This window comes from Telmatherina bonti (genome assembly GCF_933228915.1).
Source record: "Telmatherina bonti genome assembly, chromosome: 22".
Classification (NCBI taxonomy): domain Eukaryota; kingdom Metazoa; phylum Chordata; class Actinopteri; order Atheriniformes; family Telmatherinidae; genus Telmatherina; species Telmatherina bonti.
In genome coordinates, this window is record NC_136631.1 from 15,432,170 (window position 1) to 15,720,527 (window position 288,358).

Sequence of the window (288,358 nt, forward strand, 5' to 3'; positions counted from 1 at the left end):
AAACAATATCTCTGCTATTGTCTTTCATTTTTTCCAGGTGGATAATTGCATTCTACACATTTTTCTTTATTCCATCGAGCCTTTGTAACATCTGTCCAGTGACAACAGATGAAAATAAGCCCTTTGGCTACATCTGCCATATTTCAGACTTTAAACAACTATTCCCTTTGGGAGGTTCCACTGAAATTAAAGTTTAGAAGCGTTCTATTGTTTTTGTATGTAGTAATTATTATGTAATGTATGTAGTTGTGAAGAACTTTCCTGTATGTGCAGCCTACATAAATATAAATTACCCTGACAATTTTTATCCTGGCAGTTGATTTGACTTTCTATCGATTATTTAGGTGCACTATGTGACCTTCTCTTTGTCAACAATGTAATTAGCAATCTTTTCTCTATGGTGTGACATCTCAGCTTCAATCTGTGAACCATTCACCGCTGACACATCTACCAGCACACTGATAATAGTTCCTGCCCTCTGAAGATGCTCTCTGTATCACTGTAATAGAACTCAGTTGTTCAAGCCAATAAGAAGCGACATTATCTGACTCAGATTGAGGAGTAAATTGGAAAATGGATTACAAATAATGTCTCCTTTGATATGTTTAAAAAAACTCAAATACCCTATTCTACGTTTTATGAACAGCCAGGGAAAGTGAAGGTTGTCGACATATAAATCTGCAAGCTTTTGGCTTAGCAGAGCAATGAAACAGCTTGTGTCTCAGTTTGTAACAGCATCTATTAAAGTGGCTTGAAATCAGACAGAGGTCATCGCTGCTTTGAGGCACTTTCTCTCTTTCACTTGTCCCAAAAGCGACAGTCCCCTAGTTTAATCTGAAATTGAAGGCTTTCAACTGCAACAGATTATCGGAACTAACCCAAGCATGCAGCCGGGGACTGTCTCCTAATGAGCCCAGGCAGCAGAGCGTCAAGTGACAACAAGTAGCTACTCCACAGCAGAGGGTGACTGGTTGCCAGGTAAGAGTTACAATAACACCATAACAATTCATTTCAGCAGAATCACACAGATTTCACGAGAAGAAAGTCAAAGAAATGACACCAAGAGACACATTTAATAAACAGTGATTTCTATTTTATGCTTTGAATTATGAATTCAACATATTTCCAAATGAAAACACAGACATTTTAAGACTACAAGAAAACATGTTTAAAATTGTGCCTTTGTCAGAGAGATTATTATATCAATTATATACAGCGCAATATAAGACAACAATCACTTTCTTTCTCTTACTGTCGGTGGGATGGTTCTTATCTAAAATGTCACTATTTAGTAACTGTATGAGCACAAAAAGAATGAAAGTCAAAATTGAAGCTTAGTTTGTTCACTGACTTCTTTTGGCCATTAGTAGTAATTATTGTGCTAAAGACGTTATACTGGATAAACATTTAATCATCTGGCTCTATATATAACTGTGGAGTTTATATACATCGACGTTTCTTACTCCCACACTGTCAAATCATCTCTACTCTAGACAAGCAACAAGAGTAATTTTAGAAGGAAATCAGAAAAAGTGCATTTGCACGTTGTGTGCGCGAACCAACCGCGGGAGTTTTCTCCTTGTAGAGCTCCAGATGCAGGCCTGTTTAGAGAGGTCAGGAAGCGATGAAAATCTGTGTTGCCAAGTCCGTACTCATGCTGTAAAGAGTCAGTCCACCACATTCACTCTTGAGAATAACAGTCCTCAGCATCTTGATAGTCTCTAGGGACTCCTCTGCTCCTCTGCTGGACTTGGGGGATTGCTGGCCTTCTCCTCGGCTGTCTGTCTCTCCTGTTTTCCCTCCATCTGTCTGTCATGAGAAACTGTCCCCAGCACTTTGGCGCTATGCTCCTGTGCTTTGGCCCTGAGTGCAGCAATGCTGTTCTCTCTCAGTTCCTCTTTAGAAATCATGGGCTTGCCCTCTGACCTCTTCTCCTCTGCCTCAGCGTCCTCTGGCCTCTGAGCGCTCGGCTGCTGGGGGGCATCGCACTTCCCTGTGGGTGGGGTAGCGGCTCCTTCCATGGACTTTTTGTGCATCCCTGCAAAAAGTTGCGGGTATTCAGATTTAGAATAGCGTCTGTTGATTGGTAAGCCATCTTGGACTGAAAATAGCAAACAAAAATAGTTCCAGTTTAGAATCTAAAGTTTAGATGAACAGTGGCAATGAAGTACCAGGATGTTGGATGAAAATATTTTGTTCATTTCTGTTTTACAAGGGTCATGCAGCAAAAAAAGCCTCCAGTGCTGCTACATATTGCTGATGGATGATTTTAACATGAAACAGAAGATTTAAAAGAATAAGGCAATGATGCAAATGTGGTGAGAAACTGTAAGACCACAGCCTTACCGAGCAGCCAGGGGGCGCAGGACTCCATTATGCCATCCTTCGCTGACTTGAGGATGGACTCTGGCAGAGGGATTGAATGCCTCACCATGGCTCCATACAGCCCATACTCTGCCATCACTGTGCTGCGACCCCAGCACTTCTCCCGCTTCCTCCATTTGGCCCTGCGGTTCTGAAACCATACCTGTGACAAGAGAAAAAGTCAGTCATTAGTTATCCTCTCACCAGGAAGTCATCATGTACTCCACTTTGATGAAAACAATGGAGTTTTACACAGCTGGAAAATGTAAATTCATTTAAACAGATTCTACATTTTAAGTTTGAGAGGTTTTGTCCTCAGCTGGAACACTAAAGAGGTTTAGACTTTTTATGACTGCTAAATAGTCAGCTAATCTTTTATAGATCAGGTATATGCATTAAGAATAATTTTTAAGCAGTATATGGGAAAAACTATTTGGATGGTGTTAATTTTGCTTGATGGTCAACAACTAATAAATGCGTTGATGCAGCTATTATTTATTTTCCTGCATGAAGACAGTTGTGATCAGATGGATTATTTAAAAGCCCAACATCACAAAAATTAATGCTATTAATGCTTCAGAGTGGAGTTATTATATATGTTTTGTTGAGCATTCTTAAAGCTTTGAAGATTGCTCAGTTGCCTGCTTGGTTTTGTGCAAGAACAGCCTGTTTGATTCAGCGACTTTTAAAACTGCCCTGTTTTTTATTCAGTTCATTGATTTTTTTTTTTCTCCTCCAGGTTTAACAGATCTTTGCCTCCTGCCATCTTCATCTTCAGCTTCCTGTGGTAACATTGCAGATGGTTTGACTTCACTTAGCCACAACTAACAGCTGCATAAGACCCTTTAGACTGTTGAAAAAAAAGGCCCAAATTGATTGGCATCCACAAGACTGTTGAACACTACTTAGTGTGAAGAAGAGGTGAGGCAGACATTAAATACTAAAAAGCAAACTATTATTTCTTTTTAGAGTGATTCTGAGGATAACTCCTATTTCACACAAGATACTCTGATTTATTTCTTTATTTTTCTAAGAAATTGCTTCTATACGCCTCAAAAGAAGGCAGAAGCATGAAAGCGGGAAGGAGGAGCGACCCAGGGGCACGCCGTGGCTGATTGAAAAATAAGTTAATTTCAGGCCCAATCGATGGTGGGCAGGCAGGCAAATATCACGGGAAATTAAACTACCGGGACCCGGGGGAGAAACGCTATTGACCCGCACTAATAAATTCAATGTAGTTATTTCATTTGAACGCCAGCAGCAGCCGCAGAGCCGCAGCCTCGCGAGCTCGTCTGATTTAACTAATTACACTCAATGAGAAAATTGGGTGTTAATTTTATTTAGGGAGAGAAGCGGAGTCCCGAGCTTATTTATTTATTTCCTTTTATTATTTATTCGCGGCCATACTGTTGCAGCCCGTAATGAGAAGGAGATTAAAAAGGCACCCCGACAGATGGATGGGTCCAGGTCACACTGCAATCTTCTTCCGCCTTCATAGCTTGATTAGGTCGTTAGTGGCTCCTTCTACGAGAACAAATTGTTTCACATCCAACTGCGCCTGATGAGAGATTATCTGTCCTGGCGAGGATGCTGGTGCGGGAGGAGAGCAGTCTTTGTTCGGGCGGGGAGGAGAAGGGAGGGAGGGAGGGAGGGAGGGAGGGGGGGCATTGCTGATCGATATACGGGGAATCGCTTAGAGCACAGGAAGCTGGTGGTCTCCACTCATGTACTGGAGCAGGTGACTGGCACTGATGGGAAGGTGAAAGATGGGAAAGCGACATCCTAACCCGCGCTCGTGCATGTTCGTGCATGCATAATCATGAGGGGAAATATTCAAATATGCACTAAATTTAAGTTTGTAGACTATGAAACATTTCAAGATCACTACTGAGACTTGAGGCCTGGAAGTTTATGCTAAATGATCTGAGCGATGTGTCAGGCTAAAAGTTAAAATGATATCCTTTCACTGGGACCAATCAACTGCATCAAGGCCTTTGGATTAATTGGTTTTTATTTTATTTATTTATTTATTTATGTTTGCTTTGATTTTCTCTTCTTCATATGTGAGGAGCATCACAAAAAAATAGCTTTAAAATAGGCTATATCAATAAAGAGTCATATTCTTTTTTTTTTTTTTTTTTAAGTTGCATCTCTACTGAAATGATTGGCTAAAGTACCACAGTAAAACATTACGAAATTAATACAGAAAAATAACAAACAAGCAAACATATTTTCAACAATTAATTCTAAAGGCTTCAATTAAATGCATTCAATAACGCTAATGATGTTTTTGCCTACATGTAGTTCTTACCTGTATTCTGTCTTCAGGTAATTCTGTTTTCATGGCCAACATCTCTCGGGCATAAACATCTGGGTAGTGTGCTTCGTTAAAGGCCTTCTCCAGCTCCTCCAGCTGGTATGACGTGAATATGGTCCTGTATAAACAGGTATCACTGTCAATAAATGGACGATTTTTTTCTGCTTTTTTTTTTTTTTTCTTTTTTAAGTGTCCTGTAATTTAATAGAGAAAAAATCCTGAACTACTCTCCATGATAAAGAAAAGCTTTGCGGGATTGCAAAATAGTAGGCTACACATCTAAGATTTGAAGCAATATTTCTACCAGCACGTCTGAATAAATTTCTTTGTTTTATTTTAAATAAAAACAAATCGCAATGCAAAGAAAGAAAAAAAAAAAGTGACACAAACCAGAACAAAACCTTCACTTCAAACCTACTGACGTTTTTTAATTAGCTTGGTGAACTGAAAAAACCGTGGAAGTATGAAGGGAAATTTCATTATGACGCTAACTGGGTTGTTTAGAAATAGATCTAATAACACAAATAAAACAAAATTATTCCCATTCTGTTTTGATCATGATAAATAAAAACCTCATTTGGAATAAACGGAATTAGTATCATAATTACTTGCATTCTATTTATCTTTTCTGAATTCATATTTGCCTAAAAACCAGAAATAAACACTAACCGGTGACGTCTTTTCTTGCGTTTCTTGCTCTGACTTACTGATGATTTAGAGAGTTTTCGCTCATTTGAAGATAAATCTTCTGAGTCTGCATGAAAACAGAGAAAGGTATTATGTTAATGACAGCTGGAAGAGCAAAAGGCAGTCTAATGCTGAATTTATGAGACTCACAAAGTCATTCGATTTTCACAAATACATATTAAAATAATAAAAATAAAAATAAATAAATAAAATAACAATAATAATAATAATAATAATAGATACATTCTTAAATATTAACCTAACTGTACCCTTATTTCCAGCACACACACATACACACATTTCTTTTGCAGTTGTTCCTAGAATTTATATATATATATATATATATAAATCGTACAAACAGGTCACCTGAGCTGGCTGACTGGCTGGTGTCCAGCGGTACCACGGACCTGCTGTGGGGCTGCAGGTGAACATCCTGTCCGTCCGACAGCACCGTCTCCAAAAAGGCTGGTTGGCTGTAAAAGGACGGAATTCCACCAGGGCCGAGTAATCCCATCCCGACACCCATGGCGGCGGGGCCCAGCACGGACCTCGCGGCTATCAGGTGCGCCCCAGGCGGCAGCGAGCTTAGAGGGCTCCTTGGGGTGGTGGAAGGTTCTTTATTGAGCCCCAGAATCTCCTGGATGCCGAAGCCGGTGCACCTTGGCGGTGGATGGCTGGCGCTGCTCTTCGACTGGTGGCTGATAGTTCCTCCATTTGCACCCAGAGAGGTTTTCTCCGATAGATTTAAACTCTCCGTCAGAACAGCGCCTTGTTTCCCCGTCATGGTGAATTCGATGCTCCCTGAAAGGCCTATTACTTTTATAGCGCTATACAGGAAGGTCCCGGGTGCATGGTCCTCTGTGAAACACACAGTCCTTTAGAAAGTGGTCCTTTTATCCAACAGGTCCATCCCAACAAGAGGCAGCATCCAGCAGCCAATCAGCTGCAAGGATTCAGGATTCCAGTGGATCATGGATGCATTATACGCCCTCTCCAATACATATCTGCATATTCCTGTGGACTGCGTGAATGAACGAGGACGAGATATGAGAAATAAGTGAAAGAAATGAACGAAATGATTATTTTAAGGCTGCCATCTGAGGCAAAAAAGGCAAGACGCCTTAAAACGAAATGAAAAAGAATTAATATCCACAAACATTGGATATGAAACAGTAAAAAAAAAAAAAAACAAACATTAAAACCATATTAATAGATTAAAAAAATTAGGGATAAACTCAGATGTTTGATAGTGGCAGGTGAAAACAAACCTATTTCACACCTCTAACAGACTATCCTTGAATTGCTGCAAGTTCTTAGAAAATGGACTCCATTTCTCCAAATAAATCTGCAAATATTGCCTTCTCTGAATTGTTTACACACACACACACACACACACACACACACACACACACATATACCCGCATGGAGGCGGCTATGATCTCTCTGCCCAACCATCGGCTCACACGAATGGATAATTGATCTCCAGATGCTCAGAGAAAGTCATCACACGCAAATCAAAGGCCCTCCCAAACACGACAGCTGGACGAGCATGGACCCTGTCTGCGCTGCGCAGTCCTGAACGGTACTAATCCCACAGCAGCAGCCCAGACCACACAGACAAGATTATGATTATTATTATGATTATTATTTTATTTATTTATTTTTTTAAAATAATAATAATATAGTGCAATTTTGAGTTGTAATAATCAAGTTAATTATTCTACAAATAATCCATAAAATATGCTTACAATTATTTACTTTCCATGTTTTATTTTATTTTATTTATTCTGGTAGAACTCAGTCATTTTTTCACTGCTCCAGTTTACTGAGTGTTTATTCTATTTCCTCTGATTGGTTTGGAGATCATGACAAAGTAAAGAGTGGGCATGTGTGCGGTGTATTTTGCACAAACTGCGTCAGTCATTGCGGGAACAATGCATTATAGTGAAGGAAATTCTCGAGTCAACCAGCAAACAAACGTATCCACATCATCCCTGAGAACATGAGGAGCTGTACATCCACACAAGTGTTAGACAGACCTTCACTGACCCGCCTTGCAAAGTCATATTTTACACCAATGTGAAATGAGCTGCAGATTAATAAGTAGAAAAATATTGTTGCTGCAATTAGTGGTTGGCCAGTTGAAAGTAATTAGGGCCTATTTAGTGGAAATTCTATTAATGAAGAAATCCATGTTATTAGGATATGCTAATGACACATCAGCCTGCTGGGATCCAGTCATTTATTAACATGGAAGGGTGTGAATGTGAATGACCCATCAATTACAGGGAAGTTCTCTCTCTCCATCATCACTCCTGTTGCAATCTATACAGCTATTTTGTTTGTTTTGTTTGTTGATAGTCAACACTTTTACCCTCTTTTTTTTATCCCCCTTTTTTTAATTCGATAATCCATATGGAAACACACACTGATTTACATGCATAAGAGGTTCCCCTAATAAGGCTCTATAGACTAAGGGAAGATTTAGTTCAGTCATTCGTGGAGATTGGGTTACACATCAAAGACCTGCAAGATCTGAGGGGAAAATTAAAAAAAACAAACAGCTGTTGGATCATTTTGTTTATTTGCCACCACTTCCACATGTAATCTGTCTTCTTTCCTCCTGCTCTCTTTTCTCTTCTGGTTTTAAGGCTAAATGTAAAAAAGATTTGGAAAGTGTCCTTAAACCACTAGAGAGCCTTAAAAAAGCGAATTAAACAGGAGTTCTCTGAAATGAAGAGCTGAAAGCTAAAGCCGCCCACTTCAATGAATATCAAGTATTATATTATGCTGATGTATGTGGCAAAGTTTGAGAATCATAAACTTTGTATTTAAAGGAAGGTCACACTGTTGAGATACGCTGGATTAAACTCATGTCAACCCCTGACAAAAGACTCTGCACATCACTTCTCAGTAAGTCCGCTGGAAATGGATTTAACACAAAAGGTCAACGAACATGGAAAGCTTCATTTCTATTTCAGGAAAGATCCAGGTGAAAACTGTTGTGCAATACAGTGTGAGTGCTGAATAAAGCTTCTTGCTGTTGAATCAGGGTGGAGGCAACTTGATGACAGCACACATGTAGTGCCGAGTCAGGGGAAAAACTAAAGCTCAGCCTGAGTCTCTGCTTCCCCAAAGCACTTGCAGGGCGTGATGTGATGCGTTGCCCTCCCTCCCCTTCTCCCCAAGTTCGAGAGAGAGAGAGAGAGAGAGAGAGAGAGAGAGAGAGAGAGAGAGAGTTTGCAAGACCCGCAGCTTTCTCATGGCTCCTCCACAATGGCATGTTAGGTAGCTGCCCGTCGGCATTGCTTAATTAGGCGAGGAGTTGATTAATTTGCACTAATTGACAGCTAATTTAAGGGCTCGAGGCACATCGGATTGACGTTTGTCGGGGCACAGAGGCTATGTGGGGTCAGGCCAACGCATAGCGGAGGGACGGATGGATGGACTGATTTTGCTTTCTCTCCATATGGATGACCAGCGCTGCAGGGGCTGACCTGCTTCTTGAAGAAGGGACATTCGGCTGGTGGGAGGCTGCTGGTGACAGGCTGCCACCAGTGAGTGCATCATATTGAGGATGTCAGAGTGCAGATTGATCAATGTTTACCGGTCAGTATCAACAAGTGTCCACATGCAACCAGTTTCCGGTGACAGCAGCATCTTCACTTACATTGAGGAAACCGATGTAAATAAGGAGTTTCTACCTGCAGACATAAGACCAGGGTTACTCTTGATTAAATTTGTGACATAAAAAAACGGTTAAACAAATTGTGAAACATCACAGATAACTGAAACGTAGTTTCCTTGCATGCATAAATAATACCTACGTTGCAGGTTTGGTCGTTTACAATGAACGCAGAAATCTGACAATAAACTAAATTTCTTATTGTGTAATAATTATCTGTAGTACCAGAAACACAAAGATTTGTGCCAGAAATCACTGGTGGTAAAGTACTGTAATGTTATCTTGATAAGCTGTTGGTATAAAGACTAAATAAATGAATTTAGACGCTTAAGACCAAAGCGGTGTTTTTGTTTAGATGAGTTTTGCTACATCTGGATCATGTAGGCCTTCCTACAGGTTTACAGCTACTGCAAATAAACACGCGAACACGTTAAAAAAAAAAGATCAATAAGTAAATGGTGCATTCAGGGGACCCCAAATGTACCCACCTGTATGAGGATGCCAATTTTTATTTTATTTTATTTTTTTTCCACAGGGTGAGCCAGGGTCCGTGTGGGAGGCAGGGGGGGTGAAGCCACCGAGGCAATGGCGGCCTCTGTCCGTGTGAATCGGAAAGACGATTAGGGGCTTATTAGCGGCCAGGGGAGAAGTGTAACTTGTTGGGAGTTAGCGGCCAGAGCCTCAGCGACATCTCCAGCCGAGAACAGTCCGAGGCATTGTCTAACCTAATTATGGCGGATGGACTTCTTTTTGTTTCCCACTCGGCATGCCTGTCTGATTCTCTTTTTGCCTGGCCACTAACTCCAACAAGGCTGGAGTGTGCTAATTAGAAAAGAAATGGTCCTCGTAATTATGTCACCTCTTATTAACGGCGATGACAATGAGCAATATTATTTTTACGCAATGTTTTGTGTAGGGGACCCTGCTTCCAATGCTCATTAATGGGAAAACATGCCCTGCTAGTCGGGAAAGCACTCTCACATGTCCACAGCCGAGAGGTGCTGCTCTGTGAGGAATGGCGCAGGCATGAAGTTATTGCCCTAATTAAAAACTGAACAGTCTCTTTAAAAGTCCTGCATCAGCAAAGTTTGCTGCTTTGGTTGCTAGTTTAATCACCTTAAACAAACTTAGATAGACTACTGTTTCTTTTAGTTTTTAAAACTTTATTATACAATTTCAAGAACTGCAAAAACCCGAAATGTTTAAAATAGACTTAATAATAAATAGGGAACATTTAATCAGGATAATCAGAAAGCCACAGAGACGTTCTGTGGAAACTAAGTACACATAACAGCAAAGGCATCTAGAAGACAACAGTTTTACTGAGAAATCTTATGAAGACTTCAGTGTGAGAAAGAGCATTTTGCTCTAAAATTATGGTTTGAATGCAGTTTTTGAACTTCGTAGTGAAGTTCTGAACATGTTAATAAACACGTCAGCATCACCTTGAAATCCAAAAAAATCGTGATGCTAGAAAAATATACTTTAGTCACTTCTTAGGCCTTTCCAAGATGTTCAGGAACTTCCCTCTGGTCATTTCTCTGGCTGAAAAACAAGAGCACAGGAAATCCTACATTCAACAAACGGAGCAACAACAGAGAATGAATTTATAGTGAATCACTAATACATTTCCCCACAGCTGCAACACCTTTAGGCAGCTAGTCAGACATGCAAAGCAAGTAATTAATATCTGTATTACCATAGTTGAAGGAAATGTATTCAAACATTTGTTCTTTCAGCAGATGGAAGAAAAAACATTCAGCAATAATGAATCTAACCAAGATGGAAAACACAAGAGTGAAGAAAGCAGCAAAATGTCTCTAGATGTCTTTATGGATGTTGAAAAAGGAGACATGACAAGTACAAGTTAGGACAAAAATAAACCAGAAAATCAAAACTTGTGGGTTGCCAGTCTATCGATTTAACCTGAAGGGTCATGATTGGCTCAATGAAATAATGCACAAAAGAGAAAAACAAACAAAAAAAGAATTGTAACAAACAGACAAAAAATAGAAAAACCAAGGAAACAATACACATAGACAACATTAGAAAGGACTCATCATGCCCAAAGTTGCAATCCAGTGATCATGAACAGGTACTTTTGACTCAATTTAAAAATGATTTGGCCTTAAATATCATTAAAAACACTTTACATAACAGACTTAATGGGAGAAAGAAGAAAGACTGAATAAGATGAAGAAGGGCGATTTAAGATTTAATGCCAAAAGGTTTGAGAATAGGGCAGCTGCTGGGGTTCAGGGTGTACAACTATAAAACGGAGTGTCATCAGTGTGAAAAGACAGTAATCTTTATCATGATCCGAAATTATCTGAAGGGGGTATTATTCAGTAAGGGTAAGGTCTGAGCACTACAAGTTCATTGAGGGCAGTAAAATTGTCTGAAAAGATTCTAGAGGGATATTACCACGATTACCTATGAACCGAACGCCAAGTCCAACGCAGGACCAATTATTGCGGGGGGGGGGGATGTTGTGTTTTACAGTGTTAAAGATGGGACTTTAAGGGTGCACTCACATTAGGATAGTCTGCTACACTCTACTGAGCAGCCTCCTCCATCACCATCTGAACACACCTTAACAAATCATCTGTGCAAAGAAATGCTCTAAAACCAGCCTGGAGACTAAAAAAATGCTACAACTCTTTTCATTCTCAACCATTATTCATGAACAGATTACAGATTATTTTCTCCAGAAGGTCAGTCTGGAGATAAACTGATAGTTACTAACACTAAAGTGTTTTGATAGTAGTAGATAAACAACTTATTTATTCGTTATTTTCCATTGGCTTGTATGGTATATTTCATTTTTCAAATATTACCTCACCTTACTTACATTTGCCAGAAGATTTTACTGGCATTTGTAATTCATAGAAACCATATTAATACAACTGTCCACATGGGACAGCACACCAGTAAGGTATATAATTTTTGTTGATGTGGAAATGAAATAAAATAGGTTTTGAACAGGTGTGTTCATTCTGTGTCAGATTTGCCCCTTGAAGTCTTTTTATGTACCGATTTTAAATGCAATCACTGCAGAGGTTCCCTGTGAAAAACAAAAACCCATGTGTCCATGGAAACTGCTAGGAGTTTAAAAGCAGCATCATGATAAATCCCGGAGGGGTCCTATCCATGTATTATTTTATTTAACATAGCAGTATCCTCTCAGCTCTTGCCTATGTTTTTATGGGCTATAAAGACGGGATCACCTCAAAAACTTCATCTGACATTTATCTGCTATGTCACACAAATACAAAACTAAAAAGCAACAAAGAGGGCTTATTGCAAATGTGCTATACACAGAAAGCTATCCATCTCCGTACCGCCTGTAAGAAAAAGAAAAGGTGATTAGGATCCGGATTGGCTGCTATGTTCCTGTGCTGGTGCAGAGAGCCCATAGCAGCTAATGAAAAAGATGAGGCATTTGGTAATTTAGATGAGTTGGCCAAGGTGGAATGATAATGGTGTATTTGGGCGTGGGGGCCATGTCACCTTGAGGTGTCCATCACTAGGTTAAAGATGATGCTAATTGGAATGGGATGAATTCATTTTGCACTATGCTGTCTCTTCAAATAACCCTAAACAAAGTCATCAACACACTGCTGAGCGTGCTTTAGATCCAAATGAAGCCATTAAAATTAGGTGAAGAAAGCAATTACATCAGGATGACCCGAAAACTGTTGGGGCGATGGTGTCACGTGCCTTTTAGAGCAATGACACAAGTAACAGTAAAAGGTAGCAGTTCATATTTTTGATTTTGAAGGTGTCATGACTTTCTCTCTCATTATCGCTTTCTCCATCTCATGATGAGATCAAACTGTGAAAATAGATCAAGGATGGCTGCGCTGGCCTTTTTGAGATTTTTCACCCGAGTGTCTCATTAACTACGGTTCAGGCCTTCGACTCAGACAGAAACTCAAATAACTGAAAACATCATAAACTTCATCAAATGTAAATAAACCTCTCAATTCTGAATACTGGTTTTATTTTTATTAAAATGTCAGATGGGATCATCAGGAAGAAAATTAGCTTTGTTTAACTGATAAATAAGTAAAATCTAAGTGGGTAAATTTAAAAGTTTTTTAAGGATGCAAAGGAAATTCAATCAACTAAGCAAAAAGTATTGGTGTTATTGGTTTTACTGGTATTTCATTAGACCACAGTTTAACAGGAATTTATTAACCAACTGGTCATCAACATCCAGGTGAAGCAACTAAAATGAATGTTAAATGCCATCCAGTATGGAGCAAGAATGTCACCATATTTCATAACAATCCATTCAACAGCTACCAGGATCACCAGAAGACCCCATGTGTTACAGTTCAACCAACAGAGACCACCCAACCCAATTAATGACTGTTAATTCAGAGGGCGTACTTCAAGTTAGAAAGCACTGGTTATTATCCATAAGTGGCCATTTTGAAATAAATATTTTTTAAAAGAATCTGCACAGCTCTGGTCTAATTTCTTTTGAACCAATTAGCATTTGGAGTTTAGAGCAGAAAGAGAAGGACTTATAACGCAAAACAGGCCACATTTTCATTTAGGAAAGAAACAAGAGCACATTTATTTAACATTGTAATGGTGTCCTGAAAAATAAATTGAATCTGTGTTTAATTGTAGAAGTTTAGGCTTGGCAAGCAGCCAATGATATTCCCATAAGAGATTTTAAAGAAGCAACTAATTATGTCCATCTTTAATACAGTCTATGGTGTTTGAAAATTACTGTTGGCCAAAATAACTTGATAAACATGTAATTACAGGTGCACAAAGCCTGCAAGACCAAGTGTTTGCTGGCTAAAGTATATTTGGTAAATGATATGATACAAAACACTTTTCAAAAGGAAAAACATAACAACAAAGTTTAAACTTAATATAAGTATTTTATAGTAAAGTTACAGTAAAGACTTGGTTGAGCATCTTTTGGTGAAAAAACTCAGAATTAGTTGATTTCCACAGGCTCCAGATTTATCCAACTATATTTACTCTACAGAAATGTTGGTTTATCTAATGTCTTTTAAGCATGTGATAATTAACAGAGGCATTATTTAAATACAAAGCTGCAATATTCTTACTAAAACCCCATCAATTTAAACATATATTAATCATTAAATGCTGTTACTATTAGATAATTTATGGGCAGGGTTTCCACTACATGTAATTCATTGTGGCGCACCGCCACGCGTTCAGAATGATGATTTTTTTTTTCAAGGTTTAAAACAATTTTAAAGGATATATATGCACATATATGTATATGTATATACATTGTGCAAAATGTGAATCTTTTAATGTGAACAAAATTTTTGTCTGAAAGGTGTACATTTGTGTCATTTCTTCCAGAACATGACCCTCACCCATGCCACAACTGGACTTGACTCAGGCCAAAGCGGGACTCTTCCTATGGTTAAAGCAGGACTCTCACATATAACATAGTACACAACTCATGAACAACAAGGTTTTTGTTCTTTTTTATTTTAAGTGGGCCGAATCAGTTATATTAAAAGTTAACTAATGAAAATTGCTGCTGTAATTTGATTCTTTTAATAAGCCATGTAACTTGCTATGATCCAAGATTTTCAACAGGCGTGATACTGGTGTGTGGCCACAGCGTACACATCTGATGTTGCTCACAGTGGTCCTCAGTGTGCTTAGGGAGCTTGTGTGTCTGCTCAGACACATGAAAAATTAGAGGGAACATTGGTGACAACTAGTTTATCATAACCAATCTTTACATCTGATCGGGGCTTGTTGCAATGCTCTATCAAAGATTTATTTAAACATAAAAGATGAAGAAATGAGACATTTTTCATTTTCAACAGTAAACCTTTTAAGCAATAAAGTTAATTATGAATAATTGAAAAAAAGACTGAAATGGTTTTGTTCTCAGAAATACACAACAGCACGCAGATCTAAACAAATAGACAAAAAAACTCTCAAAGTAGACGCATTTGTAATGGCATACTCATCAACACACAAACACTTACACACAAGCTTTGTCATACACTTGGAGAAATCAATACTGATTAGGGGGACTTAAAGATTTGTTTAGTTGATTAGAAAGGTCAATTACTAATTTTGCACTAAGTTAATCAGCATCTTGTTACGACTGCCATCCATACTAAATGACACCTTATGGATTCGCTTGGTGTGCCTTGCCCTGTTGATTTGTTGCCATCTAGTTATCATTTTAGCTCTTACTGGTAAGATTTCATCCCAATTTGGCTATTTTAGTAAAAAAAAAAAAAAAAAAAAAAATACCACGTACAACATGCAGGCTTCATTTAATCTAGAATAAGCATTCCAAAATTTCATGGCTATGGATTTCAGGCCGTGCTTGGTACAGACCGACAATGGAGATTAACCTCTAACTGCAAACACCTAAATGTGGCAGGAAGCTCTTCAAAAACGTTGCCTACTTTTCTAATCTGAACAGCAAGCAGCAGAAGCTGTTGCAGCCTAAAATATGTCTGTAATTTTCTGCTCCACACTTCTAAATCATTTTCATTTGGCAAATCCCAGGTAGATCAAATGCAAATGAAGAAGACATGGAGTTGTGTAACATCTTGCTATCCCCCTCCTTTATGGAAAGTGATCTTGGTGTCACTCACAGCCCCGACTGCTGCTACCATTGTGTATAAAATGAGAGGAATCATGAGCATCATCACTTTGTCCAACAAAACCTCTGCCCTCCCTCTCTCCCAACTGGCAGACTCCACTGCCAGGCAGACTCCTGGTGAGCTGCTGGACCCCCGTTAGCTGCAGAGATGGATGACCACCTGTGTTAACTGGAGTCTCGGACCTGAGCCCCGACTGCCCGAATTCACTTTCATTAAGAGTTAAAAGGACTTATCTGATCCTCACTGCCCATCACTGAGTGCTGCTCAGCTATTACGCGATGTAAGCTTTATTTAATGGATTTAACATCCACTTTCACTGCCCTTCTCTCCAGGGACAAGTGAGACACAGAGGAGATGACACACACAAACACTCAAGCATGGCAACACTTGAAGGTACACATATTCATCTGATGCACCCGCCCAAACACCCCCGCCTTGCAACACATACACCTGACGCTCATGTTTGTGTTCAAAATTCAATTACCCACTTATTGATACTTCACAGGGATATTTAAGATGCAGACACGAGCTGTGATTTCCCAGGGGAGCCACTGGTTCCTCTTTATGTCCCAACCGAGAGGGTCCACCCCCCACCCCCCTCCCCTCCTCCTCCTCCAATGCATTTTCGCCTGGCTGACACACACGCACACACATTCACACACCAAAACAAACACATCTACACCTCCCAACCCCTGCCCCAGCCGATGCCTGTTCAAGAGGTGTCCTTATTAATAGGCAATCAGTCAAAAATCATTCATTAAAAAGCCTAAAAGGTTTTACACCCGCACTATGATTAGCTGGGAAAGAAAATCCAATGAATTCCTAATGCCTTTATGGAAATGAGATGTCATTTCCGATCTGCTCAGGGAGGCGGCAGGCGGGATTGAGGAGTGTTTGTGCGAGTGTGTGTGTTATGCTCTGCCTCTCTTCTTTCAAGCAGCTCCAACACTGATCCTGCTTAAGATATCTGCACGCTCTATCAGACACAGATGCAACATGCTGCACAATGGAAAGAGATGCTCCTGTCATGCTGTTGCAAAATGTGTGGAGAACTCACTGAAGATTTCTCGACGAGACTGATAGTAAACATTCCCAAAGCATGAAGTGGAACCACTAATCTTCCAAGTAGCCAAAGCAGGAGATTATCGGAATTTAAGGTGTTTAACTTTTCAAGATTCTTGTTTTACCTTGCGTGATCTTAAAAGAGATTCACATTAACTCTGCTACTCAGTGCTCCTCCGAGCCCAAGGAGACACAGGGGAGATTTGAAAATACAAGCACAGTGAAATAGTAGGGGTGAAAAAGAGGAGGAAGAGCAGTAGCAGGGATAGCAGGAAGGCACACCCCGTTCCTCATTCAGCGGCTGTCAGCTCAGGCACTTCATAACCGCCCGCCCCGCGGTCAGCCCGCCTTGATGGATTGATGGAGGCACATTAGCACGAGTGGGGCCCAGTGAATGCAATCATATTCAGCAGCGGCATACTTCTAATAGGCTGGAGATTGATCCTGAGGGTGAGGAGGAGGTGGCGGTGAATGCGGGCCCATTGGGAGCTGTCAGGGCAGGGTGCCCTTCAGTCTCACCTTCAAACAGGCAGATGCAACAGGGGTCACACTGGGTCCATGCTGCTGGGTGGTATTATAGGAGTGTAAATAAGACACAACAGGTGGTTTCAGAACTCACTGACATTTTTAGCTGCATAATAAAGATTTTTATCATAAGAATGTGGTCTACATTGTGCATTTTGACACATATTTCACCTATTTTTGTTTTTTCTACCATCACAAGAAGATCTTGGAGCCAAGGTGGGAATGCATACTGTAGTTAACGACTTTTAAAAGATATATAATGTGTCGGCAAAAAATTTATCATGATAACAAGGAATTAATCATCAAATATCAAACAATGTGAATGCAATTTAGGGATCATGATTAAATTCAATATCAGTTCTAAAATGCATTGACATGAAGGATTGTTGTTCTCTAATACTAATGCCGACATGGACAAGTTTAATCTAAATGTTATGTAAAACCAAATCAGATGTATGGCTGATGAGTGAACATTTTCTTTGTTCTGCAGGGAAACATAATATAAAATGCTTTAATAATCATTTGTGTGTCAAACTCTCGCCAGCTTGCCATGATACTGTTGTTTGGGCACAACTTTTCTGGTGACCCTGATTGTCATGAGTGTGCATGTGCAGTGAAGCAGCGAAAGGTACAGCAGCAGATTTGAAAGGGAAAAAATAAAGCTTAAAAAATTATTAGTCAGTTACAAAATTAGTCATTGACCATTTTGATAGTTTACAACTAATCAGGGCAACTCTGATTTAGTTCTTTCTTCCCTTCAAGAATACAGAATCTACAGTGAATCTTTACTAAATATGTGAGTGAATCTTTTGCTTTCCATTAGGCTACAAACACTGAAAACTAGTTTTAGCAATAAAAGGCATATTGTAGCCTCATAATTAAAGTGTGGTTTGCAAAAACACATGAAATCTTTTTTTCAGCATGTGAATCAATCTTACTGTTTTGCCCAAACTCCTAAAATGATCAGGACCTTGCCTGCTACTTTATGTAAGTTTGAGATATTTTAAGCTACAAAAGCTGCAGATGGATTTGCAAGAAAAGCTACTTATTTTTGACACAAGCTTAAGATGCAATCTGCAGCAGTCTACAGTGTAAACCTCTCCAAATTAAAAGCACATTCAAGGGACACAACTGTTAAATGGTAGTCTGTAGCCTTGAGCCCACAAGTGTAAAAATGCCACAACCCACTAACTCCTGCAGTCATGTTACCAGCCGTCTCAGTAGCCGGGGCCCTTCAGTACAATCCCAGGGGATCACTCAGCTTTCAATTACCTCCAATATCAGCACTTATCAGTCCTCAGCTTTCTCCAGAGACTTAAGGCTTGATGCCCATGCTCAGCAGCCCAGGACTGGGGCATTCATCATGGTGCGGAGTAACAGCTGGTGCCTCAGGACGAGGCACGCGTCTACTCCCTCTGGGACCCACTGGAGGCCAGCATCACATTGTCACATTTTGGGGGAATGCTTTTAGGAGGAGGAGTGTATGCTGTCTGCTGCAAGCGTCCTACCTTAACATCTATGTTAACAAATAGCTACTTTACAAACACAAGAATGTAAAAGAAATGCAGGAACTTGCACAAGTCCAGCAGTTGGGTGGGATGAGTTTTCACTGCTTGATTGTGCTCTGCCCATTAACCAGCTTCCTCTTTAATGGTCCACATGTTGAAGGGGGAGGGGCAGTAAATCCTGTCCTCTACCCTCGCTCTGCCGTATCTCTGCAGAGTATGTTTACGGGCACTGAAGAGTGCACAAACATGATGAAAAAGTAGCTGAGATTTACAGGGCCTCCCCTGACAGCCAGGAAAAGGAGAAAATTAAACCAGAGAGCATTAAACAGGCACCGATTACAGGGCTGCTCTGACACCAATAATAACCATCATTGTGTCCCGTCATCCTGTGGTACATGACATGATTGCAAAACCTGCAATCCAACACCTATGACAGCAAACATCTTCATGGCAGAAAGATTACAGGCTTTTTCCCATTAAAGTAAATCAAAGAGATTACCTATTTTCTTTTTTATATATTAGTATCAAATTGGGACTGATGCAAATACACAATTTGCTACAAAATCTATTGATTTGTTTCAAATTCTATCTGTTGCAGCAAACTTTTGACATTTAAATCACTCTGAAGAGCAATCTCATGATCTTTCAGATGAATAATCACTTAAGAGTTATGGAAACTCCAAACTTTCACTGAAATTCCTTCATAACATTCAACATGTTAAATATAATTATACATAAGATAACAGACACTGATCATGAGGTCAAACCACCGCCAGTTGGATTTTTAATCTATATATACACACACACACACATTTATCTCCTTCTAGTAACAGGGGGATGAAACACCATTCTTCACTTCACTTGGGCTTTCACTAGACAAATTTATACCCATTTTCCTCATAGGATAATATAAGCACTTAGCTACATCTCTCTAATCCACACTCCACAAGGATTACGACAATGGAGGCGGTGGTGGATGGATTAAACAAATAAATTCTGCATCCATCAAATGTTTGAGCATTTGTTGTATGAGCTCATGTTGGCATGCCCGTGCTTCTCACCTTTCCCATGTAACAAGATTGACCTAAATCCATTATTTTAAGACCTCAAGATCAACTTAACTCTGCTGTTTAACAGGAGTTTAACAGGAATTCATCATCCCAAAGTTACAGCTTCAACAATACGTGTGTGATTTTGAAAGAAAAATACAGCCAACGAGAACCCAACCTGTTTGGAATGTGGAAGCAGTCATGCATACTGGGAAATCCACCACACTATAGAAATGGAACAAAACTCCTGTGAAGGCTATTAGCACCATCTAGTGGTGACGAGTTACGAACCAGGGACTTCTGGCTGTTTCACAGTAGTTTTCAGTCCACTGAAAGTTTTAAATCAAATGATTGGAAAGACTGATAAATAAAAACTTGAAAAGGCTTCATTTTCTTAAGATGAACCCAAACCTCCATCTTACAGTATTGGTCTTATTCTTGTACTTACATTCCTCTAAACCCAGCTGGTAAGCGAGATTTTGAAGTCCTTTCACCTTCTCCATCAGATTGGCTGTGGTCAAACTTCCCAACTCTACAGATTTTTACAAAAAAAAAAACAACCGAACATAGATAGCTTGAATACATTTACTTGTTGGAAAAGAACCCACCTGAAATGATTATACTCTTAACACTTTCCAATCCTACAATTTTACATGAAGTTGCAGATATACATAAATACTTTCAAAGTGTCATGATCTTTGCTGTTTGTAGCAACCTTTCAACATTTCAATGTCCTCGCTCTCCAGCTCAGCCATCCACTTGGGGGGAGAGTTGGTGATGGGCTGCAATGTACATAAAACAAAGATATGAGAAGGCAACTCATGTTTTATATTGCTGTGCTAAAGCCTATTTTACAATCCAGTTTGTAAATCAAAGCCAGTGACTGCAAATCTAACTCACATTTTTAAAAGATGCTGCAAATTCTGCAACTCCAGGCACTGTGAAAGAAATGACAGGCTCATTAAGACTTAACATAATGCAGTGCTGTAGTAAGCAATTACACAGAAGCAGAGAGGAGATAACTTACACTGTTCTGGCCACAAGTCTGGTGATGCTCTGTCCAGCTTCTCAAAACTTAGCAAAGAAGTCTCAAAATCATCCCCTGACAAGACAAAGAATCTGTTTTTTTTTTTTTTTATTCTTCAAGGTTCCCTTAAGAAAATGTGGATATAATACATGCATACATTGTCATTGTTTCAACATAATGATTCATTAGTGGACGTTTTATTTTTTCAGTCAATCATGGCAGATTAAACACAACAAATGTGGCTTCAACTTTATTGGTTTAAAAGTGCACTCACATCAGGTTTGAATCAGGAAATTTACTTTCACTGAAATTTAATTTATAACCAACAACCACATCTTTAAAAAAACATAGACTGTGCTCACAAAGGTAATCACTTCATTTATGAGACAAAGTGAATCCAGAAAGCAGTTCATCATAAGAAATAGAAAGCAGTCAAATGCAGAAATCACCCAGTATTTCATACCATGTAATGCTATTGTTATCCTTAGTTATACTTCTGAGCTTCATCCATGCCTTTAATTACTAAAAGCTCAGCTTATTATGTGTGAAATTAATTCAACTAGCTAAACTAGTTGAATTAATCAGTAGTCTCATATGAACACAACTGAACCTTAGCATTTTATTTAGGTACAGAGCTTCACATAGTGTGACTGGCATCGTTTACGCAGTCAAAGTGTCTGTTACACATCTGTACAAAATAATCTGTACATTATAATCCTCAAATATAATCCAGTGCTATAACAACAGCACACACTGAAACCTCATCCAAAAATTAATAATTAAATTACTGTTTGTAATAGTGGTAAAAATTTCAAAGTCAGTTTTTGGCAACCTTAAATTAAACTTTAAAGCAGGGTTCCTCAATTAGGTCGTACGAGAGCCACAGTCCAGCAGATTTTCAATATACTCCTGCCTCAACACACCAGAATCATATTTAACTTGCAGACTATTCTTACTTTTCTTACTTACTATTCTTACTACTTCTGCAAATTCACTCATTAAATTCTAATTTTATTTATTTATTAAAGTACTTTTTGTACCACAAAGCAACACAAAGTTCTTTACATAGATCAAAACAGTTCATGCATATTAACATAAAACAATTTAAAAATATTCTAAAATCTCTTTCACACCGACACACACATAACCTAAGTACCCCCACCCCCTAAATTTCCCCATTCCTCCTTCACCATTCTACTCAAGCAACAACTCTAACCCCCATTGTCATTCATTTGAGTCAAGTGTGTTGAGCTGGGACACATGAAAAACCTGCTGGATTGAGGCTCTTGTAGAACTTGAAGAACTCTGCTTCATTGGAAAACTGTTCAATGAAGATACATTAGTTAGAATACAAAAACTACCACATATACACTATAATGTTTTCTTTTACAGTTTGTGCTCCCTTTCTTTTGTTTTCCTCTTAATATTTATATTAAATTTATCAATAAAAGATAAATAAATTAAAATTCAAGGTCTCAAAATAGACAAAAGAAGTTAAGCTTCATGCCATAAAATATGGGATCCAATAGTTATGGAGGATATTTAGATTGATATGACATATTTAAAAATCATGCAAATGGTTGCTTTCAGTGACTGTTGCTAAATATTTGTTTTGGAAGAACTGCAGCTTAATGTTTCAAGTGACTGATAATCAATCCTGATTTTTTTTTTTTTTTTTTTACCATCCCTGCAGATCAGTCTAGGGAATTTTAACCTGTTCTTCTGTACAAAGCCATCTTAGTTGAGAATGTGATTGGTTTCCTCAGAAACGTGTTAGAAAAAAATCTCCACTGAAACAATTCTGCTAAATTATGTTCAGGACACTGACTTGTCCAATTCAAAACATTAAACATAACTTTATTCTACTCTCGTAGAACAGTTTGGTAGAACACACATGGGAAATCAGCTAAAGAACAGATTCTCTGACTATTTCCTTGAGGACTGACTTGCATATGTAAAAATTCCCAGTTGCATTATTGTTGGTAAGCTGAACTAAATTAAAAAAAAAAAAAAAAAAAAAAAAAGAAAGGAAGAAAAAAAAAACCCAAATCATGTTAATACCACCATTTTCCACATATGGAATAAAGTCATCATTCTATAATATTCTTCTTCTAGATCTGAACGTTAAGCTGATCATTTAAATAAAAAACATTCATGCTTATAAATCATTATTAGAAACAACTTTCAACATTTTTAGCGACCCAGATCAGTTTTTTTGGGGGGGATAGTGACTTTTTCCTTGCAACTGATGTTGTTCAGTGTTCTGATGAACTCCTGAACCCTAAACATTAAGCAATGAGTGGAAAGTCATTCGTTGCTCAAAAATAGCTTTAATGGTCCAAGAGGATAACTATATTTAAATTTCTTCCATCTGCTTAATTTCTTTAACATTTCTTGTAACTTTTCCCCTTTGCTCTATTTTAGGCTGTCTGATATTTCTCTCTTGTTCATACAAAAACACACTTTCACAAACATTTTTTATGAAAAACATACTTTGGCACATCTCTATTCTTTAGATAAAACTGGACCAAAATATTACTCTGCATTTTAAATTCCTATTGTGAAGGTTAACATACTCACAGATATAGTACATAATTTACTATAAATAAAACATAAGTGTAAGGTTTTGTCTCATACGTTTAATAACTCTATTCGTAAACGAGTACACGCACACACTTTGTTCAAATATTCAAATATTCCACCGGAAAGTGTTAAAAAAAATATATAAATTCACGTTCACTACATACCATAAAACAACAAATACATTTAGTTATTATTATGTAATAGGTTTATTGAGAAGTTTTAGTCCGCGTACAGCAGGAAAGCTTGTTATTTATGAGGTGTGTGGGTGCAGTTGTTGGGCAGGTTCAAGCCAGCTTTTCACTCTGCTTCCCTGAACACAAGACACAAACACTGTGGCTAGGGGAGCCTTTAGTCAACGAAAAACATCATCAAACAGTAATAATACAAAGCTCACATTCGTATTTTGTCATTTCTATGTGTTTTAACGGAACGACATTAGATATATTGACGATTTAGTTTTCTGGAAATTGTTAAATTTCCCATTTATTCACAGGGTTTCGGGAAAGGAATTAGAATTTACCTCCATTTGGAGACGCCATCTTCAGAATCATCACGTGATGACGGGTAACCAATGGCAAAGGTTGACGAATGGACATTCACTTTACAAAAACGCCAACAGAGGGCGCACTTTTCCACTCTCAAAAAAACTTCAAAATAACCAATTTCGGCTCTATTCTTTTTTTTTTTTTTTTTTTTTTTTTTGCAAGACTGCTATTTACCATATAAATATGGTAAAATGAACTTTTATTGTTATACTCTTGATATTTAAAATTATTTTAATTTAATCTTTATATATATATATAAAAATAACTGCTGGACTTGTACATATATATATATATATATATATATCAGAGTATATATATATATATTTACATTTATATATACATAAATGTATATATATATATACATTTATATTTATATATATATATATACATTTATATATACATAAATGTATATATATAAATACATTTATATTTATTTATTTATATATATATATATATATATATATATATATATATATATATATATATATATATATATATATATATATATATATATATATATAAAAGCTTAGAGAAGATCACATTAAGTTCACCTGTACAGGTTTGAATGCATTTTAGGCTTGTTGTGAAATTTCACAACAAGCCTATATAAATATATATATATATATATATATATATATATATATATATATATATATATATATATATATATATATATATATATATATGTATACACTATTCACAAAAAGTTAGGGATATTCAGCTTTTGGGTGAAATTTCACAACAAGCCTAAAATGCATTCAAACCTGTACAGGTGAACTTAATGTGATCTTCTCTAAGCTTTTAAATGCACATGTGCAACTGTTAAATGTTTCAATAAATTTTGCACAAGTTGCTGTTCTCTAACAAGGAGCTTGACGGCAAAAATCACGGCAGGTGTGTGATCCTTGAATTGACCAATAAATGTCCTGGTTCAGTTAGAGCTGGTGTTTAAACAGTTGTCCTCATCATGCTGTTCACATTTTGACATCATGAGACCAAGACGACACCTAACAATGGAACAACAGTCCCTTGCCATTGCGATGCTTCAAACAGGACGTTCTCAGACAGAAGTGGCCACTGAGCCTGGAGTGTCACAGAGTGTCATCAGCAGGTTGCAACAGAGATATGGAGAGACTGGAAGAGTCACAGAAAGGCCTAGAAGTGGACGTCCTTTGGCCACATCCCGTGCTGATGACCGCTACATTGTGAACACTGCCCTGAGAAACCGGATGATGAATGCCACTCAACTCCAGGCACGTTTAAGAGAGGTAAGAGGCACCCAAGTGTCACGTCAGACCATTCAAAACCGTTTACATCAGCGTGGTCTGCGTGCTAGACGACCTGCACAGGTACCTGACCACACCACCAGGCACAGGCATCATCGTCTTGCATGGGCCAGGGAGCATTTACGCTGGACGAGGAACCAGTGGGCCTCAGTGCTGTTCTCTGATGAAAGTCGATTCACACTGAGCAGAAATGATGGCCGGCAACGATGTTGGAGACGTCAGGGAGAGCGCTATGCATCAGCCACTGTTGTCACCAGGCGAGCTTTTGGTGGTGGCGGTGTTACAGTGTGGGCAGGGGTGTCCACTTGGTACAGAACTGCCCCACACTTTGTGAATGGTACAGTGACAAGCCCATACTACCTGAATAACATCATTAATCCAGTGATTGTGCCCCTACATGAACAGCACAGGCCTAATTTCATCTTCATGGACGACAATGCTCCTGCTCATCGAGGCCGCATCATCAGGGAACGGCTGTTGGAGACTGGTGTACCTCAAATGGAATGGCCTGCACTCTCTCCAGACCTGAATCCCATTGAAAACCTGTAGGATCAGCTGAGCCGTCGTGTAGAGGCTCGAAACCCTGCACCCCAGAACCTCAATGACCTGAGGGCTGCCCTTCAAGAAGAGTGGGATGCCATGCCTCAGCAGGCAATAAGTTGCCTTGTGAACAGCATGAGACGTCGTTGTCAAGCTGTAATTGATGCTCAAGGGCACATGACGAGATATTGAGACGTTCAAATTTTTTGTTGTGGTGTAACTACCATTGTTGTTACCTTTTGTGTTGAATGAATTTTTTTGAGATGAGGAAATCAGTAGTGCATCCTTCTACTTAAATGTCTTACTTTTATGATATTATATCACTGTAGCATGAACATATTGCATTTTCCATAAATTTCACCTGAAAGCCAAATATCCCTAACTTTTTGTGAGTAGTGTATGCGTGTGTGTGTGTGTGCGTGCATGCATATATATATCTATAAATATATCTATATATATATATCTCTATATATATAGATATAGATATATATATGCACACACACACACAATATATATCTATAGATTTCTATCTATCTGATAGTGCACGTGTGTGAAGGAAGGGAATGTGTGCGCACATGTGTGTGTGTGTGTGTGTGTCTAAGTGTCTGTGTGTGTATGTGAATTGTGGGAGGAGTGAAAGGGCCTTGGTGCCCGGGGAGCGAGGCCGGTGCACTGGAGTGCGGCCTGGCTACCATTCAGTGGCGGTCTGGGTGTCCTGGCTCCCTTTTGGCATGGGCTGTACCTTCTGCCTACGGGGGTGGGGGGGGTTGCTCTTGGGGTCCTGGGGCCCGCACTCTGTCTGCCCTGGGTGGCTGGTACCCGGCAGAGCCGGGCCTGCTGGGGCCTGTTCCCCCTGACCGTGGGGGGCTCTGCTGGCCCCCCCCTCTGCCACCTCCTGTGTTGATGCATGGCTGGCTCTGGAGCGGGGTGGTTGGGATCTGTGCTTGAGGACGGCTGCCAGCTGCTCGAGCCTCGGGGTTCTCCGGGCCTTCCTCTCGCCTGCGTGTGGGTGAGGTCACATTGGCATGATCACTCTTCTCCGAACACGTTCCACTCTGTATGTTCTGCATGTGACACAGTCACTGAGTCGCCTGCAGGTTCATTTACTAACAATGGCTGGTTTTCTTCTTATGTGCCTAATTTAGCTTTTGAGCTCTGGGTTTTCCTGATAGTTGATGGCTTCGTCCTCCCGCAGGGGGAACATGACTCCAGTGTGTATAGGTGTATGGATGTGTGTATATATAAGTGGGTGTGTATGTGTGCTTATATACACGCAAATGTATGTAGGTTGTTCTCTTTTTCAATCTTTTTTTTCTCTCTCTCTTTCTCTCTACAAGTTGTTTTCTGTTTTCTCTTCTTTTCGATTCTCTTTCTGTCCCTCTTCTGTCTTCTCCGGTCTGGTCCAGCAGTACAAACTTTGTAATACAAACAATTATGCAAAATAAATAGAAAAATAAAATTAAAATCCAGAATATCAAGGGGAGCATTAGATCTATGATGCTTCCCTTGGCAAAGTAAATTTGCAGAGCAGAATAGAGCATCCAGAAAATCCATTTTGCCTGCTTAAATGCTGGACAAGACAAAATAATAATAATAATAATAATAATAATAATAATAATTCTATCTATCTATCTATCTTTTGTGTAACAAAGCTAATGGGCAACCTAAATTTGTCATTTATTAAGATAAAGCAACTGTGTGTATTTTTGGGATTTTACTTTTAATTTTAACCTATTCCTCCCAATTTCTGTTTTAGAGGGCATAACTTGTGTAATAAACTGTTACATTATATGAGCAAGTGAGCACAGGATACAAGAATAGCACTATTTATTCGACACACTGGAATGTAAACATAAAAAGTCAGTAGTAGTCATATAGGACAGTACTTATTTCTAAATACAGTATAAAAAATACCATCAAACATCAGGAGAATTGCCAGCGAAAATAGACTCTTTCATGGCTTGTAACTACATAATTAATTTTACAAGTAGGAAAAAGCAGCATTTTAACTTTGAGGCACTTGTTTCTTGTTACAGATGGATATTATGTTGGGACTTAAGGCAGCTCAGTAATATGTCATATACATCTTTATAAGTGTAGACTCTACAACACTCTGACATTTTTACTGCAGTGATTCAGTTTTATCAAGCCTCTTTCATTCATGATAGTCCACAAAACATGAAATGCTGTGACACAAATGCTTGGCTTTTTAAGATTCCACCAGTACCTTAAGATATAACTAAAGAAATATTCACATATAGTGATATGAACATGCAAGGCCGACTAGAATTCCCAGGAGTCCATCCACTTCAGGCCAGCCATTGTGCTGCCAGGTTCATGAGCTAGAGGCCCCATCATGCCATAGGACAGCGGATGAAACAGGTAGAAACTGTCAGACAGAGAGAAGATTACAAAGATTTAAACATAAATTAAAAAAACACATTTTATGCATGTGATAGTGAAATAAAATTGAGATCTAAAACATCTTCAAGAGATGGGCTGGAGTCTCTCAATTACTCTCGCTATAGCTGTTGTGAAGGCCTATTCATCTGAAATTCAACACCATAAATAATCCCAAGTTGCAAAGCATTGTGTAATGTCAATAAAATCTATTTTTTAAATCAGTTGTTACATGAAATATAATTTAAAAACAGAAATATAGACTGTAGTTTTTATTTTATTAAGAAATTACAAGAGTACTGGTTTTCTCATGAAATCTAAAGAAAGCAAAAGTAATCTTTAAATAAAATTACTCAACTCTTCAACAACAGACTCCTCCACAAAATCAACTACAGAAAGGAGAGCATTAAGGAGAAGCATGTATAAAACAGATAATCTTGATTAACTTTTTTAAAAGGAACAAGAAACACTGAGGATAAGAATTTTTTTTTTTTTTTTAATGATTTGAAAACAATTTGTCATAAAAACTAAGCTCACCTGTAAAGAACAATGAAGAGAAGTACCACCTCCCCACTTCTCTGAAACCAATCAGAGTATGGTGGGGGGAGTAGCAGGTCAGCACTTCTAAACAGGATGTCCAGAGTAACTCCTGTGCCACAAAAGAGAGTTTTAAAGAGACCACTGAATCCAATTTGGGCTAGCATTAGACAACGCAAAAATGAATGCGCTCCTACTAACAACCATGTCCCCCTTAATGCAAAACATTTACCCTTTATTCTGCCTTGCAATTAGTTACTTGTAAAAATCAGTATGTTTTTATAAGTACTTCTTCTGATTACTTGCCGTGTACTGATGGGAGAATAAATAGATCCCACAAGAGTTCATTGGTAGGATGAACTGTAGCATCTGACTTTCAGTGGACCTGAATGTCAGATGCAACAAGTGTTTGTGTGATTTACCACCCAGGTCATCCTGCAGCCATCCTTATAAATATTAAGCTTGAAACTGTCAGAATCTTTATAGATATGTAGGATGATTTATTTATTTTTTTGGTGGATTACATTCACAGCTGTGACAAGCATCTCTTACTGGGATAACATCAATTTCAATTTTGTTTTCCAAAAACAATTTTTTTTATTTCTGGACTTACGATGATAAAAAAAAAAAATAAATGTCAGGCTTGAAACTATCAAAAACTTAATAAATAAGGAAGATAACTATGGAATTCACTGCTACTGCACTTCAGACAGGCAGGGTTTCTTTCTGCTTTTAAATCTGCTCTTAAGAGTCACTTTTTTTCACTGGCTGTTAACACTGCTTGGGTTGCTGACTCCTTTTTAATGTTTCTTTTTTTTCTTTTCATATATTGTGTGTTAAAGTGACTAATATTTTTATTGTTTTTATTTTATTTTACTTTTATTATATTCTGTATGTTGTTAGATTTGGGATTGTGTACAGCGCTTTGGTCAACTGTGTTGTTTTAAAGCGCTCTATAAATAAAGTTGGAATTGGAATTAAAATTTGGTGAGTATGGTTCAACGCTGTGATGAAGCACCTATAGCCCAAAATAAGCCTCTCACACCGAGACAATGTGAAAATCAAAATTTTATTATATGGGACAACCCTAGTTTTTTGGTATAGAGTTCTATAATATTGGAGTACTTTTATGAGTACTGCGTACACATAGTATTGGGCCAATACCCCGTACTGGTATAGGTGTCATGGATCCCTAGTTCATACCATCAATAGTTTTTTTTTTTTTTTTTTTTAAATAAACGCTATTAAAAGCCTTGATTGCCACTTTAATTGCAAATAAAAAAGCCTAATCTTTTAATTTAGCTTAAAACCAAAAATCCACTTCTACACATAGTGTAGGCTTAAAGCTGGGGTAGGTAATCTTGCTCAGAGACATTTTTTTTTTTATTCAGGGTGAAGTGGTTCCTCTTCCTGATAGTAGTCTATACATTTTGTAATCATGAACAATAAGAAATATAGTTAGACCCCTCAGTTTACTGCAAATCTGTAAAAACTCTGACCAATCAAACCGTTTGGGCCGAACTGAAGTTTATTTTTTATATTTCCTGAGCTTCAGACTTATCCAGATTCTCCTCTCACCCTCCCGCAGCGCAAACCTGATTCCACACCCTGCATATGAATAGCGTGTTGGGCTCAAAATAGAAAGCAGTGAAGAAGAAACTTGGAAGGCAAACATGGCTGAGAAACTGCAGGAAGGATTTCCCGACCCGGCTCGGTTTATTTGCCTCCTCCCGCTAAACAGCCGAGAAAGAGAAAATATTTTGTGGAAAAAGCTGCAAACTGGAAAAGCACTCAGAGAGCCTTTGAAAAAGTTCTTGGATCCAAACGGTGATCCAGATCACCATCAAAATTAAACCAGTTCTTCCCTTTCACATTTCCAACAACTCCTGAAAATTTTATTAAAATCCATCCATAACTTTTGAGTTATCTTAAACACAAACAGATAAACGTCGGTAACCACCTTGGCGGATATAAGAAAAAAAGCCTTGGATCACGCAAGGAGCAAAACCAGAGGGGGAGGAGCCAAGACGGGGTGCAACTTTCACATATTGCTAGCTCCCCAACATTACCTACCCCAGCTTTAATTCGTGACATTCATCCAACTCAGTATTAGAAATTGGCTTTTGCCTCAAAACAAACAGTTTGTGTAAAAAGGGAGAATGAATGGTGAAAAGTGGCACAGAAATCTTTATTAGATTAGTTATTTTCTAGCGGGTGGATGGGAATCATTCTAACATTTATCCAAAACCAATGTCGATATCTCTCATAATTCCAATCAGGCTTTAATGCACAGGTTTCAAACTCCAGTCCTAGAGGGCCGGTATCCTGCAAGTTTTTGTTGCCTCCATCCTCCAACACACCTGGCCAACATTCATAAATAGGTTGATGAGAAGCTGCTGGATCCATTTGATTTGAATCAGCTGTGTTGGTAGAGAGAAACAACAAAAACTTGCCGAATACCGGCCCTCGAGGACTGGAGTCGGACACCCCTGCTTTAATGTGCTCATTGTGACCTAAATGGATGTAAAATGTTGTCATTCTTATCTTAATCAGTAACTGCTTTCTATCTTATGGAGAAATTTCTCCCTCTGCTTTCACTATTAAATTTTATTTGCAGGGCAAGATCCCTGTGGGACTAGGTACCTGTTAGCATGGTGCTGAAGAGCATTGCAGGGAAGTAGTGGTGATAGTAGAGGACACGTCCCATTGTATAGAAAGGGACATAGTGCAGCAGCCAACCAAGAAGAAGTGGGCCTCCTCCTTGGATGAGGACTTGTGAATGTTCTGAAAAACAGAGCAGGTTACCGGTACTTGCATTTATTCAATGTTAATACTGCGTTTTATCTTACACAGCCACTGTCAAAAATCATACCTATTCTTTTTTGTCCCAGTGAGATACCTCTTTGTATAATTATAGATACCATTGCCACCATGATTACATACAATCCTAAACTGGCCAGATTTATCCACCAGACCACCTGTAAAAGAGGGTTTATTCAAGAGTTATGTGTTGGTCAGATAAGAGCTCTAACAGGAAAATTAAGAAAGTTTAAAAGACTTACAGGGTTGCCGAGCAGATAAACACGATATTCTGTCTCATTTACTCCTGAAAACCTTAATCCCTTCACAAAACATTTAATTCAGACGTTAACAATGATCCAATTAAGTTCAATTTTTGAAAAATTAAACTACAGATTATTAAATGCACCTGGTAGTTGATGGGCCAGTGCCAAGGTTTGGAGTTCATTTCATTGTCTTTGGGTTTCAATCCACTATTTCCCTAAAATGACAAATATTCCATGTTTTACTCAGTGCATTTGAACAACAAAGATCCTTTAAAGGGATTTTGTCATTCTTACTTACCCTCATCATAACAATATGCGATTCTATAAAGATTTCCAGGAAACTGGGTTTCAGAACAGACAAACTAATGTTTGGCACTGTCAAAACACACAGAAGTAACAGAAAAAATAGAGTTACGACTTTAAAAAAGACAAAGCTGTACAGGTAATAGTGTAGTGTGCTCATCATACATTTGGGATTGATATGATCCTCAATGTTCCACTGAGAACTTGGGGTCTCCTTCAAATAAGGACTACAGGTTACCTCTACTTGCTCCCAACCCCTGAACACAAATAAAACTTGCATGAATAGTGCAAAGGTGCATGTTGACTATCCATACACAGAGAACCAAATTGAGTCTTGAGCAAAGAATACAGTTTTTACCATTTTGGTAGGGTCTTGCCAGAGGAGTAAAGCACACAGCCGGTAGCTCTGTGCAGAAAGCGAACTTTGCTGCGCAGCACCTTCACCAGGTCACCCTTTTGACCTCCTGACACCTCCACCCGCCACAGGTCATTAGTATCCCCTGTTCCGTTCTAATAACAAGCCATGTATATTTAAAAGATGTGAAGAAACTAGAATGCCAAAATCAAGTAAGTATAATAAGATGGCAAACAGCTTCGCAACTCTGCATTCTTCAATATTGGGTCTAGTAAAGTGAAAAAGTTAGGAATACGTCATAGGTTTACTCACAATTCCATAGCCTGTAACCTGGAAGTGTTTCTTGGTTAGAGGGGCTTCATGGCGGTGACTGTGAAGGTTACGGGTTGTCCTGAAAGGAAAAAAAAAAATCCATTCAGAAAATTTGGACTCAGACTTCAATCAGCAAAGTTGACCCTTAATGCTTACTCTTTGTGCTCCAAACGAATAACATCACCATGACGAACCAGATCAGGGTTCCCAGACTGAGCTAATTAAAGACAAAAATAAGATACAAATATGACATGATTGTAAAAAAAACAAAACAAACAAAAAATAAAAACAAACCCAGCATATCAATTCCAAAGAGTCTATACCAGTGATCCTCAATCCTGGTCCTCGAAGGCCAGTTTCCTGCAGGTTTTTCAAGTGTCCCTGCTGCACCACACCTGATTCAAATCAATGTGTATTTAGCAGACATGTGCAGAGCTTGTCTGAGTCTGATTCAGGTGTGTTCCAGCAGGGAAACTTGGAAAACCTGCAGGACACCAGAACTCAAGGACCAGAATTGAGGATCCCTGGTCTACAAAGTCCTTCGATATCATTCCAATAGAGGAAGACAAACACACTATTATGTTCTGCACATAAATGTGCAAAAACTACAGAACACTACTGTGTTTACATAGATCAAATTCTCTCAGGAATGCTGGGTTGGTTCAACACCGTATTAAAATATCTAACTAATACAATAAAATGTAATAAAATTGGGAATGCAAAGAGGTTGATTTACACCATTTTCTTACAATCATTATCATCTTGTCTATGAACCAGCCATAAGTTGTTATAGTCCTTGTGGAGGTAGGCTGTCACCTGTTGAACACAAATCAGAAGAGCAATGTACATTTAGACTAAAAGTATTACAGATATTATACAATATTTCAGCACTTTAAATACAGATTAACCTGCTGCTGCCTCACTCCTACTCCCTCAGGATACAAGTGCCAGTGAGAGTGCAGATAACCACCCGCTATACGGAGATTTTTCACTGTAATGGTGGAACCATATGCCAGATCTGCAACAGAAAAACAACAGACAAATCAACAAGATTACATGATCAAAACATGAACAACAAATATGTCTACTAAAAATACTGAAGCTGTAAGTATGTTTTCATTTTCACCTATGCTATATTGATTTTCACTAGAAACTAATGCTATGTTAGTGTTCTAGGGTTAAAAATTACCCTATCTGCCAATTTCTGTAACTGAACTTATAAAAACTTTAGAAGTAAATCTTTCATATGTTAAAAGAGAAGAATGTAAGCAAATATTCTAACCCAAGTGGCTAATGGAGAACACGAGTGCTTACATTCCTTTTGTTCAACTTTTTGTTCACACAGCTGCAGGAACATTTGGTTTTTGTCATAGTTGTGTTTAGTACTCACACTCCGGCATGGATGCATTGTGCAGGTTGTTCCCAATTAGACGGGACTGGAAGGCAGAGCTAAAAAAGCCATCACCTGGTCCACTAGCAAGAAGAAAACAAAAGCAATCATGGCTATTTGCATCATGTCATTACACAACATCACAAATTTTTAACAACCACACTCACCTTTTATTCAACACAGCAAAATGGACTGCAAATATTGTAACATAAATAAAGAGTGGAAGCAGGATGAGTCCAGCAACCCGAGCCAGGAAATGCTTTGCAATGTCCATCTGAAGCCAGAAAATACAGTGGAAAGGCATTGAAGTCTCTACTATAACTAACCAGTATTAAGAATTACCACTATATTAAACATTATGCTGCTTACAAGTGAGATATTCAGGTCTCCCAGAAGTCTCCAGAGGTCCCAAACTGTGTTCAGCCCTACCAAGATGATGACAAACAGACCTACAAACTTCACACCGAGAGCTCCAGCAAGGTTTATGCCACACAGTGCCAGCCATAGCCACCAGGGGGCAGTGAAAGGCCTGAAAACATCAGTAAGCTGCTTAATAAATGCTCTGGCAGAAAAACACCCAAATTCCATACGATATCTGTACTAACCAGTATCCATAGCAGGTAAAACATTTTTATGTTTAGTAGTTTTGTTAAAAAACACAATAACCTCATATAAGATCTGAAAGTTCATCATTGACATTTACAATGAAGATGAAAAGTGGCAAGTTGGAATCAGATGGCCATGTAGTAAAAATCTTTACATGTCAATGTATTGAGGATTATTCATTCATTATCCTAACCGCTTAGTTTGATGAAGGGTCGCAGGGAAGCTGGAGCCTATCCCAGCAGTCTCTGGGTGAAAGGCGAGGTACACCCTGAACAGCTCGCCAGTCCAACATGGGGCCACACAGAAACTCACACACTCACTCCTATGGGCAATTTAGAGTAGCCAATTAACCTAACATGCATGTCTTTGGATGGTGGGAGGAAGCCAAGCATAGACAGGGAGAAAATGCAAACTCCACACCGAAAGGCCACTGCCCAAGCCTCCATGCCACTATGTCACCATGCAGTATGAAGGATTATTTCACTGAAATCATCAAATGATCCAAATCATGAGTAAACCCTTCAGTAAATCATTGACAAGCTTATTTATAAATTCGGTTATAGCATGTCAACTAAAGAACACAAAAATAACAAACAAACAAACAATTACAATAAGATTTCAACTGCTTCCTACCTGTATCTCTGCTGGTTGAACTTGACCATACTAAGCACTGCTCCCATGATGAAGAACATGAGTATGGGGTCTAACAGGATGTACTGGGAGATGGTGATGCAACCTGTGTCTAACAGGAGGAGATGGAAAGATAATTGTGTTCTTATAATACCAGCATAAATGCTGTTCATGTTATTTCAGTAAATTGGGGGTAATATGAGCAAAAAGGCCATAAATATAGTGTACCATTTTGTGTCTCTTTGAAACCACATTTTTCTGATCTAAGATTGTCTTTGTGCAAGAAAATGAATTAAAATCTCGAATTCAGTCATTAATGCTAAGTTAAAAGTATTGTTGGGTTTTGTTGCTCAAAAAAAAAAAAAGAAAAGAAAAGAAAAAACAAAAAAACAGCTGATTACTAACCAAATATGAGTAGGGTGGCTGAGATGAGAGCAGCAGTGTGAAACTTTGATAGCTCCAGCACAATGAGGTAGGCAAAGATTGGAAGGAAGGAGCCCAGCATGGCACAAAACTGTACAAAGCGAAGCAGAACATAGACAGACAATAACACAAGTTTATTTAAACATATCTTATTTTTCTAAAGTTGCTGAATTTGTGGAAAACAACATACCCCTCTCATTCCCCAATAGTTGTGGTGTTCATATTTATCTCCCGGCTTTATGAAAGGAAAGGTGCCATTATATCCAGTCATATAACCGGCAAGACCAATCAACATCTGCAACAGAGACGCCTTGTTATTCTGGAAAGGTTGGCATTAGGGTTCTTAAATAAAAATGATAGTCAGACATCTCACTTTTCCAAGTGGAGGATGAACATCAAAAAAGAAGGTTCTGTTGATATAGTAGCTCCCCATTTTTCCAAAGTGAGTTTCATCCCAGCTGAAACACACAGAAGAGCAAATAAGGATCTAAAAGCAGCACTGAAATAATAAATGAACATGCTTGGATTAGTCACTTACCAAACATGAGGTGGCTCTGCTATCTTGTAGAGCCGTGTAGAGAAAGACAGTAACACAACTAAAATCAACAGCACACTGCTTGGATATTCACTGCTTCTTTTCACCAAAAGTTGGGCACTTGAACCATTTGAGGAAGGAGTATAATCTTCTGACGAATGTCCAGCAGTTTGACTGCTTTTTACCCTTGACATAGAAGTGATACGAGACTGTTGGGTCTGTCCAGCTAATGGACCAATTTTCCTGTTTCGTAGTATCGAACCGTCTCCTGTTTTGTTTATTTGGGAAAGACATTCTTCTTTTGCCATTGGGAAATCAAAACTTTACTAAAATGACTAGACTCCTTTAAAAGCCTGGTAAGACAAAACTCAGGTGGATCATTAAACATAAACAATAGTTACTGATTGAAAAGAGCGCATAGTGGTGCAGTGATGTTGTGCAGTTAGATCCTAAGAACTACGTGAACCAAAGATACTAAGGAATTTAATACTGGTACCAAAGATATGACGTTGCAATGCTATGTGACGAGACAGATATAGAGGGAATATCACATGTCTCCCATTATTAAAATGACCAGACATGTTATTAGTTACATTACTGCTGATATACCGAGTCTTTTACACGTCACAATATCCTACTTAAGTGTCTCCTCGTTCATTCAAACGCGAGCTGATCCTAACGGTTTGTCGGTAGAAATTCACCGTTAATGTAAATACCAATTTATATTTACTACCCAACAGTACGAGATGTTGTGGCTCGAGTGAGCGAAACGCGTATGAGCTGCGTTGCTTTCTGGGAAATGTATTCTTATGTACCCCAGTCTGTAAAGCCGTGTTTCCATGAGAAACACAATTTCCCAACGTTCCTTTGTGGCGTACTTGTCCAGTACGGACACCCCAAAGGACCATAAGGGATATTTTCCCCTTCTAACGTAAATCATGTGTTTGGAAATAATGTGTGTGTGCCGATACCACTTACGTTTTCCTTGAATTTTCTGTAGTTTTAATACACTGAAATGTCAGGGAAACACCCAACAGACACGAGGGACACGTCGTTAGAGGACAAACGAAAGCAGGGAAAGGGTTCTGTGGGCGTGCAGTTCCAACATTTGGCCACCAGAGGGAAACACAGCACAAGAGATTATTGTTATTGTTTTGTCTTTAAATTATGAAATTCTTTAGGAAAATATATTTGGTAAGAGAGAGAGAGAGAGAGAGAGAGAGATATTAGTTCTCATTTATTTTTTGTGCCGTTTAGTCGAAGTCAGGGTCGCGGTGAAGATGGAGATATTGCAGTGATAAGCAGGCAAGAAGCAGGATGCATCCTGGACAAGTCCACCGCAGGGCCAACACAGACAGACAACCATTCGTCCACACTTTAGATTAACCAGTAAATCTAATATGCGTGTTTTTTAGGTGGGCTGTGAAAACCGGAGTACCCGGAAAGAACCCAGACATAATATATTTAAACCAACTATTGAATCGCTTCCAAATTATAATAAATAGTAAAATAAAATAAATAAAATAAATTAAATAATAATAATAATAATAATAATAATAATATGATTAGTTGTCACGAGCTGTAAATTTAACATGTAGTGTAGATGTTTATGGATCAGTTTTACTTTTAACAGTAATCCAATAACTAATGTACTGTAACATATGTGCAATATTTTTTCTGAGGACTTACAGGTTTGTGACAGATTGAAGTACATTTGATTGCATCAATCTTTCATTTCATTTCTAAAACACCCAATTAAGGAACTCAGTGTATTTATATTGTGATGTGGATACATTTACATTGGTCTAGGATCAGAAAATTCTTTCCTCCCTGCAAAACACATCACAGTGACACAGTAATGTAACAATTATCCAGATGTTATCCTGTGCCAAATTTTTAAGGAACAACATTGCTATGTAGATGAATAACATTCAATGACATAAATGATTACTTGTGTATTGCGTATTGCAACACACCAGTTTTATTTCATAGGTTATTTTTACAAAAAAATAAATGAAAACGGTTTTCATTTAACCTCATCATTTTTTGTGATTTATTTAAATGCTTTATAGTGATTATAGTAAAGAGGTAAACAAAATGAATGTGTGTGATATAAACCACAACTTTACAAGAAGACATTTTCCTCAAGTTGTTTAATTTTTTAAAGGCTTTAAATACTTCCACTTCAACCTCATTGTTTGGCTTCCAGTCTGGTTCTGTTGATGATTTAAACAGCACATTATAGCACAGTGGACATAATTTCAAAACATTTGTACAATTGTAGGTTGACAGGGTGTGAATGCTGTTTCAAGACATAAATTAATTGTAGCCATCTTGCTAAGGCATTCATATTTATTACCTAAATGTTTCTGTGATTGTGAATGAACTTGCCAAAAATAAAATACAAATAAGGTATGAAAAGGTACCAGAAAGGAACCATCAGAGGGTAGAAGAAATGATACTGTGTCTTGCTAATATTTAGCTGTAGAGTTGTGATGCAAAGACGTTGGTGCTTGTATATTTGTCTTACAAAACGCCTGTGATTCCAACAGTGCTGCCACTTTCAAAATAATAAAAATTATATATATATATATATATATATATATATATATATATATATATATATATATATATATATACACACACATATGTATATGTATATATATATCATTGCCTGCTCCACAGGGCAGAGTATACACACAGTTCCTATGGTACAGTGTCCTCATACATTAAAAGTTATGCTTTAAAAATATATATTTTTACAGACATATATAAATCTACAAAGCTGAAATGCCAGATTTTTCATACATTTTATGCTTTATGTCAAATAGAAAAAGCTTTGTGCTATAATGCATTGAGAGATTATTCAACAAAAATAACACAAAGTATTACATCTGTACAAAATATACCAAACCTTTCCAATGAAGCCTTTGTCTTTCCATGCATGTAGAGTTGCTCAAATGGGAACGATCTGATGGGAGACCTAACTGTTTTGAAAATGAACAAGAAATCCTTTTGCCTGTGTGATACTGATGCATAAAGCTAATTTCTCATTTAAGCAGAGATATTTATGGATCATGTCATTCCTGTATGGAATTTAGGCAGAAATACAGAATCAAAGTTGTAGTACTTTTCTCTTTTTAGAAGCAAAAAGAAAAAAAAAAACCAAAACAAAACAAAAGTTAATACTGATAAAAAGAGACAAAAATGGGGTTCAATATTATAGTAAGTGAAAATGGTGTACAGCAGCTGGAGGCAAATTCTACTGATTGTACCATTCTCAGAACATTACATAAGATAATCATGTACATCTAGTCTTTTCATGCCTATGGTGAGGCTGAAGCTTGTGAAAGTTTGACTTTGTTGACCCTCTGCTTCTTGGTCCACCGATTCTTTAACTTCAACTAACATCCTGAAGAAAGGCAGCTGTGGAAAAATGTGATGTTGTGTTGACTCAGCTCATGTATCACAAGGTGTGACATTCCTTCTTCAACAAAATACATTTATTATCTCCCCACAATGTCTCTGTGGTCAATTTGTAGTAACAAAGGAGGAGTTGCGTGTGCTCTCTGAATACTGTAGGTTGTTGTCTTAGTTTGCAGAGGCCCGTCATGTTAATGAAATAAATAATACAATTTTAAAACAGGAAACTGACAGGGCAAACAATGTGGAAAGTATATCTGCATATCAAATTGCCTGGGGTAACTGAATATAAAAAAATCAGTCCACAAAATCCCTTTAAGGCAAACGGATATCTGGTGTATAATAAATCCCATGTAATACATTCTCTACACAATTCCTTTTCCTCTTGAATGTGTATGTAGAGATGTGAGTCAGTGTGTGTTTGTGTGTGTTCATGTTTGTGCCTGCATGTCTGTACACGGGATGTAGGGATAAAAATTTGGACGTTTCAGTGTTACTGTTTGAGGTTTAGTGCCAGGCCCTCTAGGAAAAGGGCAGAAGGATTATCTTTGAGGGAGCAGGAGAATTCGGTGATCCAACCGTCTCCGTCTCAGTTTCCTGCCTGCCTTAGCCCGGACTCTGGGATGGCTGGGATGCATTTATGCGGCTTGGCAGTGGCCACAAAGCCAGGCAAACAGGTGCACTTGTAGGATCCCTCTGTGTTGGTGCAATGCCCATTCTGACACAATGGCACGCTGTCGCTGATGTCCTCACACTCGTTTATGTCTGCGGAAAAAGGAGATGTGACAAGTCAGCATGCAGAGATTCAACAGCTGCTCGAACCACATCTGCTGCTAAGTGTCCTCATGGGAGTCAGAGGTGGGAAAGCTAAAATAATATTTCTTATTTGCTGGTCTGTCCTTCTTTTATTCCTTCCTTTCTTACTTTCATTGCAATTTCAATATGTTAAATTACACTAAATGACTACAAAGCTTATTAGCGGCAGTGATCTGAGTTCAAGCAGATGGCGAACAGTTGAGTTATGTTGGCCTAAATCAAATCTTGTAAACATATTTTGCTACACATGTAACTTGCAGCATTTAAAAAAAAATTTCACCAACAAGAGATTAAGATGTGATCCTTTGCTTCCCCAGACAACGTGACTTAATAATTGGCCCGCTGGGAATAAATGTTTTTCCACTCACACTTTGCCACAATATCACATTGCACTGACAGTCAGTTAGAAAGCCTGAGATCTCGCAGTTTCAAATGCATGCTCCTTTGGAACATACTGTACAGCTTTTATGCATCTTAAAAAAACAAGCTATTTTCTTTAAACGGATTGATGTTTTATTTCTGGAATTTAACTGTTATTATGCCATCTATGGGTGTAATAACTCCAGATTGAAAGTACATGAGGTTTTAGGAAAGACATCTGGCACAGTGTCTTTACGAGCACTTTTTAGATCAAAAAATACTTGAATGGACAATTATCAAGAGAAAATAACTATCAATAACATCCTGTGATGTAATATGAACAAAGTAGAAATTACAGAGAGTATTTTACTGATTTGTGGGCAACAAACAGTGGTATTTTAATTAATTCCACAAAAGGTCATATTTAGAGGCGCAAGGCTGACATAAAAATAAAAAAACACAGATATATTGCAAAATATTTCATCTCGTATATCTGTCATTAAACATGCCGTCATGTTGCGTGTCAGCTAACCACAAAGTGAACTTGAATTCGAGCCATCTCGAGTACTAGACCGTTAAGAATGATGGCAAAATTAACAATGCATCAGATTATGTTTCCTTTTGGCCTTCGGTGCGTTGTTCTTTTCCGTTTTCAGCTCAGGAGGTCTGATTGTCATTTCAGAGCGTTCAGTCTCAATTGACCCTCTTTCTGTTTATGTCATGTCTTCTGGGGAAATGCGAGCGCTGGTATTTATAAAAAGAGGCATGGCACGAGCAGCTCAGCTCCCACATGTTTCCACAGAGTTCCATCACTTTCCATGGTAAAACGGATGGCCTTGAAACTGATAAGTCCATATGCAGACAGAACTTTGTAATCAAAGCATTTCATTGCAGCAAGCCAGTCTCACTTTCTCACAAAACAAACAAAGCATGTTTAAAAGGTATAATATCTCATGTAATACACATGTGGCTGACATTCAAGGTCTCTTCACTCTTGGCAGGGTGCAGTTAGGGAATTTCTGACCAAAAGGATAGTGCTTGATGGTTTTAAGGAGTATACTGCTTTCATTAGTTTCCCATAAAACCTTAACTTAATGCAAGGTTGTTGAACTCAAAGCTTCTTCTTGAGCTTGACGATATACAGCAAGAAATTAATTCAAGACATGTCTCCGAAGGGCTTAAATCGAAGGGTGAGTTCACAAGGGTTTGGTTTCAAGCTTCAACACCATATTATGAAATAGATTACACAGAGTGACTGATCATCCTATTGACAGAAAAGTCCCTGAGTGCTTCTTTTCTCTCTTTTTTTTTTTTTTTTAACTTGGAAGTCTACATGTGGGTGGTCTGTTGAGAGAAATCCAAAATACTGGGGAAAGAACCAACCTATGCAGGCCATCTTGTCCAGGTTAAGCTCGTAACCGTCGAAGCAGTCACAGGTGTAGCCCTCACGCACACGGACGCAGCGCCCATTTTCACATCCATTCAGGATTCCACATTCCTCCGCTCGGAGACCTTCAAATCCTTCATAGCGGTCTGATTGGAAACAAAAACAAGAATATAACATAAGAAAAAATGCTGCCATAAATTGACTTTGATCATTTAAAGTGGTACAGTATAACTTTTGGCCACTAGTGATGCTAAACGGCTACAACGCATTGTCCTTAAACTTTAGAGCTGTCTGAAACTGATGCTTATTAAGCAAATCTTTTTTGGACACAAACAGATACCTTAAAGACTGGTGAGACAGAGTCACTTATGATTGTGAACTCGCAACCCAAGAGTTTAGCTGATTTGCGATTTAATTACATAAACTGCACCAGCCAGGCAAAGATCAACAGCATGAGAATCATAGGTCAAAGCCAGCTTTAAGACTTTCTGTTGTTGCAGGTCATACAGGAAATACTCCTCAGAGATCTGAGCGTTGATCTTTAAATGCATCTTCAGTGTGTGACCACAACCCATTGTGGTTTTTTCAGTTTGTTTAGGATGTTTTTTTTTTTTTTTGTTTTTTTTTACAGAGAAATGTTTACTCAGAATTTTATAGCATTGAATACAGAACAAATGTTACTAACAGCAAGTGAAGATTTCCCTTAATACTGACTGCATAAAAACTCCAAAAGCACAATTGATCCACCTCTGTGTTCAACAGTACCGAGGTGGTATTTTTAATAAATACTGCACCCAAAATATTGTTTCAGTTGAAAAGTTAAAAGTCCACATACATCTGACTTATAAGACTAGAAAAATCTGGGGATGCAGGGAATGTTTGCATCATTGCTGCTGATTCTTGGGTCACCTTTTAAGGACAAGTAGATGTTACATTCAACAAATCAACAATAAAAAACCTGAACTCATGTCCATACCAGTATGAGGAGCCACTGGTTGAGGCTGGCGGCTCCCAGGTCGTACAATTGGGACACGAATTGGTGGCTGCTGAACGCTGTAGTCGTTGTCTCTAAACAGTGGAACACTCTCAGGAATGTCATATGGTCCTTCAGGGCCACCATAGTTATCCCAGTATGGAGGCAAAAAAGGCTCTGCTGGGTCTTCTGGCCTCTCAGGACCGTATTCATATCCTATCCGCTCTCGAAGACTATCGGAGCCTCCTCTCCAAGGCAAGTTGCACACCGTTGCATAGTCAGCTGTACAGCAGCACATGGGGCAGAATGACTGTTATTTTCCACAAGTAATTTAATACATACGAAAAATCCATTGATAAAAAAAAAAGCTCTCTTTTATGTTCTGTTGCTCACCGGTGTCTTTCTTGGGGCAGAGGGCACACTGCCCACTCCAGGCGATGCCAAACAGACAGCAACATTCAGTGAATGTAGTCCTTTGGTTCGGGTAGGGGTCTGCACACATGTTGTCCCCCTCAAGTTGCTGCCAGCAAATATCCACATGCACACCTTGCTCGAGCTCGTCAACTTCTGGGACAAAGAATTAGAATTTTTTAGTGCTCGAGTTCAGAAAAAATTAGTCAGCTCTGGTACCAATTTGGGTATTTTCTCAACCTTCTCACATTTATGGATACAACTTTCTAGGTTTAGATATTGAGTGGTAGTTGTTTACCCTCAAATAACAAAGGTAAAAATATTGACAGTTATGATAACAACTTTGACAGAAAGCATTTAAAATTAACAAAAAAAAAAAAGGTTTAATCCTGAATTATTGTGACCATAATAACAGCGGTGTAAAACCCACAACTTAAAAACCCAGAAATATAAGACATCCCACACTGACGTGTTTCACACCTTCTGTGTTGTTGAGACTAATGCAGTGCCTCCGTGAGCTGTCCAGTACCAACGGAGGGCTGCAGAAACAGTTGAAAGACCCAAACGTGTTCACGCATGCTCCGTCTTCACAGGCATTTTCAAATTCACACTCATCATAATCTAAACACAAACAAAGAGAAGCACACAGACATCATGAAGAAAAAATCATTTCTTAAAAAAATATTGTGTTCACTCCAAACAGAACATACTGATTTGAGCAATAAATCTTCATCCTGGATGCTGGCTGGACCGCTGTCTGATGGAGTGTTTAAATATTTCTTTTTTTTTTTTGTTTGTTTGTTTGTTTTTTTTTTGTCGTGTCCAGCATTTAAGCAAGCAGAATGACGGTTTGGATGCTGTGTTCTGCTGAGCAAATTTACTTTGCCAAGGGGAGCATTACTTGTATGAGGATCCCCTTGATTTTCTAGATTTTTACTTTATCTCTTTATTTATTTTGTGCAAAGTTTTGAGTTTCTACTGCTGGACCAGACCAGAGAGGATAGGAGCAACAGAAAGATAAAGGGAAAGAGAAAGAAAACACCTCGTAGAGATAGAGAAAAAGAAAGAGATAGAAAGAGAAAGAAGGAAAAAACAGACATCTGCATAAACGTATGCATATACACCCATACGCATTTGCCTGTATAGACGCATGTACCTACATATTCACACACATAGACACAAACAGGCCAATCTTAGATTCTTATTCCCCCTGCAGAGGACTAGACTATCAAGTGTCAAGAGCACCATAAACTATCAGGTTAAATATTAATGGGAGACAAAGAAAACAAGCTGCTGTTAGTGAATAATCATGCACACAACTCAGTGACTGTGCCACATGCAGAGCATACAGAGTGGAACGTGTTCAGAGAAGAGTGTATTAATATTTCTACATTTTACTAAATTATAATAGACGTCAGTTCTTACCCACGCACTCAAGACGGACGTTGTCGTAGTAGAAGCCAGAGCGACAGAAGCAGGTGTACCAAGAAAAGATATTTGAACACTTTCCATTCTTGCAAATCTCTGGTCCAAACATTTCACATTCATTTGCGTCTGAAACAGAGAGGGATTCAAAGTTTAGTATTACACAGCTGAAAACACCTTCCAAAAGAAGCAACAACTTGCTATAAATGCCACTTTCTCAGGATTGACTATGTTGCTGTAATGAGTCAGCAACGCAGGCAGGTATCCCACTACGTCTTGCAAAGACAAACTAATAAACCTGAAGAGATTATATCTATCTCGCTGACTTGAATACACGCAAAAGGTAGAAATGAAAATATATTCCAACTTTTTGTGCCATTTCTAAAGAATAAAGCTATAAAAACTCAGGCATATCATTAAAATTAGTGGCGTATACCTTTATAAGGCGGTTGAACTCCATGGCTCTGCCTTGAGGAAACAGGCAAAGATAAAAGTCCGCTGCCATGAGGACACAACTCTTTGAAATCATCTGTTAAACAAGTAAAAAATAATCATTTAGCTAAAGGGCAGGTGTTAAAATTCTAAGAGGTACCGCTCTCACTTAAAACATTTACTTTGTCTATTGTAATTTATTTAAGTGATGACATAGGAGTCCTCCTCATGCTGTACCTCTTCCTGAAAGAGGGCAGGCATGGATCTCACAGTTGTCCCCCCAGCCTGCTCCGACCGTGCAGCAGCACTCCTGCTTGGTGGTGTTGCGAGACAAAACATTGTCGCAGAAGTTTGCATCATTTAGGTTATAATAACACTCTTTCCTCTCCTCAGGTGAGGTTGTGGGTACATGGATGGGTTTTGTCTCAGGCTCAGCTGCAGTTGAAAAGAGAAGCAATTCTTTAGATCAGAGACTACGTGTCAGAGGTCATGTTTAGCAAAGCATCTATGGATTTGGTGGGGATTTGGTAGTTAAAGAGGGTTAAATGCAAATCTTGTAACCTGACATAGTGAGTAAAGGTGCTTAAGATCCCACATTTAAGCATTGAATCATGACAGTAACGGCATCAAGCAGTGCTAGCTTTGCTTTCGATCCATTATTGTGACTGTATGCCTCCAGCAGGTAGTACATTACCCCTGTCTGCCACTGCTGAGCCTGCTCATTTGTCCAAAGACATGGGCTCAGGCATTTCACCGTTAAGCTGCTGGCTTAACCAAATGGAAACACTGGCATGTGAGTCAACACACCATTCAGTCTCACATGATTGATTCACACACGTCAAAAGCAAACAGTGGAATGTGGCAAAAAGGTACACAGAGACATAACTAGGGTTTAGTGCCCAGGCAGAAGAAAAAACATCCCGGTTGAGAGCGCGCCACTCCATAATGTAAATACACCCAATTTGTGTACACATATGCCTGTCATGCTGAGGATGTGATAGCATTCCATGACTCAAAAGGCTCTGTCTTCCTAAGATTGTGCGCTCTGCATGTATAATCATTTTGGCACAGACAAGAGTGAGGTGTCTTTGGATCAAATTGCTATCACTGCATCTTAACCTTGTTTGTCTTGGGGTGTAAATGGGTTTACAGTGACTAAGTCCTTGAGGTCTTTTATTTGGGTCTACTGGAGGAGTTAATTCATCATTTTATAGACTGCAGCCTGGCAGCCCACAACTACAGCCTATAAAATGGAAAGTGACAGGTCAAAAGGTACTTGTGGCATAAGCCATGTCCTCCTCGTCACCCTTGTTTGGATAATGAGAGATGGCTCATTTAATCAGGGACAACTCAGTCTCCCAATGATGGGATAGAGAATTAAGTCCTGTGAGTCCCTGTGAGTGCTAGTGCTGCTCTAGTACCCATGGAGCGGCACTGGTTGGTCCTGGGATCAAATTCCTCATTGTCGTTGGGGCAGATGCACAGGAAGCTGCCATCGACGTTCTCACACAGGGCCTCCCCGCACAGTGCCAAGGTCATCTCACACTCGTTGACGTCTGAGAAAAGCAGGAGAGAAAAGGTCAGAAAAGGATGAGGCTCGCCTCTTACACATGGCAACACACTACGCAGGTCATGCCACGGTCACATGAGATGGCAGTTATCGCCGCATGGTTCTGCACACTTTTCTACATACCACATACAGTGTGTTATCAGGTCCGGGAACGTAATTGAAATAAAACATCATTAAACAAAAACACAATATCTAAAGGCAATTCTTTATTTCTTCAGTTGTACGAAAAAGTTGTTCTTTGCCAAGCTGTGCATGCAGACACAGTAAAATTGTGTCTTTTTTTCCTTCCTAAATGATTCAAAGGCAGTGTAAAAAGTTTAAAAACCCAAACCTTTCCCTAAAAATGTTGAAATACTATAAATTAATCAAAGAAAAAATGCATGGAAAAAGTAGTCACTTCAAAAGATTACAAGCAAGTCCATCTCATCGGAAGCAAAGATATAATGGAGCCTTTTGTGTAGTACTAAATGGCTTAAAATATAATTAGAGTTTTAAACAAGTCTTAGAAGTAGTTTGAGAAAACTAAATAAACAGGAATAAAACCTGTTTTTTCCACTATATCATAATGGAACACAGGGTTAATGTCTAAGCAATTGTAAGCCTGTCTCTTAATGGATAAATATCTGTCTGCCATGAGGACAACACACTGCTGGCTGTTAAAAGTTTGCTTTGTATGATATGGTCAAGCTAGAAGACTGGGCAAGAAGGATCTTACTGGACTGCAGCATAAGAACTTCATCCCATCAATAATCATTGTGGCTGTTTTAACCTGTACAGATTAGAGTCATACAGGAAAACAACAGTCCTGAGCAGATAAGATGTTCCACTAAAATGGTTAAAAGAGAAAAGTTAAAGTTTTGGAAAGCAAAAGTCATGTTTTGATCTTAATCCAGGAGTTTATATGAGGAACCCCACCACATTTGCAGCAATGGAAGTGTTTTACATAAAGTAAGAGGTTAAAAGTTTTCCAAGCTGATGTTCGGGGCAGTTCCTTAAGACATTCAGGTCCAGGGAATGCTGTGTGGGTGTTCAGCCAAGTATTTTTGTGTATCACAGATATATTGGATAATTTTCTTCAATGTACCAAATATACTATTACTTTTGAGTAATTTTTCCAGATTATTTGGAAAAATTTGATCTTTTTAGAATATTTAAATAGGTAGGACATTAGGTAGGACATTAATAGGACATTTGTAACTACTCATTTGAGAAAGATTAGAAAAATAATAATTTTGGAGCAAAAAAAAAGTCTTTTTTCCCAACATGGACATATATCAGAGCTGCTGAAAGAAGTTGTTAACATTTGTGCCAATTGCAATCAAAAATAAGTCAGAAACCAACAAGTTATTGCAACATCTATTAATAATTTCAGATTCTTATTATCTCTTTGTGGTTTTCCTGTAAAAGTCTTCAGACTCAGTAATACATGTAGTTTTTATTTTCAAAAATGACAACAATATCAGAAAACAGCTGGACAATGCATTGTTTAGGAAATGTAAATTATATTAGCAGGAATGCACATTTTCCAGACTATTTTCAGCTGTGGATTAACAAACAAAAAGCCACATGTGAGTATTTAGAGCAGCAGCATTCTGTGTCTGACTCTAGATAAATGATATTTGTTGTAGTTCACCTGCATGAAAACAGCTTTATCAAGCTGTGACTCCACTAAAATAAAAATCATTGCTGCTTTTGTTCCAACGCACACATATTCATGAGACATGAGACGTACCAACACATCTGCTCACATCTCCGAGTGGGTTGGTGTAGCCACGGTCGCACTGGCAACGGAAGGAGCCATCTGTATTCTCGCAGAAGCCGTGGTTCCCACAGATGGTTTCATTGTCACACTCATCAATATCTGTGAACCGAGCGCATGCAGAGAGGTGAGCACAATATTAATATTTACAGTATCAATCTGCACAACAGACTTTCAGTCCACCTCTGTAAACACAGCGCTGCTTTTCCGAAATAAACAGCACTACCATTCTGACCACGCGATGACCACAGATATCACTGCCAACATAACATGTCAGAAACAGTGTACAGATGAGACAATTCATTATCAGGGTTTTCAAACTTTGCTATTTGTCAGTAAATCCAAGGAGACTTTTGTCTTTGCATCTACATGTTTTACTAGTGTATAATGTGGATTTGTGCATGTTTTCAGGTTGTGTCAAAGGAGTGAGAAGCAACAGTTTACAGGCTACAGCCAGCATGTAGTCTGTTCACCCCAACATTTTACAAGCAGATGGGGAAAACAGATTTCAGCTCAGGCATGTGGAGACAGCTTTCTGCCAGGTAATGTTTTCATTTTGATCAATAAATATGCTAGAACCAATCATTTTCAGAAACCAAAATGGCATTTCGAAAGAACTGGGAGCATTTTTAGCCTTTAAATAGAAGTAAAGAATAAAATATTGCAGGGTACAGCCATGAATCATAAAACAAGTTGGATAAATGGAAGGAAGTACATGTTATATGTCAGTGTGCAAAAGGCTTTTTGAAGCTGTTAACACAGGACCTTGTAACAGCATTGCTGGTTCCCGACCAACATGTGTTTGAAGGCAACATTTGTTAGCAATCTTTTACATACAGGATTAAGTACTTTTTGGCTCCTCCAGTAAAGCATAGAAGACCAATACTTCAGGAGGAGGAGGAGGCTGATTATAGTTGTTTAAAAAACAATCAGACTGCTTAATGTTTGCACTTTTGTCACATGAAGTTGTTCTCTGATTGATTTGACTTGCCACTGGTTTCTGTCTGTTTTTTTTCATAAACTGTCACGTCTGGTGATACAATTGCCAATTAACCAATATTCGGCAATTTTTTTTTATTAAAAAACTTGATACTTTAGTTTTCTTTAGATCCCGATTCCAAATAGCACACATTTTACACAGTGTCACATGTGTAAGTGGGCTGCAGCCATGAAAAACTTTCCCAACTCTTCCCAAACAGATTACTCTGCTATTGACTCTTGTTTGGTGCCACTTGTTGTTTTTTTTGTTTCAAGTTAGCCAATGTGGATTGCTACTGGTTGAGATTGCCTTCAATGATGACAAACCAGTGAGAGAGATGCTGACCTACACCATCATACAGCCTCCACCAAAAGCTATTATTCTATTGTATTAGTTGGTTTTACGGACTCTTAATTTCAGGGGATATAATAAATAAATGTTGTTTTTTATCCTCATATTGTCATTGTATGAAAGGTGCTTTACAAATAAAGATTTATTGATTGATTGATTAATACTGATGCAGCAATCAGCCTATCGTTTATCACATTTTCTCCACCCTATCTCAACTGTCCACTGTACAAGGGTCCATTATCACAGAAATATCAGGCACCTGATTATCAGCCCCTATGGTATCAGACACTCAGAATAAGAATCAGTATCAGAATAAGCTGGTTGGCAGACAGACTGACAGAGAACATTAGATAGTTTTTAATGGGTGCAACCCACATACTCACAAAAGAAGTTGTCTTATCAATATAGCATCATTTAACAGGGAAATAAACAGGCTTTCAACAAGTGTAACGTGTATTTTTCTAGAAGTATCGTTACAACAGAAAAACGATCCACCAAACATTAATTTCCTTACTGAATGATTGCTTCATACAGATGTGTTGCATTAACCTGGAACAGACTACATTTATGTGTAACCTGTTGAAAAACCTGTCCCACAAATAGCATACAGCGACATCTTTTCTGCATTAAGCTGGGAACATTACAACAGGCAGGCCTCTGAATTGATATGAACTGTTGCGATTAACTTAAAGAACACTCCCGTATGCCTATTTTATCATCCAAATAATTTGATTTTAGTTTCATATCCCTGCATGAGCATTGTGTTTAGAGTTTCCATGACTAATGGTAATTTCTCTTCAGAGATTGAAAGTTTTAAAGAAAAAGTTCAAACACCAAAAGAAAAATAAATTACATTTTGAGCATCTGCAGCTAAGTTCAATAAAGACAAAATGTCAAGTCCACTTCAGACATTTGGTTCCAACTGATTTATGGTGTAGGGAGCACCATTAGTCACATTTGATGAGCACTCATAAAAGCTGTACCAGTTGAGTAAAGATAGAAACTGGGCCAGAGAAACTACAACCCATTTGATTTGAACGGTACACTCGGCCAGAGCTCTGTCTTCTCTTCCAACACAGACAACTGCTTTCTCAGGCCGTCTGGGGTGTGGGGGGAGTGTGGGGGTGTGGGGTGGGCTAGTGCTTATTCAGTGTTCTTGTCCTGACTTAGCCACTTTTCTAGCATGCCTCTGGGGTCAGAGACAGGAGCTCCCACAAGCTAATAAAACCACAGAGACAAAATCGTCTTTGTTGTTTGAGAAACCTTTGACAGGAAATGCTGAAAAAGTACCAAAATTGCTCGAATAGACTTGTGGGCTCAACTGGTTGGAAGATGAGAAGAGGGAGAATGGGTGAACACATATTGTACTGAAATATGCCAACCCACTGGATTTGCATGCTTGAGAACTGCAGAAGAAAGGAATTTTTTTTTCACTTTGTCAGAAATTGCAGATAGTTGAAAAAAATACATTTTCGAGAGGAATATTCCCAAGGCTTGAGTCAAGAATGTTTTTAGACTAAGGTGAAAAGTATTAGTTGTAAAGAGTTTATGGAACATTTTCTCAAGTGTGAAGAGCTTAAGTGGAGTGTTGGAATGACAGCAGCAGCCAGCTGGGAGGTCTGGGAGGAAGGCTCTCTGCTAATAAATGAAATAATCAGTGTCTAAAAGCGGCATTTCATTCATGTGTAACATGCAACAAAATCTGGTACAAAACATATGTCGGGATGAGATGCAATCAACTAATCATTCCTGGGGGGAATGAGAGCATCAACAACAAAACAGTTGTAATGGCTTTCGTTTTGTTTATCAGGCTATGGTATGCTTTGAATGACAACATTACTAAATCAGACATTTAAATCTGTCATCCAAGGAGAGGGTCAGCATGCTAATCAAAGCACCAATGATTTCTGGGGAGAAAGATGAATAGAAAATGAGATAACTCAAGAGCTAGTCTCACACCAGCAGGATGCAGGGCTATTTTGTTAGTCTTTCCATGTAATCATGAGTTACGTCAGGACACATGCAGTGCTGTAAATTGCCTGAAGGAAGAACTGAGGCAAAGCAGAGGGTGAGAAGTTCAGCTGCAATGGTAGAAGCAGGGGTTATGAGGTGAATAAGGCTCAATAAGTACTTATTCTAATGGTTTGACCCAGGAAAACCCGCTTCCTGGATCTGGTGATGCTGTGATCTGGGTAAAGGTGAGGGTAATGAGCCGGTTTTTATGCCATCTGTTAATCTAGAGCACATGGAGGTGAGAATTTAGGAATCAGTGACTGCTGGCTCACCCTGCACAGCCCACACTTTCCCATATTTTCTGGGCATTCCCTGGTGTAATTGGACCCATATGCACAGATTATTTCACACTTGACTAGACAAGGATAAGGGAGACATTTGTTTTCAAGTAAGCATACGTGTGGACATTATATCCATTGCCTGTTTTGGGCTAACAACAATCCTGCCATATCATGCTTCCGTCCCTCTAGAAAACACAACTGCACAGCAACAAGGGGTATTACACATACTGTATGTTAAAGTACTCACATTTCTATACGTTTACAAGGGAGGGAGGTTGGAAAGACTGTGACCACAGACAATTTCCGCCCTTTGGCAAAACTTATTAAACACAAGGCAAAGCTCAAGGGAACTTATGAGCAAGAACACTGAATTAAAACTAAAAACAATGACCTGCATAAAACCCATAGACATACTGCCCTGTGCACAGCGTCGTGGTAGGTTTTGTGTGCAACCCTTATAGCATGGTTGCGGGTGACGTTTGCTGTGGAAAAAACTCTGTTTTCCCCGTTTGTGTCATGGCCTCTAAATCTAATGAGTGTGGCGAACAGAGCCAACGACAACCACTGCCCCTTCAACGGCAAAGTAAAAATAAAACAACGCCCCTCACTGAAACTGCAAATTACAGCGTCTGGTCTCTTTTTAAATATCTGATGATTTTTACAAGCAGACAAAAATGCCCTGGAGTAATTGAGCTCCCTCCTTGGACTTTTATTGAGGTGACGGCAGCATCTCCCACAACTTCCCATAGTGAGGTGAAACAAGCCACTATTGTGTGTAGTGTTGGGTTCTTGAGGGCAACAGGGCTTGGCTCTAAAACTGAAGCTGTGAGTCAACGGTGAGATTTGAATGAGTGTTTGTCACAAGGTCTAACAACAACAAAGACGACCTCATAAAAAAAAACAAAAAAAAAACAGCTTAATCATGATGGCCCTGGAAGCTTTCGTTGGAGAAACAAAAATCCCATGACTGTGCAAGTCCTGGGCCTCTAAATAGCCACAACAAATGTAAATCTAAACCAATTTGAGCCTATAGTATATGAGCTGCTAAGCAGTGTTTTGACTCTGCCTTTAAAGGAGTAGAGGTAGGCAGCTGGTTTCAATCACACTACAGGCCTCTGCACTCTTCAGCTGGTGCCAGACAGACAACATCATAAAGTGCAATCGGGAGGCAGCCATACGTAGTCAGGATTGGGGTGATGGAGGGGCAGAGGCGCAATCTGTCACTGCTCAGCATATGCACCGCATATTCTCCCCCCTCTGTCTATCAGTTGCTAGTCCAATAAAAACTCAGGGTTATGAGAATATGCAAAATCACACCACAGTCCAAGTGCATCTCGACACCCATTACGGTCTCTGGTTCTCTTTGTCTAACACAAACACATGCAGTAGGATGCAAAAACCCACAGTCAGCCACATGTGCACATTGTTCTATTCTCTGTTGTCACTCTGTTTGGATCTAGTCTCACTGTAATATGAGAAAAATGTTAGGCTTTTTGTCCGTGTTGTTCATGAACCCTTTATGTCCTTTTTTATGGATATAAGAAGAAAAAGAAAGGCAAGCAAGACAGAAGGGCTGAAATCAAGCTTTCGAGCAAGATTGACTAACCTTAAAGTGTTTAAGTTTGTCCTTCATGATGTAATTGAGATGTTGTTGGCTAGCTGTATGCACACGCCTAGCATAAGTGCTAATGGCAAGTCATACAAAGTGATAAAGTTTGATCACTTCTGCGTCAAATCAGGTTCTAAGTCTACATTGCGTATGATATAATCTCAGTGAGGGGGAAAAGAACTGAAGTGTCTGAAGAATGTGCAGCCAAAATAGTACATGGATTTAGCACACATACGGTTGAAAAATAGGTAAATCCTTCCAATGCATACAAAATCACTTCAACATAAAGGCAGTTAGGCTCATAATGACTATTGGTACTGTATGCATGGTTGGAGCACTAACCGCAATCTCCTTCGAGACTGCCGGGCTGACATTGCATAAAGCACCGGTAGGAGCCAATGGTGTTCTCGCAGCGCCATGTACCACACACTGAGCTTCCAAACTCCTTGCACTCATCTTGGTCTGTATAGAGAAAGACAGAGAGACAGATGTTGGTTGGTAACTGACAAACAGAGGTGCAAATGCAACCACATGTATAATCAAACAATGACGTAAGCCCTCCCGCACACAAACTTGTATTCCCTCCGCTGCTCCTCTGCTCCTAATGTAATGGTTATGCAGCAGGAGTCGGCCAGGAGGCCTGTGGTGTAGCTGTCCTCTGTAAATGAAGCGGGGAACAAGAATGGCCAAGAACAATATTATCACAGCAACCAAAGAACTTGTGAAGGAGCTAAAGGGAGACGTTCCAGAGGGAGAAACACCTCCTGCTCACAATGTGGTCATTCATACTTCCCTCACGGGAGTGGGAGTTCAGGGCTCCAGCCACATAATCCAGGAACCCTTCAGTCTGGGGACCATGGAGGAAAGCCTCTAAGCCAGGCTTGGACACTTTGACTAGAGCCAAGTCCTCATGCGCTATAGATAATTAATCATAGACAACTGTGGTCTACGGGTATGCTTAGCCTTAATGTAGCATGACAATCAAACAGCTAATGCTGACATTCTGGTTTATACAGAGAGAGGAAACCACAGGGCAGAGCTGGGGGTCAGCAACCACCATGACCTCTCTTTACAACTGGACACCGCAAGGGAACTTTATCCCATTACCTTCACAGTCAGATGTATCGGTGTGGAACTTGAATCCGGCCTCACACAAGCATAAGAAAGAGCCATCGGTGTTGAGACACTGTCCGCGTATGCACACGTTGTCTTTAATGCATTCATCCATATCTAAATTAAAGAACGTAAGAAGATAGGCAACAAATTAAGACAGATAACATGAGAAAGAGTGGGTAGAGTTTTGCTGTTCTTTCATAAAACATCCAGTTATATCCTCTGTCCTCATGAGATCCAGAGGGAACATCACTGCTCCTCATTAAGAATCACAGAATAATGTGTAATCAAGAGCTTGTCGGAACACAAGATGCATTAGCCATTTGGAGCTTGTAATGGTATACTGGCAAACAGGAAACAGAGGAGAACAAATAACATCTACCTCAGCTTCTCGTGCTGAGAATGTTTCCTGCAGACCAAAAATTAATAATGAAAGTTACATGCTTGATTAAGCGTAGATGGGTGGATAATTGCGGCATTACAACATAGTTTGTAAGGTACTTGGATCTGGTTAAAGGTGAGGGATGGACAGGAAAACAGGAGAAAACGCCAGTCTCCCTTTTCCAACCTTCAATAATCAGTTCAATCTTACTGAGACAAGGAGATAAACATCTAAAGCAAAGCCGAGAAGAAAAAAAACAATCCTTCTAGCTGCCAGTAAACAACATAAATATGAAGTGACTGCATAGTTTTGGAGTTGCTTAAATGTTTTCAAAGTTTTTGAAAGGAGCAGCCAGGCTGTGGCACTAAATACAAATTTGGATTAAATTTAAATTTGTTTCAGATGTTTGTCGGCCTTATTATTATTTTTCCATTTTGAAGCAATGTCATACCTGACTAACTCATCATTTCATTTCTATAATTTAGGAATGTTCATCCCTTCTCCCTCGGTAGGCTGTAGTCAGAGGGGTCTGGCTTTCATTGTGTCAGCATTGGACACTCTGTGGAAGACTCCTTGACAATGTACGACAACTGCTGATTTACAGGAGAATTAGGGCTTGGTATTTGTTGTGGCTGGTAGCCAAAACACCTGATGCTGCCTGGGTAATTAGCTCGGAGATTGCAGATGGTATCTAGGCAGCTGTGAGGTCAAAGCTTGGGCAGAAGAATGCACATGCTTGAAGACTAAAAGGCAATGCCCCACCGTGAGCAAATCCTTCCATTTTGCATGTTGCACCTTGTCAGCACCTTGCACGGATCTGTGTTCCAAACCTATCTGCTTCATGTCATTATTGGATTTTGATTTGCCAGACAATCTATCATTTACCAAACTCCACCTCTTACTTGCAAGACCCACCAGAAACAACACTGATCTAATTCTGACATTCTGTCCAAAATACATTAATGTATTGTTGCAGCAAGCCAGTTTTTTTTTTTTTTTTTTTAAGTCTTCCTTAGTCGACAATAAGGCTACAATTTTTTTTCCCAGCCAATGACTGGTGGGTCACTGGGTGCGACTGGAATAACATCAAACTGATGTCCAAGCTGAAGGAGAAGGAGGTGAGACAGCTGATGAGGCCATGGCCCATTACATAGAAAGACCAGCCTCAGCACCCAGAACAGTATGGTGAGAACAGCCTGCCTGCAGCGAATGTTACGGTAAGAAATTACTTGAGTTACAAGTGCTAAAAAAACCATTATTACATTATAATCATCCAGTTCCAATTGTGAGTCAGCCTCACCCAATTACATAAAGCTCATAAAATCCTCTAAATAATGATTTCCCAGGGCTGTTAGTGTTCTAGCTACAGGGTGTTTAGATACCTTGGCAGCCAGGCCTTCCATCGATGGTGGTATAGCCATCGGGACAGATGCATGTGTAGGAGCCCTCAGTGTTCAGACAGTCTCCTTCTCCACAGATTCCCACGATGGTCAGACACTCATTGATGTCTGTCACAAATAATCATAAATACACTCAAACAGCTGCGTCAACATGCTGACATGAGGTAAGTCTCAAGAAATAATTAACCGCTAATTGGTATATTTTAAATGTGTGCATATGTATACACTGATATATACCTCTGCAAGATGTGTCATCTACCAGCTCCAGACCAGATGGGCAAGTACAAGTATAAGATCCAATGCTGTTGGTGCACTGGCCTCCCAGACAAAGATTGGCGTCATCACATTCGTTCAAATCTGAATTGACACACACATTCACACGAGCTGTAAAACACTCGGCCTCACAAGAAATCTTACCAGGTTTTGCCATGTTAAGAAAGGACTTCCAGACCAAAGCAAATATGCCTGCGAAAACTGCTTGGAGATAATATGTTTAGACCTCCTGAGAGAGCCACGAAACTGCACTGTACCTTGGCAAGAGAGGCCACCGGGCGCCACTGTGAAGCCTGGGTCACAGGCCATGCAGGAGAAGGAGCCTTCTGTGTTGGTGCAAACACCTGTGGGGCAAACACCTGGAGCCTGGCACTCATTAATATCTAAGCCATAGAAAAAAATAAGAAAAGGTTAGCGATGGGTTATCATCTAAAACAAAGCAGTCTTAAATAAGCCCACTTTTTGTTCTTCTACTGTCTTATCTGTTAAAAATTATTAATGATAAATGTGACTCAGCTTGGTATGCTGTCTAACATACAGTAAGCAAAGGCGTCTTTATTACATTGCACTGACAGTATTTTATTAAAAAGAGTGGAAAGATAAGTATGTGGGATGGTCATCAAATCTAAAACAGCAAGCTATTACAGGTGGTGTATAATTACTGTATCCACAAACAGTCACCAGCTAGCTCATACGTGATCATTAGAAATTCCTTGAGCCGGTACAGATTGTATTTCTTAGGAAGAAAATAGTGTGGGCCATTGTTAAGTGATTGAGATGGTTTCATTTTGCCTTCGGGTAAGCAGAGCGAGTTCAACAAGGCGAGTTCTACGCTGTATGTGGAAGGCAGGGGAGTGGTTCACTTCATTTCAAACTGAACCCTGAATATTTTCCATGGCATCAGATGATCCATTAAAATCCTATCAGAGGTTGACTTGGACACGGTTTTGTACAAATGATTTCCCTCTGCAAAGACACGTATCAGTAGGGGATCTTCCTCTCAGGCTCGGTCCACGATTCCATTCAAAAAGATATGCAGTATGACTAACCGAGACCATGTTCAAGTCCTTTTAAAAAAGTCTTTCCTTTTTTGCTTCCCATGAAGTCATGACAGATGTAACCTCACCGGATTTGTCAAAGCAGCCATTTCCCTGCATTGATCTCACATATCATGTCATGACAAATTACTGAGCGCTGTAAAGATCTCCTCTAATCATGTTCTGGGAGTAATACATCTCTCTTTTACCAGGGTCCATGTCGACGTTGGGCAGAAGTTGATTTTATTGCCTTATTCTGAGCAGGTAAGTCAATAGAAAAGAAGAGTTACCTTCACAGATGTGACCATCATCAGACAGTTGAAAACCATCATCGCAGCTCCTGCAGGTGTAAGATCCTGGAGTGTTCAAGCACTGCTGGCCTGGGCACACGTTAGCCACCAAGCACTCGTCCACATCTGGGCACAAACATGGACAAAACATACCAGAGCATAAATCACCATTTCTGGCATCAAATAAATAAAGTCCACCAATTGTAATCAATGAGATGATAGGTTACACGTTAGAAATGTCAACATTTCTATCTTGTTAGTTAAGCTATCGGTCTGACATCATCTTGCTCTGTTTAAGAGTCGGTGTCTCATTCTGTTGAACCAGATTCAGATAACTGGTGCCAGAGTCAGAGAAGTCCGGCATCCAACAATGATGTGATGTCTCTGAGTTTTCGGTTCAGATGAAGGCACTTTGGGTTCAAACTTTTACACCTGATGCCGATTAGATAAAACTTGAATCGGTGCCGAAAAATTCTGAATGAAACTGGCATATTTGAAGCGAAAGGCAGATGCAGATGTTAGGTCTGGCGTGTTTAAACAAAAGCAGAGGCTACAAACACATGAACTCAAACATACAAATATCAATAAGGAAACACATTCCTGTGCGAAACCAACAACCTCACCATCACACTGTTGTCCATCTTCAGAGACTGTGAAACCAGGCTGACAGATGACACATGTGAACGAACCCTGTAGGTTTGTACATGTTCCCTGGGGGCATGTAGTGGGAAGCGCACACTCATCAATATCTGTTGTGAGATGATACACACATTTAGACATTCACTGCAAGACAAGAGTGTCATTAAAGCTAGAAAAAAATCCAGAGATACATAGTTTCACCTTAATTTTCGTTATGAGATCCTAAGGTTGAGATTATAGCTCTGCTGGGACAAGGTTAATGTCAAATAAACTAACCTTCACAGAGTTCCCCATCATATGATACTCTGTACCCCTCAGGGCAGTTCTCACAGGTATATGAACCCTCTGAGTTTAAACAGATCCCATTGGCGCAAGTAGACAGGGACTGGCACTCATCAATATCTGAACAAAACACATGTACAGACAGGGATGCATGAATATAAAAAAGCTACATAATATGTGGTAGAACTGCAGTTGCACAACAAATGAATTTTAATGGTGAACTGACAAACTTCCCAGATGTGTTGAGTAAGTTTTAACAAAACTAATGGTTTTCACTGAATGAGAAGCACAGCTGGAGATTGAATTTACCTTCACATCTCTGCCGGTCTTGAGACACTCTGTAGCCAGCCTTACATCTGGTGCAAGTGAAAGATCCTTGTGTGTTGGCACAGACCCCTCCCAAGCACAAGTCACCCTGAGAGCACTCATCGATATCTGGCATTAAAATAAAAACATATTTACCATAAGTTGGCAAAAAAAAAAAAAAAAGAGAAGCCATTATTATCTTGCAGTGTTGCTTTGATTAGTTGTGGATTAGTATAAATCATTAAATAATCGTTTACTTACCTTCACATCTCAGTCCATCAGCAGATGGTCCAAACCCAGGTCTGCACTTCTGGCAAGAGAAGGAACCTGCAGTGTTGATACAAAGTCCTGCGGGGCAGGTATTACCAGTTGCGCACTCGTTGACATCTAGCGAAAAGAAATAATTTGCAGACATTATGCTGCTGCTGGGAGAGCTCCATGACTCCATGAGAGGACCAGTTTACATGATGAGTTACACCCAACGGTTCTAAATAATACTTTGCAGACCTTCGCAGGATTTGCTGTCTGAGCTGACTTGGTAACCATGGTTACAGGTGCATTTGTGGGTGCCGTCCAGATTGACACACCGGCCATGGAGGCAGACTCCCGGAAGCACGCATTCATCCACATCTGGAGGAAAGATATAGGGAGAGAAGAAAAGGGCGAGCTTTAGAAAATAAAGACAACCGCAAACTCTTTGTAGCTTTTATGAGTCTTCAGTGGTTCCGCAAGACTTCTGTAGTAGCAGTGTGGAGAACTAGTCACAGAGCTGTTACTTTGATACGGGGCGGTAATAATGTCTGACTGACCTTCTCCCTGTCAGTTACCTTGGCAAACGTTGTCTGGCGAGAGTTTGTAGCCGTGAAAACAGTTGCACCTATAGGAACCCTCTGTGTTGACACACCTACCACGACCGCACACGGTTTGATTCAAGCACTCGTTTACATCTGAGAGACAGAAGGGGGTAAAGACAGGAAACAATATATTGAGTGGGACATTTTAGTCTTTACTCTACCCCAAGTGTGCAATGTGATTTACAGTAAGTGTCAGCTCACAGGAAAGGCAACCCCCACAAAACCAATTTCTTACTACTTTAACCATTTGCACATAAAATCATGCAGAACCAAAGACAAAACAATGTCAGAAAACACAACATTTTACGACATTAAAAAAATGTACTTTTAAGAAATTGTTTTACAAAATTTAAGATTTGATTTGTGATAGGACAGAAAATAACTGAATTATGTATAAACCTGGAATCACGAATTTTATTCATTGCATTTATACACGTAAATACATTGATAATACTTGAAAAAGTGGTGTGAGACTTGCTAGTTTATCATATTGTAATGTACACTGGCCCACTGTTCGGACAGCCAGACGTACTATTTAAAAATATGCATTTTAAAAGACTTTTGTGTATATTTTTGTACAAAAAGAAATCTACTGCTGAAATGATGGGTGTAATTCGGTGGCAAAGGATTATTTTTTTACATAAAACTGATTACCATAGACGTGGTCACCGTTTTTTTAATCATGTGTTTAGGGGCCTGCTGGATCACACCCCAACAGCACCAGTCTTTTTTGTTCTGGTTTGTGTGTTTCTGCAAGTATTAATATATAGAAAAGAGAAAAAAGTATTTATCAAGAAAGTCCTGATCTTTTCCTCTAGCTCTCTGACCTGATTTGTATTTTAAATCTAATTTAAAAAAAAATGTTTCCACCTTTAGGATCTACATAGATCAGGAGTAAAAGGAAAACAATTAAAAGATAATTAGTGTTGCAAAACAACTATAAACAGTAGCCATTAAATTAAATCAGCACATGGACTTCATTCATGAAGGTCTTTTACTGCTTGTGGCAGTAGCTTTCTTTTCCACTTCATGAGTCCAAACAGTTGACCCAGGAATTATATTTGTGGAAAACCTCTTGCAGAAACATCTTTTAATGGCTGGTTTTTATCAAGTGTTAACAGTAACTTTTGTTTTTTTGTTTTTTTTAGTTCAGCTGACGTCGTGGTGAGAGAAAAGCAGGGAGGCGTTCAAAGTGAAAGGGAAACAAGGGAGAGGAAGGAAAAGTATTTTTCAGCAAAGAAGGTGAAGACAAGATGTTACTGAGCAGCGATACAGATCCTGAAACACAAAGCGTCACACAGTTTAAACACCGCTACGGAGACACAGACTGGGTTTTGTTTTTCTAGCTGCGGCTACTGCCAGACATCTGTCAGTGTGCCCCAGTACTTTGTTTCAGAAATCATCCGGCATCTCTCAGGCCTTTCAGATAAGCCCTGACAGGGAAATGGAGCTCTTTTCACAATCACATCAACAATTAAGCTTATCCTCGATTCAGCCAATTGAGCCAGAACTACTGCGCTGTGCTGCCGTCAATTGACTGAGGCAAATACTGGAAACTGAGAGTAAATGCTGCCTATTTTATGTGACTAAGACTCCCACAGCGCCCAACATATACTATAGTACTGTTCACACGAGTAAAAATATTCACCTCCAGTGTTATACCTCATTTACAGGGTTCCTCTCTATTCCTCTAATCTATTTATATACATCACATATTTACAGAGAATGAATAATAGCAAACGGACAACAGAAAAAAAGCTAAGTGGTGTTTTCTTTGGACACATGGAGATCATCCAACTTTAAACATGAACATCAGTCATCCGGCTCACTCAGAAATTTGTCATAAAGGATTCTAAAAGTACTACAGCTAGTCTCAATATTTTCCATTATTTATTAGGCATGGAAGCTTTTTATATTTCTTAAACTTTCACTCCAGAAGCTCAGATTTCCAAACAAATTAGAGGGGTACAAGTTAATACAAAGGGGATGTGGTAAGTAACACAAGTCGGAACTGTTATGTAACAGGACCACTTTCAGGTTAGAAGCTTTTGGCATGTTAGCTTAAACAAAACACACACCAGGTGCAGTCTGGTGACCATTTGTGTTGTCAAATCAATCCGTAGGAGGCTCATATTGTAAGGCAGACATCATCATGGGTGAAGGAGAAAATTTGTTTGTGTGCAATGACCTCTTTGCAGCAGGGAATCAACCTTTTGCCCCTCTCATATGTCTTCTGTAACTGGTCTGTCCTCTCACCTACCCCAGCAGTGGTAATAAAGCCTCGTTTGCCTCCACTGAGCTCAACAGTACAGTGGCCAGAACTCTCCAACAATAATACACTGTTTGTTCAAGGCCGTGGCCAAGAGAAAATATTTGGACTCTCCCAAATGGAAGTATTATAAACACTCTTTTTACACAGACCAAAGATATCAAAAGATCAGCAATAACATGGTAAATGCTTCTAAAAAATAATGGGGATATGCTGAGGATACTGGGTGAGGGAGCTGATAAATTTCATACGTGGAAACAATGAAAGAATGGGCAAATACACAAGAGGGTCGAGCGCAGTCTATGCAATATAACCATCATCGCTGTGGTTTTGGGTCGTCATGCAGCCCCAGGAATGTTCCAAACTGGATATAAAATATCCATTATAAAGTTCTTCAGAGTTGTAATTCATTTTATTTTTTTATGAGCATCAGCTGATTATCTGAGCAAATAAACTGCAAAGCTGTAAATGTAATTCAGCTTGTACCACTTCTGTACTGCATTATAATTTGACAACAACAGCACAGCTTGTAACCATGCCTCCCCCTTTTTGTTTATTATAGTGATGCCGATGAAGAGCAGCAGCAGGTAAGTGTTGCTGCTGTTGCTATGATTCGATGTACGATTGCCTTACCCACACATCTTTCATTGACAGGCCTGAATCCTGGACCGCAAGCCTGGCAGTGGAAAGAGCCAAGGGTGTTGATACAGACACCATTCGGACAAGAGTTGGGATCTCTGCATTCATCTAGATCTGCTCAGGGAGATGGAAGAACATGGAAAGATTGAATTAGTTACTATAACAATGTGAGATAAACAGTGTGTACATGGATGGAAGAAACAGGCTGTGTGGTCATTAGTGCTTACAAATACACACACAATCCCTTTCTCATGGAGTCAAGGTTTTGACAGGAGGAAAACATCATTTGTGTTTTGTTACTGGGATGCACATAAATTTGTAGAAAACAAATACATCTGGCTGGGACTGTACTGCTCCGTGAATTTGATTTCATGTGCCGATGCGTGCAAGTCACCTTCGCACAGTCCTCTCCAAGACTTGGCATAGCCACTGTTGCATTCACAGGTGTAAGATCCTTCTGTGTTGACGCATTTGCCATTCTGGCATTTGTTGGGCATGCTGCACTCATTGATGTCTGCCAGTTGAACGACAACCAAAGAGAATGGAAAAGTAGGTGAACGTTGCGTTTCACAGCATTAATCAGGGCAGGATTCTTTTAAAATGTTTCAGACCTCTAACAGAGACAGCTTAGCTTTCATTGGGAACATTATATCTCTTTCTGTAAGCTGGACTGTGTCTCACCTTGACAGAACTTCCTGTTCTGAGTGATCACCTGGCTGTAGCCACTGTAGCAGCTGCAGGTATAGGAGCCGTAGCTGTTTAAACACTGGCCTTTGCCTTCACACAGGTCCTCATCACACTCGTTCACATCTAAAAGCATGAAGTGAAGTGCAGTGTTGTTGGTTCACCAGCATACACTGAACACATTCAAAGCCCTAACTTTGGCGCTCGTCTATGATACAGGCATTCCTCAGTGATGGGCTTGAACCTAGTTGAGTGGAGCAGAGGCTGCAGCCAAGGCCTTTGGGGGGTAAGGGATCACATAGTCATGGCAGGTCTTTGGATGGCTTCAGTGCTGTTGTCAGGCATCAAGGATAACGTCAGCATAAACAAACTGATCTTTTTCATTTAGACGTTTGATTTCTCAATGCCTTTGTGCCATCTGATGATTGGTGTTAAGGACTTTCTTGCACTGCTCTGATGACTGACAAAGCTGCTTTGGCCTCTGGAGTGTGTTTGTGTGCCCCTGTTTCCCTTTGTGCACTGCTACTGCTGTCCTAAATCTATCACTCACTTCCATTGCCACTTACCAATGCAACTGGTCTGCAGTGCACTAAGCTTAAATCCTGGATCACAGTTGCAAGTGTAGCCGGTCTGCACAGGAATGCATTTCCCAGGGCCACATATAGTGGGCGTTGTAGCGCATTTGTTAATCCCTATGAAAAAAGAAAAAAAAGATGTGAAGTCATTGCCCAGAAAACAGGCAATAACATTTCTGACTGAACATTGTAGAGACAGTAAAATATATAAATGAGCATTCCACTAACACATGTTGCTCTCCATGGGTAACCGTCTTGCTGTTTTATAGGTGGAGTCTTGGACGAGAGGAGTGGTTTTGCAGCAGTCTAGGGTTCTAACAGGTGGTATGGCACCTTTACAAAGAGTTCATCACGAAACAGGTCATGCCCCATAGAGCCTGACATTAGTTTTGTTCTCGTCTTTTTCCATCCAAAAGGAGTGAAGTAAAACATTGTGGCATTGAATTTGGCCCGTCATGTCTTGGTGAGGACAAAAAAAAAAAAAAACGACAGCTTTACATTCCTGTTACTTTTCTGTCTTTCTGCCACTGTTCTTACATTTATCTGTCACCAGGACATTTCTATTCTGTCTCTTCTATTTCTCTTAATTTGTAAAAAATCCTGCCTTCTCAGGACAATATCCACTTCCAAAAGGCACACTCTTTTTGTTTTTTTTGGTTTCTCACCCTCTCCCCCTCTGTGCAGCACAGCAGCTTCAAGCCAAATTGGCTCTGAAAAATGGGGTCAAATAAAGCTTTCCCTAGCTTTACTTTGGGTAAGCTTGCAAAAATGTCTTATGAGATGAACTGCTGTCTGCCAGCAGCTGACAAAGAGCATGGAGGAAAACACTGAGCTTTGAGTTGCTCTTGCAGGGTGGTATTACACCTTCCTGCCCATCTGTCAAATTGCTTTTAAGACACATTCAGACAGAGATTACCTGTGGATGAATGTACAGAGGTTGTTTCCCTTGAATCTGGCTTCAGGTTGATCCTTGAGGAGTCTGGAGAGGTCTCTATTAAGAGCAATAATATAGGTCATCATGTTGTTAAGCGTGAGGGAAAAGCAGGCTGCCAAGGAAGGCAATTCAAAGAATACATATAACAAATCTGTGCCTGACTGAAATACTTAAAAAACCAATGAAAGAAGCATTAAAGTTAAGAAGAAAACATACCAGAGTGCTTCATTGGTGAGTCAGTCACAACTGCTGGCTGGAAAACAAACAAATAATCCCCATCAAAACCCATTTTACAATAAACATTTACATTCATGTCTGTTTTTGTAGGTAAATTCTAACATTAAGCTACCAAATTGCAGTTTGTGTAAGTTTTATGATCCTAAAACCCCTCAAGCTGACATAGCTTAAGCATACCATCTAAAGTAAAAGATTTCAAAAACATGTGTCAAGAGATGAACAGGGAGGGAAAACTCACTGGGTTCAGAATATCCATATCTGCAACAACACAGAATAAACAGGAATGGTTTATCAGAAGGTGATATTAACATTCCAGTCATGTTAAAAAGCCCTATCACTGAATACAGACACTAAAACTTGATTTCTTCAGGCACTTTACTTTAGTTAGGTGTCTTTATTTCTAATAGAACAAAGCTGTCAGCATCCTATTATTCAGGCAAAAATTGGTGTTATTTTAAGTGTAGATAAGAAGTAGATAAGAAAATACAAAGAAACAGATATCTCTGATAATGATGACAAAAAACCTTAATATTTGTCTAATTGTGTGCTCTAATAAATCTAAAAGCCTTTGCTTAGTCTTGACAGATGGGGACATGGAACTCTGTCTTGGAAAAAATATTTATTTGTAAAGATCAAAACATCCTGTTGGTGTTTGGATCCTAAAAAAAAGAAAAGCTAAATCTTTGGTTGCATAATCATTCAGCTTGCCATGCTTTTCTTTCATCATTGTGAGGGCTTAGGTAACCCTCAGTCCTAAGCGTCCATTAAAATAAAATAAGGTGTAGCTTAACTATTCATTCTTAGCAACATACTGATTTAATGTACCACAGATCTGAATGTTACCTTCTGGATGTCTACCTGTTTCTCTCCCTGGATGGAAAGGATGTTGTGGAATCAAAGGGTACTGAGGTGCTTGTGCTGTCTCAGGGTACTCAGGGTCTTGATGCACATGAGGTGTTTGTGGGTAGCTGGGCAGCGGCAATGAAGGCTCTAAGGATGGAAACTGAGGATACTGTTCCTCCAGTGATACGCCAGTGCTCTGCAGCTCATCGTCTTCCAGTTGTCTGAGAGAAATCTGCACATCTGAGCGTGAGTAAGTATATCCATGCCCAGCTGGGCAGATCTCCTTGAAGTGGTCTGCAGGAAACGAAACAGAAGCAAACAAGTAAGAGAAGAGATCACTCCTGTGGTGTGAACTAGAAGTTGTTAAGTCAACAATGATATTTGCAGTAACATCTTAAAGTATCAATGTAGAACTGCAGTGATGTGCATGCTATTGTTTTAGGAGATGGGCTCGTTGTTGCAGAACCAATGAGCTGGCATGCCAATGACAGCTGTCACAGAGAGGAAGATTGGGTGTGTGTGTGCACACTGTAACACACAGACATAACGATGCCAGGGGAAATAGTGGATCATGTAACGCTGACTGACCCTTGAACTCTTTGCTGTAGAGGTGTGTGAGTGGGAGGCTTATGGAGGATTGGCTGGCTAGATAAAAGAAGGGAGACTGCACCTCTTTGTTTCTGAGTCCAACAAACCTCAGCAATGGTGAATCCATTACAAATGAGAAGCTTTGTGTCCCATACCTGACCTGACCTGAAACCAGCAACTCTACGCCAGAAGAGTCTGGAATAGAGATACAAGTAATGACAGAAATGCGGTCGGTGTAAATGCTTGTGTAAATGCAGGGAACGTGGATGTGATAGATTACTGAATGATGAAGTTAAAGGTGGAGTATGTAAGATTTTCAATATTTACAAAAAAAAATCACTAAAAAAATAACTGCAATCATAATTAAATAGTTTTTTTAAAAACATTTAGGTTCCAGTCTGTCCATATTTAATGTGTTATTAAATTACAAGTTTAATTAATGACAAAGGACAAAAAGCCCCTTTTTTTTTTACTGGTAGGCAAACATTTAAGAAGGGTCTTTGTCATTAATTAAACTTGTAATTTAATAACACGTCAAATATGGACAGACTGGAACCTACATGTTTTAAAAATCTAATTATGATTGTAGTTATTTTTTTAGTGATTTTTTTTTGTAAATATTGAAAATCGTACATACTCCACCTTTAAAGTGGAGGGAAATGAGTCTGAATGATGAGGAGCTCCATCTGAGGATGTGGAGTATATCTAGAAGGGCTTCCGTTCCTGAGTCACAAGTAATGGGCCTGTTCACTTTGTTTGGAACATGGCTGTAGCTTGTTGTGTGATGCCAAAGCCAGAGTCTGAAACAAACAAGTGCTCCATATCTGTGCTCTGTGCCTTTCCTGGTTGAGCAGCATCAAGGAGGTCTGTATGTGATATCTGATCTATGACAATCCCAATGAATCACTGGCTAGCGCAGATACTCCACAAAACCAGCTTGTTCCTCTTGAAGACTTTGAAGATTATATCTGGATGGAGAAAAAGATGACAACTACTTCCCATGTTTCACTTGGCAATGCTAAGAATTTCTGCTGTGAAGCTTTGCCGGTATATTAGTGGGGTTTCTCTCTGAGGGTTGGAGTGATAACACAAGACTGACTCCCACCATTATGTAGCCTCCAAAATATGAAAACTGTTATGTTTTTGGTCCTTTTCCACTCCAAACATGCAAAGTTATTTTGAAATGCTTTACACGCCTGGCAGAGAGCAGAATGGTAAATGTGTGGTGAATATTCTTTGCCTGTGCTCTCACTAAAAGAGGTTTCAGAAGATCACATGTGACATTATATATCTGCCAAAGCCTTTAACCAAGTGCAGTTTCCCAGCAAGAAAAGCACAACCAGAATTGAACTTTGAGGAAAAATGTTTTGTTTTTTTTGTTTTTTTTAATTAGGGCTCACTCTTCTAGTAATTAAGGTAGATTTAGGTACTGTACCTGTGCCTGGCAAAGGGCAGCGATCACACAGAGGTCCCCAGGCCTTGCCCACGCGGCTGCAGCAGCATATCTGCTTGGTGATGTGATTAGCAAGTGGCAGAGAGCACAGGCCAGCTGAAACCGATCTGTAGCACGATGCCCGCTGATCTGACACTGCCTTGTCCGCTGAGAGGGGATATATACTCATTATATTCAAATGCACAACATATATAAAACAACTCTGGGTTAGGCTAAGCCTAACCTTAACCCACAATGCACTATGATCAAAAGAATAAAAGCAGTACTTACAGACACAGTGGCTCCGGGCAGCATCCAGCATGTAACCTGGTTTGCATGTGCACCTGTAGCTTCCTTTGGTGTTGAGACATTGAGCATTCTTGCATATTCCTGGCAACAGGCACTCATTGATGTCTGTGAAATGTGCAGTTCATCCAGTTATCCAGTTTGTAGCATATTCTGAGCATATTCTGATTATCATAAAATCATGAAGTCATAGATTTCCTATATCAAAACATTTTGTGACCTCGCACTGAACCTCTCAAGTAAATTTTCTTCAACCATCTGTCATGTTTCAGGCACTGCACTTCACATGGTTTATGCAGAGCTTTCATACTTTCAGACCAGCAGATATGGTAAAAATCAAAGTCAAAGCAAAGAAATAATTTGCATCTTGAAAGAAGTCAGAATTGAAAAGATTATGTACTCAAATCTGCTGAGAAGTGATGAAACATGGAAATTTTAAGCTTATGAAGTTGTTTGAAAGCTAGGAGGAGTGTTGACAAGGCTGAGACATGCATAATAAATTTGACCAGTGTGAAACAAAGCACACTCCGAATCTCGTTTCTTTTATTATTTAAAATCTGAAAGCCATGGGAAGAATGCCTTAAACATAGGGTTCCCCGGAATGTTTTACATTACAGTCTTACTTGGGATCGTTCCCTTTCAGAGTGCAGCTATGTAAGAAAATCCTTCACTCATGTCAATAAGTGAGTCTTAAAGCCTGAAACATGTGCAGGAGTCATACAGTGGCTGAGAGTCTCTCTACTGCTCCAATGGCTTCTGAGTAAATCAAATGGAGTCAAGCTAGTAAGTTAATGTGCTAGCCAGAAACATGGGAGACATATTTGAGGCTCTCGGTAATGCGATCACACTGGGACCAGGCAAAGTTTGTTGTTCTACCGTGTTAAACAAAGAGTACATCATTAGGTCTTTTCCCACTGCTTTGATGTCTGAAACCCGACAGGCTGTCAATGCAGATTTTCCCAAATTCGAATTAATCTGTTCTTGTTTTGTTGTTTTGCTTCCTGCTGGAAAAAGTGAGCTTACAAAGGATTGAGGCTGATAAATTCTGAGGACTGAAGCAAATCCAAGGAATTCCTCAAATTTCCTTTGTTGTTTGTTGTTTATTTTCTGCCCTCTCAGCTTCTCTTTTAAATCTCTCCAAGGAGGCCACAAACTATACAGCTGAGTCACAGCCTCCAGCTTCTGTCTTATATCAATATAAAGAAGTCTCTGTTTCTGTTGAGGAGCAATCTTGGGGCACATACTATGAAGATGGAGATGCAGACTGTAGAAGTCATGCCTGCCTCTGCTGAGACTCGGTCTGCACAGCGGAGCAACAGTTGGAGTGCAGTTGCTGCAGCGACTTGGTTTTATTTTAAGCAGCGTTTGGTCAGAGTTCAGGTCAGCATTGGGCTTCATCACATGAGGTCTTTAATCCATGGTTTGGTTGAGTCCCAGATTAGTGCTATTGTTACAGTCTGCTGGTGAGCTGATTGGGATTGAAGCTGACTTCCATGACAACCTGTCATGACCAGCACTAATCTCAACCTCTTATTCTGAGTTTATGCTTGGTTGCTCGTGTTTGCGGCTCACAAAAAGCCTGTGTGGTGATTGTTTTTATAGCCTAATGACACATAAAGAGACATGTTCACTTATTTGATTATGATTCCTCTTGACTTCAGGAAAAACATAATTCACACAAACACCAGCAGAGTTCTTTATGAGGAGGGAAATGTAAATCAGAGCCATTCTCTCTGATGAAAAAGCTTTATAGCTGAAGAATGCCTCTTTTGGAATACTTTAAGTGTCTTAAACCAGACTTATGGGGCCAAAAACAGCCCTTAATTTAGGCTTTCCTACTGTTTTGAAAAGCAGCAGGCAGATTTTTTATTAATATATAGATATCGCATCAAGATGTATGTATTTTGAATCGCTAATAACCTTTTATTAACTCGATCCAGGATGCCCAAAAAGTTATGTAAGATTCCCATCATCTTGTCTTTGAAGTGGTATATGAGTAATATGACCTTCTACAAACACCGGTTTGCCACCCACAACAGAGGCTGCACATGCATCTCTGTGGGCCTTTCATCTAATGAGCTCAGCTACAAACGGCCTGTTTGGCAGACTCAGTCACTCAGAAGCCGCTTCTGAAGATAAGGAATCGTCTCTGAAGTCAGAGAACTGACTGTAACTGATGGGGCATCTTATCGCTCTGCAGGGAGCACGTCACTAACCGCAACAGTTGGTGCATACACTTATAGCAGCAGTAAATCGTGCCTATTACAGTGCATGAGACAAGCTCTCCTCTGTTCCAAGAAAACACACTACAAGCAGCTCAGAATAGAAGCCCCACTTGGGCAGGCGGTAAAGCAATTTAAAAAACAATCTCAGAAAAAGCAGATTTTGCTATCTTGGCAGCTGGTACTAGACCTGGAATTAGAAATAATTTTTTGGGAATGAAGCAGCAGCTGAACGGGATAGAGACTTTAAAGTGCTTCAGTAAATATTGTGGGTAACTGTCAGCTTTGCTTTTTTGGAGCTCAAGAAAGAAGCAACTGAAAGGGAGTAACATCTTGAAACAATCATAAAAGAAAAGCATGAATAACTGAAAAATAAATTTCCACAGTTGTTGGCTGATCGGCACACTGCTGGAAAGTAGTGTGTGTCCTTGTCTGCACAGGTCTTTGCTTTATTGAAATATGTTTCCCATGCTCAGCCGTTACCTGAAAACATCAATAATTCCATTCAGTTTAGAAAAGTGTTGAACTTACTTGAAGAGTGGATGAAGCTTGTTATTAAGGTGGTCAAAGATGTTTACTGGAACATTATGTTACTCCAAAAGGCTCAGTAAGCTTCCCTATTTGAATTGTGTCACTGTTTATCCATGTTAACACTAATTAGAGGGTATTTTCTTAATTAAATCATGTACATTATTTGTGTCTCAGATAAAGTTGTAAATAAAACATTACTAAATGACATGATATACAGTTATTGGTCATTTGTTGTTGTTGATTAATTCAGGTGTTGTTTACATCACTATCAACTGTGACGATATGCTTTTGTCCCGATTCGATTCGATTCCGATTTTTTTGGGTGCCGATTCGATTTAAATTGCGATTCTCACAATTCTCTGATATTGCTAATTTTTGTCAATTACAAACAAAAAAATTTATAAAACTTTTTTTTTTGCTCGCCATTTTTCTTCATTTCAATGAGGAAAAAACAACACAGTAGCCAGACCGTCATTCTGCTGCAATAATGCACAATATTACAAGTAAAAAGATCAATAAAAACTATAAAAATGACAAAAATTTTATATTGCATTTACGGAAGCGTAGAGCTGTCATCCTCATAAAAAAAAGTTTGAGCCTTATTACGTTATAACGTGATAGTTTTATTGTACAAAACGTGAAACGTACCACGTTATAACGTGATAGTTTATTGTAAAAACGTGAAACATATCATGTATCTGAAAAAGTGAACTTGGTCATTTTCGACTTTAGATGAGGAAATTGTGTGCGGGGTGGATAGGAGATTACAAATGGCTCATTTACAGGACTTGATAGAGTTTTTCTTCATACTTGGGTTGAGACATTGTGAAATTATGGTGCTTTGGAACACTTTCAATAACATTGTAATAAATATGCGTAGTTTAAGGACAGTTTTAAAAGGCATGCATCTGTACAGATGGAAAAATGAGTCCAATCCCCATGACGTGGCATCATTTCTAATTGAAACTTGAGCGGCACGAGAATCGCAATGAATGCAAACATCATCGGTGCATCCAAGTGCCATCTATCCATCCCTCCTCTACCGGTTCTAATCGCAGCAGTAACCAGGGAAGCCCCCTCCCCAGCCACATTCGCCAACTCTGCGGGGGGTCCCAAGGCGCTCCCGGGCCAGCTGAGAGATGTAATCCCTCCAGCGTTCAAGTGGTTATACGTTTTTACAATAAAACATATCACGTTATAACGTAATAAGGCCCAAACTTTTTTTTTTATGAGGATGACAGCTCTACGCTTCCATATGCATTAATCTAATTTATTTGAAAAAAAAGGATTTTTTTTAACAAAAAAAAAAATTCTATTTTAAAATTGTGAAGTAAAAAATTCAGATTTTTCGATTTTCCCACCGCTACTATAAACAGACATAAAATAAATTTTTAGCTGTAGATCGTATAGAGTTCATACTGTGGGTAGCTTTGCCTCTTGGCTCATCAGGCCAACTAGCAATTTGCCACCCCTCTATGATGTTGAAGCAAAAGAAAACAGTCCAAGTTCTGGGACGGGCCTTTCAAGTTCTCTCCACATACAGATTGAGAATTTTCTTGGCAGTCATGCAGGTTTTCTTCTGTTCTATGGCAAAGCAACACACCCTTCACAGTAAAAGCTTCCATAGAACTACCCAAAGATCAACATTTGCCATAGAACCCCAAAACCAGTTCAAAATGGGAGCCCAAGGGGCTTATTAGCTGTTCAGCTCTGACCCCAGATCTAATTGTGGTCTTGACCTGATTTACATAGGGGCCAGATCTTCAGCGAAGATGGTTTAGAGGTCTTCAGGGATCCATGTTTGCATGGAAACATGCAGGCAGAATGCTTATTACATCCAATCCTTTCCCCCTCTAAATACTAACACTCTGAAATACCTTCTTAAACTGGCTTTTTAACTCACCTTGACAGTGTGTGGTGTTCATCCTCTTAAAACCTTTGGGACATTCCACTTGTCCATTTGCAATCACTGCATATGCTACAAAAAGAAGGAGAAAGCATGGCTTAGTGGACCACATTTTCCTGTCACCAAGCATTGCAGAGGGAGTAAAAGAGCTCAGCTTTAGGTGGGGAACATAAAACTTGCAGATGTGAGCAACAGGAAAAATGAGGGGACCCTCAACTGGACCTCGAGGGATTCTACAGTAAGTGCATGGAAATCAATCACCATCAGCCACATTTATACGACAGCGCTGCCATCCCAGCAGAAAGTAATGATAACACTTGACCTCATCTGTAATCATATTACCTATAACTCTCCAATAACTCTCCATTCCTCAGATACATATAAAGGTAGAGCTTATATCATATGTTGAGGAAGCCAGCGTGACAGCCCTGACCTTTATTATCAACCACACATATGCACAAGCATGAGGCAAATGCTTTAACTGTGCTCACAGGGAATGAAAATTAGTGCAGAGTTCTCAGAAAAATGATAGGGAATAAGGTCAGTAATAAGCAGTAAAAAAAAATCATATGGTTTGTCCTACAGGTGTGTACATTAAAGGTTCACAGAGGTGCTACAGTAAATAACATGGTGTGTCTGTTAAAGCCCCAGTGCGACCAGACTGTCAGTGACAGAGGCCTGAAAACATGGTGTCATTAGTCATCCATCACCCGGTCAAGCCTCAGCACGCTCCATTAACTGTACAGATGGGTCAATGTGCCTATCATATGGCCAGGAAAGAGTCTGTTTGTGTTTGAATGAACCTGTCCTCTATCTGCATGTTTGACAGAGAGAGGGAGAAAAGGCTGGTCTGTGTGGAGTTTTATATGTTTATGAGCAAAGATGGGGTGATTATTGGTCAGGAAACTTTCCGAGACATGAACTGACTTGACAGGTTTCTCTACAGTTCAGAACGATCCAACTTATAATTTTGGAAGGTAAAATGTGACCTTGGTTAAGGGGAGCTGTAAAGAACGAAGACATGCTTGTTAGCAATAAAGCTGTTTTTCACCATCATTGTCAATTCACATTATAATATTGAGTCTGACAGCTTAAAATAGTGACTGCAGAACTTCACTGTGTTTCACGACCATGGCTCAGACTCAGAAATACTTTACCAATCCCTTAGTAGAAATTTGTTTCTAAGAGCGCTCCGTTGATGATTACAAGAATTAACAATAGAAAAGAATTAACAAAAAGTGACAATAGAAGTAGCAACTAAGTAGTAAAAGTAGTTGTTTGGCATCTGTAAGTAAAAATAACCTGTTAAATATCAATCGCTGAGGGTGGAGTGGGAGTGTTGATAGTCACAGGGAGGAATGATTTCCTGTGGTGTTCAGCAGTGGACTGACTCTGTTGTTGAATAAGCTCCTGTGACTGACCAGCACATCAGCAAGTGGATGTGGGATGTTTTTCCAAACTGCGTATGGTGCATGCTACCCATGCCTTGTGCTTAACTTGGAAAAAAAAACCATTATTAAATGGTCCAAAGTTTTATGCCTCTGCTTATGGTGTAATTTAGATTCACGAGTTTGACTTACTATTATAAAATATGAGACACAATGTTTTGTGGTTTTTTTTTTTAATGTACATACACTGACTGTGTACATGGATCAGCCAAATATTAAAGCCACCTGTCTAATTTTTGTAGCGGTTCCCTTTTTCCTGACATGTTAAGGCACAGAGACCTCTTGGGGTGTTCTGTAGTGTCTGCACAATAGGACTTCAGTGCGTGATGGGAATTGCAGAAATAGACTCAGTGGTTTGAGATTTTCTGGCAAATCTCTGGAAGTTGTCATAGCACTGCACTCTTCATAATGTTCCTCAATCTAAACCTGAGCAGGTTTTATGTATGCTTGGTCTACCATCATATTTAGCAAGGTGGTAAAGGTAAAGTGCATTAACATCCATACATATGCAACAACCTCAAGCAAGGTATTGAATTATACTTATGTGTGCACATTAATTATTACATCATGTCATCATCCAGTGAGTGGAAACATTGACAGAACGTATGGTAGTATTTCCTATTGATATCGATATAAACAACGACAGTGATGAAATAGTTTGGATTCACACTGTAATGAAAAAAATACACTAGATCTAAATAAAGCATTGCTTTTAATCTGTTGTCATGACAACAAAAGACTGTGAACAAGTTAAACAAGTGCAATAAAATAAAATTTAAACAGACTTTGTTTCTCTTTTCAGAGTGATCAGAGTAATGATCACTCTGAAACCCAACACAAACACTGGGAACATGCATCCTTACGCTACTGTTTGCTACTAAAGTTTGCCCAGCCATGTATTCTGAGGTTTACTATAAATAAAACTACAGTATGAACTGTGCAGAAAGAGGTTTAAAACCCCACAACAGCAATTCTGTAAGTATGGTTCCATCAGGACAAAGTCAGCAATCAGTCTCAAGTTTCTGTCATTTTCCTGTGAGTGACTGGATGTCTGGCACATGCAGGTTTTCTGGGAATGAGGTCCTGCAAGCTGTGTTGTGTTTGGTGCTGCTGTGACCCAGTCGACCAGGCAGGGTCAGTGTACCTGAGGGTTGACAGAGCAGAAGTGGGTCAGCAGAAGGGGGCAGCGAGTAAAAAAATAGGGGGCACTGTGTCAAAGTGACGCCCCTGCTCTCGTCTGCCCAACTCCTTTTCTTTCTCCACACCCTCCTAATCCCTCTCCGAAGTTTTTGAGTAATGAGCTGTGGTGGTAAGTTGGTGGAATTGTCCTCCTGCAGCGATGGAATCAAGGAACGTCTAACCTGGGTGACAGCAGGGTGTATTTACCAAGGAATCACAGGTAAGTGAGGTCAAGGAGTCTCAGAAAGCTTATTAACATGAAGAACGGCCTCTGCAAGAACTTCACTCTGAATCTGAGAAGAAGTTCAAGACATGGCCTTGTGCACCTTCGGCAAAATCTAATTTATTCTTTACCAGATAGATTTACAGAATATGTTGATCAAACTTTATTTGCACATCGAACCTGATTTGGACAAGAGATCTCAACATTTCCTTATGTGCTCCCTAGTTCTGAAAGTGTTGTTAGTGGAGTTCTGTTCAGCTGTTGTTTATTGCTCCCTGGGGGCAATTTGCTAGCAGTAACGTTTAAAAAAAAACCAGCTGCTGAACTCAGCAGAAGCTAATAATGATTGGGCTAAGAGCTAGTAAATGATGAGGCAGGTTTATGATATTCAACTGATCTCTGCCACATCTTCATTGCTTTTCTTTTTTCTGAATCAAGGCCTAAACCAATATAAGTGAATTTTGTGCCTGACTCAGACTTAAAATTAGTGGCAACTTGACCATGAAATTCTCTTCATTATAAAAGAAGAAAAGACTGTTTGTATCCTTAGAAAGTTTAATAACATGCCAGTTCCCATGCTTGTTTAAACAGTCATTTGTGTTGAAAATATAGAGCTACATGGGCAGTGGCTTGCAAAAGTAAGCTCAAGCTGCGCATCATTAGTGTCACCCTTGGTTACAAAGACTGTAGACCCAGTCTTGTCCATATCCACAGAGGGTGCATACAAAACCTTCGAAGTTTGTCTATCCATTTAACCCTGTATAACAAAAGATTTTGTCGCCCTTCACCAAGTTATTGTCCTTCTCCATTCAATTGTGTTTTGCATTCCAGTGGAGACTGTTCAATAATATTTGCACAAAATCCCTGACCTGAAAGTGTAATTCAAATTCCTTTGAGGTTTCTTGATGAATCTTTTAAGTCTGTTTTTCATATCAAAGTTAAATTAGCTTGGCAATGAAAAACACTGTTGGGTATTCAAAAGAAAGGAAAGCTTAGTTGAAGAGAAAAAGAGGCAGGCAACTGAAACGGGAGGGGAGTTTAGGAGTTTAGAGTTCGATGGGTCTCAGCAATACAGAAAGCTTTAATTCCCGAATTTGGTACAATCCCTCTGTAGACCTCCCAGCCTGCAGGCTGTTCTTCTGCAAGAACTGAGCTGATCCATCAATCACAGGCCTCAAAACACTCAAAAAAGGGGCCTCAAATAAAAAAAGCTAGTTTTTTTTAAGTGACTTGCAGGGGACAACCACAGGGTCCAGATTCCTTACTTAAAACCTAAGAACATATGGGAAAGGAAGGAGGGATGAATACCATTCCATTAGGGGCTCTCTATAGGAAAACAACCAATACCAAAGCCAAGGCCTACTCAGGATCTTGTCCAGGAATTTACTTCCTGACAAACCACCACAGGACAAACTGGTGCCACCAAGAGATGGCAGACGGAGCAAAAAGAGCTCTTTAACCACCACAAAGGCTTTTAGGACTTTAGGACTTCCTATGGCACGGCCGTCTCTTCTTGGCCTTTGAGCCAATGCTTGATTGGGACAAACAATGTAGAGGAAAATGATTTTCTTCCAAAACAGAAAGTCTCCTTGGCAAAGACCACATTTGCCAATCTGGCATGGTCCATGTAATAATATGTTCCTGCTGCTGACACTAAGGCTGAGGATAGGACATGGGATTGTTATCAACACCTTCTTACTGATGTTAACATTAACTCAAAGCCAATGCAACACCTACAATGTACTAAAGTTGCTCAGTCATTTGCAGTCTAAACTGTTTATGTATAAAGTGAAGTAGCGACAAACAGGCTTTGAAGTGAAGCTTTTTGTGTTACTTGAAACATACATGTAATTGTTTCTATTTATGAAAATATGCATTCTATATCTGTGTTTGCAGTTTGGCAACTTAATTTAACACCCCTCTCAGCGATACTGATGACAGTGTAACCCACATCAAACACATTTGAAACAGACTCGCATTCCTAGATAATCCAATCCAATTCTCCTGTAGAAAATTAACCACCTTGGCTTGGTTCAAGAGGGCATGTCATGATATTTTCTTAATGCCTAGCCTAGTTTGGTTCCAATTAGAAAGAAATCAGAAATCTCACATCCATCTTTTTCTAGGATTTATTTGTCACAGTAGTAAATTCAGCTTAGCTGTGATTAGCTGAAGCATTATACTATTAGCTGATGCCTCAGCTAATAGTATAATGCTAAATGTAAAGGGATAACACTAAATCAACACCAATAAGTCAAATAGGTTTAGAGAGATGTGACATTAATATCTAAGCTGCTGTGGAGTTACGCCACAGCATGTTTTCTTTTGCTGTCTAGTTCTGAGATTAAATTGTTCCATCGCTGTGTTTTTGGCTATTAACAAGAGTTTCTGTTTGATCAGAGCTCATAAAAAGCCAGAAGAACAAGCTGTGGCTCCTCTGTAGATGTTGGATTTAAAGTGGTAAAACATGGAAGATTTGGAAGGGATGAGTTCATGTGGGGGAGCTCTGTGGGCCTCATCATTTGCTTCTTCTGACTGATCTGAGCTTTAAGAAGAATAGCACACCCATTACTGAGCAAATCGGTAAGGAGTAGGGAGTTTAGCACAACTGCCACAGCACTGGGAGGCAGAATTAAAGTTAGCCAAGGCTCCTGTGGGTGTGGTGGTTACTTTATGCTTGGGAGATGTCTGATCTGACTCCCAGAGAAGCCTCCCAGCATCCCTGACAGGAAGAGTTATATGGAAAAAAGTTGCCCATCATTGACAGATGAGAAGCTTGCTTGCTGAATTCCTTTAGCTGTGAAGGAGGGGCTGTCAGCATTGTAACATAAAGTCATGCTGGGTCAGACTCGGGCAGCAGCAACATATTCTTAAGGATTGTGCTAAAGACAGTTCGCAAACAAATTGGATGTTAAGGAAAAGAGTTCTTTGAATCTATGTTCATTCTGTCTATAACCCTTATTTAACGGGATTACCCAGGGATCACATGCAATTTGTAATTTGCAGAGATTTTCTGAGATGGTAATCCCATGCCAAACTGCTATGTTGGTAATTTGTGAAGTAATAATTTCCCTGCTAATTACCTACAAGGTTTTGCCGAACTCCAAGGTCCTGTGACAATCCAATGCGAATAGACATAATTGGGGTTTGGTCAGAGATGAGCAGGATATGATATGAGATTTAACAGTATGCTATTTGTTTCCTGGACGCATTTTATTTCCGTTTTTGGCAAAGAATGAAGGCTGTAATGGAGTGTTTTGACAGCTCCTTGCTGTCCTGGACCAGCAAGACTTTATTGGCCAAAAACATACTGAGGAAAAAAAAAGTAAAGTGGCAGCAGAGGGTAGAAATGGTGGATCACTTCATACATCTCAATGTACGGTAAGAATATTTTACTGTTTGCAGTCAAATGGGTGAGGCTTCCTTAGCCTACATCATATCCGGGAGATATCTGTAAATTTCAGTTAATTCTCAGACTTCACATCCTGTCTTGACCCAACAAGCATAACTGAAGTCAGGCTTGACCATCTTTCCATTAGTTTCATAAACTGATATTATAGAAAGAGCTCGAACCCAAGTGCAGGGTCGTTTTGTTACTCCACCTCATTATCTCAGCCAGTGGAATAGATTTGACTAGAGCTTGTTTGGGCTGATCTGGATCTCATTACGGGCCAGGAATCCCCAGCATCTGACTTTTAAAGGCCTTGGCTCCTAAAGGCTTCAGCTCCCACTGAGATGGGACACACTGGCATTCTTGCTTTTATAACTACAGTCCTTCTTAACATAAATGGGGCACATATATTAAACACACAAAATCCCCTCCTTACTGTCACAACAGTGATATAAAATCCTTGGTGCATAATAGTGAAACATATATAAATATCATAAACTCATCTAAAATTCTTATACATACGTTTTAAGGCAAACACACCCAGATACTAATAAAAGCAACACATAATTAATCTATGTCACCATCAAGTGAAACTGATGCCAGCATACAGGGACAACAATGTGAAGACAGGGAGGAAAGACAAAAAATAATGTGTGCAACAGAATCTTATTAAGCTGTGGTCATACTGGCATCCTCTACAGCGGTAATAAAAAGATGAAGTAGTAAGCTTCGCTCTCATTCAACAGTGTATTTTGCAACTAGCTATGAACTGACCGATGGTAGAGTTGCACGCCTGGGTTTTTATTACATAATTATCACATACTCAAAAGGAAACACAGGAGACTTGTATAAAGCTATATGACTGCTCTCTGCACTGCAAGCCGACAACACACTCATTTACACTGAACTAAGAAGAGCAGCTGTCTCCATGCTCCATGTAATTCCTCTTAAACATATACGAAAGCATACACCCTGCTTCTAGCCATTCGGAGAAGGACATACTGTAACTTAGAGATAAATCCAAGTGTGTAAACTCGGATCAATAACACCCTGGAGGAATTCAGAGTATTTCTCTTCTTAAAGCTCCCACCAAGGCCTTTGGGGACATTTGATATGACTTCATGTTCACATAATTTTTTTCCCCTCCATCATTCTCACTGTCCTTTTTATGTCTTCCTGCGTGTGACCCTACAGCCTACAGCATGTCGCCTCCCAAAAACAGACACAAAAATGAGCAATAAGGGTATTCATTCTCTTTCACCCCCAAACTTTAAAGGAGGGAGCAGAGGAAAACATCTGGGAGCCAAAAGAGGTCCTGCCTGAGACTCAGAATGAGCGGGAATTTGGCATGCTGAGGGAGGCTACAAGTGAGAGGGAAAAGAATAGATTGAAATGCATTATTGATGGAGGAGGTAAAGAGGGTCTGCTTCTGATTAAGCACTAGTCAAACAATGTTCAGGCAATCTTACAGCCAAGTGGCATCTGCGGGCAGCGCCATAATATTACTAAGAGAGCTGGAAAATACTTGAATCTCCCGCATTGGCACCATACGGTATGTGCTGTCTCTGGGGTCTAAACCAGTCTTGGGACAAATGGTGACTCATAATCCCACACAGAGCTGTCAGGTCGAATGACATCTCCACCTGAAGCGTACAGTGTTGCCACCCACCCTGCTTGCTGGCATAAAACCACCCTGATGCTTTTCCCCAAACCTACCGCAGCTCTGGTTGGAAAGTTTTTCATGTTGTCACTCTTTCAAGGCAATGCTGTCTTTCTCAGTCCACTGGGTGGGTGCCTGCAGCATCTCATCTGCATGCTAAATGCATTCTCATTTGCTTCCCACTTTTGCTTTAACGAGAGCAAACGCAGCTTAATTTGAACCACTTGGTGGAGGGGCGAATCAAAAAGCGTCTAATGAAGACTGCTGCACCCTAATCATCATCAGTCATCAGACGTATTTAAGCCTGTGATAAATGCTGTGATAAAAGTCTACTAAACATAAACAATGCCTGCCAAGGATTATAAAAAAGAAATCACTTGCTAATCTCGTCAGTAAACAGCACTCAGGTTCTGAAACTCTACTTAAACCAATTGTAAACACAAGAATACCAAAAGATTAACATCAAAAGGGAATCAAAATACATGTAATGAACCACAGATAAAAAAAAAAAAAAAAAAAAGTTGAAGTCTGATAGCTTTAGTCCAGAAAGCTTACCTGGTTTGGTTGGACACTTTTGGCACTTGTTAAGACCCCATGAGGCGCCAACACTTCCACAGCAATCATCCTGTTTGGTTAGGCCTGGCAAAGGCTTGTCACACTACAACAACAAGCATCTGTGTTAAATTTAAGAATTCGTTTTTGAGAATTACAAATTTTGCATCAATGCTTGTCTGTGTGCAAGTGTTCATGCCTTGGAAAGAGTGTTGACTTTAGCTATGTCACCATGTAAGGACAGCATGAACCACACATGTTTGGGATTATTCAAGTTGTTGGAGGATAAAATCACTGAATCCTAAGACGACCAACTATAAACCTCCTGGTGCACATCATTAAGGTTAATTGTTAAGGGAAGCTCCTATGAAACTGTATTTACTGGATTTTTGGCCAATTTGATGGAATTTAGGAGTGGAGTTTTTCTTTTCCTTTGAAGCACACAAGCTTTTTTGCTAAAGTGACTGCACAGTTGGTCCTTCCATTCATTCTGTATAACTACTTATTACAGCACAAAATCACAAGGGGGATAGGAACTTATCCCAGCTACTATTAAGCCAGATAACTACAACGTTCATTTTTTTAACACTATATTTCACCATATTAGAGAAAATGGGAACTAATTCCGGCAAAAACAACTTCACTCTGGATCAATGCTTTGTTGCAACTGCAAAGCTAAAAGTTAATGGCAGGAGAGGAAAACAGATGTGGTTCTAGGCCTCGGATTAGTCAACGTACCTCAATGTGACTTCACATGCACACGGTTTCGAATTTATTGTCAGTAGGAAACTGTTGCAACATCTACACTTAATCTTGACTCTACTTAAAGTATAAATGCGGAATACATCCCGTAACATGTGCTTCCACATTATGAAAAGTCTAGTAGCCACACAGAAGAACCCCATGGTCAGGATTCCAACCTTAACCTCTTGTCCTGTGAATTCATTCTGATTCATAACAGGATACAGTTGGAGAACTGGTGGAAGTTAGAAAAGCAGTTTGGCCTGACTGTACACAATAAATCCTGAACATTTCATAATGAATTCCCACAGAGTTACTACCAGTTTCTAGATGGCAGCGAAGGTCTAGAAATGGACCCTTTTCTTTTTTTAATGCATACATCACTTGTGTATGTGCAGAGTTTAGAAAGCACATCTGATAAGCGAACTACATTATGTGTTTGTCTTTACTGAGGAAATCAGAGCAATGCCACACAGTTGTGTATTTGACATTTCAGTTTGATGAGGAGAGAAGGTATGCCATCAGGGAAGTTTTCACCTGTTACCTGTGAGGAAACACCAGTGAGAAGTCTGGATTTGTGTGACTGGCAGTACAAAATGGAAGGCTATGCCTCGACATGCAGTGCTTACATCACCTCTGCTGCTGACACAGAGGGGAGTCGAGAGGCAGAGGTCCAACTAAGAGGCGGTATGAGTCAGTTGCCGTGAAATTGTGAAGGAATGCACCGGCACCCACTATGTTTACTGTATCTCAGTGAAAGCGTAACTGACGCCTATTCAATAAATGCATTAACTCCACCACTTAATGAATTGGCACTCATTAGTTACACTGACATGGACAAATATGTCGTCTATCTGAAATCCATCTGATCAGAAATTTCAGCTGACATGTTAACATGGACGCTAGATAAAGATATCTGATCAGTTGTGTGTTTACATAATGAATAAATTTAATATGATTTTAATGCGAGATTGTCGTCATTCAGTGTCAAAAATAGCAATTAAGGACTGTCGAAATCCACTTGCAGACTTGCCTATGCTTGTTTTGTCCCCGTGCTTTACAGCATCTTGATTTTCTCTGCGCACTAGCTTGGCTAATTCATCCATTAAAATCTTGACCTAAGTTGCGTTCGATAGCGTCTGAAGCATATCAGAATAACTTTTGTCAGTCTCTTCTGTTGTCTTCAGCTTCTTCTGATTTGCCTTATTAAAGGACATTTTACTCCAGTTCTAAAGATGATACGTGATGATCGGGTATGGAACAACCCTCCAGATGTAGTCATGTGCAGATGTGCATGACACATGCATAAATTAGAAAATGTTAACGCATGAGTCTACAATACCTGTCCATCGACTGTCTCTTGAAAGCATCTTCCAACATGTCCATTCTGGTGGATGTATGTTGTAGCATGACCGTTTCTGTGCCCATTGGTATGTGGATGTCTGGTGCCATGTTCACTGCTGTGTTCGTGTCCATTCCCTGGCTGGGAGCGCTGCTGCACTGAGTGAGCCCCCTCTGTGGTGGCTTGTCTCTGCCCAGGTTGGACTCGAGCTACTTGGTGGACCTGTACCTCGGCTTCTGGTGGGTGCTGAATGTGGACATTCACCAAGGACGGGTGGAGAGACACTTGCAGAAAGACAAACAGTTTAAATAAGACAGTGAGTAGTTTTCGTGTCATATTTTGAATACTGCAAGTGAATCTTAGGCCAAATGTTAAAAGCTGTTTACACTTGCTGCAACTATCTAAAACAAACTTGTTTAACAAACACTTTCATTTGCTCTTCCAATTAAGGGATCTAGAGAATCCTCAGCTGTGGAGTACTACTACACAACATAAACAAAATCACAAAACCTTTCAGATTTTCTGGTTTGAATCAAATTGGTTTAAATACCAAAAACAGATTTACTGAAGAGCTACGATGTTGCAATGCTTAGAATGGGTTCTTTTGTGTTTTTGACAGAGGGGAGGCATGTATCATCAGTCAGTGCCAGGGCTTTTCCCGCAATACTAACCCACTCTCATGAATCATAATCTCACAGATAAACAACAAAATCCAACGACTTTATCAAGAGTCCCCAGTGTGAATCTGTCTCTACATAAAGCAAAAAGGCAGGATGGATCATTTCTTTGCTGTGAAGCTGAAAGACAACGACATCTGACTTCTACTTTTGATAAACTTAAAAAAGACTTTTTTTAAACTGAAATAGTGATGAAGAAGAATTGATGAAATCTTTAAAAATGATTCGAGCACAGTTGATAGTGGCATGGCAAACCTTTTCTCTTCATATGTTTGCAATGTTTCCCTGCCCTGTTCTTTTTCTGATAAACACGTGTGTTTTGATAAAAGCATGATTGTGCAAACACAGTGAGGACTTTCACTGAGTCCTCACTGAGTCCTGAGTTAATTTGCTTAAAATAGAGTCTGACCCCAACAGCTGGTCCACAGAAGTAGAGTACTGCACATAAACTAGTCTCGGGCAAAAGACCACAAAGCAAACTATTGTTGCAACTGACCCTCTTCTGTAGGAGTACAGTCATCCATGGCAATGAAGCTGACTCTAATCTAAATTAAATCAAATTTTATTGATGAAACACTTTTCATATATTGAAAACATCGCACAAAGTGTTGTATACATTTAAGAAAACCCCACCCCAACTGCATACACACATACAGTTACATGAACACTCTTACAGACTTTGTGAACACAACATATAAAAACTAATCTTGCATGTTAATAGTAGCTCTCCAACTAACTGTCGTCCAGGAATTCCTACATGTAGGTACATCATCACCAAGTTAAAAACTTAGACGAAAGCCATTTTATGGTTTATAATCACTTGACATTTTTTTTCTCATTCAAAAAAACTTTTATACATAGTCTCTTCTATATGTGGGGCTTAATCTGTGTGGATGTACCATTGTCTATCTACAACCATTAACAAATGAATATATTGTAATCAGTGCAGGTTTCAGTTTTATGCCCAAAAACACCTCAATACACAGAGGAATTTGGCACTAAACCACCAGTATTCTGACTGGAGGACTACTATTATAGAACTTGTGGAATATATAAGATATAATGACATGTAGATTATTTAATCCACCCTCTCTATGTCCGCATCATGATTGTTTACTAGGAATGTTTTATATTAGTATTTATCTCAAAATCCAAATTATTGGTTTTGTCTAACTCTCAATTTCCGATACCCATATCAATCGATATAGATATTTTGGGAGCGAGTTGTGCTCAACCAACAACATATGGAAAACTATATATGACATCTCTTATATTTTGTCATTTTGAGTTACAGGAGATTTAGCTGAAGACTTTAATATGTGCATATTGTGCAGAAGTTAAGTCATTAAAAAAGTAAAAACCAATAAAGATAACTTCCAATATTGCATTTTCATGTCAATATTGGCAGAACAAATCCATATATAGTATCAATATCGGACATCTCTAATGTTTACCTTGCTGATTGGACAGTGGCAGAGTGTACATAGAGTGTGATGGAGATTTTGGTCCCTGGTGGCTTGCATCCTTTCGACTGTGAGGAGTGGGTCTTACAGGGGGCGGTACTGGCAGGTGGCAAAACTTTCCTGTTGAGTTTGACGGACACCAACACAAGTCCCTGCCGATGCACCGGCCCCCATTCAGGCAGGGGATTTGACAGAAAACTACAGGAAAGGAAGAAGGTTTACAAATAAAAGATTAGCAAATACAATTTTTTTAATTGCATCTTCAGAAACAAGAATTTGGTAAAATAAAATACAGAATAAGTAGGTTTGTTTCAGCAAAAAGGCAGTCTTCTTCAGCTTGGATAGTCTTCGTTTGCAAATGATCAGCAACGACCATGCTGTTTTCTGCTTCCGCACTACCAGACACCTCCTTCCTTGTGACATTTATTACATTTCAACTTTGTCTTGAGGGAAGGCATGGCACTACCCTGCATGCTGTGCCTGCTTCCTGGGCATGTTTTGCCTCACTTCCATAATTACATACAACTGAACAGTCTGTCGGTGACTCATCCAATAACAATTAGAAGAGAATAACAAGTGCATGGAACACTTGTTTGGCTAACGGGGGAGGCAAAATGTGAATTTGCCAAACTATCCTATCTTGTAAAAATTTCAAAGGAGAGCCACTGTCTCCAAAGTAAATTGGATCCCAAAACAAACTGTCTACTATTTGATTTATAGTTTGCAAGAGGAGAAAAGAAAACCAGCAGTGGCCAGATGCTGTTTCACAGTGCTGCCTTTCCAGACCTTTCATATCCCTTATCTTTTGGCATAAAGGATGGGTGCCAGGCAAGCACCCTGCATACCTGGGCCTGCTCCCTTCTAAAGATTTGCTCTGACATGACCTCTCCTAGAAATCGAAGACAAGCAAAGTACACAAAAACTATCCAGTCATGATGAATAATGAACAGTTCTGGGACACAAAGGATAAAAATACCCCGCACTGTGCTATTTAAGCCTTGCAGTAACACACAACACAGACATGAGGAAATGTTTTACAGCACAGTTAGATATGAATGGTCCACATACTACAAGATGAAAGAGGCCACTTGTCATGGAACCATGTTGGGAAGCTGCATCCTTTATGTCTCATTGAGACAAACAGTCACACAAACAGAGAATAGAGACAGGGGATAGTTTCGATGGCATGTAGAGGAACAAGCACCCTGTCAAACAGCATTAACAGCAGTGAGACTGGAGGAGGACAAAAGGGAGGAATGGAATAAAAATAGAAGAGTAAAAAAAAAGACTGAAAGGGATTAGGAAAGAATGCAAACAGAAGAGATTGGAAACAGAAAAGAGAAAAGAGAAAGGACTGGAGAGAAAGATGGAAAGAGCAATGCAGCTGAAACGATGTGGAGACCCAGACATAGACTTCAGCAGGCCAGCGTTGGTGTTCAGATACACAGGAAGGCCTCCTCTGATTTGACATCCCGGCTAAATTATCAACTCAAGGAGGCTATTAAAACTTCTCAATGTGGGATGCAAGTCTGCACTGGTCTGTGTCAACCCAGTTCCAACCCAGCATGAGGCAGGAACTATTCATAGACAACATCTTACGATTGTATCATGCACTGCTCTCACCATCTACCCTGACTCTTCATTTAATAGACTCCAATTACCAAACAGACACGCACACTTATCACTCAATGAACAGACGTTTAACCCTTCTACCCTGCCTAATATCTAGCTTTAAAGTAAGTGTTGTACACAGAGTGTGAATCAAGAGCCGCCGCAATCATCCAGCCAGATTTTACTGCACTGTGTATTCAACATAACAACTGCATGAGATAACTGTTTGCTGTCCACTTGACATTCTTTTATGAACACGCACAGCCAAGCAGGATGCAAGCCTAAATGGAAAGTATTTTCTTTTTAACATGCTCTTTAACACATGGTTTTACATAATGAAGGGAGATTACTGAAGAATAAATCAGGACATAGAAAGAAAATGCTCAGGAAGAAGTGGAGGTGGTAAGAATGTAATGTTTCTGGAAGTCCTCTGTCAGGACGCCGAAGTGTTTACAATATTAACGTCATCTTCCAAAGTCTTTTTAATGGCAGTATAAATCACAGCAACCTGTTTATAACTTATAAGTCGGCTAATGTGTGTGTATGTGTGTGGTATGTACACTTTTCACTTCTAATCCATGAGTAATAATTAGTCTTAGCTAGACCCTTAAAATGGAGAGAAAGCAAAGAAACATTCAGGGTTGCGACCTTCCCCTTGGCATTGACCGCCCCCTCCCTTTCCATGGACACTCCTGTGTGAATTTGGAGCAAAGCCCCCTGGATAAATTGCAGGTTTAATGTAATCCCTATAAAATCCTGTTCATGCTGCTACTCTTTCTCTCTTTCTGCCTCCCCCTCTCTGCTTTCATTCGTTCCTGCTCTCCCAGGGAGCATGTTAAATGGTTAACAGCGGGGCCAACCGCGAGGTGCAAACCGCAAGGAGATGGGGCTAAGTGCTGGGAGCGTGGGACCACGGGCTCCACGTGTGTGTCTATGAAGGGAGATTAGCCCCCTTTTACATGGCGCACACTTAATCTGCTCTGCCCACGTCTCTCCTGCTTTCTCTGTCTCTGTCTCCTTGACAGGGAGAGTTTTAGCACAGCTCTCAACTTTTAATCTATACCACTCTGGCTCCTTTCTGAGCTTACTTTATAAAGAACAGACAACGTGCTACTGGGAGCCCATTTCGTCTAGAAGACCCCATAAAAAGGAAAAAGATATCAGAATGGAGACGCAAGGAACGTGCTTGAGAATTACAACGTGAACATAGGAGACACTAAGAAGGCTGAAAGTGAGAAATTAAAGGATAATGTAGAGCAGAGAAATAGTAAGAGAGACAAGTAGGGTCAAAAGGCCTATAGCTGACACTCACAGAGTCTGAAGCCTTGGTTCTGTGATTGCTGCTGCTGCTGCAAAGTTTCGCTGTACACCGTGGTGATGTCTCCCTTCTCACAGCTGTTGTAGCAGCGCCCACCATTGCACACCCTTCTGCACATCATTGGTGTGAAGACGATCTTAATACGGTCCAGGTTGGAAGTGAGGTTGGCCCCTGGAAAACCAAAACACACCTGCTTCAGAAGGAGCAGCAGCAGAGACAGGCTGCAAAAAAGCTGCATCCTTCCTCCTTCAGCCTTGTAGTGACACACTCCCCGTCTGGGCAAAGGCTTTATAAGTGTGCGAGGGTGTGTGCTGACGGTAGGCCAGTGGCACGCTGCAGCTGAACGAGCGATGTGCCACAGGCCGACGAAAGGGGAGAAGAATACTCTTAGGTTTACGGGCAAGCGTCCAAGCCCTTTATCTTTGGACGAAGGTGTTTTGGATATGTGTATGTGTGAGGGAGACAAAGAGAGAGTAAGTGCAAGTGAACACTGTGTAATGGTGGGAATCTGTTCAACAGCCGTTTCTCTGGCACAAGAGGGAAGAGAAAAAAAAAGAAGAGAAGCTGGAACAGTGAACAGCTGTGTGCGGAGAAAAGTTAAGAAAAAAAGAATAAGGATGAGCAAAGACAAAGTCACATATACTCTTTGTTGCAAGTAAAGGCGCCAGGGTTCAGTGCCTGTCGTGAAGCAAAGGTGACAGAGCAGACTCCAAAGCATGTGCAGGCAGACACAGTGAACACAGCCTTGATGTGAAATGTCTGTCTGTGTGATGCAGACCACAGAGAAAGTGAGGTGGGTGGGTAAGGAGATGAGCTTAAATGCTGCCAGTTTTTACTTTTGCCTTGTGGATGATATATAGTATTCAACAGTGATTGAGCATGATGTGCATGCATGCATTGTAGCAGCTGTGTAAGTTTGTCAGAGTGGAAAAACTTTGTCTTTAGGACACTAAGACAAAAAAACAAATAAACAAAAAAAAAAAAAAAAAAAAAAAGGACACTAAGACGAGTGGAAATTTTAAGTAGGGAAATAAAATGAGACACATGCATGTATGAGATGTATGAGGTAATGAACCTGTTCAGTTCCTCGTTCTTACCTGCTGGTGGTACAACATTGTTGAGCTGTCCATGCGGCTGGCTGTCGCTGGTAGGCCTCTGACCATTAAAGGAAGGTGTATTGCTAGCTCCATCCCTGTGTCCATACCAGTTCCTGAGCTCATGACCTTGCCCATTAGCATAGCCATTGCCATTAGGCAGAGCATTGGAAGTTATTGGTCCAGAAGATGATGGATAACGTTTAACAGTACGAGATGTCCCAGTTAGCTGCGGGGAGGAGTCAGGGGGTCCTTGTCTCACATGGGATCTGCCAATCAAATCATCACAGGACGATAAACATGTGACCTCAGATTAATGTCCCATAAATGCTTTACAAAAAGAAAACACCCATCAGTGATGTACTTTATGTATATCAGCATGAAATCAGTTTAAGTGTGTTCAGCATGTGCAACAGAAAATAACATTCCTGAGAGATGCTGTGTCGGTCATAGCTTTGGTTAGTTGGTTTCATAGAAAAGGCACAATGATTTTGAAATAATTTTGTTTTTGTTAAATAAATAATTAATTTCCATGAGAGAGTCATTCCAAAGGGTTCGATAAAGTCTAGTCTAAGTCTACAGTAAGTCTAATACCATGTCATTATTTAAGCACACAGGGTTTCTCGTCTAACATCTGAAAAGAGAGGCATGACCATCACTAATTACTGAAAGACCGAGCTAGATATTAAAGGCATTTTACACAAATAGGCTGTTCACCACTGATGAACAAAGAATGAAGTATCTAGCAGCCAAAAGGGTTGTGAATTACAGATTCCAGTTTGTGTGTGTGTGAGTTTGTGTCAATGTGATCTCAGAAATGTGAGATTTAACACATTAGATCTTTTCGTGACCCCTTGAGTCTGCATGACTAGATTACGAACTGCTTGTTTTGTCTGACTGTGGCCAACCAGGAAGTAATATCCTGGAATTTGCACTGCACTGGAGGAAGAATTAAAACTAGGGTCGACGAACAAAGCTCGGCCATGGCTCCAAGGGGGGGGGGGGTATGATGAGTATTACTGAAACCATGTTGCGTGACCTGGAAGTTGAGCTCATGTGAATGACCTGGAGGAGGCGTGTATCTCTCCGGCAGACAGGCAGGCAGACAGCCCTACCTGGGCTGTGGGATTGATCCCAGAATGCTGGGCCCATCCCTGGGAAAAACATCTGGATCTCACTGATCTGCCTTGACAGAGTCAGCAGAGCAAGACGAAGACAAACCATGCCATGGAGATCAGACCAAGTGCTCTAAAAACACACCTGTGTTTTAGCAAGGTGCTCAAGGCTGTAATCAAACCTCCACATGACGATATAAACCATGTATTAACATTTATTGCATGCGGTTTTAAGCCACACATCACATATTTACACACTGAATAAGCTCTGTTGTTTTAAAAACACAAAACAACACTCAGGTAAGATATGCACAAAGAGCACAAATATCCACGTTTGCACACTTGTTTACACAAAAGTAGACACGCACAAACACACACACAAACATGCACACGCCCTGTCCCAGCTGTGCTAATTGTAGCACAAGCCTCTGCAAGTTTCTTCATTCATAAAGTACAAAACACATTCCTGTCGCAAAGACGAACAGGACACTAAAAGAAAAGGAGACAAACTTTTGATAATGGTCTCTCACGTCATCCGTTTAAAAAGACTGCAGGCAGCACCTACAGCTGGCAGCTGCTGACCCAGATGCTAAATCTCCAGGGTGTGTACTGGGATAGGATGTGACACAGGAAAACAAGGGGTTCTGAAGTCATTGTGGGACAGGACAGACAGGAGGCGGCAAACCCTGTTATAGCTTCCAATCTAAATCATAGCTGGGTTTTTCCACTCTTAACACTGACACCTGGCCTGCAAAGCATCCTGCCTCGCTTCCTAGGCTTAGCCAGATGTTGGTGCTCCTGACTCTCTCCCTATTTTAAATGGCAAAGGGACTTCCTCCCAACATGAGCTCACCACTACCCTCTTTGCCTCTCAGATCAGGGGGCACAGAGGGAAATCATGACTTGTCCTGCCTGCCTGATGTCATCACTTTGAAGGCCCCTGCGGCCCGAGGAGGAACCATCCCTCCACCTTGTTCCGGGTTATTTGAAAGCAATTTGGAAGAACCCTGCCAGGATTACACGGAGAACGGTCTGAGCAGACAAGTGGAAATAAAATGTTTTATAGTATCAAATGATGGCCATGCAGTTTTAATTAGTAAACTGATGGTGCCAAAAATGAGCTGCTGAATTAGAACACAGTGCAAAGACATGAGGCAAAAACTGAGGTAGGTTTAAATGAAAATAAAAATGAGGCAAGCACATGGTAATTAGAGATGTAAGCAGCAAAAATGTGTTGTTCAGTCCAGAGCTTTGTTTCTTAGAGCTGAAACAACTAAACAGAAGTAACAAGCTTTCTATATTAGTATTCCTGCATTTATTATCATTGGAGTCTGCTAGTTTTATTCAGTTCTCAACCAAACACAATCGAGCAATTAAGTCCTCAAGATGGATATACAGTATCTAATTCAGCAGTTGGTAAAGGCCAAAAGAGAGATAAGGAAGAGTGAATATGGACTCTCATCATCCAACAGCCTGAAAATGTCTCACTAAGAATCCTGGTATAAGATTGCTAGAGGGCAAAAAAGAATAAAGACTCATTCAGGAAGATCACCAATACATTTTAAAAGCTAATTGACAACCATATCTTTACCCAAATGAAGCTGTTCCTTCATTATGATGTTAAGTGGACTATATTGTCTTGAGTGGTTGCCTAAATTCAGACACAAACATTGAAAGTCCTATGTTGATTTCAAATTGTTCTGTTTTCATAATTTTCTGTAAAATGAAAAAAAAAAAAATCAGATTAAGAAGTCTTGTTTTTCAAATAAATCTTCAATAAACAGCAGTGAAGTGAGCCAACTTCCAAACCAACCATGGTTGACAGGCATAAATTTCTTTTAAGATTCGAGTCATCCATGCTGCACTGCTGGATTTTCTCTATTTGCCAAACATCTTGTTGTTGTGATCACACTCATTTTCAGGCATTATTATCCGGGGCGGGAGATGTGAGCGCATCTCTGAAGAGATCAACCACAAACACAATCCCTGCTGCATGACCTAATCTGCAGTGTTCCGCCGGCTCAAAAAACTCTTGTCTCATAAATGTCCTCTTTGGCACCAGAAAATGTTCTTCATCTTGAGCTGAGGACTAAGAGCCTTTGTGAATAAATTTTATCTCTGCAAATATATTATCTTAATTTCATGGGAAACTGTTCGAAAATGTCATGATTGTGAGAACATTACTAGACTTTCACTACTTGGAACAACAGTTTGCACTAATAAACTATGAATATTGCCTTTGTTATCAGAAACAAAACTCCAAATAAGTAAATAAATGAGGGTTCACAAAAAGAGCTCAGTAATCTGAGGTGCAATCTTGCCCTTTACCTCCACAGACTACATGGGACAATTAGTACTCCCTCTACAAAATAAGCATAAACCAAAAAAAAAAAAGCTTTAAAGTATACCATAGACTGTATATAAAGAGATGGACGGAGCCTCTGTGACATCACCCATAGGTTTCTGAAGAGCTGAACTGAAGCTCGGTGGGTGGTTCCTACCGTCGCCATGTTGGCAGCGTCATGCACGTCGTCTCGCCCACAAAATACAAATATGGGCAAAGAGGTGGAGCTGAGAGGGCAGCCGTGAGTGTCATGGCGGATGATTGACATCGAGCGAAATCCGAGCTTTCTGTAGCTAAAAGCTAACTGAGCTAACCCCGAGATATGGGAGCTAACCAGCTAACGGAGGTAAGCGGGCTAAAGCTAAGTCACGTTGTTAACCGGCTAAAAACCGCGGTTGTTCTACGTTCTTCTTACTTGAAGCCGGAGATTGGAACCTGTCAATCAAAAGGACATGCCCCTAAATTTGCCGAACTTCGAGATTAAATTACTTAAAACGGGCGAGTTAGAAAAAAATTCACTCCCCCCACAGTTGTCATGAAGGTAAACCTGACGTATTAAACCTAAAATGGATTTTTGAACCAGGCTGTAAACATGTTTATTTCTGCCGTGAAGTTGGCCTTTTTAACATGGGAGTCTATGGGGAGTTGCTCTGCTTTGGAACCATCCCCTAGTGGATGAAGGGGGAACTGCAGTTTTATGCACTTCCACATAGGCTTCACTTTTAACCGCCGGAGGGTGCTGCTCGATGCATACACTATGTTGAATTCCTACGTTAGTATTTTATTTCTATTCTTTGATTCCATTAAGGTGATGCACTGCAACACAGAGCATATCATCCATAAGTATGTCAATCCTTTAAATATGTGTTCAATTATTACATTGCAAGAGAAATAACAAGTTCCGATAAATCTCAGGGCCAAACACTTGATCAAAGTAATAACAAAAGAAGCCTCCAACTAAGACATGAAGTCACTGGCACTGTCCACCTTCCATCATTATCATTCATTTCACATGTGCATGTGGCCAAAAGTAAGCACTAAACTTCAGCACATCTGAGGAAATAGCAAATCAGAGGCAGTGATGGCCAAGAATCTACACAGTGCATGAAACAAAACTGCAGAGCTTCCAATGAATTACTTGGCACTCAGCTTGGAATCTTTTGAACTGCATTACAACATGTGTATATCAGTTCTCAAAGAGCCATGACAGGCAGCATGAATGGCAGTTCCAACCTCACCTCTTGACCTACATGAGAGGAGGCACAAATGTCACAGTCAGCCATTGTGAAAACACAAGTCAGTGTTAAGAACTGGAGGACAGTCAAGAAAGGCACAAACCCTCTGATCTCTACACTTCTGCTGATGCTGTGCATAAACTGTAATGGTTATAGTGCCTAATTACTTGCACTGCCAAGCAAAATGCCAAGTGTACTTTGAAGTTTTTGTGTTTTGATGAGCATGCATATGGGGAGTGAAATGCAGCTAGGTGGCTTTGTTCAAGTGCCAGGAAACCCCTGTAATAAAGGCATGGAAAACACCACCCCCAAACATCCAAGTGATGACTGTGTTGTTTCTGTAAGTTGTCCACTGGAGAACAAGTGCCTCTCACACAGACGTAGGAGTTCAGGATTTATCTGATGATCCTCACACACACATACACGCAGTGACCCAGATCCTCAGGAATTGTTTACATCTTAAACCATCTCCTTAACCCACTTTGCATGATGGAGCCTGATCAGTGTTTATGTGAAAAACCGCACAGTAACCTATGGACTGCAGCTGATTCATTCACAAACAGTTCCGTCTCTTAGGCGCTTTCATGATCCTCTCTGTCTCTGAAGTAATAAAGCACTCTCAATAGTTGATGAATTTCAAGCAGAGAACCCACCTCTGGTCTTGGGATGATATGTAGACTGGAAAGAAGGTCAGCATAGTGATATGAAATGATATTTTCACCAACCCTTTCAGCACTTGAGGCCCAGCACAAGTCCAGCTTGGCAAACCTCATTTTTCACTTTGATTTGTTTGAGAATAACAAAGTCCGATCTGACACCTAATGGCTTGGACTGTTAGCTTGTAGCAGCTAATGCAGAAAATAGACTCATAGTTAGAGGTTGTCTGGTTGTTGGATGGAGCCATTTGGCTTTGGACAGACTGTCTAAACAAGACAGCATGACAGCAGGCAGAGGTTTCTGGCATGAGCCTCCGAATCTGGGGTCGCACTAGCACAACCCGATAGCTCCCAGGCTTGTCACTTAATCCTGTTGCAGTTTTCTTTGTGTTGGACTGGACGTGACCCCGAGAGTGATGAGTGGCAAACCTTTGAAACTGCCATATGGTTTACAACTAATCAGCACAAGCATCACTCTGTCTTGTGAGTCATTAGTCTTTTTATTTCAACTAAATGTTTAAAAGTTCCATTTACCTCTTTTTTCCCAACATAAAACATCAGCCAAAATCCCTTATTACATAAGTACTGCACACAATTAGAGCAATTTGGAGACTACTTGGTAAATGGGTATGTAAATGATGGTGATCAAAGACCCAGTGTAAATCACAGTTTGATCACATTCATCTTATTCAGATAAAATGTTTCACACTGTTCTTCCTTTCAAAGGCTGTGTTTGGATATGCACATCATCAGTCTAAGTGGAGGGAACAGCAAAAGAAAAAAAAAAAAATAGAAACAGTGCAAACACTAGCAGAAACAATGAAAACTTTGTACCAGTTAACCACTCTGTTGGCATCAATGAAAAGACAAGATTTTGGAACACAACTTTTCGCAGACAAAGCACTTTGTACTAGACAAGGGGATATGTGAGGGGTACAACAAATCATTTTGACTCAGTTCAAATTATTTAAATTTTTCTTACAAAGAAACAGCACCGTGGTTAGGAGATTTGGATTCATGATGTGTCTTCAAAACCCTGCAGTCTAGTTCAGGATAGGTGATGTTCAACCAGGCACATTTCACAGGCATAAAAAGAGACTGCATCTTATTGAAAGTGGTCCCAGGACGTGTTCTTTGAGAGTATTAGAAATATGCAATGGACTCTTGTTGGTGTTTTGCCATTCAACACCTGATACGGTTATTAATATCAGTTAATTCCGAGAAATGAACTTTATTTAGAAAAAGAAAAAAAAAAGCCAGATTAGTAGCAAAGATACTGAATGGCAGTGTGATTGCTTTGAAATAGAATTTGGTAAGATTGTGGTTTTTTTCTATTTGATAAGAAATTTGTCTGTTTTGTTCTGATTTAGTTTAAATGGTTTCTTTGGCCCACAGCAAAACTAAGGAAAGTCTTAATTCAGTAGTTTAAGAGGTTCAGAGTTTTTTTCTCCATTTTTTCAGAGGTGAAAGAAAGCTTTGCAAGCTGAAAAATAATTAATCCTCCCTAACCCACCCATTCAGTGCACCAAACCATCTGTACCACCAGTGGTCAAACCCCACTGTGGTCATCTCATTCCTCAGGCTTTATGCAGAACTCCCTCATCCATTCATCATTCACTGAGGTCCCTGTGTGCCTCTTGCAGTAAAATTCTGAGGCCTGATCCCAAGCATGCACCAATAAATATAATATGCAATCCCAAGGACATTTTCATTACACTGTTGTTCTGTGTTCCTCATAGCAACAAGGTCATGCAATGGTGTGGTGGGGAAGTCTGTGTTCATTGGAAACTCAAAAATAACTCCACAGCAGCCTCTGTCACATTTAGGTCCTACCCTAAATTACAGCTTTTTGTGAATGTTTAATCCCTGGCAGCTTTAACGTCCACAATCTTGTCTTCTCTCGCAGCTTGTTTTGCAAAATAATCATGCCGCTTGAGCACATTGTTAAAACTCACAGAAGAACTCTTATACGACCAAAAGAAACAGCTTGACGTCTCAGAAAATAGGCTCCGCTCAAAGATAACAAAGGCTCACTGGCTGACATTTTTAGTTTGCTTGCTGTGAAGAAAAACTAAACTGGGAGGCTGAATTTATTTTTCTACTTTGGACACATCCAGACAAGCTATGTTTTCCCGCAAAGTTAGATATTTACAACCAAGGCAGGAGAGTGACGTAATTCTCCTCAACAAACAAACATTTTTCTCATGCAGCGGATATGTATTCAATGTATTCATGTATTCATGTAATGTATTCAACCTGAATATGAACAGTTTTACAGCTTCACTTAAATGACACACCGAGATGTGCCTGTGACAAACTAATGTAATATAAAGAAATTTTAAATTGAGTGCTGCTTAGAGATTTAATTTCCCATGTAGTCAGAGAGCTAACGACACAAAAAGAGTCTCATTCTGTAGAAATAAAGAAAAAATAGCACTTGGCCACATAAAAATGTCCTTTGAAGACAAGTTCCTATCTACTGAAACAAGTTTTCCTTGTACACTGGTCCCATAATGCTAAACATCAGTGTACAATTAAAGGCTCGGCCGTTCTTTGATAACATCTTTAGTCATAATGACTTCAATAATTGTGGGTCCTAGAAGAATATTTCCCCCTTGTGAAAATCTGGGTGTGTCTTAGGACTTATCACACCAGCCACAGAAGCTGGAATAAATCATGTTCTCTCTGTCTGGACGGCCTTCCAGGAATCCCACTAGTAGCAGCCAGAACTTGGGTGAAATAAATTACAGTGAAGTTGGATTGATTCAGATTTTTTTCTTTTATTATTATTGCTTCTTTGTCTCATAGGAGAAAAGGTATTGAAGCAATAACTTGGCTTTGCAAACAATGAAAAGCAGAAACAACTCTTGAAAACAGAGCAAACAAAGACCGTCCCTTGGACTTGCCAAAATGCTACACAGACAAACAAAGAGATGAAGTTCCACTTAATTTTACTTTTCACTGCCAGTATTAAAATAGATTTTCTGTTACTTGACCTCACTGAGGTTTGCTGACGCTACATGGTCAAAACATATGACTGCTGCAGTCTACTCAATCACAAGCCAAAAGCTGTGAAATAAACAGCTCCATTTTTATCTCCAGGGGGGCGAAAGCATTGCCAATCTGTCTCCTTTCACCTCAGAATTTATAAAGCAGAGTTTTCATCTATACAAAATCCCAGATTGTGGATGGAAGCAAGGCAGTGCGGTAACTGTGGTTCAGGGGCAGGAATCAGAATGCCCAGAGGCATGGTGAGCTGAAAAGCCATTCAATATTCTCTAGTTTATTGTAGTTTCTCTGATCATTCACTTAGTGAAATGCCACAAGACAGGTCAGCAGGAAGAGCCATTACAAAGTGCTGACTGAAGCTTGGCCTATTTGCCAGTCAGCATCGTATGTCAGACTGCTTTAACACAAAGCCAAAAAAGGCCTCTCCAAAGACATAGATGCTTGAGGAAATTTTAGAACAGCCATATTATACTGATCTAAAATGCAATTAAAGAAGAAGAAGAAGTTCGCAGACAAAACAAAACTTAAAAGAGCATGAAAAGGTTGAACATGTTCAGCCAGACCTATCTAAACCCTGAACCCTGATGTCTGGGTGGATTAACTGGTAGACATATTGATAAACCGGTACTACTAATTCATGCTTTCAACAACAAGCTTCACCTTTAAGAGCCTGATGTGGTCTGTCTCAACACTGGAGTTGGGCTGCATTCTGGGATGCTGGGATAGGGCATGCCTTCCTGTAACTGCCATACTGCATTTGTGTCCCTCTGACAGCTGCATCTGCTGAAGCCTGCTCATGATGAGAAGGATTTGGCTACTTAGGCAGGGTCTGCTGGCACTGCAGCACAGATAGTGTGTTTCGGATGAAGCTTTCAGGAAGTTGCGACGGACTGAAAAAAAGACGTAACTGTGCCATGCTGGGAGCGGATTTCTCTTTGCTCCTTTGTTCCCTCTGGCCTAGCAGGAAGCCACCACTCATGGGACTCTTTTGGCTCTGTCTCTGTAGGAAAAGACACACCAAGTCTTCCTGGCCAATATTGTTATGTATTAAAGCTGATCACATCCAAATCATCCCAGTGCATTTAGACACACATATGACAAGAAAACCATTAACATGTGCTAACTTAATCTTGGCTTATCTTTGCCGTCATTTGTTCCTGAAATGTTCAACATTTCCTTTTTTTGTTGTGCCTTTGGAAAGACCACCTGAGGAGAGGGTGCCCAAAGTAACAGTCTTCAATACCGCATTTTAAAAATTAAACCCACGATAGAAAAATGACATCATAAGCACAGCAAAACCACAATAATTGCAGATCTTACTCCAGAAATCTGTATCCCATTAATAAGAGAAAAAAATGTGTGCACCAGAGACTGAGATGAGGGCATGCATCAGATTTGCAGCACCACCATGCCTGCAAACAGAAAGCAAGCTAACCTGGTTAGCTTTGCTATTATAATTTCACTCCCAGTCTATCCATGCAAAGACACAAGCTACAACTCCAGACACACAATCATGTGCTTTGTTTAGAAGAAGCATAGAGGTCTATCAAGATGAGAACACACTGTCCAACCTGTGGGAATTTGCCTGCTCTTTACCCCTGACTTTATAATCAGACTCCTCATCTACTGTACAAGGCCTCTTCTGTTTTAGCCGCAGCCAAAAAGGGAGACAAGAGCATGATTCTGGGCATCACTTTTCTGAGCTGCAAAGCAAACTGCCAGTTGGTTCAGTCAGAAACTTTCCCAGGCTGTATGTTTAGAATACTTGCATCTGACCAAAGTCAAAGTATGAAGAGTAATATCAGACATTAAACTTAAACTTTTCTTTTCATTTATTATCCCTTCAACTAAGATATTTAGTTACTATTTCCAAGCTGATGATCATATTTTATTAATGGACCGTGCTTGACTTTCACACTCGATAGTGAAAGTTTTAGTTTTCAGTTATCATAATGACCAAGAAAATTATAGTAAAATAAATTTCCTACACAGGTGCAGCGATCACCTACTGAAGAGGGTTTTGACAGGCACTCCTAACAGTCCTGGTGGTGTGGTTTGTCTGGAGTGGGAGTGAAAGCGACCAGTGATCCATGATAAACATGGAGAACTCCCACTATGACCACAGTTTCCTCTGAAAAATGGTTGGGTGGCTGTGTGCAAAGCCTTGAGTCAACAAGCCATATAACCACCAGCCGCATTAGTCACCAGTAAAACGGTGGGGCCGACATAAGCATTACTGTTAATGCAGAGAAAATGCATGTATTGCTGTCTTTACTGGGTGTTTTTATTGTTTTTTCAACATCTGAGTGTGTTACCGGGTCTGACCAAATTTTGCAATTATTTCTGACCATATTTTCTTTCCCCTGTGGCTACGGCTGCCTGGGAAGAGATTTCTGCCAAAAACTGTGACAAAATTTGGCTACAGAGGCCATAGCAAATTTATCTGTAAAACATTGTCAAATGGAAACCATAATCACATGTAAGCTGGAAACCTTGTTTCCAGAAACGTCTCTACAAGACTTCACAATCAGCAGATTAATAAGTGACAGGTGAGGGGGACAAGATTGGGTAAAAAAGGAACATCCACCAAATGCTCACTCATTTAAAAAAAAAAAGAAAAAACATCTTGCTGAACATCTACACTGTATAATATTGTGGGGATATGCACTTAGTTTGATTATTCTTAGCACATGCATGTTGAGGATGGAAACCCCTGTCGGAATGTTTAGCAAAACTAAAACTTCTGTTGCAATTCTTTTTCAAAATCACAACTATAGCATCCAATCCTGCAAAATTTGGTTTTTTTTTCAAGGCATGCATGAAAGCTTGTATACCGTTTCTTCCTTTACAATGAGCAACAGTGCTTTCATAGGCCTCTCCCAAGTCCTAAAGCAGGGTTGTGCTAAAATAAGCACCCCTACTGACCAGATCTCATTCTGTACGATTTATCGCTTTACTAAATGGTTTCATAAACAAAGCATGCCTATGAAATTATTTCTGAAAATATCATAAGTGTGTTGTTTAAATGAGTAAATAACAATTGCCCAAAAGTACTGGTGGAAAGGTTTTTAACCGATTTAATGAGAGCATGAATAAGTCTATCAGACGGAGAAACTAGCAACCTCTAGTGAGTCACTTCACCACACTCCTGCAGCAAAGGTTGGGCTAGATCTGATACTATTTTAATCCTGTCAAATCGTGAGTGAAAGTGTCTCTGGACTCCACAACTGAAATCTAAACTCAAAGAGTGGACAAAGCCTACTCTTCCCAATGTTTCATCAGATGTTAAGCTTAGCTTGCAGAATTACTGTACAGCTCTGTTATTCAGGTAGCAGCTGGCAGCTGCTCTGAGTCTGATTATGTAAGCGAGACCAGACAGAGATGACCTTTGTAAGGATGACCTGCAAACAGCACACACATCCTGCTCTGCCCAGTTCTGTTTCCTCCAGCGAGTTGATGCCAGAGACTGGTAGAGTAATGGAGATGACATGACAAACTCTCAGGATGCAGTGAATAAGTTCTGTGTGTGTATAACCACTGTTCCACTTAAACCAGTATTCACCACTGACCCTGACCTCCATCCTGGGATTTACAGGATCTCCAACTGACAGTCACCAACCTTTCACAGTCTTTACTGCCAAGCACAGCACTCACAGGAAACACAGGGTTATAGTGAAATGCATTTGTTCCACAGCTCTGGTCAGAGGAGGAAACCATTATTAGGTTGCCAGCTGCACATACGATCTGCTTACCTAAATTTTTGTATTAATTCTGCAGAACACACACTTGGGACATTAGGGATACTGTTGAAAGGGTCCGAGTAGAGATGGAAAAATGAGGAGGAATACAGGATGAGGCTGCAGGATATGGAATTGCGTTCCATATCCCAGAATCTCTCTATGCTGTGGTTTCTCATTTGGTTTTGCATCTAGTCATTCTGTAGGACTTTTCATGGAACAGTTGGACTGCCCAGATGTCAAACTTAACTACACGAGGTAGTAAAAAGACAACTGTATTTTTGTTTGTTTTGGTTTTTATGTTTTGTTTTGTTTTTGACCAGTCAAAAAAGGAAAATAAGAATTAAAAAACTTTCCAAGAGCTATTTTTCCAAAAACGCAAATCAAAGGGTGAGGTGTAAGCTACACTGTCTGGCTAAAAACCAAAGTCGCCTCCAGGAATCAACTAAACTAACAATCTGGGCTTAGTTTAATTGGTCAGATCTACATTCAGCAACATTACGTGCAGAAAGCTGAATACCTTAATATACTAAATGACCAGATTTTTCCTTTAGTAGATATTTTATTGCTGTTATCCTTGATGGAATGGGCATATGATAATCTGACACTTCCATCATCAATACAAAATAAGAATATTAACTAAACATAAGACATACAGAGTTTGTGAGCTGCTTTAATGTACCATGTTGTTAGTAGGATAACTGGACCAGTTTAACACTGGCAGCATTGAATTATAAAACAAAAGGGCAATGACACATTTAATCCTTAAAGCTGAATCCTTACTTTTGAAAGCTTTTTCACACAATGACTGCATGTTGATGCCACTAATAAGATCCCTAATTGCCTTTACACTGAGTCTGATCTGCTATACAACAAATTCTGCCGTTGGCTAAGAGGCACTCTGGCAATACCTCTGTTTCTGTAATTCAAAAACACAGGATAACCAGTAACATCTTTCATGCCACACCGTTTAAGAGCATAAACTGATAATGACATAAGATTATTTTATAATAACTAACTCCTCCCTCATTTACCCTCTAACAAAATAATCAGATGGATCACAAAATTAATTTGGGTTCCTTAAGGCCAGATCAAAAAGTGTAAAGGCACAAGTTCTGGTACACACAGTGATTTTTCAAAGCCTGGAGCAAATATTAACTGGACAGTGAAATGATGAAGTGGTGATGTCTGGAAACAAAAACCATAAACAAAAACATAGAGGTAATTTACTTTTTCATCTTAATTAATTCATCTCTTCCTCAGAATAACTTGTCTCTTCAATCGTCCTTTTGTACTTTCCCTTCTGTTTTTTTTTCTTTGACAGGCTGTTAGTTACAGGGTACCACTGACATAACAAGCCAAGTCTTCTCAAAGTAAGACATATATATAGTACCTCACACCTTCTCTAGTAGTGAAAAATGAAAGGAGAGTGACTGAATGTACCGTGTGGCCTTTGCTCCCTCGATATATATGTGGGGGTGAGGCCAACATGATCTGTTTCAGCCTGAGCATCTGTCCTCCCTTCTCCCCTCTTCTGACTCCTTTATGGAGCCCTGGCACCGCTTTTGCTGTCTGACTCTCACTCTCCGTGACCTCACGTTGCTCGTGCTTTCTTGGCTTTGCAAAAAGTGGAACCTCAACCTGACATTTGAAACCAAGACTTGCATCCACCAGTTATCCACAGGGAACACTGTTCCACCCCTAAAAGATCGTTCTACACTGAGAGAATGTAGAAAATTTGCAGAAGTTCACAAGGGCTCAAATAGCTTCCAGGAAGAACCAAGGCAGGAATTCAAATAATTATTTGATTAATGTTAAAATGAAGAAATTTTGCAGTTTTGGCCAAAGTTTTAATTCTTTCTTGACAATGACAGAGAAATTTGGTGGTTTAAAAACTAATCCTTGGATTAGCTGGATATTTTAGAGAGGGAAATGGCTCATCTTGAACTTAACGCCACCTCTTTTAAACATTTAGTCATCCTCAGTAGAAACACGGCAGTGGACACAGTCATAGTTGAGGTATTTGTGACTCAGGAACACTGTCTGCTTCTTAGTGTTGAACCTGTAGTCCAGTCTTACTCTATTTATCCCACATCTGTGACTCAGTACACAAATATGTCCTGTGAGTCAAGAACAAAGAAAGCATGTGCATAGCAACTGTGCACCCTCCGGAGATCTTGTATTGATTAGAAGATTTACTATGACTTCAAGATAATTGTTTTGGGAAGGAGGTTGTATAAAAACTCATTTATGAACCATCTGCCAAGATATTTAGTAGAGTTTCACCGAGAGCTACCACAAACACGTGGGTGACTTGGCTAGCATTATTCCATAACACCAACAAAAGACCATATATGAATTAGCAAGACGAGCACCATAAATGTCATATATAATTGAAAATGTTCTGTGGTTTGGTGGAGAGAAATTACCCAGATGACAAACTGGCTAAATAGTGAGTGATGACCTCAGTGCCCAAACAAATTATGGCACGTAAACAGACTAAGAGCGGATTAGAGAGGCACTGGGCTTCAATCCAAAATAGAGTGCAATTTGACAAGATAAGTCTGAGCCTGTAAGCAATAACAATCCATCAAAATATTCCCGGAAATAATTACACTCTTTCAACATCCTTGATCAGAAATATGGTTTTAGCCATGGCAAAGTGATTAAATAAACCAAAATACTTATCTCCAACTAAAATGGAGCTTAAACAGTCAGACATCTAAGCCAAGAAACTATTAGGTCTGTCTGATTAGCAGTCTTCGGAGAATTTTGCTGAATGCACGAAGGGATGTATTTGTCTTTGCAATTATTTATTAGGTACATTATAATCATGGCTATTCCAATATAATAGAGTATAAACGGAAACTAAATAGAGTACAACCAAAAGACCATTTTCCTGATTGATTTCTGAGATGTGTTCATTTTTCCTTTCTTTTGCAGATTCAAATGCATTTTTTATCAAGCATGTCAGCAACAGGAAGCAAAAGCTCACTTGCTTTGCTTTGCATTTGTTTAACTCAGAGTGTATTTAAAGATTTAACATATGAAACAAGTCATCTGGTTTGATTTATAGCAACAATAAACATAAGCAGAGCTGAACTTTCTAGTAATGTGCTGTTGTTTGTTTAACAGACTTATTACAATTTCACACAGAAGCATGTCTGCAGTATATGAAAGTAATTGTGGCTTAAAAAAATACAAAGAATACTGTTTTTTAGCAATCATTGAACAAATTATAAAGAAGTACATGCTGTCCAGGAGTTTAGAAGGTGTAAAACAAATATTGAAACTGATTGATTACAAAATGCGAAGCCAGCAGGAGGGCTGATTACTGAAATTAAAAAGGTGAAATCAGTTCATTGCAGAGGAATGGCCACCATCTGTGAGTCTGCTTGCGGAGTCAATAAGAAAGTGTATTTGACAGGCAAACTTTGGCTGTTTACCAATAACAAACCAAGCTGACGCTACTGACCTCTGCAAAAGCACTTTCTGGTATGAGCCTTAAAGATTTACTCTTGAAATATGTTTGATGCAACATCGTGTGGCAATGTGGCTCTTTGTGTCTATAATAAGAACATTTTAGGAAGCACTCACGGTGTGTGGGCAGGCTGTTTGGTGGTCGCAGGTCGCGGGATCTGGACCTTGGTGGTGTCAGTTGCATGTCGCTCTGAGGGACGTCTCTGCGGTTGGTCTCTCTGGAAAGGATTGGTGCCAGGCTGAATGCGCCTCAGAGCGCCTCGTTCACGGATGTACACCTGCTCTGGGGCCACCTCCTCACAGCGGGGCCCCTGAAAGCCTGAGCGACACACACAGGTATGTGGTCGGCTGCAGGAGCCACGGTTCTGGCAGGGGGGCTGGCAGTCAGCTGAGGAGAGAGCACAGATGGAGATCAAATTTTCTGCAGGTCATGTAAAAGCATATGCCCCTCTTGTAGTAGCAGAAATGTGTTTTCCTGATTTCAACACTGGGGCTTCCATTAAATTGATTCAATCAAGGGGCTATTAGTTTCCCTTCTTAACCATTTTGGTACTTTTCCTTCAGCCGAGAGCTTCGGGGGCTGTCGGGTTCAATTTCTCACAAGCTTTTAACTGCCCTGTTTAGTCTAAAGCTAAAATGATCACTTACTTTAAATCTTTATCCAATTTCTGCCTGATATAAAGCCTATACGACAAGCCCAACGATCAGCTTAATGCTGATGGCATTTCTAAATTGATGTTGAATCCAGTGTGTATTTTCACCATAACAGGCAGCTTAAGAGGGTCATAAATGTAAGAGGTCATAAAAACAGAGCAAATAGGAAAAACTGTGTTCTGGATGCCAACCGAGAATATTCAACACTTCATCACAGGGATGGCCTCTTGGACTGTATCCTTTACTTAATGAACAATTTAAATCAGACAGTACTCACTGTGCTTAAAAGATGAATGTGTGCAAAATATTTATCAGTAGTCAGCGACCGGAGAGTGCTGAGGTTATTTTAAAGTCATGGAAAAATAATCCGTGTCACTTTGCCAACACGCCCACCTCAACCTCCCATTGCACTCCAGTAAGTACTGAAAGACTTTGTGGCACGCAATATAAAATAAACAAGCTGATCTTGTGACACAAATGCATGTTGCGGGCGGCACTTGAGGATTTACGACACTGTCCTCCAACAGTACATCACGCCGCCGGTCTGTGGTGGCTAAAGCAAACAGTAACGTTCTGTCAACAGCCCTGGAATGCTATTGACACAGATGCTGTGAACACTGACATATCGCAGGCAGAAACTCTGCCACAGCTCTTGCAGGCAGTCAAAAGGAACCCACCGGGTGCGAACAGCACTCTACCTGCTGCATACTGGCTGTTATTGCAGTTCTGACCAGACTGGTCAGTTTGCCTCCTGTATCAATGAGAGCAAACTAGACACAAAGTTTGGTGCTTTTATGAGCTCAAAACTGATAAATGTAAGCTTGAAAGTACTGTGAGACAACTGTAGCATCAGACACTTATGCCCCTACAAAAAGAGCCACATATGTTTCCTGAGCTCTAAATTGTGGTTTTCTCAATAATAGCCATGTTTAATTGAAACCCACTGCATTATGCATCATCAGGCTGTGGTATGATGAGAAAAACTGACAAATTGAGGATTAAATAACAAAGAAGAACAACTCTCTTCTCCTTTCCTGTGAAGAAATTTCATTTGAACCATCTAATTCACTGAAGTATTACATTTTAACTACTCTGGGGAAAATGTACACCCTTTTTTTGATGAAGCATACACATTCACAGAAATGTGGTTGTGGATTTGAAGAACTTGGGAAGTGATCTGAATTTTCCATCATGGGATAAAATAAGGATTGCCTGAGTTCTGTTTGGCAAGAAGTGAAATACATCATCCTAGCTAAAGTATTGGGCTGGCTGGGAGCTGCCGTCTTGTCCGGAGTCTGTTGAAACTCAAGTCAGAGATGGAGTGTTGGATCCAATGTGTTGGATTCCAGTGACACTATGTTGGAAGGGGACAACTCTGATGTGTGAACCTGCATTCTTCAAATAAAACTGTCCAGCACAAGGTTGGCAGTGGAGGCATGAGTTTAATAACCCGTTTCCAGCTGAGAGGCACGGAATTGACTGTAGACAAATATGCTGCCTGTGCTGACAACAGAGTTGACAGGTCAGTGACTCTGGGTCTGACATATGCCCCACATGAAGCTTGCATGGACATGGCATACAGTGTCACTGCCTATCTGTGTTGTCTCTGGGCCTCTGGGCTGTTGAACACATTGTCACAGTAATTGCTGTCGTGCAGATTTGTCTTGCACATCATTAAAACTAATTGCCTCACATTCCATCCATTTCACAAATATGTGCAGCAATTATTACTTTGCGAGAGTAATAATAAAATGAGAATCCATCGGAAATAAAAGAGGAGAAATGGCAAACATTCCTGGCATTGCCACTTCAGCCTTAATTATGACTGAGACACACTGGCCAAGGTTTCAGAGATTGTGTCCACATCCAGTCATCTGAAAAGAGGAGACTATTAGACGGAAGGTTGGAGCCTTCCTCACGCAAAGCCAATCCAGATGAATCAGTAATAAACACACGAAAACGACTGAATCAGCTTGTTATTTTGGCTTAGTTCAGATGTGCACAACTTACAGTCCTGACAAACTTCATGTCTGATATTTAACCTTGTTAAAGTTTTTTTTTCTTTTTTAAATAAAGGATTTGAGACTATACACACACTATTTACTGTTTGATACGTAGTCAAGAAGTCGCAGATTCTTCATGTACGCCTGCATGTTAGTTCAGAATGAGAGTCTGCGGATGTTTTTGACCATACTTTTATTTTTATTATTATTTATTTAAAATATGTAGTGCCAACATTAACTAAATGAAGACTTCCTAAACTTCTTCATTTTGACAACATTTTTGTTTACTAAGTCTCTGTTTTGAACTGCTAGCAGTATCTGCAGCCGAATGCCGGTAAAACTTTGTGTCAGGTCATGCTGATCTTTTCCATTAGATCTGTAAGCCCAGAAACAGACACAACTCTGCTTGTGAAATAAAATCCTTATCCTTATTTCTGTGTCATGAGCTTATGCATCATAGAACACAAGAAGCAGAACCCAAAATCATTCGGATGCTGCTGAACCTTTCTGTGCTCTTTGTGTCCTCAGTTGATGCTTATTGAAGCGATTTTTGGAAAATTCCGGCGGAATGATGTTAAATGGTGACTACTCTTCGGTAAAGGGGAAACAGCCTAGCTACTGCTTTTACAGGAAACCTTTAAATATGCTCATGGGAACTCCAGGCTGAGGTTTTTCCTCTCCTGCTGGCAAAAAAAAACAAAACTTCAGCATTGTTGACCGGTGGTGCTTCTCCCTTTACGTAGAACGATTGCTGATGTAAGATTGATATTCTGGCTTGTGTCGAGGGAAAATAAGGATTGCTGCAGCATGTACTGCATAAAATAAGGGGATTTTGTCATTTTAAGGCATTGGATGTAGTTTTTGGTCTTTGCTGTTAATGTTATTTTTTAATTGCCTTATTTAGACGACAGGGTGAAATTTGAAAGTAATACTTAAAACTTAAAACTCGTCTGTTGTGAAATTACACGGCTTAATAGTATTCTAACATTAGCATGCGTGACTAAGTATATGTTTAAAGGTAGAGTATGTAAGATTTTCAATATTTTCAAAATAAATTAACAAAAAAATAACTACAATCATAATTAGATAGTTTTTTAAACTTGTAGGTTCCAGTCTGTCCATATTTGATGCGTTATTAAATTACAAGTTTAATTAATGACAAAGACCCTTCTTGAATGTTTTCTGACCAGTAAAAAAAAGTACTTCTTTTCCACCAGTAGGGTGAGTATAAGCCCATTTATTGCAGAGCGGCTCTGAGCTACAGTTCACAAGCGATTCCTGCCCTCATTGGAGCTGGCAAGGAGGAGGGGTGAGTTTTGCTCATTACTGCCAACCTGTGGTCATTTGTGGAGGTAGCAGTTTTGTGGTTTTGCTCACGACCTGGTGTTTGCCACCTAGTGGTGGAAAGAATCGCCTTAAAATCTTACATACTCTGCCTTTAACACACAGCCTATACATAGCAGGTATATGAGGCAATTTATAAATTCCACTTTAGGAGAAGGTGTACATCTGCATGCATTCTTGAATGTTGGATATAGATAAATTAAAAACAATATGTGAAGATTCAGGACTAATTCAACTACACAAATCTGTTTAGATGCACTGTCACCTCACAGCAAGAGGTTTGCTGCTTCGAACTCCTACTACGGCCTTTCTGTGTGGCGTTTGCATGTTCTCCCTGTATACTCCCTGTTTATGCGACGTGTGTGTTCTCTCTGGGTAAACCTGCTTCATGGTCCAAAACGCTCCTTCCTAGGTTACCTACTGTCTCCTAATTCTCCTTTGGCATCAGTGTGAACATATATAGTTTATAATTTCTCCACTGGGTCACAGTTGCTTGTTATGATTTTAAGTTTATCCATTCAACTAAGATTGCCATTCTTGTTCCCCATCCATCGGACTCTAATTTCATATTTGCACTTATTTCACTCCATTACAATCCACCAGAGATTTGCCTTCCCTTTCTGTGACTCCTACTAATATAATCCATCAAATCTTTACAGTGTTTTCACGAAGCAAGGGGCAATCTGAAACCATTATCTGACATAATATGTTGAGAAATCTCCCTGCTTTGCACAGGTCAACTGTGCTGCCAAAGGTAACCCGACATTTCTGAAAATAATATTGATAATGAAAGCGTAATCACAGTAATCTTGGGATGGACTCTCCACAGACAGAGAGCATTACGCGCAATTATCAGATTTAGAGGCTTTAAGCTGAATTTAGTAGAATTTGGCAAAAGGCTCAACTAAGGGCTCTTTCAAACCCTGAAATGAAGACATAGGAAGTAGGAAAAAAAGACCATGAGATAAAATAGCATCAGATTCTCAGCAGTTAACTCACGAGTGGTTGTTCAAATATGACTTAACACATTAATTTAGCAGGTTTAATGTCCATGTGTGCATGAAGATGTTATATTATAGGAAGCTAAGGCACAATTCTGAAAATTGTCCAAAGTTGTCTGCATATCTCTGCAAAACATTAATGGACAAGTATAAAACCTTTTGTGATTGAATGTGTAATGCAAGAGACCTCCTGTTAGGACAGCAAAGCTTTTTCCCTGATAGATCTCATGAATGAGTTCAAATATTTAAGACTGTGGAGTGCAAAGATTACATTTTGTTTAAAAATTCCCCTCTCATCCTTACTCCCTGTCCAATGAATAAGTAAGAATTGGTCTTTTGACCATTTAATATAGTTGCCTCTAAACGCTAATCATTTCAAGTGTTAATCTCTACATGTGATTTCCACATGGTTGCCATGGTTGTACAAGTGATCATTTCAGGTTTGACAAAACTAACTAACTTCGATCTCCACAAACAAACCTCTGAGCTCGTAAGGCTGCGAGCTCCCATTAAAAGCTCAGGAACACAATTTCATAATCAGAACCAGAGGAAAATGGTCCATACACTGTTTGACAGAACCTTTATTTGCTTTTTGTGATGAATTTTACAAGAGTCATATTTCACCAAATCACGGTATCTCTGTCATTTTTCAATAACAGTGTGGGTTCTTTGGTCCAGTACAGAATCCAAAGCTTTTCTTCTCCAAATCCACCTCAGGTCTGCGAGGGAATTTTGTTAACCTACATCTGACCCATGACACAATATACATTACTTTTAGCCATGCCACATTGTGCCTCTGAAACACCCCCTCAAATGCTAACATTACGCTTCTAATGAGCCACATGTTTGGGGGGGGGGGGGGGGGGGGGGGGGGGTACACCAACAACTTGTAAAGCTCACTCTTAGAGATATGTTTACCAAAAACCCACAAACCCCATCCTCCAGAGGGATCACATCCCAACAACTTCCATATGGTCTTTGAGCAGGAGGGTGCAATGATATATGACTGGCTACAAGCTACAAAACCAACACAGCGGCCTCAGTGAGCCTGTGTGTGACTAAAGTAGGCCGATGCTTGTTGATAATGTTGCTCTCTAAGTGTCAATCAAGCTCAGGCTTCCTTCCGAGAGATCTTCTTCAGGTAATGTTATTTTCTTACATCATAATCTCTGTAATAAATAAATAACTCATTTTGAGTGCTATTGAAGAATGCCTGCCAGCTTTGAATGAATAATTGTAATTTGCCCTGCTCTTTATTACAGCTTATTAACAAAATTGTGCAAATGAACAAAATAAGAAAGTCTAAAACAAGATGTCTTGGTCTAGATGACGAATAGTACCTTATTTTCACCACACTTTTGTCAGTGGTAGCAATTAGAAAAACATGTGGTGCAAGGATGCCAAAACAGGGCTCAATTGCAACCTACAAACAGACGCACCAGCTGGAGAGGAGAAAGCAGCACTCCTGGTTTGGGAAGAAAAACTGAGAGCGAGCTGTCCAGTGTCTCTGTTAATGATGGGGTTTCTGACGATGGCGTGTGTATTGATTACAGGATCTGTCTAATGGGCTATAACTCTCCACAGGGCTGCCAAAAGAGAGTCATGCCCCCAAACTGTAAACTGTGCAACCCCTACAAATCCATGCACGACATTTAAAAGCCAAGAAGGACTCAGCGGCTGTCTGTGCTGCAGTAACTTCAACCCCAGCACCACGACGTCACCAGAAAGAACAGCATCTTTAAAACCTCCTTCTGTCCTTATAAAACAGAGAATGCTGGTATGTTGGCGTAGTTCTCATCCATGTCTGGGCCACTTATTTACATTGATTTAAGCATTGTGGTTGAAATTGTGTCTCACCATTTAATTTATTTTTCTCATCTGAAGTCTTAGTCATGCAAAACCATTATTTAATCACTGAGATACAGTATATTATCTTAATTCTATTCATAGATTAAAAAATGTTTTTTTTCACCAGAAAAAAAAACAAAACAACTTTTAGATCAGCTCCCCAGCAGGAAAGATCTGGTCAGCCATTGGGGTCACAGAACACAGTGCAACATGTGCATGTCGCCTTTAGTAATGATTTGAAAAACCTGTAACAATGCAACCTGTTTTGTTAAATGAACGTTTTTTTTCTGTCAACAAGTTCATGCTTTCATGTGATTTGTTTGGCTGCAGTAAAAGCAAATCTCCCAGCACTATTTAAATGGACAAGTACATGTGTTTGACCTTTGTGATGAGTTTTTGTTGTAGCACAAAAGTCAGATGATTGTGTAAAAAGAACAAAAAAAAAAACACTTCCCACTGTGTGTTAAAAAGGCTAAAAAAATGTCTTGAACCATCAATAAAAAAGTTAACCAAACTTTTTGGATGCTGTATTTGAGGTCAGAAAGCGTTCACACATGTACATCCTTGATAATTCACCAGCTGCTTCCCACATGTAACCGCCAAAGGCATGTATTAACCTTTTAGAGTTCAGGATGAAAAGATCTGGATGTATACTGCAGTTTTGTATGAAATTCACCCTTACCTACAACATCAGAAAACAAAAGGCTCATTGGTTTAAACTGTCAAACATTTCCAAACACACACACAGCAGCAGATTTTATTCTGTGTTTTATGGCAGCATATCTACAAGCAAACAGTATACCTGTTCTCTAGTGGCACATACCATTTTATTTCAACCATTACCATTATATAGCTAATAATTATTAATGGTGAGTTAACAAAGAAAGGAGAAAGGAAAAAGTCAGAAAAAAACGACCAGGGTGGTTATTTAGTACTTCATCATGAACTGTCAGAGATAAGGATAATTAACGTCAGATTATTATATCCATCAGTATCTCTGTTATCAGTAAATATTTAGTCATCCTTGATGGCAGAAAACTGTTAAGTTGTAACAAGACATATCAAAACATTTTTCATGAATGATGTTTTTCTTTGCTTGGATTTTATCTTTACTAATAACTCAATGTTATATCATAAATGGCTTGATCTGAAGTGTATGACTGAATGCAAAGTGATTGCAGGAGTCAGCATTTGTCAATGTTCTTTGGCACAGAAATTTAATGCATGTTAATTATTTTATGCCATGCATTTCCCCTTTCTTGTTTTGATCTTGAATCATGGTTTGTAATATAAATAAAGTTCGACTGACTGATTAAATAATTTATTTCTCATTCTGATGCATCACAGCTGTATGACTGAACAGGCTAACAAAAAGCTACAAATTGCACATTTCAGTCAACAATACAACATGAACAATAAAATTTTTTTTTTTAAAATGCTAAATATTTTCTCCAATTCAATTAATGTGTAATGTTCGGTTTTCTGGGTTTAATAAACACAAAGTGTGATGCACCAATTAGCTTGAAAAGGTGCATAACGGGTATCTGATCAGTATCTTGTATCACCATTTCAGGCCTAGAAAATACGAAAAACTGATAATTAGCAGTGATTTGTCATGAATAAGTTGTCTCTCAGCTTGAGGAACCCACAAAATGCAGTTATTGTTTGGAAAGACAGTCTAAAATTACCTTCTCATGATGAAGGTGAGCAAGAGATGAAGTGACTTTTCTGCTTGAGGAGTTATGTTTGAGCAGCACAGCAGGCCAAAGAAAACTGTGAGGCAATCAAAAAGAAACTCCGCCCCACTGCCTTTCACTCTGTCAATCACCAGCCGCTTAAGAGACAGAAAACAACTTTATTCCTCCTCATGAATGATGCACCTTTCATCTGCACTCCCTAAAAAAAAACAGGTTTAAATCAAAGCCCATCTGTGTTGCTTTTTTTTGGGGGGGGGGGGGGGGGGGGTGTCAAGCTCTCATTTTTGGTAATACTTGCGGCACGTTGCCATATGCAGCGTATGCTTTCAACAAAACATAACGATGTATAATGTGGTAAATTTAGTCGGCTGCAGAAACCACAAACTTGCGCTTAATCTCTGGTAAAATTAAAGCCAGTTCCCAACTGTGCAGCAGAGATCCTTCCCTCAGTGTTTCTATACCGTCCAATAGGTTCACACTGTGTGTGGTAGACCATGCCATTAATCCAATTACAACAACAGCCATGCCAACTGGAGCACAACACAACACAGTGGTACAAGTGAACTCACCGGTATGATTTACACCAGCACTTAAGATGTTTTGTAGTTGTGCTTAAGTCACAACTTTTTGAATGCAGTCTTATATATTTCAAGAACTTTTAGAGAAATTGCTATAAAATTCCTGATAAAAAAAATACATTTTCTGATATCTAACATATACTACTCACAAAAAGTTAGGGATATTTGGCTTTCAGGTGAAATTTATGGAAAATGCAATATGTTCATGCTACAGTGATATAATATCATAAAAGTAAGACATTTAAGTAGAAGGATGCACTACTGATTTCCTCATCTCAAAAAATTCATTCAACACAAAAGGTAACAACAATGGTAGTTACACCACAACAAAAAATTTGAACGTCTCAATATCTCGTCATGTGCCCTTGAGCATCAATTACAGCTTGACAACGACGTCTCATGCTGTTCACAAGGCAACTTATTGCCTGCTGAGGCATGGCATCCCACTCTTCTTGAAGGGCAGCCCTCAGGTCATTGAGGTTCTGGGGTGCAGGGTTTCGAGCCTCTACACGACGGCTCAGCTGATCCCACAGGTTTTCAATGGGATTCAGGTCTGGAGAGAGTGCAGGCCATTCCATTTGAGGTACACCAGTCTCCAACAGCCGTTCCCTGATGATGCGGCCTCGATGAGCAGGAGCATTGTCGTCCATGAAGATGAAATTAGGCCTGTGCTGTTCATGTAGGGGCACAATCACTGGATTAATGATGTTATTCAGGTAGTATGGGATTGTCACTGTACCATTCACAAAGTGTAGGGCAGTTCTGTACCAAGTGGACACCCCTGCCCACACTGTAACACCGCCACCACCAAAAGCTCGCCTGGTGACAACAGTGGCTGATGCATAGCGCTCTCCCTGACGTCTCCAACATCGTTGCCGGCCATCATTTCTGCTCAGTGTGAATCAACTTTCATCTGAGAACAGCACTGAGGCCCACTGGTTCCTCGTCCAGCGTAAATGCTCCCTGGCCCATGCAAGACGATGATGCCTGTGCCTGGTGGTGTGGTCAGGTACCCGTGCAGGTCGTCTAGCACGCAGACCACGCTGATGTAAACGGTTTTGAATGGTCTGACGTGACACTTGGGTGCCTCTCACCTCTCTTAAACGTGCCTGGAGTTGAGTGGCATTCATCATCCGGTTTCTCAGGGCAGTGTTCACAATGTAGCGGTCATCAGCACGGGATGTGGCCAAAGGACGTCCACTTCTAGGCCTTTCTGTGACTCTTCCAGTCTCTCCATATCTCTGTTGCAACCTGCTGATGACACTCTGTGACACTCCAAGCTCAGTGGCCACTTCTGTCTGAGAACGTCCTGTTTGAAGCATCGCAATGGCAAGGGACTGTTGTTCCATTGTTAGGTGTCGTCTTGGTCTCATGATGTCAAAATGTGAACAGCATGATGAGGACAACTGTTTAAACACCAGCTCTAACTGAACCAGGACATTTATTGGTCAATTCAAGGATCACACACCTGCCGTGATTTTTACCGTTAAGCTCCTTGTTAGAGAACAGCAACTTGTGCAAAATTTATTGAAACATTTAATAGTTGGACATGTGCATTTAAAAGCTTAGAGAAGATCACATTAAGTTCACCTGTGCAGGTTTGAATGCATTTTAGGCTTGTTGTGAAATTTCACCCAAAAGCTGAATATCCCTAACTTTTTGTGAATAGTGTATGTCCCTTCAAGATGATATTATATATTTAGTGGTCCATGCCTTTGTTGTCTTTAAAAAATTTAAATTTGTACTTCAGCTTATGAAAAAATATCTTACAAACCTCTGATTGAGCCATAAGAATTTTTTTTTAACTCTAACAGCATACATAATCATTTTGTCACACAAAATACAAGCTTAAAAAGATTATTGTTAACATGCAATGTAGGCCTACATGTGTGAATTTATTGTACAAAAACACAACAAGTATATAACCCATCACTTCCACCTGCTGGGATTCTTAAAATAAATCTAACAAAAAAACAAGATGTAAAGATATGTGACTTGGGCCTTTTTGCCATGTGGTGTAAGGCTTTGTATCCAGGCAACCATATGCACAACTACGGATGTGATCACTAAGCTAACTCTGTGGCTAGAATTTTGATTCAGCGCATGGATCATCTATCATATGATCATCTGGTCAGACCACCCACAGATAATTCTTATTTGACTGAAAACTTTATTCAGTAAATCAAATATAAGAGTAAGACCCCTACAGGCAGATGCAAATGAGAAGAGATTAGATTTGAATCTCTTCTCCAGTAAGAGAGGCTTTAAATGTTCTTAATTACATTGTTTTCCTTCCCAAGAAGTGTTGTTAACCAAAACTTTAAAACAGTAATCACACAGCGATGTACAAGACACCTAATTGAAGGTTACTGTATTTACCCTAAAACAAGCCAGTAATTCAGACTTCCACTCCAATTCCACTGATAAGTAACTTACTATTTTGTAAACAGCAGTCATTCCCAAAACAAGCTGCCCAATGGGATGGATTTTCTTGGTATTAAACAAATATGCTGCTTTCTTTCTTTTTGCCAGTTATTGGACAAAAATCCCAGGGTTTATCGTTCCTGTTGTGTTCAACAAAAGATTGAATTTTTGTTTTAAAGCTGGTTAAAAGTGCTCTAAATTGAAAAAAAGCCTTTAGAAAATAATATCTATGGGTGTAACAATGAGCTAGCATCTGCAGTTATAAACATGAGCGTTTCATCAAGGCACTGACAGCAACTGTAATGCAGTCGACGACTAATCATGTTGAAACTAAAGCAGAACTACTGCAGGGCTGGGACTGGATTTTCTATACTGTGCTTTTCATCTCAGATTTGATAAACAGATGTGAAATTTGACAAAGTGGGAATTAAAAGCAACTGAAGACCCAGAAACAAGATGCTTCATTCATCTGCATAAGGAATGGAGCAGACAACATCCCACCTGGCTTCATTTTACCAGCCAACAACAACTCCCAAACCTCTGGTTTTTAGCCGCCACTGATAAAATTATATAAATCTACAAACTTCAATCTTTAATTAAGGTTGTAACTTGAACTAAAAACAATAAATATAACTAAGCAATGGACATGCTGTGCTATTTCTAATGGATCAAAGCTGCCTCTCAGACAGAACTGGCTATTTTGAGCACATGAATCGCTTTAATACACAAACAAGTCTGCAAACCATCCGTCTTGAAACTAAGACATTCAGCACTGAAACATCCAAGATGTGGGCAGGGGTGAGTTTTTGGAAAGTCAGAGATGACTATCTCCAAGTTGACCCACGCAGATATGAATGTAGTTTTTTTTATAAACATATCTAAAAAAAAGAATAGGAGCTCTGCTTGGATAAAAAGTGATAGATTTCCTGTCATGTATTTATTCTGGACACATTCCAGTCACACAAGGAGGTATTGTAAGGAAGCCACAAGTTTAGATACTCATTCCAAGCCTGCAGCTGACACTTTCAATATCAGACATTACATCAACCCCTTCAGCGAGAAACTCCTAAATACAGCTCAGCCACGCTATGTTTTCCCTTTTGCTTCCAGCCGACAGGTTTGTTCCTTTTCTTTTCCCCACTGTGAACATGTTTTCCCATGCTGCCATCTCCTAATAAAGCAGCCTGGGATTCAGGCAAGGACAGAATAAAGAGAGCCCGGGCCATTTTTTTCTCTCCGGAGGTCTTGTACGTGGAGGCTTCCAGTCCCAGTTCCAGTCTGAGGCCTTTGTATTGGCACCTTGCCGACTGTGGAGCTTCACTCAGCTGATGATAACATAGCCTCCAGTCAGACCTGGGTGAGGGCCAAGCTGTAAGGGGGTCCAGATGGTTAGACAGACCCCTGGCCTGCTCACATGCACTGCCTTGTTTAACATCGGCATGTTAAGCTGAACCTGTTACTTTCAGGCAGATTTAAAGTATTTACTGTCTTAATTTGGGTAACAGCATCTCCATATTAGATGTAATTTAAAGCTGTGTAAGTGTGTCTATCCGGGGATTGAGGAAAACATGGAAGGAGGCCCTGGGCAGAAGGGAAGAAGATTTAATAAGAAGACTGTCGAGGCCAATCAGCTTATTGTGTAAATGACCACCTTAAATGTGTGTGAAATGGGTTTGCGTGTGTGAGGGGGAAATAATTAGGAGAGTAGAACCAGACAAAACAGTAAACAAGTTTTTTTTAAAGCACATCTCTCATGCTGCATGATTGATGCCACTTGCAGCGCGGGTGTTTTTCTCACTCGTAAAACTCTAAGATAACTTTTACTATAAAAAAAAAGGTTCTTTCTCCAACCTGTTATTTCTGCCTACAGGAAACAATAGTAGTCATAAACATGAAACTGAAACATGACATTCAAGCAGTAACAATTTTAGGTGTAAATCAACAAAATGTTTGCTGTGATTGTCCAGATTCAAGAAAAAGACAGAACTATCAACACTTCTATGATGGAAATAAGCTACTTTAACACCTGTCTCTGTCAATATTTTCTTTAAGGAAGCAGTAGATAATTCGTTCACAGCTGCTTTCTTCTATTTCACTTTTAATTATCTGGCAGATAGAGTTCCAGTGGTGCCGTGGTTAAATAAAAGCAGAAGCAGTTCCACCTATAATTACAGGCTAGTGTCAGAGACTGAGCCAAGTGCTAACTGCTGGTAATTTCCAAGCAGGATGTCACATGAAAAGAAAAGGCAAAGCAATGCTTCATGAATGTGACCGTGGGGACAATAACAGCCTAGAAAAACTTTCATAGGGCAATTCTGTTTGACAGAATGGTCATTAGGATGCATTTACTGTGTTATTTTTGCATGAGAATGTAAGCTTGTCAAATTTTACTAGATGAGAACCCACTAATATACATAACGCATGTCAGCTTGCTTGCGAACTCGCGTACCTGTGTAACAGTGGTTGTCAAACAATGAAATTTAGAAGGTGAGTGAAAGAATAAACATGAAAACCTCTAGCCATGTAAAAAAAAAAGATGGCAACATACATCTTCCCCTCTAGTGTTTCCAAGTGGTAATGCTGCCAACTCTGCTGTTGCAGAGATTGGATCGCTTTTGTTTGCAAAGCCGCGAACAACAACACAGGACATGTGAAAAATCAACAGATCAGAAATACCAGAAGAAAAAAAACAAACTTCTGCTTTGCTCGGAGTATTATAAGTACTTCCTGAGCTAAGAGTTTATTAATTTCTCCCATTTATAATGAAGAATTGTGTGATTGCAGACACGCTACCTTTGTGCTATAAAATGAGCCTTGCTCCCCCCCACCCCCCCACCCCCCCACCTCCTGTCCTGGATGAATTTACATGGTGAAAGCAAGACACACTGGGAACCACTCAAAAGGAAAAGGGTTCATTATTTCATAACCAGAACATTTGTGCAATCAAAATTCACTTCATAATGATATATCAATGTGAAAAAACCAGTCTGCTGCTAATTTAAAGTTTATATACTGCCGTAAACAATATTAATATTACTTACGTTTTATGCAGCGATTGGTTGCTGGTGCCAACGCCCAACCAGAGCAGCACTGCTGACCTCCACAGACATTAGGCCTGAATAAAGAACCAGATATACAGAAACCAGGGTGAAACACAGCATTGGTCGTGTTAATTAGACTTATATGAACATAAAAAGTCTTCTCATCATCCACAGAGGAATAGTTGCAAGTATGAAGAGCCACAGATTGTTTCGTAACATTAATATATAACGAAGTAGGTGTATGTGTGGAGTTTAAGACAAGTGTTGGAAATTGATTGTCGGTTGGGTATGTGTGTGTTTGAGTGTGTGAGAAGGGAGGACCTGAATTTTCTTTATTGTGTTTTTATATTGTGTAAAGCACTTTATGCTACATTTTATTGTAGGAAAAGTGCTTTATAAATAAAGTTTTGATTTGATTTGATGATTTGACGGACAGATTTGACTGGAAACGCTGCTGTTGTTTCTTATCTGCATGTGGCCTGTTGATATGGCCTGTTGATATGAACACCGTTGATGCTGTGCCATAATTGCATTTCATTTGACAAAAACGTCAGGGCAGGTCACGAAACTCTATCCGAACGAGGGCTCACAAAGTCTTTTCGCTGTTGAGCGAGAGTCCTGCTTGAGCACAAACTGACCTTTAAAGGGATTATGAGAGCCACGCAGACATGAAAAACACCCTGCATTTTCTGTAAATCACTGAACAAATGAGAGATGACAAGTTCTAAATAGTTATAACTGGATTCTTTGCACCCTTTAAACTGTACTTGTACTGCCAGCCAATTTTTGAGAGGAGGCAAATGAAAAGGTACCAGACCGCAACAGTCTACATGCCGGCATGGATCTGTGCCCTATTATCTTTTCACAAGATATTAAAGTAAGTGGATGCCTGACTCACAGTGATTTGAGAAGATACAGGGATTGACTCATTGACCTCCATTGGATTGCTCTCATTAGAAGCTGCAAGTGTTACTGAGGCGTCACTGGGATAACATGAAGATATTTGGGCCCTCTGGCAAGCTTAGCTTTGTCATATATCAAGCAGATCAGGCCAGGCGTGTGCCAAAAACATCCGTCATCACATCAGTCAGCAAGGGATTTATGTAAGTAATGCACACCTTTATACAACATTACTACCAACGCTCCAGGTGAAAACACATGTATGCTTCGATAACACCTCGTTCACTCTTGGTCGTATTTTGATGCGGTCGAGAATCATTTCACCACAGAGCTATCAGGATCAATCAAGGCTGTGGCAGGTTTACTGAAAACACGAAGAGTCACACTGAGTCAAACTCCAAAGTAACAGAAGGCAAAGCATTCCCGGCATCCTCAGCGCTGAGGGCTACAGTAAATGAGTGAGCTGAATGGGAATTCCAAGAGGAAATGTGTCATGCAAACACTTTCACTAACAAGCAGCAGATGATTCCTCTGAAACGAATGAATCAAACTGTCACGATGGCCACGCTGACTACTATAAAGGTAATGTTCCTGCAGATTTACGCAACACTCCTTTTATGCCTCCTTAAAACTCAAAGAACCACTTTCATTCGATGCTGGACTATGTTTTTTTGGCAATGTCAAGCAAGGCATTCATTGCATGCTGCAATAACGCATGTTGGCTCTAATACTGAAGGCAACTGTTTTCTTTGCACACTGCTTTAAATAGACAGCACCCCATGTCAAATATGCACTACTGCAACAGCAGAACAGTTGTGTTTTTAATGTGAACTGGATTGCAGCCAGTTGATTGGCATCAGCTTCTGATGTTATCTCTGTCCTTGACTAGTCTCGGGTGTGAGATGTTCATTTAGATCCTGCAAAAGAGAAATATCTAGAGAATTACTTGCAAATACCTAAGCATTTGAATTTTAGAGTGTGTTTGACATCTGTGATGTCTTTGTAAATTGATGATTTGAACCCTTTATTTCATGATAATTAAAATAAAAAGTGTCCATAATCTGTCAACATGATGGAAATTCTAAAGGCTGATATGACAGGGATGTTTACATTGAACTGTCTGCAGTTCAAAACGAGCCATTAGAAATCTCTGTCTGATTACCTTGTAAACATTCACCCTTCCAGTGTGCATGGCGCTTTGTCCCAACAGAGCAAACAGGACTGCAGGCACGAGGCTTCATTTAACAAAAAGAATAGAGCTCTAATATGCAAACAATCCATGGTCTTGTTTAGAGCTAAACAGTGAAAAAAAAATAAAAATAAAAAAAACAGAGAGCTACTAGAGAAACAGGTGTTTCTGATCACTGAATTTGCAAATGTTCACAAAGCAGAGCTTTGGTTGAGCCACTACAATGCACAGCCACAGGCACCAGCACTAAACTGTGGCACACATGTACATGTAGGGCAGCCACTGTGTCACTAAAACTTAAAAATAATGTTCAGTAATGGGAGGGGGGTCGCACTGTGCCAAGTAGTTCCTATTCTTTTGCGCATTGACAGCTTTTTAAACTTTCACTCAGCCCCATGATCAGCACACCTCACTTATCATTCTGTCCTGCCATGACCCTCATGAGAAACCAGTCTACATTACTGTAATTCATGCCTGGCTCTCTGAACGACAACTTAATGCAGAATACACAGAAAACTGCGACTCTTGTTACATCATCTACTGGTTTTCCTTTCAGGGAGAAAGATTCTGCTAAAGTGGGCCACCACATTACAGTAAAACCACATGGACTCATGCTGGCTACAGTAAAATAGGTCACACGAAATCCTCCCAAACTGCTGCTGCAGGACTCTACTTGACTGGCTTGAAAAGTTTGACAAAGCAAAGTCAAATATTTATTGTCGGTTATGGAGCACTTGGCTGGAAGTCTTACCCAACAAGTCGCCTGGTGCTGGCAGAGGTGGGCTTGCTGCTCTGCCTGCGGTTCACTCTGGTCCTTTGCTGCTGGCGCACCGGGTGTCTGGGGGTGCGCTGCGCAGAGACCAGCTCTTCCCGGGAGGCGTCAACAGCGTGAGCCGAAACTGTTTTGGATAAGTGCCTGCGATCCTCTTGAGCTGATGCTCCCCTCTTAACGCGGACCAGAGCTTCAGATTTGCTGGTCCCAGTGGAAGTTTCATCGGATGAAGCGTCTCGTGGTGCTCTTGGAGAGTGACCCTGACTGATCCCCCGGGACTGCTGCTGGTCCCAGATCACCTGGCCTGCCCCAGCACCCTCTTTCCTCCCACCTGTTGTCTCCTTGTGACTGTCACCCACCCGCACGAGCGCAACTATTAAGACAATCAGCACAGCAAGTCGTGCAAGCTCCATTTTGGACATGTAAGGTTTTAAAATTACCGCGTAAAGGGAAGATCGCGTTACAGTTTTATTAAGAGCCACTAAAAAACCGGCAAACAGGCCTATTAAAAAAATGCAAGAAGCCCACGCGCTCTGTTCAGAAAGACGGCATCCTTTCCCAAGAATGAAAGAAACCTGGATACCTCTTCATAATGCCCAGGTAAGTCTCAACGCAGAATGTCTCCAGGTTATCAAATCAGCACTTAATAAAGAGTCCAGCAATGAAAACGGATCAGCTTTTTTTCCTCTTTCCAGGACCGAAAAGAAAGTTATTTTAGGCAAACATTATTCCATCTGTTTTTAGTTTATGTTGAACAAGAGAAGTGGCGCAAAACAGAGCAGCGCGCTGGCTACAGGGCTGCTGAAGCTGTGCTCCAAGTGAGAGAGTTTGAATTGTGCTCCCATGAACATCACCACCTCCTTGGATCTGAAGTCACTGGGAATTTTTTGTAGCGATTGCATGCGCTTTGCAAGAAAAGAAACACCCCCTTGTAGAGTGTACTGTTCCGTCCACACACAGCGCGTCTCGGTCCATGTGGCCACACGCACTTTCTCCGCTCATTTACGGGATGCCGCTTTTCTGTTTTTCTTTTTACAGTGGCGCTTTTGAGCACATAGACTTGGGGGGACTATATGCATGCAGCTGCGTTGATAATTATCGTCCATTTAGATTTGAACCGACAGACTATTACACTGTTATTAAAATGAAGATTGCCACAGCTTCCAGATGTTTTCCTCCAAGAGTTCCTGTGAAAACACAGAATGAGTTCGACTTAGAAGACCTCGTAGTGATTATTTCGATTGTTTCTAATGTATTTGAAATATTTTATAAGTAATTTAAAATATATTATGAGAAACTGAAAAAAAGTCAATTTTGCAACATATGCACCTCTTTTAGAGATTTGAGTGGGAAAAAAAAGTGCATTCTGCCTATTTGTTTACACTCATACTGTATTTTGGGAGCTGACAGCTGAAAACTGAAACCTTACAAAACTGGTCAAGTTATGTAACAGATCCCATTCACCTCTCCTCTCAATCCATGCTGCATCATCACTTTCCCTCTGAGAGTCTGGAAACAACACATTTCTCTTTTCCCCATAAGGTCTTAAACAACCCAAAGATAGCTGGCACGTTCCTCTCATTCAGCCCACAAAGATGAGTGGTCTCCAAGCACTATTTCCTTCCACTCACCATTCAAAACACTGCGGACTGCCCTGTGCACATTCACAGACTGTAAAAAAAAAAAAAAAGTAGCTCATCAGCAGAAGAAACTTTTTAAAAAAAACTGGATACTGTATGACACACACCACTATGTTGGAAAATAAGTGTGTAAAGACTTGCTCTGAGCTGCACCAGCTGATTACAGCTCATCCTCCACCATGAAAAATCAAATTAGAAAAAGAGGTTGCAGTTGTCATATGACTGTCCAGCAGTGTTGCCCCACCCCCAAAGCTTGCTCTCTTAATGCCTGCTGTAGATGCCTCTGAAGCTGATCATGGCCAGCTGACTCTAACATCCATACTTGGATATTTGCAGACAGATTTCCTCAGTGATCTGTGTAAAAGAGCAACTGGCTGCAACTCAAGTTGAGTGTCACTGAGCATTTTAATGGGTTTCTGTATCGTCTTGAAGAGAAATTCCTTTGTAGACCCTTGTGGCAGGTGGAAACCACTGCCCTTCCAAAGCAGATTTTGGAGGTGCATTTTAATAATTTTTTAATAAATTTTACATATGAAAAAACCCCCCTCTATTATTCGTTCATCTGCTGTATATTTAACGTACTACTCTGGAAAGGAAAGTTTATTTTAAATAAAGTGCACCTGGAAATTTGAATACAGATTTTGTATAGACTTTGTTACCATAAAATGTTTTAAGGGAAATGTTTAGCAGAATGAAGGTAACAAATAGAGAGAGAGATGATCCAGCAGTGGTTTACAGTCAGACTTCAGGTATATTATACAACCTCAGAGAAGCAGTTTTTTGTAGGAAATTTTTTTTTTAGCCAAACATTGTGATTTATCTGATGGGGAAATGTTGGTATTTGCCTGCACTGAATTGCAGCTCAGCCACAAACATGCACAAACATGTGTATGTGGGTATAGCATCTTACAACACCTCTCCAGGTAATGTAACACATTCTCTCCTCTGTCTTTTTAATTGACCTGAAATCCATGCAACTACAGGCATAACTCCCGTGGCACAAGTATTCCTGCTTGGGAATCACTAATGACCTGCGGACCAGCCGTTCATTTTATAACAACCATCCATGTTATAAAAATGGTCTTGAATGCGCTCCCAGTTGATACAATTTGCAGCATCTGGAGGAACTCTAGAATAAATACCAGGAGGATGTCTCTGGCTATGACCAATGCTTCTACACAAAGACTTCTTTGAAAGCTCTGGCATGACAACCAAGCCACTCCTATCATCATTCAAATATAACTGCATTACACCACGCAGTTTCTTACAAAGCACAGGGCCATTTAGTGACAATAACAGCATCCAAATCTTGTAACTGGACTACTGCAAAGAACTTGAACGTGAGTGTGTAAAAAAAAAAAAGAAAAGATCAATATGGTTTTGATTTGCCTTCGTACCGGTGCATTTTTTCCTTGCTAAATGGATTTTAGTTTTCAGTGCGAGGCATTTCTGTAGAAGCCGTAACAACCTCTGCATGTTTACCTGTCAGTGTTAATGTCACATTTAGATCCATTCAGTTAGGAGTGACTGCATAGCAGCGTTGTATGGTGATGGGTCAGAGTTCAAGTGTACCCATTAGAAAGCCAAACAGTATCATTACACCCAGAATGTAGGCCTCCCATTATAAGCAAGTGTCAACAGTGTATTTTTAGCCCTGCCACCAGAATTTTAAGTGATCCATGTGAATCAGTCTCTGTGATGAATTTCAATAGAAAGCACCAACAAGGACTGTCAATCTCTTCGTTACCTTTTTTGTGTCAAAGCCCTAAGCTCTACTTTCTTTTTGCCCTGGAGCTAACATAATACTGACATTGTTCAGCCAGGGCTGGGGGGAAATGTGGAAAAAGGAGGTCCTTTTGGCAAAGAAACACTTTCTGAAAGTTCAAGTTATGTGTTTTATTACTGTGACGTTTTTTTACATTAAACATGACAGCTTTGCCTTTTATGGAATGCTATACAGGGCCTCCATCTTGCTTCACAGGAGACTGATAAGTGTACATATAGCATGCAAGCACACAATAAGAGGAAACAGTTAAAGAGGCAGCAGGACTAATGTAATACTTACTGTCAGGCCAATCATGGCAGGGTTTCTCCCAGCTTGAATGAATGAAATGCTGTCATCTCATTTATAGACCAGGTCACATGGGCGTTATTTGCTGCAACACTTTCAAAAAATGACCCTTTTTGATATTCTGCTTTTTTTTTCTTTTTTGATGGGTGTTGCCAGGATTAGCCTTGAAAAACTGCATGTTTGAGTTTTTTTCTGTGCAGCTACAATGTAAATGCCATTGTTAGACAAGAAACATAGGAAAAGAAAATCTATCATTCTCATCTGTACTTTGAGATGGTGGTGCAATCCAGAAACTTGCTAAAGTTAAACAGGCCTTGCCGCCGCTGGCAAGATTTCTTCCACCCTACATTACTTCACAGCTGAGTGATCAGCTCACTCATTTATGGCTGCGAGTTGTTCAGTTAAAAGAGGCTTTTATCTGCCTCAGATGATGAAAACTAACAAAGATTAAGATGAACAACTTCCTTTTTACAAATGATCTGTTTGCCCCTTTTGAAATACTTCAGCAGGAAACAAATGGTTTGGCTTTGACATACTCATTACATATATTACAGCTTCCTTTGTGATTTAGAAAGACTTCTACCAGCAGAATGAAATATAATAAACAGTGTGCTGGAAAGGGAAAGGCCACAACTCTGGCTCAAGAAGCCCTGCAGAGCAACCACCCTGAATAGTTTGGCTGTTTTGAATAGAGAGTGTTAGTTCATCTACGGATCACACCTACAGATCAACAGAAGGATGAACAGAGGAAGACATATTTGGATGTACATGGTATTACTGTCTATGTTGTCATTGCTAAAGGTGGTTCACTTTAACTTTGACATCTATGATGTAGCCCTTCTCCGTCTAACTTCTGTCATTTAAAGTTTGATTTAAAAGTGTCTCAGAAGAACAATATGCATAAATGATGTCACACTTCTGCATGATAAATGCCCCTGGAGCAGATTCAAAGGGTGGATTATGCTGGTAGCCAATTGGGTCAAATGAAAACTTGCTGTGACTTTCCAGATACTTTTTCCAGAGATGTTAGGTCTTCTAGTCTTTTGCCAGATGTAACCAAAAACATTCACATTCAAATCAATAAATCAGAACTGGCAGGAATGTCAAAATATAAGGTGGGATGAAGTTTCCTCTGTCACACATATTCTGGTACAGCCCCAAATGAGGAAAGGTTGGAAGGGTATGGAAAATGCTGATTTAAAAAAAAAAAAAAAAAAAAAAGCAATTCCTACATTTACTCTAATTCTGTTGTTTTGGTTTTTTTGGGGTTTTTTTTTAAAATTGCAGACTGTGAACTTATCATATATCACTTTTGCCTCAAAACTTATAAAACTAATCACCTGTTGGTTTCCTAACAAGCAACAGCAACATTGCAGAGTAAGTGATGCCTCTTAAATTTGATCAGGATAAATGAAATAATTATAATAGTAATAATAACAACAACAACAAAAATTATTTGAATGTATGGCCGCTATTACTACTCAATTCACCTCTTGGAATTACTAAAAGATTCTGCATTTGATGCTGCCAAAGGAAAAATGTTTTATTTTATCATCTCCATTTTTCCTGAATTGAGGTTGTTGATTCTATTCAGATCATATAATAAAAGGAAGAGATTAGACTTGATGAGTGTGATCAATCAAACTGGCTTTTTAACCTGGGTTTTCTTGTTCTCTCTGTTTTTCTTTGCCCCTCCCTTTCAGTTTTCCTGGCCTCAGAGCCTTGGTTTAGCCTGCCGCTAGCCCAGCTCCCCAGGACTCCACTCCTCCTGGTCTTGATGCCTGGGACCTGGTTGTGACACATGGCACTCACTGGATCCACTCTGCTGCTTTTTATCAAGTGGGGTGATAGATGGGAGCCTCACATCTTCTGTCCTTGTTTGCATTGTTTCATGGTGTCTCCATAAACTGACCATGGAAAATCGAGGTCAAACATTTTCCACATTAGCAGCTTTACCAGTAGGATAGACAGGGATATCTGCTGCAATTACCCTTCATCCTCCCTAAACACCACAGTGTAACAAACTGCTCCCTGTACATCTCCCACAAGCTGATGGCTATTCTCATTTTCATAACAGACAACAACAGTGATGCACTGGGCAGAATTAGATGAAGTATTTTAAAAATCAGGGCAAAGGTAAGACACAGATGTCTGAGTTCAAGCCAGCTGTCTGGCACCAGTCTGATTTCCAAGTAAACTAAATCTGGAACGGGCAAAAAATAAACAATAAATTCACTAAAGCTTGTCTGATATATGAATTAAAGATGTTTTTGACTCTTTGGGACAAGTCTAGACCAACGGGCTGCTTCTTTTTGTAATATTTAAGCAATGAATGTAAAGTATGTTACAACACAAAAAGAAGGCATTAAATATGTTTTAGATCATTTTAAAATGTCTTTCTTTTTTAAATGCATAATAAAGGAAAGAGCTGTTGTCTGGCAGAGACTGAAAGAATTTATGATTTCATTACAAAGCCACCCACTCAACTCAAAATGATAAATCTTCTGTTTTTGTTTTTGTTTTGTTTTTTACAAACTGCACCCTGTTGAGTAATTCAGGTTATTGTCTGTTTACCTTTGCTGCTGGGAATAATTGAGGCATAAACCCTGTTTGGTGGCTGACTCACTGATGACACACGCCTTCCAGCCTCCAACATCCCACCACATCTGTTTGGTATGGAACCGAAGTTTGGGCCAAACTAATTCTAGGCTGTGTTTTCATGTTTTGTCACCAATATGTAGCACTCACGTAACAGCGAGCTTTCACTGGTTGCTGGTCTTGCTGCACAGGCCTCATGCTTGGTTAGCTCCAAGCAGAGAATCATGTGCTCTCTTCAGCAACAGTTAGGAGAAAGAAAAATCTTCTTCACTGCCCCCAATTAACTCTGAAGGTCGAGTGCCAAAAAGTTATGATGCGATTTAACCCCCCGCATGAGGTCAATTTGACCTGAATAGCTTCCTATTAAGCATGATAAATTTGTTATTTTTCAATCCATTAAACCTTTTCCCCATAGTCCATTTAGTCAGAACAAACCCTCCTGGCCTGCCATAACCTACCTTCCGTTTACCATGAGCAAGACTCAGAAACCAAAAGAGATAGAAGAAAGAAAGCTATGACACAACAATTAGCCGAGGTGATTTCAAATTGCTTTCTGCTACAGGCTTTCACTAATTACCAATCGCCAGTGCTGGATGGGTATCCCACCAGTGCAGGGGGTCAATAGGGTAACATCAACATCAACATATAACAAGGTCTAAAATTCAGCTTATCAATGAAGCATTGTTATGAGCATGGGATCTATGAGAAGGGACTATGAGTTGAAGAATAATCGTGTGAGGTTCAGGGAGGAAGCCTTTCTGACTACACTGACCTGTCTGCAACTGCCCCCGGGGCAGACAAAAACCAAGGCCTCCGACAGATGTTCGGAAAAACTGCCCCATTCATCAAGGCATTTTTGTTGGAATGTCTTTGAACTACTTAAAAATTTTGTGTGACATATACGTCAAAGGCAGAACCGAAGAAGTTCAACAAAGACCGACAGGCAGATAGATAGATAGATAGACAGATAGATAGATAGATAGATAGATAGATAGATAGATAGATAGATAGATAGATAGATAGATAGAGAGAGAGAGAGAGAGAATCATTACAAGATTTCTGTCTTCTTAGTAGGCTTAAGTTCCATAATGTCTCTCATCACTGCCCAGCTCATAAATCACACCCCGGATGAGGGTTTTTGGCTGAACTTGTTGTTCTGCAACTCAGTCTACAATCCCACACCACATTCAACTTTGTCCACAATTCTCATGCAAACACATAAATTGGCATGATGGAGTGTGAAGTCATGGCATGGTTGTAGAGACTCAATCAGCCCATGTGGAACTGCTTTTTCCTCCCACTCTCCCATGCTGCTACAGAAGGGATTTAAATCAACCAAAGCAAAGGTGATGGTGACAAAACTATACAAAACAGCTCCCCGCAAATATAAAACACAGTTGAACAAGCAGAGAATTTATTCTGTGAACTGTCTTTTATTAACATTCCAGTTCAGTGTAATGTAAAAGTATTCATATGACTCTACCCCGGCCTGCTGGTACTGCTGGGTTTTATACCAAGTGCTCAGTAGGGAGCAGGAAGAGAGGCCCCATGTGTCCAGAGCCCTGTCTCCTGAGCAGCACTAAGCACTCAGCAGGCTTCAAGGGCAAATGTTCATTAGGAAGCCAAGTTTTAATAAGCCTGCAGACTGACATGCTGCTAAACAGCCTCAAGTGCCAGAAGAGGTGAGTTTACTTGTCCTGCTGATCCTCATGACTTTGCATAGCATCATGATCAACGCATCACAGAACATGACCTAACAGTCACCTATACTGTACATAATTAACCTTCAGAGAGTCGATTACTGCATGACTCATTTTGTGTATTAAAATGGTAGCCCGTTGGATGCACCTGACTATTTTCTAGCAAGTGGCGGGTTACTAACTTAAAAGATATAGCCCAGTTGTCTTTAAATAATGCATCACAAGGGAAATTCCTGCTGATTAGACTTTTTATAGATAATTTTCAGTACTGACTGAGATGCTGTACAACTCTCTCGTGAATGTCCAGAAAAGAGCAAGAACTGTACTGACACTTACATTGTTGTAAACCCTGTGTAAAAACGAATAAATTCATGTTGAACAAAACCTGCTAGCTTACTTTGTTTATCTTTAGTGCTAATGCTAAGCTAAAGTAAGCAGCAACTAGCTTTAATGGTGTAAAGATAGCACATTTAACTGGTGTAAAACCTGGAGTAAAGGTCACATATTTATACTTTAAAATGTTAAACTATTCATTTTGCCTCTCTGCAACATTAACAGCATCCAAACACTTTGTGACATGACGTTAGCTATGTTTTACTATTTCTGAGTCTATCTAAATCTGTCAACTTTTTTACAGTGTTTTAAATTAAATAAATTACACTCTCATAGTCTAAATAATCTGGAAGAACCGGGTCCCCACAATATGAATTTTAGTCAATTAGTTTACTTTATCAAGGTTGCAAGATGCCAATGTCATGTCCACCATTACACAAGAGTAGACCAAGGTTGTACTTTATCATTCTGTCATTAAAGTGGTTTGACTGCCTGACGAATGATCCAGCATTGATGATTTTTTTTTTTTTTTTACAAACTCAAGGAGCTCTCCCTGAGGAACAAGCACCCAGCCGTCTTTTCCTTATATGTTTTCTTTAAGGAGGGGGTAAATTACTACATTACTAAAACAGGATGACAGCTGAGAAAAAAAGCACGATGACAGAAGAAACAATTATTAAGAGCTCTTAACAAAATGGTAAAGTCATGAAACTGCCCTTCAACTGTTTCCACTTTATGATAAGGTAAAGAATACTGGTTGCGATATCAAGACTTGCACCAGAGACCTTGATATTACGTGGGATGTTTAGATGTTTCAGAACAAAATGTGCTAGCCAAATTTTGTTCTGTCCCGATTTTATGTTTGGAAAAAAACGAGGATTTAATTTTAGAGAAATGCAGAACTGAATATGTGTACATGCCACTGATACTCACAAACAATTGGGTGTTTGTTGTTTTGTAGATTGATCCATGATATATTAATGTTTTCCACTGAAAATAAACAAATTCTTTGGAAAAGCAAAGACTTTACTGATATTAGAAGTTATGGTGTTATAGCAATTTTCCCAACTACGGTTTTCCAGCACATCATTATTTTTAATCTCACCAGTTAATATTCTGTTGGCTGTGATTGCTTGCAGAGGCCCTGACTATTTGTCCACTGTTCAGCATAAAGAGCTATTCTGTGTTTGCAACAACGAGTCAGATCTACTTATTAGACCACTACGTCACCCTTTAAGATGATGGATAACATTCTGTAGTCACGTTTTTTTTTTAATGGATGATTTGATTAAAAATGTACTCCGCATGTGTGTTTGAGGCCAAGTCACATCTGGAGACAACCTGAGTGCAGTTAATCACAAACCTAAACAGAGGACAGCTCAGTCTCATTGTTACAAACACCCAGAAACTTCTTTAGTTGCATAAATGCCTGTAATATGTCATTTTAAATCTAAGCAAAAGACAGGAAATGGAAGGTTTTCATAACTATTAATTATGACTTAGAGGTGTTACATATTGTAGTTGTTTCTATGCAAAACCTCATTGGTCAATGTACTGTTTATTTTGCAACAACAGCTTCCTTTTGCATTCTGTGATGGTTGCAGCAAGACCAGATTAATTCAGTGGATGGAAAGCGTCTCAGCCGACATCCACGGACAACGCTGGATATGTGATGAGATTTGTGTGTCCTTGTGGAGCAGTTGGCTTGTTGTGCAGAGGCCTTTGAGGCAATGACGGCAACTTGGATGGGACAACTTGAAAAAGGGATAGGATTCCATCAGGTCCGTGAAAAATGTTGACTAACTGGCAGGGGAGATGCTGTGAACGATACAGAGAGTGAGTGGGAAATAATCTTCGCAACTTATCTGACTGATTACGATGACAGTTTGATGGCAAAAGATACAGCGAATATAGTCTGTGCGTGTTCAGAGGATCGTACTTCCTGGACAGTGTCACTACTCGGCTTTCATCCCTCATGTTCAGCTCTATCCAAACTAAACTATTCAATCATAAGTATGTCAACGTCTCTGTTCTGTCAATCCGACCAGAGCAGAAAATATGCTCTTTGACTGACCTCATGCAGCCATTTCACGGTAACAAAATGCCTCTCATGGAAGACGTCTCCCTTTTTGGAATTACTTGCATTTTGCTCTGTTCATTTAAAGGATGAATGCTTTCTTTGTCTTGGTATCACATGGCTCTCTACTTTGAGAAATAAAATCTCCTACTTATAGCATAATGCATGAATGGCTTCTGTCAATGACATTACCTAAAATGATCATGGAGATTTTGGAAATACATGTTATCTTTTTAGAAGAGGCCTATAGCTGCTATGGTTTAGAAAAGTTCAGACTTTTGACCCTGATATTCTTTCTATAGCAGTATGGTGACCTCTTACTGGGGATGCTCTTCAGAGCTTTGTTTTAAATGGTAACCATTAAAAGAAAAATATACAGGCGATGCCTCAGAGCTCCCTCGCTGAGCAAAGCAAACACTTGTGGCCATATCTGTGGCCTCTCTCATGTCCTTACATGTTTCTAACCATAATGGATGGTATCCTTAGCTTACCACTGGATGCTAACAGCCTTAAACAGGAACAGTCTCCCTTCATGACCTACTATATTATCACAAAAAAATAGAAAAAGGCCTGAATGTGTCCCAACATTTCCTTCTTCAGGCTTCCTCACACTGTGAACTTGCTAACTTTCTGTAAAGTGTCATGGCATCTTACTTATTCACCATAATTACATACACTAAATCTAATTTTTCCTTTCAGAAGGGACTCTGAGGACGAGGCATGTGAACATGCTATTTATGAGGACATAGATTAAATTAAATCAGGCTGAAGGCACACTGTGTCTTTGTTCAAAGACTTCAGGCGGCGGTCTGCCATTATCTAAAGTGAGAGTTGGGCACGTTCAGGAAGCAGCAGCTGATAGGATGCCGTCGATCTTTCTGTCAGCATAGCCTCGCCCTGTTCCTCTCTCATAGCAGGGTGGTCCTAACTGTGTGCATTTCTGCTGGGAATGACTTGGCAGGGATCCCTACAGCAGAAAGGAAGATGTTTCCCCTTCAATCAGCAGTTTCCAACAGGTGTACTGTACGTCTCTTTTCTTTCATGTGTTTTTGATACAGTTTAGCAGGACTTTCAAGCTGTCAAAAGTAAATGAGCTAATGAACATATAATGTGGCTCATTTTTTGACATCCGGCTTTCTCTTCCTGTCAAATTGCTTCTCTCTCCACAGATTCAGCTTCAGGCCTCTGAGGTGAAGGTGATACATGTCTCTGGACTGTAAACACATTGTTAGCTAGTTAATGCACATGCATGCAAAAGGTTACACACATGCTGATCAGATGTGACTACTATTACTGCATTTACAAAGCTCTGGTCAGTGAAATCCATCCTCCATAGTCATCATCTAAGAGAGGAGAGTTAAGATGAATGAATTTCCATTTGAATTGAAAAACTCTACGAACTAAAGACCACGAGCTGCATAATTGCCATGTAAGATTTGACCAAAACCACAAATCAGCATAGTAGTTCATTTATAGTACTTAATATCTGGCAATGTGGGGAATTTCATTTGATACGCTTAGTTCAGCTGCTTTGTGCACAACCCTTTACCAGGTGCTCCTCAAAGTGAAGGTTTTTACACAGTTTTCATAACATATTACAAATTATGCAAAGTGTGCATTAATGTACGGAGATAAAGTGCCACAAATAAAGCATTCTGTCTCATTGTCAAAAGAAAAATGCTAAAATATGATCACTCTGACAAGCAGGATTTGATTGCAGACAGTGTCTGACTGCAGGGCTGAGGATCAACTCCGTGGCCTGGAGCTTTCGACTTCCAGTAGCAGTGGTTGGAAAAAAGCCAGTGTCAGCCAGGCTCACTACTTGTCTCCACCAGTTAGGCTTCTGAATATTTCTTATTTCCATCCAGATAAGTTCACTAATCTAAAGTAAGGACCCTGACAATGATGTTGTGCCCTCTGAAGAAAGAGATTTTTATCCCACTGGAAGAATCTTTTAGAAACAGCCACGTAATTTATATGTGGTTCAGGAACTTTATAACGTATTTTACATGCATGTACAGTAAAAGGGGCGGGTTGAAATAATGAGGTTTATGGGATGACAGAACCAGTTAAACAGTTTAGGGTCAGACCACTGACTTTGTAAAGCTGTTCTGTGATAACTCTTAGTTTTGCAGATGTTTTTTTCTTATGTGAAATTTATGCAACATTTGAAACTACAGGTTAAGTCAGCATTGTGAATATCTTCTTTTTAATTGTCACCCTATTCAGCCACTTCAGGGTGAGAGAGTTTCATTTGAAAACGTTGCATCTTTCTGTGATGTTAGTTTTACAACTATCATTACTATCTGAAGTCAAGAAAATGAAATTAAGTAACTGGTCTGTTTTTGCTTCAACTAACTTTAGCAGTCATTTATATTCGGTGCTAGACGTAACCCTTGAGTACCACAACACCACGGGAATGAATAAAATGTTAATAAATGTTAGTGCCAAAAAGGTTGGCAATCAATAATCTAGTAGTTGGTTTGATTAATAATTGTAAAACACAACTCTTGTCATAGTGTCATAAGGGAAGAGTCACTTGTCACGTTCTGGTACTAGGCAGTTCACTGTAAATGCAGATGAGAAAGATGTCTCAGAATGTAAAGTAAAAACCTTGCTGATGGTGGAACAGGACACAAAGTAGTCAAGAATCAGCCTCTGGGCACAATGAACATCTGTTCCAAATATCATGGCAATCAATCCAACAGCTGTCAAGACATTTCACTAAAAAACAAGAGCGTCTTGCTGTAACAAGAGGAAATGTCATGGAATTACCTAAGTCGGGAATAATAATCTTTGCGGGACAGTGAAGCTCTGTAGAACATTTTTTTTTGGCAATTCATCTTGTAGTTGTTGAGATATTTCAGTCTGAATCAAAACGGGGGAACGACAGACTCGACCGGGTCCACGCTGCTGGATTGACTGATGACATCCCCTCTGCAATTACTGCTGCCGCACTTCAGACATCATCTTAAATCCCACTTCATAACCAATTCATATATTCTGTAGTGACACTGCACTGACAATCAGGGTGGAGCAACGCTGGATATTTTTCAAACACTTGGACAATCTGTATTAGAGGCCCTTTCTTTTCAGAGGAAATATAAGGGCTGAAATGTTTCCCAACACAGAGAAGATAATACAGCTCCACGTCCCAGCAGGACACCTAACCCCATGAATCAAAAGCCTCTGTCCAACAACATATATATAACACAGACACGCTTTAGCTTTGGGACACTTAATCTCCACAGCAGTTTTTCAAAATCACCTTTGGTTGAAAGCTACTGCTTGTCTCTAGGTTTATCTTGATGCATATACTTAAAAAATGTTCAAGTAAAATGTGTTCCTGTGTCTGTTTCAGCTTGAAGAATGCAATTAAATGAGGCTCATTTATCTACACTGAAATGTGTGCTATCCAACAATGGCTTGTTGCAACCCGGCCTGGGTGCTGAGATTTAGGTATCAGGACTTAAATTAACACAGAATCAAGAAGAAGCAGGACAAAATCTGTGAAATATGAATAGATGGGAGGAAAAGAATCTCTTTAATCAGCAGCAGTATCCCATCCAATACATTCCTGTGCTGTGCTTCTCTGCCAGACCATTGTCATCACTGGGATTTCATAAAGTTGTTTTCCCTATAATCTTAAACAACTCAGTTGCGGAATCATACCGTCACCAATCACAACAAGAGCCAATCAAGACCCTGATTGGATGGTCATTTTAGTGGTCAGTCATTGTGGAAAGAGGGAAAGAGCTTTTTTTTTTTTTTTTTTTTTTGCTCTGTCACTTCTAGAAGTGGACTTTGCATGCATGCACAAGCAGAGCTCTGTTTTCTGTTTGGACCCAGGTCTGTGAAGCCTTTAGTATGTAACATGAAGTCACGACACTGTACTTTACAGTAAAAAGTTAACTTTAATCCAGGCCTGCTGCTGGAGCAAAACTCTCCTGTCCTTCACCAGCTCTGATTAAGACTGGCCTCTAAATTGGCCCAATCATCGCAGATGATAAATACCTTCAGCCAATCCAGTTGGCAGTTAATCAGCAGTGTCCAATCAGGTAATGAGGACCTGTGTCTTGGAATGGGAAGCAGACAACCCCACGGCTGTTTCACAGGAAGGAGAGAGGGTCATGTTTTAAAGATGCATAAGGAATGCCACATTTGTGTTGTCTGCCCCGAGAAAGATCACTGTCTGCAGAAAATTAACTTTGATCAGGGGAATTGATGGACATCTCCTCTGAAGCACAGTGTCTGACTCAGTGGTGGAAATTGAGGCTCTGCGCACCACCCATAAACTGAGTCCCCCAGGAACTTGGCAACCCTGAACCCCAAAGTCTGCACTACAATCAGATCTGGAGCTGTTTATGGAATAGAACAGGAACATTTTAGTAAGAAAAAAGGCTTTTCTGTATCAGTACAAGAACTCACAGAGATGCCCCATGTTGCAGTAGAATGGCTTCTAATAGTTGCACAGAAGGATAGAGGATGTGATTTTTGTTGTCGCCTGCCTTCCACTTTTTTTTTTTTTTTCTTTTAGCAAACATTCCTTTGGGGAAATTTGAGTGAGGCCATTATGCAAATCCACAGGTGCATGCCAAGACCAAATAACTGGACTCCTGCCTCGAAGTGCTTCAAGATGCCTTTCAGCCTGCTTCTGATAGTGTTCAGACCACAATGTGAGGAGATGTGCCAGGAACATGTGGGTGTAGAAAGGAAGGAGGGCCACGGGGCCTGCATGTTCACAGCAAAGCAATTAAAAAATAATCTTTTACTTGAGAACAATATCAGACAGTAACTCAGGAAGAAAGCATTCAGTCTACAAAGACTGCTCCTCTATCGCATCCTTTTCTGATATAGCTGTCAGTTATGTCACATATCTGTATGTTAACAGGGAAGGGAGGAATTTGTTTTCCATTTCACAGATAGATATACAATAGAGCTCACAAAAGACTGACCTCATTAAAACTGGTGCTAACATCAACACAACAGCTATGAAGGAAGTATGTTTATTTTCATGTGTTTATGATGTACTTGTGTATATGTGCTGGGAAATGGTGGGAAAGGAGTGGATTCAGTTTGGGCTGGTCAAAGTGAGGAAGAATTTAAATGAGGATGGTCAGCTGAAGGCAAGAAAACCCTTCTTCGTTTACTGTTGCTGAGCTGTCTAGGGGATGACACAACAGTGCATGGCTACTTCACGTGCACAGAGCTGTCATATGTTGAACTGGCGCCCCCTTGTGTCTAAAACATGAACTGACAGTTATGGAGGTCATTTTCTATTTTCAATGCAAGACACGCGATAAAACTCAAGAGGAACACACAGAAACAGACAACAACAACAAAACCATAGTATCAAAAATTTTGTTTGCAAAGTTGTATCAGAGCAACAGGTTGATATTTAGACTGAGGGGATAAAAAAAAAAACAAAAAAAAAAAAAACGTTTTTGGCCATGATACACAGCCCCATGGTTGATCAGATGATGTTTAGTCCATCATTTTGGTGGAAAGGTTATGATTTGGCCTCATTTTACAGCCACAGGACCTGGAGACTTTGCAGTTCATGGGTCAAACATGAACTATGTATACCAAGGTATTACTTAGTCAAAAACAAAAGCATCCGTTTCACAGCTAAATTTAGGTCCAAATTGAGACACAATCCCAAGCAAACCATCTAAGTTTCACATGAATGGTTAAAATTTGATAACAATCAAGGTGCCACAAAGTTCCTAAGTGGTCTGACCTTGATAAAATGCTTCGAGATCTCAAGAGAGCCTTGCTTAAACGAATACCTGCAAACCATGATGAAGTGAAGACATGCAAAGAGTGGATCCAGAGACACTGATATTATTACAAACTGTGGAATTTTGAGGTCTTAATGCACAAAACTAACTAGCTTTCTTTTTCAGAACTGCCAAAGAAACAATCAATACTGCACCTATAAGCAAACCAGACTCACCCACCACCCATCAAACTTCTTGTCTAGCTTGCACAACTTCACAGTTAAACACAAATAAAACCATATTCCAGATTTTTTTTTTATTCCAATAAACAAAAGGACTTACAGTCCAGAAAAATATTCAAACATTCATCAGCAGAGGCTTGCCATTAAAAGTAAAAAAAGAAAAGGGTATTACCAGCTTTAAAGTCATAGGCAAATATCACAATATCTACATGGCTAAAATTCACTCAACCCAGTTAACCCAGAAACCCATTCAAACAAAAAAGACAAGTGTATGTTCCTAAAAAAAAAAAAAAAAGCAAAACATCGAGCAATAACATAAAACCAGAAAAATATTTCCTTTGTATTTGCTTAGCCATTTCATGTCCGTAATACTTGACCTCTTGTGTTTGATAAATATGATCTCAGCCATTGGTATTATGGTATATTTCAAATTCAGTCTTCAGCTCAGCACATCAAGTCAGCATTGCACATCCCAAATAAGCAAGTCTTTAAATCCTTATATAAACATCTGAACACTGCCTAAGGCCAGCTAATTAGCCTATTCTAAGTGTTATGTATTTGCTGTTCAACAAGCTAAATCTCAAAGTGGGACTGTGAAAATAACCAACAGTGAAAGGAATATCAGATTTTGCACTGCATTTAGAGTGCTCTGCTGGGGAAATTGAACATTTTAAAACTAAAATTCTACAGAGAGGTATCAGTATTATTCATTAGTTGGGTTTTCTTATTTTAGATCTAAGCATCTCTTTTCCTTAAAAATACACTGACTGGCAGCACACATTCTTTCATGGCCAATGATCATGTAAACACTTTCAGCAAAATCATAACCAGAAAAAAAAAAAAAGAGGGAACAAGCAAATGTTGGCTTATACTGACAATATTAAAAATAAATAGTTTTACAGTGCAACAAAAAAACAAACAGGATATATTCCCAAACAAACAACACCTTCCTGTAATTTACAAAGTACAAGGGAGTATATGGCTAAAGGTCGTACGGTGAGGACTGAAAGGAAGCAACTATGAGCAAAGTGTACGTGCATGTGTTTCCATACATGCATGAAAACATACACAGCTGTCAGGGGATGCATAGGTGGCAGATTCTGAGGTAAACCCATAAAAGGTTGAGAATGAGGAAGGAAAATCTTAACAAAATGTTGGTTGTATATGGGTTCAATCAACATCCAACCAACACAGTCTTCCACAGTAACCCCTGCATGTACTATCAGAAATGTGACAATAAAACTACTGCTTTTTGACTACGCTTTTGTCACCTAAAGCACCACTCTCAGGCAAAGGACGTGAATAAGGCAGGTTATGAAACAGAACATAAATGTTCAACAAAATAGGTCAATGTAACTTCTCAATAAGTTAAAATCACAGAGACACAGAAATCCCTTGGCTTCTTTTAAAACTTCCCGCCACCTCAAACTGGAAAAGCAAAATAATTCAACCTGGCAAACGTGCACCAACAACGAGATCCCTTCTCCTCTAAGGTCAAATCAAAAGGTAATAAGATGAAAGCCTATGTTTACACACCCATATATACAAATATTGAAATAAAAGAGTGATATTATATATTTACATACACAAATCAGTCCCTGATCAATTAAGGCCAAAGTGCTGTGAGTGCACATGTCACCCACATCACATGGAGGCTGCTGTTGCACTTAAGAGTTTCTCAGTTTGCAAAATGCAAAATAAGCTGTTAAATAGTTTATAACTCAGAGCCTTTGTTCCTGCATCATTTGTCAATGAAACATATAAAGCTAAGCAAACTCTGCATTCAGGAGTAAAACTAGCCCTAACCTCACCTTTAGCAGTTAATGTTGTTTTTTTTTGTTTTTTTTTTCCTTTTTTATTAAAAACAAAATGGAGATACTTTATATACACACAGTAGTGTTCAGAGTTCATATGACTCAGTCCCACTTTCAACACAGTCTTCGGGGAACTTCCTGAATAGAGAGAATATATAGGTTGAGCCGAGATGCTGGACTGTATGTTGACAAATGCAGAACACCACGGCAGTGAAGCTGTGCTGGTTTCCACATGTTTGAGTGGAACCACGGTGCCAGTGAAGGACAAGTCAGAGCATCCCAAAGCCCTCACTGCCTTCACTGATGGCCAGCTTCAGCATCTTGTGCAGCTCCTCGTAGGAGTCGTAGGTAGGGAGGCACAGCTGGTTAAAACTGCACAGAGAAGAACAGTCAGCTAATCTCTACAACATGGATGTAGAATTTGCAAACTATCAAAACAACTGTGGCCCTCATGCTTTTTAATTTAAGCTTTATAAAAAATTAAAAAAAAAAAAAAAAAAAACTCAAATGAAATACAAGTACTTTTAAGTGTCATCCAGCTGATTTCACAGTTTCACAGATTGATTTTGCTTCAAATGCTATTAAAAATGTTTTAAGACTACCGCTGTCTAAATAAACTGCACAGTTCCACCAACATAATCTTTCTGTTATCATTAAAAATCCCTTCGGCAGCAGGAATATTAAGATGCAACTAAACACACTGCGCAAAAATACTATTGGGAATCATTCAAAAAAATTATTCTTCAGTTAAACTACATGTATTTGACAGGTACACTAACACACTGCTGGTGTAAAGTGTTTCCATCTGCCTGTACTTACCAGGTGTGTGCAGTGGGCAAAGTGCTGTGTGTGGGAGCAGCAATGATCTGGAAGGAGGGGCAAAGAGTGTTGAATCCCCCGGGGGGAAGCTGAGATGAGCCAGTGGTGAATTGCAACAGACGAGCCAGCTCTTCCTGGGTGAAACTGGAGACCACTGCCCAGAACCACTTCATTACCTGCAGTAAAAATAATACATAAATAAATAAGAATGTACATCGTTTCCTGCTAGAAAAAAAAAAAAAATTCCAAGACATACTTTCTCTCTGAAATGCCAGGATCCTCCAACAATCACAGCGTGGGCTTTAAAGTCCTGCACGTTTATGTCCCCCGTGCCACACATCAACAGCTGATGGGATTACAAGGAAAACATGCATGATTACCAGTTGGCTCTTTTAAAGATCTCTGGGATTTTACTACCAAACACCACAAATACCTCCAACTCATTCTCATCAAAGATGGCCAGCAGATTTTCTGGAACCAGTTCGTTCAACCCTGCAATAGATCAGGAAATTAAACTAATTACATGCACATTACAGAAGAGTTTGAATGAACAGATTTGGCTCAGAGTGGAAAAGCGCAGCTGTGCTTATTTCCTTACCTTTCAGGAAGTGTTCCACTTCATCCCTCACCTGGCTAGCCAGTCTGTACTGGGCCAACAGGTTGAGATAATGCATCTTGTTTTCATTGGTAACAGCAATCTGAGCTCCTCCTGATATCAGCTCCACTACCTGCAGGAAACAACACAAGGCAGCATATAAATATAAATACATTAAAAGAAAATATATGAAACAGCACCTCATGCAGAGAGAAAATTAGGAAATGTAAAAGTTAAGACACATTTAAAAATCCCCATTTGGCACATCCTTGTCTTCTGATTCATAACTATTTGAGTGATTATTTCAAGGTTTAAAGCAGCATTTTGATGCACCAACATATTTATCCAATTATGAAAAGGTCATTAAACTCACCAGTTTCAACATGTGGAATACAAAGCCGGCTATTGTCTAGCACATTCGACTAAATTTCATACTAAACCACAACATAAAAAAAAAAAAAAACAAAACAGAAAGGCACGGATGACAAACTCTACACATCCACCATGGTATAAACTCATCACTCCCCTTTCTTTTAAGAAAAACAAGATTCTTGCCAAACAAGCAATACCGTTCTTTTTGTTTGGTTTATTGCTTCTATCTACTGTGAAATGACATCAGGGATAAAAGGGGAGGTTCTTTTCCAAAGCGTTGCCTCACCCTCTCCAGCTGTCCCGACTTGCTGTACTTCTCCTCAGCAAACACCAGGTCCATTTCACTCACGTCATTGTTTAGGATGAAGCAGACCTTAGTTTTGTAGAACTCTTGGTCATCTGTCTCAAAGTACTGCATGTGGAAAACAAAAGGGGAAAACATGGGAAAATGATGTTTTTAAATAAACATGGCATTTCTTCCTCCCGAGGGGATGGATATAAAGAAGATTGGGTGGGCTATTTTGAAATCTCACAGAGTTAGATAAACAGCACAATACGCTGACTGGCTTGCCACGGTGTAAATAATCCCAAGAAACAAATCACATTTCATGACGAATGTTCAAGCGATGAGACAGACCAGCTGACATGTGAGGATAAATAATGACAACAGAACCTTCCAACAAGACAAACGTCTCGTCTGTGGTAATCTTCCATACCTTGTAGTTCATCCTGAGGCCAATGATCTGAGCCAAGAAGGAACGTGTAAAGCGAGCTCGGACCAGCTGTTTGTAAGATCCACCCAATGCAGACTCATACAAGCACTTCCCTACGATGCGCCCCGCAAACTCATACATCTTCAGCCGCAAGTGGGGTGGCCTGTCAGGGTTTGGGTGCACCTGGAAAAAGAAAGGTCATTTTTTTAAGTCTTTAAACAACATGCAGCTAAAAGAAGACTAAGCACTGATTTTGGAAATGGTTTGAAAACTAACTTACAAGACCCTGGTTGTTGTCGCTGAAGCGGGTGAACAACTGGTTGGATGTGTCAAAGAGGGTCTTACAAATCAGCTCAAACCACTCCCTTCGAGGACCTCCCCAGTCCAGAGCTGTTAACAAGACTCCTTAAAATCCACTTTTGTTTTGTTTTTAAGGACACCATTTGACATAACAGAACAAACTTAAAACATTTAACTAGAACTTAACCATGTAAACAACCACATTAAATAAGTTCAGCCTACCTTCCTCATCCTGAAACACAACCTCAAAGTTCTTACTCCAGTCTGATACGGAGAAGTTTCTTGTAGCCTTTAGTGACTGGTGGAAAAAAACCCAAAAACAAATGATGACAAGATTATAACAGGATTCACATCATGTTTGGAAGTGCTCATTTTCAGACTGCACAGGATGAAAAACAGCTTTATAAAGCAGCAAGGCACCAACACTCACTGAATCTAGAATGGCGTGTCGAGAGATTTTTAGGCAAGTTTTGGTGCGAGGTCTCTTGGAGTGGATGTGCCTGAGTTCACGTTGAAAGAAGTTCACCTTGTCTTGAAAGGTTTCGGAGCCGCCTATAAGATATCACATGAAATTACTGCTACAGTCTCCACAAAGTACTACGTACGTTTTGCGTTTCAAAGAAACAGTCTCTGCATCAGACTGAAACAAACCAATGTTTTTGTGCAAGAAACGAATGAAGGTGGCAGCCATGATGTTCCTATCTTTGCAGCTGAGCTCCACGGGAGGCTGTATCCCATCATCCACCACAAGAGTTAGATACTTATGAACTGGGTCAGGACCATAATAGGTAAACTGGAAAGGAAGATTGGATGAATGAGGTGAAATCCAGTCAAAGGAGCACCTTGCTTGGGATTTTTATTAGAGTTCTGCTTACCTTTGTTCCTGGACATACTCGAAAGGTGAAAAGGCGCCATGGAATAATTTTCAGGTAAAACTCCTTGACAGAAAGTTGCTGTTTGACAAGAGCACAAGTCAGTGCCATCTTATATTAATAAAAACAAAGTTGATGTAGAACCAGGAAAAGTATAAATAACACCTCACATTTACACATCTCCCTTACCTTTGGCGATATGTAACAGTAGACCTTTTTTGGTTTCTTCACCTTCTCAGGTTGCCCCTCCACAGGAGAGTCATGCTCTTCCTCCTCCTCTCCCATGGAGGGCCTCCTCTGAGGAGCCAGCAAAGAGGAGGCTGGTAACTGCCATGAAGAACTGCTGTAGTTCCCACTACTGTACAGGTATGCCTCAAAGTAGATGCTTATGCCTGGAGTGGACACATTCTTCTCCACACAGGCCTTCTCATTCTCTGCAATATAGTATTAGGCTTTTAAAAAATACAAGTGTGCCTAAAAACTCTTAGAGGGCAATGGTTCCAAGAAAAAGGGTCAGAAACACGTTTTAGACTTTTTGATATTTCTTAAAGATGTAAAGGCGGCTCACCACTGAGAACAATTACGTCAAATTCGCCGTTGCTGAGTGGCTGATCCTTGTAAGAGATCCGAGCTCTGAAACAGCCCGTCTTCCTCAGGGTTAGTCTCAGCAGAACCTGACACTGCTGCTTGTTTAGTGAAACCGACTTACTGTAGAAGTCCTCCAGGCTGTCATCATCTACTGTGCCAAGCTGGGAAAAGAAAAACCACAGTTTCAGCAGGTGTTCACAGAGGGGTGAAAAAAATACAAGTTATCACTTTAACGATAACAGCCAAGACAAAAAAAATAAAAATAAATAATAATAATAAGAAGAAGAAAGAAAGAAAGAAAGAAAGAAAGAAAGTGAGATTAGAAGATGAAATAAAAGAGGAAAGGACTTTCTCCCTTACAGAGTGAACATGGACGCTGTAGTTGGCTTCATCAGTGAGAGAAGTGGAGTTACTGGTTGGGTTTCCATATTCGTCCCTGGGTTCAATTTGTAAAGTGTGCTGCTGGCCACTTGTTAGCACCAGGGTGGAGAAGTGGTAGGCTATCTTGGTTTTGGATGGAACAACTGTACCTGGGGAGCATAAATGTGCAAAACAATAATCAGCCAAAAATGTTGATTTTTGTTTGACATAACAATAGCAAAAAAAAAAAAAAGAGGCTCCTGTAAATATCCAGTATAGACAGACCTGGCTGGAATATCTTGTAATAAGGACTATAGGCCACATTGAGGCCACCAAGCTTCACCGCAACCTCATAGCGACCAGCCTTGCGCACTGTGAAAGCCACTTTGACTACATTGGACTCTGGGTCTTGCAGAACCTCCTGCGTCACAGGGATGTCCAAAGCCAGTTCAATGTGGGTGATGTTGACCCTCAGTCCGACAGGTCGATGAGCGGGGAAAGGCTGACCATTCTTGTAGAAGAGCTGAGATGAGAAAATTTGTGTGACATCAAATTGATAAAACAAGCTATTTTTATTGGTTTTTAAATGGAGACATGTAATTTTGCCAAATCAAAAAAAGGTGCAAACAGATGCGCTTCAAAAGAAAATCTGGATACAGTCTGTGTAACATTTTAGCCTCAAAATATTTGGAATCCAGAACTACCTGCACTCTGAAGCTCATCGTCTGCCCCACTTCCTGTGGTTCCTTCCAGTCCCACGAAACCTTGCAGGAGCGTGGGTCGAGGTAGTTGCCCCGCACATAGTCATAGATGCTGCGGTCTCCCCGTCGTCCTGGATCCTCATTCTGTAGGAAGCTGACAACCCTTGCTGCAAGCTCACAGAGGAACTTGATGGTAAAGACAAACGCTATGATGGAAACAGTAATTCCACCTACCAGAAAGAATAAAGAAAGACAGGGAAGAATAAAAACTCGCAATCATGAGGTTCTAAAAATGTAGCTGCAAGGCTATGCAAATGCAAGTTTAGCTATGCAAAAAGAGGAAGAACAAGTTGTCAAGAGATAAAAATCAACCCAGTAATACCAGTCTAGGTAACAGGTAATGCTGGACTCACCAATCACGTAAAACATGAGGTCCCTTATCAAGAAGCACAGCGCCACAGTACAGCCAAATAGGAAAGCTCCCGCTGAAGAGACAACAACAAGGTGAAGAATTAAATCAAAGATCACTTCCTGTTCTGGATAAAAATAAAACCATTCCAACCACTGAGCTGTTTTCCTTCCTTTCACTTTCTTCTTATTAAACTCTGCTTTGTCCAACACGAAATAAAAACTAATGCTAAAAAAAAAAAAAATATGGAATGTTAACAAGGAAGTAAAAACGTTATTTTACAATATCTTAAAATTGTTCTCTGGAGGAGTCAATGAGTTGTTTTTCAGAGGTAGATGTCTCCATGACAACACTTGAACGATCTGACTTTTGCAATAACACTTAAAACCTCTCAGCAAAACAGCAATCCATCTCTTGTTTATACCTTGAATAAAAAATGCCTCTTGATAACCCACAGCTGTCACAGGGAGCCAAAACCTAAAGCCTTAAAAGGGCAGAAAAATGGTGTGAGAGACTCACCAATCGACCACTTCTCATTCAGACGCCTCTCAGCAAGGCTGTGTACCAGCCGGATCTCGTAGTCTTGATCCCGACTTCCCCTTGACGTCTGGAGAATTTTGATGCCCGTAGACAACTTTATGTAGTCTTCGTAATAGTAGCCCCAGGCAGCTAGAGAGAGCTGCAGTTGACTGTCAAACTGAGATAAGTCATCCAGATTCATACAACCTAAGGTCTTCAATCTGCAGCAGGAAACAAAAGGAAAAACATGTAAGTCAACAAAGTGACAACAGATACTTTTCTTCTTAGGCCTTCACAAATGCAGCCCAACATGACTTGCTGTAACTAAATGTCCACTGAGCAAGTCTCCTGCTCCAACTGCACTTAGAGCCACATACACAAAAGTAACATCAAGCAGTATGTAAAATTCTTCATTATGGGAACCTCTGTCTTATCAGCTAAACATACATGTCATGTTGACAGTGACAAGAAAGGGAGCTAAGCAGCATCTGAACATTGCAAAATACTTAAATGGTCTGTATGTAGAATGCTAACTTTAGACAAGCACATGTAAAACATTTGTAAAATGCTTAAAAAAGTAATAACCGTAAATTGTTATATCTTAATAGCATTAACATATTTTTTGCAGTCATTACTGTGAGATAAATCCTCTGTCTGTTGACACTACTCGCACTGAGCACCTGCTGCAATTATGTTTTCTTTTATTGCACGAGTTTTATGGTCACACAGATCAACATAAAATATTAACTAAAAAACCAAAACATCTTTACACTGTTATCGCCACCACAAGTAATTTTTGCAGCATTTTTATTGCCCTCAGTTTTGTGTATATTGCACAGAAAAATAAGAGAAACAACGGGCACAGTGTGGCACTTCTTTATTTTTATTCATCTGTAAGTAAGCTAACGCCCAATGACACCCATTTTCTGAGAAGTAACAACAACAACAAAAAAAAAAAGAATATTTAAGTCTTCAGCTTTAACTTCTCCATTTGCTAAATATTGTGCAACTGAGTGCGAAAACTAACAGACATTTCATATTGATTCATTACCACGATAAAGAAAGAACTGAGTTTTTGTCATTGATTTTTCTGTGTTCTGTACTAATGTTATGGCTTACTGTGGAAGTCAGATGATACTTTTGAGCATATTTTGGCTGAAAAATAGACCATTCTAGAAAAAAAAAAAAAAAAAAAAAAAGTTTATTAAACTTCAAGTGCTAGTATACTGCAGAGTTTGTTACTGATTAAATATTTCATTATGTTGCATTACAAATACATAATCAATAGACATAAATTTCTAGTGAATCAAAAGAACAATAAAGTCCTGACAGAATGCAACATGCATTTAATATATTCACATTGTATGTATTTCAGTAAGTTAGACTGTTTTCTATTTAAACATTATGGTATTGGTTTTTAAAATATATTTGACCTTTAGACATGTTTATTCTGCTGTGTGAAAGCAGTTTCCATAAAAGTCCTGTTTGTTAGGTTGATTTTGTTTTAATAAAAGAGAACCATTCCACACACACATCTGCATTGCTGCAGGGTCTCAAAAGAATATTTTTTACTGCAGTGACCCTCAGAAACACTGCAGCCACACATCTCAGTGTCAGCAAACTCAGCTAACCATGAACGGAAAGGCTGCCCTCAAGTGGACATATATAAATGTAACCAACATTCATAAAGCACGACTGCAACCGTCGTGTCGTTCAACAATAAATAATGATAATAGCAATGTAGACACAGTCATCATTTATAGTATGATATCCAAACAAGTCACTAATTCCATATACTGACAGGCTGTTCACAAATGCATACCAGATTGGGGTAAATGTTCAAGTTAGAAAGTTTCATTGCTTACATATGGTAATAGTGTTCCAGGTTCTGGGAGCAAAGCCACTCCTGGAAGGCAAAGTCTCTGAGCAGCTGGATGTGAGCCTCTGCAATTTCCCTCCAGCGCTGCCTTTCCTTCACCACCTCTTCCAGACGACTCAGTGCACTCAGACTCAGTTCTTCCAGTGTCTGTACATCTGGATGACACATGAACTGCACATAAAAATTCTCATACACATACTGGCCAACAAAACAACACCAGTAATGTCCTGAATGAGGCCTAATAAGTCTACTGGAATGGACATTTATACTTAACATTTTTCTATCATTAGATTCAACTGGGAATCTAATGCTAAAACCCAACCCAATCCACTTTATTTATAAAGCATGTTTTAAAAACAGAACATGTCACCAAAGTGTAATGAATATGGTCAAAGAAACTGCCGATACATGGCTGAATTAAGGTAACCAAATCCAGATAACATACTTTTACTTCAATGGAAGTCCTGCAAAAACTCATTCCGCGTCACTACTTTCTGCTCCCGAGTCAGAGCCATCAAGTTTATTTCTATAATGTATTGGTAAGAAAAATATCCAAATCAAAACTGGATCTCACTGACCTTCAAATAAAAACTTGTACTGAGAGAGACTGTGTCCTTGAAGCCATTCCTCGATCTGACTTTCTTTTCTTCTCTTCCAGCGAGCTTCCCAGAAGAAGACCCACAACACTGAGCAGAACAGGAAGGTCAGGAAGAAGCGGCGGTCCATCAGACCATCTTTTAGCCTTCACCGAGACCCCTCCGTACACACAGAACTGCCACACAACTGGGCTATTTAAACCCCCTGAAGCAAACCAGAATGGTGTTTAGTACTCCTAGATACAAGTAATCCACTGATAATAGAAGTTTTCAGGAAATGTCCTCTTGTAAGAAACACATAGGGGATGGAAATGCGCAAGCTATTAAGCGCTGCTCTGAACTATTTACTACGAAGAAAATGTTCGTTATTAAGAGCAGCAATGTAAAGTTAAAAAACAAAACAAACGAAAAAAAAAAAAACTTACACTACGTCTAAAGCAAAGGGTATGAAAATTAAAGCTAGAGAAAGGTGATTAAAGTCTAACTAAACTCTATTAAACAAACCAGGTCAATCTAAATCTAGTTGCTCTCTAAATCCCTTCCGACAGCAACAATCCAGTGCATCTGTCTTGCACTGATAATGATGACCTGTCTGGTCTTGCTAGCTCAGATTTCAAAACATTTACTAATATCAATCGTTGCATCTATCATAAAAAAAAAAAAAAAAAAAAATAATCAGAAAATAACACAAACAACGTCCTTTAACTTACAGCTTTTGTACAGTTATTATTTCCGTCAGTGACCTTAAAAACGAATAAATACCAACCGCGAAAAAAGAAATGGGTAACTGCAACATCATCAATTCTCGCAGTCTATTGACAACTGGAAAGCTAAGTAAAGCTGTGGCGACTGTTAGCATCTCAGTAACGACCTGCTGTGGTAGCACTGGATAAACAGACAACACAATGCTAATAGCTAGCCTAGCGTCATCTCAGAAATATAATCACTTGCCAGTAGTGCTTATCAAGACACACTTTTTAGCACGTGCATGCGACTTTCCTTGCAATACAAAGTGTATATTAAGTCACACTCTGTGGAGGTTAAACTAATTAATGAAATTTAAAAAAATTAGACATTTACCTTCGTTTGTCAGCTGATAGCATAGCAACCGGAAAATGCGCAGAAAAGCGTCGATGTTTGATGACGTATCGACACACGAGGGGCGAGGGAGCAAGCTTTATTCAGAAAACGAGAACCCTGAAATTAAAAACATGGTAAAGATTCTTTTTATATTATAAGTACATCACATATTAATTATTTTTTGTCTGTTGTAAGTTTGGTATACCGTGTAGGTAGGTGTATTTTGGACTAGTTAGGTGTATTTTGGACTTACATGGCAAACGTTTTTTCTAATTTAACATTAGCTCAGTTAGCACAGCATCAAGAGTATGTAATGTTAAAGCGCCAGCTATTAAAAATTCAAATATTAAAGATTTTTACTCTAGTAATTTATCATTCGGATTGCTAATGTTGTATTTTAAGGTAATGTTTAAGTTTAGAGGGTCATTTCTACAAGTGGTAGTTTTCCATGTAAAGAAGAGCTTCACGAATTCCTTCCTCAAGCTGTTGTTGTTTTATACTGTAGTTGCTTTTTTCTTTCTAAATGTGGTCTTTGGTTTATAACATTTATGCTTCCTTTCGTTATCAAGGGTAAACAAAAAACAAAGAGGTATGCTACAATGAAGAGGATGATTAATCTGAAAGATCAAAGAATGTAAGTCTTATTAATGTTTATATTACTGTTTATATTACTGTTTAAATTCAGATTTAACCCTCTTTCTCAGTTTTGTCATATTTATTACCAGATTTTAATATAGTGATATTTGAGAGCTGTGCAAACACTAACTTTTCACTTATTTTGTAGAAAAGAAAAAGACCGTGCTAAAGCAAAGGAGAAAAAGAAGAAGGATCCCTCAGAACTTAAGGAACGAGAAGTGTAAGTTACTTTCCCCCCAAAAAAACTGCTTAGAGTCTTATTGGTTTCATAACTTGTTTTATTTGACTCTTTCCACAGCCCCAAGTATCCTTCGTGCCTGTTCTTCCAGTACAACACTCAGCTTGGCCCTCCATACCACATTCTTATCGACACCAACTTTATTAACTTCTCCATCAAAGCCAAACTCGACATTGTTCAGTCTATGATGGATTGTCTGTATGCCAAATGTAAGTGTTAGAGTTCTAAAGCATATTTTTAGCTAAGTGTTATATGTAATGAATATGTTTCTTTTGATTACTTTTCTCCTGATTCTGTTTCTTAAATTTTATTTAATCCAGGTATCCCATATATCACAGACTGTGTGATGGCTGAGATTGAGAAACTTGGAATGAAATACAGAGTGGCACTCAGGTAAAAGCACTTGAGTAAAAGTAAATAAATTAAAAAATATACCTTGTTTTCTACTTTATACATTTTTTTCCTTTTTTCCCCCTGGTAGAATAGCTAAGGATCCACGTTTTGAGCGCCTACCATGCACACACAAGGGAACTTATGCTGATGACTGTTTAGTCCAAAGGGTAACACAGGTAAATTACCTAATTACATGGTTATATTCATACTTTTATGCATGTAATGCAATATTAGTGTTTATTTATTGATAAACACTGTTTTTTACTTACTGTGTGTATAAAATGGACCCATCGTAGCCCTTTCAGTCTTATCAAAAACCCAGCAAGCATCAGGCTTTTTTGGCCAATGGGTCAGAAATTGATCAGAATTCAGTCCTGTCAAATCACTCTCCAGTTGATGCGTTTATCAGCGCTGTGTACAATCTGACTTGCAAGCAAACCATTTGTGTGAAAATTATGCCTTTTATTATTAGGGTGTGGGCACAGTTCACTGTTTTCTTAACACAAACACATTACTGACTGTAACATCAAAACATCTAATCCATTCTCAAACCCTAATCATAGTGGATATAACCCACCATAAAAAAAAAAGTTTTAAAGATGCTACTTGTGGTGTATTGGATTTATAGTAATTTATAATCCCACATAGCTAAGATTGCATAATAATATATTTATACTTTTGTAATATGAAAAAGGATTTCAAGTTAACTAAATGGCCAATCGTGAGTCACAAAATGGCAATACTGAAGTTTTACAGCTGCAAAAAAGACATTCAAGAGAAGATTATGGCTGACGTGTGGCACAGACCTGATAAAGCATCAATGAATTATGAGTTAGGAAGGGCATAGTCACTAAAGGCCAATACAACCCCCTCCCAATGAAATTTATTTTAAACAGTAAATGGAAGGTATGAAATAAGCAGTCTTCATAGTTGCATTTGCCATCCTCCTACAATATTACTTTGTATAACACAGCTGAAAAAGAGGTTTGTGAGTGGAGGGGGACAAAAAGTTGTGCAACACAAGGACTCTTATACTGAGCAGATTAAAAGAAAAAAAATTTTTCTTATAAAAAAAAAACAAAAAAACAACATATCTGGCAATGTGAAGTTTTGTGAAAACGAAAAAATAAGATCCTATTCTTTGTAGTGAAAGTTGGACTTACTTTATGGTACATTCAATTTCTTCTGTAAAGTTCAGCTCAGAATTAAAATGAATACATGTGCAAGGAAACCGATCAGTTACTTCAAACTGTCTCTGCAGCACAAGTGTTACATCCTGGCCACTGTGGACAGAGATCTAAAGAGAAGGGTTAGAAAAATCCCTGGAGTGCCCATCATGTACATCTCGAACCACAGGTAACCTGCCAAATATGTCCTATATCTGTACACATATAAAATGTGTTTTGCTGACTTGATGATCTCTATTTCTATTCCTGCAGGTATAATATTGAACGTATGCCTGATGACTATGGTGCTCCAAGGTTTTAATATTTCTGCAACTAAGCCGACATGTAAATAGACAGAAGATTCCTGTTGAGTGTTTCTTTTGTGTACATTGAAAATGGAACTTTGGTTCATTTGCTGAGAGGATCAGATGGGTTTAATAGAATTTCCATATGAAAAAATAAATGTTTTGCTTTGCTCTGAAATTGTTAATCTTTCTTTGCGTGAATAAATTAATTCTTCAAATGATTTCCCTGTTAGTTTTTCTTAACATTATCAAGCATTAGCAGAAGTATTGCAGGATTGGGTTAAATTTACCACAGACATAAAATGTAGATTCATAGTTTTGTTGAGAAGAGGTTTATTCTCCAAAACGCCACCTGAAACACTACTGAATAATGTTTTGTGCCAGTACTAACCCGGTGTTATGGAAATGCTTCCAGCGGATCTCACGTCGATATCTTAAAGGTTGAGTATGTAAGATCTTCAATATTTTCAAAATAAATTAACTAAAAAGAAAAAAAAAAAAAAACTACAATCATAATTAGATAGCTTTTTTTTAAAAAAAAAAAAAACATGTAGGTTCCAGTCTGTCCATATTTGATGTGTTATTAAATTACAAGTTTAATTAATTACAAAGACTATTCTTAAATGTTTGCCTACCAGTAAAAAAGAAAAAAAAAAGTGCTTTTTGTCAATAATTAAACTTGTAATTTAATAACACATCAAATATGGACAGACTGGAACCTACATGTGTTTTTTTGTTTTTTTAAAGCTATCTAATTATGATTGTAGTTTTTTTTTTTTTTTTTTTAGTTAATTATTTTGAAAATATTGAAGGTCTTGCATACTCAACCTTTAACGAGGAGCACTTAAATGCAACACTTGTCACTGTTGAGATCATCTGCTCAGTACAGCGCATGCGTGGTAAACGGAAGTCTGGGAGTGTCTGAGCGGCTGGACGCAGAAGCCAAGAAGAGCATCTGCAGGAACAATGAACCGGGTGTCTTGATGGGAAAAGATTTGGTGAAACAGGCCGTGGTTGACGTATGAGGAGTGTCGAGAAGATGGAATCTGAAAAGAGCAGCGATTTGCTGGATATCAGTGGCGTGAATGACCTCTAACGATTCGAGGAATTAGGATTTCTAACACTTTGTTGCCTGCAGTCTGTTTTCTAACAAACTGTACAGGCGCTAGATTTGCAGGTTTGTGTTGGTTTTTTATTGAACATAATCAGGCATTACATCATATCTTAATCCAACTTCATGTCTTATTCATTCATTGCCATGAAGAGCAGCTTTTTCGGTGGCCTAGAGTCTACTTGAATTTTTCTCCCCTGAAGTGTCGAACACTTACAACAGTCTGTTTTTACCCTTGCAAAAAAATATTAATTTTATAACCCATTGAAATCACCTATTGATATTAACCCGCTCTAGTAATTTACATTAATTTTAATAACGCCACTTTTAATCACAAGTGCACTGACTTCTTTGTGAGACACTGATGCCATAATCTGCTGGATGCCATGAGTTGGCCATCTGCTGTTGGAACCTGTTTGTACCTGCAAGCCGATTAACCAGAAAAGGACCAAAGGTATCAGTCAGGACATTTCTGTTCCAGGACTCTGTTGGGTACCTGGCAAAGGAGGGATGCTGAAGGCTACTGCGGGCTCAGTGGAGGAGAGGGATGAGGAGCAGGAGGATGAAGGTGAAGAAGAGTTGAGGGATGGAGGAGTACCTTTCTATGTGAATAAAGGAGGCCTCCCGGTGGATGAAGAGACTTGGGAGAGGATGTGGCGCCATGTGGCTAGAATCCACCCCACTGGTGAAGCACTGGCAAAGGAGATCAGGGGTGCCACTGACCTGCCCAAGGTAAAGTACAGAATACAGAAGCTGCAGCCGATGGTTGCACTTTGATTTTCATACAATCAATCTGGACCTTTCACGTGATGGGAAAGACAAATTTATACCTCTTGTTTTTGTTGTGGAAAAGTGTTGGGCTGGTTTATTTCCCAAGTGCCTCTAAAGTCAATACAAGTAATGGATTATTTGCTGCTTCATGTGCAGTAATTGCTGTTAAAAAAAAAAACAAAAAAAACAAACAGTAAACAGTGTCCAAGCTGCATTGTATGACATATTTGGATTTTATAGATATCTTAGAGGTCAAAGAATAGTACAATTTATTCAATTCACATGACACAGCTTATAAAGTAACAAAGATACTCTAGTCATTCATTTAAACCAAATAGAGAAGAGCATAGAGGTGAAACAAGACTTCATTCTCCAGCTGCAGAGAACATTGGGATTGTATTGTGGCAGTGAAGTTGTTTGTCCCACAGATTCCAGTACCAAGTGTGCCTACATATCAACCAACAACCCCAATCCCAACACGTCTGGAAGCCATACAGAAGTACATCAGGGAATTGCAGTATCCTTTCACCATGTTAGTGGTTAGAGCCATGATTGGCACATTGAGTATTTTTCATTATAATTTATTTTTAGGTTTGTGATTATTTGTCTGCTATAAATGTGTAATTAAATACTAACAATGTTTAAATTGTAATAGATGTTTAAGCTTGTGTATACATGTTTATTACAGTTTGTTTTATGACAGATTCATGATAAGGGACAATGATCAGAAGTGCAATGTAGGGCAGAGCACATACTACATTAATTCTTAAGCAAAAAATGAATTTCCATTTAGGGAAGACATTCATCTATAATTAATCAGCAAAGTATGAATATAGCAAAGTACTTAAGCCGTTTTGCCCTCCACAGCAGTGTCACATTACTCTGTCATGGTATGACCTTAACCGTATCTTCCAGGTACAATCACACAGGAACACAGTTTTTTGAGATAAAGAAAAGCCGTCCTCTTACTGCGTAAGCAAATCTCCCCTTAAATTAGTCCTCACAGAGGCTCATGGCTTCAGTCACAGGTTAACAAGGATGGTGTTTGTTTCATCATTTCTTAAGGCTTAGCCAGTGACAGCTGATGCATGTGGATTAAGTGTATTTCTAGCGTACCTCAGGGTTTTGGGAGGAACTAATGCCAGTCAGTGGATGCCAGGAACTATTATACTGACCTCACTCTATGTGATTCAGTTTCACTGGCTCATGGATATTGTTTTTCATAGCTGCATGAAATCTATAACGGTTTGTTCGTGCAGCTGGTAGCACAAAAAAACCTGCTGCGTTTGTATCTTGAAATGACCGATTAGGTTTGTGTTTTCACAGGTTAATGGACATCGCAAAGGAGATGACACGAGAGGCTCTGCCAATCAAATGTTTGGAGGCAGTGATCCTGGGGATGTATCTTTACAGCTACGGAGCATGCTGCATGATATTTTTTGCACTATGATGTCTTCAAATGATGTTAATGGTCCTTTTGTTTTCAGCGAGTGCAGGCTGTTTTTGGCAGACATAATCTGTGAAGATATTTTCAGATAAAACAGACACAGCAGAAGGATTTTCTGCACAATGTTGAAGCCTGCCTTGATCCAGACCTTTCAATCTGTCCTTTTCATGAGTCAACATGCGTTGACAGTTCTGTCTAATAATAACTTCCAATAATAATTTAAAAAAAAAAACAAAAAACTACATGATCTGAAAGGAATTTTATATGTTATATCGTCTTCATATGTCTCCATGGATTTCCTTGATTTTGATACAGTTACCTCACCAATAACATGCCAGGTGTGGAGCGCTTCCCTCTCAGCTTTAAGTCTCATTTCTCAGGGAACCACTTCTACCACATTGTGCTGGGAGTTCACAGTGGGGGACGCTTTGGCGCACTGGGCATGAGCCGAAGGGAAGACCTCATGTTCAAGCCCCTGGAGTTCCGAACACTGATGGACTTGGTTCAGGAATATGAACGAGCCTACAGGGGCTACTGGCACACCTTACGCAAGGTCAAGATCGGCCAGTACGTGTCCCACGACCCTCACAGCGTGGAGCAGATAGAGTGGAAACATTCGATACTAGATGTAGACAAGCTGAGCAAGGACGAGCTACGGAAGGACCTGGAGAGACACACTCGAGATATGAGGCTGAAGGTATGGGGACGTTTAACCAAAATTCTCCACATTTGCTAAAGCTTTGCTGTCTTATTTTATTCCTTATTGTTCCTTTTTTTTTCTTGCTATCATCAGTTTTGTCCTTTGCTCTGGAGCTTTAAAACCTAGTATTTGTTGTTTATGTTAAATTTTTTAAAAATACATATTGTTTTACAAATTACAGCAATAGTCTGTTAGTGTTCTAACAGAACTAAGACCATAATGAGAAGCAATAATTAGTCTTAGCAGATGGACAGCCCTTGCTGTTTCTTCATGCACAATGACAATTAGTTGATCTGTTCTTTGAGAGGCAGTTTCTCTCAAGCATTGCTCTCTCATCACCTCTTATGCTAACATAATGAGGGCAGCCGTGATGCATAGCACAGTGGGAAATAAAACTGATGCGCTGTCTTGAATGTTCTTTGCTGCGCCTCGTTCATGGACGGCTCAATCCATCAACATCTGGTCTTTTTACACTGAGTGCTCTGCAGGAACAGGTTTAAGCACTCAGGACAGGGAGGATATAAACGTCATTAACTCATCTCTGTAAGCTTTTAAAGTGATTGAAATTGTAGTTAAGTTGATCTATTTTGCAAACTGTGTTTGCAGATAGGAAAGCCGGCACCTCCCTCTCCTACCAAAGACAGAAGAAACAGCATGGGTTCACCTCTTAGAGGACCAAGCAGCCCCATCCGGAGGATCAGCCGAGTAGAGAGACGGTATGATGGAGCACATGCCATGAATGTGTGTTGGAAAATGCAAGCGCTATTATCATGGATATAGTGACCTAAAGCAAAAGAAGTAGTCCCTCGGTTAATTCTATTTTACGCCATATATGCATAACCTCTGTAATATTTGTGTTTTCTTGCAGTCCTTCTGGAGAGAAGAAGGTTTTGGAACAAAAGTCATCAACAGACATTAATGGATACCAAATTCGAGTCTGAAGAAGAATTTGGTTTGTTTGCTTGTGAAATTTCCCACACACCTGTTTCATGGGGCCATTCGAACTTGTTTATGTACACATGGGCCTGTTCACAAGGTGCAGTGTTGAGTAGGCCACCAGCAACTTTTTCTTCCTGAAACAAATGCCTCATTCATCTTTCCTGTGTTATTACAGGCTTTTATCTACAACAGCATTGTTCACAGTAATTGGTGCTGGCAGTGCTCCCAACTCATGAAAAGAGGGAGTAAATGTGTGGAAATATGTCCAATTTCTTTTTTAAGTTTGTGAAGATTTTCTACTTTAACACAGTACGACATGCTTCCCTGAGACTGAGAAGAAGCACCGCTTCTTCTAAATGTTCTACAGGATACATGACAGGTCTTTGTGCCGTAGGCTTGTCTGTAATCTGTGAGGTTGTACTGTATGTGTGCAAAGATATGTCTTGTAATAGAAAACCACTTAGATTCTGCTAGGCAGCGATTACATGTCTAGTAACCTCTGCCCTTGTGCCTTGTATGAAAATTCAGAGAAAAGGAAAAAACTCTTTATGATCCAGTCCTACATTCTTATTTCCTGACCAAACAAAAAAAAAACCAGTGTAACGGGCCTCCAGCTACCAGAGTTTAGCGTGTTTAGCATTCTACTTTCTTTCTGTTGATCTTGATGATGAATCATTTAGACTTCAGAGTATAAAGTCTTTCACATGAACCAAAACAACTATCAGAATGACAAATATCATAGCGACTGACTGAGCCAGGCTGCATTCAGTAAAAATGTAAAGCAACCAGATGCATTCATGTGATACACTTGTTCTTATTTTCAGCTTTTTTTTTTTTTTTTTTTTGTAGCAACTTTCACTTGCCTTAAATTGTTTCCAAGTGGCTGAATTACTTTAAAGCAAAGATGTAAAAAAGTTTGTTTACAGCACTTTTATCTGGATTTTGTATTTTTATTAGAATTTCTGTCATTTTATACTACCTTCAGTGTTGGTAAAAACCTCATATTCACCACAGTTTTAAATGTTGCTACAGACAACATTTTTATCTGTACAGTAGGTGTTGTCCACCTTCATTTTAGTGCTCTGTACCACGTTTTTTTTGTACCAAAACACAACTGATTTACATTATAATAAAGAGTAATTCCTGTTTGTGTTGAGAGATTTTATTCATTTTTAGTTATTTAACACACCATGTCCTTATTAAAACATGTCCAAAAACCCCAGAATGTGTGCATTTTTTAAGATGGTGCAGTGTACTGACTCGTCTGGATGTCAGGCAGGAAATTGCAGCAGTTTTTTTTGTCAACCAGTTCATCCAACTGGAACACGGGGTGTCCTCAGCTGAAGGGCAGCTTTAAGCACCAAGGCAGATGATGATGAGAGCAGACTAAGCGATCCAAACAAGACCCCTGTTAGGTTTATACAAAAGAAATTCAATGCCAACAACTCTATAAAAGGGAAGCACAAGCCTCAAGAGAATTAAAACAGACCAAGTGGGACTATGTGGCATTACAAATATAAGACCAGGATGACAAAACTTAAGAGTTTTCTGCAGTTATGTAATGCAATAGTTGCTCTGGATGTGGAAGTGGAAAAAAGCCTTGTAGAGTTGCATTAAAAACAGACAGCATGTTTCCACTTTGGTGCAAAGGCTAATTATAAACCTAGGAAGCTTTGTGACAGCTAAAGGACTGCCAAGAATCTGTTGCAATATTGCCAAATAAGCTTAATGAGGAATAACAATGTTCCAGCTGTTTTTCTGAATTATGAAGCCATTGGAGACTTAAATCTATATCCTTTCAAGATGATTCAAGAAGTCAAACAGATTTGACACAAGTGTTTATGAGTTATGAATAAAGTAAAAATAATGCCCTATTTGGTTAAATCCCTACTGACCCACTTCATGTCCTTCCATGTAATGTATGCCACAGGGGTACCTATGAAACATAAATCTACAGATTATATCAATATTTGCAATAATGTGAGAGAATAGGGAAAATAAGTTTAAATAGTCCCATTGATAATAAAAACATTTACAAATCATCTACAGACAATATTTAAGACGAACTTAGTGAGTGCCATCATGTATTGTGCTCAACAAGACATAAATTATTCATTCAAACATCAATCACGCACACATGAACACTGTAAGTGCCTCAGAGCAGTGGGATGGGCAGACATTCAGGTCACTATTTCAGTACTAAACCAGGCAACTAGACGATGTTTGAATCATTTAATGCCACTATATGAATTATTTCTGAGATAAACAGTTTTCACACAGTAATGGAAAATATTTTTGTCAAATGGAAAAAATATGTACCCTTAAAAAAAAAGAACAGTATTTTTGCCACAGCAAAACTAACTAGTCAGTGTATTATCCCAGCAGAAATGAAAGCTTACAGTGGCAATCATCTTGAAATAAAGAATACACACATTATAGCATCACTTAACAAATGCCAGTCAGTCAAAGCTCTGCAGCCTTAAATTACCAGGAACAAGGATGTATATCAGCATATGTCCCGCTCCTTTACTGAATAACAAAAATATGAACATTCACTCCTTTACAAAACTATTTACCTTAATAGCTTGAAGTCATATGGTATTCTTAAAAAACACACATGCACAAGTTTGCAGCAAAATGCACAGAAACACGCTGAAAAAGTTGGTCATAGGTGAATAAATGACTAAAGGGCCAAACAAATGTGTGTGTGTGTGTGTGTGTGTGTGTGTCTGACAGAATGTATAAAGGAACACTAGCAGGCAGAAGAATGTGGAAACACTTGAAACAAGAGGTAGACAAGCTGAGCAGGGACCTGCTGGACAGAGACACGAGGACATAAGGCTGATGATGCAGTACAGCATCCATAAATGAGTAGCATTCATTTCTTACATCTTACTGCTGTAGTTTCTTTGTGGTTTGGTTGTAGTGGGCTGTTTGCAAATCATTAGGTCACCTGACACTGTTATTTTCTTAAAAATTCACATTTTGACATTAATTTTTTTGCCACGTAATGTGACTAAAACAGACCAGAAATCCAATTTATCCAATACAAATAGATTTCTTCTTCTAGCTTCCTCTTGCAGCATGTTTGTTTTTCTTTTTCTCCTGTGAGCTTGAGCCAATTCCTCCTAAACATCCACTCTCATTCTCATTTAAGTGCAGCCCTAATGGAGATTGGATGTAAACAAAACAAAACAAAAAGAAAAACATGCAACTCTTTTTTTTTGTGTGCACAGGTGGATCAATCCAAACCTACGTGGAGTAATTATGAATAAATACAGCATTTCTTTGTTCCATCATACTGTATACATATAAACTGTAAAAATAATTATGTCTGTGCCTTGTATGAAAATTGAAAGAGAGGAAAGTGGCTACTATCTGGCTTAACCTTCTCATGATCTAACCAAACACTAAGAAATCCAACTTCTTTTCTTCCCAGTCACTATAAAATAAAAAGGTATAAATGCAGCCAGAAGGTATCATTTTCAGCATCATCGTCCTCTTCACTTTAACTAATAAAGTCCAGCTGGAAACGGGCCACCAGGCTGAGATGGTCCGAAGGGAATATGTGATTGGGAAGTCCGTTCATTGACCACAAGACATCCTCAGACAGGAGAGAGAGAGAGCCAAGAAGCTTCAGACCTTCATTTGCAAACTCCCCATCAGCTGCAGAAAAGATCAATCAAGTAATCAAAGATTCAACATTGAGAGAAGCGGTCACTTCAGGATCTGTTGACATACCTTTTTCTTTGGAGGCAACTGTGCGTTTTGGGGAATAGAAGATGTAGTCGACAGTCGCTCCGCCTTCAGAGTGCAGGGTAGAAACCTCTGGAGCGCCAGAGCCGGGTAGAAAGTGTTTATAGACCGATTCCAGGTCTAAATGATGTCGGATAGAATGTCTGAACTTTTGACTGAACCTGTGAACACATAACATTTCAGACTAATCTCATTTCTATTTAATCAATTCTTTTTCTTTTGTACACATTAATGTGTGTGCTAAATGGCAGAATCTTAAGAATGAAATAATTCCTATATTTACTGCACCACATAACTAGCCGCAGATAAAATGACCTTCTATCATTGTGTTTATCTTCTTTTGAAGCATCTGCAAACAAGAAAAGACAAGCCAGAATAAGTTATTTGTAAATATTACGACTTCTTTCCACGAACAAGACATACTGTCAAGTTAACAGCTGTGGTTTGTTGATCACTTCACACGTTAGCTGCTTTGGATAAAAGTGACTGCCAAATGACAGTAGAATAGAATAGAATAGAATAGAATAGAATAGAATAACTATAAATGATGTTGTGTTTTCTCTACTACCTGGGGTGTTATCAGTGACTGCTGGAATCATCTCCAGGTCCTGAGGACGGACACATGCTGCTGGACAATAGCGCAGCTGCAGCATAAAGTCATGGCTGTACCGATACTTCCCTACACCAAAGAAACAGATTAATCAAGTTAGAGAAAAGATATCACTATAAATTTGAACCCACTATTTGAATAAACATTTCAAGGATTCTAAAAACAAACAAACAAACAAACAAAAAAAGAATAACCCTGACCGGATTTCTTATTCTCTTTCTCAAAGTCATTGTCGACAGCGGTGTACTGGCAGGTATCAGTGATTCCCAGAGAGCTGGACCACAAAGGAGCAAACAGTCTAAAACAACTGGGCTTGTACGAGAGGTCTTCCTGGCCTGATACCTGTAGGACAAACATAGATAGAATTGTTCTAACTAGGTGTTGAAAACATCACAGTAGAAAATAATGAGCTTAATGTATGTGTTAAAAAAAAAACAAATTAACATTAAATCATATAGAAACAGCTTAATGTTATATTTAGTAAGCTACCGAGCCTTGTATTTTCTCACCATCCACGCTGGCAGTCCCTGGAAGTAGAGCTCATTGGTGGTAATGAGCTGGTACAGAGCCATATGTGGAAGAGAGTTAAAGTCGCCACACAATACAACATTACAATGTTCACCTTTGGCTTTGCAGGACTTGACCACAGTGTCAATTTCTGCCAACATTATTGCTAACTGAGCAAGCTTAACATCACCCCTCCTGGGGTTAAAGAGTAGGTGTGTGTTGGCCACACACAGGAGCGGGCCCTTCTTTGCCATTTGGGCTACAAGTGGCTGAAGCAGCAGAATAATGCCTACATTGTGCCGGTCTAGCAGCTCTGTTTCAGGTCTGAAGAACTCCAATTTAGTCACTGTGACTTCAGAGAAGCAGCTGCTGCGATAACAAATGGCACAGCCGTCCGTCTTGGTACCTGTGCGCCTCTTGTACACGCAGGTGTAACCTAGACAACAAGATGAGCTTAATATGAGTGACGTCAAAATATCACCTATGGTCACTATTTTACGGTTTAGTTTCAGGTGACGAACCCATCTGAGAAAGAACAGGATGCAGCTGATCCTGGTAGTGGTTCTCCTGAACCTCCTGAAGACATAATATCTACACACAAGAAAAAACACAGACACTATTAGTGACCATGTAAGATTGGGTATAAAGCCTTCCAATTTTTAGACAAATAAGTGAATAAAAAGGTGACTTTTTACTGACATCCGGTGCCCACTTTTCTATTTCCTCAAGCAGGAGCTTGCAGCGGTAGCTCCAGTCCAGAACCTCCAGGGGGCAGTGGGTGTATAGGTGGTGGTTTAACTCTAGTAGGTCTTGAGCAAGGATGTTGTAGGACATGACGGTGAAGTCTATTGAGGTCTTTTCAAATGGGAAGGGTAGCAAGGCAGGCTCAGCTTCAGCAGCACCTTCCTCCAACTCCTCCCACACTCTCCACATAACTAGGTAAATGCCGAGTTAAAAAGAAACAATAACATTGCAAAAATATTTAAAATGAGACTAAACAAAAAACAAAACAAACATCTTACCTTCAAAGGGCATTACTGACTCCATTTGAGGATAATAACTTGCAGCAGGAAAGTGCCACAGAGGGCACTGTACCTCTTGTGCAAGGCCGGGGCCCACGGGGAAGTGCCATCCAGTTTGTCTGTTGTGTTGCTCATCAAGTTTAAGACAGGTTTCAGTGTTGGCGAGGAGTGAACCAAATGCAATCTCAGAGCTGCCCACTCTGCCAGTAGTTTCATCTGCATTGGGAACTGCATATTCGTCCCAGCACTCAGATACTTGAAAAGCAGTTTCAGCTGGTGTCTTTGACTTTTTCATGTTTTGGGCTTTGAGTTGTTCCTCTGCTGACCTGTAATTCAATCTGTCCTTTGGTGGATTTATTGGCACTTTCAAAGTTTGTATCTGTAGTTGTTCCTGAAGTGTGCAGGTAGCTTCCTGTATGCTCTTCTCAACTGGAAATGCTGACTCTTCCAATCTTTGCATTTGTCCCTGAATTTGACAGGCAGTTTCTTGCATGTTGTCATCTATTTGTGTCACAAATGCATCATCCGGCCTGATATTATCAGATGGAGAAGTACTCTCATCCTCTTTGTTTTGCTTAGCCAATTTATCACCCACCTCTGAGAGAGCTTCTACTTTTTCCTGTGAGGGAAACTGCACTTCACTCATCTGCATTGCTGCATTATTCCTTATATCTTGAAACAGAGCAGCTTCCAACTGCTCTTTCTCCATGATAGACTTTGTGTTGCAATCCTCTTGCTCCTTTACCCCTTCTTTCGTCTCTCCCTCTGCTTCTTCCCACTGGTCCAGTCGGGCTGTTTGAGAATTTGTGAATCTGATCGTGACAGCATCACCATCACAAGTTGCCTTGCCATTGACCACAGCAGGAGAGAGACGCTTCTTTGAGTCCCCTGGAGGAAAAATTTAAAAGAACAAAATAAAATTACAACAAATTGAAAATCAAACTCGAAAAAGTTTTTACTTTTTTTTTTCTTTTTAACTGTAGCGAGTTAATCGGTTTAAAGCATGAAACTTTTCTAAAAACATAAACGACGTCCTGACGTAAAAAGGGGCGTCAGTTGCGTAAACAACACGTGCGGCTAACGCGACTTAGCCAACTCAACTGCAAAAGCATTGTACTATCCTTTCTCACAAATGACCAAACTGCAGATTAATTCATGTCTGGAAACCAGACACGAGGCCCAGTCAGCTTTCTGAGTAAAACAAGGTGAATCACCAGCCAAACGTGGGCGCTGCAAGCAAATGCCAAGAAAACTGCACCGTCAGCAGCAAACTTAACTTTATTTTAAGAGCCGTTAACGCTACGCAGCTGGTTAACGGAGAGTTTTTATGTCGTTTAGAAAGAGATAGCTTTGCAAATGTGCTATCAAGTTTTACCTGAGGGTCGACTGGTGCTGAAGTAGCGTGAAAGAGGATAGAGCGCATAGCACAGCAAGCTGCCAATCATGATTTCTAGCCTGACCTCGGCGCATGCGCACTCTGGACTTGTTGATGCAAAAGGGTAAAAAGCCAAAAGTAAGATGTAACTTGTATTGATTGTATGTTTTGAGTAATTTAATTTGACATGGCCCGGTAAATGTATTAAACAAACAAACAAACAAACAAAAAAATGAATAAAAATGCATGTACATATATATATATATATATATATATATATATATATATATATATATATATATATATATATATATATATATATATAAATATATATATATATATAAATATATATATATATATATATATATATAAATAAATATATATATATATATATATATATATATATAAATAAATATATATATATATATATATATATATATATATATATATATATATATATATATATAAATATATATATATATATATATATATATATATATATATAAATAAATATATATATATATATATATATATATATATATATATAAATAAATATATATATATATATATATATATATATATATATATATATATATATATATATATATATATATATATATATATATATAAAAAATATATATATATATATAATGCACTACATTTTAACCATAAACAAAATAATCTAACATGATCATGTACCTTACTGCTTATATACAATTGTACATTTGCATGGCGTTGCTAACAGCACAGGATGGTTACCATGCATTAATTATTAAAACCTCCACACATGACACATTCCCGTAGGGGTAAAGTTACCCACAGCAAAGGCCTATTTCATTTCAGTGCACTGGCTCTGATGAGCCACAGTTAATGAAACAGCTAAACAAATACCCAAAACTCTTTATTTAATTTGTGTTAAGGAAATTGTTTGAATGAACCAGACATAAGCTTTGAAAACAGGCTGAAATGTCAACATTCTCTTTTGAAATGCTGAGCTTGAAGGATGATGGCTGTTTATCTCCAGTTCAGAATCAAGACTCAGAAGATGAATTTGATAAAGACTTGGAGTCAGATGGTAAGGACATTTTATCAGTTTTTAGTATTTCTTGAAGCTGCTGTGTATACTGGACAAGATGTTTTACAAGTCTTAACGTCAAAGCTGTAACATTTCTGTTCTTGAGTAAAACAGCCTCCTCATTCCAAAAAGATAACGAAACAAAATTTTGTGGCGTGATTTTGCTGGAAAATGCACAGGCAAGGTTTTCTCAGTGTAATTTCTTTTGTGGCTTTCATACATACAGATAAGAAGAAAAAGAACAAGGAGATGTCTATAGCTGAATTGTACATGCAGGCCTGCAAGCTGGTGGGTGTGGTTCCAGTCTCTTACTTCATCCGAAACCTTGAATCTCCAACTATGACACTCACCCACCATGGGCTTGGACCCTTAGGGTGTAAGGCTCTTGCTATTGCTTTAGTGGTGAGTTGAAAATGCAAGTTTGTTACTAAATGAGACTCTTTTATTAGACAGGTCTGATGTGTGTTTATTTATTTATTCATTTAGGCTGATATGCACATCAACACTTTGGAACTAGCAGATAATCACATTCAAGCTGAAGGTGCCAAATACCTTATGGAGATGATGAGGGCCAATCTAACCATTCAGCACCTTGTATGTAAGAGTGTAAACTGACCACTAGAGGGCAGAAGTGTTCTACGGCTACATTTTTTTCCTTTCTTTCTTTCTTTCTTTCTTTCTTTCTTTCTTTCTTTCTTTCTTTCTTTCTTTCTTTCAGGATTTGTCCAACAACCATCTGAAATCAGCTGGAGCTGAGCATGTGTCTAAAATGTTGCTGGGCAGCATTTCACTAAAATCTATTAAACTTTCAGGTAACATACACATTCACATTTTCAGGTAACATACACATTAAAAGCATAGGTGTTTTTACTGCAATGCACTGATACCGGCGAGGTTACTTTTTGTTCAGGATTAAGTCAAGGTGAAAAGAAAAATCCACCTATTTCTCAACATAATCAACATTAACAATTATAATGAATATAACTTTAATGTATTTGAGCATTTATGTGGCACATTTAAATATGTACTCTTTTACATGCAGGAAATAAGTTTATAGATGATGATGCAAAACATTTTGCAGATGCCTTGTCAGTAAGTTTCCAATTAACTCTTTTTTTTTTTCTCTCAGTGGTAGTTTATTTGCTTTTGCTATTATTATCAAAATGTTCTTATTTTAACCTTCAGACCAACACCAGGATAAAAGAGCTGGACCTCAGCCATAATGAGTTTTGTGGAAAAGGAGGGGAGTATTTGGGTCAACTGCTGGGTATCTTACATTTCACTAGTTCCTCAAATTAATACAGATTTGCTTTACTGTATGACTGTAAGAACATACAGGGGAATGTAGTTGCAGCTGTGATTAATATGATCTTTCTTTCTTTTCTTTCTCTTTCTTACATTCACCCACTTTTTACAGCAAACAATGAAAGCCTGGAGGCGCTGGACCTCAGCTGGAATTACATGAGAATGAAAGGATCTGTGGCTTTTTGCGCTGGACTAAAGGTATGTCAGTATAACTAAATCAATTTAACCGCTGGCTTAGTGTGTTAGCATCACCCTACCACCATGTCCATGTGTAGGTGAATATGATGTTAAAACACCTTGACCTATCATGTAATGGTTTTGGAAATGAGGGAGCTTTGGCTATGGGAGAAGCCTTGAAATTCAACAACACTCTGGTGCATCTCAACCTCAACAACAACCGCTTAACCAATGAGGGAGTCAGCATGTTGTGCAGGGGTCTTGAATATAATGACACGCTCCGAACACTGCTGGTAGGCAGACAATGTTTCACTAAATTGTGTCCGTTGTGACTATGGCTCAAGATATACTGTAACACGATGCTTTATTCTGTTCCCTCTGCAGCTGGCTTATAACTCTTTAACAGTAGAGGGTGCACTGGCGCTGGTCAATGTGGTGAAGAACACACCTAAAACTGCCCTGGAGGAGATTAACATATGTGTGAGTGTCAGTTGCACTGTCACATTACATTTGATTAGTCTCATCAAGTCACATTTCCCAGCACAGCTACATTTTCTTTTCATATTACTCAAGAATAGTTTGCATTGCTTCCTTTTGGCACATGAAATGCAAGTTTACTGAATGTTTTGTAAGATTTCTGCTCTGCTTGCGTCCTCTTATGTTTTATCTGAGCAGAACGTACTGGTAAATGAGAACTTTATGAATCTGTTGGAGGTTACATGTCAGGAGCATCCAGGTCTGGATGTGCAGTATGGAGGGGTGGGAGGCTTTATTGCTAAGAAGCCACCAAAAAGAGTTGATCCAATGAAGATCATTCAGGTGTGTAGGGCCTCAATGGAAGGTTTATAACAACTTATTTGTAAAAAATACAAAAAAAAAAAAAAATGCAATGATGAATTCATGCAATATGTACATTTAGTGTTTTTTCTTTCAATGTTTCTGAAGGATTATCTGGACAACCGCAAGCTGCGCCTTTGGGATTTCTTTCGGAATATTGACAAAGATGGGACCATGCGAGTCCCCGTTGCTGACTTCAGGAAGGCAGTTCAGGTTTCCAAACAAATCAATATATTGACTTGTGTAGCATTTTGTGGGAGCTACTGCACCGAACTTCCATGGCAGAATGTGATGAAATTGCCACATGAAATGAGCCTTAAAAAACAAACCTTGATATTCATTCTGTGTGTGCATTTCTGTGTGTGTGTGTATGAAACTGTTAGCAATCAAGCATTCCTTTAGATCGATACCAGATTGAAGAACTGATCCAGAGACTTGATCGTGACAGAACAGGAATTGTTGACTACAGGTGATCATTTCTTCAGTGTTTCAGTATAAGACAGACCCTCTAAATTGGTTTATTGTTGCTGTTGGGGGATGTTTCTGCAGTCATTGGTTTTATCACTGGTAGAATTTATGGTTAAACAAGGTTTATTTTTGTTATCAGCTGGGAATTAGTCCAGGTTTTCATCTCGAATGATGTCTTTAGATATGATGTAAAACTGAGATGTGCCTCCACAGAGCAGTTAACTATGTTTAGCTTCCTGTTTGTGTGCAGGGGACTGGCAGATACAAGAAAGCAAATGATGAAAGATCACCGCCGCCAGCTTAGAAAGTTTGAGTCCCGTCAAAAGAAAGAAAAGCAAAAGAGTGACCGCATTCTGAAAACATTTCAGACTGCTGTGGAGGCGGTCACACCTGGCAGCTCCATGGTCATTTCTCCTGGAGCTGCTAAAGAAGAGTCAAGTGGCCCTCAGCCATTTTCTGCCACCCCTCTCAGCTCATGGCACCACATCGTCATGTCAAACAGCAGTCGCTACTCTGTCACTAACCTAAGCAGTGAACATATCCACCTGCCCATGTTAGGTGGCACCTCACTTTATCGTCCCACCAGCTCTCCAGCAATACGCTCCTACTCCCAACCCAACCTGCTGGCTGACTCCCCTCGCTCTGCGCCAGGCAACCCCATCTCTGCCCAGGGGATTCGTTCTGATCCAGAGATTGGCCACAGCAAACTAAGCCCTACCCATAACATCCTGACCAGGTCCAGATCTGCTCTTCATGCAAAGCAACCGGAGGGAAAGGTCAAAACCAAGAAAGTTAAGAAAAAGAAAACAAAGAAAAATGCTAATAAAGACTCAAAGAATAATCCAAAAACTGGCAAGTAACTTGAACCACACATAACCGGAGATTGTGATTTTTCTTTCCTTGCTGGGTTTCATTGACATCTAATTTTTAACAAAAATTTAATTTTATTATTTACTTATTTATTTGTTCATTTAATTTCATGTTCAATTTAACTTTACATTTTTATTCAAAGTATATAAAGTATTGTTATACTTTACATATATACCTGTGCCAAATAGGCACAGGTAGAAAATTAAATCTTGTATAATCTGCCCCATAAAGCACTTTTTGAATTATAATAAATTGAGTTGACTTAACTAAATTAGATTAACCTCCACCTTAACCATGTCACCACACACTACTTCAGCAAAAAATAAAACCCAAAAAAACCAAAAACATCTGTCCTGTGTATCTATAAATAGATTCAATAAACTTACAATTGTGGTCTCATTATTCCATCCTTGTACATTTTTTGAATATGAAAACACTTGTTCAACATAATCTATTTTGCTTGTAGTCAAAAAAGAAAACAAAAACAATGTGTATAATTTTTCCCGCTCAGTGTTAAAGTTTGTAAATGAAGGCACAAAAGTCTCACAAAAACTTTAACATTTTCCACCGGACACACTTTCCCACTGATGCATACTTTTTACAAACACCTGAGTGTTTCATTCCTGGGTACTAAAGGTAATAGTAGGTGTATCCTGACATGCCTTGGCCTTGGGCCTGTGAACTGGGGCAGGTGCTGCATTCTTTGGTAGGTTGTGATAGGCTATATAAGTAGTGAAGATCCCGTAACCTCAGTCATAACGACACTGACTGCATCAGAATGATCAACACTGATCTTCTCAGCACTGCTGAGCTCCTCGGTTGCCATAGGGGTACGTACAGCATGTATTAAATCAATCAGTTTCTTTATTTCTTTATGTACTTGTCACATTGAAGGTAAGTTAATCTCTTGTTTTTTCATTTCTACATTTAGGGTGTAGATCTGTTAAATGCAGGGAGTGTGAAGAATGATACAGGCAGTGGAAGTGGGAACAAGTGTACCTGTGATGCTTTCCTTCCCAGTTCAACTTTTCCTACAGGAGATTTGGTGGCAGCAGAGCAGACAGCTGGGGCGATCTCGCATAGACTGGAGCTGGAGATGGGCAAGGTACTCAAAAAGCAAACATATTTGTTATAGACAAAGAAGTGAATTTTTTTTTATTTCTGTGCTGATTTCAGCTGGAGGACTATGAAACCAAGCTGACACTGTATGCAGAAAAGATCATAAAGTTGGCAGCGGAAATTGAAACAATGGAGAAGAACTCTGATGACTACAGTGAAGCCGACTTGACGGAGATGAAAGTGCAAATTAAACAAGTGGAAGCCTTGATAAAAGAGCTGCAAAGCTCCATTAATGGTTCCACCATTGTCTTCAAATCCATGCGTGCACAGGTGTGTCCTGAGATACAAGTATGCTGAAGGTCACCACATCAACAGATGCAGTGGTCATCTGATAACAAACCGTGTGTCGTCTTTCAGATCACAGTCATGGTGGAGTCTCTGGATAGGCTAGAGAAGACCTATGATGAGAATCGGGTTCTCATCACCCGCCGAGAATACATAAAGTTGCAGGTGCAGTTGGAAGAGTGTGAGAGACGCCACCAGGAGCTTTTCAGCCCCAATATTGGTAATTTCATTTTCATTCCTGTTCAATTAAAAATCCTCTTTGGACTCATAACTATTTTTTCCCCCTCTCTGCAGGCTCTTGTTCACACACTGGCATAATCAAAGTCAGCAAGCCCCTAGTGAGCCAGCTGAATGCCCATCTGAGCTCGCAATATAAATTTGGAGGTTGGGGCAAAGATTCAAAGCCTCTTCCTGACAGAAAGTCTATGTACTGGTACTCTGGGTACACTAGTTATTCGATTGTGGACATTAGGTTCTACACTGACTATAAGAACCTCATTTTGAGAAACCACTTTCAGCATCACAACTTACACAGCAGCTGGTATGGCACAGGGAATAATTTTATCATGCACGGAAACACTCTGTATTATCAGATAAACAATCCGTTTGGGTTAGCCAAACTGAATTTCACCACCATGACATCTCAGTCGAGGGTGATTGCCAAGGCAAGCAACAGATTCTCCTATTCTAACTTCCCTGGACAGAACTTTGACTTTTCTGCAGATGAAACTGGCTTGTGGGTGACCTACGCAACAGAAGAATCTAGTGGTCGGATGGTTATTGCTAAAATAAATTAGGCTTCATTCGGGATCGAGGAGGAATGGCAGACTAGTGTTTACAAGCCAGGCGTGAGCAATGGCTTTATGGTGTGTGGTGTTTTTTATGCTGTCAGGACAGTTGACATCCAAACAGAAGAGATATTTTACATGTATGATACTAATACCAAACAGGAGAGCTACATTAGCATTCCCTTTGAGAGGTTTCAGGATAAGTATTCCAACCTGGACTACAACCCCACTGACCAGAAGCTCTACATGTACAATGATGGGTACTATGTGAACTACCACCTCTGGTTCAACCACACAGCTAAAGCAACTGTGGCACCACCAATGTTTCTTGTGACATAAATAATTATCTGTGATTTACTGAAATATTCATGACGAAAATTAATCAATCTTTTTTTTTCTTTCCATATGTAATATCTCATTTTCTTCTTCTTCTGAATTAATAAATGATTTCATGCATTCAAAAGAGGTCATGTTTGTTTGTTTTTTTTCAGAGTATAATTTTCTATGGATGGAAAATATGGGAATGCAGAAGCAAAATTAAATTGTTTTATAATTTATACATTTTTAAAGTAATTTAATCACATGAAAATTTGTTTCACAATAATAAGGTTTGTATGTTCTGGGTGTGTATAGACATCTCAGGACATCAGAAAATTAATTCCCAGAGTCACTTTGTATCTGTTACTACAACTGAATAAACTGTAATAAAAAGAGAAGAAAAATGTGAAAAAATGTTTCTTATCTTGCCTGTCTGTTTTCTTTTCTTCTTCCTCTTCTTCTTTTTTTTTCTTTTGCTTATTTGACCAGGGATAACATTCCACATACACAAATCCCATTATTCACCATAAACAAGATAATCATATCGTGTTAAAAATAATGTACTTTCTATGTTTTGTATATATTAGTATATTACTTCTTCTTATCATGATAATCTTTTTTACTATAGGTGACTTGTCTGTAACTTTTGTCAGTCCTCATAAGGGCATGGTCAGGCTATATATATATATATATATATATATATATATATATATATATATATATATATATATATATATATATATATATATATATATATATATATATATATATGTATGCAATCTATCAGTTTTTTTGATTGGAATAATAGTGTCAAAGGCTTTAAGATATTTTGATGTGTGTAAGTGTAATCCTGTTCAGATGAGCTGGCTAACCAGCACTGGCTGTCCACAGTGACAGGATTTGTTGTTTTGTTGGTTTCCAGGGAGATTTATTTACAGAAAGCTACACTCAAAAGATATGTGTCTTTTGCCCTTTTCATGCCATGACAGGACAAAACATTTAGTGCAAAAGGTCTATTTTGCCTCTAAGATTTTGGCATTTACTGAGTTCTTTAAAAGTCTATTTGAAGGACCAAACAAAACTTGCAGAAAAGATTATCTTCAATTATGTATTTTAGAGATAACATGAGAGGCTGATAGTATCCAAATTTCCCCATGTCATAAAATAAAACCGGCTGCACGGTGGAACAGTGGTTAGCACTCATTTTCTTCTTCTCACAGCTAGAAGGTCACTGGTTCGATCCTTGGCTGGAGAGGGGTTTGGTCAGTGGCCTTTCTGTGTGGAGTTTGCATGTTCTCCGGAGAGAGAACCCCGTGTATGCGGGTACTCCGGCTTCCTCCCACCATCCAAAGACTTGCATGTTAGGCTAATTGGTTACTCTAAATTGCCCCTAGGAATGAGTGTGAGCATGAGTGGTTGTTCGTCTCTCTGTGTGGCCCTGCGATGGACTGGCGAGCTGTCCAGGGTGTACCCTGCCTGTCGCCCAAAGCCGGCTGGGATAGGCTCCAGCTTCCCCGCGACCCTGAATTGGATTAAGCGGTTTAGAAAATGGATGGATAAAATAAAACCATTCTGCACAGGGGCAATTGTAACTTGTATTGGAGAAAAAGCAGGAAATTAATCTGTTTCATTCTGGTTTACTGTTCGTTTTGTCACTGGGCCAGAGAAAACAATGCAAAATTTAGCTGTCCCTTGGCTATTTTTCTCAACTTCCAACTGAGAAACAGCCACGGTTTCAGACTCATAGATCCACTGTTAAACAGAACTGAGCAACCTCAGGCGCTCTGGGTAAAATACATGTGAGAAAGTTTAATAAAATACTAAATATCTTTATTCCCGTCAACTTCCTGATCAAATGTCTTTAAACAGACTCAATGATGATTCAGAGTTTAATTGTGATGAATCTGTTTCAAAGTTTCCACACCTTGGGTCTGCAATATTTTTTAAATGAAAATAATGTGCAACAAATTTGCTTTAGTCACTCTTCTAGTGCAAATTTTTATTTTCTCATTAACTAATCAGCGGTCATTAACTTTTAGGTGAGATCTAAATAGACTGGCCTGAATCACTTTAAGATGGGATAACTGCACAGGCCATCAGATATTTTTGCAATGTAAAAGCTCTACTAATTACTGCAAATTGATTGCTCCCCACTGCATACCCAGTAAACAAAGCTTATGTTTAGATTATGATGAATATCAACATCAAAACCTTAAAATTGTGTGGAGTCTCAATCTAAGTTTGAAAATTTTATTTACCCTTTTATGAGTGCGATGATAAAAAAACAATGCCACATTTTAAATACATGCCACATTAATACCACATTAAAATACAGTATTTCAACACTACAGACATATACAATGATACTTTTATGTTTATGAGTAATATTTTGAGTTTGATTTATTTTAATGTGTTCAATAAAATATGTATAAAATGATATACAATCATAATTATATTTATATTATAAATATTCTATAAAATATAGACATCTAATTTTCTTTTCCTGTTTATCTCAAAGGCCAACTTGCATAATTACAATATCTGCATTTCTGTTCAATTATATCATTTATTTATTCATTTTTCAATGAGAAGTAATGTATTGGATGACTAACTAATATCCACTCAAGTGACTCATTTACAAATATACAACCTCATTCATGAATATGCAAGAAAAAAAGCTGTAAATACGGTAGTTGTCCACTGTAGTGACAACTATGCACGAAAGGGTTAGTCATTTCTTGGAGTCTGACTCAGCACTTGAGTATTATTTCTGGTTGCACAATGTTTCTTTCTTTTGAGCCATACTGTTCAAAAGTCTGACAACCACCCAAGTCACAAGTATAAGATTAGGTAATTAACCACATGGTTGAGGAGGCAATAAAAGAAATTAAACTGTTGTATTTTCTCTGTACTGACATGAAAAGTGATTTTTAAGTTACAGTTTCTGCAACAGTTTCATAAAAAAAAAAAAAGCCACTGATGGTAATAAAATATGACTTTTTTTTTTTTATAACATAACATATACACAGTTCAACAAACAGACCACAGACAATGCAGCAAAAAAATATCACATGTGGTGTGTTTCTCATCCACATCCAATACTCAGATCAGACCTGGAGCTATGGGTTCCTTTGCTTTTATTGTGTCCAAACAAGGGAGAATACCTCCCACTGGCTGTTTGTCAATGAGTATCTGTGTTTGTTGAACTTAGATAATAATCATGGGAAGAGAAAAGGTGTTCTGTCTATGCGATGTGATAAGGGCAGACTTTAAAAACCTCCAAGCAAAGCCACCGAGGAGACACACGAGAGGTGAAGTGGTGAAGTGAGACACGATGCTTCCAGTTCTGCTGCTGCTCCTATCAGCCATCAGTCCTGCTTTAGCCTGGATTGTAAGTCATTTTAATTTTTAATTAAGTCATCCATGCAGATTTATCATTTAATAATTAGACCAGTATTTTTTTCAAATGATTTTTAGCCAGTTCAGGATTGGGAGTCCGGAAATGTGACTGCATCAGTGGGTTCGGCAGGCCAGTGTGTTTGTCAGGTGTATCTGCCTGACATGACATTTCCAGCCAACCGGGTTCAGCACATGCAACAAGTCAGCAATGACCTGTTTCTGGAGATGAAAATCCAAATAAGCAAGGTGTGGTAGGAGCGATCAGTTGCATAAATTCTAAAGCAAGATCTGGTCGACTTCATTGTATTCCCTGTTTGTTTCCATCTTTCAGATGGAGCATTATGAGGGTAAGCTGGTGATCTATCTTAAGGAACTGACAGAGTTGACTCATAGAGTGTCAGTACTGGAAAGCAGCTCCGACAAATACATCAAGCTGGACTTTGAGCTGCTCAGGATTGAAATCAGAGAATTTGAAGCTCTGGTGTCTCAGCTCAAAAACTCCCTTAACTCCTCCTCACCCGTGTTTGACAGTCTGTATACTGAGGTGAAGACTTTTTACCATCTTGCAAACAAAATCCGTCTTCTTCCAAAATTGAATTTTCATGTAATATATGATGTTGTCTTTAGATCCGCAACATGACCCTCATTGTAAACCAGTTGGACTCTTTCGATAAGAGCAACCTGCAGGTGATCCGCATTGAGTTTGCAAAGTTGCAGAAGAAGCTGGAAGAGTGCCAGAAAGACAATGAATTCATCAAACCAGACATCGGTGAGGCATCTACCAACATCTGCATGATTTCTAGTTACACAATGGTTCTTTCTTTTGAGCCACACTGCTCAAAAGTAGATCATTTTAGAGAGCAATGTGAAGTTTAGACTCGAAAATGACTAGAAAATGATTGCTGATGGGTTTTGTTTCTTTCCAGGCAACTGCAATCACACAGGGATCTTGAGTATCAGTAAACCAGTAGTGGTCCAACTAAATGCTCATCTGTCAGCAAGTTTCCAGTATGGTGGATGGGGCAAAGATTCCAAGCCAGTTCGAGGTTATGAGAATATGTACTTCTATGGTGGATATAGCAGTCCTTCAGTCCATGACTTCTACTTGTACTCTGACTATGAAAACCTGATTCTAAGAAATGCATTTAAACACCATGACATACCACGTGGGTGGGAAGGCACTGGGAATAATTACATAGTTCACGGTAATACCATTTACTACCAACGCTACTCACCTTTCAGTATGGCGAAGCTGAATCTGACTCCCAAATATGACTATAGAGTGATTTCCGCTGCAAGTCAAACATTCTCTTACGTCTACTCAAATAGTCAGTACCTCGACTTTGCAGCTGATGAAAATGGCTTGTGGGTGATGTATGCCTCCGAAAATAGCAAAGGTAAAATAGTTCTTGCTAAGATTGATGAGAAATCTTTTGGCATCGAGGATGAGTGGAACACTGGTGTGTTTAAGCAGTCTACTGGTAATGCTTTTATGGCCTGTGGAGTGTTGTATGCCACCAGGGCGGTGGATGTCAACACCGAGGAGATCTTCTATGCATTTGACACCAAAACCAGAGAGGAGAAACAGCTGAGCATTCATTTTAAGAAGTTCCAGGAAAAATACAGCAACCTGGACTACAATCCCTCTGATCAGAAGCTGTATATGTACAACAATGGCTATTATGTGTTCTATAATGTCAGATTTAACAAAAAATGACTATCATGTTCAGATCTAGTGTATTATGATTTATACGACTGATCTGTTTTCTGTTACCCCTCTGTAACTATCCCCTTTCTTCAATAAAATCAACCTTAAGCATTCAAATGATGTGGGTTGTCTTTACTGTTAAAGTGTGCAGATAAAACAGTTTTAACCCATAAGAGCCCAGCGTGACATGTAACGTACATACGGTTTCTGAGACATTTGGCATCACATGGTACAAAGTTGGCTCGAAATCCTGTACAACACAATCAGATTTATGTGTTCTGCCCCTTAATGGACACCAGAAAGCAGAAGATTATATTATAGAAAATTTGACATATCACATTCTAATAAATGGTAAATATCCATAAAAATGTGGGTTTCAAAAAGACCTCGTCTTCAATTAATTGGACTTATCATATTGTTTTTTATTGGGCTGGGTTTTATGGGTTAAAAATGAGGATGTACAAGTATGTGATTCTTATACAGAAAGCAATGATGCCTGCTTAAAATAATTTATCACCTGTAAATGAAAAAAATTAGAAATAATTTAACAGTATTAACTTTCTGCTTCACTGTTGTAGCAGTAAAGATTCAATTGTACATTTTGTCCATGACCCCTGAGTGTGAAAATCTGTCAACACACGAACAGTACTTTGTTTTTGCTTTTGTAGACAAAAAATTGGACAAAAGCCATGAGGCTACGGCAAATATTAATTTATCATTTTAGATTTGGTCACTGGTTGAAAAACATTTTAATTCAACTGTGTAATTAATCCATGGATGATAAATTTAGAATAAACATGAATATTTAAAAGCTCAGCATATTTTAAGAATGTGTATGTACTGTATACCAAACACTGCTTTTTAAACATTTCTCTGTTTGGTGTGAACTAAAATAAATGTTTTAGTGTACGGAGAGAAGATACAGCTTTAGCTCCAGGTAACTGGGAATCTGTATTAAAGGAATAAAGTAGTTCTATTTATACTCCTGCAACAATTCAGAAGCCCGTCTTTCATATGTGGCGATCTACACAGGGGACATAGGGGTCAGTGAATTTAATACCATTTAGTACAAGATAGTTAACCACTGTTGCCTCCTCTGAAGTTAGACACAGACTAAACACAAAAGCATACAAAACATATAGTTACACACTAGCTTTCCAATAGACAAGAACTTGAACACAGAAGATAAGAAAGGATTGTGGGTAATGTATACCATAAAACCAGTCATGGCTAAAATGATGATAGCTAAAATAGACACAGTAAAGAATCATTTGGCATTGAGAATAACTAGAAAAGAACTATATTTAAGTGTCACAAGGGAAATGCTTTCATTGGGTGTGTTATGAATGATACAAGGCTCAGAGACCGGAAAAACAGAAGAGATTTATTACTCATTTACAGGACAGAAGAGTTTTTCACCTCCAAAAGTTTTGCCAACTTGCTGTGTTATTCCACCAATCAGAGGCTTTGTACATCAATGGCTACAACATGTCCCATCATGTAAGATTTAACAAAGAATAATGTCTCTTGTGCTTGATTTGTCTCTTGTCTCTTCCATGTTATAATATATTTTGTTTTGCTGTTTTTGGATTAAAATCAAAACCAAGCTTTGTCCTTTTTTTAATCTCCCTTTTTTTAAAAAAAAAAAACTTTTTGGAAATTACTGCAAGATTAGATATCAGATCCATACTGGACTCCCTGCTCCTTTCTGTAAGCCAGCCCTCCCCTGGGGGTGGGTCTGTGGAGTGGGAACCTCTCCTTTGTGCTGAGTTGGAGCCTGGCTCCATCTGGTACTGAAGACCAAGACCCAGCACATTATAAATTCTAGAGAGGATGATCGATCCTTCCTTGTACAAAACAGACATTAAACACAGTTATCATAAAGTAAAGTGAGTGTTTCTTCATTGAATCTACCAATAGTTAAAAGCAATATCAGAACACAAGTGTATTTTCAAAGGAAAACAAAATAAAATGGCCCTCAGTGTTAAAAAAAACAGCGCTGTCTCTTTAAATCTTTCAGCATCCGTCTGGATGAGAGGGGGGAAGTGAAGCTTTGTGTGAAATGGTACCCTAAAGTGACATCACACTCATCCAATCAGCAGCCTTGCCTGCACACTCCCCTCCTCTCCTGCTGTAGGATGAGTGTGTTCTTGTAGCTGAGGACACACAGGCCACCACTGCTGCTGCCACTGATGCTGATGCTACTGATGCTGGAGCGGAGGGTCCAGGCCATGCTCGCCTCGCATCAGGTATAGTGTGCATATCTGTGTTTGTGCACCTGTCCCTTGTGATTTTTGTGCATTTATTGGTTATGATGAACTGCTAGCTTACAAGCTATACTCAGATGATGATGGATTATAATGGAGGACTAAAGATGGCATTGTGTGTTTACACACACTGCCAAGATGATGTCGCATCCTTGACTAAGACAGGAGTGTGTACATTTGTGATGCTTATTTTTAAATCAGTAGTTAAATTGTGATGAAGGTGACATTAAATTTTCATGTTGTTTTCTAATAGACACTACCCTTCAGTTCAACACAGGTAATACATTTATAGCATAATGGTGACTATCCAAAGTTATTTTAAACAAATAATTCATTTTCTTCTTGGGAATACTCAATTTTTGACTGATTTATCAAAGTATGTAGGTGAAAATCTTTGTGACATACATGGGTACATGTTTTTACATCATATGTTATTGTAGTAATGCCCAATATAGGTGTGTCAGCACTTTCTCTATCGGTGGGTCTTAAGGGGTTCCTGTCATGTTGTAACACAATTACCTTGAGACAATGTGCCTCAGCCTTCTGAGTCATCTTTCTGTCATCTTAGACATCTGGAGTTCTGTTTCTTTCCTTCCATCAGAAATAGTAGGCACAAGCTTTTACTCACTTCCTGTTCTGCTCTAACATTAACTCTTTGTTTCCTCTGGCTCAGCCGACCATGTTCTGCTGTAAAAACCTGAGCTTTGGAGTCAAAGCGGGCACAGACGGACCGAGCAGAGATACAACAGTCAGAGATGCATCCTGTTGTTGATAAGAGACAGGAGCAAAGGTGAGACCCAAGCCAAACAGTTGCAGCATTTACAAAGACTTAAAGAGCCAGACTGTAATGTTATGATTCTATCATATAGGCTTGAGGTTTACTTTCTCTTTCTAATTTGATAAGCAGCGTTTTCAAATTTAAACTATTGGTCCAGTTTAATAAACAGCTGTATATTGCTGTATGTGCAGTGAACGGGCCCATCTGGACCTGGACGAAACCAAAACGAGGCAGCAATGGCAAAGAGAGATTACTTGGTTGAGGCAGCCAAGCAGATCCGCATGGCACTGGACAGCGAGGTCAATGAAGACTATGAGGCAGCTTTCAGTTACTATAAGAATGGGGTGGACCTACTGCTGAATGGCGTGCAATGTAAGTGGGCGACAGCTGGTCTTTAAGGCCATGTGAGTCAGTGAATGTGGGAAGACATGTGACGGGAAAATGAATAAAAACAGGAAGTCAAAAAGCCAAAGGTTTGTTTGCCTTGTTTATAATGGGTACAGTTGTAGGTGTGCATGACCAGGCAGGTTGTTTGTAACAATATTATGTTTTATGTTCACTTATCTTCAGGAAATGTAATTTTCATTAGTGTCATAGTGGGTTTGCCTGCTTTACAGTGGACCCAAACAAAGATCGGCGGGAGGCTGTAAAGAGGAAGACAACCCAGTATCTGAAAAGAGCTGAAGAAATCTTCATAACTCATCTACAGGATAACCTCGGAAAGGGGAGCTCTCACTTAGGGGTAAGACAAACATCCTATTTTTTCCTAGAGTAAAAAAAAACATATGTAGTGTTTCCAAATGTTACTCAAGATTAATAATATATAAAAGGGTGTCATATAAAAAGTATGGAATCATTCTTTGTACCATTTCAAACAGTCCTCTGTCTTCCACACTGTTACTGAAGGAATTATGGTTGTCATGAGATCATGTTAGCTACCTATTATGTTAATATGAATTCCTTTTACCTCAGTAAAACATCATTGTTGAAACAATCATCTTTGTGTTTCATTACCAGGGCTACAGTAGTTTAAGATTTCGCCCCATCAGACACCTGAGTTCACCTGTAGAGGATCTGGAAATGTGTAAAGTTGTAGGAGTTAATGATAAGGTAAGGTCACATTTTTTTAACCCAAATACTTTGGATTATTATTCTTTATAAATGCATCATATTTGTTACAATACAAGCATCGGCTAAAGAGAATGAGAGAGTTCAATGAATCACCTCCTGCACTTAAACCATAAAAGCGGTTTACAGTGAATAATTTACTGACATAGTCTGAATATGTCATTTTTCTCTCCAAAGGTCCTGATTGTCCAAAGTATGGTCAACAAAGAGATGTTTGTTGTAAAGGTATGAATGTACTCTTACTTAATATGTGGTTGGAATTACACTACATTTACACATAATTAAAAAAAAGCTCTTAATGTCCACAACGATCCACTGATGGTGATGTTTTGGGGTTGCAGTCTGGCAGAAAGCCAGCTCTTGTGTCCTGAGGAAAGCCCATCAATGGAAGTTCTCTCTGTCCTGTCTCCCTGAGTACCACAGAGCATTGATCTGCCTGAGAGCTCTCATCCTTTTAGTCAATGCAAGCACACCTCAAATTTCAATGGAAGTAACGTACAGGCGAGCACATGGACAAGCAAGAGCCTTCTTATGTGTGTCTGTGTGTGTAAACGCCTCATCATTTTTTTCTTCTCTAAAAAGGCTGCATATCTTTTTTTTTTTTTTTTTTTTAAATCATTTGTTTGTTTTTTGCAGAGCCTATTTAAATCAAGCTGGGAGACCAGGGACCAACCAACCATTATTCCTCAAGGGGTGCCATACATGGTCAAGCTGCTTAGATATTATGTCAGTGAAGACGCTGTGTACCTGCATCTTGAACATGTAAAAGGTGAAGTTTGTGGAACTTTTTTCTTTTTTTTTAACATGGAAATTAGTTTTATTCATACACTGAAATGCTAATAATGGAATATAATGGAATTTTTCTTACTGGATTTTAATAGGTGGGAGGCTATTCTCCAAGTTGCACAAGTTGAAGAATAAAAAAGCAAAGGAACACCCCGAATGCGTGACCTCTGGCCAGCACAGTCTCAAGCTAAAGACCAGCCACACCTCACCCTCAATCAGCACAGACTACCGGCACAGCAACAGGAGTACGGCAACAACTCCAGGAAAATTAAGTGATGAGAGCCCAGATGACTTTCCAACATCTTGGGATGAGACTCAGCAAAGGTTGGAAAGCTGTGGGACTCATTCCTACATCGAGGAGACAGGCTGTCTACAGAACACGCGATCCGCAGCATCGTTTTATAGCAAACTTGATCGACTAACTTTGCTCTCGGGTCCGACAAGAACACAAGTTAGCACCCACATCATCCCACCAGCTCCTAGTTTGTGTTTGCACTCCAGTGAAACTCAGGAAAAGCCTGCTCTTCCTCTCTCTTGTACTCGTGTCAGTCAAGCTCTCGATGTCATGTCAGAGCTCCCAAAAACGAAAGCTGGGATGGGACTGATAGAGTGCAGCTCAAACTTTGAAACAGCTTGGAAAGCTGCGGATCCAGCACACAACTGTGAGAAAATAAACCCCTATGCAGTGACTAACAGTGGTCTAACAAGTACAATTGCACAAACTGAACCTCATCTAAACCAGACCTCATTTGTCATAACAGAATCATCAAACAATGGAAATAAGAGTTTGAGTTCCTCTCCTGCCATTTTGCATCTTCCTCTCCATTGCCAAACCGAAATCTGCGGCAGGGCATCATGGGATACTAATGGCACAAACCAGGGACCTTTTCTAAGTAGTGACCTTGCAGAGACAGTAACAGACTTAAAGGAAGACAGTCCCACTGCAGAAGAAAGAAATGGAATGGTTGTCATCCGGAGCACAGACAGAGCAGTATTTTCTGACCAAACAAACATGAACTCAGACAGTTCTCTGCCTTCACCTTCCTCCCTTTTCTCCAAAAGTACAGAAAAACAGATTTCTATTTCAGGGGTCCCCTTGAGCCTCTCCGAAGTCAATTATACAAACAAAATCTCTTCAGGTGAAGGAAAAAGGAGTGTAGAGGTTTCCTGTGAGGTACTGAGTCCTGGAGAAAAGAACATAAACGTTAAAGAGAGATCCCGCGTCGGTTGGTTATCTTCTGATCCTCTCGGAGCAACATATCGAAGGACGAAAGAGGATGAGGATGCTGTTCTTAAAGCAGAGGGAGCAGAAGGGCAGGAAGAAGACCAGACCATTGAGGTAGACGGCTGGTGCCACCTGTCTCGATTCCCTGTCAAGTCCTCCAGGCCTACAGATAAGGCCATGCAGGGCTGCTGGGGGCTTCCAGAAGCAGAGGTGCGCGTTTGGGGGGCACAGATCCTGTTAGCCCTGGAAAGTCTACATCAGCAAGGCATCCTGTGTCGGGATCTCAACCCTAGAAATGTTCTGCTCACCAGCAATGGTGAGTCAGTAAAATCACTGTAAAAGGACAGATGTAGAAAAAAGTCAGATGTTTTGAGTTTAACTCGACAAAATGTTTTCACAGGAAAGGTGTGCTTGACATTCTTCAGCCAGTGGAGTGAAGTTCAGTCAGAGATCAGCTCCAAAGCCATGGAACAGATGTACTGTGCTCCAGGTAAACTCAGTGTAATGCGCCATCTAGTGGCAATATACACATGGTTCAACTACTTTGCATCACAAGTGCATATAAAAACACTATATATATATATATATATATATATATATATATATATATATATATATATATATATATATATATATATATATATATATATATATATATATATATAAAATGTTTAGCACGAACACCAATTAATTCTGTCTGTGTGTTGACAGAAATTGGTGGAGTATCCAGAGCTACTGAAGCTTGTGACTGGTGGAGTCTTGGGGCTTTGCTTTTTGAACTTCTAACAGGAATTGTAAGCTAAATTAAGTACAAGCATGTTCAGGATTTAACAGTGAGGTTTGTACCATCCCTACAAAATATGATGAACGTTCTTTTAATACTCCTACAGCCACTGTGGCAGCTTCATCCTGCAGGAATCCACTCCCACACCCAGCTGATCATCCCTGACCACCTCAGCGCTGCAGCTGCATCTCTGCTTACTGAGGTGACATTAAACTCCTGCAGTGCTTCTCTTCCAACAGTCTCAGTCAACAAAACACTTATTGTAATTAAATCTTTATGTTGCACTCTGAACTGTCCTACTCCACAGCTACTTCAGTTTGATGCTGGCTACCGCTTGGGTTCTGGAGGTGGAGGAGTAAGCGACATCAAGTGTCATCCATTCTTCGGTGGAGTTTCCTGGAAGGCTTTGACCTGCTAGCAGAAATGGTTGTTCTGGATCTCATCCATTTATGTTACACTGGACTGAAAAAATAAAACACTGATGGACTCCACTGTGGCCAGAATAGATGCAGCAGAGATTTTTTACTAGATTTTGTGATTCCCAAAGAAAAGGACTTAATAAAAGGAACAATGGAACAAATACAAGTTAAAGGATGAGGCATTTTCAGTAGCTAATTTTTCCATTTAGAGGTTATCATTACAGTGCATGCAAACTCAACCCATTAGTCCATTTAAAAATGTTGGACTATTAACTACCATCTAGTGTAGAAAGATGAAATCAACAGACAAATCATTACAGCTTCTTATCTCTTTGGAAGATAAAATCTTACAATAATTTCTTTTTTATTTTTATTTACAATCAAAATATTATTTCTGGTCCAATAAAGGACTAAAACTGAAATGTAAACATGAATTTGTTTCCTGATTGATCTAAATATATAAGCATCCAAGCTTGTAAAACTGTTTATAATCAAGCACTCCAGCAATGAAGAGCTTCAAGAAGTTGGGAATACATTTTTCAGGTTCATCACTTGTTCATGTGTGATGCAATCAATCAAAACGCCCAATTAAGCTGATAACAAAAATGGCACACTATTAATCTCTTTTAGATATTATGGAAATTAACTAGGTATTGGGGCATTTACTGCACTCAAACATTTTTTCTTTATATTAAATCCCAAATAATATTCCTCTAGCTAACAGTAGCTCATTTAATGGTCATTTTACCACCTTAGATAATGCTTTTAGCAGCATTTCCATTACAACCAGTATACAAACTATCAGCAACTGGAACAAGCTTCATTTCCAGATTATGAATAAAACAGGCAAACTTCTAGTTTATCAAGAAGCTAGGCACAAAGTACCTTCCAAATACCTTACAGCTCCAAGTTTTATTTAGAGATTTATGCTTTTTAAATATGAATTTGTGTCATAACAAACACAGATTAGTCAAATTGTGTATTGTGAAACTTTATGGCCGGTTTACTGCTGACAACATAGCTGTCAACCTTGATAATCTTAAAGGACAAAAACATCCAAACAAGAACTACAGTTGGGTAATGACGTTTTTATTGTTTAAAACTTTTTTTCTTAAATAGTCTTTCTTACACAGCAAAAACATGTTTTCTTCATCCCAATATTCTGTGAACTAAACAGCATAAAATCTCTGTAGGTTTCTTTACTTTGGAGATTTTAAAACATAGTGTACATTTTTCTAGCCCAATACGTGCACGTTGTTCTTGTCTCAACCAAAATAAAATCAAATTATGCAGTTTTATTTGAACTCATCTGTCTCACAATAAGTGGGAATTTTTTTTAAATTGTATGTAGAAAATGACATATGGCGAACAAGTTAAAGTATTCTCTTTTTTTGATCTAAAGACCAGCACCAGCAACCCCGACATGCCTCCACAACAGCCCCAAACATTTTACCACTGCCAGTCTTACAAATGTCCATTGTACAACCCAACTGTTCACCACAAATCCTTTTTTTTTCCTAGTTAACCAATACAACAATACAATAACTGCAGTTACAGTAATGTTCATCAGGTGAATACAGCCACTTTTTGCAGCGTGGTTTGTTTGGTTGGGCCTGTAGTTGATAAGGGTTCACATATCGAGGAGCATCACTCTGGGGTCTTCCACCACTGACTTGATCTTCCGCAGGAAAGTGACAGCCTCTCTACCGTCGATCAAACGATGATCATATGTCAAGGCGACATACATCATTGGACGGATTTCAACCTATGGGAAAAAAAAAAAAAAAAAAGTCCCAATTTTATAAGTATTCAACGGAACCAGAGGACAAGAAAGCAAAAGGTTTGGAGTGAAAATAATTACTCTTCATGTTAAAGCCAGAAGGCAATAAATAAACTAGGAAAACATATCAGACACACCAGTAATAAGTGATAAAGCAATTACTGTATCATCAACAATTCCCAACAACTGTTTTGTTTAATCCTTTTCTGTTCACATCAATCAGAAACTAAATCATCTGTTTGCACTTTGTGCATCTAATTAATATGCTGTGCTAAGAAGATGGACTAGCGACTTGTCCAGGGTGCACCCTGTCTCTCACATCATCTTTTTTGACAATTGCGTAACTTATGAATTATAACCATCAACATATTCACATTCAAAGATAACAAAAAATAACCTATAACTGTCAACATTATCTAATATTAACTTCAACTTATGTTAATAGGTAGTAATCACATTATGTTAAAAATGCTATTATTACTACACATTTAGCATCAACCAGCCTGGAAATTAAAGCCCAACTGTTATAACATAGGCAATTTGCTCAGGTTGTAACTTAACTAGCACAAAACTCAATAAAATTAAAGATTATGTCCCAAACTTGCTGTTGTTTTAGCCAGGTCACTGAATACAGCAAAAACTGGCAGCAGAAGACGCAAGCGTGCATTTGTAACAGATATATCTTCTATTCTTTATGTGCTGAAGTGTGAAGCCACAAACCTTGCCACCAACTGCAACAGGCCTGTCAAAGATCCCATGCATGCCTAAGATTGCAGACTGTGGTGGGTTGATTATAGGTGTGCCAAACAAAGACCCAAACACACCACCGTTGCTGATGGTGAAGGTGCCTCCATCCATGTCTTCAACTGCAAGCTCATTCTTACGAGCCTGTGAACACATCATTACAATCCAAGTCACATCATGAGGAAATTAAAACAACTTGTCACACAATAAGTGAAAAACAAAGAGACAGAAACAGGAAAAATTCATAAGGCCTATAAACATATTCACATGCAATATGAAATATTACCTTTTCTCCCAACAAATTAATTGCCTTTTCAATATCTGTAAAGTTCATTCCCTCAACATTTCGAATTACGGGAACCACCAAACCCTGAAAGAGAAGTAAAATAAATTAATATTCTGCCTTTAATTTAAAAGACTGAAGTACTCTCCCTTGTGCAGATCTTACCTTTGGTGTGGCTACAGCAACACTGATGTCAACATAATCCCTGTACACGATCTCTTTGGTTGTGTCATCAATGACTAGAAAGAGAAAATAAATGTTATAAAAGGAAAAATGGTTTGTATGGATTAAATTATAAATTATCATGACATTTGCCGCTAAGAAACAGTTCTTTTCTTGTAAACCGCTGTCTGTCACATTCAAGTAAAAAGTTGTGGCGAGAAAAACCCACAGACCAATATAGATCTCTGAAAGGCAGCAACTCGGACCCTTTTTCACTGTGGTCAATCTAAATAGGTCAGAGTATTATAAAGGAAGTAAATAAGTCGGTTTTGAGGTCAGGCAATCATTGATACTGAAACTTAAATCTTTTTCTTCGCCACAAAAAACTTGCTATGACTTGATACTAAACACGCAAAGACAGATAAACTGAGGTTCTGTCAGCGTCTTCTAATATGAACTTTATACCGGCATTGACAGCAGGTTGATCAACTAGAGCATAAGCAGCAGCCTTCACAAACGCAGACATGAAGCCCAACTTGATGTTATGCTTTTTCAGGAAGGCATCTTTGTAAACCTTCCTCATCTCAGAGATGTTGCTGCAGGAAAAAGATAAAAAAAAAAAAAAAAAAAAAAGATGAGCTTATATTCTGGAAACGAACAGAATTCATAAATAAGAAAAAAAGCATATCTTGTGTTATTTCTTCCTCCAGGCAGCGGTGAAACTTTTTAGGTAAATTACCAAGTTACAGTGTTATCTGCTTGTTTTCCGAAACATGTAAAACAGTATATATTAAAAACAAAACGAACAAATAAAAAAAGCTAAATGAACAACAAATGAAAAGCTTAGTGAAGTTGGTGACTTGAATGTTGTACAGATTATTAATAGCAATCTATAGTTAATGTTAGAATGATAATGGATGAAAACAACTTGACATCCAAGGAAAAGGCTTCAAATATTATACTTTAAGAAAAAAGAAAAAAAAAAAGAAAAAAAAAAAGACCCCCCCCCCCAGAGAAAAGCAAATATTTTTTGGCTATAAAAATAATGTTGCTGCAGACATTAAGGTCTGCTAATTGTTTCACTATTGCTCATTTTTCTATTGTATCTCTCTTTTTAATTGTTTGTTTTCCTGTCTCTAACCCTGTTGTAGCTCTAGGGTTTCGCCGCTAACATAATTAGCCCCTCCCAAGACACAGACTCTCCGAGAAAGGAGAGAAGAAGCGATAAAAATCTTCACTTTCTAGAGCCTGTAAATCTTATTGGGCTGTCATAAAAGCCCATATCGGTTGAGGCAGCTCTTCCACTCAGAGCGCAGGTCTCTGTGGGCCCCTGCAGATGCTCCAGCCTCCTGTTCCGACTGAATCCTTCGGCTCCAGATGAGCCCTAGCCTGGGAAGTCTTCCTCCAGACCATCAATGTCAATCCAATTAGGATACAGAGAAAACCCTGAATAGCCGAAAGCCGACACCACACATTTACAGGGAAAAGAAATCCTCAAAGTGTCCTCTTCAGCAAGGGGGGCAAGTGCAGACAATAACATTTCCTTGTAAATTAATAAAACCTGTTTTAACAATTCTTATCTTCGTTTTAGATGAAATTATGACCAAATATTTACATTCCAGCGTTTAACAAGATATCAGGTTTCAAAAAGCTTTTCCTATTGGGCAGATTTCAATCTATAACCATTTGTGGAAGGGATTGTTTTTGCTTTTAACAGTGATAATATATGGTACGTAAAACAAAAATCTGTATATACACACTGTGTGTATACAGCCATACCAATTTAAAAAAAGAAAAAGTAGCATAGTTGCAGATGCGGAAAGATCTGAATAGAAATGTTTTTTTGTTCTCTCTTAGTTGACTGAATTTATAATTACTTATGCAGCAGCGCAGTTTGCACATATATAACTTAAAATAGTTTTTTGGGTTAAATTATGTAAGTCAGCTTATTGAGAACTTCCTACCTCATGTCGACCTCATTAAAAGTAGTCAGCATGGCACAGGTGTTTTGAGCTTCTTTCAGTCTCTGGGCAATTCTCAGCCTCATGCGGTTCATCTTAACCTAAAACAAACTGGTCATTAGTTTCAATAACAGTTTCCCAACTCCTTTTCAACGCAACTTTCATCATTAAATTTTATTTATCATATTTAAATAAATTGATTAAAATTAATTTTTCATTGTACCCTGCTCTCTGTCCTTGCTGCTTTAGCCCCTCCCTCAGCATGAGTCGCCGGCGTGGTTGGAGCAACGGTGGGCTTGATGGCTGAAACTATGAGAAAGACAAAGAAGGGGAAAGAAGCACTCAGTAAATCTAAACTGAAAAATTTAAATGAAATGCTCAAAGATGCCGCCTACAGAATGTGTGAAAGTCATTAATCATGTAAAATGGAGGGTAAGTTCACAGATGTCACCCAAATCAACTCTCGCATGCCACAGATTGCCTTTCTAATGGTGACTAACCTGGTTTGGTGTCCATAGCATGTGCTGGCACAGGTGGCACAGGGGGCATGGCAGTGGGAATGGGGCCCACAGTTGAAGAAGGGGGAGGTGGAGGTGGGGCAGCAGAAGGTGGTGGAGGGGCTGCAGCAGCTGGAGCCTCAGTTTTTGGAGCTTCTGCAGCTTTGGGAGCACCAGCTAAAGATACAGACACGAACAGTTAGGACATAGTAGACTTTAAAGTGACGGTAAAGCCCTTAAGTTTTACTTAAAAAACAAACAAACAAAAAAAAAAACCTAAGTCCAACAAACCTCCTTTTCTAAGCTTGAAAAGTGGAGTTCCTCCTTCAACCTTTCCTCCATCTGGAACCAAAAGCTCCTCAATCACTCCAGCAGCAGGAGAGGGAACCTGTACTGATGTCTAAACGAATAGGATAAATAAAAATCAGTTTTAGACGGGGAAAAAACAAGACAGAATCTCAGTGTAATTTGGCCTGTGTCAAACAAATTCATGTATACTTAAGAAAAAACAGCTTTGCAACCATACAGCATGCTCCAAACATGTCATTTCTTTGGTTCAGTTTATTTGTCTGACTCTTAACTATAAAACATTAAACAGCAATTACTTACTTTTTTTTTTTTTTTTTTTTTACCTTATCTGTCTCGATTTCACACACCACCTCATCCTCAGAGACAGAGTCTCCAACAGCTGTGAAGAGAAAACCTATGCTTTAGCATCTATATGGCATCTATATTCAACACCATGTGTTTATTAATAGCAAGCATTACCTTTCTCCCACCTTACATCCCCCTCTGTGACAGACTCTGCAAATGCAGGGGTCTTCACTGTGACAACTTCATCTCCTGAAGAATAACGTCAAGCATACATTAGTGTTTCCACTTTACATTCAATAATTGTATAAAGGAAAGACTGAGGAAGGCTAAAACTTACTATAAGCTGAAGAAGTCCTGAAGTATTGGATTTGGAAGACACTGGATCGGGGATCATATTTTCTGGGGGATAAAAAAAAAAAAAAAAAAAATCTGTTGGCTTGCTTGGATCATAATGAGCTGGCTAAAACTTATTGATCCATTAAGTGGTCTAAGATTACTTTATCATTCAACAGTAAACAAATACAGTTGAATTGAACTGAAAAGTTATCAAGAAATTGATGATTGCCTTTTTCATACAATTACAATAAATATTTACAAGCTTTGATGATTGTTTGTAGAAGAACACAGAATTTGTGATTAATTATTTCCCTTTTATAAATATATATATAGGTTTGTAAAAGTATGAAAAAGTCGTGATGCTTTTAAATAGCTGCTATCAAATAAAGCCCAACCCTCATAACATGTTTGACAGTGGATTCTGCTATTTATCTTCATACAAGTGAGAGTGTGTACTTACACATCTTTGTTGAAAGTGATTGGATGGCAAGCTGATAGAGCTGTAAAAGCAAGGACAGGGGAACCATTTATACAACTGCTTGAAAACGGGGCGAGTTTATGGTTGAGCAGTAAGCACACATACCTGCTGGGGCCCTACGAGCTAACACGTTGTTTCCCTGTTAAAATAAAAAGTCAAGCCTTACAAAACATCTGCAACTTAAATATGATCATACGTACCCAAGAAGGACCATATTTTACAAAGAAATGTTGGCATGTATGCATCTAATTTACGTTTTCAAGACTGTTAGCTTGAAAATGAAACCAAACACCTCACTACACTACACTTCAGATGTCAGTGGTGCAGAAAACACTTGTGCTGGTCAAAAGTCATTACCACCAAATAAACTTTGACCTTTGGCACGATCAATATATCTAAGGAACCAAAATTAGGCTAATTTGTTTGGTATTAGTACTTGACCTGTAAATGCATAAGAATAGTTTGAGCTTTTTTACAAAAAGATGCAGCATTAAAGTTCAGTGATCTATTAATAACCTAGTAACGTGCTAGCGCTACTACGAAACTTAGACAACTGGCTTTACGTGTTAGGCTCATTATGTAACAAACAACTTGCACTAAAAGTCAATTTTTTACTCAATATGTGCATAATCTTCGCTAGACTCCTCACTGTCTCTTATTCATTGCAATATGACCTCAGCATAATGACTGCTAAGAGCAGCTAGCTAGCTTAACCATACCTCAGTTTTTGGTGGTTAGCATGTTTTAGGAAGTTGCATATATCGTTATGATCAAGTTCACTGACTGAACGTTAAGATGGAGGAGCTACTTTCATATCGAACATCTCCTACATGAATGTAAAACTTTAAGGAAGACTGCACCACTGTCTTGTGGAGGGTAGTGTCATACTGTCCTTGGCTCACAATGTTACGGCCTGACCGTGGCCTGTAGCGGCGGGTTGGCTAATGCTAACGCTAGCTCCGAGGAAGCCGAGCTCACAGAATCTGTAACTTCTTGCGTAAGAAGAGACAGCTAGGAGTTTTGTTTCGTACGCCAATGTTTTATCCGTTTACTGCCTACCTGACGGATGGCAGAGAGAGAACGGCCAAAATTCCTGGTGAGACACCGGGAATGGGATAACATGGTCGCTGTGTGACAGCAGCCTGCCAGCGGAAGGGAAACTCCGGTCACAGCAACAAGCTAAGAGAGGAAGTTGTGTGGAATAAACCAACTGCGGATGAGGGAGGGGGGTTTGACCGCATTTATCCGAGGAAGGGTCGATGGACAATTTAAGTAAAGTGAGGGACAGAAACGGTTTAACTTTGAATAAAGAAAGAAAGAAAAGACGAAGAGGAAAAACAGAATTCCTAAACATTTTTTAAAAACTAGAATGGAACAATGACTGCCTTTTGTATCGAACAATTACCATCTTCCTGTTGGGTCAAGAGGAAAGTCCTGAATGTGGTTTCAAACTAAAATAGAAGCTACGAATGACAAGAAATACTCGTGAATTATAAAATGCTCTCAAGAAATCTTTGAGCCACGTCTATCTAGTTAAGATATATGGAATATGTAGTTTATTGGCACTGAAATAGCTTGGATTTATTTAAAGTCTTAAAAACGTGTATTTTCTGTTATTAAATTTGAAGTAATCCTCAAGAATTATACGTTTAACCGCGGGTTACTCAGGTAACTATTTTGCACATACATAATAAAGTTTAAAAATGAAATAAAATGAGCTTTTTTCATTTGGCACATAAAAGAAACTTCTCAAATGAAAAGGGAAACATCTCGGAAAAACTGCAGTCCAATCACTTCCTTCGAGAATTTCCATTATATGGATACGAGAGAATCCAGGAGAAAAAACTATATATATATATATATATATATATATATATATATATATATATATATATATATATATATATATATATATATATATATATATATATATATTGGTTTCTTAGTCAGTTTCTGTTTTTCGAGCAGGTTTCAATTTATCCGTTTTGAAACCCAACACTGGGCCATCACGTGTAAGCTGTCATTCCTGAGAGGGTTGTGTTTTGGGGGGTGATGAGCCCAGACCACCTCACCGCCTTCACATGACCACGCCCCAGCTTTGATGCATCGACTCTCCTTCACTCCCACCAGCCACCTCACAGTCAGCGCAGGCCATCAGCTCAGCAGCAAGACCCAGCGCAACAGGTAAGGTCCCATCAGCCGCTCACCGCCTCTGTCAGCTGTGGTTATACCACACGCCAGAAAGAGTATGATAAAGTGCATGTATGCATCATCACCTCAGTTTAGTGGGTTTGTTTTTCTTGTTTAACTCGATGTGAAAGAAGTGTCTGTTTCCCCCCTCTGTTACAGAGTTGGCAACTAGTTTCATTTCACGTTTACTGAGTTTTTTTTTTTTTTTTTTTTTTGATAGAGTAAAGAGGTGTTTATTGAAATTTTCAAAGAAATGTGTTAAGTTTTAAAGCTCAAAACGTTTAGTCATTTTGTATTTGTTTAGAATAGCCTAAAATTACACACCCAGCTCATTCTCCATGTATATCCTGGTCTAGATTTAATTGACATTTTGCCGATAGAATAACTGGAATTACTAGTAAGTGTTACGAATGTTTTTTGTGACACAAAATACTTTTTTTTCCAGCTCAAGTTGTTTTACCTACAGTGGTGTAAACATTTATTTATAGGAGGGAAAAACAGAAAAAATTAAGCGATTACTTAAATTGTGTAAAATGCTTTTATAGAATCCCTTTGATATATAAAGTGTGATCTACTCATCCTAAGCTTTTTTTTTTCCAATGTGCAGGATTATGTTTAATTAAGGCAGTAAAATCATATTCTACAAAAAGACAATCTAAAGTAACACATTCTTGAGGCTACTAAAGTTATTACTTCAAGGAAGATTTTTTTTAAACACTGTTGAAGAAAAAAAAAAAAAAGAAAGATTTTTAATTTTATACTTACATGTCTACACTGAACCATTTCTTTTGCGCGGACTGTGGCTCCCATGAGCTGAAATTTACCTTCCATTGTTCCATCACAATTCTTTTTTTCCTCTGGGTGAAGTATTTTTCACAATCCAAAGATAAAAGGGAACAAAAACTTCTTTATTTAAGATGAGTATTTACTAATTCATTTTTCTTTGAAGTGAGTATATTATGAGAATATTCTGGATTTTTCTACAGGCAATAACCCAGTGTTTGGTGGTGACTATTGTAATTTTGGATTTTTCTGTAGAGAATCAGTGCATTACATCTTACATTGATTAGATTTATTTACTTGTCTAACAGATAAAGTATATCAGTGAAATCATAGACATTCCCTGCTTTTTTCACAACTGTATGACACAGTTAGTCACGCTTATTGTTGCCACTGTACAGCAATTTTGTATTGAGTGTTATAAAAAGTCCGAATAAGTATGAATGATTAACTGTTGAACATGTGGACATCAGTTTGGCAAATTGCTTTTTCTAAGCCTTATTGTAATTGATGTCTTTTCAGATTTTTGTGCATCCCACTGCAACTCATCAGCGTGTATAGTTTAAAGAGCCACGCTGAACATGAACCTCAGTCTTCCTGATCAGAGCATGCACAGCTCAAGCGAAGGCTGCCTAGAGGACGACAAACCCGATGTAATGTTGCCCTGCTTCCGCAGAAACATGTATGATGAACCTCTGGCCTCCTACTCAAATGGATCCATCATATCTCAACTCCTCCGCAAGACAATCCATAACAAAAGGGCACTAGATGAAAGTCATTTCTACCTCTCCAGCTCCACTGCCGCTGATTCCGGCCAGGAGGACCAGAGCAGTGTGTCCTCAAAGGACAGCACTGTGGAGGCTGGATCGCCCGGTGGTCGCGTCTCCACAGGAGCAAGTCCAGAAGGAGATCATCCAGTGATTGATCATGTGCAGGCCAAAAGAGCCAGAGTGGAGAATATTATCAGGGTCATGGCTGGTTCTCCTAATAGCAGACAACATGGAGACACTGAGAGGTCTGACATAGATGCCAGAGACACCAGAGAGGCCAGAGAATCCTACAGGGAGAACAAACGTAAGCAGAGGTTGCCTCAGCACCAGGATCACAGCGGTCCTGGACAGGTGAGCAGAAAACGTGGTGGCAGCAATGGTGACAACTGCAGCACCAAGGAAGAGGAGTGTCACAAGTTGAAGGAGCAGCTTCACAGCATGCAAAGACTCCTACACCAGCTCCAGGAAAAGTTTCTGCAAGTTTACAACCAGGAAGATCCTGAGTATGAACAAAGAGATGCGACAGAAGTTGATTCTGAGCATGACATCCTCGGAGAAAGAGCACAGACATGCTACGTGAGCAGCGAAGATGATTTTGAGAGGAAGAACAGCCGATTGACTGAAGATTGTAAAGACAGAATGAAAGTAGTCGGCTACCTGCTTCATCAAAGAGAAAGTCAGAGCCTACAGGAAATGCTGAAGCAGGAGCTCTCCAGGGCCGTTGATGATTGTGTGGAAAGGGTGTTTAAGAAGGTCTCCTCCACGGAGCTGGACTTGTCCCCGCAGCAGCGTATGTGTTCCTCGCCACAGATGCAGATAAATGCGAGTGTGGACAAGAAGAGCCAGCAGGTTAGCTCCGCCTTTGACCAGACGCAAACTGAGGAGGCCACAGTGAAATCCCGATCAATGGAGTACTATGAAAGCTCTGAGGCTCAAAGCCCGCAGGACCAGACAGAGGCCCTGTCACTGGTAGTCCGCAAGCCAACTGTGACCCCTGTGAGCTCAGTCACCCCAACAGTGAAGAGGCCTTACCCTGTGCACCAGACACCCTTTCAGTTCAATTACAGCGCCCCTCTGCATGAGAACCACATCTTGGAACATCTTCTCAAGTATGGGCCACATTCCAACTTCGGGGCTCTTCCTTGCATGCCCCCGTCAATGGACAGAACCTCTCCAGACACGGTGGATCTGCCTTGGGACGCAATCGCCATGAGGTCCAAGGTGACATCCAGCCATCTTGGCCACCATCCTCGTCCTTCTTCCCTGGGGGCGGTGGCAGTTGACAATCTGTGTCACGTTAAGCTCGAGTGTGGCGAACTCCAGAGCATGGCCGAACGAAACCCATACATGTCCCTCAACATATCCTTTGCTTTCAAACAGTTGAAACGGAGCAGATTTGTTTCTATTCATATCCAAATATCCTAAAAGGTACAATGAAAAATGTAGACAAAATACCCGATGTCTTATATTAAAATATATAGGCTAAAAGTATAGTATAGTATAGTATAGTATAGTATAGTATAGTATAGTATATGTTACAACCTGCTGAAATAATTTTATTATATACTCATTCATATAATACGTTCTGTGTATGTCACATCTCTGTGCAGTTTGCAGCAGAAATGTAAATGTTACACGGTGATGATCGTATTCATCTCGTAGCACAGAAAAGGATTTTTGATAATAATTTACATACACAATATTTACCCTCTATTCATTTTTTTAAAGAAAATCTCTCCACATTTCAGCTCCATTTGAACAATGGCTGGTTGAGCTTCACTTCAACATGGGCAGTTCCAGTAACAAACTTCAAGGAGAATTTTTCCTTTGATCTTTCTAACCCCATAGAAAATTACAGCATCTTCTTTAATCTGAGCAGAGTAATGACTTTAAGTCTAGAAAAAGACAAATAAAAAGGAATACAAGGCTTTGATAAGAATTGCCAGGAACAAAAGCCAATTTTTCAAAGGCAGAGAAAGCTTCGGTTTCTGATTCAGGAAGCGTAGTTTTTTCTGACTTGAAAAGGTGCAGGATCTATTTCTCCATCATCAGAGTGATAGGGGTGCATCTAAAAGGTCACATCTGAGTGCTGGTGGAAACCGCAAGTGCCTCCCAACCATAACACTTGAGCGCTTCTCTTGAGCATTTGTTGTTGGATACCTTTGTCAGTAGGTATATGACTGAAATAGAAAGCAAAATACAACATTTTTTTTCTCTCAGGGGAGCTTAATGTAAATCAAAATGTTTTATTAAAGGAAAAAAAAAACATTGTATATAGATTTTTTATTCTGTTATTTCTCATATCATCATTGAATATAATGATAATATCTGCATCCATAATTCCTAGATAAAGTTAAACTAAATACATAATTATTTAACTTCAAGTCTTTAATTTTTAATCAATTATTCCTAAATTTAGTTGTAAAAATGATAAGTTGAACCTAATTTCTTATTGCAGAGCTTTAGAGAGGAATAATAAGCGGTCTCAGGATTCACTTTATCTTGTGCAAGAGCTTTTCTTCTCTTTGAACAATGCCACATAAATCTTTCATCCAAACTTCCTTATTTCAAAGGTAGGGCTGACTAATAGATATGTTGTGTGGTGACCCGATAAGAGAATATTATGACCTCAGGCTAGGTGGTAGGCTACAGAGGCAGTGGTTCAGAGCATCTTCATTGCCAGGAGGGGAGGAAAACTTGCAAAAGTATTGCAAATAATAATATATCCAGTGAAGACATTATATGATAATTTATTGCATCTTTAACCGTTTAAATATTGGGATCATTGGGCCCAATTTGATTTTTTTTTTTTTTTTTTTAGAAGGAAATATGGGAACATATGTTGTCTTTAAATCAACTTAGTTACATCTGAAAATTAGCCTCTCCTTTCAAAACATTTTCAAAACAAGCTGTCTTAACTCCCAGCCATGAAGTGCTTTGCTCTCTAATTAAAAATCCCCAATCTAATTTGTGATTCTGTTTTGCCAATAAGCACATGTTCGGATCATTATTGACTCCCTAGTTAATGCCGAGCTGTTCTTTAGTGAAATTCAATTTAGCTGAAGATTGAGGCAACACAATACTCAGGCCCACTATCACTTTGCGCGGGACTGTGCTGCTGTGTGTTGGATTTAATTGTCCAGTTTCCTTAACGTTAATGTGAACATCCAGGAGGGTCTCACTCCAAGTCATCTGAAGAAGGCAAAGCTCATGTTCTTCTACACTCGCTACCCCAGCTCTAATGTCCTGAAAACCTACTTCCCTGATGTAAAGGTAATTATTTTTTTGCACATTTAAAAAAAAAACAAATAAACAACAACAGATTTTTTTTCCTAATGTGTCAACAACTTGGCAAATTGTTTGTCCTGCGTTTTACCCCCTGGTGTCTACCTGTCACTGTGTGTTTGGGACAGAAAAAATCAGCAGTGTGTCGGAGGAGAGAAACAAAAACGCAGAGGGTTTAAATAACAAAGCCACTGAGCTGCTAGTATGTCCTGGGGGCAGAGGGAGATACAGGGGCATTCTCTCTTTAAAAAAGCCTCTCCAGTCAGCAAATGGAGTGACAAAGGACTCTGTAGGCAAGGCATTGCTATTGAGTGTCAACAGAGAGTTGGTATTAGAGACTTGTGCAGTTGCAACCAGGCAGTGGTGAGCTGGCCCTAAACACAACATCCTGTGTATTTTGGCCTTGTCATCCTTTTTTTATCTTCTTTTTGTCTCCTTCGACGTGTCCGCCTGCAGTTTGCTCTTTTCATTCAGCCTCTGTACTTCTGCTCCTTTCTTTCTACCTGCCTCTTGTCCTGCTTCCCTTTCAATTTTCTCCAATATCTCTCAGCTTTCGCTTCCATCTCATCACCTATCTTGTCTCCTGGATCTCTGAGCCGTGTGCGGGCCCCTGCCTCTCAATCTGCACTGACCCCCTGGGTCAGGGAGGAGGATGCTGTTGCTGCAGCCCTGCGAACGTCTCCTCCTTGCTTACAATCCTGTGGTGGGAAGTGGCACTGAACAAAAGAGCACATAATCCCAGTGTCTGATTCCATCCTATCAGCCCGAGTCAATGAGAGGGAAGCTTCCTTCTGTCCTTATGCTGCCGCTTTCTCACCCACCACACCAGAGAGAAGAAGCGTCTTTGATGCTTGCCCAGCCCTTAGGCATTTTTTTTCTGTCTTTCTGGATGACGAGATAGAATAACAAGACTAATGTCAAGACTGAGTTTAGAAACACAGAGCCCTGACAGATGTTTTTTCATCCTGGACATTGGTGGGAAAAAAAATCAGAGCAATTAATGTTGTTTAGAGACTGACTGTTAGGTGGCTTTTTGCCCTACAGGTACTAAATCTAGATTTAAAGAGAATAATGCGAATGGCAGCAAATTTGTAAACATTAAATAGACCCTGCAGGCAGGCTTGAAACCCAAAATTATTCATCTGATTTCACAAAATCACCTCATTTACTTATACATCATGGATTTAAAAAAGTCTGACGACACAATGAGCAACAAATTAAAGGTCCTGCAGGCATTCATCGCTGTGGCACACTCTTTTCACTCTTCTGTTTTGGAGTAGTAAAAATAATATGAAGTCTGTCACCCTTTTCTCACCTTTTTCAGTTTAATCGCTGCATCACGTCTCAGCTGATCAAGTGGTTCAGTAACTTCAGGGAGTTCTACTACATCCAGATGGAGAAGTTTGCCCGCCAGGCCATCGCTGACGGTATCAGTGACGTCAAAGACATTACAGTTAGTAGGGACTCAGAGCTCTTCCGGGCACTAAACATGCACTACAATAAAGCCAATGACTTTCATGTAAGTGTCACTTACTAGTCATCACTTGCTTTTGTTGTCATTTCTATTGTTTAAGAAATACAGTCGTTCTTGTGTATTAGTAACTGAGAAACCTTCATTTGTCTCTAGATATAAAATAGTTAAAGTTGAACATGTTTTGAAATTTCTATATTTGTTTTCTAGTGCAGAGCTATTATTCCTGATGCCTTTTTTTATTGGGAAATATGTGCATTTAAGTGTTTCTTAACATTTAACTGTGACGTTCTTTGCAGAAACTTAAGGGAGATAGTGTTTGACCAAAAAACATGTTAAGTTCCATAAAATTGCAGGGTCTGTTTCCATTTCCAGTCTTCAGCTGTGAACCAGTTGTTGTTCATATTGATATATTTACCAGGAAATATAAGAGCAATATTTATCCTCCCAATACGTCGTCACCAGAAAAGGAACAAGTCCAAGTGTCAAAATTATCAATGGAAACATCAGAGTCGATGCATTAATTAGTTGCGAGCCTGCTGACGTATGTCAGACCTTCACCGTGTGGCTGTGGTCATGTATGTTAGTGTGATGACCTGTGTGTCACATTGCACCTGTGGCTGGCCAGCCTTTACAGCCATTATCTAAACTCCAGAGTGATGCTTTATCAAACTGTGGGAAGAGGAAGCCGCGAAATCCCACTAAAACAACTCAGGATTAGAGGACCAGTACGCCTGAGTGAGGCAGAGATTGCTACTGATGCGGAATGCTGAGAAAGACGCTGTGGATACCGAGGGAGAAGGCTGTTTGGTGGGAAAGGGATGAGACCGTTTTCTTTACCTTGGGACCAAGACATTCCTTTCCCAGGGATGCTTTTGTGTCAGGAGATGAAGGGAAAGAAAAATAACTTATGCCAACAACTGTTGTGCAAATGACCAAGTGGATGGGAAACAAGTGCCGAGGGACAGTTTTCTCACTCCTTTGCTCTCATCTAAACCATCAGTTTAAATCATGTCTTTACTATATATATATATATATATATATATATATATATATATATATATATATATATATATATACATATATATATATATACATATAAATATATATATATATGTATATATATATATATATGTATATATATATATGTATATTATATGTATATATATGTTTATATATATACATATATATATATATATATATATATATATATACATATATATATATATATACATATATATACATATATATATATATACATATATATACATATATATACATATATATATATATATATATATACATATATATATATATATTTATATGTATATATATATATATATATGTATATATATATATGTATATATATATATATATATATATATATATATATATATATTTATATGTATATATATATATATATATATATATATATATATATTTATATGTATATTATATGTATATATATATATATATATATATATATATATATATATATTTATATGTATATTATATGTATATATATATTTATATATATACATATATATATATATACATATATATACATATATATATAAATACATATATAAACATATATATATATATATATATATATATATATATATATATATATATATATATATATATATATATATATTATATCCTGCAGCAAAGAAGCTGGGCAAAATCCCTTGGAAGAAAGCTCACCTGTATTTAATTTAGGCTCAAGACAAGCAGGCTAACTAATGACGGAGGCCTGTAATTGGAAGTTAATGATTGCTGCGTTGCATTTATTGTATGTTCTCAGAGAACAAAGAGATGTGCTCCCTTTCATCAGCTTGAGTGTTTGAAGTATTTTGCTACTGGTCCTCATTTGAAATATTTTAAAAAAAAAAAAAAATATATATATATATATATATATATATACTTTTTAACCCAGCTTTATATGAGCAGAAGAAAACATAAAGCTTTAACAAGTTACAGTTATAATTTGAACTTTTTCTTTTATTTTCAGGTGCCTGACAAGTTCCTAGAGGTTGCTGAAATCACTCTGCATGAGTTTTACAATGCCATTTCTGCAGCTAAAGATTCAGATGCCTCCTGGAAGAAGGCCATTTACAAGGTGATCTGTAAGCTGGACAGCGACGTTCCGGAGGAGTTCAAGACATCTTCCTACTTATAGGCTGAATTGAAAGAAGAAATGTGCAGAAGAAGAAGTTAGTGAATTTGAACTTAATCATCTGAAGGAATTTCATTACAAGTTGTAGTGCATTTTAGTGAGGTGAAACATAGATTATGTTTATATAAACCTCGCTTTCCAACACACACACACACACACACGCACACACATATACATCATTTAAGAGGTTACAAAGAATGTCAAAAATTGTGCTCTTTCAAAAAAGAAAAAAAAATCAAATGAAAATAAAAGCTAAATAGTGATTCTCTTGTGGATTTCATTTAAATTTTGACTTAATTGTATTTAGACAGTTACTGAGTTTGTAGTTGCATAAAATGTTCACAAAATGTAATCATTCATAGTGTAGTTTTTCGTCAGTTGTAGTTTGTTTTTAATTCATTTCATAGCTTTAAGTGTTGCATAAATGTACATGCACTGCTGTTTTATGTTGCAAAATGTATTATAGGTCGGCTGTATACTTTAAGCGTGAAGGAATGCACGTATCATTGTTTTTCTTATTGTGTGTGAAGGCGTGACTCTTGTAAAGAACAATCATTTTCAGATTTTTTGCTCACAAACATTGTTCCGGATGATTATTGAAATTAAAAGTGCACTAAATTATAATAAAAAACTCGGTTTGTTCTGTTGTAATTTCCCATTGGATATAATAAAGTCTCCTTTTTTACTTGTTGTGTCACAGTAGGCATCACAGCTTTCATTTTTGGCTGCAAATGTTTAACTGTCCAGTGCAAACACTGCACCCCTGGGCAGGGCCCCTAAGGTGCCTCTAATCCACATCTAGCAGCCAGCTGTTAAATGTCCCTCAAAACTATGCTGTTCACATTGTTCACCGAAGCCGATTCAAGTCAACTTTCTAAGGCCTGCATTCATTGTGTGGCCGCTGCGGATGCAGACAACTGCCATGTCTTAAAAACAGCCACAATGCATTCCCTCCTAATGACTAATGCCCGAGGTGACCTCATATCACAGTTGTGCCACCAAAGCAAAATTCCACAAACCCACTGACTCTTTCTTCCAGGCTCTCACTCAAAACAAGCTGATGGCAAATGCACGTGGAAGTTTGGCGATGTCATGAAAATCCCACACGGGCAACTGTTGATTTTTTGGGGTTTATATAAACCCAACAATGTGATGAGCAATAGTGTCCTCTACCTATTGCATATTTGCACTTCATTAAAATCTTCACCAAAAGACTACAAAATGGATTAAAACAAATAAGAAGAATGAAGTCCTACATCATACATGCAATGTGGAGCACTTTTTATTAAAGTACATTGTTTCAGTCACCGTGTGAGTGAACAATGTCAGCCCCCAAAACCAAACATTTAATTGAAAAACCTGTTAGGCATCCAAGCACCAATTACATCAGAAATGATAACATTAAGGAAATTAAAACAATGGTTGGACTGGTTGATGACAAAGACTGGAGACAATAAACCGCACTAATCTTTTAATAGACATTTCTTTTCAATTAGATCACTCTTCTTCAGTAAATTGATTTACATTCTCAACTAAATTAAAATGCCTCTGATTGAACCAAAGTGCTTTGCTCAAATTAATTTGTTGTGTGACATTTTCTGAACAAGACTTGGTAACCTTCGATATAATGAAAGAAAACAAATAAAAAACCTTCAGCTGTTTAACCGCCTCCGGCTGACAACGCTTCAACTTAAACGGCGCGATATGAAATTATGTTCTGTATTAGAAAGTCTCAGATAAAACAGAGCATTCTTTGTAATGAAGATAAAATGAAAAGTAAAAAGACAACGGGACGTGATCAAATTAAAAAAGACACAGTTGGACCAGATGCTCTTTTAAACGTTTGACCTTTTGGAAATTCACAGTTAAGTACAAAACATGCTGTTTATGATTATTCTTCTGGTCTAATGCTAAAAAAAAGACAAAACAAAGAAAATCACATCTTTTTTTTCCTCGTGGTGGGGGAATAGATGGACATATTTATAGAAGAGTAACAGCATCATCTAGTGAATCTTTGCTGTAGTACACACAGATCAGCCTGCCTCACTTCAGCTCTGAAACTCGCTCATTACATTCTTTAAATGTATTAAATGGCTCACTTAAAATTTAAATGTGCCAAAAAAAAAAAAGATTTAGGACTAATGAGCCTGCATCATCAGATACTATCATGTACACAAGACCCTACAAAGTGGTGCACTTATCACTACGTAGAAACTGGGAGGCAGCCGAGGATCCTGACATGCACGCTCAAAGGAAGTGGACACTGATGTAGTTTATCAAATGTATCATACTTACAGACTTTTTAAAGAAAATGTTGTCCTTTAGGGTGTTTGTGAAGCATAAGTCATGTGTGTGGCTTAATATTAATAGATAAAATGACAATGAACTGTTGTCTCCCTAGTGGGGTCTTGGAATGACAAAGACAGGATCAAACACCCTTGAGCAAGAGACTATACAAGCTGTGGGACTGGGGGCACTGGGACAGTCCCTCTATTTAATCTCCTGCTCATAGATATGGGCTTTTTGGCAGACTCACTCTGGGAGGGCGCTTGGAGCAAGAGGGAGTGTAACTTGAGATTGGAGGCCGCTGACTTTAGGCTGCCCTTCAGACAACCACTTCTTAGTGTAGTTTGGTGTGATCACCAGTAAATCTTTATTAATTTTAATTGGAGCCCCCATTTAAAAGAGCAATTAAAGCGGATTAATCGAGCCCATCCCGTATAATGTCTTCTGTTAATTAGTTTGTCAGCACTGTTTTAATATCGCTTAATGACTTCATATTTCAGGGATGACATTAAAGGGATGCTGAAGGAAAAGAAATGGCCTTATCACAATGCACTACTTTAATGGGAGATGTCCCCCTGCCAGCGAGGCAAGGTCAGGCCTGAGGCCGCTGGGGAGGAAGAGGCTTTGGGGTACCACTGAGACAGCCACCTCCAGGGAAACACTGCCTCACACACACATGCCACCACACAGCAAGTGTTACATGACGGTCTCTTCATCTATTTACACAGAGCATTTAAAGAATGGATATTTGAAGTAAATATATTCAATATATAATAATACATAGATATTACTACACTCCAACTAGACTCAATAAAATGAAATTAATGAAAGATGAGCTGTGCTGGAAATGTAAGGTATGTATTTACACGCCATGTGGGAATGTCCCCTCTATGGCAAAAGGTTTTGAAGGTAGTAGGGAATTGGTTAGACTGTATACTTCCAATCCCACCAAGGCTCTGTCTGCTCGGGGACAGAAGAGAAGTACCGAATGTAAACAAATTCAAATTTCAAATATTAAAATCTGCTTTATTAACTTGTGCTTGTCTGACTCTGAAGTGTTGGAGGGAACCCCAAACTCCAAATATAGAACCCCAAACTCCAGATATAGAAGCATGGAAAGTAGAAATGATGGAAATGGCTGCAAATGAAAAAAATGTTACTGAGACTGAATGATGGAACTGTAGATATCAATGAACAGTGGGAGAGTTTTGCAGATTTTGTGTGTGCAAGAAATTGAAAAGTGAGTATGTGTCAATGTGAACTTATAAAGACTAAGTCATGTTTGCTGAACACCCATCATCCAAACCAGACTGTTGGACCCTCTCAATTTTGTTTGAGATATTTTATGATAGACTCGGCCTGCTGAAAGACCTGTCTTTTTCCCTTTTCTTTTTTTTTTCTTTTTTCTTTTAAATTTTTCTTATTAGTATTTTTATTTGTTATTATTGTTCTGAATCTTTGTTTAAAATATGAAAATTTAATAAAATGTGAATTACAAAAAAAACGAAGGGATATTTGACCTATTTTGTTAAATGAAAATATTGATGGTAATAAAAAATACTATGTAGGAGTTCTTGTATCCAATTTTCTTTTTCCTAGAAGTAAATAAAGAATGAGAGATTATTTTTTGCTCTTGTGATTGCTTTGTGTTTTTTGTCCTTTTCTGTATCAGTTTCAATTTCAGGACTGTCTGACACTACATCACAAGTTGCAGCCTTTTTTTTAATTTTTTTTTTTTTAAAGCTGGATAAATAACCTTATTTGTAAATTCATTTAGACTTTTGTAATAAAAATGCCTTCCTGCTATCAGTACTCTCTCTTAAAATGTCTCTGCTTTAATAAATGCCCCTATGATAAATTGGGAATTTTGTATCCTCACTTTGTTTTTGTCCCTTAAGCCTTTGGTCTAATTTCTAAGGCAACTAAAAGTCCTAAAATATTTGAATACAATGTATTGCAGCCAACCAACCCACCGGGTGATGTATCCTTTTTAAGTGATAAGAGACCATAAGTTCCATTGTTCCCAACACTGACTGATTATATATGACTGCTGTGAATGAATGAATGTACAAGCAGGGTGCTTTTGCACCAAAAAGATTAAACAATCACGTCAAATAAGGTCCTCCTATTTCAGTTTTAAAGTTTTATGTATAAGAGCATGATTTAAATAATAATAATAATAATAGTAATAATGGAACTTTAAAAGACTTAAAGTGAGGTAAATACAACATCAGATGAATAACAGCTCATGACGTATCACACTGTTTTTTAGTCAATAAAAACAAATTAAATTTGCAGAAGCACTTTGTGAAAAAGTTAGTACATCCTCCCTGCTTTGACAGGAAGATACTACATAAGGTAAAAGCCAAGTGCTTATAATTAAATCACTTTACATAAAAAAGGAACTGTGGTTTAGAAAGTTTGTTCGTCTGGAGCGTTTGATTGTGTGCTGCTATGAAAGAATAAAATCAGGATTGAACAATTGTTGCTTTAAATCTGTCCAAACAGATTTTTTTTTTTAAACAAAAAACAAAAAAGACAGAATGATAAAGACATAGTAAAGGTTTTGAAACATATACATGAAAGCCATTACATGCATACATTCAGCATCAAGAAAGTTTGTCATACAGTACAAGACAGAGCAACGATGCAATGTGATGTTTACAAAAATAAATAAATTATAATACTACGCAAAGAAGCAAAAAAGGCAACTGGGCGTCACAATCAAGGCATTAAGATACATCAGAGAAGTTATTTTTGGCTGCACCAGCTTAGATTTTCTAAATATATCTGAACAAATCACAAGGCTTCTGGAATAAATGTTATTTTAACAAACAACACCAGTATGAATATGATTTACCTAAATGCACAGTCCCACATTTAATAAAATAAATACATAAAAAAAACATATCAACACAAACCTGAAGCCAGATGTAAAGCATGGTGGTGGAGGGCTGCTGATTTAGGCTTGTTTTGCAGCTACAGAACCGGGACATCCTGCAGTCCTTCAATCAACTCAGAGCCCATCTGTATATTAAGTATTCTAAAATGAAATGTTACATATTTTGTCAGACAACCTAAATTTGACCAAAAAAGCCACAGGATTACAGGTACAACAGCAAATATACGACAGTATGGCTGAAAATGAAAAGAATCAAGGTGTTGCAGATTAAGTTCAGACTTCAGTCAAAATGAAATGCTGTGGCGGGACCTTAAGCTGTGCATCAATTCATTCCTGTGTTAACCTCAATTAACTGCAGTTGCTGTTTCATACATAGGAAAGATAAACATCCTTAGATATAAAATTATTCTAATAATAGTTTGTGGACCGTTGTTTGTGAAGCACCAGGTGTTTAACAGACAGTAAATAAACATTTCTCTGGTCCTGAGTCTCTTCCTTTGAATCAGAGATTCAATATATTGTACGACTATCACACACATGGTCAGCAGCACCCCCCCCAATGCTCCCTTCACAGTGACACCAACACTAGGATAGTCAGGAAGCAAGAAGTTGATAAAAACCAATGGCACATCTTCCTTATTGCAGCCCTGGCTGGCGTGCATCCCTGCTAATTTGAGTGTGCCCTCGCACCTCCACTCTCCTCAGCAGATTCATAAATCTCATTCCCATTATCCCGCTAATTAGCCAGGATTACAGGAGCATGTAATGCCCCCGCTTCCCAATAGATTGATTGGAGGACGGTCTCTTTGTTTTGAAATCACTTCCTGATTGATGTACAGAGCCCTAGTTTGCAATTGTAATGGCCCAGATGTTAACAATCAAATGCGTTTCCGCTCCAGGAAGTAACAGTCTGTCATGGAAGAGGAGGCAGCCGAGCGTGTAACGACACATCACAGGAGTGTGGGGAAGGAGGGACTGCGCAGGAGGGGATAGAAGGATGAAGAGAGGGGGAGTAGGTGTGGGAGCCCTGGCTTAAAGTGCTGCTGAGAGAGGGCATAATGTCCATGCCCATCCTTCCGGCTGAAAGCTTGGTACTTCTGGTGGATTTTATAATAGATAATTTGATATAATGGCCTTTGTGGTACTTGATAATGCATTCATTTAAATGTTTTTGTAGCATGGGTCTCCCAGAAAGAACTGCTGGTCTTTAACACGCCTTTTATCAGTTTGACAATTTTATAATATTTATTAAAGATTTGTTTAAGACTGAACTAAACTTTAACTTAAAAGCTTTCCCAAAACTCCAACCGAGCATCACTGTTAAACATATTATCAGTGCTGGTTTCCATATTCTCCTCCATGCCATGGGGATCTACTTTGCTAGCAGAAGAGGGCACTATTGTCTAACCAAACCAACTCTTTTGCTTGCTTCATCCCCTTTTTCTTACCCTTCACCAATAAATCACTTTCCCGGATAGTTAATGGATATAGAAGCAGATCATGAGTGAGCTATCTGTGGGGCGATAATTTAAGTGAAGATCCCCACACTGATTGCAGTGAAAGGTTATTTATTTCAACAATAATGCAGGACACAAAGGGGGAATCTGGGTAAGATTACCAGCTAGGGTACGCTAGAGTGCTCATCTCCAATGGAGCAGTGTGTAAATTGGGTTCACTTTCCCGAATGAAAATACAGACTGCAGTTTATTTCAACTTTATGCACATGGAAGGCTATGCTTCCCTCTCAAGGGTGGCGAGGGACTCAGAGATGGCTGTGCATATGAGCGGAGGGTGGGTTGAGACCTTGAAAAATGCCCTTTTTGTCCCTGAGTCTCTGGAAAGCAGAACTACTGAGGTATAGTCCCTCATCCACCAGCTCCCACTCTCCTCTAATTAAAAAGCATAATGACAATAAGGCACTGGTCAGAGCATAGTGGCCTGAATAACAGACAGAATAAGCACATGCTCCTAAAAGGGACTAAGGTAAACTGAATGTGTGTGTGTCCTATTGTGTTTGGTCATATGTGTGTATGTTTGCATATGTGATCTGTACACAGTTGATTCTGGGCATTATTGATTGACTGCATATCCACATAAGTCAGGTCCACACAGATTCTCCAGCTCTCCTCTCATGCAGAAAAATGCATGATTAAGGCTCAAATGACATGTTTAAAAGTCCTGGAGAGAAAATAGGAAACGTTTCCATATGTTGCCCCATGTGGTCACAGCACTCAGAAAGTATGGCAACGCTCACCATGTGGATTCTGCAACATATCCAGTTGTCTCCAAACACTGGGTTGTATAAACAATGCCAGCAAACACATGCTGCAGCAAAACACAAAAAATCTAAAAGCTGCAGCATACATGATACAAATACTTTTACAAGTCTGTCATCCACCAAGCTTTCAACTATGTTGTCAGGCAAGATATGCATCAGACATGGATCCAAAGCTGTGTGAGATATAACCATTGAGTAAAGGATGGGAGCCCTTGAGCTGCATGATAAGCACTGTCACTGAGAAATAACATATGTATCAGTCCTATGCTTTGCTTAATGCTCCAGTGGGCTTTGGCTGACTTTACCTGGAATGGCAGGTGAATTCCCCTGCTTAGTACTAAAGCGAAAAGGATCAAAGCAAGATGTTGGAAGTAGTGCAATGAATGAGTAGCCAAAAGAGACAGTAGGGGCATCTTTCGTACTCAAAGGTTTGCAGTCTCCAGGGTGGATTTCTATCCCCAGATGGGTCAACTGATTGTCCGATTTCTTCCTCAGGGTGATGGAAGTTAAGCAGCCCTTTGAAGGCAGCCATCTCTCCAGATGGGTGGATCACAGGTCAAATCCTCCCAGACAACTCAGTGGGGACATTTGGGTGGCTGCTCCCAAGGGAACAACATGGGACAAGAGGGAACCTGCCTGAAACTGGCAGCTGCAGTACTCCCTCCTGGCCTAACACACCCGAGGGTGTACCTGCTGCTCTGCTAGTGCCCCAGTGGCATGTGACAAATGGTGACATGCTTCTGCTCTCCTGCTTTGTTAGATCAGTGGCCCTGATTGAAAGCGAAGCAGCAGGCATCTCTCAGATCCATATGTCTGCAGAGAAATGAAGAGAAAGGAATGCAAACGGGGGCAGACTCATCTGCAGCTTCATTGAGCGTTCAGACAAATGAAAATAAAGTGATATCATTCCAGCACATAAACGTATGCAATTTTCTGCAATAATGGGGGTAGTGGAGATGATCATATGCACTGCCATCTTTTATTTACATATGGATGAGTCCATTTTTGTTTTTATGCACACCACTCTCTTCATTAAAATGTGCAGCTCAAGTCATTCAAAGAGGGATCATATTTCATAGAGAAATAAGGAGAGTTCCAAAGGATTTTGAAGAAATAAAACAAGAAAGGAGACAACTGAGCCAGTCCTACCTTTGAAGTTCCAGCAGCCTTTATTAAAAGTGCAGCATGATCGATAACCTGTCAGTCATCGGAATAATAAGGACCAATCCCGTCTCTCACAGCCAGCTTTGCTTCCCGCCCTCATCCTTTATGCCCCTATCACCTCCAACACATCCACTTGCCATTGAAAACCTGTAATTGAATGAGTTTTTGTCATTATTGTGATTAATCATATTAATTTCAACTAATTAAGAGATGGTTTGAAGTTATGACAATTAGATTAATGAAATTAGTTTTAACTTTTTTTCACCCAGCCTAATAAAAAAGGGAAAATCAGACCAGGACTGTTATGAAACAGTTGGCAATCTGGATTTTGGGACTAATTGAATGTCTGATTTTATTAATGATGAAATTTATAAAAGTCCTTGAGGGGGAAATTAACGCAGATTCAGCTGCTAGGAGTGGAAAATTAATTAAAATTCCGGGAGATATTCCTGTCATTAAAGGCAAAGGCCTTGTTAACCCTGGCACTTCTGTGAAAAGCTTTGTGTGTACATGTTGGGGCTCACCACATTGAGGGGGATATATGGGACATATGTGTTTTTTATTGATTACAAATAAACCTTAAAAATCATTACAGGATTTTCTTGCTTGAGATTTTTCTATTTTATCATATTTTTCCTTTTGAAAGCCTTCCTCACAATGAAGCAAAGTAGAATTCAGTTAATAGTTAAAGATTTAAAAAAAAAATATTAGCTGCTTTTGACTTCTAGTTTTATCAAAAACGGTACTTTTTCATGAATCCAAACCGCACAAAAGCTACCAAAACTGCAATGATATTTGCATTTAGTTTATACCTTGGCTCTACAGCCTTTAACATGGCTGTAGAATTGGTTCTATTTTATACATCTAAATGGTGTGTGTACCTGTAAATTGTGTATGGCTGTGACATTTTAAAAGAAACAGGAAAAAATATAATACATGAATATATATGCTGTTGCTTTCAGATGGGGTTGAGTTGTATGTGTTTCACCTGTGTAAGGTGGTTCCATGTGAATATACACCTCATGTAATCATGAGTTCACGCCAAGGTCTTTGCATTGGTTTGCACAGGTTAAGAAAATATAACTGATTCAATTGAGCATCACTTGACTTACCACTTGAACACCAAGTGTCACCATGTACATTACTTTCCATATTTTAGTCGACAAATGCAACTATATGATTTTTACCTGAAATATTGCAGTTAGAATTCAAAGCAACATACAGTGTCTTACCATGCAACAATACATCGTTGTAGTATGTCCTGGGTGAGGGTGGAGGGTAACATAGAGTCTGGGTGGACTGTGTTTGACGAGTCTATTTTTGAGGTAGCCATTTCCAAACTTGTCTGTGGACACCATGGATGACGGATGCCTTTAAGCTAAAGAGGGTGTCCTATTGGGCCTCTTTGGCCTGTGGGACTCTGGAAACAGCTGACAGGTATTGGCAGACTAAGTGAAACAAGGCTTCAGTAGTCACTGAGGCAAAAACTTGAGTGTGGGAGAAGTTTGGAGACACTATGAAGACAGACTTCCAGTCTGCTTTGAGGAGATTCTGGTCCACCATCTGGTAGCTCAGGAGGGGTCATCAGTACACCATCAACACTGTGTACAGTGGAGCTGCTAAGGTTGACTTGATCTTGTGGGTCAGTGGAAGAAATATTTCAACGACCTCCTCAATCACACCAACATGCCTTCTTATAAAGATGCATATTATGGGGACCCAGGGGTAGGCTCTCCTTTCTCCGGGGCTGAGGCTGCCAAGGTGTTTAAAAAGAGTTTCAGTAGAAGGGTCCTTGAGGCACTGGTTGCTGTGGGGGCTTTCTTGGTTGACATGCCTCTGCAGCATCGAGTCGACATTGGGAAGATTGCCTCTGGATTGCCAATCTGGGTTGGTGGTCTTCTTCTTCAAGATAAGGAGCTGAAGGTTATGTTTCAGCTTATGGAGGGATCACACTCTTCAGGCTTCCTGGTAAAGATATTCAGGGGTCCTGGAGAGGAGGGTCCATTGGATAGTTAACTCCACCAAATAGGTTGTTTTTGCCCATGTTTATCTGTTGTTCTGCTTGTTAGCAATATAATGCTAAAACTATTGCTTGGGGAGAGCTGCTTGGTGGAGGTCTGCGCTTTCCAAGTGATTTCTGGTTGAACCTCAGATTGAGGAGAAGTGTGATTTTTTTTGTCCTCGTCATGGGACAGTGGACCAGTGGACCAGCTCTTCAGGGCATTGGAAGTGGCATGGAAGTTTATCCAGCATGTGCTACATGTGCTTTGTGGTCAACCATGTCCCTGGTGACTCTTGTCGTACAAGGCCCCCTTGTTTGAGCTGTTTGGTTCCTGTACAACCAGTGCTGGAGTTTGGACAGCGTTGCTAGGAGTAAGCGGGCAATGCTGTCCTGTGAGGGTTGAACTTCTCCATGGCTACCCTTACCACAAGTTCTGTTCATAACTTTTATGAGCAGAATTTCTAGGCAAGCATATTGTGGGGATTCGGTTTTGTGGCCTCAGGACTGAATCTTTGCTCTTTGCAGATCATGTGGTTCTTTTGGCTTCATCAGCCAATGATTTCAAACTCTCACTGAAGAGATTTGAAGATGAGTGTCAAGCAACTGAGATGAGAAGCAGCACCTCTAAATCATCAGCTGGAAAAGGGTGGAGTGTTCTCTCCAGGTCGGGAATATGGTTCTACCACAAGTGAAGGAGTTCAAATACCATTGGTTCTTGTTCATGGGTGAAGGAAGGTTGAAGCAAGAGCTGACAGGGAAATTGGTTCAGCCTCTGCAGTGATGTGATTTTTGCAACTAAGTTGCATTAAGTTGGTCAGTATCTTGCATGGTATCTTTGTGATTAGATTGTTTCATGCCATTAAGTCTTATGTTTGATTCCTAAACCTTTACCTGATTTAATTTACATTTACCGACATCAAATGACCAGAGAAAACAGCCCATTATTTCACTCACCAACACATTATTTGCCATAATCTTGATTAAAATCATGTCATAAATCATGATTCTCAGTTGCTGTAAATACTCATTTGATGGTTTACTTTGTAGATTAGATTTATAGTACATAAATAACTGCAGCATTTCTGCAACAATTACTTTTAGTATTTTAGAAATTGTCAGAAATGGACTAAATTGGGCTCTTTCTGCACAACAACCAAATGAGAAAGTTCAGTTCTATGTGAGTCAAACAGAAGCTTTTTGGGTTTATTCCAAGTAATCCCCATCCTGTTGCTTGGACGTAGGCAGTGATTGACACACAGGTCAACCCTTGCCACTCCAGGTGCAGTGGGGGTCTGACACTTGTGTTGCATGGGCTCTGCACACTCCTTCAGCTCTGCATATTCACTTGCCTGTCTCCCTCTCTGCAGGCCAATTCATAATTAACAGCTGTTGGCTTGTCAAGAGTGGCCCTGGCCGTGGCTCACACACATATATTTATATTCACTGTGAAGACCCCTTGCCATGGATGGATTTCAGAGGCCATGAACCCATCCTCTTTCCCCAAATGATGGACACTCACCTGAAAGCTCAAATACATACTCAGTCAACCAGCTCACACCACCCCACCTCCTTCTTCTCCTCCATCTTTCTCCCACTTGCTTCCTTTTTCATTTGGTTTCTCTCTCCTTTTCTCCCCCTCCTGCTCGGCACCTTCTGCCTCCATGTCAGGAAGTTTTACATTAAGTCCAGTCCGTCTGGCCTGCGAGATGGCAATATGAAAATGAAGTGTGGCCATGGCTGGCCCTTTGCTGTGTGTGTTTGTCATACCTGTTTAGCTGAAGTCGAAATGTAAATATAGACTGCGGGAGATCTCAGCTGTGATAGGCTGCTTGAAATTCTAATAAACAAGTAGCTGTCCACTTGTAATAAATGATGCCCATAAAAAAGGGTGATTCCTGAGCAGATAAAGATGAAAAGTAATTGTTTGTGCTCACACAAAATTAATCAGATCAAAACAGGGGCAATCATTTTAAAGAGACACCAGACCCATAAAAAAGGCAAAGCTGTGATAAAGTATTGGCTATCAGGCATGCAGTCTGGAGGTTAGCATTACAATAATATGGAGGGCCAGTATTCATGTGGCTGGAGATAGGATTATTGCATATATTCAAAGATGCGGAAATGTTTATGTACATACAAAAGGTTCACAAAGACATTCACGATACAAGGTCATGACGAATGAACAGTTTTACTATGGCAATATTATTAATTCAGTCAAACTGGTATTAAAAAAATTGGAGAAATTTACACCTTCCCCTCCCCCGAATCCCAATTTTTAATGCAAATAAACTGTCTTTTTTTTTTTTTTTTTTTTTTTTTTTAACTATTGGATGAAAAAGGTTCAGTGAACAACATTTATTAGCTAAATCCCTAATTAAGAAAAAAAAAAGTTGTTTATTATGTGAATGAGTATATTAATAATTTATAAAAATACAATGAGAAAATAATCTTTGTTTAAAATTGTGCCTGATTTTTTTAAAATCTGTTTTAAAATTCAAAACAGTTTAAAAAATAAGTATACTTTGAATCCGTTTAGAGATTTATTTATTTAGCAACAGCTGTCATCACTTCTATTGAAACAATCACTTTTGCAGTGCCAGCCAGGGGTGTTCCCCTTACCCAGATGCCATATTGATCAACACACAGAATTCGTGCCATCCAGTCTGAGGGCCCAGATATGACAGAACACCTGGAAAGAGAGGAGGCAGTGCAAACATGGTTATTTTCACAGCTTTGATATGCTAAACACACAAAACCCACTCCGGCAAAAGGGCCAATTTCTGTTGCTCAGTGTTTAGCTGTACACACGGTGAGGGCATAGAGGAGCTCTGTTCAGCTCTTACACTGGCTGTGGTCCTATGCAATGTGTTTACCAGAGCACTGGAGAGAGACCCTAATGCACGCAAATAACAGCGGAGCTCAGTTTCCACAGGCCACCTTGGAGATCATCCATAATGCATTTCTAGCATGAGGACCTTGTTTTTTTGTACAACAGTGTGTTTGCATGGTTACGTTATCTTCTTCCTGTTTCATTTAACAACATGCAGCAATCTGTTTTTCATGTCTTTGATATCTTCCTTCAGGGTCACATGTCTGTGTACTGTTTTTAGATTAGATAAAACCTCCCAAAATTTTCACACCCCAGAATAATTTAGCCTCTCGACCTCCTCCCTCCTTTAAGTGCAAATCTGCCAAACTTCACTACAATAAACTCTGAGGGTATAAAATAGAGGAGATCAACAAGTCTTCCATTTAGCAGCTGTCCTAACTGAGAGGGGGATGAGACTAAGGCTTCTCCGGAGGATATTGTATGCTTTGGCAAGTGTCTCATGTACTTACAGGCAAATGATTGGTGTTGAAAAAGAGCAAGAGCCAGCACCCGAAGGCAGCAATTGTGTGAAACTCTAACACCGACCAAATTCCCCACTCTCTTTATTCTTGTCTGGCAGGTTGTAATGGAGTTAATTGTACAATAAAAGCTATTCTCTAAATCATTTCCTCTCTGTCCATACAAGATTGATCACGGAACCAATCCTTTCTACTGCTGTAATTTTCATATTTAATGAGCGTGACTCCAAAACTATTACACTAATTAGTCAAATCTCACATATCGGTAATGATGCTCGCAGTAATTAATATTGTATTTAATTAAAAAATGACCCATTTCAATGGCTTGCATGCAGGCATTGCTGGTTGGTTTGCCTGGGGGTAGGAGGGGATGTTAGAGAGGGGGTGTGTTTAAGGGGAGTATGGGGGTTGGGCTGTTGGACAGCACAGTGTAGATGGATAGAGAGTTAGACTGGATAGGGAGCAGTGAGCAGAGGGGTAGATAGGTGTAGGTGCCGTGAGTGGCTCTCTAGCTGTGCCATTGCAGATTCCCAGTTTCCTGAAGCATATGTCTGCATGGTTAGCATGTGCTCGAAACCCCCTCTTTCTCTCACTGGAGGCAGCCAGCCTGTGTGATTTATGTGGGGCCCATGTTCCACTGTGCATACACTGGAAAATCTCCAGTTTACACAAGAATTGCCTGAAAAATGAGATCTGTGACTACATTCTTTTCATTAGCAGCTCACGCTAGCGTGGAGCCTGGGAGCCTCTGAGCTCCTAATGATGCGCACGCAGGCCCGTAGCTTCCCAGCTGCTCTCAGGCTCTCATTACCCCCAACAATCATGTCACAAATACTCTTATTTAATTTCCACAACAATTAAAAAGGAAAATAGTCTCTAAACTTGTGCAGCTTGAGGCAACTGAGTGCTGCATGTTCAGTGGTGCAAGCAACTTCTTGTGCCCACTAAAGCACATGTTGATGTTCAGCCATAAAAAAAACCAAAAAAACATTTATACAACAGCTACAGCCTGTTTTGATATTGTATTCAGTACAATACACATTTTGAGAGCCCCCAGAGAGGAAATGACATGAGGATAGATATACAAAGATGCAATTTTATTACCATGGAACTGACTTCACAAATGCACACTTAGAAAACAAAAACCATACCTGTCTATCTGCATCGTGACAGATATTCTCTTCATGCGGTCTGCACGCCTGCACTCTTGCAAACACAAAAACAACATTCAATCTCTCTTATAGCATAACAACATGCAAAGAACAGCCACTTTCTCCCAGATCCCCCACCCTGCCCATCATCCTCCCCAGCACTCCAGCCATCAGTAACAAACAGTGATGCTCTCATCCCGGGCAGCAGTTCAGTTCTCTTATCTAAATAAGATTTAGCCTTCATTTAAACAGGGCCTCCATCAGTTTGGAGAGATGGCAGAGGAATAGTCGGTAGGATAGAAGACCTAGGGCACCTCGTTTTATCTTTATTTATGTCTCTGTGCTTTGCTCTTTTCCCAGCAGCAGAACTGGGTGTGCACTTGCCACCGCCGCGATGCACTCAACAATGTAATTGGGGTGATGAAAAATTATCGTGATTGGGGGCATTGCCTCTCTCCCTCTTACCACCCCCACCCCGCCTTTGCCGCCCTGTGCTCCCCCAGTCCTCACCCACTCCTCCTGACACCCTCCCTCCCCCGACTAGTAATAACATCTCCGGGCCCATCTGTCACCATCTAATGTGACAAAGTTTTTATCGCATGTATTAAGGCGGCCAGATTAAAAAGTAAATACGGCAATCTCACCAGGCCTCTGCACTGGCAGGTTATGGCGCATTTCACGGTGGCCTGAGCACCTCATCAGTGTTCCGCCGCCTGTGCCCCTGGCAGGGAAACAAACAGGCCCCCAGGGAGTGGAGCCTGAGGGGGTGGAGGTTGAGGGTACTGTGTTGGGAGTATAAGTGGGTTGTGGTTGGCTGCAGGGGGAAAAGAAGGGGTTGGGGGGTGCTCTGAAAGCAAGGGGGATTGGGGTTAAGGAGATGTTAACAGATACCATTAATGTTATATGTCTTCTTCCCCATGAGGTAGACAGCCGCCTATATTTCCCCTTTGTTCCCTCCATTTTTTCTCCAACTGATCTCCATGGTATAAGGGTGAGGAAGAAACTGCATGGAAGAAAGGGCTACGGGTCAACATGCTCAAGTCGATACAATATAGCTTTCTAAAGAATTTCCCACAACCTGATAAATAAAAGCACTTTATTGGATGTTACTTTCTCCAAACAGAAAGTCATAACCAGGTGATTCATCTGTGATGCAAGCATGGTCCCAGTTGTCCTCTTCCTCCCCGCATCTCCCTGCATCCATGGTCAGTAGTTTGCTTCTAAAGTAGTGTGTTTTCCATCTGGCCCATCCAGTTCTGCAGTCAGGAGGAACAAACTGTGGCTCTCAACACCGCGACTGGCAGATGGGGAACTGAATGCAGTGTGCCTGTCAGATTAGCTCCTGTAATGGCTCATTTGGGCTCCTATGAGGAGATATTAGCGCATGTGTTCCATACGTCTGTGCTGAGCTCAGTTACACTACCAGGAGGATCCTCCATAAACACAAAATGCACACCTCAAGAGCCACCTTAACAGGGGAGACCAAGTGGAACAGAGCGGTGAGTTTTCTAAAAAAATGTAACATTAGCACAAAATGACTTAACAGCAAAAGCAGTAAGAGACTCTGAACAACAATTCCAAGCATGAAAAATACTGTTTCTTTCTGTCCCACACATACTGAGTTGTGTTCACTATGAAGTGGCCGAGGGCGCTTTGAATAAAGCGTTAATGATTCTTAGCAGCAGCAGGCCTGGCAGAGAAGTCGACAGAACAGGGTGCGGAGATTGTCAGCAGAGCACCTGGGATAGCTAGGCTGCGTGCTGGGCTGCGTGGCTGACAGGCTGGTTGCTGACAGCATCGTGACAGGTCAGTGTCTGTGGCAGAGCGCTATCTGTAGCCTCCTCCAGAGGGAGAGCCAGCGAACATGTGTAGCTGTCTCTCTGCCTGTCATTAGGGGCTGCTTAGCAAGAGGGCCCCAATGCGCCACTCTATTTCACAATTAACTTTGCATGGTGCTGGGTGTGACAGGCAGTGGACGGTGTGGGATGGTGTCAGGCCAACAGCGAGGACAGGGCGGCCGCTGTGCAGCTCCCATCCACAACAGATGCTAGTTCAGATGCCTGGGACCTTGGTGTCACTGACCATTCGCATTGCCGCCACACTCTACAGACCTGAGATGCCACTTGGACAAAGACCAGGAAACTCAATGGCAGCAAATACTCTGTACACGTCTCACTGTGCATCATATATTAAATATGTTGTGTAGAATCATATTTACAGTGCAGTTTGAGACCTACACAAGGTGTAGGTCAAAAACACAAATGATGTCATACTCCTATGAAGCAGTTTGCATTTAATCAGCAAGTGTTTCAAGTTTGACAAAAGTGCAGCTGCACTCATGCTTTTAGTAGGTAAAATAACCTGCAACGAGACCATCTCTGTTATGTTTCTGTGGTTTGCACAAACCCTGCTGTTTGTGTATGTGAGAATGAGAGTTTGCATTTGTGGCGGTGAGCACGATGTGCTTGACAGGCTGCTGATGTCTGCCAGCCAGGCCACCCTGCAGATGGAGGACACCCATGGTGCTGAAAAGGCCAGGGCCAAACACTTAGGAGTCAATTCACCAGAAAGGAGCTCACTAAGAAAGGTCAACTGGACACATTACTGCATTCACAGGAAGACATGGGCTTTACAGGGCGGAAGAAATCAATTCATAATCTCCTAACTGAAGGTTTTTCTCTGTGTGTGCGCCAAGACCTGCTAGATATGTCTCTTTGTAGATGTGTGGATCACAAAGATATATTATTGAACCGCCTGTTGTGTACTTAATCTTAACACACACACACAGTCAAACAGTCACAGATCCTCATCTAACTCTTGAGTGTTGTACTGAGAATCTAAATAGCATGCTTGAGATACTTGTCTTACAGGCATTGACTGTTAACGCCAAAACAGTGTGGAAAGATGTGATCGCAGTTGCTTTTTAAAGTTTGGACAGAGATATTTTAGACGCAGTAATTCAATACACTCAGGCGCACAGTACAGAAGGGGAATATCCGATCGAGTCCCAACAAACTGAGTTTTTGTTTTTTATTCTTCTGACACCTCAGTATTTCTGCCAAGTAACCATCTATCATCGATTCCTGCAGCCATTGTGATCAGAAGTGTGAATGACCTCTCATTAAGTCAAATGCAGAAGATTAATCAGGGCCAATGGGTCCTGTTCAGGGAGCAGGATGAAAGAAGGGGAGAGACATAATGACTGGGGTATGAAATGAGATTGAAAAGAGGCGGAGGAAAGGAACGTAAAGACAAAGGAGAGGAATGGATCATCCTGCTGAGGCAGAAAAAAGTGAGAGCAGGGGCAGGGAATCAGTATGCACACTAGGCAACGCTAACTAAAACACGTCATTATCACTGATATAAGTGATTGCCTCTCCACACAGGAAACACATACATGAACTATACATCTAATTGTAGCATTTATCTTTTTACCGGTGAGGAATTTTGTTCAATACAAGTTACAAAGAGCATTGATAAGCCACTGGTACAAATCAAACTAGATGGTGAAATGATTTAAAGTCATATTTAAATGGGGGAGGCAAAGGTTTGAATGATTTGCCAATACCTTAAATGATTTACCAATACCTTAAAAGTACTTATAACTGCATGTTTTGTGGTTCATATGAGGGGGGGGGGGGGGGGGGGGGGGGGGGGGGGGGGGGGGGGACAAAGAAAATGAACTGACTGAAATTTTCCACAGCTGTGCACATAAGTAGTTTGATATTTTCATGTATCAGCTTTGACTACAAATCCAACATGACATATCCTCCTACTCCTTAACTTTGATGCTTCAGGGGAGTCAAGAACGCATAAATGTAAAAAGTTTCATTTTTTTATTTGATATTTTGTTTTTGCATATGTGTATTTTCAGATTTGGTTACTCTATTGTTTATCTGGTCCAACATTTGACATGTAACTTGCTCATTGCAGTCAACAGAAGTCTTTCAATTTGTTCCCAGAGTACAAAGAAAGTAGGTTTCAAATGTGGTTTAGAATACGCTGTGTGTATCATTGGGACCGCAGTTACAGAAACTATCAGTGAAATTGTAGAATTTAAAACAATGTATTCATGAAACAGTTAAAACCCGAGTTTGCTTTTACATTAGTAGCTTATTCTTTTCTTTATCACAGAATTTAGGGTAAAATTCTTATGATGACATTTAGGTCATACATTTACCTCAAGCCTTGTGAAAACAAAAGTTTTATGTTAAAGAATTAATACAATTTTAAAAACAGGAAAAGAAATTAAACAAATTGGCACAGGACTTTTTTTTTTACTACTGTAGTACAGGCTGTATTTGACTCTGCCACAAAACGCAAATAAAGATTTATTATGTGTGTGTATGTGTGTGTGTGTGTGTGTGTGTGTGTGTGTGTGTGTGTGTGTGTGTGTGTGTGTGTGTGTGTGTGTGTGTGTGTGTGGATCTGACTTTCTACCTTGAAATATTTTCTTGTTTTCCTCATGAGATTTAATTCACACTTGCAGAGATATTGACAGATGGACAAGGTCAAGAACCACTGGCCCTTCCACCTTTGTGTGCATGACAATTACTGTTGAATTGTTTTCTGGGGAGGTGGAGGCCAGATTTTACATCATTGGTTCTCCTTCCTCTGGATTCTGCAGGAAAATGGCAAGTCTGTTCCTGTTACAGAGTGAAAATGTGTGTGAGGTGTGGAGTGATTTCCACAGTCATGATTAGAGAAAAAAATGGGTGTTTAGGCTCTCAGACTTAGCTTTTAAACTCCCGCTACTCAGCGTCTTTGTTTAGCAAAATGGTATTCCTGATTTAATTAACACTTCAATTAGATGTGATTGCATAAACATTCTGCTAATAACAGCAGAAAGCCGCTTGTAAGCGGTGCAACATTTGAAGGAGTTTTTTCTCATTATGGCAATGAGAGCAATCTTGTTACACAAATGATAATTAGGTGTCATTAGCACATACAAACTGGGTTAATTGGGTGCGGAAACCCAAACACTTAAGATGGACTGATCAAAGTTCCAGTCTGACATTGTTGGGAGTAAATTTAGTAAAGGGTAAGACTCCAGTGTTATCACTCACATCAGTTATACAGCTGGACCAAAAATAAAAAATATGAATACAGGGAGAACCATCCATTATGGAATGGGTTTTATCATGCTCTCTTGCTCCCCCTTATCGTCACAACTTTTTTCCTTCTTTATTCATGGAATATTCTTTTGGTAATCTGTAGCTGCTCAGAGCTTCCCCCACGACTACAGCAAGATGGCAGACTCGCACCTGAACTTTGATACTCTTTAGAATAATTGCATATCAGCATACAGCATCACCGTGGTGCACACCAAACAAGCTCTTATGCAAGGCAAAAACTCCACAGTTTGCATAAGCCCATTTATTATGAGTGATAGCGCTGCCTTCACTGACATTTTGTAAACTAGAAGCACCTAATCTTGTTTGGGCTGGATACTTATTAAAATACCAGAATAGTCGGGCAGGAGATGTCCAAAGCAGCACTGACCATGTCCTGATAGGCGTTGTGTTTTTGGTTACAAATATAAATACATTTGTCTTGTGGCAGGCTGGCTGGCCAGGTTTGTTTGTGTCCGACATGCTGTCCAAGGTAAGAGGAGGCCTGTGGCTGCCTTCCTCAGTCACATGATTTATGATCTAAAAGCTGCGAGCAGGAAGACGTGGTTGAATATGAAATGGTTCACACTATAGCTGACTATAGAGCAGGCCTGTCGTCTGCTCACATAACTCTGTGACTACAGCAGTGAAAATGCTGCCAATATCACATAAAGACAATCTGACGTGTGTGTCCGTGCAATAAAGGAAGGAGTTAGGGCACTGTGATGGTGTTGTAGAGGTTAGCAGCTGAAGACAGGTGGGGGTGGCGTTGCCGAAATAATTGAATTCTACAATGGTTGGCAGATATCTGAATGTGACTTTGTGCGGCTTCAATCCTTTATCCCTTCCCAGTCCGAGTATTGACAGCTAAAAACAACAGCCATTATCTGTTAATTACATTAACATTTTATCAGTAGTGGGTTGCTGGAGTGCATGTCCCGCAGCTGGAAGATAGCTGTCAGTCAGAAGAACAAGCATGGAGGGGAGTGGGCTGGAGGATCAGGCCCTGGAGATACAGCCCTGCAGGAGAAAGGCCTTCTCTCTGAGCTGCCCTACTGCCCCCATGCCCCTGCCCCTTCAGGACTAACAGGGAGGGGGGCTGACAGGGACTCCGCTCCACCTTCTCAGTTGTCCTGTCCACAGAGGACAAGCCAAGATAACTGCTGACACCTGCCAACCTATTCAACCTCAGGGCCAGAGACTCACCAATTCGAGCAAGCTACTCAGGACAATGGACTTGTAGACACGGGCAGACAAGTGATCAATGCCACACTGCAGCACTCAGAGAAAACCAAAGGTGGAGCTGTTGGATCTGCAGCCTTCTGTTGTAATTGTACTGGACTCCTTTGGAGCTGTCTGCCTGTGTATATCAATGGAGACTGAACTCTGACTCTTGGCTCTGCAGCTGTTTTCTCATTACAGCTCTCATATGTTTTATTTATGCCGTTTGTAGAGTGTCCAGCTCTGCTTGGGCACAGACATGGGTGGCAGTGCCAAACAGAGGACAATAAGAGCGGATGCCAGCTAATGCTGCAGGACTTGGCAGTGGACCCAGTGTGACGGCCCAGTCAGGGAGCTGGGAAGTAGTTTAGGCTTTGCCTGCGGGTCTTTGGGGTTATCCACAGACCTCAATCGCATTACCCCCTGGCTAGTGGGGCTCCCACTGCAGGGACTTGGACCTATTTCTCCTCCTGGCTTTGTTTATTGATTAGATACTGATTTATAATATTTTGTCTGCTCATTTCCCCCATGTGAAGCTGTATCCTGTCAGAAGGGTGACAGTGGGATCAATGGGAACCTTGTCTGAGCATAGGGAGGTCCCATCAGGGGTCTGCTGCTGACTGACATGAGCCCTTCATCCAGCTGGCAGCAGGACAGCTCACGGTCAGTGAGAAAAGCCATGTCACCCTGGCTGTATTAGGGTCTCTTCACAATTAACACTTGCTTGTTTTTGCATGGGAGTCTGCCGCAGTGTGTAGTCACAGAGGGGTTAAGGACCAGTGGCTGAATACACACCTATCTACAATATATTAAACCTATACAAAAAATGCTACAAACCACTGCTGACAAAGAGAGAGTAAGAAAGAAAGAGATATCAAGTGTAGTAATCAAAATGAAAAATGGGCCTCCAGCTACTTTAAACAAGAGCTAATTTATCACCAGAAAGTACGGATAAGTAGCCGAGTTGTTGCCGTTCAGTAAGTACCCGTTCTGCACCAAATTATTCCACCCCTGCCTGCGTGCAACCATAAATCATACACTTCCACACATCTTTTCCTATTAGTAGCCGTACTAGGCATGGGCGCGTGCTCAGCTACCAAACACAGACTAATAGGCTACAACTTTTAATTTTGAGAATGCAACTCCCCCTTCAACACCCCCCTCCTCCAATCCCTCATATTCCAGCCCCCATCACAACCCACTGCTGCTCTTCACAGCCCAACATTCATATTATCACATACAGGAACATTGCACCATCAGGTTTATCACCCAACACCAGCCAGTCAAAAACCTGACTGTAGATGCTGTCCTCCCCCATAGTCCTGGTTTTGTGTAGCATGACTGGGGGGCTTAAGTTACAGACAGAGGCACAGCCTGCCATTATAGATAGAGCTGATCTTTTAACTCTGGACACAGGGGGACACACCTGCTAGTGATTCCTGGATGTAAAAGTTGACTTATCAATCGAGAATCAGCAAAGCTGAATAATTAAGATAAAGTGTAAAATGCCTGAATTTAAAACTTTATAATGACAAAAAAAGAAAAGCTTTCAAAACAGCTTGTACTTTTGTGGCAGAATGTAAATAAATGAATCCATTTGCAGTGGGTATTTCTGACTTCCTTTCTTGGTCTAAAACTTGCTGCACTGCATAAATAGCTCCCTCCTCTCTGTATGTGCATTGTAATATTCAACTTGTCGACTATATATACTATATATATATATATATACATATATACATATATATATATACATGTGTGTATATATATATATATATATATATATATATATATATATATATATATATATATATATACACATGTATATATATATATATATATATATATATATATATATATATATATATATATATATATATATATATATATATATATATATACACATATATATATATATATATATATATATAGCTCTATGAATCAGTTCTCTGGAAATGTTTCAGTTACACCAAAACCATTTGTGTAAATAGCTGTGTTTTTAATTAAATGATGGCACTAAAGCATCCTGCTTTTGTGAGCATCTTGCTAAGCAACTGAGAGCAATCAAAACAAGGTTTGAAGATATAAATAGATGCGGCACTTCTTATAAAGTGCAGCATGTATCGGTGTTAACATTGTTGGCAACGCAGGAACGTTCCTGCTTCAAATCTCAGCTGGAGCCTACAACTCCAGGAAGACCATTATGTCTTCATCATTTATTTTTTTGGCAGAAAAAATGTTTAGTAGGTTTGTTCACTTTTTGTTATGCTTCCGTATTTCTTAAATAATCCTTAAACCAATGAAACATACTCTTTTCTCTCATTTTTGTTAACATCAAAAGCTCTTCGCGGCCCCTGAAACCCCTCTCATGTATGGAATAACAACAACAGCAAAACAATGGGCAATGAAATAAATTCATCAAGCACACTCATGAGTTAGTCTGGGAAGTCCCATGGAAGACAGCAGCACAGCCCCAGTCAAATGCTAAAGGGACGTTACGCATGATGGATGAAGTCTTTGACTTCCAGTAGAAGTGGCATGATGGCCAGGCATCTCTCTGAAGTGCTCCGCTCACATTGTGACCAAATCCTGTTATGTCTCTGTTTCATTGTGGTGACAGCATGAGGAATGCTTGGTTTTGTTCTTCCTACTGTTACTATCCATCATCTAGGGAGAAAGAGAACCAGAGCGCAGTGGCACTACTTTGCTTTCTACCTCCAACACCCCCCCACCCCCACCCTCCCACCACATGCGTTTACACTCACACAAACACACACAAAAGCATGCACACACACTTTTCCTTGCACACTCCTTGCTTTTTCTCTGTGTTGAGATGTCCTGTCTTAGCCATAGCACTTGCCCCCTCCCTCCCATTGACACGTGTGTTGTTAAATTATCTCTCCTGTTTTTCACATACTCCACACTCCATTCCTGCGGAGCTCTCTTTATGGAGCACGTGAGAGGACAGAAGAGGAGGTATGTGCGGCAGCTCTATTCAGGAGCACTTAGATGGTAAAGGCAGCCCAGTCCTCCCCAATCAATCCACTACTTAAAGGCGGATGTAATTTGAGCTCAGTCAATGTGCTTGGTGTTAAAAGCATCCTGCCTGGTTTTCTTAACCTGGAAATAAATGAATAAATAACACTAATGTCCAAGCTTCTAATTAAAGCTTGAGTCTCACTTGATCACATTCTGGAGCAGTCAATGAGTAGAGGGCTGAAATGGTTTAATTACCCCCCTCCCCCTTCTCACCTCTGCATGGTTAAAGCTAATATTTAATTAGGAAATAAACAGAAAGTAGTGGCCTTGGTATCCAATCATGATCGATGAAGCAGAGCCAGAACTTTATATTGCAATGGGAGGGGGAACTCCCAGCTTATATTGCCACATAAAAGATTCATAATTAGTCAAACATAATTAGCAGAACATTACAGAATTATTAGGCCATACAGCAATGCCTTTCATGCTTGTCTGCAGAAAAAGCAAGGAGGCAACTTATCAAGCAGCAAATCCTTGTTGATATGGCTTATTGTTTACACAGCGCACCTCTCAGCTGTTTAACTGCAACACCATTTTGCGCTTCAAAATGACAACAGCAATGTCATTTCCCATTCATTTATTTTACAGCACAATTATATTTAAAAGATGCCACTTGGTGAATCCATCTGAATTTTGTTATCGCTCTCAGTAAAGATAAAAAATAATAACTTGCGTATGGATATTTATTGAGGAATATCCCACCTGAGGCAAAGTATACAGACATGTTGTTATTCTGTTGCCTAATAAGCGTCCAGGACCTAGCTCTACATGCCAATGTGTCAGTGTGCATGACGCAAGCGCCAGTGTTGAGATCTTATCTCATAAAGAAGCTTATAAATGTACAACTATCTCACGTCTCATAAAGGAGCCCACTGATTTATTCTTATTGATCAACTGCCAGGGGCCGAGACAGCCTTGTAACGGAAATCAACACTCCCTCACAGCCGAAGCAGTCTGACTGCACGGTGGCATATGCACACAAATTGTCTTCTGGGCTATAAGAATTAAAATGGAAATTATGCATGATTTATCACATTTCACTTGAAAGTTACTCCATGAAAAGAAAAACAGCATGTATGGCAGGGAGACTGGCAGACAGGTGGGCATATAGAAACACATGAATATTGAAAACTACATAAGCGCTCCATTCCCAACTTTGGCAAGCGCTAAAAAAAACAAGTGGAGTTAGCTGACACCCAAGTTTACTAAGTGCTTATGTCACAGCTGACCAGTGCTAGACAATGACCCTCAACCTGTCTCTGTATGGTGCCCCAGAGGTGTCATAAAACCCAAGCAGGGAGCTTTGCCTTGGATGACAGAGTGCCAGGCGCTCTCCCACCAGGACCTAATTTCCCCCTGTGAAAATGGATAGCACGTCCATAGCGTAGCTTAGTTTAAAATGCAAAATGTGGACATTATCTGGCATGGAGATTCAGCAGCATCCATCACACTATGCTAATGCAGCCCAGTGGTTAAGATATTCTAATGTAAGCCACCCTGGAGATGTAGAGGAATTAACACAAACAGAGCAGGGCAGCAGGAACACAGAGGGGTCAGGAGATAGGACAGGGGAGCTACTGGTGAGACAGGCACTGCCACACACACACACACACACACACACACACACACACACACACACACACACACACACACACACTAAGGCACACACTAAAGGCACACACAAAATCAAGCTCACAACAACGTTTCTCAGCATCTGCACAGGCAGACTTGGTCACTATTTATGCAGACACACCCCGTCCATTTACATGCATGCATTCCTCTGCAAACATACTAACACACACTAAATTAAATGGTAGGCGATGTCATCTTTGATAAAAGTAAAACATCAAAGTGACAGAAGCAAATTCACACAGACAAAGTATTTAATATAGTTGTAGTGTTAAAAGCATCTTAGAAGACTTTTTAAATTTATAACCCTCTTTTCAATTTCAAGAAGTATATCATCCTACTACCACATTGAGTTTGTTCCCCGTTCAAATGTTTTCTTCCCTGTCTGGAAACTTGTTCCTGCCCAGCATTGAAGTTTTTCTCCTTGTTTGGGGCTGTGCAGAGTCCCAGCAGATTTCCTTTCCTCACGATTGCAGCGCTCATGACAGCCCCGTCCCAGTCCCTTGCCCTGCCTGCCAGAGCTGCAAGGGAAGGCATTATTATCATTATATTAATGTGACATTAATTGCTTTTACTTTTTCACTCCATTAAGTGTGCTCTATCTCTTTGGGAGCCTGGCCAGATGGTTTATCACTTCCCGTGCTGTTGGTAGCACCATTAATGGGCTAAGACACTGGGCTATAAAATAATTGCGCTGCAGTGTTGGAAATGTTCATCGTGCTAATTGAAAAGTAATTGCGGAGGTATAGTGCAACTGTCACACCATAAAAAGCCTGGCACAGGAGAGGAGGAGGGCTTTCTTGTAAAAGGCTATTGTTTGCAGTAATACAGCACAGAAGTGGTCAAAGCAATAGGGGAACATCCTTTTATGCTTAATGTTAACAGGGACAATGATCCATTGAAAACATGATTCTTTTATTCTCCTCCACCTCACCTGTTAGTGTAATAAATATATTACAGGGATTATCTTTTAGACTGTTGTGATTTATTTTATCTAAGTGTTTGCAAATATATGTTAAAGATCTCTGCATACAGTAAAATTAACACAGTGAGTGAGAGTATAAAAGTCAGTTGAACATGACAAATAACATTTGGAGGAAAAACCACAGAGCAGGAAGGTGATTTTAAAGCAGAGCGACATGAAATCAAAACATGTACTTTGCAGCATGGACGATATTGAGATGACTGAAAACTAAACAGGAAAGCGTGTACACAACAAGTGAACTGTGTGAGTTGTTTCTGCTAACCACACTGACACACATGTCAACCTCCTTGCAAGCTGCTCCCTTCCCATGCTGTCTCATGTGCAACCTAATTTGCCAGTATATGTACCTAAATTGATATGATATACAGATGCTGTGTGGTATGTGCATTCTGATACTACAGATAGGACATTAGCATCTTCATCCCTGATTTTCTGCTACACCATATATCTTGGTTTGATATAAATCAGAATTACAATCCCACTAAACACAGCTCCATCAGTAATGAGATGTGATTTACTTCTAATGAACTTTGGATATTACAATGCAGAACCAAGTGTATAAAATCGTTAAAGTGTTAATGTAACATTATAAAATGTCATTAAGCTGGCAATTAATCAGCTTGAAAAATAAAAAGGGAGGATTTTAGTGCTTCCAAACCTAAAGATCTCTAATTTCTTTTACAATAATGAGCTTTGAGAAATGAAATGCTGCAACCTTGTAACCTTTGACCTTTGAGGACATTGTAAAATTCAGTCCTGATTCAAGAGCAATAGTGCATGAAAGTGACAGAAATTTGAAGAAAGATTTTTTTTAATTGGGAGAAAATTAAACTCACTTTATGATGGAACTTATAATGACAAAACATATTGTTATCTATCAATTATATCCCCTGCTATTGATGCAGCCAATCAATAGTGAAGACTGTTGATGTGAGAGTGATCAGTTGACAGTACCAAATTTTAAAGCAGCTGAAATGGGACAATCTTAAACTGATGGAAAATAATATAGATTGGATAAATTGACATTAAACCTTAATATTAAGATTTAAGCTATTTTCTCAGTTTAATCCAGAGAGTTTGTGTCATCATGATAACACAACAAATTTAATCTGCATGTGTTATCAAACTTTTAATATTCCTTACAATAACCCTAAATTCCTATTAAGCTGAGAAATTAACCAGATAACCAGTCTAGCAAATTCTGGCAATAAGGTTTGCGTAACAAGCGACTACACACACGTTACCACACTCCAATGAAAGAATGTGATGAAGCACAAATTATGTTATGCAGGAAGTTTTCTATCAGAAGGGAGGAATGTTATTGTGTGAACAAATAGTATAGGCATGTGAGAGACAGAAAAAATCCCGTAAATTAGAAATGACTTTGTTAAATCAGTAATTAGAAATGTGCATTTTTACTTTCCATCATCTGTATGTTTAATTCATTTCTGCTTTTACTGTTTCTTTGTATTTATGTTCTGTATTTGTGGCTTACGATATCTCAATTTGAAATCCATTCACTTTCCTTTTTTATTAGTTATTAGTTATCTTATTGAAAGTGGAAGAAACTAAATAAAAATTAGCAGTTAAAATGAAACATTTTAAGAGAATTTTCCTGAAGCTATGAGGTCTTGGATGTGTGTGGCTGCTGCTAACAAATGGTCCACAGTTTGTGTTTGCATCTTTGTTATTGATAAAAGCATGTTGTTTGAGGGGATGCTGTGGGTTAACACAACGGCCGGTTGGCGGCAGTTTTAAGCCGTCATTACTAAAACAAAGCAGCCTCTTGCTGCTTATTAGCTCTGCATCGACTCCCTCCGCAGCCCCTGTCGCCTGACCAATCCAGTGTATCGACACTCATTGACTGGGACTTGAATAAGAACGGGATGGTGAACTTGTCTAACGTGTATCAGGGTCAGAACAAGGGATAGAGAATGGGAATGTTTGTGCATGAGACCCCCCACGTTCCCTCTCATAGATCCAATACTGCTGCGTGTGCTCCTAATCAATGATGAGCTGAAAACGAGGCCAGAAGTTGGAGCGATTGATTCCAAACATAGTCATGCCTGTTTCATTAATGTGTTCTGAATTGCATTTCTTTTTTTTTTTTTTTTTTTTTAATTCATACTCTTTTTCTTTTCACGTTGCCAATAAAAAGCTTAAAAACTTCTTCTGTATGTGTATGTGTATGTGTGTGTGTGTGTGTGTGTGTGTGTGTGTGTGTGTGAAACTTTATGTGTCGGTCAAGCAGCCCACCTGAACTGTGAGCCACCCTTAACCTAATTTTCCCTCCTTTCCTCATTTTATCTTTTTTTTTCCCAAGGTCAATATCCTCAACAATTAGTCCGAGGAGGACGAGGAGGATTTGAAGCATGGTCGTACCCTCTACAAATCCCCCCTCAAGGGCTTTGAGGGGCAGCAACGGTATGTCAGACTGAAGTGAAAAGTGTACCCATTCCCTCTTTATGTCTCCATTTGCTTCTCTCATTAGGACCATTCAGAAGCACTTAGAAGCCCCCTGCACATTCACACATCACCCTGGTCAGGTGTAACCTCTCCTTGATGCACCTTTCCCAATTAAATCATTAAAAGTCCATGTGTGTAGGCCGGGGGATAAAAAAGAAGCAGACAGAAAGCACCAAGATGCTTGTATCCATATATCTTTATGATGCATATTAATAATGTATTGATCGGTTCTATTCACTGGGGCAATGGAACAATATTCAGTCTTACTGGCCACTGGTCAGACTGGTGGGAGTCCCTTCTTCCTCATTGCTAGTTGAATGATCCATAATAACAAGGTATGGCTCTCTGTGTCCGTACACATCCTCCTCTTTTTCTCTCATTCTCTGAGAGGACGAGACGCCTGCTGGCCTGTCAAGCCTCAAAGGAAGAGAAAACAAGAACAGGGCAGTCATCAGGGAGCAAGAAGAGTGTGAAAATACAGCAAGGTGAAGCAAGTACAAATGTTGAGCTCAGAGAAACCAGTCCCCTGTGGGTCCATGTGCTGTGTTACAGAGAGGGAAAAAAAAAAGAGACAGAATCATTACATCCAGCTCGGGATGTGCTGTTTGTTCTCGCAGTGGGCTCACCCGCTTCCTTTTTCTTTTTACATGAATATACTTGCGAATATTTTGGTAGAAAAATACAGTGACTTGACGTCATTTTAAATTCCAAATATCTGAGGCTGTTTCACAGCTTGTTTAGTCTCTACAGCTGTCCCCTTTTCATCCAGCGACCCATCAGCCAACACACATTTAGTATGGATGGATTTTCAACAGCAAAAAATGAAGGTACAAGAGGCCTCAGATTTTCTTGATGTCTCAGCTGCCTGAAAACAAAGAGCACACAACTCCATTTTTGATTCAAGTGAGTGATTTGCATAGAAAAGTTCATAAGCATGGGACATAAGGATACGGTCATAAAAGAAGGCAATAAAAATTTTAACTATGACAGAATATTAAAAGTGGCAGTAAATCGAAGACAGGCTGCAGAATGACCCTTACAGAGTGACTTCCTCGGTTGGGACTGCTAATCTCAGCATGTGAGAGGGGCTCTCACTGTACACAGAGAATAAAACATCTCCTACAGACCCCTGACAGATATGGTTGTCTCTCACACTTTCATCCTGCCGGATAGTTAAGATTTAAGATAATGACACAACGACTTTCACGTTGATGCCGACATTGAATCTTTTTAAGAGGCCTCCTGCTGCCGAGCTGGGACGGCCTGTCAGACACTGGCAGTGAAAGAGTTGAATGTCTTGCGCATACCCGTTTCCCGATGTCAAGAAGAAATTGTTCGTAACATCGGCCCCTCACACTTGTCTCAACTCATTTATTTCAGCCAAGGTCTGCGGATATAAATAAAAGGAAATGTTACTGGAGCATTTAAACTCGGCAACAGCCTTGAGACCAGTAATGTAACCACATATCATCAAAACTGCTGAATCTCCCTTTGTCACCGCACATGACATGCAATTCCTCCAAACATATTCATGTTTGTTGCCATTCATACAAATAAATAATCACAGAAAACCAGGACAGTCCTAAAAAGCTGACCTCTACAGGAACGCTAGGTGTCCATCAGATTTATCCATGGGCAACTGTAGTAAGAGCTTTGGAATTATTTACCATCCTGAAAATGTTTTCCCTAACCTGCAGGAGCAGGAGTAACAAGCATCCTCTCAGCTGGATTTTTTTGGATTTTCATTGTGAATGCAGTTCAAAAGGTGGTCCATAGATGGAGCTCTTCTCATTACAATATGCATTTCATTCCATGACAAAGCCATCCTGGGCAAGTGTGCCGTCCTTCATTCTGCAGCAGCATCAAAAAAAAGCTGAGCTGCTCCACAAGCTTTTCCTGTAAGCAAACAAACACGCTGCCTATTGCAGGAAGGACGGTGAGCCAAATTTGACTTTTTGTCTAGGTGTCCATAGTAGTTGTGTTTTCTCTGTCTTACTTAACACACAGGACCCCTTGTGAGTGAGTGTCAAACCACAAACCACCGGGTCCCTGGAGCGGTATGACTTAATTGAGCTATCCTGGGAAATCTAATTACAATAATGCACAGAGGAATGTGCAAAATTCCCTCTGCCCCTGCTCTAACACCTATCCCTATCACACACACACACACACACTCACAGATCCACAATGTTACTCACGTGCACATAGATAAAATGAAAGGGAGGGTGGGAGAAGACACAGATATTCACAAACTGCAACAACCATAAAGCATTTCACAGGAGATGTTTTAATCACTATTCATAGGCCAGTAAACATTTAAATATCAGTCAGTCAGATGTGCTGGACTGTGAGGACAAAACAATAACAATGTGGCATTCATGTGGGGACAAAACAAAGTTTCTTGTGTATTTCTAATGACTTATTTTCTTATATTTGTAAAAGGGTATATGTAAAAGCCATAGAGTTGTTCCTGGTAGGTGATATGGAAGAAGAAGATCTGAATAAAAATGCATTGCATTTGTTGATTTGATATCACACTGTGCAGCTGGGCAATGATCATAGACATAATACTGCAGAGAGTTATATGGCAGATGATAGCAATTCAAATGCAGCTATATGCAGCGTATGTCCAAGAGACAAGCTATAGAGCACATTCATGCTCGGTGCAGCGTTAATTACACTGTAAAGTGTCCTTAAAAGGCCTGCAGATGGATAAGCTTTATAACACAGACAATTGCAGGATTCCTATAATTAAGTAATAAAAAGCACTGATACTCCACTTTTTTCTTTCTTTTATAAATTGTACTTGTTGAATTTTAAACAAAATTAATGAGAACAAAACATGACAAAATGCACTTTTAAAAATATGTAAAACGTCATTTACCTGATTTATCCTTCAGCAGTTGTGATTTGTGTATATATTTTCTTATTATATCAATATGTGAGAATGAGGTCTGTTTGTGATTGAGTGCAAGGTCAAACGGACAGTGGGGGGGACTGGAGGACCGCTGGCGAACTAAGAGGGGGTTGCTGCCATGCCCAAGGCCATGTCCACACAGACAGACACCATATTGAAATTAGCAAATGGACTGCATAGTGTCGCTTGCTGCCCCATTTGCAGTCTCCTCTTCTCTGGGTGATATGCACCCAGTGAAGGGACATCAGCGCTTCAATGGGGCAACAGAGTGGGGTACAGGGAGACGGGGGGGTGCGGCTAACCTCCCCACTGTCCTAAAATGAAATGGGTCGAGTCTTATTTATTTACAGCATGTTTTGCGCTCATCGCATAACACTGTAAATTACCCGCATGGTCAAGGCTCCCTTCTCGCACAAGGAGAAAAAAAAGGACATAAAACATGTGATCTATTTGATATTTAATTCAGGAATCACACATGATCTGTCAATTTCCATAGATCACACTTTATGAGTCATATTTTAAATACAAAATCACATTTATGAATATAAATGTGTGAATTACGAGCAGTCATTTGCGTTATATGGTGTACAACATGCCTATAGGCCTCACCAGTATTTATGAGATTTCTATAGAACATCTCATATGAGGATAAGGGATGGGTGATATTCATGCTGAGGTCTTACGAGGTTGATCATGTATCTATTTCTCACTTCACGTGCACTCCAATCATGGCGTCGGCTGTTTGACATGCCTGTTCATCTCCTCCTGAAGTGACACGAGAGAGATAATAAGGATCATCGTAATGTAAAATATGATGCAGCAAATGTTATAACATTAAATGTCATTTATCCTTATAGAACACACCTGGTTTGGTTTGTTTGATACATGAGAGCCTGACACTCCTTTGAATTCAATTTTACAGCGGTAGTGAAGACAGAAGATTGCGTGTGTGTGTGTATGTGTGTGTGTGTATGAGAGAGAGAGACAGAGATAGAGAGTATGTGTGTGTAAACAGAGAGAGAAAGAATTCCATCAGGAGGAACTCTCTTGGGACCAGACCTGGTCTTTGGCTCAAAAAAAGGCAAGGGCCTCCTCCATTATGGCAAACAAGTGCATTTGCTTTAAGGCCAGTGGAGATTTCTAACCTTTGCTTGACACGCAGAAAAGGTCAGGCCCATCCGTGGCTTCCCTCTGGGGTTTGGTCTGAGCATTTCCTAGGAAGCCCAGGAAACCTTCAGTACCGTGATTCCCAGGTTAAGTCAACAGACTGACAATCTGTACTCAGGATAAAATTTAATTAAAGTTCTATTCATAATAACTTAAGAATATCTTGAGTATATTTTGTAAAACAAAAAGAGAAAAAAAAAAACAGTTTCCTAAAAACATATATTAATCACACCTGCACACTCACGTGAAGCAAATGTCTGAATACAACTGAACAAAAAAAAAACAAAAAAAAAAAAACGGGCCTGACACTCAGTAATAACACTGTAATTGTGTTAAATGCCTGTGAAGTGAGCACACAGCACCCTGTGTTAGTTTTTCTCCAATTGATGGACGTATTCATGCTTATCAGTGTTCCTTATCTCCCTTCATTATTTCCAAACCAGTGGTTAAATTGGAAAAGCCCATAAGAACATGTGAATACATGGCAGAGGCTATAAAACAGTAGGGGGGAAAAGCCCACTCTTCCCACACACACATCTCACAACAGTGTTTTAGTTGGGGGGAGGAAGATACATTCGCCAGATAGTTGGAAATATTTCTGCTCCCCCACAGCTTCATATCAGTGAGCAGCACAGATAAAGATACAGTAGGGTAAATAAATCTCAAATGAAGGAATAAAATCCTTCACATGTGGTTATCTGTGTATATGTGTGTGCCTAGTTTTTTTTTTTCCAGTTTATTACATACACTCTCTCACTCCACTTATTTTCCTACAGTGTTTAAAGTGTTGAAGAGCACATGCGTCGAGATTTTAGTTATTTTCTCTGCCACATTCATGGGCCACCATGGTCTCATCCTAACTCGTCATGTTTGTCATCTTTTCTCTGCGTCCTTTAGGACTTATACTCAGCGGATTTTGTAGCTTCGCTTAATTTCTGCTGTGGTTAAAACATTGAAATTTCCTTCTGCTGTGCACAGACCTGAACTGTAGTTTGATCCAGATATAGATATGTCACTTAAAGGTGTCAATTTCTGTCCCAGCTTTGTGTCAGATGCCTCCAGCAAAAGAAGATCAGACGATAATTTGGTTGTGTTTATGATAAAAGTCTCTCCTTTCTTTGTATGATTGCATGATGGTCTGATGGAAAATAAAAAGAAGAATGTTACCAGCGTAATTTGACAAACTGGGACAAAGGTCTGCTGATGGCTGTGAGGTTTTTGAGGATGGCAGCTCATCCATGCATTAAGTGGTGCAGGAGTGTAACCTGATAAATGCACTTAAAACAGTGAAGATGGACAATGAGAGGGCGAAATCTCAGATGGCCTGGCCTGTGTGCCTGCTAGGCACTTTGACAGCCTATTGATCAGACTTGGGAAGGGTCAGAGGTGTGGGGATGCATGGCTCAGAATCTGCTAGTGGGACAGGTACAGCACAGCAGTAACCATGATCTATTAGGAAATAGATCTACTCTTGAGCCCATTACATTGTCCTTTTGTTGAAGATCAGATGTGCTGTTGACTGCTGGCATTCAGACTTTCTTCTGCCAAGATGGGAGAGTTTTCGTCTCCAATATGATACACAACAACAATATAACAAACTGTCTGCCTTTTCAAATTGATGTGACGTAACGTTTCTGCCTGGGTCATTGATAGCTCTGGTTGTGAAAATGCCCAGTTCCTGTTATTGAATAGTAATAGGCTTGTCGGGCGCTGCCTCCAATTTCACAAATGGAGCAATAAATACACATAACAGAATCAGTGGAACAATAAGAATGCCTATAAAGAACGGTTGCGGCTCAAAACAAGGAGGAAAGAGCAGGGAGCTGAAGGGAGGGATAGGTGGGAGAGTTGGGGGGGTGGTTGAAGTTAAATTTGACAAAGGAAAGAGATGAAAAGTGTGTGCATGTGTGTTACAGTAAAGCAGGGGGAGAAAGATGGTGGCCCACTCTTCATTTCTGTGCCACAAGCTCTCTTGGGCATTTACGTGCTCCGTTTTCAACCTAAGTGTAATTTGAGCTCTGGGTTGATACAAAGTGTATGCAGCAGCTCTGTTCAAACCCAATCATTCACCCTGACGTGTAATCCTTTCGCTCACCATCATCAACGTTGCTTTGGGAATAATGAAACACACTTAAGCAATACACAGCAGTCATACAGCTGTGAGCAGGGCCGCATCTTGATGAGATGCCTCGTAACTCTAATGAAAGGTGTTTTGACCTGTCAATGGAGCTAAATGATTGCCTTGCTACTGTATCTGTGGGAAACTTATTGATGGCAATATCTGGTCCAACTGGATGATTTGCATGAGAAACGAGGAGCCCGTTGCTTTTAAAAACGCAGCCCTTGGCGGCGCATCAGTGTGCTCTAGATGCTGTTTGTCTGGGTTTTCAGATCTTCTTCTTTCCTTTCATCCCCAGTTCATCTCCTTTCTTGTCTTGTGATGCCATTGTTTCCACATAGAGGATTATCACAATTAATTGCTTGGCAAGACATTATTTCAAAAAGGGAAATTGGCTCTTATAATTATATAGAGAAGGGAATACTTTAACTCCCTGGAATATCAGCTTCCTGAAATAATGGAGCTTCAGCCCCCTCACTTCCCCCACTGTCATCAGTGTTAGCGTGTCTGTCTGCTTGTTTCCTGTGACGGATCCATTTTCAACAGTCCCTGGCCCTGCAGTGGCTGTAGCTGATTGCTGGATGGTTGGGTGGCCTGGGTGAATCTCTCAGTGGCTGGCTTCACTTGCCGCCACCATTCTCTTGTCTTCTGGGAGCGCCGATCTTCTCTTTGTTCTGCTGAATTCTCACTCAGTCTGTGTGTGAATGGCCATATCAGTCTGGGTATTTACACCAACCGGAGAGAGGGTTAGGTTAAGTGTTGTTCTGTTGGATTAATAACTAACTAGACACACTATGCTTGGGGGGGGGGGCGTAATCAGAGTGACAAATTAATTGATGGATCTTCAGCATGCAGATGTTTAACTAACCTCATAAGAGCGGCTAGTCTTTCAAAGTTAGTACTTAAACACAAAAGAATCAGAGTTCAGTGAGTATTTAATTCATTGATCCTTTACCTTTTTGAAAATCAAAACAGAAGTTACACAGATATTGGTGATTCAACGATCAGATATCAATGTACACCATTGCCAAATGATATATTTCACACCATAAATACTTGTAGCACTGAAGCAGGAAAAAGATACCTGCCTCCATCTGCAATTTGTCATCAAGGGACCAATTCTGACACATTGATGTTCATATAAACACATACCCGCTTAGTAACCAAAGTGGGAGTCACACCCACCGATGGCCAAGTCGAATGCTCAACATGAAGCATGCTTTACCTTTACAAACAGACCTGTGAAGAATGAATGAGAGAAGATCTGTGACTACTATTACAAATGTTTTGGCAGGATCACCGAGGAAGACACTTCTTTTTTTTTTTTTTTTTTTTTTCCTCAGAGGAATAAAAACATGGATGGCTCAGGTATGTCACAGATGTGGGAATAATATAGAGCAGAAAGTGTTGATTCAGAGAAATATTGACAATATGTTAATGAGGTAGTAGTCAGCAGGGCGCTGCATACTTTTATTTTCAATGGCATTACGGCAACCTACTGTATTGATGCTGATATTTACAGTACACATGTAGACATGACACAGCTTGTAATGCAAGACATGTCTTTTACTTAACACAGTGTCATATTGCAGGGTAAAAGAAAAAAGATTCAAATCTTCGTGATTCGTTTTAGCTGATCATCTTGGGCTTCTACAAAATTCTATTCATAAATATTTTTTTGCAGACTTTCTAATTTCAGCTGCACTTTCATTGAAACAAGCAAATTTATTATAGTTTTGATATATAAGATACATTATTCTGATTAGAGGGGTTTTAGAATATGTCACTTTATAGCATACAAAGTCTTCCAAATCCAAGTAAAAGCATGCTTTTAGCATGGTTTCAGTCAGAATTGGTCCCTGTTGTATTGCACGACAGTAAAACAACTAATGCCTTCCTCTAAAGTGGAGCTTGTTAACTGGATAGTGGCTAGTTTAGGTTGGGAATGAGAGGATGAGTAGCAGAGGGTAGTCAACCTCCATTAAGTGGCCAATCAGGCTGTTGTATAAAAAGGCATGCCGGCTGCTGGAACACTGCTACCCTTTGATTTCACAAGCATGGCGGCAACTCAACCCTATGCAATGTCAGGGATTCCTTTGATCACAGTATCATATTGTTGTGACAGAGCCAAAATTTATCACATCACATAAAAATCCTACAGAAGTATGAGCCTTCCTCTTCAACGCATTCCCTCTGACACAGAAAGCAGCAATCTGCCTCTGTTGGACGGTACTCGACTGTTATTTAAACACTCAGCATAATGAACCTAAACACGGGCAGAAGGAAGAGTTAAGTCTTTCTCCCACCGAGAGATCACACCCTGTACAGTCACACAGTTGGGTTGCCGTTACCTTTTGAGGCAAGCTGACACTTTGTTTTTTGCATAGCTATTCACATGTGCATGCTTGGGCATCCTGAGTTCTCCTCACAGATGCCTGCCTGCCTCCTGGCTGGTGGGAAGGGTTTTACTCTGCACCGGCTACTGTGTCAACATGAGGTCAAGAAGAAGTGTTCCACGTGCTTACTGTACTCCTGGTGCAAGCTGCGCAGACAACAGTCTCCTGCTGGGTAAAAATAAACCCAGTGTGAAGTGCCACCACTCCTGCTCTGCACCTGCCATTTACCTCCGTTTAGTTGAGGCCCTGTAAATGCAAGCACAGCTATTAAAAGACAGGAGGTGGCTAAAATGGTGAGAGCAGATGCTGGACACCTTGCTCCCTCTGTGTGGGATGACTCTGCCACAGGCTTAAAGGGGCCCAAAATAGAGCGGTTGACATATGGGCCTCTGATTGTTTGAACAAGGGATCTCGTGGACTTCTGCCACTCGGCATAAATCCTTTGAAACTGTCCAACCGAACCTGCTGATTATCTTTCACCCAGGCTATATCAGGTCATCTATTTGCATGTCAAGCGGCAATTTCTACAGGCTTAACCGGTGACCAAATCTGGGTTTCAGTGCAGCACCAACATAGAACACTTCAGGAAAGGACAAACACAAGTGCGAAACTGGTACAGTGGTGCATCCCACTAGGTGGGACTGACATACTTACAGGATTGGTCTTTAAGCATCAGCAGCATTGAAAAGCACATGAAAGATAGGAACTTAACCCAGCTTCCCAATAGCTTTCTTTATTGCTGAGTTACTACAGAGTAAAATGAGTGACTATTTTACCTGCCTATGCTAGTTTGGTTAAACATGGGACCAGCAAGTCTTCCAGTCTGAGACAGATCAACAAAGATCACACTGCTTACTGCTTTGGAGAGGTAAATCCAAGGACATTAAACTTATTAGAGTTCACATTTAGGGAACAACCTTCCTTGTTTAACTCATTTTTTTTCCGCCCTGTAGGAGAGCAAGAGAAAATGGCCACCATGTTCACCAGACTTTGAACTGTACACTCAGCCTTCTAAATAATAAATATTTACATGTACTGGTCAAGTCCAGGCAAAAACACAAATGTGAGACAAGTGAGTCTGCAGACACCTCCACTGGTTGTTGACACCTATGCATTCTTCAGAACAACTTTTTTTTTTTTTTTTAGAAACTTTTAGTTTTCTGAAAAAAGGAAAAAGAAAAAAATCTTTATCTTATTATCAAGATCTGGCAACTACTTATTCTGAAGACGCTGAGGGGCAGAAAGGTCCTTCATATACAGTATAATCACTGACAATTAACAAAAAAAAAAACAAACAAAAAATATGACTGTACATTGTATTTCTTATATACTTTTAATTAATCTGCATCATTTTTATATTTATACTAATAACCAATTTTTGCATTTATTTTTTTCCTTTGTTGTTTTTTTTTCCTCTTTTTTTAAAATTTAGTGTCCCAGGGTTCCAGGAAGAGGTCCGTTTCTGTCCTGCGCACTCAGTGGGCATCTCCCCTCTACTGAGAACTCTCAGCCTTGGTTCGAGTCACTCTCTGTTTTCTTCACGCAGCCTTCCACTGATGCCATGGCCAATCAGCCCCCCTCCAATCAGACCTTGGCCTCAAGCATTTCCAAAAAGAGTTTGTGCATGGGGACCTTGCCCTGCACCTTGATGCTGTAAAAGTGCTGCACAGCCTTAGTGGCTGTCTGCCTCAGCAGGGGCAGGGTCATGAGCAGTTTGCCGGCCCGCCGTGGGTCCTCCTGATGCTGGCTGCTCTCATAGTCCTGCAGGGCCTCGTGGAGAGCATCCTGAAGCTTCTGGACCGCCTCCATGTCCTCTATGTGCATGGAGTCTGCAGGGACAAGAGCAGAGACAAGCATGATGGATTTTTCAAATTTGGAAAAAATATAAAAGGGAATTTGTAAGAAATATAGTTTGCACTCAGAGACAGCGGTAATATAACAGCAGACGTGGGAAATGGATTTTTCAGCAACAAAATTAAATCTCGTGATTGATCTTTACTGCTCTTGTCAGGAGCAGTAAAATAAAAAAAAAAGTTTAAAAAAAAAAAAACCCCCAAAAAACCATTATCAGTATAACTCACTTTCTGACAAGATAAAAATAGATCATAAAAAGAAAAAGGAAACATCTTTATTTTATCTGTTTATTCTTCAGCAGACTGGACGGAGTATTCAGATGGCCCTTGACCAGTGCGACTGAAAATCAGTGCTATCTTCTGGTAACAATGGCATGAAGGACACCCAATTTCTGCAGTTTAAGTGAACATTAAACACCTCCTTTGTCTAAAGGACAGATGAGAAAAAAAAGTGTGAGACTATTTAAGGACTGGAAACTGCAAACAAGTGTAAGGCATAAATAATTTCCCAGAAACTACGGAAGATATCCTTGTAGGTTTATACTTTTATATTAATTTTCCATATTAAAATAAGGTTTTAGTTTGGTTTATTGTATTGTGAAGAACAAACATCGACTTTGGGTTTCAAATGCCATTGCCTGAATCTCTCCCACCTACTGGCCGATTTTTAAAGCAGTCTGCAGTTTCAGTCTGGCTTCCCTCCGGTGTTCCTCACTCCTATAACGTTTCGCTACACTGTGTTTTTTTTACTAATTCTGCTGCACATCATGTTACCACGGTTCCCTCTCAATCTTGCCATTTTCTGCCCCTGTTTCCGTCCCCCAGCCTCTCTCAGGGACAGTCCGGGGTCGCACCTTCTCTCACTGGTTAACTGGCATCTCGCACTCGGGAGACAGCGTGTCATTGGCTGCCTGACTCGTCTCACCTTGGCGGTGCATATTTTACCACACGGGACAATAAAAGGCAAAACAGATTTCAGGCTTCGCCCCAAATTCATTGACTGGAACAACTGTATTCCCAAGACCTTGAGACATTTCTCACCCTGACGGTTTTCAAATCCACTGTGGTAAAATGAAGTAGGTCGTTTTGTAAAGTGAACATGGGATGAGGGGGGGGAGGCTGACAGACGGAGGATGAAAGAACAAAAGGCAAAAAAAAAACTCAGAGGAGGATGTGGTGTGACATAATTATCTCTTGTTCTTTTCACAGAGCCTGCATTCCCACCCGAAGCAGATGTATTTGCTACAAACACATGCACACAGGCACACATTTTTGTAATAAACCTGATCTGAACTGTGGTTTAATGGAATGTTTTGCAGCAAGGGGGAAAAAAAGAGGAGAAAATAAAAAGAGAGATGGAGACGTCTCAACAGATGGGAATGAAAAAAGAGCTTGCAGTCACTAGAGGAGGGGGAGCTGAAAGAAAAATAAAAACACAACTTTGAAGAAACAATTTCCTTGCAATCCATCAGTGAGCCCACGTCGATCCAATTGATAAACTGCTAATTACAAAATCAATCGCTATGAATTTTCACAGCTGTCAGACAGAGGAGCTCCCGAGAGAGCGATCTCCCAGAGACCTTGTTCTAACGGTCTGGACACCCTCCTCCTCCTCCTCCTCCTCCTTTTCTCTCCTCGATCCCCATCTCTGCTCAACCCTCCTTCCTTCCCTCCCTAAAGCTCTGCTGTCTGAAAGCAAAGTCCCAACATCAGCATTTTCATTTTTTTCAGTCCCGGACAAAACAAGGGAAGGCGGCCTGGTGACCCAGGCGTGCATTGATCAAAGCGGGACAGGCCCTGCCTGCTCAAAACGTGCCCGTCAATAGCAGTGTGCCGTCTTCGCATAGGAACAAACGAGGCCTATCACTCCCTGATACTCATTTCATTCGACTTAACACATTTTATTGACAGACCCTGTGCTCCTAATGAAATGCTAAATTTATCTCCCGTGGCTGCTGTGCCCTGCAGCTACTGTTATGGAGATGGAAAAGGGGGAGGGAGCGCTGGAGAAATAACCACAACATGGAAGGTGTTCAATTAAAAAAAAGGAAAAAAAAAAAAAAAAAAAAGCTCAGTCCTCCATTCCTCTTTCTCATACCCTGGCCTTATCGTCTTCCCATCTCATCATTGCATGCTCTAATCTAAAGGTTACACTGAAAAAAAAAGAAAAAAAAAGAAATGGCATTTCTGAAACTGTGCTGGATACAGCCTAGTTTCTGGGTTGTTGACTGTTGATGCTGTTTTTAGAGACAACTTGTAAACATTGAATATCTTAAGGAGTCAAATAGTTTTTATTTAGTAAATTAAATCATTAGAGCTTCACTGAAAAGTGTTAAAAGAGATTTGCACTCCCAGACCACAACTGTATCAAGAAAAAAAAACATGTAAGCCTTCATATCTAAGTGCCAAATTTCACTTCCTACATTCCCTTCCAAATTTATTTAATTTTTCAAGTGATCTGGACTCAAATTAGTGAATATTTTAAAAGCATAAAAATATGAAGTTTTTAAAAAGTGAAATGAGAGTTTGATCATTCAAATTCCCCATTTTAATTCATCAAACACAACTATAAGCAAATATGATTTAATATAACGGCGTGGGATAGTTCTATTATTGTCATAAAACTTTATTTATTATGAAGAGATCAGTTTCTGTGCAAATAAATAGACAATAAAATGACTCAGTTTAACATTGGTTTATGTTTCGTCAGGATATCCCACCTGAGTTGGCGAGGGCGATGGCTTTTAGGGTTACAAACTCCTCCTTCTCCACTTTGAGCTTCTTATATTTGCGGACCAGCTGGAGGATGGAGACGTAGAGGTCGAGCAGGCCTGTCAGCCGCGAGTGCTCCTCGTCCATGATGTAGTCCTCTGCGTACACCAACTCGTCTTCATAAGGCAACGAGCGGAACACGATGCTGAGGATGAGGATCTCCATCCAGGCGCTCTGCAGAAGGCTCATCTGGTCTCCCAGAGAGAGTGTTGAAAAGCCTGGGTATGAAGACAGGAAACTACGTGAGGACAACAGGGTGGTGAAAAAAATAGACATCACGAGATATTTACAATTATAAAAGACACTTGAATTGGTGTCATGATTAAAGAACCTCTAAAAGTCTAGCATTTCAGAGCATAAAAGAAAAAAGAATCATGTTCTTTTTGGCTTGATCAGATAACAAACATGATTTCGCAAAGCATGTGCTCAATTTTAAATGCACAGTGGAAGGGCTTCTTTGAAGCTCGTGTCAGAGTACTTGAGTGGGCTTTTCTGTAAGTGAGGACAGTAAATCGGTGCAAAGGTCTGGGATACACAAAGCCATGTGGTTACCCCTCGTATCCTGTCACTCTTCTATTGGTGTTAGGGGGATTAGCACCGAGACACATTCTCATTGGAAGGGTGGAGGACGTGGCATGCACTGTGTAACAGGAGGAGGTGATGAGTGGACAAACACACATGGACGTGCACAGATACACTAAAGCATCAACCAAGAAAACAAACACACACATGAGCACATCGACATCGTGACATCAATGTGTATGAAAATAAATCCATACACATGAAAGTACACATAATACTGAAGGGGGTCACATGGTTCAAACTGAGCCAGAAGACCTGCATAAACCCCGGGCCTCATTCTGCAGCAGCGGCTGGATGAGATGAAATTGACTCGGGCGCATCGAACTGCTCTCATTTCTCCTCCAACACCTCTACATGTGCTTAGAATAGAACATTAAACAAAACAAACTACGAGATCCTTCACAGATGAGCTGTGAGAAATTCAAACAAATTAAAGAGAGTTCAGCCAAAAAGAAAGAGAGAGCGAAGCGCACATCTCCAGATAGTCATCTCATGCTCTTTTTTTTTCCCTTCATACTACCCTTTAGCTGTCAATAAACTGCACGCACTTCCCGCACTCTCTCCCCTCCATCCCCTATGTCCCCTCCCCCTGCGCACAGCGTCCCTGCAGGCACCTTTTTCTGACAGCATATTAGGCTCTTCAGCTCCACCCCTGATTAATATGATTGCTTTTAAAAGTTTGCTGCTGCCACGCTACCTGCCATTGTGCGATTAAGAGGCGATAGATTACAGTATTGACCAGGTCGCTCGCTGCACCTACGTCTCACGTTCTCTCTTAAATATAAATGATCTTACGAGGGTGCAGCCACTAGCCTGATGTTTATCTTCACCTGCCAGGATACCGCAAACACTTGCACACACACACACACACACACACACACACATACATAAAGCTTGGGATGAACGAGAGACAAAACGAGGAAGCATGACAGAAAGTGAAAAGGAAACAGGGTGGAGGGAGACAGACAGACAGAAGAGGCAGGGAGAGTAGTACCCGAGTGTTCAATTTCCCTTATCGTGGTGATGACCACGGCAAGGGAAGAGCTGGAGGATACATTAATTAACAGATTGTGATCAGAATGTGAGGGGCCTTCACATTTTGAAGGGGAATCAATAGTCGGCAGAAAAGAGGAGTAACTGAAAGGTGCCAGGGTCTGGGTAGACTGGTCAGAGCCCAAATTAGACCCAACAAAGCAAAGTGCCGTAAGCACTCAAAACACTTGACTATTATCAGTGAAGGCAATAAGCCACATTTCATAAAGGTCTGTGCCATTACACTTATCCAGACAGCATCTTAAAACGCTTTGTTGTGTTATTTCCTTGTCTGCATACATAGCCATTATGTCGGACAGAATGTGGACTGGCCGGAGAGAAATTGTCATGCAAGCACGGACGTGGTGTTGATTGCTGCATCAGGTTGGCATCCCAATCACAGGCGAGGCTTTATGTAGCCTTTTAATGCCAAGGAGGACTGAAGCGGAACTAAAGTGCTGCTCCCCGATATGACAGCTTGCGTGAAGGCCTCGTTCAGGGCTTGCTGAAGTGGTTTTAAAGTTGCTCTGATCCAACAGACGCCTCTCAGCCATATGCAGACATGCAGCCCAGCAGCCTACAATTACCTTTGACGCTAAAAGTCCTTGAATTTAATCCAGTGTTGTGAGATGGAGAGGTAGTGTTTTTCCTCTGCTCCATCCCCTCTCTTCAAAGCCTAAATTATTGCTCCAAATGGGATCTCGTGTCGTTGCCTCGCCTTTTTCCACTCAATTTAATCGTGTAATGAAGTGACTTCCCGACTCCGCAGGTCACACGGCGCTCCGGCCGCCGCACTCTGAAGGTGGCCCGGTTAAGTGCCGTCAGAGTGGGTGATTTCCTCTAATGAAATATCAATATTTACATCTTCATTTCCAGCCCACTGCCTTGGCGGGGTTTGACCAAACATGACACAATATTGACCAAATGAGAGAAGCCTGTCTGTGCGCTTGAAGGGACTTTTCCACTCCACTGCTGAGCGCGCCGGCAGGTTTTTGCCTTCACGTCTTTTTAGTGAGGATGCGACATAACAATGTTGTTCTGTAGATTTTCTTCATTTAATTTTACTGAAAGATCACACATTTATGTCTCAAGTATTGTTCACACTCAAACTTCCCTGGAGTCATTGGTAAAACCCGCCATGAGCAAAACTTAGGACAATCTGGACAAAACGGAAGAATAAATACAAGTGGCAAAGACAAAACACGACATCACTGCATCAATACACACTCATTACTACCTCAAAAGGTGAAAACAAGCGCACTAAAGACCGACAAAAGAAGCAAAACCGTCATCTCTTCCTTTATCTTCCCAAAAGCCCTCAGCTGTGAGCAGGAGGGGGCAGCCCGAACCCACAGACGGCTGCCTCAAACCCCACACAGAGATTAATCAGAGCACTGTTTCATCTGCCTGAGCACAGGACAGTCCAAAATGAAATGCTGGAGATTTCTGTTGAGCTGGAGTTCATATTCTATTAATTTATTATTGTTTCCCTCTACCCGAGGGCCATTAGCGCGAGTAATAAAAAGAGATGTAATTACGAGGCACGGCAGTCCCCTCCAGCTGCAGCCCCCTCGTAACTCACCCTCAATCAGACAACAGAGCAGACAGAGAGAGGGAGCGGAAAAGGAAAAAGATGGTATGAGAGAGAAGCAGAGAAATGGGGATAAAAGAGAAGAGAAGATATGGGCCAGAGAGGAGGGAGATAAGGAAGAAAGGCAGCAAAAAAAGGACCAAAGCATGAGGGGAAAAAGAAGCGGGAGATAGAAAAGGGAAAGAGAGTAATTCTGGCTGGACAGGGGCTGATCTATCATGGCCAGCTATCAGAAGGACAAGCAGGCCCTGAAGACTTCTGCCCAGCGGCAATCTCACCTCAGCCAAGTCAAGAGCTCTCTGGGCTCCAGTTGAAGTAAAACTGCCCCTAACAGGACCCCAGAGGTGCAGCACGCTTTTTTCCACCAACCTTTAACTGGGGTGAATGATCATACTGCCACAAGCTTATTTGATATCAAAAGTTGTTTTTTTTTTTTTAGTTCAGATGGCAGATTAAACGACAAAAAGGACAATGAAGAAAATATATGAACCTTTGATTTAAACAGATTTTTGGAATTTGGTAGTGAGACACCTTATATGTTAAGCAATACAGACACAAAGAGCATTTCAAGCCGTTGGTGTGTATGTGCTCCCATGGATCAGTGTGTGTGTGTGTGTGTGTGTGTGTAACTCCCAGCTGCAGACCATGATTCTTCTTGAATTTACATGACAGCATCAGGAGGATCCAATCAATAGCAGCTTGGTAATAAATTGCTGCGCTTGACATAAATAATTTGACCTGAAATTCAGCCACATGTACAACACAAACAACTCAGTTTGCTGCAAGCTCTCCCTGGACACTGATTTGATGACACGAATGCTGTTTTATATTGAATGAAAATGTGTCAATACAAGCTAAATTGGCTTCGTGAAGAAGAGGTTGATGATTGAAAATTAATCGCTCGAGTGCTCACTTTCAAGAGAGTCGCCTATCTGCCTTCTTTCGACCTGATAACCAGCCTATTATCCTACTCTAAGTAGCTGAGGAATGGGTGATTTGACCAGCAGCCTGTGAACGTTATGAGGCTGAGGAACCTTAAATACAGTAATCCCCTTGTTTTAATCTGCACCCCATGACCTCCTGACCCTCGCAGAGAAGTCTTTAGCCTTCCCCAGAGTCCCACTGGCCGATACCGACTTTACATATCTCTGTTTAGCCCTTAAGACCAGGACGAATCGGGCTTTAATCATCACCATAATTACACATAATTTATCTTCGCTGCCATCAAGTAACATTGCTTAATGAGGGATGGCGCTCTGCTGATGATCACTTAAAGCCACATCAGCACATAAGATTATGTGTATTTCACATAAAGTAGACCTAAATCTTTTAGAGACGGTGCAGTTTTAACCAAATTTAAATGGATGACACAAACATAATTGTGATGCTGGATTTACCTTCACATGTGTCACAATAACAAAACACAGCTCTCCCTCAGCTGGTCTGGTAGATGTCCCCTTCTTGGCCGTTTGCACATTTGATGGCCTGTCTTCCTCCGATATGCACCCATCTCAATCTCCCTGCAGCTTTTCTGCCTTCCTCCCGCTCTCCCGCCCGGGTTCAGGCCTCAGCATCCACCTGATTGCTCAATCTATCTTTATCTCCTGTGTTGAAGCCTACGTCAGATTGTAAATTGAATATACTAAGAGCTGTCTGTTGGTGTCTATATTTAATAAAGTGCACTGATGAGGTGCTGATTTATTGCTGGGCAGTATTCACACTCTATTACAAGGAGATTACGCAGCTTGAGTGGGATCAGGCTGGCAACACAGTAAGTAGATTTCACAATTTAATGGCAAAGAGAAAACAGGAGCCCGGAGGGGGCTGGAGGAGGGTAGGTGATTATGGTGGAGGGCTGAGCTGACACAAACACGACAACATACAAGAGGCGCGATCTCCTTTCAACATCACTGCCTCCATGCTAACAACTAACACGCCAGCCACTTGTCTGTCAAACGAAAGGCTGATGAGCCGGAATTCAATAACAGACAGATGATGAATATTCCCCAAACACCAGCGATGAACAGAACAATGCAAACAAGCCTGATTCATTAGCTTCTTTTAGTCTAAATCCCATGCAAAAAAATGCAAGATCATGTTAAGATGCTTAAAAAAATGTATCACTAATGAGCGGCAAATTCATTTTTAAATGTCATTACTGAGAAAAGACAAACAGGTTTTTATTCATTTTGTGATGTAATTGTAATTCCAGGGTTATTTATGTGAGTAAGAATCTTTTATTGCAAACAGGAACAGCAGTGGCAGAAGACAATTCCCTACTGGAATTACTCAGGCCTGGAAGATGGGATGGTTGGAAAACAACAAGGTCCTCTTGTATAAACATCATACATGGCAAGTTTTACATGCAAGTGTGTGTGATTCCCACTGCAGTGGGGAAAGGCATGTGGGATTCCACACCGTCACAGCAGTGTCAAGGTGGTGAACAGGTTCTGTAACACTGAAGCTGTCAGTATTGTAGTTCCTCCGAATAACTTGTGGACATGGGGAAATTCAGCTTTTCATTATGGAGGGACCAGAAGGGGATGGATAGTGGACTGCGTTGTGTGTCAAAGGTTGTTAGCACCTTAGGAGCAACAAGCCATCTGTCAGCATCCCTGTAACACTGCTCCCAATGACCCTGCACCCCACAGGCAACAACTGAGTTAGACTGTGCATCACGGTGCTGTTTGGAGCGGTGGAAGTTGTGTTTCTGTGATTGTAAATCAATCAAAGAAAATTCTGAATTATTCCAAGGAATTATTCCAAGGCATCTGGCAATGGCATTCCTGCCTTATCAGTTAGATTACATGTTTTTTGGTTTTTTTTTACTCTTAACTTATTTTTTTTCTATCACTGAAAACTGCAGAATAAACTAACAACCGAAAGGCAGTTCATACATATAAAGTGCTCTTTCACAGTTGAGAAAGCAAAGCTGACATTGGATCCTGTACGGCAAAGGTATCATCTACTCAAATGATACAGCTTTGTTATCCTGTAGTCGCCCTCCCATTAACACTCAAAACAGCCACTCTTTTTCACATTATGCCACTTTTGAAACACACTTTCAAATGTTAGCTGAGAACAGAAGAAATTAAAAATCAATTGGGAGAAGCTAAGTGCCAATTTTTGTGACCTTTAAATTGTTGCATTAGGACTTTAGTTATTGGCCCATCTGTCAGTGGCCTAATCAATGTGGTCTACTTCATAATGAACTGTTAATCTTTTTAATTCCACTGCCCAAGGCCACAACAATCTATCAGAATACAATCAGCAGTTTTTTTCCCCTCTTTCTTTCTTGGTCCTGTAGTGGATGGAGAGGGAGAAATATAGCAGGAGCTGAGCGTGCTGGACTGCCCTGGGGTACCGTCGGTGCATGGAGTGTTAGTGCATGAAGTCTCGCTCAACCAGTGAACCGTCTCTGATCAGGTTCAGCCATGTACAACTCAATTATGCAGCCATTTCATGGCCAGAGGACACCCACTGTCCTAATACAAATGTCACTACAGGGACAGACACAGACCAAGCACTAAACTGCAGTGGAGGTTTTTCTTCGCGTTTAGCTGTCATTTATTCTGACGTATCGGATTTCATTATGAAAAAGGACTTAAAAAACAAACAATTATGAAACAAACATATTAGCGTGAGGCCTGTGTGTTTACACTGAAGCAGATCAGAATAATCTTCTTACAGTAAGTGCTATCATCTCACAGGTACTGCAGATTATTCAGTGCAGCTTTTAAGTTGCAGGTACCTGCTCAAAGTTAGAAACAAGACTGTGGGTTTGCAGCCTCACGGTTTGAGTGAAATGGTTATTGATGACATGACAGTTGGAATAACAAGCTTTTTGCCACACAGCTAGGGGGTAAATCCCATTACCACAGGGATGTCCAGGAACAATATGCATGAATATAATCTGATTAAAAGTGTTCAGCGTGACACATAAAATCCCAATTAAAGTACACACTGCAGATGTATTTCAGGACATAAGAAAAGACTTAAATATTTGAAAGTAGATAAAAAAGCAGTTTAAAGGACAAGATTTATTATGAAAAAAAATCATAAATTTGTGGTGTGCTAACCTCTTTTTACCCTGTCTTCTCTAAAGAACACTACTTCTGTGCTTGCACAGTCTATACTCTGGGGATTGTTGAGCACGTCTGGCGCTGATATAATTTTTGGGTCACAATAATGGGAGTGTGTTATCTGGTCAGCTGTGATCCAGTCCTGAGTAAGCTCTTTGGTTAAACTCTCAGGCTGCTGACCATGCATGGCCTGCAGGGAGTGATCGAAACAGTTTAGATGCGTAAGGGACCGGGGCTGAGAGAATATCCATCGCTAATCTCCTTACTATCAGATCTGTACCTGATTAATACCCCTCCTTCTGAGAAGTACTCTAATACCTTTCCAGTACAAAAAAAATAGATAAATAAAAATAAAAAGAAAGGTCTACTCTAGTCTACCTGACAGTACTGAAAACAAACCACCTGAATCTATGAAGTGTGATATGAATTATGTTCTGAGTGAACTGAAATAATAGGAGAGTAAGCGCACACATGTCTAAGTATGTGCATTTTCACGGACCGGTCCTGCATGATGACGGCTTTGTGTCTGTCCAAATCACGCTGATGAGTGGAGGAAGATATGGAGTTGACGCAGGGGGACAAACTCATTTCCTTTGTTATTCCTTCGTGCCTACAGCACCATAATGCTGCAGATTTATAGGGGTCAAGTGCAAGATCAAGTGGAATCTGCCTGCTTTGCAAAAAGAAAAAAAAAATAAGAGCTGCTAAACAACATGTTCTCTGTCAAAACCAGAGGAAAGCTCTTGAAGGAAGCAAAATGTCTGCTGACATGACATAGTGTATTTTCAATGGTGTATCCTTAATTCAACAGCCTTTTATAACCCAACACCTCATCTATCACAACATGTATGGGCCAAGAAGAAACATGATTATGCCCATCAATAATTCAATGAATGCTAGTGTGTGCATTCATGTGTGCGTGTCCGTGTGAGTGATATGCTGTTATTTGATTGGGTAGGCCCCCAACTTTGCTTTAAATCTCTCAAACGACTACAGCATACATTGCCAGTGTGTCTGTGCCCCCGGTTTCCATTCAATGCAAGAATTTAAGATGCCCAACAATGTTTCATGTCTTACCCAGCTGTGTTCATGGTGTACCCCTAACTGGGTGCTTATGTATTTTCATATTTTGTGTGACAATTGAGAAAGTAAGACTAAATAAAACAGAAATTAAGAATTAGCTTTAAATTAGGACTGGGAAGGAAGGAAAATAGTTTTTCTACCTGGGATGTGTTTAGCCCAGCCGATGATGACCACCAGCTCCCGGTCAGCCAGGTCACACAGCGTGGTGAGAGCCTTGATGTCACTCTCCGGCATGGTGGGGTCAGGCATGGCATAGATCTTCTCAGGCTCTGCCACCAACAAGTGAGACACTATCTTCGTGACTGAGGACAGAAGAAGAAGGAGTTGGATGTCAAAGAAAAGCAGAGGTTAGAGGTTAATTCAAAAGCTCAGGGAGTCACTGAGACGTGCAGCAGTGATAAAAAAAATGATAATAAAAGTGTGATGGTCTTTTTATGAAGAAATATAACAGCAAAGACTTAAATTTGGAAATGTAAAATCTTTGTGTGAATGAAATTGGAAGAAACCTGTGTTCTTCAGCATTCTGACATTGTTCAATATCGGTCATCCACTCAGAGATTTAACAGAATTCTGCTCTGACCGGAACAACACATGGCCTAAATTTCTGCTGATTGATCTATAAACTGTCCAAACAAGGGAGGGACAGGGGAACATGAATACGGCCAAAGATTTTGCCCCGGTTTTTGAAGCCATGCTGGCCTGGCGGTAGAGGGGTGACAAAGGAGGGAGACAGTGGATTAATAACGAAGCAGTACTCACGAGGCTTTTTGGTGGGAGGGGGAAGCGTCAAACCCAGGTACGGGTTGTTTTCTGTGTCCAACCGCCGCTTGTACTTCTGTCTGCCTCCTCTGACACGATCCAGACGAACTCCTGGGGAAAACAGACAAGAGGGACATGAGATGAGACCTGAGTATTTTTTCAAACCAGCATTTAAGGGATGACAAACACATGGATGCTAAATGATTTGAGGTAAAATATATTTATCACACTAAAACAAAACTAAAGGGTCCACAATAACACAATATGTTGACGATTATAGGAAAGGAAAATAGTTTTGGTTCCTTTTGCTTGTGTATAAACAGAAGGGGGGGCGGGGGGGGGGAAGCCAAGTGGTTGAGTGGGAGCATGTATCCTGTGTTTTTGTTTTTTTTTTTGCCGATGTGTCAAAGGCACGGATGTCTTCCCATATGTGGTCCATGCCTGGCTGGTCTACTGTGACACAGCTGAGCCCAGAGCAGGTCTAAACATATGAATATTTAACGCAGGGTCAATGATCTCACAGACTGGCCCTCTAATTATTTAGCTTTTGGGGTGAGGCAGACTGCATACTAATGAAGTGCCAGCTACCTGCCTCGTTGCTCGTATGTGGGAGCTCAGGTACGCACTCATCATGTCCAGAAACAGAATCTAAACAAGCCTAAAAGCAAAGACACAGCCACACACATAATGTACAAAGCATCCACCGTCATATTGCACATAGATAACTGGGTATTGCTTTCCCATAAAAGACCCCTATTTCACCCCTCTTTCACTGGAGGAGCACAAAGGCCTTATCACCCCCAGCCACACCTTGGAGGCCAGGTTCCACACTGATACTGTAAATGTCAAGCCAGCCTCATCATAACATAAGTTATTTATTATCTCATTATTTGATAAGAATGCTTCCATTTGGATGTCTTTTTTTATTCTATTAATTTTCAACATTGTTAACATATTTCATCGACACTATTTTATCCTTTGATACCGCTGCGCAGATATTTGGTTATTTAATGCAACTGTATGCAAACATCCTGCACCTCATATTTGGTGTATCATTGCTAGCATGTAACTTGAATCTTAATCCTGTCAAGAGAGAAGATCTCTTCAATCTGTATAACTAATGCAAGCACCCCCAAATATATTTAATACTAAAGGCTGAATGAGAAAAGGCTCAATGAAATGCTTGTGGTGGAGGAGGAGTTAATTTGTCAGCCTCCTGCGTCCTCTAAGTGAACAACACCCGCAGCCAGAGCACTTCCTTGATGATTTCATCACTTTATAACAGGGAGGACGGTGTCAAACCTGGGCATTGTGTGGCCACTGCAAATGAGCCTAATACAATTTGCCCATCAGCAAGTGCTCTTGGAGAGGATGAGTTTGGATGCGTCCCATGCACAGCGATCGGAGGTCGCTTGCTGAACAGAGGGGAAAGGAAAATCAGATGATGTAAGATAGAAGCAGTGGCCTTCATTTAACAAAAAGGAATTCAACGGCAGATTTATGCAAAAGATCTTCTAGATTTTAACCACTTATCCCACATGACTGTTGAACCCCCCCCCCACTCCTCTCAATGAACGCAAGGAGGGGTGGAGATTGCGGTAAAGTGTATTATCATGTAACTGTAGAATAGAGATTTCTTCTACTTATATAAATTATTTGATTCCCTGGAAACCCAAATCTGATTAGGATTGTCTTTCAATTTCCTGACACTGACAACCTACTAACCTAATTACCCCATATTCCCAACAGAGTCTCATCCTTCCCAGCTAGAACTACCTGGGAACTACCTGTGTGTACACACACACACATCCACACCTACATATACAGACACAATGACAAAATAATTATTGTGTCCATCATATTGACAAAAGGGATTTTGCTGTTCTTCATCAGGTATCTTAGCTGCTTGAGTTAAAGTGCTTAAAAACTTTCTAATTCAGCTTAGTGGCGTTATTGTCGGCATGGAAAATTCCTCTCATTGTCAAATGCAATGTCACCACTTTCTACTGTTTCTTCCGGCTCTCCCGCCGAGCCCGGCTTCTGTCAGGTGGTTGCGCTTCCACTTGCCATGTACCTCTGTGCCGCTCGAGTCATGTGGCTGTATAAGCCAGCGATGGAAGGTAGATGGGTGCCTCTTTTAATTAGAACAGTCCTGGCCATAATTAACAGATGCTGACAGGAATTAGAGCTTGGCACTAACCGGGCTCATTTTACTGTCCAACAGGGCCAGACAGAGGCAGAGAGGAAGACAGTGTGATTAAGAGCAGTCAGACAGATTCATCCACTTATGTTGTTGGGCATTACTGCCTGGTCTTTATGGGGGCCTTTGTGAGGTTCATGTGTCCCTTTGGTAGCACCCGTTGTTTTAAGTGGTCTAACTCTGGCCTGTCTGATGTACTCCCTTCAGAGTAAACAGGAGGAGTGTTATAAATGTGGACAGAGACATACATATCACCTTATCCACTGTTTTATGGCTCACTATACTGTGTGCAGAGGGTAGCAGTGGGTGAGGTCGGGTGTCATCTCTTCAAAGAAGGGTGCTCTGGCAGGAGGCTTTTGGCCAAGGCGGCTGGCATTTGCACACGGATTAGTTCAGGCCTCGAGGTGGGGGCTGAGGCCAGCTGACCTAGGGCTCTTCTTTCTCTCCAAAAACAATAATAATCCCTCTCCAAGCACACTCCTACAAAAGGGCCTGTCTTCACTCACTTTGTGTGACCAGCCGTGGTAGGGGCCCTTATTTTGAGTCACTCACCTGTTCTGGGTGTCTCTGTGGGGAAAGTGTCAGGATGTCTGGGATGGTTGGCAATGCCAAGAGGGCTTAGGCTGACCCTATTTTAGCTGGGAAAATCAGAGGGCCACATGGCAAGGCATGGTGAACCTTTCCTTTCAAGGAAGCCGCCCCGCTAAACTGCCGTCAGCACTATTTCAAAGCCCCCCCCCCCCCCCCCCCATTGCCAGCTTTGCATACTTGCAAGTGTGTCGCAGCATTTTTAATCACGAGTGGTGATGAACGAGGGTAGCGGAAAAATTGTCACGCATTGCCCCCCTCTTCATCTGCTGACCCCAATGCTGCCATACTGACACCGTCGTCACACACTCCACTTACAGGTTAGCTACTATATCCCTGGTAAGCTAACATTCTCGCTAATACAAATTATCGAATCAATTGAAATGCGCCAAAACGAATTAAAGTTTCCCTTACAGTGTTTTAAAATATAAACCTGTGATAACTTATATTTCTGCTGCAAGTAAAACTCAGATCTAGACTGTTTTTAATGTTTTAAAGCCTTTAACATCTGATCATTTCTATAGTATGAAGTATGTATGCTATGTCACAGTAGTTTTTCTTTCTGCGTGCTAGGAGTACAGAGAAGTGTGTTGCATATGCACACAGTCATACTCTATATCTTTGTTCAGAAAAAAAAAACCCTATTGTCACACTTTTCTCTCAAAGACGCAATACTTTCTACCTTTCCTAGTGAAAACAATAGAACAAAAAGCTATTGTTTTTGATCAATGCAGCTCGTAAATATATAGCCAGACACACATTTGCGCACTTAGTTGAGTCTGTAAATCCATGCATTAGGCATCGGTGTGTGAGTAAGTCAGAGAGAAAGGAAGTCGGTGCAAAGAGCAACTGCCGCTGAATGATGTCAATGTAATCTCTCAATACTATCTTGTCTTCTCTCTTGCTCTGAGCTCTGATCCGTTTCCATTGATCAGAGGAAAAACTTGTTGCCCCTGACATTTGATTCTTCTATTGATCACTTCCTCTTTTATACAGTCAAAGGAAAGTGCAGCGACTCAACAGAGGGTTTAGGCAGGTCAGTAATTCCTGTAATCGGACTGCTGATCTTTAGCAGACTATTTTCTTTAAACCTCCTCTTAACACACACTTAAGAGTTAAAAAAACAAAAGACAAAAAAGGAGTCTTCAGTAGACAGTAGATATCTTTGAACTTTGCTTATGAGAGCCTAAATGGAGTTAAGAACCATTCATTTTCTTAAATGATGTTTGCTATTCTTTCAGGAGGAAATGATTTTAAGATTATGTTTCTTCAGGGGGCAGTGCTATACATTGTTGAAGCTGTAAAGTTGTAATTAGGGGATTTTCCACAGAGACACATTGTGACCTTTCCACAGTAATGAAAGTAAGTGGCATCCTCAGTCACATGACCAGCAGCCATCTCCACATCCTGAAGCCGAGCATGGCGTTGAGCCGACAGGTGCATAGAGCTTATGGTGGACACTGTCGATGTGTTTCTCTTTCCATTTAGCCTAAACAACACTTTAAATAGCAATACCCCCCAAAAAAAAGAGCTTATGCAAAAGAGTACTTCACGTCTCTCTGCAAATAATGATGAATATGTTTCATAATACTGACTGTGACTAAAATCAGTAATTTGAAAAAGATTTACAATAGCCCAAGCACAAGACTCCAATCAAGATATGACAAAAGCTGCAGCATGGTGATGATTACCACGTAAAGGGAAGAGTCGTATTCATTCTGGGAATGTGCTGAACACACAGAAGAATGCATTAGAACCTAAGGCTTAGCCGAAGTCTGCATATTTGAGTTTTACACTCTTTTTACTTTGACCCGACATTGGTCATTCATTTATAGCCATGGCCACATATTTTTGTAGTCTCTTATTCTCCAAGATGATATATTGGCATAAATTTTTCATCAGATAGTAATGCGATTACTCTGTCTTTCTGGCACTGAGGCTTTATTGGGCTGCATGCAGTCCAGGGGATTCTGTTACGATGTGGGGATCCATACAGGCTATGACTCCGGCTTCAGCTTGTGACTGGATATATATGCATCTATAAATCCTGCCCTCCAATGGGAGAATAATGGGAAGAATAAAAGAGGACTATCTATACAGAGTTTGACAGATCGTTTAACAGTGGAAGTTTTTTACTAAATTTTACTCATCAAAGTTTTTCTGTCTCTGTAAAGGACAGTTTAACTTTGAATCCTACTTCACCCACACATGTAAAAGCACATAAAAGTAAGCAAAATAAAATGAAAATACTAAACATTTATGCTAGCATTTTATGCAGAAAGTGGTAGTGTTAGATATGTTTTATTATTCATTCCTGAAAGAACCAACAAGTGAGACCGAGATAGAAAGAGTGAATCAGGCGAGGATGTTTCCACTAATGCAGTGGTGTGAGCAGAGAGGTGCCTTCCCGTGGAAAAAGCAACTAAAGCTCAGACTCTCCTGAGGGGTTCAGTCCGTGGTGATGGGGGGAAAAAACCTGGCCAGACAAATCCATCCGAAGGATGTTTAATTGTCACTGAATTCCCTGCTGGCGTGACTTTAAAAAACCATCCACAGGAAGAGAGCTGAGATGTTCGGAAAACATTTAGTGGATCAATATGCCAGGGAGAGCTGAGACTGTGGCGAGTGTGTGCTCAGGGACCCCGCATGAGCCTTTCCAAGTGGAATACTGTTACATTTCTATTACTCAGACAGCAGGATCAAGCTATTCAGCATATTTCTGTCCCTAGCTCAGCTGCACATTATTTACTGCTCTGTAGGTAAAGAGATGACAAGGGGCTCATTGTAGAAACAAGAAAAATACTGAGACTTAACAAAACAACTGTCACAAAAGCTAGAGCGTGATGCTGAAATGTTATTTGTGTATGTGTAGGTGTAAGAATAATAAAAATGTTCTTACTCTTCTTACCTTCTTTGAGCATCCCCACTTTGAGGCATTTCATGAAGCGACAAGCCTGACATGATTTGCGTCTCCGCTTCGTGATCTCACATTCATTTGTGGCAGGACAGCTGTATTCTATGTTACCTGAAGAGAAATATAAAAGTAAAAAAGTTTAACAACTGCACGCAAAAAAAAAAAAACTTAGTGACTGGTATTTTTCTGCATGATAAATTGAAAATAACAATAAATGAGTGCGTTCAGTCGTCAGATGGTTGGTTTCAGTCATGTGTTGCCAGTTTACATATGTGCACTTGTTAGTTACGTGGATCCTAACAGAATTCATTTTAATAGAGTGCAGGTGGCTCTGATGTCCCCCAGTGAGTCTCTTCAAACAGTGAAGTCCCACCACCAGGAAAAATAGGAGGTACAGCCACAACGGTCCTTCAGGACCGTTCTGTAGATGCTGCTCTGGCCCAACATTAAAATGGCCTCATTAATTCTGTGCATGTCCCCCCCTCCAGGCCCCGGGCGCAGCCATGTCCCCCTTTGCTCACAGGGGCCAGCCAATGCCTCAATAGCAGCCTTGAGAGCCAGACACACTGCCCCGGACCACTTTACATAATACTCCTGCAGACGCAAACCTGTTGTTACCACTGTTGCTATTGTTGACTATTTACATAGTGTACAGGCAAGAGGCCTGATGCATTATTCAACTGCAGCGTCTGATTCCAGGACGGAGCAATGAAAAAGAGTTTCATTGCTGCACAATAAAGGAGCCTGTTCTGCTCGACTCTAGCATTAGCAACAGAAAGGGCAGGATATGTGAGGCAGACCCTCCGCTTTGCCCCAACTCCCTACATTTTACTGTATTCAATACAGGGTTTCAGTGTAATGGTTGCCTCCAGCACAGGAATTTAAATCGTCTTCATCTAGAGTGGGCTTTCAATTATAAAGGCTTTGACATTGATACGGTTCTAAAATGTTCTTTTAACTTACTATTTATGTATTTTCAGAATGCTACTGAAAATAAAGGCTCAGTTCAAATCCAACTTAATGATTATCATTTCAAATGTACATCATTACTCATCTTCTCAAACCCTTGTAAACAACTGCTATATAAGATGATTGTGAGTTTTCTCTACGTCTGGTATCCTTTGTTAAGCCGTTTCTTCAGTTTATTTACACAGAAAATTATCAGCGCATACACAGTATGGCTGCATGAAGCATCCTGTAGCTGCTGGACAGCTCTGACCATTTGCATTTCAGTCAGCAAGCTGTGTGATATTCCACTGGTGTTTTTCCACTACCTTCTCTAACACCCTTTGACAACTTATGCAATTATGTCAACATTATTGGACAGATCAAGTGGAATGTCCCAAGATGTTATAAATAATTAGAAATTCCTCCTGATATCTGGGTTAGAAATCATTATGTTAATTCTCATCATCTCTCCGGGATTGGTGTAAATAAAGGTGTGAGAGAGGCGGCTGATGAGCTCTGATTGCCTTTCTTCTGTGTTTTCTCTGTTGTCATAGCAGAACAGACCATAATAATCCTATTCATTTCCCACAAGAAGGGAGGAGGCAATCATTGCCACCCTTCAGGACTCAATGCTTCAGGATCTGTTTTGTTTGTCCACCCGTTTTAGACTAACCAATCAGTAATTTTCATGTGAGGCTTTGTGCGAATCTAGAATAAATATGGATTCTGATTGCAAACACGATGAAGACTATTTAAAGTGAACTTTATTTCAGGGTCCAGCAAATTGCTACTATGCATGAATGCTGTGTTGCAGTTTTGTTTGCATAGCCTGACTCAACTCAGTGTGAGGGCGCTTTTGCTTGCAAGGTTATTTTCCTCCCTCCTCCTCTTCCTCCTCTTTCTCAGGGGTGACAGGAACATGTGCACAAACCACACCTGGTGGATAACTTTGTTGGCCCTTGGATGCCACACTCTCCAACAACAAAAACAAACATACGCTCCCACACTGTCCACCTGTCCTGTCAAGCTCCATATTCATTTGATGTTCTGTCAGAGGGGGCTTCTCATAGCTCAATGAAGAGGGAGGGGTGGATTATCTAATTCTTCATCTGTACATCTTAGTTTATATTTAGAGCAGGGAGAGTTTTGCTATCAGCACACATACTGACATGCTGAAGTCCCACGAGCGAACATCACAATACACTGACTTCTCAGGCCCTATTGACATCTACACATCTAATAGTGAAACTCCCATTATTTGAGCAGATAAGATTAAAACTCGTTATCTAAATATTTAAAAAAGGGCAGCTGTGAAATGCATTATTATGTCACACAATTGACATATTAATATCAGACTCCTGTACTAGTATAAACAGGTTAATCTGAGTCAAATCTGATGCTGTTAAAGGTTTTTCACCCCCAGAGATGTATGTAATGGAAAATAAATTCAGCCAATAATAAACGTGAAACAGTTTCTCACCATCATATATGCTAAATAAAAAAAAGACATTTTGACAATTAACCATTTACTAAGCCTTACAGACCTATGTGAAATACACTTTTACTTATGTTTATTGATTCACATCATCTAAATATCACATCTGTGATGATTTTTAACTTTTCAATGCGTAAATGCTTCACATTTTCCACAAGGAGATTAAAACATTTTTTCTGCTGCATTTATGTAAAGCAGTTATACTTTATTGGGTAAAACTGAAACTATCCATGTTTTAAAGTGGGTGATAGTGTGTTTAAAAAAAAGCAGATGAATGAATATTTGCACTTTTTCTTCAAATCTAATGCAGCATTCAAACATCCTGAACAACGGTTAAACAAAACGACACAAAAGTTCTGTTTTAAATGTGGATTTATGGTTACAGCAGATGTGCACAGAATTTAGAGAGGTGCGTGTATTAAATGACATTCAGAAATGATGTCCATAAATGCTGTGACAGTAACAGCAGGGAGAGTTTCACCTTCACAAATGAAGCACGCTGACGGGAACCCCTTTAACCTGAGGGCCACGCTTAGGTTTATCAGTCTTTGGAGGGGTTATGGTATGGTTACCAATAACATTATGGAGTGAAAGGAGAAAAAAAAAAGATTTCCCTCTTTTTCCTCTTGATAAGTATCTGTCTCAATCTATTTTATGGCTTTTCAGGACCCATGCCAGGGCACAGAGGGGAAAGTCAGGTCTTGTAAGTAAATTACAGTAAAATGGCAGGTATTTCTCATCAAAATCTAAACTGACTTTTACAGGCTTACTGTCAAGGTCTATTACTTCATATAAAAGCGGGCCACTGAGTTCAGTTGGTTTTCAAGCAATTTTACACTTGGGTTCAAAATGGGAAGAAAACACAGTTCAATATGGCATTTATGTTTTTGATTGGTGGGGCACGTGAAATGCAGGAATGGGGGGATGATAAGGGCGCAATGAGAACAGGAGCATTTCTTGGATGGATGGAGATCCAGGTTGACATTATTTGGGTCTGGCCTTGACTAATGCAACTATCTCCACATATGAGCTCAAAGGGCTTTTCACTGAATGAATAGGTGACAGAAGATGGATATGCCATCTGCTTTTGTTGAAAAGGAAGGGGCATCAGTAAAAGAAGCGCATGCAAGCAGGGAGACATGGATTCATAGATAACACAGAGAAAAAGTGCTTTAATATGTGCATGCATAATATTAAAAACAAAACATATATGTTTGGATATCTTAAATTTGATATGCTATGAGTTACTTTATGGCGACGTGAGCTACAAGGCAATAAAGAAATTGCCGTGCACATGCTTGATGTTAACTTAGCATGTTTGCCCTAAGTGTTATAGAACAATACGACAAAGGCTTGGGAAAGACAGCTCCTTTGTTTTCTTCTCATTAGAGAGGGCCGTCTCACACTCCACCCTTGACTGCCTCGTTATACCTTTAATTAATCAGTTCTCATCAACAGCACTCTCTCATTCTTTCAAGGGCTCAACGCCCGCGATTTACGGTCTTCGTTTTCCTCTAACAATCCTACATGTGCTTCCTTTATCAGTACGGAAAGCTTTTACCTCCCCCAAAAAGTCCCTCCATCCTCCTGCCTTCTCTGCTTGGGACCCCTGTCTGATTATTATGCCATTAAGCTTCTCGTCCTCTCTTCTGAAAGAGCAGCAGGGTCCCTCTCCAATCTAAAGAAGTCCTGGGTTTTTTTCCCCTCCTTTCCCTGAAATTACCCGGCGACGCGTGCCTGAGTTTCTAATTGGCATGCCCGTCCCTGGAGACAACCCCCTCCCTTCCTCCTAATGAAAAGCCTCGGCCTTAATTACACTTTCCAAACGCTGATTGTTATTGACAAAACTCCTGTGGCTCGGACAAACGACGGCAGATTAGCTCCATTACAGGCAGCCCTCCAAGAAGAGAAAGAGAGGGATTTCAAATCGACAATGCAAAGTGAGGGGGGAAAAGAGGAGCTTTCAGTTTTTTTCCTCCATGTACCTTGCTCTTAATTGTTTGGGCCATTGCTCCACTTAGGACGTCTCTTTCTTTCCAGATGCCTCTTTTCTGTTCTATTGTGTTGTCGTCAGTGTACTTTTACGGAGGGAACAAAAGCCCAGTTATGTTACTTGTGAGAAAATGTTCATCTTTTGTCAATAGGCAGGATTGCTCATGGCAGCATGGGTAAACAGGAGGATTTGGCATAATGCTTTTGTTTGCCTGCAAAAGGTACATAGACTGTCTAAAGCTGATAGGGCTCTAAGGTCCAAAATCAACACCTAGCATCAAGACAGCCTGCTCTCCATACAATCCCTGCAATCTACTGCTGATGGAAATTTTCTGAAAGCAATGGATGAAAGATGTCACTTGAGCTGGGCTATTTTCTTCCACTCTTAATATCTCATTTCACCATACTCAAACCATTTGGCTCATTTTACGTATTTTATTTAGTTTTTCCACTGCATTGATTCAACGACTAAGCCAGCACAGCTTAGTCCTGAGCAGATGTGCCTGTTGTGCCTTTCTTTCTTTTTCTTTTTTTTTTTCAGGCTCAACAATATCTTCATCCTCCTGATTAATCTGGAGCGTAGCGCAGCGTTTCACAGTAGGTGGCCTTTCATTGCTTCTCTAATGAGAAGCTACGATACATCAGGCTTTGCAGATAGCCACCCTAGTCCCCAGGCACACAGACATTGCACCCACAAAAACGGGCAAGAATAATGAAGTATGTTTCTGAGCCCCCTCAACCCACCTGCATCTGGGCAAACAGTCCCCGCACTGCACTGAATCTGACCTCTGAGTGAGGATGGCATGCCCACTACTTTCCAAACAAGACAGATAATGCCATCATAGTCTCGTTGCCTGTCTGTTTAATGGCAAAATGTCATTTTCAGTTTCTTTAAACTAAATGAATCAAATTAACAGATAATCTTTAAAACTGTCTGCATGTTTTTTTGTTTTACAAAAGATTGCTCCATACTTTTATAAATAAATAAAAAAAAACTAAAAAAAACCACTTTTTTCTTGAGGGTTGATGGTCTCAAGAGGTAAAACACACATCTTCCACACTCCAGTGATATTTCTTAAATAGTGAATTTCAACAACAGGGCATGTTTTGGAGCTGCTCTGAGGCCAGAGGTGTCATGTATTGAGGGTGTTTTTCTGTCTTGTGATGCGGCAACATGGGATGAAATACTTGTACTGAGTGTTTGTTGGGAGGAGTAGTTGGAAAGAGAAAAATACCTTGTATTGTCCTTTTAAAAAAGGCTTTGCAGGCCTCACAAGAGGCTACCCCATAATGATACCCCGAGGCTATATCTCCACAGACCAGGCACAGCCTCTTGGGGAGGGAGTTCAACATGTATTCGCACTTTATGGACGAGTCCTCCATGATGGTGCTGGAGCAGTCGTCATAGCGCTTGCGGCAGGTGCCGGCACCAAGCCCGCCAGGGGTGAACATAGGTGGAGAGTCCAGGCCGTTTGAGTGGTTGTTCATGGCGTTGACATAGCCTCCACTGGCGTCTGAGTTGCCGCTGGGGCTGTGGTGGCTGACTGTGTCGATGACTGAGGAGGGACTGGATGGCTCCGTCTTGATGTAGGACCCACAGCTGGAGGGTAGATGCCGCTCATCAGTGGCCATTCTATTCAGCAGCCTGGGGGAGGGATGGGGTGGATCGGAGGGGGAGGGTTGATGAAAAAAGGAGAAGGACGAGATGATTAGCACGGATTTTCAAGATGTTTTGTAGATGTGTTGTATGTGTATATATGTGTATATATGCTGTATAGGTATTGTATATGTGTTATTTATACACAACACAATATTAGATGGTGAAAAAGCACAAGATCTGATGACTGTGTGGTAATTGGTCAAAACAAAGAACATAGATTTTATTTCTAGCATTAGGTTTTCTAAAGCTGATACATGGGTCCATTCAACAAGCCTTGGCAAAATGCTTACATACAATTACAGTACAAAAAAACTGATGTGATTTATACTCATTCTCAATATTATAATAAAATATTTACATATTTTGAATAATGACAAAGGATGACCCATTTAATAAGTTTTGATGTCGTACAATTATATTAAAATATATACCGCCCACAATTACAGTATATTTGTATATGAGGGTTCTGGCAAATTTTTGTTCTCTTTCTCATTGAGTCCTAACATTTCCCATAAACCAGTGAACCAGGGGAGGATCCTAAGTGCTTCATTAGCCACACGCTATGGCAGCTGTTCAAGTGCTTCAGAAAATAAATCCAGACAACTACAACACACAGTTGCACACATTCCACATACAATACAAACACACAGACAGAAAGACAGGAAAGAGAAGGACAGAGAGCACTCAAATAACCTAACACAAAAGTCCACACACATACACACACACACACACACACACACACACACACACACACACACACACACAGTGTACATCAAGGTGGGGGGCATTTCAATAGTTTAGAGAGCACAGTGGACCTTGGCTTGTCTCCTTGAGTCAGCAGTCAACCAAAAGGAAACATGATGGCAAGATATTGACTTTTTCACTGTCTGCCTAATAACTGTATTTTGGAGTACATGTAATCTAATGCTGTAACGTGTGCAGACTAAAGTGCAGCCTTTTGGCGGTGGCCACAAAATGCACTCTGATGCCTTCCATGCCCATAAAAATCTATTTCAGTCCTGCTCTATAACCTTTAACTCGAAATTGCGCTGCGTGAACAATGGGAGGGGGAAAAAACTTTGTCTGGACTCAACACATTTTTCCGTTTGCAGATAGAGTGAGATGAAGAGGTGAACAAGCAGGGAGATGAATTACTCCATGTATTGGGGATGCCGTGTAGACATACTAACCTCTTTAGGTCAAGGCAAGGTCACACACTAACGTACACACAGCGCTTTGCATTAGGCACCATGAAAAAGGTGAAAGGTCACATGCACTTGCCTACATTAGCAAAATTGTGTCCTGCATGGCTTATGCAAATGTAGAAATAGGGGTTTTAAAAAGTGGTAGCCAGACAGCACCAGTTGGGCTTTATTTCCATTAGCATATTGTCAACTAATGGTAATGTATACATATTTGACAAGTCAGTTTACCATCAGCACAGGGAGAGGGTGGCGTTTCCCACTGGGCTCCAACTGTCTGATTGGACATTGGCTGTCTCTCTCAGAGCCCTTCACAACAAACAGGAACCAAAAGGCTCTCGCTGCAGTGGCCCCTGTTGGTTGACCGAACCGCTGCTTGCTCTCTCAGGCTGATTTAATTGTGTGGATGGGTGACGGAGGGGTTCAGGCCCAGAGGTCAGTGGGTCAACCTTATTTTCTCACCCTGGCTTCCTGGGCCCGTGGAGATGGGGGTCAGTGTGTCAAATTAAATCTCATTCCTAGGTTTTCCTCCCTGCTGTCATGTATATTCATTGGAGCTCCAGGTGCCTTCCACTTCTGGAAATTCACAAAAAGGTTAACTGCTAAAATAAATAATAAAAAAATGCCCCCTGTTAAACCGCTGACCTTGTGGAATAAGCCCTTGTGCCTGAGCACTCCTGGAATTCTTCCTTCTTTATAATGTCTTAACTGTATAAAGCGGACCCATTCCCACCACTTTGCTTGAAAAAAATTAGATGCTTTTTTTTTTTTTTTTTTTTTTAAATGAAACTTTCTTGATTCGCTCTTAAATGTTCTTGCAAGCACATAAAAAGTGACATCTCTCCACTTTTTTGTTAGGCAGTTCTCTCTGCTCTAGATAATGAATGCAGATTGCATCCCTATAAATTAACGCACAGCTCTGTGTTCATCTGCTTTATGCCCCATGTTTCAGATAGATATGTGCACCTGCATGATAGGGCACCTGCATTTGGCTTATTAAAGGCAATATATTAAAACAGTGGAGCACAAGATGGCTCCATTTAGCTTTTATTTCACAAATTCAGAGTAAGCTTAACCCTGGTTCAAAGGTCATCCTCAGGGTGACACTTAGCATAATTGCATAAGTGTCTTAACTGTTTCCCCTCCAGCTCTATGTGGTCATTTATAATAAATGTGCTGGCTAGAATCCCCTTAACTCATTCTGCTATGACACATTATACTACCGCTATGCTTATGTTTTTAACAAGGCTGCATATATTGATTAATGATAGAGGGAATACTAACCATTTAAACCTGGTGTATTAATCAAATAGTCTAAAAAATTTTCTATAAATATTCGTAATCTCTTGCGGGACAGGTCCAATTTAAATCTATAAATACAACTGTATGGAGAAAATGAATTATGAGCATTAAATAGTTTGACAGCAGCAATAGTTCCAATAAATAATTCAGTATGTGGGGCAGTTACTAATTAGCTTGTGTGCTACACAGACAGAGAAGACAGGAAAGGGTTTGCTGAACTATCCGAGACTTGATGCTGTAAAATCTATAGTTCTTCCTTCCTTTCTCAAGGTAAGAGCTTTTTCCCATTCTGCTGCCTGGCTGCCCAAAGGAACAGCTCTCTTCTAAGACACAGTATCTCCCCTTCTCTCTTCTTTCTCTCTCTGTTCTTCCTTCTTTTGTTCCCTTTGTACCGATCAAAATTCATGCTGAGTAGTAGGTTATAGACCCGCAAACGCACACTGCGCAGTTTGGTTTTAATCTGATTCCACCTAGCTCTCCTAACAGCATTTCAGATCCCTAATATCATTCCACCGGTGCTGCTGTGACCAGGATTAGCTGGCCTAACGATCTGGAAGCTCGTCTCACACTCACTGTTTGAGGGGAGAACTGCCGAGTTCTCATTCCTCTCGGCTGCTGGAAGAACGTAGGAAAAATTCAGGATCTAATTGAGCCAATTTGTAAGTGTCCCTGCTGAGGGGTACCTGTCCACATCAGGTGGATCTCAACACTGTCTTCTTTTCTCTGTGCGACTCCGGTGCTTTCCCTGTTACATGTTTAAGTTACAGGACCAAATCTGTGATAGAAATTCAGATCACAGTGAGCATATTTTTGGCGCAATCTTTTTTCAAAGTGCCACCGTAACCCCAAAACACCATTTTATAATGTTTGCTCACCTCATCCCGGAGTGTCAGATCCCTACTGATCAGACTGTAAGTGACGGGGAAAGGGTTGATTGTGGGGGTTGACATCTAAATGCAGGGTGATGGGGATATCAGATGCCCCAGCAGGGGCAGATCTGTCTCGAGGGCCTCGGGCGATGTGGCCTGATAAGCCACTAGCCCCGGAGTCAGTGCTGGTAGGACAAACTCAATTAGCTCCTGACAGACCTCCTCTCAGCCCACCACAGCCAGAACCCACAAGCAGCTGCTTTTCTGACCTCTCCTCCAGGGGCCGTTGATGCCTTTTACCGCTCCAACACACAGAGCCAGGTGCTCATTTTTAGGACAGCACTGACCAAAAATCTAAACAGCTTCAGTAAAGTTAGAGAAATGCATTTAGAAGCTTGTATGTCACCTACAGTCATGTGTGTTCTCACAGGAGGACGTAAATGAATATAGATTGAAGCTGAGGGATGGGGTTGGGGTTGCCCTGTGTGGCCCTTGAGTGAAAGTAAGGAATGGCGTTCCCAAAACAGCTAAAATATGGAGGATACCTTGTTGTGAAACTGGTTTCAGGTTAATGACTGTCAGGAGAATTTTAGGGACCTAGAGACTCAATATGTATGAGAGTGTGGATGTGTGTTGCCTAAGCTGATGTACACCATATCTGAGTGTGTTTGCGGGCCGGGCAGAATATGAAAGATGGAAATATGGGAGGGTGGGAGGGTTTGTTGACGGCTGTGGCAAGATTGGAGACAAGGCTGGGACTCCAGAGGGACCAATTGTAATCTACGAGGGAGAGGCCCCTAATTTTGGAGTTTCTCATTCATTAGTCCGGCTCCGGCAGTGAGATGACTGAGAGGAGGGGGTAGACCTGAAGAGCGGGGAGGGGCCTCTATATTACCGGATATGTCAGACGCTCAGGAGGAGCTGACAGAGATTTATGATGTGCAGATATATGGAAGCAAACAAAAGGGAAGTTGAGGAAACAACAGGGGGAGCGGAAAAAAGAAAGCAAGGAATAGAAGAGGGTAAGACACAAAAAAAAGTGTTGATTGTACCAATGGTGGACAGCAAGGGCCCCGGATCAATAGTGGGACGGCTAGGGGCTAGTGCAGGGTTACAACTTTTGGACGGGAGGGGTGGGGGGTAGACCATGCAGACCTCTGCAGGCTGGGTAATTAAGCTTTTTTAGTCTGCAGAAGAGGATTATATTTAGCTGCTTCGCAGCGATGTCACTGTAGTCTTTATAAAGCTATGAGCTCACTCCACTATGACAACATGAGCCCCGTGCTACGGCAGCGCCACAAAATAGAGCTGGCCGAGAAGCAGATCACATCTATTGATTTCCCCCCCCGTTCTGCTCCTTCCTGCTCAAGAGATGCTGCTGTTTATCTGACGTAAACCGTCTGGGGCGCACTGGGCAGATCCAGTTCTTATAAGGGGCTGATTTCAGGATGTTGAGGGAAGTGAATGGCTAATAAGAGAGAAAGAGAGAGATCTACTGTGAGTGGTGGGCGGGTGGGGGTGTCTAAGTACGGAGAACAAGGAGTTAACAAACTTCTATGCAAACCCAGTGGAAAAGCTCTCTGTGGAGCTCCTCATAATGTGTGTAAAAAAGAAGTTCGGGGATAATTCCAGTCTGCCATGGAGTACATTTGGGATCAAATTTCTAATTCTGCCTTTTCATTAGAAAAGATTAGTTTTCATTATGCCCATTATGTGGCACAGTCATGGTATAATTTAACAACATAAATGTACAATGGCTCGATAACTACAAAAAGTAATTACAGTCAACGGGCAAAAACGACCATTAAAAGACAGTTTCCTCCAAAGCTTGTCACAGGAAAACTGGTCTTATTAATGACATCTGACATAGCCTGGTGTCGTGTGGCGCGTTACTGATACAAATGCTGCAATATCACAACACATTCCCTTACAAGACTCAGCAGCACTGTTGTTGGAGTCACGCTGTACCACAGGTTCATAACTTTTACTTGTTCTGCTTTTGGCAGGTCATCTTTTACCTGTCTGAAATTAAAACTATGTTAGGCACTTCCTTTACTTACTATCTGGTACTATTTCTTTGCTATAAATTGTATAAAGTTAGAATTATAACAAAGAAATTATGGAAGCTTTAGCGTCATATTCAATGTTTTGGTTCAAACTGATCAAAAAGGATTTTTTTTCTTCAGAAAGTTGAGATTTTTGTGATTTTGTTGCCTGAATTTTACCATACACATGTGAGAGCATGTGTCACAAACGGAGAAATGTTATTACAGAGGGTTAGGGCTATTTAACACAGTTTAATGTAAATCTCAGGTTTAGACACAGTCACTGTGCGTACAGGGGGACGGAGGCATAGAGCCATGCATGAAATTACTTCATTAATCTTCTTCTGATAGGCTGTCCTTGTTTGGAGTTTGTGTGTGTGTGTGTGTGTGTGTGTGTGTGTATGTGTGGGGTGGGGGGAACTCTACCTGCTTAAAACAAAGAGCCAATCCTGCCACCCCCATAAATTATCCTCTTCATCAGAAGAAGAGTCAAATATAAACAAACATAAATGCAGGCACATTCATGCACATACACAAATCATACCATGCAAAGTAACCGGCCAAAAATCTGCAGGTTTATCGGTGGGTTGGGATGATTAAAACGCAATCAGATATGTCAATGTTTGCAAAGGCTCACAGTCAGTATGTAATCAGGGCAGTGCACACAGATATATTAAAACGATGATATAACATGTTCATCCAGCTGAAAATGCAACTTGGTTTCTCACACTGAAAAATGCTGTGTGAAGTAGACATTTAAAAAAAATCCACAATGAATTGATGTTAGTCAAAAACTCAATTGTTATGACTGTCACACGCCACAGCAGTCGACATAGTCACAGCAATCGCCTCTAGCTTTTTACAGGCTCATCTCCACCAGCTGCCACACATTCTCCATAAATAGTGCTGGTAATAAAAAGGCGGGTGGGCCTAACTGATTTATACGCTGGTGTCCACCACCACACCATTCAGGAATAATTAAACTTTAGGGATTTTTCCTGGAATAATGCGTCCCCATCGGTGGGGGGGGGTACAATCTAAACGTGTGATGCAGCGTTCACGACGTGTCATGTCGTGGGTTCAACAGCCAGTCACTCAATGTGACCATTTGATTCCACTTAGTGCTGTAGGGGTGATTTCATAAGACGACGTTTTAACGTGAACATGTTTAATGACCAACAGGCAACCGCACACACATAAGTACACAGTCATATAATCTGAAGGTAGGAGAGCATACGCTGAGAGGCAAACACACACTCTTATACTCAGAAAGCGGTCAGATTTAAGATTAAATTATTGTATTACTATTGCCGATTGATAATCTTAATAAATTTTCAATTCTTGAGAGGTTTACAGAGAAGTCACTAATTTGGATATTTGGAATCAGAGCTAAGAAAAACACAGATGGACTCTACTTCTGGATGTTTTTTGGTCATATCCTTCGGACAAATCTGGAATTCTGAAGTTATTTGGCCTTTCTTTTTCTTAGACACACTTGCCATACACACAGCCTCATAATGCCACGCCTAAAAGATCTGATTTTAGTCGCACACTGGAAAAAAAAACCCAAAAGAAGCATGATTAGTTAAATAGCGACGCTGGTTGCAAGGCTCATTGAGGCCATGCACAGAAGACTTGGTGAAGCTGTCGGTGAGAATCAGAACTGCTACTGTGATGGACAGTTCAATATTGATTTCATAAATAAACAAAGCTAACCATCGATCCTAATGTTATTTTGCATTTCAATTACTGCTTTGAAACATAACCTTCAAGCAGCTGGCCGCTCAATATCAATAGCCTTCCCTGATAAACACCCATATAGTTTCCTCCGAACATCAAATTTTCTGGCCGAGTGTGAATTACTGTACCAGGAATTTGTCTCATCAATGTTTCTGTTCAACACCATCAACTTAGCAAAAACACTGCTAACTTTACTTTAAGGACTTTGCTTTTTTTTTGTAACTTGTGCAATTGTCAAACACCACTAATAACAATGTTTTGTTTCTTTTAAGCAGGTATTTTTCTGGGCTTCTGTATTGGACTGTGTGTGTGTATGAAATACCTGCATGCATGCATGTGTGAGTGAATGAAGAGGAGCCCTTCAACGCTGGAGCAACAGGAAGAAGTGCTGACGCACCGTGTCAGTGATAGCACTCTGCTGCCACAAGGGCATGAGAGCTCACATAGGCTAGCATTATCCTCCTAGACTAATGGACCTGGTTATTTTTAAACAGATTCTCACACTGCGGTGGAGGTGTCCAAGGTTACCATGGATGAGAAATCAGGAGGGACGCATGCAGTGATGGCTCATGGTTTCCATGCAGCTAGATGTTGTGAAATCGACAAAGAGGCATGGTAGATAATCACCAAGAGATGTAAAGGCCACACATGAAATAACATGTAATTTCTTATTTGAACAAATGACTTCTTCAGAAAATTGCAGTGAGATTTATGCCATGTTGGCTGCAATGAAAAGAAAAAGCAATCAGGCAATAAGGTTCAAGTTACACAAATTGTTGTGTTGTGTTGTGTTGTGTTGTGTTGAAGGCAAGGTGGGGAAATACAGTTAGAAGAGTGTGTATTTTATGATTTTCTATCATTTTATCAGTAAATAACCAGAAGAAATTAAAGTAGCAAAGGAAGGCGCTCGGTGCATCAGCCAGACAGAGCATCAAGCTAACATCTATGATCCTGAATAGCTACAAAGTAATGATCAGTCACAGGCTGCCAATACACTCTGCATTCCCATTTGTCCTGGAGAAGGACAACATGCTCCCCCAGCCTGAGCTGAGTAACATATTTACAGTAAGAGTAATCAAACTAGATACCAGAAATGAGAGGGCTCCAGCGTGGCCATTGGACTCAGGAATCTCTCTAATGAATTGGACAACAAAGCCCTGTTGGTACAAGGAAGAAGTATTTAGAATAGGGAAAAAAAACTCAACTTAATCACAGAAAAAGTTTCTTTTAAAAAGACACAAATTCCATCACCTCCCAAAAGGTTTGGGTGATAAGTAGGGTGGGAGTGGGACAGGTGGGAAGGCTGGGCTGCACGCTGCAGATACAGAAACCACCAGCTCCTGGCTCATAGCATGGTGGCCATCCTCGGCCAGGAGCCTCTCCTGGTAATGTATTCTGAAACCAAATTACCGTAAGCTGATCCCATCTGGATAGTGTCTGTGTGCGGCTGCTTTGGTTACCCACCACTGCCTCTAGTCTGTGATAGCATCTCCATGAAGACAGCAAAAATCTGATTAACCCAATAACAATGAAACACTTGGTCAAAGAGCAAAGAGCTTTTAACTTAAGATACACTAATGCAATTCCCTCGCCTTGTTTTCTGAAACCTAATAAGAATCAAGTGGACGGACTTCTAGAGATGGGTGTTTGCAGGCTCTAATGCAGCAAGCTGGGAATGAAGTCAAATAAATTGAAATCTAATTCATCACAGTGTGCTAACTTCTTTCTGCCTCTCTAAAAATACATTAAAAAGCTCTTATTCCATGGAAGGAAATTGGATAGCCTTGTTAGTTTATTGCAGTGGCCCTGCGAGGGCTTAAGGAAAGCATGGGTGTTGATAGAACATTTAGAAATTAGAGGAGTCACATCTGAAATTACTGCCTCTCAAATCTTGTGTTTGTTTTTTTTTGTTTTTTTGCAAGTACTGAGGAACTCACATCAGCAGCCGTAACCAACTTGTGAACAGTGTGAGCACCTGCTCCAATACAAGATCCACAATGAACCGGTTACATTCATATGTACTGATCATCACAGCACAGAAAAGCCGTATATACAGACTTAAACTGGTTCAGCCAAAGTATCACTAACAAAGCAAAACGAGGAGCAACAAACCAGTGGCAATGAAAGAAATGCATCAGTGAAACCTGCAATATCTGAGAAACTACAGAATAATTTTCATGTGCTTGTCAATCTAAAAAACAAACAAGTAAAAGCGCGCCTTTATTTTAAAGAAAGGACTCTTGTTCCATCTAATTCGCAGGCAGTGGGTAAAGAGTTTCTTCCATAATGTTATACTGATTATACGGAGCTCACATGTCCCACAAATCCTCTCCCCCAAAGCATCATCCAGCCTTCAGTAAGAAGCTGCAACCAGAGTACAATTATCAAAAGAGAGCCACTGCTGGACTACAATTAAAAGCCAGTGCTGGCAACAAATAACCTGCTGGGAAGCAGCATGTTATCAGGATAATGGTTATTATTTGGACTTTAAAAATATGACATTGATTTGATTTAGAAATTCTTAAATATGTATTTTATTGACTGCAATTAAACTGAACAGTAAAAGAGTCAAAGTAAATAAACAACTGTTTTCAAATCAGTTTTTATTTGATGTTGAATATCATTTTAAAGGTATTATAGAATAAGGGGGGCAAAAAATCAACTTCTTTCTTGTTTAAGAAGTCCTTACATATTAATTGCCATATGTGGCATTTCCCTTCATTTTATACAATTAAAAAAACCAAATTAACATCAAGAGTAATACGTCAGTTTATGAAAGTAAATATAAATGTTCTGAAGAGATAAAAATAAATAAATACAATTTATAATACATGATGTATTACGGAAAAAATTATTTGCCTGTAAAATCAACTTATTCTATACAGGATTAATACATTTTAGGTTATGTCTGTCTTGTAATGCTATGAAACAACAAAATAGCTTTCTAAAATCTGAAAGCTTTCTTAAGAGTCTGAAACAATACTGAAAAGTTTTCATTTTTATCTTTTGCAATTCATATAATTTAGCTGCATGTGAAGGAAATTTTAAGAAAAAAAGAAATAAAGCTTGAGCAATGCATCCTATGTTTGTAATGTATATTCTGGAATTGGATAAAAAAAAAAAACTTACCTAAGTAGAAATAGAAATAACATTAAAAAGAAATATGTCTAAACTCATTACACCTGACACTTTTTAGTAATTCCCACTGTTACTGCTGATTCTGTAATTTGGTTTTAATGTGTGACAATGAGCAATTATAATTTATCTCTGATGCAAAACAAAATAGTTAAAATGATCTTCAGAATATCAACATGTTCATTCTGAACAACTTTCTTAAATTTGCAGTCATTAAAGCTTTGAGCAAAAATTATTAAATGTGTGAAGATGAGCTGTGTGAACTCAGAAAATTCTACTCTATAACGTAACACTGAACTGTTTTACGTGAAGGTTTATTCAAATCTAATTAAAACAATAAAAAAAAAGTTTGATTAAAGTTGAAAGTGAATAATGTCACAGGAAATAAATTATGTAAAAAAGGCACAATATGTGTTTTCACAAGATTTCCCTTTATAATTTGAGTAGATTTTTACTTATTGTCACACAAAAAAACTGAAAATGTCTACATTTTCCTGCGTAATGTCTCATAATATATATGATAAGCTCTTCAAAAATCACAGATTTTGTATATCAAATGTATTAATAAAAAGACAGAAAATAATCAAAAATGTAAATTAAATTAACATTTAAAAAGAAAAAAAAATCATGCAATAACATGTCAAATATCTTGGCATCACACAATACAAAAATAATAATTTCTAATAAGTAAGTAAATAATCAACAAATAAAATAGACCACTTGTTTTAGTTTTGACTGTAAGTTATTAGTAGAATTACAAAGTTCCCTCATGGAGCCAGCATAAGCCCAGAGTGTCCCATCAGCCAGGAGCTGGTGAGGCTGCAGCCTGTCTGCCGAGCTGCTGACTGGAATCAGACCTGCCGGCTCACTGAGGTTACAGGGTCTTTTCATTCATCTTTCCTTGCTTACAAATATATATTCCACCATATAATTTATCCCCTTCCAATTCCACGGATTCACGTTAATCTCATCTCCTCACAATATTATTCTCATTCTGCCTGGGCGACCGGCTCCCGCAAACAAAGCCATCAGCCAACAAGCTCTTAACCCGAGTGGACAGGTACCCCATATTCTTTAGGGGGGAAAACACACGCACACATTGCAGACATGCAGGGTAAATCAATCAGCCACGCTCTCAATGATATTCAGAAATACTTCCACACAGGTTGTCAAACAAAAACTTAGACACAAATACAGGCGCACCTGTTCTGTTGCTCTACTGTTAAGTCCACCGTGACTTAAAACCCCTCAAAACATTGTCCACGAGAAAGAGCACATTTAGGAGTGAGAGTTGACGTAGAGGGCGGATGATCGGAGAAGCCAGGAACAGAAAATGCATTAGTGTTAATACGGAAAAAGTTTAATGCCCAGCAATGTTCAAGAAGCATTAAAAAAAAAAAAAAAAAAAGAGCACAATTTCAGAACAGAGTGAAAGTGGGGCGGGCGGGCGGGGGGGTAAAGAAATAAAGTGAAATACAACAGCTGGGTTAGGAAGAAAAGTGAAAGGAGGAAAAAGGAGCACCTACTGGTTATGATAGCTGAGAGGGTCTGGAAGACAAAGTTCTGAAATGTCCATCAGTCCAGTTTTAGCATTCCAGGAATGAGAGGAAGAGGAAAGAGAAAACAACTGAGACCCGCTTCTTCCCCCAAATGATAGCACAGCACCCTCAGAGACAACGCTGCCGAAAAGCCCCTCCAGCACCGCTCCCCCCCAGCCTGCACAGGTATGTCGGGCTCTGATGGATTGAGTGTGTGCGCGCGAGCATGTGCGTTGTGTATGTGTGCGTTTATGTATAGATGAGTGCAGGAAAGAGAGAGAGAAAGAGTGTGTGTCGGAGTGTATGGAAGTGGATGTGTATGTATGACAGAGAGAAAAAGAGAGGGGGGGGGGCGATAGATAGAGGGGTAAAGGGGGGTGAGAGACAGAGAAGCGCAGGCAGCAGCAGGATGAGCGCTAAGATGGAAAGAGCATGAGAGTGCGAGCGAGAGGAATGACTCTTTCCATGCTCGGGATAGGGCTCTTTAAGACTCAAGGGCTTGATGAATATGGAACAGCTGCTGTTGGCTGGCTCTGAGGGGCAGGACTTAAAGCGACAGAGGGGCCGGCGGAGCACCGGGGAGGAGGGATCCAAACGCTCACTCCGCTATGCGCTCCTCTCACACACATACATAGGCAAAACAACCGATCATATGAACAACAGAGATGCAACGCACCAAGTTTCCATTTCAATTAAATCCGAAAAATGAACGATTCTGGATTCAATAAAGTCAAATTTAAACATGGATGAAGATAACTAGTAGTAACAGACTGTGCAGTGTTTATAAAATACAGAAATGACAGATATGTTAAGTTTTATTCTACAAAATGATAAAAATGCTTTATTCTTAAAATTTAAGTAAATATTTTGTTGAGGACTTCACAATGAAACGTATTTCAAGTACACAAATATTTCTTTAAGCTTCCATATCCTTCAGAAATACAATAAGCTAAACACAACCCAGAAAATAACTCTTTTATAGAGCTTTGCAAATAAACATTCACCTCATTCCAAATTTGCATCTCTAGGACCAAAATTTTGTCTCTTTCTTATAAAAAGCATACTAAAACCAACCCTGACACGAGCTGAAATCACACTATAGAAAGTTTGAACATTCAGTGGAGTGGCTCTGCAGCACTTCACATTCAAAAAGCAATAGCTTTCAAACCACTAAGGACAGTAAATGTATTTATTGAGCTGTGTCGTTTAGCTCCATTTGCAGGTGTTGCATGTGAGGGACCATTGTGAACCTTTCACCACCTGTGAGAGATGATCTCAAGCCATAACTCATATTCTGGAAGCCCATCAGCTTCTAAAGCGGCAGAAAATCCAGCTCTGTCTTCCCTAACCCCAGCTTTAGAACCGCCTGTGTTCACTGTTGATCAAGCTCAGTAAGAATGCAGAGAATGCAGATAGCATTTCACAGTCAGTGAGGGTCTCCATGTTACTGTATCCCCACATTATAAGAGCAGAGCTTACCATGGCATCTTGACACTCGGCTGAGTCAAACAAGAAGAAACAGCAGCTTGCCCAGTTCTCAGAAACTCACAAGGTGCCTGACCGCAGTCTTCGGTCTCTTCAGTGAAAATACGGCAGAGCGAGGAGAAGTTGTGATCTACCAGCGGATTTGTGCAGAAGAAAAAAAAAAGGTGTGCTGCATCACTCTGCTGCTATTCAGTTTTCTCTGCTGAACAGGAACAGCATGACCCCTAGAGAGGAATCCAGTTCCATTCATTGGCTCACGTTTCTATAATCAATGCAAAAACATCACGCAGTCCCTATTGATCATCACAAGCCTACTGATGTGCAGCAATAGTGCCTCCATGGTGGCACAGATCTCACAGCATCTGCTCTCTTTGCTGCTACTAAACCAGGAACTAAAGAAATTAAAATCCTATTAAGATTGATGCCAAATGAGTTTAATTCATCAAAGAGGAACAGACTGGCTATTGAACCCAGCTTAAAAGACTTTTACTAAGGTAAACACCACGTGTCAAGCTGGAAAACTTCCATCTATCATTCATAGAGTAAAGAAATTCTTCAAGTGCCTTAAAAGTGATAAGACATTAAAATTACTTAAAAGAACATGAGCATAGGTGTCAAATCCACTAAACGTAAGACGTAAAATGTTTGCCTTTGATGTAATGATGCTTGGAAACTTCTGAGCAGAATAGTTCATTTTTTCAACTTTAAATTTCTTCCAGTTTTTCTAAGGCCTCCAAAACTTGACTTCATATGTTTTTTTTCCTGCTATGTGAGCTATGAAAGCCTCCTCTTATGGTTATCAGCTTCTTATCAGCTCTGTTATGAAAGAAAAAAAATCCCACTGTGTGACAGCTGATTTGTCAGGACAGGATCTGATAGAAGTAAATAATAGACCTGTGGTAGGCCAACACTTGATCATTTCTGACGTGATTAAGAGTGACAACATGAAAATGTTAATATTTGTTTTAATAATTGAGAATCTTGCTTGCATTTATTGAATATGTACACTCTAACATGTAGCTGATGGTTCACATTCACTAATAAAGAAAAAAATCAGAAAGGATGATTAAGGAAATATTTTAGAAGTGATTATTTAGAAAACTGGATGTTGTTTGGGTACCAAATCTTTAAAAGATAATACTTTAGTTACTGACATAAAAAAATCATAAACTGCAGTGGTTCCAGATAGTTTTGCAAAAGTTTAACTAGTATTGGCGCAGTTTATTGCAAAAAAAAAAAACCTGTTTGTTTTATTAAATAAAATTTTTGAAATGAGTTTTATAATTTCATATTCATTTTATTCGGTTCGTTTTAGCATAAAATGGACTGACAACTATATATATATATATATATATATATATATATATATATATATATATATATATATATATATATATATATATATATATATATGTTGGGTTTTTTTTTTAATAAAAAATGTGACGATATGGCAATTTCATAGTTTGACCAAGAAATTCTTTTTACAATACCTAGACAGCTGGGCTTAAAAATGTCAAGATATTCAACCCTTAGGTGCATCCAAAAATAATCTGATCGATACCATAATTCAGTCCCCTCTCCCAGAGGAGAAGTGCACCTCACATGCCTCCATTAAGGCTGAACCGCGTGTAAAACTGCTGGAATTCTCCAACTCAGACAAGCTTGAAATGTTTCAACTCCTGAAGTTGTAAAACGGAAGAGGCAAAGCTGTAACAAATCTGAACATGCTGACTGGAAGAAATAACACAACAGCTGGTGAGTGTGTACCTTACTCGGACAAGTCATGTCACATCCCCGGCTGGGCACAGCGCACTGTGGAAGTGGATGTCTCCAGGTTGTAGTGGTGGTGCTGCTGTGGCTCTGTGCGTCTGAGCGCGCCGTTTAACTGGCACACGCCGCAGCCGCACTATCAACTCCTCCTCCGGCGCGCGCCCTGTGCCTAAACCAAACACCTCCACCGGCTGGCAGCAGGAAGCCGGACACCGGTGAGCCGGGTCAAATGTGATTCAAAGGGGAAATATTACCAGCTAAAAAAAAAAAAAAAAAAAGCACAACATAGAAACTAAACAGAATGTTTAAATACTTTATTTTTTTCTAATATGTTATGAGAAATGCCACCAGATCTTGAGGGTAAGCTACAGGCTATAGTACATTTATATTCTGCGTCATTTTAATAATAAGGTCGCACTGTCAATGTGGCAAAGCCTCCTGCTTTACTTTAATTATTTCTAACAGTTGTTTAAAGACGTCAAAGTTGCGTTGGAGCCTCTTATTTAGATCACATTGCCTCATCTTGTTGACCATCTCCAGAAATCTGGTGGGTGGGCTTTCACCTGCAAAACGGCAGGTGACAGCAGACATGAAACACAACAGCAGTCGGCTAGTTTCCACTGTTGATGAATAAATAACAGGAAAATAGCAACGTCGCGTCTGCTTACAGAGATCACAGTTACAGCATCACGTAACAGGCGTTTACACACTCCACAAACTTGATTTTTGCAGCAGATGTAAATGTGCACATAAGGAATATGCAGGTTCCTGGGTGTGATGCCACTTGTGTTTGTGTTATAATTAACTTAACTTCCTGGTGAATGCCACAGTGGCACCCATGCATCCCTTGAACTGTAGCATTCACTCAAAGTTATTGCACCGCATGAACAAGATTAAAATGTTAGAAAATCTTTCATTTCTTTTGACTTTTAAAAGGCATGGGAAGTTTTCATCCTGTGGAAACATTTTCTCCTCTGTCCTCTTTTTCTCTCTGAGCACTGACTGACTGCCTGAACTCTGAACAGGAGCCTGAAGCTGCCTGACAGCAGCAACCAGCTCCATCATCTCCACTAGAGGGAGGGCTATTTCACCACAAGACCAGCAAGGAGCTGCATAAGAGGTAGTTTATTTATTTATTTTCTTAGCGTGATAGTGTAATTCATAAACTGAATGAATGACAGTCAGGATGGAGCCAACAACCAGGTGCACAATGGAGAACCGGAGTGCACTTACCGCTGGGTACAAAAAGCTATCCATTACAAACGTGTAATTATTGTCCTTAATAGATTAATTCATGCTGAAAGATAGAAATGGGTTCCAGGCTATTGATGTAATCATTTTGCTGAGGAAATTAAGTGACATTAAAAGAATGATATTGTCACCGCGAAAGTATCATTGATTCTTTTCGAATGCAATTAACTGTATTTGAAAGTGGGACTTGCACACTAAGCTGTGCACAGAGCACCAAGGATCACTTCATTTGTGAGATATAAAGACTAAATTATCCCATCAGATAGAAATCTATAAATATAGCGCAGAGCTTCAGCACGAAGGAATGACACAGACAATCCTGTTCTTCACCCTCTCAGCAACCCACAACCACTCTGTATAAAAGAGAATAATACCAAATTAACAGTTCGCATATGGACTTATAGCTGCCTGATATAAAGAATCACACCTTAAAAGGGAGAGTTATAGGTAGGATTGAAATATGATGTCTCTTAGGGTCTCCAGAAACTTATGATGAATAAATAATAAGTGGATAGATGCTGAGAGTGGTTTTATGGAGGTGTTGTTCAGTCCTCTCTCATGGAAGTTTTGCTGTTAAGTGTAAGCAGCAGCTGAAACCTTCATTCAAGTTCCTCCCAGGTTGTAGTTCCTTATGAAGATTTACAAGCTGGTTTGCTACCAGTTAAGAAACTTTACTTGAGTTAAATAAAAGTGATATTGAGTGATAAAAATCACATTTTGGTTTCAGATTCAATTTAACCCATTAAGACCGCGTTTCATATTTATTCACATCCTTCTTTAAGACCTTGAGTAACATTTATCTTTCAAGCCTTTTTTAATATGTCATTTTTAACACAATCAAACTGCAAATTGAACTTTTTAAAACTAAAGTTGAGGTCAAAGTCAATCATTTAGGAGAAAATAAGAAGATTTAACTCATGAAACAGTTTAGATTTTGTGGTTTACAGCTGTTTGACAGTTTTTCAGAAAACAGTAATATTTAAAGAGACTTGGTTTAAACCAGTTCAGATGGATCCTGCTCCACCTGGTGTGCTGTAACTTTAATGGCTAAATAATCCAAAGCACTGGAGTGGCCACACAGTACAAGTAAAGCTCAAGGCTCAGCTTACTGTGACAGCTGTCTGTTTTACTGATTACTAGTAGACACTTTGAAAAGTGTCCAGAAAAAATTCTGGATAAAAATGTCAGAAGTTACATTTTATTCCTGTCATACTGAGTAAAAGGTTTGAAGATGTGAAATAATAATTCAATTATCTGTTTTTTGTTAACAAGAAAAGTAAAATAATGATAACAATGAACAATTTATGCATTCACCATCCCAACCGCTTAGTCCAATAAAGGGCCGCGGGGAAGCTGGAGCCTATCTCAGCAGTCTTTAGGCGAAAGGCAGGGTACACCCTGACAGCTTGCCAGTCCATCGCAGGGCCAAACAATAAACAATGTTAAAAAAAAATACTAAAAGAAAAAAATTGATAAAAAAGCAAAGCAGAAAAAAAGTTTGTTTCTGCTGACAACCAAATCAATTCAATTTTTGCTAAGTCAACAGAATTATCCACTGAAAAGCTAGCTTCATACTAGTCCTTAACATTTTTGTTGTTGTAGCCCTAAGATCAAGTAACATTTTACAAAGATGTGCGCATGGACTGTTTTTGTAATACTGCTTTAGTACATGTTGTTTTGTTGACTTTGCATACTGTGGTTGTGCCGGGCGTTTTGATGGATTCCAACAAAAGCATGTTTGTACAGCAGATGCTGGTCCATACAGCTCCCTAACTCAATTACAGTGTTGGTAATCCAGTGAAAAGACACTCAGCAAAAAGGGAGAGACACAGGCTGAGGGGAAAAAAAACATGAAACGTATCAGGCGCAACTACTGATATGTCCAACCATCAGAGGAATCGGGCATCAATCTCCAACCGTGGTCAAAAATGCAACATAATTCAGACCCAAACATTTTTCTTCTCAGTTCAAACCAAATCAGAGGGTCCTGATCCTCTCTCCTTCCACCTGCTGTCAGCCACCCTCCGTCCCTCCCTCTCCTAAATTTCATTTAGGTGACATCTTTCTCCCTTTTGTCTTTGCCGTCATGTGCTCCACATTGTTGCATCTCCTCTTTCTTAAAATTCAGTACACTGTGGCCTTTAGATTTACTTGCTTAACAAATATGGACAGGGGACCTAAGTGGTTTTTGAAATCGTTGAATGGACTTGGGAGTGCCTGTGTTGTGGTTGGTAAAGACAGTCTGTCTGTTTTTCTGTCATATATATATGTACATATATATATATATATATATATATATATATATATATATATATATATATATATATATATATATATATATATATATATATATATATATATATATATATATATATATATATATATATATATAGATAGACAGATAGATAGATAGATATATAGATATATATATATATGTAGATATATATATATATATATATATATATATATATAGATAGATAGATATATAGATAGATAGATATAGATATATATAGATAGATATAGATATAGATATAGATATATAGATATGTATATATGTGTTGTCAGCTGATCTTATGTTCATTTCTGTATGTAACTGTGTGTGCATGAATGTTTGCCGGTTCCCCAAGCAGACTCCCAGACTGGGAGATGGTAGCACTGGGTGTAGCGGCAGTCTGGAAATGAGATAAGGATGTCTGATTCATAGGATCTGACAGGAAATCTATACACTGCAATGTTTATAATCCAGCCATTACTACACAGCCGAATGAAAGAACAATAATCCAATCATTTACGCCATATTTACCAGAGGCAGATTCTCGGCTTTAAAGGCAGAGTGCATCACGTGGTGATGGAGGCTGTAAAAAGGCTGATTTGGGTGAGACTGTGGAGGGGCAGAACTGAGCTCAAAGAGAGGAGGATTGTTGAGGAAAGCGAAGATGGACTGTCCTCTGGGAAGATGTATGTCTATAGGAGACATGTTGGCTCACCTGTGTGTTCTCTTCAGGTTTAAAGGTCATCCATTACTCATCATTAGGACCCCACTGACTTACAAAAAAAAACGGAGTAACTTTAGTTTATGAAACAGGAGGTTAAGGGGTTACAGAGGTGAGTTAAAACATTTCCCTGAATGGGATTGTAGAAAAAAAAATCCCACAAATGATTACAAAGGTTATGCATTTGAAAGGAGAGGTGTTATTTGGCTTTCTTACTGTGATCCTGGAGGATGTAGAGGAATTTTCTAGTAAGGGTTAACTTATCATAGAGTCTTTCATGGACAGTAGGCGCTGCTCTTCATTGTGTATGAGGGGGGAGGTTTATCTTATTTGGAAAAGTGAAGGGGTCCTGCCCTTATCTGTCAATAAACAGTAATTAGATTTTGTGGCCGATAGCGTCGATTGGTTTCTAATCTAGCTGTCGCCCTAGACGTGTGTAATTAAAATCCTGATTGATAAAGGGGCAGAAGCCCGCCCATGCCACCACTTCACCAGACCCTGCCGCGACCCCTTCAAAACACAAACAAGAGGGAGATATGAAAGAAGGCCTGCGGAGAAAACTGCACTTCATATTGATCAGCTCTATCTGCTTTCCTATCGATGCCCTTTTCCCACAATGCGGGAGCTAGTACAGAGGTTTTCCATGTAAAACTTCAGAGCTAATCTTTATCCGACGGATGTTATCATCCTCTTCAAAAAAGGAATAAATATAATCAACATTTTAAAAAGGAAAGATGAAATTAGGCTACTTATGACCATTCCAGGGGAAAAGTAAAATAAATGAAGAAATGCAACATGTTCTCTGTAATGCATTAAGAGAAAGAGATGGAAAACCTTTCAGTTTATTTAATCTTTTCAACTAATGGACATGTAATCACAAGAATAAGGTTCAGGTAAACCCACAAACAGGTGAATGTCAAATCTACATCAGGCATTAGTCTAATAAGGTTGAACCTCTTAGTAGGAGAGCTCCCACCAAGAGACGCGAGGCTGAAAGATGTTTAAAAAACCGCTGCTTCAGACTTCACCATCATCAGGGTGCTGGCAGACACAAAAGCCTGGAATAAAGAGAAGGTGCTGTCTAAAGACAGGAGAAAAGGGAAGGGCAGTAAGACAGTGAGACAGAAAGAGGCACATTGGCTCAGGACACACTCGGCTATGCTCGCAGATTTAGCCGCTCTAGCCAAAGAATATCTCATCATAACGCAGACGTTGGGATTGTGCCATGTGAGACGGAGATAATCTGTATGAAAGAGTCAAGTTTTACCTGGTTGTCTTCAAGATTGTGTAAGTTCTGTAAACTGGAAGAGGATAGTATGTGTGGGTCCGACACTGATGTGTGTGAGGGTTGACGGACAATACCGAATCTCTGCACCTGATCTGCTTCATCTGTGTTGCTTTAACTCCACTGGCATGCTTAGCTTACACACAAACATTATTTCCCCTCTGCCTC

General features: G+C 39.8%; 14 protein-coding genes across 19 annotated transcripts; 6 read left to right on the top strand and 8 right to left on the bottom strand.

The window, feature by feature from the left end:
* Positions 1-1,721: 1,721 nt before the first annotated feature.
* Positions 1,722-6,152, bottom strand: vsx2 (visual system homeobox 2; the record flags this gene model as incomplete). Its single annotated transcript, XM_079262401.1, has 5 exons — positions 1,722-2,101; positions 2,347-2,527; positions 4,676-4,799; positions 5,351-5,435; positions 5,735-6,152. 5 exons carry the CDS (start codon positions 6,150-6,152, stop codon positions 1,722-1,724), a joined length of 1,188 nt encoding a protein of 395 aa, XP_079118527.1.
* Positions 6,153-10,195: 4,043 nt separating this feature from the next.
* lin52 (lin-52 DREAM MuvB core complex component) lies at positions 10,196-23,981 on the bottom strand (the record flags this gene model as incomplete). Its single annotated transcript, XM_079262416.1, has 6 exons — positions 10,196-10,598; positions 20,281-20,364; positions 20,548-20,614; positions 20,733-20,770; positions 20,860-20,934; positions 23,963-23,981. 6 exons carry the CDS (start codon positions 23,979-23,981, stop codon positions 10,543-10,545), a joined length of 339 nt encoding a protein of 112 aa, XP_079118542.1. The 3' UTR covers positions 10,196-10,542.
* A 4,032-nt stretch (positions 23,982-28,013) lies between these two features.
* Positions 28,014-36,818, bottom strand: pomt2 (protein-O-mannosyltransferase 2). Of its 2 annotated transcripts, XM_079262000.1 has the most exons (21): positions 36,373-36,818; positions 36,208-36,292; positions 36,025-36,129; positions 35,817-35,925; positions 35,415-35,523; positions 34,545-34,704; positions 34,343-34,449; positions 34,176-34,258; positions 33,694-33,803; positions 33,535-33,601; positions 32,942-33,002; positions 32,786-32,864; positions 32,477-32,628; positions 32,284-32,375; positions 32,114-32,190; positions 31,959-32,030; positions 31,813-31,872; positions 31,623-31,728; positions 31,394-31,534; positions 28,751-28,862; positions 28,014-28,202 (listed from the first exon to the last, which is right to left on the bottom strand). In XM_079262000.1, the coding sequence occupies exons 1-21, from the start codon at positions 36,675-36,677 to the stop codon at positions 28,097-28,099; spliced, it is 2,298 nt and encodes a 765-aa protein (XP_079118126.1). In that variant the 5' UTR covers positions 36,678-36,818; the 3' UTR covers positions 28,014-28,096. The 2 variants fall into 2 exon arrangements, with proteins under 2 accessions (XP_079118126.1, XP_079118125.1); XM_079261999.1 differs by having other exon boundaries at positions 32,114-32,375.
* Positions 36,819-39,095: 2,277 nt separating this feature from the next.
* On the bottom strand, positions 39,096-124,247 carry LOC306773039 (latent-transforming growth factor beta-binding protein 2-like). Of its 2 annotated transcripts, none has more exons than XM_079262736.1 (41): positions 123,606-124,247; positions 120,766-120,839; positions 106,293-106,563; positions 90,603-90,868; positions 89,500-89,676; positions 86,568-86,774; positions 84,437-84,720; positions 82,357-82,459; positions 73,898-73,972; positions 69,227-69,349; positions 68,939-69,103; positions 66,931-67,209; positions 66,311-66,330; positions 66,052-66,088; positions 65,818-65,892; positions 64,893-65,018; positions 64,324-64,452; positions 64,037-64,156; positions 63,637-63,756; positions 60,708-60,827; positions 60,388-60,510; positions 60,142-60,267; positions 59,884-60,009; positions 59,569-59,694; positions 59,277-59,402; positions 58,654-58,779; positions 57,584-57,709; positions 57,291-57,410; positions 57,036-57,161; positions 55,266-55,388; positions 54,501-54,620; positions 48,899-49,027; positions 47,018-47,152; positions 45,834-46,031; positions 45,601-45,693; positions 45,165-45,293; positions 44,220-44,360; positions 43,722-43,892; positions 43,332-43,610; positions 42,352-42,501; positions 39,096-40,557 (listed from the first exon to the last, which is right to left on the bottom strand). In XM_079262736.1, exons 1-41 carry the CDS (start codon positions 124,046-124,048, stop codon positions 40,382-40,384), a joined length of 6,183 nt encoding a protein of 2,060 aa, XP_079118862.1. In that variant the 5' UTR covers positions 124,049-124,247; the 3' UTR covers positions 39,096-40,381. The 2 variants fall into 2 exon arrangements, with proteins under 2 accessions (XP_079118862.1, XP_079118861.1); XM_079262735.1 differs by having other exon boundaries at positions 43,722-43,895.
* Positions 124,248-140,145: 15,898 nt separating this feature from the next.
* arel1 (apoptosis resistant E3 ubiquitin protein ligase 1) lies at positions 140,146-151,674 on the bottom strand. Its single transcript, XM_079262352.1, has 22 exons — positions 151,625-151,674; positions 150,527-150,749; positions 149,935-150,103; positions 148,070-148,290; positions 147,555-147,626; positions 147,145-147,371; positions 146,726-146,963; positions 146,441-146,610; positions 146,061-146,241; positions 145,682-145,926; positions 145,496-145,573; positions 145,272-145,413; positions 145,051-145,172; positions 144,843-144,918; positions 144,601-144,710; positions 144,324-144,503; positions 143,894-144,019; positions 143,239-143,368; positions 143,074-143,132; positions 142,897-142,986; positions 142,641-142,816; positions 140,146-142,193 (listed from the first exon to the last, which is right to left on the bottom strand). Exons 2-22 carry the CDS (start codon positions 150,672-150,674, stop codon positions 142,091-142,093), a joined length of 3,063 nt encoding a protein of 1,020 aa, XP_079118478.1. The 5' UTR covers positions 150,675-150,749; positions 151,625-151,674; the 3' UTR covers positions 140,146-142,090.
* An 11-nt stretch (positions 151,675-151,685) lies between these two features.
* On the top strand, positions 151,686-154,481 carry fcf1 (FCF1 rRNA-processing protein). The gene is made up of 8 exons (XM_079262353.1): positions 151,686-151,758; positions 152,194-152,258; positions 152,409-152,480; positions 152,559-152,707; positions 152,819-152,891; positions 152,980-153,067; positions 154,153-154,247; positions 154,331-154,481. The coding sequence occupies exons 1-8, from the start codon at positions 151,756-151,758 to the stop codon at positions 154,377-154,379; spliced, it is 594 nt and encodes a 197-aa protein (XP_079118479.1). The 5' UTR covers positions 151,686-151,755; the 3' UTR covers positions 154,380-154,481.
* A 1,502-nt stretch (positions 154,482-155,983) lies between these two features.
* On the top strand, positions 155,984-159,387 carry vash1 (vasohibin 1; the record flags this gene model as incomplete). Its single annotated transcript, XM_079262199.1, has 7 exons — positions 155,984-156,205; positions 156,673-156,761; positions 157,160-157,216; positions 157,571-157,645; positions 158,007-158,388; positions 158,998-159,107; positions 159,260-159,387. The coding sequence occupies 7 exons, from the start codon at positions 155,984-155,986 to the stop codon at positions 159,330-159,332; spliced, it is 1,008 nt and encodes a 335-aa protein (XP_079118325.1). The 3' UTR covers positions 159,333-159,387.
* Positions 159,388-161,312: 1,925 nt separating this feature from the next.
* angel1 (angel homolog 1) lies at positions 161,313-166,680 on the bottom strand. Of its 3 annotated transcripts, XM_079262400.1 has the most exons (11): positions 166,601-166,680; positions 165,226-166,113; positions 164,903-165,138; positions 164,725-164,794; positions 164,497-164,639; positions 164,206-164,253; positions 163,897-164,038; positions 163,655-163,765; positions 163,375-163,435; positions 163,072-163,247; positions 161,313-162,996 (listed from the first exon to the last, which is right to left on the bottom strand). In XM_079262400.1, exons 1-11 carry the CDS (start codon positions 166,668-166,670, stop codon positions 162,839-162,841), a joined length of 2,103 nt encoding a protein of 700 aa, XP_079118526.1. In that variant the 5' UTR covers positions 166,671-166,680; the 3' UTR covers positions 161,313-162,838. The 3 variants fall into 3 exon arrangements, with proteins under 3 accessions (XP_079118526.1, XP_079118524.1, XP_079118525.1); XM_079262398.1 differs by having other exon boundaries at positions 164,206-164,639; XM_079262399.1 differs by having other exon boundaries at positions 161,314-162,996; positions 163,402-163,435; positions 164,206-164,639.
* Positions 166,681-167,566: 886 nt separating this feature from the next.
* On the top strand, positions 167,567-171,322 carry lrrc74a (leucine rich repeat containing 74A; the record flags this gene model as incomplete). Its single annotated transcript, XM_079261569.1, has 13 exons — positions 167,567-167,675; positions 167,902-168,077; positions 168,162-168,269; positions 168,394-168,487; positions 168,718-168,767; positions 168,861-168,942; positions 169,093-169,178; positions 169,256-169,450; positions 169,542-169,637; positions 169,833-169,976; positions 170,103-170,207; positions 170,378-170,463; positions 170,713-171,322. The coding sequence occupies 13 exons, from the start codon at positions 167,567-167,569 to the stop codon at positions 171,320-171,322; spliced, it is 1,941 nt and encodes a 646-aa protein (XP_079117695.1).
* Positions 171,323-171,990: 668 nt separating this feature from the next.
* LOC306772156 (uncharacterized protein) lies at positions 171,991-178,958 on the top strand (the record flags this gene model as incomplete). The annotated part of the gene is given in 12 exon segments (XM_079261570.1): positions 171,991-172,038; positions 172,264-172,437; positions 172,509-172,721; positions 172,809-172,956; positions 173,031-173,530; positions 173,534-173,854; positions 176,949-177,018; positions 177,172-177,233; positions 177,320-177,487; positions 177,573-177,785; positions 177,869-178,010; positions 178,168-178,958. Coding segments are annotated over 12 exon segments (2,850 nt in total).
* Positions 178,959-182,230: 3,272 nt separating this feature from the next.
* rps6kl1 (ribosomal protein S6 kinase-like 1) lies at positions 182,231-186,335 on the top strand (the record flags this gene model as incomplete). The annotated part of the gene is made up of 10 exons (XM_079261571.1): positions 182,231-182,366; positions 182,612-182,736; positions 183,012-183,104; positions 183,300-183,347; positions 183,759-183,891; positions 184,004-185,449; positions 185,534-185,623; positions 185,845-185,927; positions 186,024-186,119; positions 186,225-186,335. The coding sequence occupies 10 exons, from the start codon at positions 182,231-182,233 to the stop codon at positions 186,333-186,335; spliced, it is 2,361 nt and encodes a 786-aa protein (XP_079117697.1).
* Positions 186,336-187,404: 1,069 nt separating this feature from the next.
* On the bottom strand, positions 187,405-194,350 carry dlst (dihydrolipoamide S-succinyltransferase). The gene is made up of 15 exons (XM_079262144.1): positions 194,231-194,350; positions 193,277-193,310; positions 193,154-193,193; positions 192,695-192,756; positions 192,532-192,606; positions 192,396-192,451; positions 192,055-192,163; positions 191,767-191,940; positions 191,490-191,575; positions 191,270-191,367; positions 189,771-189,901; positions 189,309-189,382; positions 189,147-189,230; positions 188,837-189,004; positions 187,405-188,101 (listed from the first exon to the last, which is right to left on the bottom strand). Exons 1-15 carry the CDS (start codon positions 194,291-194,293, stop codon positions 187,967-187,969), a joined length of 1,389 nt encoding a protein of 462 aa, XP_079118270.1. The 5' UTR covers positions 194,294-194,350; the 3' UTR covers positions 187,405-187,966.
* Positions 194,351-196,722: 2,372 nt separating this feature from the next.
* Positions 196,723-203,849, top strand: prox2 (prospero homeobox 2; the record flags this gene model as incomplete). The annotated part of the gene is made up of 4 exons (XM_079261890.1): positions 196,723-198,260; positions 200,055-200,184; positions 201,521-201,715; positions 203,682-203,849. The coding sequence occupies 4 exons, from the start codon at positions 196,723-196,725 to the stop codon at positions 203,847-203,849; spliced, it is 2,031 nt and encodes a 676-aa protein (XP_079118016.1).
* A 39,417-nt stretch (positions 203,850-243,266) lies between these two features.
* Positions 243,267-279,508, bottom strand: esrrb (estrogen-related receptor beta). 2 transcript variants are annotated; one of them, XM_079262124.1, is made up of 8 exons: positions 279,395-279,508; positions 275,822-275,890; positions 267,151-267,560; positions 261,475-261,591; positions 255,779-255,889; positions 255,160-255,321; positions 246,598-246,867; positions 243,267-243,853 (listed from the first exon to the last, which is right to left on the bottom strand). In XM_079262124.1, exons 1-8 carry the CDS (start codon positions 279,442-279,444, stop codon positions 243,609-243,611), a joined length of 1,434 nt encoding a protein of 477 aa, XP_079118250.1. In that variant the 5' UTR covers positions 279,445-279,508; the 3' UTR covers positions 243,267-243,608. The 2 variants fall into 2 exon arrangements, with proteins under 2 accessions (XP_079118250.1, XP_079118251.1); XM_079262125.1 differs by lacking the exon at positions 279,395-279,508 and adding an exon at positions 279,072-279,116.
* Between the last annotated feature and the right edge of the window lie 8,850 nt (positions 279,509-288,358).

Coding starts and splice junctions, on each gene's coding strand:
- pomt2 (XM_079261999.1), bottom strand. CDS start 36,677: ATGGCAAAAGAAGAATGTCTTTCCCAAATAAACAAAACAGGAGACGGT. Junction 36,293..36,372: donor GCAGAGCCACCTCATGTTTG/GTAAGTGACTAA, acceptor TGTGTGTTTCAG/CTGGGATGAAACTCACTTTG. Junction 32,629..32,785: donor AGGTTACAGGCTATGGAATT/GTGAGTAAACCT, acceptor GCTTGTTATTAG/AACGGAACAGGGGATACTAA.
- LOC306773039 (XM_079262735.1), bottom strand. CDS start 124,048: ATGTCCAAAATGGAGCTTGCACGACTTGCTGTGCTGATTGTCTTAATA. Junction 73,973..82,356: donor AAAGTGTCCAACCAAACCAG/GTAAGCTTTCTG, acceptor TTCTTTTTGTAG/CATATGCAGTGATTGCAAAT. Junction 66,089..66,310: donor ATATGGATATTCTGAACCCA/GTGAGTTTTCCC, acceptor TTTGTTTTCCAG/CCAGCAGTTGTGACTGACTC.
- arel1 (XM_079262352.1), bottom strand. CDS start 150,674: ATGGACCGCCGCTTCTTCCTGACCTTCCTGTTCTGCTCAGTGTTGTGG. Junction 147,372..147,554: donor CCTCATGTTTTACGTGATTG/GTGAGTCCAGCA, acceptor TCTTTCTGGTAG/GTGGAATTACTGTTTCCATC. Junction 145,927..146,060: donor TGACGTAATTGTTCTCAGTG/GTGAGCCGCCTT, acceptor ACTATATTGCAG/AGAATGAGAAGGCCTGTGTG.
- fcf1 (XM_079262353.1), top strand. Junction 152,481..152,558: donor GAACTTAAGGAACGAGAAGT/GTAAGTTACTTT, acceptor CTCTTTCCACAG/CCCCAAGTATCCTTCGTGCC. Junction 152,892..152,979: donor AAATACAGAGTGGCACTCAG/GTAAAAGCACTT, acceptor TCCCCCTGGTAG/AATAGCTAAGGATCCACGTT.
- angel1 (XM_079262398.1), bottom strand. CDS start 166,670: ATGATTGGCAGCTTGCTGTGCTATGCGCTCTATCCTCTTTCACGCTAC. Junction 166,114..166,600: donor CAGCACCAGTCGACCCTCAG/GTAAAACTTGAT, acceptor TTTTTCCTCCAG/GGGACTCAAAGAAGCGTCTC. Junction 164,795..164,902: donor TAGAAAAGTGGGCACCGGAT/GTCAGTAAAAAG, acceptor TCTTGTGTGTAG/ATATTATGTCTTCAGGAGGT.
- dlst (XM_079262144.1), bottom strand. CDS start 194,293: ATGTTATCCCATTCCCGGTGTCTCACCAGGAATTTTGGCCGTTCTCTC. Junction 193,194..193,276: donor AGCTCGTAGGGCCCCAGCAG/GTATGTGTGCTT, acceptor TTGCTTTTACAG/CTCTATCAGCTTGCCATCCA. Junction 191,368..191,489: donor CAGCAAGGACAGAGAGCAGG/GTACAATGAAAA, acceptor AGTTTGTTTTAG/GTTAAGATGAACCGCATGAG.
- esrrb (XM_079262124.1), bottom strand. CDS start 279,444: ATGGACATTTCAGAACTTTGTCTTCCAGACCCTCTCAGCTATCATAAC. Junction 267,561..275,821: donor CTGGAGCCCTCTCATTTCTG/GTATCTAGTTTG, acceptor TCCCTCCCCCAG/GCTGCTGAATAGAATGGCCA. Junction 246,868..255,159: donor CTGGGCTAAACACATCCCAG/GTAGAAAAACTA, acceptor CTTCATACCCAG/GCTTTTCAACACTCTCTCTG.